Below are 288,358 nucleotides of genomic sequence, written 5' to 3' on the forward strand. Positions count from 1 at the left end.
GGAAGACCTGTTAGGAAGCTATTGAAATAGTACAGACTAATGAAAAAATGGTGATCTCTTCTAGGGTTGTAGCTGTGGGAATGTAGAAAAAGTGATGGATACAAAAGGGATAGAGGAAAAAATGAAGGATTGTTAACTGAAAAAAATTGAATTTAATAAATACACACATGTGTGCATGTATGTGTATGTGCATGTAAGTATGTATGCTATACTGTGAATTGATCCAACAATCTGGACAATGATTTGGAACTATGCCCAAAGGACCACCAAATTGTGCATATTCGTTGATCCAGCAATACCACTGCTAGGTCTGTATCCCAAAGAGAGCAAAGAAAAGGAAAAAGGACCTACATGCACAAAAATTTTTTATAGCAGCTCTTTTTGTGGTGGCAAAAATTGAAAATTGAGGGAGTGGCCATCAATTGGGGAATGGCTGAACAAGTTGTGGTATATGAATATAATGGAATGCTATTAGCACATAAGAAATGGTGAGCAAGCAGATTTCAGAAAATCCTGGAAAAACTTACATGAACTGATGTTGAGTGACGTGAGCAGAACCAGAAGAACCTTATACATAGTAACAGCAACATTGTGTGATAATCAACTATGACTGACTTCACTCTTTTCAGCCATACAATCACTCAAGAAAATTCCAAAGGACTCATGAGAGAAAATGCTATCCACGTCCAGAGTAAGAACTATGGAGTCTGAATGCAGGTCAAAGGATACCATTTTCAGTCTGTTTTTTGTTTGTTTGTTTGTTTGTTTTTGCTTTTTGAGACTTTTCCCTTTTGTTTAGTTTCTTCTTTCATAATATAACTAAAATGGAAATATGTTTATATGATTACACACGTATAAGCTATATCAGATTACTTGCCATCTTGGGGAGGGGAGATTGGAGGAAGGGAGAAAAAAAATTGGAACTCAAAATCTTATAAAAAATGAATGTTGGGGGCAGTTAGGTGGTATAGTGGATGGAGCACCAGCCCTGGAGTCAAGAGGACCCAAGTTCAAATCTGGCCTCAGACACTTGACACTTCCTAGCTGTGTGACCCTGGGTAAGTCACTTAACCCCATTGCCTAGCCAAAAAGCAAAAAAAAAAATGTTGTAAACTACCTCTACATGTAATTAGAAAAAATAAAATACTCTTTACCAAAAACATATGCTGTATATATACACACACATACGTGTGTGTGTGTTTGTATGTACATATTTATAATAGGAGAAAGAAAGGACAGAGCCAAAACTAAGAATTATTGTATCTGAGAAAACTAAGTCAGGGATATAGGGGTTGGGGGAAGGAGGGAGCTAGGGAAGTAGAAGACAATCTATTCCAGTTCAGTTATGCTTCGAGGAGGGAAAGCTCTAGATAGTTCAGGTTGTGTACAGACTTTTCCCAGGCAATGAACTCTCCCATTTTACTGAACCACCAACTCCCAGAAAGAGGTGTGGAAAAAACATCTGAGGTACTTTGTTAAGGGAGTTGGCCCCTAGGAGAGAGGTACTTCAGCAGCTGGCTCCTAGAATGGATGGTCAAGGGTCAGGAAAGGGAGAAAATCAGAGGAAGCAAATCCCCTTCCATATGTCAGTACCTTAGAGACAGTTTTTCGTTATTGAGTGCTAGTCGTGATTCTGGGGTAAAGTTAAAGGAGACATGGTAAACTTAATGGAAAAATCTAGTCAAGAGGTGGTATTGGTGTATGGGAAAATATAACAAGAACAATTAAGTTTAAAGTATGATGCGGACTGTTAATGATACAGCAGGTTAGTGAATGAAGAGATCAACGAAAACAGAAATTTCATGAGGAAACAAGGCTTGGGGAATGACTTAAAATAACAATGGAGGAAAGAGAATACTTCAGGTATGTGGCATGGAAATAGAAATAAGAAAGGTTTAGAGGAGAGCTGTTAATGATTACATTCATTTGCCTGAAGTGGAAGGCCAGTAAGTAGTTAGGCAATACACATTCATTAAGTACTTACTGTGTTCCAGGAATTGTGCTGAGCACTGAAGGGTGAGGGTAATATATGCCAGTAGAGGCTAATGAAAAAAGCATTTTGCCTGGCTATTTGCTCAATACGTAAACATGACAAGTTTCAGTACATACCATCAAGTTGCATCTAAAAACTCATGGTAGGGGCAACTAGATGGCACAGTGGATAGAGCCCTGGATTCAGGAGGGCCTAAGTTCAAATCTGGCCTCAGACACATAACACTTAGTAGCTGTGTGACCTTGGGCAAGTCACTTAACCCCATTGCCCAGCCAAAAAAATAAAAATAAAAAAGCGTGATAGATCTTTTAATCACTCTATCTCAAATATAGAGCTGAATGGAAACTTCTGGATAAATATGAGTTTCCTTATCTGTAAAATAAGGGATTTGGACTCACTGACCTCTTTGGTCCCTTGCAGAACTAGATCTGTGATCCTATGATACTGAAATTCCTAATTTCACAAGTAAAGAGTGGTCCAAAGGGGTAAAGAAGAATGAAGTAGGAATTTCACAACAAAGGTGGGATATTTGCCACTTGCAATCTGTGTCACCCTGGGCAATTCTGTTAACTTTTTTACTACTTGATTTCTTCATTTTTAGGAGACAGTTGGACTAGCTAGACAAATTGAAAAATCGCTTTCAGTTCTCTGCCTATGACCTCAAGTTAAATGACTTAACCCAGGCCTCATAGCTGATAAGTAGTAGAGCCAAGATTTGAACCCAGGTCCTCTGACCCTAAGCCTTCTGCATTTTTCACTTACCATACTATTTATCCAGCTATTCATAGCTCACTTCAATTTCTGCCTCATATCAAATGTGTCAAACTAGTTAAGCCCAGGAGCCCGTACTTAGTGTCATGACACTCAAATCAGATCATTTAAGCAAAGTATAGGCCACTCAGGTGGGAGAATTGGTAAGCCCGCTTTAATTAAAATGTCCATAATACACTCAACTGCTCACTTCGTTGAGATTTATTCAAAGAGATATTTGATGTTAATCAAATGTCAATTGATTCCCCCCCAAAAAAAAAACATTTGTTGAGACTTAACAGCTTGGTTATATGTGGCATACAGCTCTTAAGGTCTCAACAAATCTTTTTTTTTTCCAAATCAATGTAAATTTAATTAAAATGCAAAAAAACCCCAACTATCTGGCCCAGTTCAAATCCTTACTTTGTGCAATTAATGTGAGGCTATTAAGAGTCTGATTTAGTGACTATATGGAAGGGGGAGATTTAGTGTCCCTTAAACCAGGCAACCTTAGGCAGGTTACCGCTTTAATAAACAGAATGGCAGGGCAGACCTCCCAGGAACTTGGCAGGTGGAGGCATTGCAGCCACTTACCACTCAGGTCTCTGTTTCAAGGATTCAGAAAAGCAGCATTGTCCAATGGAAGTCCAGTGAGGCAAAAACAATGCTGGTCCCTGCTCTGTCATTAGTTCACTGCATGACCTCTTGAGGAAATCAGTGAACCTCATTTTCCTCATCTATAAAATACAAAGATGATTGGGTAATCTCTAAGGTACTTGTGGAAAGATAGAAGTTGGGAAGAGGGGCATAAGTAGAAGAAAGATCACTGCATCTGTAGACTGAAAATGGGAACATTGAATTCTGATACCTGCTACCTCAGGTAAGGGCTCAGATAAGGTTCACTAAAGTTTCTCTTTAGTGTTCTCACTTGGATAATGAGGGAATTCTGTGAGAAGCGATAAATATCTCTTCCAGTGCTAAATCTTACGAGTCTGTGACATTTAAGGTCCCTTTAAACTATAAAATCCTTACCCCGTCATCTAGTTGGGGATGGGACCTTAGAGATCATCACATCTGTGCATTCTTAAGTTGGGGTTTATATACCTTTGAGGGGTCTGAAAACAGTTTTAGCTTTCTGTAAACTTGAAAAAGAAAAAAAATACTTTTTTTTAGTTTTTCCTAACTTTTGATTTCCTTTATAATCTAATACATTTGCAAATATTATTCTGAGGATGGGTCCACAGGATTTACCAGACTGCGAAAGGGATGGGACAGAAAAGTGTTTAAGAACCCATGTTTTAGAATCTGGGAAATGGTTTAGGTAATATTATAAATGCATATGTGTATATGTATGTATATATATATTTGTATATGCATATATATATTTGCATATATATGTATATAATATTAAATTGAAGTCACTAATAGATTTTCTTACCTTTGTTCTTTGTACTTCCTTGTACTTTGTTCATCTTTCTTACCTTCGTCCTATGGCAGACAAAGATTCACATAAGCTCAGACTAAGCCATCAAAAGCAGGCTTCAATCCTGATGAAAATTGGCTTAAGTCAGTCATGGGGATGATTCAGACTTTCTCTTACCACTGTTTTCTCTTCCATTTGCACTGACAATAAACAATTGTAATATGCAAACCTCCGAAAGAATAGATTTGAAAACAGATAATGGATTTGATTTCCCAGAAAGCACTAACCTAGAACTCCTGCTGAAAAGTAACATTCCTAACCCATGTCAGAGACGGCCTCTCACTGTATAAAAGGACAATCCAGGAAGGCACGTCTGGAGTTACACCACCACTACCCAAGTCTAGAGGGAGACTTCCCTTCTGTCTCCAGCCAGCTATAAAGACTACTCTCCAAAAATTTCTGATCTAGACACATACATTATGTCCATTTTCCCCCACCTAGGTTTTACCCTAGAGTGTTATTTTCCCAAATAATCTAGCATTTGGAGAGACTTCCGCCACAAAATGTAGACAGTGATATCGGTAAGAGAAACTGATTAAATATCATTAAAAAAAAAAAACCTGGAACTCCAAAGAATAATTCTCATTCAGATTGTTTCAGTCAGTAGCTCTAGGGAAGGTGCTCCCCAGATGTTGGTATCCCAGAAAATTCCCAGGGTATCACAGCCTTTTTACAGCTCTGATATAATGATCTGTGGCTATTTAGGCAGTTCAGGAATGGGATCTGAGAGACACATCAAAATTAACTAAACAGCAGAGAGAGAGGGGAGAGCTATGGGAAAAGGAACAAAGTCCATGACTCTAAAAACTACTACAATATTCTTTGAACTACTACTACTACTACTACTATTACTATTACTATTACTACTATTAGTACTACTACTACTACTACTACTACTACTAGCACTACTAGTACTACTACTACTACTACTACTACTACTACTACTGCTACTACCACCATGAGATTTAGAGATGGGAGGGATTTGGGAATATTTGATTTCTATTTGGGAGGACCTTAGGAATAATTTAATTCAACTCCCTGTACTTTATGAAGACTAGCATCTGAGTGCAAAACAAGATCTGAATGCCTTGTATCTAACAAGTGTTCACTAAAGTTGCTCTGATAAAGAAGACTTGTTCATCCTTTTAATTCAGCGAAAATTAGATGTCTCTTTAGGATTTGAAGGGACGTTGACTTGGGGAGCCATGTCCTATCAGTCTGAGTACCTAGGGTGGGCACCTGAGGGTGAATAGGGAAACATCAGTATGAAGACTGGAACATCTCTTCCCCTACATCCTCTCATTTGAGGTCCGAACAGTCTTAAAAATAGTTTGAGGTATTTTGGTTAATCATGGACTTTCTATATAATGGGTGTTATTTGGGCAGAAGTAATTCTTTCTCCTATGATAAAACATATGTCACATTCCTATCACATCCACCCCATCTTGGATAAATATAGCGTCCTAAGGGGCATAAGTTGTTTCTTTTTCTTTTTCTTTTTTTTTTTTGGTATCCTTGGCACTTAGAACAATGCCTAGGTGCCTAGTATACTGTAAGTACTTAATGAAGGTTTTTTTTTAAAATTGATTGCCTAATTGATACTTTCCCTAGAAACAAGAGGCAGTTGCCTAAGCTTCTGAATCAAGAGTCACAAGATTAATGACATGCTTTAGGAATATCAAACTAGTAGCTATGAGGGGAATAAATAGGAGTGAGGAGGGACTGGAGGCAAGGGGACCGATTTAGAGTCTATTGTAATAGTCTGTGAGAGACAATGACAGCTTGAGCTGTAGTTGCTGCTGAGTCAGTTGGATACAAGAGGCCATATATACGACCTAGCATGGAGTTAGACTTAGCAGCTTATTGGATAAGAAAAGGACAGTTGAAGATGGATGAGTTTTCAAACCTGGATGATGGGAAGGATGGAGTGTCCTTGACAGAAACAAAGAAGTTAGTAGGAAGGACTATTGTTCAGGTAAACAATCCCATTTTGTTTAATTTATCCTTAAATAATATGATCTCAATGTCCTTTATTATTCTGGTTTCACTCTTCTGGACCCTCTCTAACTTATCAGCATTCATCTACAATGTGGTGCCCAGATATAGAACAGCAGAAAGAGCACTGAGTGAAGCTAGAAGATTTAGTTGAAATCCCACCTTTGGTGCTTACAACCTGTATGATCTTGATCTTGTAAGTCTAGTGGTCTAGTCATTTAAATAAGTGACTTATTTAATAGTAACTGCCTTATTTAGAGTTAAAAATAACTGCCTTGACTGAATTCCTAAAGCAACTTTATTGAATCTTCCATATGGTAATGTATTACATTGTTTTATAGTTTACTTGTAATCATGGCTTATCTTCCTCTTGAGGCTGTAGCTCCACCAGGGAGTAAAGCTTCCCTTTTGATTCACATCTCTTTAATCATCCAGTAAAGAGCCTCCTACATAGTAGGTGCTTAATAAATATTTTTGAATAAAGGTAGGCATGCATGCATGCATGAATGAACGAATGAGGAGTCTTTTAGCCTGTGGATTGTCTTGTGCTATTGGCTTGTTTGTTCTGCCTTCTAATGATGAAGCATTACAAACCTTTTCTATATCATTTCTTTATTTGCTGGTCAGAGGGTGGGGTGGGGAGACACATGATGTTAAAGATTCAATTTGACCTAATGCCGAAAGCAGAAATATTTTTGTAAGAAATCTTAAAAAAGAACCACTATTCAGCTTCTTCCTTTAAAAGAAATGTAATAAAATGAGGTTGAACAAAGCCAATTATTTTCAGTCATGGTAGCTAAAGTCATTAGACTGTGTTGCAAGAAGGTGTTTAACTTTCAGTTATTCTTAAATACATTGATTCCCTCAGCTCTGCCCTACTCCACTCTTGTTCCCTACTGTCACAGCTATCTGCCTGCCTCCAAGCCAAGCTAAATGAGAAACTAACTTTTGGTGACCTGTCATAGCAAGCTCCTCCCTGGCTTAATAATTGTCAATTTCTAGTAAACTGCTGGGTTAAATGATCTAGAGAAATATAAAGAAAGAACATTGAAAATCTCCTCCTATCCTTCAGTGATACATCTAGCAGCCACTTCCTGAGCTCCAGGTAATATTGTACAGGGATTGATGAAGAAGCTGAACATGAACTATCAATTGCTGTGAAGGTGGTAGAACACTCCATTACATTTCATAGGGGTTCCACAGAAGAAAATTACTTCCGTCACCCATATAACTTATAATATCAATATGCATAATGCTTTTTTCCCCCTTCCCTATGCAAGAAACCCTCTCTGTCTCTTAGATTTTTCCTCTATTATTTCTTCCTTTCTGGTGTCTGATCCAGCGCTAAACTATATCTCTCCTTCCTCATCACTCTTCCATGAGTTTTATTTCTCTTCCCTTTTTCATTGTCTCTTTTCTTAAGATGCCCACCCTTTCTCTTCTCAACCTGCTCCCTCCCCTCGCCCTCTGACTCCAGGCTCCCTTCTGCTCCTTTGAATATTCACCCCAGGCTTAGAAGAGGCATATGCTGAGCACAGCTGTGCACAATAGACTTACTGTATGGCAAAGAAACCCTCAGGAAAGAAAGACACTGGGGTAGCTGTTAACTCAGTTGATTTGTATCATAAGATTTGGAAACAGAAGGGAGTGTAAAAGGATTATCTAGTTCAAAGACTTTATTTTGCAGAAGAGGAAACTGAGACGTGAAGCTGTATTTTTTCCCAAGGTTAGTGTCAGAGGTAGTACCCAAACCAAGGTCTTCTGACTCTAAATCCTACCAATGTGGTCCTCTATGGGTTCACCCTTCTATTCCAGTTCAACTCACCAATTCAGTAAGAACTCATGTTTTTGTTTTTGTTTTCAATATGTTATGATTTTAAAAGTGTTTTCCTCATAGCAATACTAAGGCATATGGGCTTTAGTAGATTGCTAATTTGCAATAAATGAACACGATGATAAACAAGATATGTATATATACATATATATGTGTATATATGTATATGTATGTGTATTTATATATACATACACATGCACATATGTATGTATATATATACATATACATGTATATTGTATATATACATATACATATATATACATATATATATATACATACATATATATGTACATATATGAAGAGAGAGTGAAAGAGAGAGGGAGAGAGACAGAGAGAGACAGAGAGAGAGCATTGATATCGCACTTTAAGGTTTACAAAGTGTTTTCAAAATGTTCTCATTTGATTCTCACATTAGCCCTGTGGGGTAGATACAATTATGTTCTCCATGTTACAGTTGAAGAAACTGAGGCTGATGGTTGTTTTGAATTCCCCAGGGTCATATGGTTAGTAAACATCTGAGGCATAATTTGAACTCAGCAATTCCTGATTTCTAGTCTAGGACTCTATAAATGGCCAGACTTAGTTGTCTCAAAAAAAAAAGAAAGAAAGAAAAAAAGAAAAAAAAGGAAGGAAGGAAGGAGGGGAGAGAAAAAAAGATAGAAAGAAAGGAAAAAATAAAAAAAAACTAATCTGATTTTGGGCTACATCACTAGAGACCTAGTTTTCTGAAACAAGAAGGTGATAATCCTTCTATACTCTGTTATAAGATCATATCTGGAGTAACATGTTCATTCTAGGAAATACGTTTTAGAGAAGACAGTGATGTTCAGTTAATCAGTCAACAAATATTTATAAAGAATCTACTATGTGCTTAAGAAATAGGCACTCTACTAATTTCTGGGGATACAATTATGAGTTTAAAAAAAAGGCAGTTCCTGCTCTCAAGAAGCTTACAATCTAATGAAGAAAAACAGCACATAAAAAGGAAGCAGAGAATGGAGGAGGGGGAAGGAAACTAGTGGGAGAAATCCTAAAAAATGCAAGAGTAGTATAGCTTATGGGAAATAGAAAGAAGGCTGTGACAAGGACCTCTCTTAAATAGAAACCCTGGAGACCATTGTCCTGTGGTTAGTCAGAGGGTCTGAGTGTACTGATAAAATGTTATCAGACAGGATAATGAGATTTCCCAATGATGTTATTGTTGTGTTTGTCCTTCATTCTTGGAAGAAGACCATGACATCAGGGAGGTGATGACATGATCTGCAATTGACTTTGACTGGAGTGATGGAGGACTGTGCAAGGTTACCAGTCTCACTTTCTGCTCCAGAGCCATCTGGGTCCAGTGGCCAGATATTCATCAGGACGACTGGAGATGGCCCAGGATGCAATGGGAGACCCTGACCCTTTCAAGACATGGTCTTTTCAGGTTTTCATTTTGCATGAGGTAACACCTATTCAGTGAATGGGTCTCTTTGCAAGTCATGTCATCATCTCTATGGTCCTCTTTGAGAAAGAAAGACAAACACACAACTCAGGGTTTACTGTCTATATTTCTTTCTCAAAGGCAAAGCCTTAAACCCAGTTCACTCTGAAGCTCATAGACTGGACAACAATACATCCCTGCCCAAGTGTTATTTTTTGGGCCTTCCTGGCTCAGAGTCAATGTAAACAGTAACAGTTTCTCTTTTGGCCAACAATCCTGAGAGTCTTCCCCTCCCATTTTTATTTATTTTTTTAATTAAAGGGGCCATCCCTTGACTCCCCATGATGAGTATGTTGTGAAAGGAAGGCAAGTTGGAGAGGTCCAAAGACGTCCAACTGCTGAGTAGCTGTGGGGGTGGGGGAGAGGGATGAACAATGGCTGGAGGATTGGTGAAGGGCCTTGAGTCCATAGCTTTGGAGGATTCACTGAAGGAACTAGGGGAATTTAGTCTGGAGAAAAGATGATTCAGTGGGATTGTGATAGCTATTTGGCACCAGACCTAGGAGTCAGAATAATCTTCTCAATTTCCTAAATAATCTGCTAAATTTCCAGAGGCCTTGAATACTTGCAAAGGAAATTGGACATTAGGCCATAAGAGGACACTGAAAGGGTTTGCACAGGAGAGATATAGTATGAGAACTGTGGTTTCATAATGACCTTGTATAGAAAGTACTAGTGAGAAAGATTCGAGGCGGGTTTATTAGTTTGGAGATTACTGCAATAAACTTTGAGAAAAATAATGAGGGCTTACATTAGATTGATGACCATGAGCAAGGAAAAAGGAGGTGAGAAATACATGAGACAGCATTTGAATAAGTATATACCATCTGTTTCATTGAGAAATGCAGTAATATCTCACATAACTCCAATACTTCAGAAATAACATGTTCTCATTAATTTTCCTGGTTAATTCAGCATTAAATAGAAAGAGATTGTTGTTCCATCTTTTACTGGTAAACATGTTTCTAAATCTAGAGGAGTTACCTTTTTGTTAATGACTCAGAATTTTATAAGGCCACAAGGTATTATATTCTATTGTGATCAAAGAGAACCAAAAAGGATGCATTGGGCCACTCAAGGTGGTGTATGGAGATGCAAACCAGTTGGGAAGTCTGGGGATACTGAAGACCAGCCTAAATTTGAACAGAACACTCTCAGATATAGAAGTTGGAATGCCATCTAGTTTAGTCACCTTTCTAAAGCATTGTTTACATTATCCTTTTGCTTGAATAAATTTTACGACAGAGATTTCATTACCTCACAAGGTGCCATTATTCTGTTGCTGTAACTATCTAGGTATTAAGAAAGTTATTTTTCCCTTTAATGTATAGCTGAAATCTTCCTTGTTAAAACTTATACCCATTGGGCCACAAGGCATATTTTCCTCTTTTCAGCAGACACTCCTTCAAATACTCCAAGCCCTGAATCATGAAGGCTCTAAATTTTCTCTCCCACATAATAATTGGCTCTAGCTCCAACAATTAATCCTCCTGTAATGTGGTTTTCAGGCAATTTATTAAGTTGGTCATCATTCTCTAGACAACCTACAGATTATCATCCTATTGAGTGTGTTGGTGGTATGAGCCAGTAAGATTATGATCAGCCTTGAAGGCAAGCAGGACTGCATGGATATGTTCCAAAGCCAGTATCTAACAGTCTGGGTCCCTCTAAATCTGTTCTGTATCTAAATTTTGGAAAGGGGAGAAAGAGACTCTATTAATTTCTAGGTATTCTATTGATTCTCTAGAACTACAATTTAGGAAGAACATTGACAAAATGAAGAGTGTCAAGGGAATGATGACCAGACTAGTGAGGGACCTAGCTGCTGCTGTTGTTTACTTCATGACCCTGTTTGGAGTTTTCTTGGTAAGGACATTGGAATGGTTTGATATTTTCTTCTGCAGCTAAATTTACAGATAAGGAAACTGAGACAAACAGGGTGAAGTGATTTGCACAGGGTCACATGACTAGTAAGTGTCTGAGGTTCAGTTTGAACTCAGGTCTTCCTGACTCCAGGCTCATCACTTTTTCCACTGCTTTCCTCCTTCCACCTAGCTGCCCCAGTGGGATCTAGACACTATGCTATACAAGAATTGGTTCAAGGAAATGAGAAGGCTTGACCTGGAACCAAGAAGATTTGGCAGAGGAAAACATGATATCCACCTTCAAATACCTGAAGAGGCATTTGTTGCATGATAGAATACAAGTGAACTTGGGGTACAATGAATTGCTCCCATGGAGCTCCCCAAACCTTAGATTGTGCTATTATTATCAGAAAGGAAGCTAAAATGTAAAGATGGGCAATTTGTATTGACTTTGCCACTGGGTGGAATGAAATAAGGTCCAACTGTAGGACATTTGGGCAAGAAGAATATGGAGGCAGTTTTAGGAACTGTGGTGGAGAGAGAGTTCCTCAAATCTCAAGGAATCTACTTATTGATGGCTTTCTAACTCCTTGCCAGTGACTTTTATTTGCTGTTATCTTTCTGAATCACTTTAACTCCCTGGGAAAACACTACTACTTGATGATACACACACCCATAAACACATTATATATACATACACACACACACACACACACACACACACACACACACATATATATATATAGCACACATATATACCTATATGTATGGGTGTGTGTGTGTGTGTGTGTGTAAAACAGTTCATTTAAAATTGCTATCCACACAATATACACTTGTTCTGCATGTTCTTTGAGGGCAGAACACATACACTCACACACACACATGCATATACACACACACGTACACTATGTATATATATGTGTATATATATATACACTATATATATACACATATATAATGTGTATATATATACACTATATATATATATACACATATATAATGTGTGTGTGTATACACAGTGTTCATTTTTAAATAATTCTACTTTTGTGCTTTCTGTGCAAAGACTTCTGAGCAATAGAGATACAGGTATAGGAATAGACGATGTAGAGATGTATGTGTAAGTGTATATGTGTTTACATGCATATGTAGATAGTAGGTATATATTCACATCATAAAAGCAAAAAAGGAAATGGTAGAACTAAAATAACATTTTGATGCTCCCTCAAGGACTCTATGACACTCTCATAGAGTGGATGCAATCAGCATTGAGATATTTCACACGTTTAACCTTCAATTGTCACATTTTTTAGAATCCCTCATGGGGTGTTTCATGAACCTTCTTTATAGATGAGGTCTTTGCTTTTCTTTGTGTTTGCTTTATTCACAGACACACTGTAGCTCTCCACAAAGGATCCCATTTTACATGACCAGGTTGTGAAATAAAGAATCATTTTGATCATCTGTGCTAATCAAGGAGAGAGGCTCCATCCTGCACAAACACGAATTATGAAGGCTATGAAGAGAACTCAAAGACGACTCAAAAACAAATTAAAAATTAATGACAAGCAAAATGAAATTCCTTTTGTGGCCAATATTCTTCCACCTGCACATCGCTATAAAAGCCATCGCAGAGAAAAACACATTAGTTTCTAATTTAAAGTGACTTCCTCTAAGAAAATAATCGCTAAACCTCTAATGACATTTCTCTGACAACTTCCCAATCCTTATGAGTTGCTGTTAGGAGCTGTATCCAGCCAATTCCTTCTCTGTTCTATTTCTCACTAGAGTTTTTCAAGGAAACGTAAAAGCTATATTATGTGAGAAGAAATCTAAACTTTTAAAAGCACATCTAATGGTAAGATCTCACAGCACATAGTAATACAAATCACACCTGCTGGCATTACTTTTGTCATCTGCAACCGATGGTGTCAATTACTGAAAAGCAATAATAAAGAATAACAACCAGGCAAAATGGTTGTATAGACATTTTCCCTTAACATAATTCAACCTACTTCATAACAGAACACCTAGGCCTTGTTATTATGGTTTTTTCCTGCCACTTAACTATGCTATAATCAGTGTCATAATATGTCATGCAGAGCTAGTCATTTGTTTGTATTTTAAGTTTATTCAGGTATGTTTCTAAAAAAAAATTCAAAAGCAAACTGTTAATGGATATGTTTAAGTTCACTTGGTCCTTTTATGTAGTTCCTTTTTCAGAACCTTTCCTGTAGGACTCCCCTGACTCTCGATTTTTGATTTCTTGTTACAGTGGTACCTCTTAATCAGTCCACATTTTCCTCATGAACTGATCCTACCCAAGTGGCTTAGATTTGACAGATCTAGGAGACACAGTGAGCTAAGAATTAAATTAATCATTATCAATCAAGGTTCATTTGTGATTCTTAGAGGTATAAACCACTCTTCTCAAAAACACCTGATGAAATAGGTAATGTGGGCAATATTACCCCCAATTTTATAGATGAGGAAATTGAAACTGACATTACAGGTTCTTGCGCACAGTTACATACCTAGTAAAGGGCAGTTTTGACACTCCAGTCCAGCCTAATATTGCTGAGGGATGTATAGGGTGTTCAGGAAGGATTAGGACAGCCCTTTTCAGGGCTGCTCATTCACCTTTGGTGTCTAGCTGTCTCCCAACTCTCACCTGTGGCTCTAAGAAGCTGTAGCAGGTACAGTGGCTAAACTCCAGTAAAACTGTCTCAACAGACTGGCTAAACCAGGTTGAGGATAACTAACAGGCCTTCAATCTATTGGTGAGTTAGAAGGAAGTCTACCCCAAGCATGTGAAGATTTTCTCATGATGGAATGAATATATGAGAACAATCTGGCCCAATGGCCACAGAGGCAACTGAAGCAGGCACTGTAAACCTCTTAGAGCTTGGATTAAATATAGAAGCAGCCAGGGTTATCCACTGCCTCCTGGGCCATTGCCAGTCATCTTGAATTTTGCCCTGCCCTTGGACTTCAATGACTGGAAGAAAGAATGAGGCTGATGACTTTGGCAAACTTTGCCTCACTTACATCCAATTCACCCGGGAGTCAAGACATCACCTGTGATGCCATCGGTCCTCTGAAAATGAAGGCTGAACAACAATTATGAACAACAATGCTCACTTTACTTTATTTGCTGATTCATATACTATAAAAGTATATATTAACATTACATAGTAATTCACAAAATGTTAGAGCTAGAATTGACTTTAGAACATAGAATATGAAAACAGAAATGTCCTATTTCTTAGAATGTTTGGGATAGAAAGAGACTCAGTACTGAATTTGAGAACACAAAATGCCAGAGCCTAGAATATTAGTGTTTTAGAGACAATATGATATATTGTAAGTGCTAAGTGGAATCAAGAGGAAGCCAAATTTAAATCCAAGATCTGACACTTAATAGATGAGTTAATCTAGCAAAGACTTCCATTCTTTATAAGCTTCAGTTTCACCATCTGTAAAATGGGGAATGTGTTATTTCTATTACCTTTTTTTTCCCCAGGCTTGTTCTGAGAAATTAACTTTGCAAGTCTAATACAAATGTAAATTACTTTAGCAGTGGAAGAAACCTTAAAATATTGGAGAACAGCATGGTAGATCATTCAGATACCACATGACTCATATAGTAATACTTCTTTTCACAAATGGGGAATCTAAGAGCTACAAGGGGAAAATAATTTGCCCATGTTAATTCATGGGCAATTCATACCAGAGTTAAGGTTAAAACACTGGTTAGTACAAATGTAGTATGGAGTAGAAGAACACTGTGTTGAAAGACCTCTAAAGGCCCAATATACTATTCATTCTTTTTGTGACATTGGGCTAATCACAGAGCTCACGAAAGCTTGGAACTAGTCTTATGATTGTATTTAAGGCATCATTTATAGTATATCTTAGTACATTTATAGTATATCTTAGCCAAAAAGGGATCATGGATATCAGATAATCCCAACACTTGGCCTCATGTAAAGAGATGTTCAATGACTCATCCAGGGGTACACAGGTAAACCAAATCCATAATTTGACTTCCAAATTAAAATGCTACAGTTTCTATTGCACATTTACATTCAACCCACATTTATTGAGCATCTATTATACAACCATCACTGAGTTAGGTATTCTACACCAGTGTCATCAAATTCAAATAACATGGGCCACTAAGCCATTAGGATCCCTGAGTCATATATAGACTAAGAAAATTACACATTAATGTTATTTATGTTTTATTGTGTTTTGATTTATTTTGAGAGTGCTGCAGGCTGCATGTTTGATACTTCTGTTCTGGGTGACTGCAAAGAAATATAAAAATCATCCTCTATTTTATCAGTTTGTAATCTATTGTGAGGGAGAGGGAAAAAAGTAGTGTGAAAATTAAGATTATCATAATCCAACAACAATGTAAAACAATAAAACCAAAATTGTGTTTAGCCATTCTAGACCAAGTACAAAATATAGATGACAAGTGCTATTAGAATTTAGGAGAAGGGGAGAATATCGTAGGAGAAGATTCACAGGACAGCCTTCTTGGTGCGGGAAGGACTGAAACTGGACCTTGAAAGGTGAGTAGGAGTTAAATAATTAGAAAGGAGGAGGTGTGTATGTGTGTGTGTGTGTGTGTGTGTGTGTGTGTGTGTATGTGTGTGTGTGTGTATGTGTGTGTTTATACATGTACCTGTCTGTGATGGGAGAGGGTTGGAGAGGTTGGGGAGAGGGTTGGAGAGGTTAAGGAGAGGGGTGAAACATTTCACAGAAGTCTGTGGCGATCAGCTTAATATATTTAAGAGACAGTATATAGATTAATTTAGTTGTAGCTTCTATATAGAAAATTATATGGTAGAAGTCTCCAGACTCCAAACCTAATATTCTTTGAATACTTGCTTCCCTATTTACTAACCCTTGTGACTCTGGTCCTGTCACTTTACATCTATTTTATCATCTGTGAAAATGGGGATAATAATGTATAAACTCTGTAACTCAAATTATTGTGGTGAAATCATGCTGTTAACTTTAAATCACTACACAAATGTAGCAAACATTATGATGTTACATAATGATAATGAAATGTTACTGTATTATGGAAGAGTTTTCATTTGCAGAAATAGAGCAAGTAACCATGCTAATGTGATTTCTCATCCTCATCCTCATTGTCAGCAGCAGCAGCAGCAGCAACAGCAGTAAAGTAGTAGTGTTTAATTTGGTCTTTTCAAATTAAAGACCTTATTGCTGGAGATTATCTGATAACCTTCTCTAACCTGGGAATTAAGAAAAATAAATTTACAGGGCTTTAATTCCCTGTTTGTCAAGTCCCTCTGACCTCAGATACAAACATGCCGTAAGGAAGGGAAAGGAAAAATTTCTGTAGCTCTTGTCAAGGATTTAAAATTCCATGATCACAGATTCTCCACTCTTTATAGGACCCAAACCTTATCAAGCTTTACAATGTGGACTGGTAATCAAGATCTTCCTGGAGAACATTCATAGACTAAAGAAAAGGAAAGACTCTTAGGCAAACATGACCCCAGCAGAATTACTTGCTCCATTGCCTTACTGGAACAAGAGCCCTTCACTTTCTCTCTTGGAGCCACTAGAAGAAGATTTTCTAACAATGTGATGATGGATACTTTCCAAATACCAGTAAGAGAAGTCCCTTTTCTTTCTCCTTATTTCTGCTTTCTACACGCAGCTTTAGGATAAGAGAAAGGCACATTTCTTAATTGAGACAGTTGCTGACTTCTGCTTTCCCTCTGTCCCCATAGTTAAATCACATTGGTTTCCTTTCGCTGATAGTATGCTTTTCATGACCATGCAGCTGATCTAAGAGACAGAGGATGGGTTTTTAAAAATAATTTCCATCACTGCCTTTTAAGTTGATGTAGCTACATGGAAATCAGCATCAAAAACTGGTAAGTGAAAGCAGGGGATGAATCCAAAGATATATTATATAAGACAACCTCATAATTTTTTCCATTATTAACGTTAGTTTGTCCATCTTCAGCTATAGGCTTAGTACATCTCAGCTGGTAGGTTTTCTTTAAACATTTATATATTTAAAATTTTTATTGATATTGGGTGGGGGGGAGAGATTACATCACCTTTATTTCTAAATATGTGTCTTTCCTGATCTCCATCTAGAGATTCATTGCTTATAACAAAGAAAAAAATGAAGATGAAAAAAAGTTTAAGAAAAAAAACTAACCAATGAATCAATAGTATTACAATATATTTGATGTTGCATACCCATTGAAGACCACTTCTTCCAAAAAAAAAAAAAAGGAAACATGTTTTCATCTTTTCTCTAGGTACATGTTTGGACATTTTAATTTCACAGATTTCTATTTATTTCTTATTTCTTTCTTCTATTCCTCCTCCTTCCCTTCCTCCCTCCCTCCCTTCCTTCCTTCCTTCCTTCCTTCCTTCCTTCCTTCCTTCCTTCCTTCCTTCCTTATTACAATATTGTAATGTTTACATATGGTTTCTTTAGTTGGTCTTACTTCACTGTGCATCAGTTCATATTTCTTCCTATGCTTTTATGCAATTTTTTGTATTCATTTCTTATGGCATTTTATTATATTGATACCCCACAATTTGTTCAGTCATTCTAGAATCAATGGGTGATTATTGTTTTTCCCCTCAATTCTTTGCTATTTATAAAGTATAGCTGATTGATTTTGAGGGCAATTCTTTTTTTTTCTAGGTAATTGGGGTTAAGTGACTTGCCCAGGGTCACACACCTAGTGAGTGTCAAGTGTTTGGTCTGAGGCTGGATTTGAACTCAGGTCCTCCTGACTTCAAGGCCATTGCTGTATCCACTGTACCACCTAGCTGCCCCAAGGGCAATTCTTTAGGTCAAAACTGTGATGGGTACATGATTTTATTTCTGTAGAAGTTCCCTTCTAGTGAATATTGCTATTGCCAAGAAAACTCTCTAAATGAAGTCACAAAAAGTCAGACACGATTGAAAAGCAACTAAAAAACAATAAAGCATCTACTCTGTGTCAGGCACTGTGCTAAGCTTTGGAGATATCAAGACAAAAACAATTTAGCTCTAACTAATCTTACATGTCATAAGGTAAAAGAACACATACATATGTATTATACACACATAATTTAAATATATGTGCATAGGTATGTTGTTCTTTTTCAGTCATATCTAACCCTTCATGACGACATTTGGGTTTTCTTTGCAAAGATACTGAAGTGGTTTACCATTTCCTTCTCCAGCTCATTTTATAGATGAGGAAACTGAGTCAAACAGGGTTAAGTAACTTGCCCAGAGTCATACAGCTAGTAAGTGGCTGAAGTTAGATTTTAACTCAGAAGATGAATCTTCCTGACTCAAGGCCTGGCACGCTATGCACTGCACCACCTAGCTGCCCATGTAAGTACACATTATATATGTATAAATATATGTTTACATATGTATATGTACATATATATAAATACATATATGTACATATGTATGTACATGTACATACATATATACATATGTACATATATAAATACATATATGTACATATGTATGTACATGTACATACATATATACATATACATATATACACACACACACATACATGCATGCATATATATACATATCTATCTCACTAGTACCTAAGGGAGGCAACAAGGAAGGGTCTCAAATAAAAACTGATGGCTGAATAAAGTTTTGCAGAAAACTATGGATTCCAGGAGGAAGACATGATGAGACAGTGAATTTCAGACATAATGACCAGACTGTGCAACATTACAGAGCTGAGAGAGATGGGATATTATTTATGAGGAACAGTAAGTACGCTAATTTATCTGGACCATCAATAAGTAGAAAGGAGTAATGTGGAATAAGTCTGGAACTAGCTTGTGAAAGATATTATATGTGAAATAGAGGTATTTTATGTTTTCATAACAGCAATAAGGCACTATTGGAGCTTTCTAATCACAGAAATTGTATGGTCAGAACTATGATTTAAGAATATAACTTTGGGTTCTGGGAGCCAAGATGGTGGAGTAAGCAGTAAGTTACTCTCACCCGCCCTTATTGACCTCGAAAAACCCAGAGAATATTGCCCCAGGAAAAATCCTGAAATAGTAGAGTCAGCAGAATTACTAGATACAGCAATCTTTTAGCTTGTGAGGCTAGGGAGATTAACAGGAAAGATCCCTCTTGCTGTGGTTGAAGGGGACCAGTACAGGAATGGAGGTGTCCCAGAAAGACAGTGGCAAGTCCCACCTCAGCAAACCAGTAACTAGTCCCTAACCCCCAGCACAAGAAGCCTGGGACGGTCCCCCCCCTGCACCCCAGAGGCAGAGAATTATAAAAGCTAGACAAATACGCAAACAACATGAGCAAAAATCAATGTAGAAAAATAATGACCATTAAAAAATATTTTGGTGACAGGGAAGATTGAAACACAAACTCAGGGGAGGATAACATTGTTAATGTATCCGTATCTGAAACCTCAGAGGGGAATATGAACTGGTTTCAAGGCCAAAAAGCCTTCTTGGAAGAGCTCAAGAAGGATTTTAAAAGTAAAATGTGGGAAGTAGAAGAAAAATGGAACAATTCATTTTTTAAAAAAAATAGGAAAAAAAGTACACTGAAGAAAACAACTTCCTAAAAAGTAAAATGCTTCAAATGGAAAAGAAGGTACAAAAGCTAATTAAAGAAAACAATTCATTAAAAAATAGAATTGGGCAATTGGAAGCTAATGACTCTATGAGACATCAAGAATCAGTAAAACAAAATCAAAAGAATGAAAAAAATAGAAAAAAACTGTAAAATTCCTCATTGGAAAAAACAACTGACCTGGAAAATAGATCCAGGAGAGATAACTTAAGAACTATTCTTCTACCTGAAAGCCATGATGAAAAAAAGAGCCTGGACAGAATCTTTCAGGATATCATCAAGGAAAACTGCCCTGAGACATTAGAACCAGAGGGTAAAATAGTCATCAAAAGAATTCACCAATCACCACCTCAAAGAGATCCCAAATTGTAAAGGCCAAGGAATATTGTAGCCAAATTCAAGAATTATCAGGTCAAGGAGAAAATCCTGCAAGCAGCCAAAAAGAAACAATTCAAACATCGTGGAACCACAGAGGATTATGCAGGACCTTGAAGCTTCTATATTAAAAGATTGGAGGGCTTAGAGTATGACATTCTGTAAGGCAAAGGGGCTTGGATTACAACCAAGGAAAAACTACTCAGCAAAACTGAGCATAATCTTTTAGGGTAAGAGATGGACATTCTATGAAATAGCAGACTTCCAGACTTTCCTCATGAAAAACCAAGAGCTCTATGGGAAATTTGATCTTCAAATAAAAGAGAAGCATAAAAAGGTAAACAGGAAAGGGGAAAAAACATGTTATTCAAAAAGGAAGAAAACAGTTTACATCCCTACCTGGGAAGATGATATTAAAACTTGAGAACTATATCTTTATTATGACATTTAGAAAGGATATACATAGACAGAGGGGGTGGGTTTAAGTTGACTTTAATGTGATGATTAAAAAAACTTAATGAAATGGTGAAAAGGAATTGTAATGGGAGAAGAGGAAAGGAGGAAGCAGGAAAAGGTAAATTACATCACATGAGGAGACAAAAAGACATATTACAGCAGAAGGAAAGAAGGGAGGGAGATGAGAATTGTTTGTACTTTACACTCATTGGATTTGGCTCAAGGAGGATATAACATATTCAGTTAGGTATAGAAATTTAACTTGCCATATAGGCAGTAGGACAGGAAAGGGGAAAGAAAAGGGAAGGGGGAGAGAAAAGAGGGAAGAAGTAGTAAGGGAAAAGGGAAAGAAAAGAGAAGGGACTGATAGAAGGGTGGGCAGATTGAGGGAGGTGGTGGTCAAAAGCAAAACTCTAGTGAGGAGGGAAAGGAAGAAAAGGAGAAAGAAAAGCATGAATGGGGGAGGGAGGAATAGGGTGGAAAGAAAGACACAGATAGTAATCATATCTATGAATGTGAAAGGAAATGGATAGCAGAATGGATGAAAAACTATAATCCTAAAATATGTTATTTACAAGAAATACATTTGAAACAGAGGGATATACACACAGGGAAAAGGTAAAAGGCTGGCATAGAATATTTTATGCTTCAGCTGAAGTAAAAAAAAAAAAGCAGGGGTAGCAATTCTGATTTCAGACAAAATAAAAGCAAAAATAGATGATATTAAAAGAGATAAGGAAAGAAATTACATCTCGTTAAAAAGCATCAAAGACAATGAAGCAATATCATTGCTAAACATATATGCACCAAGTAGCATGGCATCTAAATTCTTAGATGCAAAGTTCAGGGAGTTACAGGAAGAAATAGACAGAAAACTATACTACTAGTGGACCTCAACCTCCCCCTTTCTGCACTAGATAAATCTAACTAGAAAATAAACAAGTAAGAAGTTAAGGAAGAATTTTAGAAAAGTTAGATATGGTAGACTTTTGGAGAAAATTGAATGGGTATAGAAAGGAATATGCCTTTTTCTCAGTGGTTCATGGCAGATACACAAAAATTGATCATGAACTAGGGCATAAAAATCTCACAATCCAATATAAAAAGGCAGAAATATTAAATTTATTCTTTTTAGATCATGATGCAATAAAAATTACACGTAATAAGGGGCCCTGGAAAGATAGCCTAAAATTTAATTGGAAACTAATTTATCTAATCCTAATGAATGAGTGGGTCAAACAATAAATAATAGAAACAATCAAAACCTTCATCCAAGAGAATAATAGTAATGAGACAACATACCAAAACTTATGGGATGCAGCAAAAGCAGTTCTTAAGGGAAGTTTTATATCTCTAAATGATTACATGAATAAAATAGAGAAAGAGATCAATGAATTGGGCATGCAACTAAAAAAAAAAACTAGAAAAAGAACAAATTTAAAATACTGAAAACCAAAGGAGAGATTAATAAAATTGAAATTAAGAAAACTACTAAACTAATAAATAAAACTAAGGGCTGGTTTTATGAAAAAAAATAAAATAGAGAAACCTTTGGCTAATTTTATTAAGAAAAAAGAAAGAAGGAAATCAAATTACCAGTACCAAAAATGAAAAGGGTGAATTCACAACCAATGAAGAGGAAATTAAAACAATAATTAGGAGCTATTTTGCCCAACTGTATGCCAATATATTTAACAATCTTAGTGAAATGGATGAATATTTATAAAAACATAAATTTCCCAGATTAATGGAAGAGGAAGTAAAATACTTACATAACCCCATTTCAGGAAAAAGAAATTCAACAATCCACCAATGAATTTCCTTGGAAAACATCTCCAGTGCTGGACCATTTTACAAGTGAATTCTATCAAACATTTAAAGAGCAAGTAATTTTAATACTGTATAGACTATTTGGGAAAATAGGTGAAGAAGGAGTCTTACCAAATTCTTTTTAATGATACAAATATGGTATTGTTACCTAAGCCAGAAGAGTGAAAACAGAAAAAGAAAATAATAGACCAATTTCCCTAGGGAATATAGAGGCAAAAATTTTAAATAAAATATTAGCAAAAATATCACAGCAACTTATCATAAGAATAATACACTGTGACGAGGTAGGATTTATACCAGGAATGCAGGGCTGGTTCAATATTAGGAAAACTATCAGCATTAATCACATCAACAATAAAAGTAGCAGATTATATGATGACATACTTACAGAATCCTAGAGAATCAAGTAAAAACCACTTGAAATAATGAACAACTATAGCAAAGTTGCAGGCTATAAAATAAACCCACATAAATTATCAGCATTTCTATATATTGGCAACAAAGCCCAACAGCAAGAGATAGAAAGAGAAATCCCATTTAAAGTTACTGTAGACATTTAGAAAATATTTAGGAGTCTACCTCCCAAAGCCAACTCAGGAATTACAAGAACACACTTACAAAACACTTTTCACAAAAATAATGTCAGATCTAAATAATTGGAAAAAAAATATCAGTTGCTCATGGTTAGGCCAAGCTTAATATAATAAAAAATGACAATTGTACCTAAATTAATTTATTTATTCAGTGCCATACCAATCAAACTACCAAAACATTTATTTTCTAGAGCTAGAAAAAATAATAACAAGATTCATCTGATAAAAAAAATGGTTCAAAATATCAAGGGAACTAATGAAAAGAAATGCTAGGGAAGGTGGCCTAGCCATACCAGATCTTAAATTGTATTATAAGGTAGCAATCATTAAAATTACTTGGTACTGGCTAAGAAATAGAGTGGTGGATCAGTGGAATAGGTTAGGTACACAAGACACAGTAGTCAATGACTATAGTAATCTACTGTTTGATAAGCCCTAAGACCCCAGCTTCTGGGATAAGAACTTACTATTTGACAAAAACTGCTGGGAAAACTAGAAAAGAGTATAGCAGAAACTAGGCATAGACCAAAATCTTACATCACATACCAAAATAAAGTCAAAATGGGTTCATGATTTAGATATAAAGGGTGATACTGTAAGTAAATTGGAAGAGCAAGAAATAGTTTACCTGTCAGATTCATGGAGAATAGAAGAATTGATGACCAAACAAGAGACAGAGGACATTATGATATGCAAAATAGATAATTTTGATTACATTAAATTAAAAAGTTGTTGCACAAACATAGCCAATGCAACCAAGATTAGGAGGGAAGCAGAAAACTGGAAAATAATTTTACAACTAGTATCTCTGATAAGGGCCTCAATTCTAAAATATGTAGAGAATTAGGTCAAATTTATAAAAGAATACAATTCATTCCCCAATTGAAAAATGTTCAAAGATATGTAACAGGCAGTTTTCAGATGAAGAAATTAAATCTGTCTATAGTCATATGAATAAAAAAATGCTCTAAGTCACTATAGGTTAGAGAAATGCAAATCAAAAAGACTCTGATGTACCATATCACACCTATCAGATTAGCTAGATGTGACAAAACAGGAAAAAGATAAATGTTGGAGAAGACATGGGAAAATTAAAACACTAATGCTTTGGTGGAGTTGTGAATTGAACCCACCATTTTGGAGAGTAATTTGGAACTATGCCCAAAGGGCTATAAAAATGTACATACCCTTTGATCCAGCAATAGCACTCCTAGGGTTGTATCCCAAAGAGATTATAAAAATTGGACCCACATGTACAAAAATATTTATAGCAACTCTATATATGGTGGCAGAGAATTGGAAACTGAGAGGATGCCTATCAATTGGCAAATGGCTGAATGAATGTAACGGATTACTATTGTGCTGTAAGAAATGATGAGCAAGTGGACTTCAGAAAAACCTGGAAAGACTTGTATGAACTGATGCTGAGTGAAGTGAGCAGAACCAGATAAATGTTGTACATAGTAACAGACACATTATGCGATGACTAACTTTGATAGACTTAGCTCTTCTCAGCAATGCAAGGATCTAAGATATCTCCAAAAGTCTTGTAATGGAAAATATTACCGATATCCAGAGAAAGAAGTACAGAATTTGAATGCAGATCAAAGCATAATGTTTGCTCTTTTTTCCCCCTATGTTTTGTTTTGTTTCTTCTTTCTTGTGGTTCCTCTTATTGGTTCTAATTCTTCTTCACGACCTGACTAATGTGAAAATATGTTTAATAGAAATTTACATGTAGAGCCTATATCAGATTGCATGCCATCCTGGAGAGGTAGGTAGGAAGGGAGGGGGAGAAAATTTAAAACTCAAAAGCTTATGAGAGTGAATGATGAAAACTAAAAATAAATTAATAAAAAAAAAGAATATCACTTTGGCAGCTGTGTGAAGGATAGATTGAATAGGTAGGTGATTTGAGACCAATGAAGAGGCTATTGTAATTATTTTTTTTACGAGGAGTGCTGTGGTCTATGTAACCAGTGAGAAGAGACAGTAGTAGGAAATTAGATATAGGTAGACTTCACAAGAATTAGCAACTGATCAGATGGAGAATGAGAAGTCAAGGATGACTCACAGGTTGCAAGCTGCTTTGCCTGCAGGAATAGTGGTTCTCCTGATATAAATTACAAAACATACTACAGGGGTTCTTATTCTGTGTGTTTGGGGGCAGGGCGATACTGAGTTTTATTTTAGGCATAGGTTTGAGATAGCTATGAGACAGCTAGTTAAAAATGTCCAGGAGGCATTTGGTGGCATGGAACTAGAGATTAAAAGAGAAACTCCACCTACGTAAAAGTAAATACAAATGATAATTGACCCCATAGGAGTTGATGAGGTCACTGAATAAGAGTATAGAAAGAAGGAGAGCACAGGGCTGAGACTGTAGTAATCCTTTCCACATTGAAGGATTTAGGGGAGGGTGCCACACCCAATCTGGAAAAACAAATTTGATCCTCTTCTTGTACCAGAGAAGAGGTCTGAATTTTTTCTTTTATGGAGTGTTTATAGCACCTAATTGTAAAATTTGGGTTAAATATTTGATTATAAACTAAGAGACACAAGATACAAGAAACTCGAGATGCAAAGATCACTGGGAGATCATTGCAAGTATGTTTGGTATCTCCAAACTCAGGTCTTTTACTACAATTATAATTTTAAGAAAAAAAAATTGTAAAAAAAAAAAGAAAAAAGAAAAAAATTGTGTAGCTATTCATTAATGTTATTAAACAATAAAATACGTAATCTACAGGAAATATACATAACAGTACATACATTTTATGCATTCATGAGTTACTAAACTTTTTAAAGCTATCTCTACATTTCTAGCTTTATGTGTCATCCTCTGGCTTTCACATTCTTTTTGTAAACTTTAACTTTTTACTTATTTTAACTTTAAAAATGAAATTGTGTACATTTATGGTATTAAAAGATAAAATGTTGGCATACAATACTATACATATAATGTATGCATTTCTGAGTTGCTAAACTCTTTCTGTGTCATCTGCTGGCCTTTACATGTCATCCACAGCTTTGGCAAAACCCCCAAAGAATTCCTGTTTAACCTCTTATGCCAACTCCTGATATATTGAAACTACAATGGGGAAAATCACAACGTGGAAGGGATAACTGTATACACACTGTTAAGTGAAGGGGTATATGATACTCAGCAGACTGATAAGGGTTGTCCAAAGGAAGGAGCCAAACCATTTGATTGTTGTACCATTAAACAAAAATCAGAGAGGAGTGAGCATCCAGTAAGAAAAGGTGATGCACTGTGTCAAATACTGCAGAGAATTTGAGAGGTTATAACCTAAAGCGGGGCTTGTGTTTTGTCTGTCCTTCAATTTTCTAATAACTTACATTTTACCATTGGGCTCTCCTCTCTATTATGCTCATCTTCTTTTCTTTTAATTCATGGGCTCAAAGATGTGCTTCATGACACTTTCCAGTCCTAACCAACACTGTACGTCCGTGTGCCAATAGAGTGTTGAGTGAGCCAGCAGCCCCTATTGCGACTTCTTATTTTTTCAAGGGGAAAGGGACAGGGGAAGAGAAGGTTAATCATAAAATGCACTGGATGTGGAAACAAGCATATTCCTGCAAGTTATTCTTGTTAGAGTGCTGAAGACTTCTTACCATTGCTTTTATCTCTACATTACCCTTTGGGTCACTTATAATTTCTGTTCTTTTGATGAAATTCAGAGACGTAACCAATGTTTCCTTCTCCCATTTTTTTTCTTATGACAATAGTTATTTCAAAGCCTAGAGAAAAATCCATCATCAGACAAAAAAAGAATGATTGATTAACAAGGATATAATCAAATAAGTTATTTGGAGAATAGGAAGATGATGTCAGATGCAATAAAACTGAGCAAAGCCATGAGGAAAAGGAAGCAGCAATATATCCCAGTGTAATAGCATAAGGATTTATTGGAGATAAATATTTGTAATGTAATTATAGGTCTGTCATCCACACCACTATAATTTAGTGTCAATCACCACTCAAATGATAAGGTCTTATTTTCAGAGGTTTATAACTCTCATACATTACAATTATCTCCCTGATGAATCTCTACAGACATGGATGCCCAATCACACACACACACACATATATATGTATATGTACATATATATGTATATGTACATATATATGTACACACATACATATATGTATACAAAGTGAATCAACAGTGGCTTATTTGTTTGATTCAATGGTAGCTATAGAGACTACATTCTGTAGTGCAAAGAAAATGGGCATTTAAGTTAGGAGTCAAAAGTTCAAGTCTAGATTTTCCCATTTCCTAGTGGTGAGAAGCTAGAGAAGTCCTTCCACCTCTATGATCTTCAATTTCCTCGTTCATAAAATGTGAGTAAACACAATAGTACTACTAATCTTACAAGGTTGTAAAAACAACACTTTGGAAATGTCAAATTTCCACGGAAGCCTGAGCTATTCATTACAGGATCAGGGGTGGGTTCGGAACCTCTGTCCTGGAGGCCGTATGTGACCTCAAGGCTGCAGGTGCCCCACCCCTGTCTAGGTTGTAAGCTTTCTGAAGAAAGTAGGAAATTTGGAGCAACCTTCATTATTGAGTATAAAGGATGATATCAGAATGCTTGAGTGTGAAGCACAGTGATTTTATGTGTGTGTGTGTGTGTGTGTGTGTGTGTGTGTGAAGAAGATACTTTGCTTGTATACAAATTCAGAAGTCAGGATGATGATAATAAAAGAAATATGAGAGAGACTTGAACAAGTGTATCTTGTACTTTAAAGACAATACAATATTGAGTGAAGGTGATAGAATGATAGTGTGGAAATGGTACTAGAAAGCAATATTCTTAACCTTGCACAACCAGCCATGGTTTGCAGGAGATGAGGTGGCCTATATCTCAGTGAGTCTGACCTGTAACTGTGAGAGTATAGAAGGAAGAGGGGAAACAAGGTGTGAGAATACAGACCTCAGAAGAGAACTGATGTGGTTAGAGGACTCTAGTTCAAGGTAAGACAGTAGTGTGGTGAGGACAGGGTGATATTTGGCATGCATTAACATTACTAAGAAAACCGTGAGAAGGACATGTTCCCCAAGAATTTTTGTACTGTGGGCCAATATGCAAACTACTTACTCTACCCTATTTGCCACTCTGCATTGAAAGATTGAGAAGGTGAAGGGCTTATTTGGTTAGGAATGAGAGGAAGGGAGTGGGGCTCATCATATGATAGGATCAGAAAACTTAACAACCTGGAAGGCAACATCTGGCTGGACTTCGGCTGGGCTATGGGGGTAGGGGAGGAAGGGAGGGCATTTTCAGGCCATGCTTCTGCCCGGCCCTTTCCGCTGGATGAAGAGCCAGTAGCGTAGGTCTGCCTTACAGGGATATAAACCAGCGCTACCGGATCTCCTGGAGAGGGTGGCCACCTCCTTCTGTTTAAGGCCATATGCCGAGCCAGTCTGTGTCTTGTGCTGAGCAGCGGGAGGAGGCTTCTGATTTGATTCGTGAGACTCTGAATTCTCTACCCGCAGTAGGAAGAAAAAAAGCATCAGTGAGTGGGCTCCTACTTGTCGCTAACCTGAGGGTCCCTAGCCCCTGCCCCTGCTCACCAGTCTCTGTCACCAGAACACTGACCTACCTGCCTGCCCATCTCGCGAAGCTGTTGTGAAAATCAAATGAGGGAACTTGCAAAGCACTTCACAAAGCACATTTTAAAGAGCTATAGAAATGCTCGCTCTTAATAATAGTAGAAGTATGATGTTAAACATTCCATTTGAGGATGAGTAAGCAGGCTGTCCTGCCTCCCTATTCTCACATAATTAAAAAAAAAACCTTTTTTTAACTCTAAACATTTCACAGAACAAGACTTCAAATGAGAAAGATCCATATGAAAAGTATAAGTCACTAATAAAATATATTAGTATTGAAAAATCAAACCAAATTTGCACTTTCACAACAGGCCCATCATGTGAACAAGGATGATAAGGACTGGATCTATGATTTAACTGCTATAGAGAACTTGGAAGAGAAATCTGAGAAGACTTGTATCAATTGATGCAGAATGAAGTGAGCAGAACCAGGAGAATATTTAATGCAATAACAACTGCATAAAGTTAAACAACTTTGAAAGACTAAAGAACTCTTATTGATGCATTGATCAGTCATCATTCCAGGATACCAGTGATAAACCATGCTACCCACCCGATGAAAGAGAAGCATTAGATTCAAAATTCCCATTCTGGTCATTAACGTCATTCTGTGTTGTCTTGCTTGATCATACAAATTTGTTATAGGAATCCTGTTTTTCTTTTTCAATGTGAGGCAGGGAAAAAAAATTTGTTAATTGAAAAAAAATACAAAGCAAAACAGTATGGGCTGTCCAATGGTTATCCTTCACTCTGTACATGTGACCAGCTTATGGTCTTTTTTTTTTATCATACGTTTCTTTGATTTGACATTCTATTTGGCCCTCATAATTCTGAGTTAAGTATGTGTTGCAGTTTATTTACTACTATCGCTTTTTTTTTAATTCTTAATTTCATTTATTTGGGAACCATAGTGTTCAATGACTTGACTACTAAACTCGCAGAAGAATAAGGATATTAAAAAAATGATTTTCTTTCAGGGAGGAGTTATCAGTCATTACAGAAACTTTGCGATTTCCAAAATGCAATTCAGACTGTTCTCCTATTCTTATTCCCTTTCCAGTAGATGATTTTATATGTATAAATGTGCATATCTACATACAATCAGATACTGAACATCAGATATATAATAATCAGGTACACACACATACATACATATATTATATATATGCATTATATGGTATATGCACGACATTATTGTTCCTGACCTCATTTGAGATTTTCTTGGCAAAGATACTGGAGTGATTGTCATTTCCTTCTCCAGCTGATTTACAGATGAGGAGCTGAGGCAAAGTTAAGTGACTTAGCAAGGGTAATGCAGCTAGTAAGTGTCTGTGTCCAGATTTGAACCCAGGTCCTCCTGACTCCAGGGTCAGTGCTCTATCTACTGTGCCACCTAGCTGCTCATATATAATACACACACACACACACACACACACACACACACACACACACACACACACACACACTTGAGTCTGTCTGTGTGAGGAGAATAAGAGGAGAACAATGCCATGAAAAGAGAGAAAATGGTGTCAAGTTGGAGAAAGTGGTCAAATTAGCAATTAAGGAATCGATATTAATTTAGCAAGCAGCAGTTTCAGTTGAATTATGAGGCTAGAAGCAATATTGCAAAGCATTTAGAAGATAGAACAGGAGAGGAAATGTAGGCACTGAACCCAGAGGGCTTTTCCAGTTAAGCTGAGGGTAGCTAAGTGATAGGACAATAGGTACTAGGAATGGTAGGATCTAGTAACGGCTCTTTCAAGTTTGAAGGAGAGGTGGATGTTTCTGTATGCAGGAGACAAGGGACTAATAGATAGGGAAGAATTAAAGATTAAAGAGAGGTGGCAGGGAGAGCCATCTCATGGAGCAGTTGGGAGGGGATTGAATCAAAGGTACACATAGAAGGATAGGCCTTAGGAAAAAAAAACCTTTTATTTTCTATTTAAATTTTTATGATGAACTTGACAAACAAACAAACAAAATAATATTCCCATATAAAATGAAAAGAAGCTGGAAACCTCTATTTACATACAGCTTGTTTTGTTTTAAAAATATATACTTATATTGTCTTGCCCTTCTGTTGCCTAAATTTTTCTGCTCTTCTGTGTATTTTTGTTGTATTGATGTACTTATTTGCTTCACTCTCACTCTCTCCCTCCCCATCCCCCATTGACTGCCTCTCTTTGTAATCATACAATTGTTAAATGAAAAAATTAGTTCTGTCTGAAAAAAGCATGTCTTTTCTTTACCTATGATCTACACCAGAGGCATTGAGGCCTGCACCAAACAGCCTGGAAAACTCCTCAGTGCTACTAAACTAGAACAAAATTAAGTAAGAAATGTTTAACCAAATAAATGAAAGTATGATATAGCATTTAAAAAATATGAAAAGTATCTTAGAAGTCATCTTGTCCAGTAATTTCGTTTTATGCTGAAGTGAACTGAAGGCCACAGAGGTACAATGACTCATCCAAAGTGATACAAATAAATATCCCTAGCTTCCTTCATGGTTCAACTTAAATCCTACTTTCTGCAAGAGTTCTTTGCCTTTCTCCCAAGCTGTTAGTGCCTTTCCTCACTGAGATTACCTTCCCTTATAATACATTTATTTTTTGTTTGTAGTTATTTACATGCCTCAACCCTCCTCTATTGGACTTTACACTCCTTAAGGGCAAGGATTGTTTTGGCTTTCCTTTATATCACTAGAAATTGGCCCAATACATGGTTTATAATAAACACCTAATAAATATTTGTTGATTCAATGACATCTGTGCTGAGATATAGAAAACCAACTGCCTCTAAAGGGACTATTTTGAAAGAAATGAAAAAACAATGTTCTTCAGGTGTTATAAGTCCTGCCATTTCATTATCAGAGAGTGAGTGTGTAGTCCTCAGTTCTATCGGAACAAAATCATGACCTATTATTTTGTAATTTCTTCCCTGCCCCTTTCTTTTCAGCAGGAATATTGATAAAGAAGGTCATTATGCACAATGGTTTCTTTTCTTTGTGGTCCATGTGCATTTCCTCACCACACACTTTACTCACATCTGCTTACTGGTAGCTCATCTAGTGCTTTTCTCCCAAAGGAGTACTAAGATTTGTACAAGTATAAACAGACATACCAAGGACATACAAGCCTGTAAGGAAGGCACTCCAACAGTAGCGTAGAAAAACTTGAATCAGGCAGGAATAACAACCTAAGATTACAATCAAAAATTTGTTGGACAATAAGATCCAAGGAATTATGATTTATAGGCAGTTGTCAGCATCAACAGAGATATCCGGTAGAGTGCCCACCAACTAGTACTTAGGTCCATTTTGTCCCTCATTTTGTCATTGATTTAGATGAAAACATAAATCATACTAGCTTTAAAAGTATTTATATCTTTTATTTTATATCACTTTTATTTAATGCTATGTCCCTTTTCTTTCGTTTATGCAGTGAACCATTCCTTGTGACAAAAAGAAAAAAAAACTGAAAAGAAAGGGAAGAGAAGGGGAAGGAATGGAAGGGAAGGAAAAGAGAGAAGAAGAGAGGAAAGGAGAGGAGAGGAAAAGAAAGGAAAAGTGGGGAGCATTTCAAGAAAACCAAATCATAGACCAAGTGTTTGGTATAACATTGTCACAGTACCTACTTCCTTTTTTTAAAAAATGTTTTATTAATTTATTTTGAATTATCAACAATCACTTCCATAAGCTTTTGAGTTTTAAATTTTTCTCCCCCTCCCCCCATCTCCATCTCCAAGACAGAGCACAATCTAATATAGGCTATACATATACATTCCTATTAAACATATTTTCACATTAGTGATGTTGTAAGCAATAATTCGAACTAATAGAGGAACCACCAGAAACAGGAAATAAAACACAGCAGAAGAAAAAAAAATAGCAAATAGTATGCTTCAATCTGCATTCAAACTCCATAGTTCCTTCTTCGGAAGTGGATAGCATTTTCCATCATGAGGCTTTTGGAGATGTCTTAGATCCTTGTATTTATTGCTGAAAGGGATTAAATCTATCAAAGTCAGTCATCACTCAATGTGGCTGTTACTGTGTAGAATGTTCTCCTGGTTCTGCTCACTTCACTCACCATCAAACCATACATGTCTTTCCAGGTGTATTGGAACTCTGCCTGTTCATCATTTCTTACAGCACAATAGTATTCCATTACATTCATATATCACATTCACAATTATGATTACTATCTATGTCTTTCTCTCTATCATTCCCCACCCCGTTTATTCTTTTCTTTCTCCTTTCTCCTTTTCCCTCCTCACTGTGTTTTGCTTTTGACCACTGCCTCCTTCAGACCCTCCTCCCTTCTATTAGCCCTTTCCCTTTTATTTCCCTTTACCCTTACTGCTTCTTCCCTCCCTTCTATCCCTCCTCCCTTTTCTTTCCCCTTTTCCCTCCTACTGCCTATAGGACATGTTAGATTTCTATACCTAACTGATTATGTTATTCCCTTCTTGAGCCAAATCTGATGAAACTAAGGTTCAAACAATGCTCATCTCCCTCCTTTCCCTCTGCTGTAATAGGTTTTTTGTGCCTTTTCCTGTGATGTAATTTACCCTTGTGCTTCCTCCTCCTTTCCTTTTCTCTCAGTACATTATCTTAGTTATATCAGATTAATTCACTTACTTAGATCTGTTTAATCCACTTGATTAGATTTTTTCATCATTACATCAAAGTCAATTTATATCCACTCCCTTTATGTATACCCCTTTAAAATGGTGCAATAAAAATACAGTTCTCAAGAGTTACAAGTGTCATCTTTCCATGTAGGGATGTAAATAGTTTGCCCTTATTAATGACATGTTGTTTCTTTCAGTCCCATTTACCTTTTTATGTCTCTCTTGAGTCTTGTATTTGAGGATCAAATTTTCTGTTGATCTCTGGTGTTTTTATCAGGAAAGTATGGAAGTCCCCTATTTCATTGAGTATCCATCTTCTCACCTGAAAGATCATGCTCATTTTTGCTGGGTAGTTGATTCTTGGCTGTAATCCAAGATCCTTTGCCTTATGAAATATCGTATTTCTCATCCTACAGTCTTTTAATGTAGAAGTTGCAAGGTCCTGTGTAATCCTGACTGTGGTTCCATGGTATTTAAATTGTTTTTTTCCGGCTGCTTACAGGATTTTCTCTTTGACCTGTAATTTTGGAATTTGGCTACTATATTCCTTGGTGTTTTCCATTTGGGATCTCTCTCAGGAGGTGATCAGTGGATTCTTTCTATGGCTATTTTACCCTCTGGTTCTAGGACCTTAGGGCAGTTTTCCTTTATGATTTCCAGAAAGATACTGTCCAGGCTCTTTTTTCATCTTGATTTTCAGGTAAACCAATACTTTTTAAATTGTCTCTGCTGGATTGATTTTCCAGGTCAATTGTTTTACCAGTGAGATATTTTACATTTTCATCTATATTTTGATTCTTTTGTTTTTGTTTGACTGATTCTTGCTTTCTCATAGAGTCATTAGCTTCCATTTGCTCAATTCTAATTTTTAACAAATTGTTTTCTTCTATTAGATTTTGTACCTCCTTCCCCATTTGGCCAATTTTATATTTTTAGGGACTTATTTTCTTCAGTGTACTTTTTTTTTCCAGTTGGCCAATTGTATTTTTTGAGGACTTGTTTTCTACAGTTAATTTTTGTCCTTCCTTTTCCAACCTATTGACTGTCTCTTGCATACCTCTCATTTCTTTTCCCATTTTTTTCTTCTACCTCTCTCATTTGATTTTTAAATACTTTTTGAGCTCTTCTAAGAAGGCTTTTGGGGCTTCAGACAAGTTCATATTCCCTTTTGAGGTTCCAGATGTAGGTTTGTTGACAATGTTGTCCTCTTCAGAATTTCTGCCTTGATCTTCACTCTTCCCATGATAAGAATCTAACTTACATTTCTTTTTCCTCATAGTGTTTGCTTATCTCCTGTCCTTTAAAAAGACTGGGGTCTCCTGCTGGGGAGCAGAGGGCACTAACCTAAGCTTCTTGTTTTGGGAACCTAGGGCCTGGTCGATGGCTTTGTGTTCTGGGGCCTCCAATGTTGGCAGTTGGAGGCTGTAGGGTTCTGGCAGCTTAACTGGTATTGGGCTGGAATCAGCAACACTGGAACTCTAGGGGTAGGATTGGGTAGTGTGGCTTCTGGAGATTTTCTGCTCACCCAGGCCTTTCCTTCCTTTTGCTTTCTTCAGCTTCTTTCAGATGGATGTTGTAGGATGTTTATCTTCCTGGGGCCCCTTGGATGCTGCTTCCCTTAGTTTTGCTGAGGTACTGGGAGAGCCGGTTGCTGTAGAATGCCAAGGCACCTGGTGGTTTTCTCAGCTGATTTCCACCAGTTCTCCCCACCCTCAATGAGGCATTTGGCAACCCAGGTGTTGGTGTTTGCCTACTTCACCATCTGGAATTCAGGATCTCTTCTTGGTATGCTGAGGTGGGGCTTTCCACTAGCTTGCTGGGACACCTCCTGTTCTATACTGCTCCCCTTCCCCCAGGGTAAGAGGGACCTTTCCAGTTAATCCCTCAAGCTAACTGGGCTACTGGATTGCTGCACCCCATCTTTCTTCTGGTTCAGCTGTTCCAGGGTTTTTCCTAGGGTGATATTTTCTGGGCTTTCAGGGGTTAATAAGGGAGGGTAAAAGAGACTCACCTCTAACTCCACCATCTTGGCTCCTGCCAGAGTACCCTACTTCTACAGAGAAAGGAGAAAGTTGAATTTCCTTAGCACTTTTCTAACATTCAGCTTCTTTCCAATGATGATGACAAAGTCAGCTTCGTCTGCTTTTGTTCTTCTTATTTATATTGTTATGAAGTTGTTACATGACTTTGTATGGGTTTATGAGGTACTCAAAGAGAACTAGAACCTCTGATGTGAGGACATGTTGAGCCCTTTTTAGGGCTGCTAATCCACCTTTGGTGTCTACTTATATCCCAACTCCCACCTGTGGTTCCAAGGAGCTGTAGCACATGCAGTGGCCATACTTCAGTAAACCATTTGGGCAGACTAACTAAACCAAATTTAGAATAACTGACAGCCTCAAACCAGTTGATGAGTTAGTTGGATGTCTACCCCAAGCATGTGAAAACTTCCCCCAACAGAATGGGCAGATGAGAACAATTTGTTCCAACGGCCATGAAGCCAGCTGAAGCAAGTGTTGTAGAACACTTAGCACTTGGTAAGATACAGAAGAAACCAAAGTTATCCACTACATCCTAGTCCATCACCAGTTGCCTTGACTTTTGGCTTGCCATTGGTCTTTGATGACTCAGGAAGAGAGAGTGAGGCTGATGAATTTGTACAACTCTGCCTCACCTAAATCCAATTCATGCACAAGTCAAGATATCTCCCTGTGATGTAAATGGTCCTCTTCTAAAATAAATGGACAAACAACAACATAGAGTAATGGATAGAATGATAGACTTTGAGTCAAGAAGAACTGAGTTCCAATCCTACTTCAAACATTCAACAGCTCTGTTATGTTGAGTACGTCACTTAATTTCTATTTACCTCAGTCTCATTAATTGTTCTTTTTCCCCCAGGTTATTATGAATATAAAATTATATAATACATGTAATTTTAAAAAATCTTGAAAGGTCATAGAATTATTGTTATTATATAAATATTATATAACCATATATTGTATATAATTATATTATTATTACACAACCCAGAAAGTTTATATAAATTATTGTTTTTAGTATTTTTATTGTTATTATGTTATTAGGTTGAAGTGATAGAGAGCTGGCCTTTAAATGAGGAGGTCCTGCATTCACATCTAACCCTAAACACACATTGGTTGTGTGACTAGGAGCAAGTCACTTAACCTCTTTCTTCTCTGTTCACCTCTCTAAACTGGTAAGTTGCAGAACTGACTTACACTGGAAAGGAAATTTTCTTACCTGGGAGTTTTTCTTTAATATCTGGGAAATCCTAGATCTAGTCTCTCTCTCTCTCTCTCTCTCTCTCTCTCTCTCTCTCTCTCTCTCTCTCTCTCTCTCTCTGTGTCTCTCCCCCTCTCCCTGTCTTTCTCCTTATTGTTTTATTTTACAATTTTTACTAATTTGACTTTGTACAAGTTCACTCAAGACTCTCCATGCTTCTCTACATTCTTCATATGTATATTTTCTGTTGCACTGAAATATTTCATTGTTTTCATATATCACAATTTGTTTAGCAATTTCCCAATTGATAAGTATAAGAGATGATATTCTTATCAAATGTGCAGATGGGACAATACTTGGAAAGACAGATACTTACATTGGATAATAGATCAAGATCCAAGAGACCTAGAGAAGTTGAGAAAATGGACTGAATGTAGTCAGATGAAATTTAATAGATACAAATTCCAAGTCATGAGCATGCAGTGAGCAAGAAGTTAACTGCAAATATATGAGATGAGGAAATGAGATGAGAACAATTTGTCAAAAAATGACTTGAAGTTGAGTGGTTAGCGGATATGAATGCTCAATGTGAGTCAACGATTTGTTACAGAATCCAAAAAGTTTAATGCAATTCTCGTCTTCAAAGCCTGATATACATTATATCTTGGAAGGTGATTGTCACTTTTACTCTGTAGTGGACAGAACATAAGCTAGATTTGTCTGTATAATTCTTGACATGGGAATTTAGAAAGGAAGTGGACAATACTGAACATTCCAGAGGAAGATGGTCACAGTCATGAAAGGTCTTAAAGCCATGGCAAAAGTGCAAAGACAAAAAAAAGCAAACAAAATGAAACCTAAGGATTATTAATCTGTTGTGGAGAAGACTTGGGTTGGGAAGACTTATAGTTATTCTATGCTATCTAAAAAGCTGTCATGTAAAAGGAGGATTATATGTTTTCCTGCTTGTACTTAAGAATAGTGGTAATTCCATAGAGTCTAACTTGAACTCTGCATGGTGGTGGGGGTAAGGAACTTTCTAAAAAGTGGAGTTGTCTAAAAGTAAAATGGTCTGCCTCAGAAATGTGTTCTTCCTTATTGTAGTTCTTTAGAGAGAGACAAACTAACCTTTAAAAGTTTGTATGAGATATTCGGTTTAGGTACAGTTTGGAAAAAGAACTCTTCCAGTTCTGAGATTCTATCTACTTCAATTGCCATGAAAAGCAGATTTACCTATGATACAACTAGTTTTAAGGGCAGATGCATCAGTAACAAGCTAGGATTGTTTCACTTGTGTCTAAGGGGCAGATATAGAAGTGACATACTTAGGCCTAAATGCAGAACTTTGGAGAAGGTAACAGAGTACTTGGTTAATTGCATAGCAATGTCACCTTTGATATTTAGTGAAGGGAAGGAAAAACACCTAGCAGGTGTCATTCAAAATGCCATAAGATGAGTTCTGTACTTGAGCTGACTCCTGAAAAATGAGAAAGGAGACTTTTACGAAGCTCACACAATTTGTAGGCCAGGTGTAGAATCCTCCCTTTAGCTCTCACTTGACAATTGTATATAAAGTAAGATATTCAATTATCATGAATACACTGAAATTGGGAGTGACAGCTGACAGATGAGGGAAGAGACAGAACTATAAAAAGTTAAGGAATATTACTGAATTACAACACTGTAAAATAGAAAGTATTCCTGATCATGACCCTGAGTCATCAAGAAATGATTAGGTTTTGTGTTGTATTCTCTCTTTGAGATGACTCCGAAGTGGACAATTCATTTTAGTTAGTTTCATATCTATAGAGGCATGATATGATTGGTTGGAAATTGAGAATGATGGGCTAGAAAAAATACCCTTTTCCCTCCTGTGACTAAGAAGTGTTCATTGTTTGATTCCACCTGTGAGATAGTGGAAAGATAGTATACTAGATTCTGGATACAAACCAGACATCCTTAAAGAATAGCTTGGTGGTTGGTATAAAGGTACCAAACCAGACTTCCTGGTGTCCACTCCCATCACTTATGGGTAACAGATTTCCTTGAGGTAAGAATATAACATCGATCAGCAGGAGAACTGGGGATTTCAAAACTCAAGTTATTACAGAGCAGCTGAATTTCTGAAGTAAATTCAGAAACAAAGAACCATGACAAGTTTACAGGACAAGTTTAGTTAATTGTAAATAGAATCAGTTAAAAGATGATACAGAATCAATGTGATTATGTCATAGGTTAGGGTAGCTTATTTCCTAAAAGAAAAAAAAAAACCAAAACAAAACCAAAACAAAACAAACAAACAAACAAACAAGCAAAACTAAGGAAAGTGTACTCAGGACTTGATTGGCCAGAGAAGCTAAGGCTTAACTTATCTAGCTGTAGATAGCATTATGCAGTGGTCTCAGTTTATATTGACACAGTTTCCTAATCTTCTGATATCTTAAAAAGTCATCTCTACTTGATACCTGGTCCTTCAGACTTGATGGATATCCCAAAACCATGAGAGTCACCCCATCCTTTCCTGCTCACCATATCATTTCTATAGAAAACAGGATGGTCTACTTCTATCAGATCTAAGTGCTGTATCTAAATTTGTTAAATATCCCTTCTTTGTTATAGCTAAGTAAACTTCCTTAAATAGTAAACTTAAATAATAAATAATAAACTATTGAGTGACTTGAGTATGTTATTTTATTCTAATATCAGACCTGAACTATCAGGAAATTTATTTTATTTATGCCCTGTCCTCTACACTGTCCAAAAATTCTTAGTAGAGAAAAATGAATGTCAAAAAAGAAGGAAATAAAAAAAACACGAAAAAGTTAAAATTATCATCATTTTATGTTGGGATATTTCAGGACTGTGATCTCTTTATGAGTATTTAAAAGTTATATTGATATATTTGTGGTTATATCACAGCAATTTTCTGGTAAATTTTCCCTTATAACAACAGAGCATCCCTAACATTGTATGTTTTGCAAGAAAAATAAAATAAAACAGCTTGATACATTGGCCACAACTGACCAATTATGAAACATTCCACATCCAAAGCGCCTCACCTCTCCACCTACAGTGGAATCATTTCTTCATAATTTTTCTGAGTTTGAGATTGCTAATTACAGTTAATCAAAGTTCAGTTTCCTTTCACTGTTCTCCACCAACCCCTGTTAGTGTATATTGTTCTGGTGGTGTTTGTTTTACTCTGCATCAATTTGTATACATATTCATCCTTCTCTCAATTCTTCATATTGGCCTTTGCTTATATAGCACAACCTTATTTAATTACATTCAGTGGCTTTACCTTTGATGGTGCCCTGCATTTAAAGAAGGATATGCAGATAAGAGTATGATTGATTTTGTTGCAGTATCATTTAATTATGGAGCATGTGTCAAAGGGTACAAAGTCCCTGTATTCTCCATACTAAAAGCCCATGTGGCAACATAAAAAAGCCAGCTGGATTCATGGTACAAATTTTTCCCACTTCTCCCATTTATAATAATGGTTTAATACTCACACTGAACTTCCTCTACAAAAAAAAAAATCCACTGAGAATAGCAGTGCATAGATAATTAATTATACTATATAACTGAGAGAAGTAAATCTCAGAGGAGTAAAAGGACTTTCCAATGGTCACACTAGTGTTAAGGCTGATATTTGAACCCATGTCTCTTGAATACAAATTTAATCCACTACTCTTATGCTTATAGTAAATGAAATGTAATTTTTGATTCCATTTGGCTTCAGCAAAAGCTTCAAACCTATAAAATTTGATAGTTTCATTTTCCCTAAGACAAATTCTTTTTAAAAAGGCTACAGACAGAAAAATGAGGGTGGGTAGACTCTTAATAATTGCAATAGCATGAATCTGTATGTTGATTTAAAATTTTACGTAATTTTCTACTCATTTCATTTTATCATCTTAACTAAGACTATATAAATGTGAGTTATTATTTTAGCTTATTATACCTGACTGATAATAATAATAGCATATTATTATTATTTTATCTCATAATCACATACTGAACTACATAAATGTTTGTATGATCCTGTGACAGCATGTATAGCAGAGAAATGCCTATTTGCAAATCAGAAGACCTACGTTTTATAGTCTACAGTTGTGTACAGGTGACTTTAGGCAAACAACAATTTTTGTATGATTTCCTTTTGTGACTGCAACTTTATGAGCAGGTTTTCTTATTGACACTAGGCTTATTTTAAACCATAGAAATTTTATTGAGCTTCCCCCCCACCCTCACCCAAATTTCTTTAGTTTGCTATGAATTGATTACTGAATTGTGTGTGATAAACACATGCTGCATTTCTCTGGATTGTTGTGTTTTTAATTCTATGGTTTTTAGGATTGTATATTTTTCCAATAAAATGTGCAAAAATTGTAGCTCTCAGAGAGCAGACTGTTAAAGGTACTGGGACAACTGCTGATGAAAAGAAGTTAAGCACTTCTAGGATAATTCAAGCCCACAATGGGTAAGATAAGTTGCACCAAAGCAGAAAGGAAAGTCCTTTAAAATGAGGAAATAACCAAGAACTGACAATTTATGGCCACAAACAGCCTAATTAATCCCCATAAGACAAGCAAAGAATTTTAGAAGGCCATGGCAGTGTGAGGGATTGTTGTTCATGCCTTTCTAGCATGTTGCAGGTGTCTTTAAGTTGGAATAAGAACAAGAAGACTAGTAAAATGCAGCATCTTATTGTTGGTATGCAGAAAAAAATAAATAGGCAAGATAATAACAAAACCTAAAGGACTGAAGTTTGGGAGGGAGGAAGTAATTTAACTGAATAAAACATACTTTTTCATTCAAGGTTATTACAACACCATTGTTAGAAGTCCAAATGAGCCTTTAATATTTGAGTATCTTCCTCAGATAGTAAAATGTCACTTCAAAACAATGTTGGGGAGGAGATGTACTTCTGATATACCTGGAAGTTTTGTTTCGATTTATGGAATGATAGACTTTAATAAACATATGTATATACCAAGAGGTAGGATTTTCCAGAATCATGAATACTTCCAAATGAAGATGAAATGCTGCAACATGACCTTGCAATAGGCTATAGGTCATGAAAGGTTAAACATTTATCCAACAAATGGAGCTCACATGCTTCAATAGCCTGAGGACTTGGCTGATTTACAACCTATTTGAAATCTCTGTGCTATACTCAAGATTAAACTTAGAAAAATGAATGGTTGTCAAAGCTTGACCCCATTTCTTTTTTACCCCATCAGGCCCCATTTTTTTCTTCCTCTTCTTCTTCTTCTTTCTTCTTCTTCTTCTTCTTCTTCTTCTTCTTCTTCTTCTTCTTCTTCTTCGTCTTCTTCTTCTTCTTCTTCTTCTCTTTCTCTCTCTCTTCTTCTTCTTCTTCTTCTTCTTCTTCTTCTTCTTCTTCTTCTTCCTCTTCTTCTTCTTCTTCTTCTTCTTCTTCTTCTTCTTCTTCTTCTTCTTCTTCTTCTTCTTCTTCTTCTTCTTCTTCTCCTCCTCTTCCTCCTCCTCCTCTTTCTTCTTCTTCTTCTTCATTCTTCCCCCCCCCATCCTTTGGAGGCAATCAGGGTCAAACAACAGTCACATAGCTAGTAAATTTGTGAAGTCGCATTTGAACTCAGATCCTCCTGACACCAGGGCTGCTGCTCTAGCCACTGTGCAACCTAGCTGCCTCTAGGCCCCATTTGTTCATCTCTAAAATGGGCTGAGGTGGATGAGGTAGAAAAGGATATATATATATGAAGATCTTTAAAGTGCCTTTCCTCCACTAACATTCTTAGTGGCCATTTTCCCCCTACAATATTGATAGCTTGCACATGGGCTGAAAGCTAAAAGATAACTAGCAAATTCTTTTTTTTCATCCAGAAATGTATGAGCAAAGGGACCCTAATGGGTACAGAGAAAAGACAATTTTCTCTTTTCTTGCTTTTCTAAATTTAGATTTGGGGATGCATATTTGCTGTGATATTGGCAATAAGAATGCTGGCAAAGGGACATACATCTCTGATAGTCACTAGCCCAAACTCCCTTATGAGAGAGTTGCTATTGCTATGAAGCGAGGGAGAGAGCTGTTTATCTCTTTTGTACTTGTAACTTTCTATCCCACCACCCTCCACTTGAACATCCTATGACACTGTAATGGATCTACCTCTGTTCTTATATGTTTGATCATCTCTTGGCACTAACTGGGAAGGAGGCATAAGTTGTGGCAAAAGCAAGTTATTTTTGAGAAGACAGTGAACAGAAGAAAAGATTGTAGGGATTGGGGGTAAAGTGGAGAATTGAGCTAAAATTCCAGTCTCTCTCATATCATTAAAAAACAACAACAACTGAGATTTCCTCTTAAATAGAACAAATATATCAGCATAAACTATCACAAAAACATAATAAATGGCCATCGAATGCTTTATAAACCACATCCATGAAAGTAATGTACTTTGTAATGATGATGGAGCTTAAGCTCATCAGTCATGTGGCGTATTCATGAAGGACATCCAAATTTTAATTAGCTTATGCTAAACGGATTTAGTACCAATTTAGCCAAAATTCCATACTCTGTGGAATTATTTGGATGGTCATTAGGATTAATAACTCACAGAGGCAAATTATCAAGAGAATACTGTTATATCAGCTGACATGGGTTGTGTAAATCACAAAATTATCTGGGAAAATATGCAAAAGAAAAGAATCATGCAAGAGAACATGCATGTTCATATATAGATACTTTAAATGACAGACATAGATAAACATGATATTTACACACATATTTACATATAAATTCATATGTATATGAACACATGTACACTTTCATACTCTCGGGGTATACATACTATGTAATATATTGGTTCAAATATAGGCATATCCCCAAACTTTGAACTCTCTGAAATGAAATAAACTATATGTTTATAACTCTTCCTTTTGGGATATAGTATATATTTTGCTGAAATCTCTCTCTCTCTTTCTCTGTCTCTCTCTTTCTCTCTCTCTCTCTCTCTCTGCCTCTATTACTCTTCCTCTTCATCTCACCCTCTCCCTTCCTTCTCCTCCCTTCTCCATTTATTTTCTCTATGTGAGAGACATTGTGGTGTAGTGCCTAGATAGCTGACCCTGGAAACAAAAAGAGCCGTGTTTAAGTCCTGTCCAGAACACACACTGATTGTATGACCCTGGACAGGTCATGAACTTTCAATTTACAATAAAATCTCTAAGACTGTATGAGAGAATAGTTGTCTGTCTTCGTTCATAGAGGGAATTTATTTATCTAAAGATTCCTATACTTATGAGTCTATAAATCTAATCAAATATGTTTTGTCATAGTCAAGATTCAGGTTTTATTCAAATCAGTTAGTGTGTGGGTGTATGTTCGGGGGGAGAGATTCAGCCTCTATTCAGATCAACACAATATATACACATATACTACACAACCATATCCTTTTCCAGAATAGTTTTCAAATGAGATATTCAAAATCAGTGAAATTCTCAGATAGCTGAGCTTGGCCACTTTGTGTGTGTGTGTGTGTGTGTGTGTGTGTGTGTGTGTAGTTTGTTTTTAAAGCTAATTTTTACATAAACCTTTCTTTTTTAAAAAAGGATATAGTTGAAGCTTTCAGCCAAGAATACTGCTTCTCTATTTTGTTTATATTATCACCAAGTATCTCTACGGCTTAAAGTCCAATAGCGGTTTGACACTTAATTGGCTAATTAAATCAATGGTGTCATGGATCCATGATGGTACTGTAGTATAAGAGCATTCTTGGTTTGCTTTATAGTTTTCCTGGTTCACTGTGAAGCTTTCAACTATCACTTTTTTGCTTTCTTCACACATCTGTCTAATAGTCCTCCTGTACCCTCTACAACACAGGTTATATCTAATTTTCTATTTTCTGGGGAATAAGAAAAACAAAATTGGCCATAATTGTAGAAGAAATGGCAGTCAATACAGCCCTAAAAGAGGATTTAAGGAGTAAAAAAAAAATAAAGCTTTTTTTGGTTCCTTTTTGTTTTGTTCTTTTTTTAGTGTATGGGCACTGTGACAATTTCTGAAAAGATCAGACACCTTATCTTTTTTTTTTACTTCTGAGTTTGATTTACCTGAAACACTGATTTTTTGATTAAGTAGACTACTTTCATGCATACTCTTAGCTTCTCCTTCATCCAGGTAATACCTTAAATAACAATAAATATAATCAGCATTTTGTTATTTTATTCTTCCCTTTATGTTGTAGTTATTTGCCATGCTACAAAACATGGAAATTTATATATTTACCTTCATTTGTTGTTGTTCAGTCATTTTTCAGTCATGTTTGACTTTTCATGATCCCATTTTGTGGTTTTCTTGGTAGAGATACTGGAGTGGTTTGCCGTTTCCTTCCTTAGCTCACTTTACAGATAAGGAAACTGAGGCAAACAGGATTAAGTGGCTTGCCTAGGGTCACACAGCTAACAAGTATCTGAGGTTAGATTTGAAATTAGGAAGATAAGTCTTCCCGACTTTGGGGTCAACACTGTATCCCCTGTGCTACCTAGCTATTCCTTTCATAATGCCCTTTATTAGTTGTTATTTTATAAAAATATATTAATTATAAAAGGTCACCTCTTTTATACCAACATTAGTTCTGGTGGAGAAGCAGCTTAGTACAGTGAAGAAGGGATTGGACTAATTATCAGAAAAAAACATGGTATTGTTTCTGATACGTTATTCTCTAGGTGACATGGGCAAGGTGCTTAGTTTATCATTTATCCTGACATTTCTTAAAGATGATAAGTAACAGATAAGTTTTCAATCTGCATTCCTAATGGAAGTTTTCATCCCAGGAATTCCCCAACACTGTTGTAATTAGTAGCACATACACATGTACATAAACACACATACACACACATTTCTGTGATGATGTATGATTGAAATTTCTAAAACCTAATGATCTTGGAAAAATAAAAACTGCAAATTATCCAGAGACTAATACAAGATACATGACAGATATGAGTATGTGTGGTATGTTACCAATGATCCCTTAAATGTGGGAAGAAACTATCAATGACATACAAGACAGGCAAAAGATGTGGGCTAGTTGTGTAGTAACAATGTGAAGCATCAGAAGGACAACTGAGTATTACTTTGTGACTATAGAAATATGAAAGGTACCACAGGAAGGTTATCAACTTGTAAAGGCCTTTAGAGAAGATTTTTGGAAAGATAGAAATGAAAGTCTGATGTGATACTTTTGAGAAACTCAGAACTCTTTCACTGTCCCCAAGCTTCACAAAATTGCAAAATCCCTGTTTTCAATACAAATAATTTACTAATGTTAGTGTATGGAAGAGAGACCTAGGACACTGCTGCTGAAGAACAAAAGATGCCTATGTCCAGGAAGGCAGTGGAAAATTGCATATTAGATATAAATATGTTGAATAATAAAACTAGTAAGAGACTCAGAAAAAGAGGACAAAATTATAAGTGAAGCATATATGAATTGCAACCAGATTAGCTCAGTACATCATGAAAGGGATGTTCCACTGATATCCTTCTGTTGAGATAAAGTGAAGAAGGTTTCCATTACACTAGGTAGTTCTCCAATGGAAAACCTATGAGAGGACACAGACAAGAGTTTCATATGATGGGAAGACATGGATCTGCTTCATTGGAGGGAACTCCAAAATCAGTTTGATTATGGATACATTTGAGAATTTCAGAATTCAGTGTATATGAGAGTAACAATAATAGTGATACTCAGCATTTATATCCCTTTAAAATTTATAAAGTTCTTTAAAATTCCTATCACATTTTATTCTCAAAACAACCCTGGGAACTAGGTGATATTATTATCCCCATTTTACAGATGAATAAACAGAGGTTATATTACTTGTCTGAAGTAGAGGTCTGGGGCTGAATTTGAACTCAGGTCTCCTTGATTAGAGGTCTGCCTCTCTGTTTACAGTAACACCAGTCTGCCTCACACATAAGAGGAAAGAATGGAGGGTTTCTGAGCTAGACTAAATTATTGTCTTTAAACTTTTATCTCTCTATCCATTTTTTAGTCTCACTTCAGCTTTCCTGAACAAGAAAAGTATCTTAATTCCATGGAATTGTTGGTACAGAGGATTAAGAAAGTTCTGTTGAAGTCGGTTATCTTTTACAGTCGAATGTTTTCTTGGAGGAATATATAACATCTAACACTATGTGTCAACATCAGAATTAACTTTATACTTCTTTTCCTAGGCTCCCTGAAAATTGTTTTCAGGAGGACTAGCTTGTACTTGTAGCAGCTAGTTAGGTTCACGGATGTGTAGGCAGCTTAGGATTGATCATTCACACTTTTGTAGTGACTAGATAAATGTCAAAATGCCTATGATACCTTAAGCTGCATAGATTTTATCTGAGTGTCACATACACAAAACCTACCATGATTTTTTTGCCTGAAAGTTCATCCCCTATCTGTGGCTATTTGAGAGATGTAAAAGTTTTCAGGACTGAATGAAATTAAAAGGCATTTATTAAGTGCTTACTATGAAAGTGACACTATATTATGTACTGGGGATACAAATACAAAAGAAAGATAGTCCCTCTTCTCGGAAGACTTACATTTTAATAAGGGAACAACATAGACAGGGAGGTAGGAAGTAGAGAAAAGTGCTTCAATTTGAAAAATCACAGGGAAATGTAGTAGAGCCAAAGGACAAATTTCCTTGCCTTGAAAAGACCACAAAGCTGGTGTAGGTTTTCTTACTATTTGCAGAGCTAGAAATGAAAAGAGGGATGGGAATTCCAGTGCAGTAGCAAGTCAGAATATGGACCTGAAAGAAGCACAGTGTAGGGAGGGCTATGTGAACCCTCAGAAATGAAGTCAACATGGCCACATGGACAGAAAGGGATTAGCACCTCCAGGGCATGAGCTAAAAGGGTCCCTTTAGGGGTAGAGTTAACAGTAACTGCAAGTACACAAGGTCAAAGGGCTACAGAGCAACAATGGAGATGTACCCCAAATGTCAACGGTTATAAAAATGTTTGGCCCCATATGTATTGCTTATGCTCATTAACTCATTCAGAAACAATTTTTGAGCACCTACTTGTTTCTTTTTGTTTTGTTTTACTGTGTGTTTTTTTTCCCTTCTAATTAGTAAGCATTTATTTTCTCTTCCTCCCATCCCACTCCCATAGAGGAGGGGGAAGAAAAACAAAGTCCTTATAACAAAAGTTCATAGTCAAGGGGGAAAAATTCCCCAAATTGGTAATATCCAAAAATATATGATGCAATCCACCTCCTGACTCAAGACGAAGAATGAGCGCTTGCTATTTTTATGACCTGTTCTGTGTACTGGGGGTGATAGAAAGAAGAATAAGGCACAGCTTCAGCTACCATTGAGTTTGGAATTTAATAAAGAAATGAAACATGTGCAGAGAAAGCTGTAATACAAAGTAGAAGGTAATAAGTGCATTTAATTTTTGAAAGTATCCAAAAAAAGAGAGACATCAATTTCTGCTAGGTCAGTGAGTCAACACGTATTTAAGTGCCTACAGTTTATGGGGTATTATGCTGCACTGGGTATACAAAGAAAGGCAAAAGATAGTCCCTGTTCTTAAAGATCTCACAGTCTAATTGGGAGTCATCATGCAAACAAAAAAGAAATGTACAAAAAAAAAGAAATATGCAGGAAAATTCAGAGATAAATTAACAGATAGAAAGTTCTATCATTAAACAGTGAATGTGGAAAGGTTTGTCACAGAAGCTAAATTTGTCATTGGGGTTTGAAGGAACCTAGGAAAGCCAGAGGTGATAACAGAGAACATTCCAGGCACAGGAAGAGGAAGTGAAAATGCCCTGAGCCATTAGATGGAAGACTTGCTAGTGAATGTGGCACCCACCATTCACACAGGGGCAAGTAGAATTTCAATGGAAAGGAAAGGCACTCCTGGTCTAGGAACCTATTATATATTATATAATTCAACTTAGTTCTATGCTAGACCATGTTGTTATATTGAGTTTTATTTCTATGCTATGATGCTCATATAGCTATGTATTTTGCAGTTTGGTACTCTATCCACTGTGCCACCTAGTTGCCCTGTTAAGCTTTTAGTATGTGCCAAAGAAAGGTAAAAAAAATCTCTGACCTCAAGGAGCTCATAGTCTAATGTGGGCAAGAACATAAAAACAACTACGTACAAATTGCAAAAAAATTTAAAAAAATTTTAAAAACAGAATAAACTGGAGATTATCAGTAGAAGGAGCTTGAATTAAAGGGGGATCTGGAAAAAACCTCTTATAGAAGATGGAATTTTAGTTGGGGCTTGAAGAATTACAAGGAAAGCAGGAATTACAGATTAGTAGGCTGGGTATTTTAGGCATAGGGGATACAGCAGTGAAAATGTGTGGATTTTGGAGGCCTAAGGAAACAAAGTAGGAGTGTCCAGGTGGCAGGACAAATTGACAAGTAATTATTAGTTGTTTCTAACGAACCTATCACTCAAGTGGGCCACTGAGACCTGGCTTATAGGGGAGTGGGGTGGAGTCCATTAAACCAGGGCATTTGGTAAGGGTGAAAATTAGATTTAAAGAAACATGTTCTTAGAAGATAGAAACACCATTAAAGTGGATTTTGTTTGCATGCTTTTTTGTTGTTTTCAGAATAACAGGGGAGGAGAAGTTTGAAAAGCCTCTTGACCTGGTGTCAAAACTCCCAAGTCTAAGCCTTGGCCATACCCACTTACTGAGTAACCTTGAGCAAGGTCAATGTCATGTAAAAAAGTACTGGTTTTACAACTGCAGAAACTTCTTGTAGAATTGTTGAGTTTTAATGTCATTTCTGCTACTTCTTACCAATGTGACCTTGTCCAGGTCACTTCCTTGTTTTCCTCATTTATAAAATCAGAAGTTAGAATTAGATGATCTCCCCTTTCCCTTCTAGCTCTGTGGTTCCCAGAAATAGCTGAGCACAAAAAGCGTAGAGACTTCAGGCTTTTTGTTCTCCCTATACTTGCAGCAATATTGTTTCTAAAAGCAGACAGCAGCCAAAATACCTATCAAAGGCTTCCTTCTGTCTTCACCAGGAGTTGATATATGACCACTGAGATTGCCTGCTGAGACGATCAAACTGAGTATTTACTTAGACTAGTGATGATCAATGTCTTCTGAGTAATATGGAAATTGAGTTCAACACTTTGAATAAAACCCAAACACAGAAACCTGGCAAAATAGTATTACCCAATGTAGCACACCTCCCCACCCCCCACATAATTGCTTTTCTTCTGCTGCAATTTTCACAATACAAGAAACATTTATGTGCACTTACAAATTTTACCGTTGACTGCATGACTGTAAAACTAGTTGAGGAAAAAACAAGAGGAAGCAACAGTCATAAAAATGCATCCAATGTCCATGAAGGCTACTTTTTAACTGCCTCAGAGGAAAGTCTCCATTCAAGGCCTATTTATGGAATCTCTGTAACTGCTGAGGAGGATGTGAGAGAGCCGTGAAAGAGCTTCTGGCTTAGAATCTCAGTTTCTGTGTGTATCAAAACCATGCAAAGGCAGTCTCTTTATGCTGAGCCTTCCTCAACTCTATCTATAAAATAAAGAGTCGAGGTAGGATAACTTTCTCCCTACTCACCTTACTTAAAAGGGTTAAAGAGTTCTTCTTATTTTTTCCCAACATGTTAGAGACAATGGACCACCCATTAGGACAACTGGCTTGCAGTTCTAAATGTATTACAAGCTATTTGTTTGGTCTTTGCCTACCCCAGGACACCATTCTGAGCCTTAGCTTTCTCCTCCACAAAATAAATAGGCTAGACTGATGAGTATTGTAAAAGGTGCTTTGGATTTGGAGTCAGAAAAAAAGGTATGTTGAAGTCCTGTCCCTATCATTCACTGTGACCAGGTACAAGTAACTTTACCTTTGATAGATAAATGCTTATTTCATTTCCTACCCTCATGCCTGTTACATAATTGTTTCTCTATGGCACTGTTTATAACTTCATCAATTTATTGTTTTTTGTTGGTCTAATTTCCCTATTAGAATCCTTTAAGACGGGCATTGTCTAATCTTTGGTATCACCCCCAGGACTTAGCAAAATGTTCTTCATGCAGTTGTTTAATAAATATTTGTTGAAATAATTGAATTCAAATTTGACATGCAAGATCTCCAAAGACCAGTGACAAGTATCTATTGATCAATTTCTGTATACACTCAGTGCATGATCAGCAATATGTGAGAATGGAGAAAGAGAAAGAGAGGAGAGTTATTCAGTATTTTATTCTGATATGCAAACTCTTAGTGTTGATGAAAGGGCAAGCTTTCATTTACCTTTCCATTTAGACAAAATCCTCTTACTCATATCTAGTAGGGATAGACTAATATTCATTAGTTATCAGATTCAGAATGGCGGACTTTCAGATGAGATTTAAAGAACAAGTTTGTTTGGGGATCACAGTATGTGACAATTAGGGCTATCCCTACAATTTTCCTCATTGAATTGCAAATCAAACCACAACTTCATTTACAAGTACAATCTTATTACCCTTACTCCTGGAATCTAATGATTTCATAAAAAAAAAAAAAAAACTGAGATAAAGTGAAAGAATGAGTTAAGTTTTCATCTTTTTGTCAGTCTGCTGGAACTCTTAATTAACAGGATTCTATACATAAAAAGATTTGCCAGACATTGATACTCCCCATCCATCTTTAAATGCTCTAAAAAAAATCACAAGCATCTATTTTGGGAATATGTATGTCCTCAGCTTTTAGCTCCTCCTTTTCTGAAGACAATCCAAAATGCTTAAGTTAGCTTCAAACTACAGGGCAGGATGAAGTCAGATCCTTATTCCCCAGGCACCCTCTTGGGTTTTCCCTAAGTAATCATAATAAGAAAATCATTTATAAAGTGCATTCCTGACAACACCTTGTGAGACATATGAGACAACTATTTGTATACTATTTAATAGCTAAAGAAACTAAGGAACGTGTACCCCCCCCACTTTTTTTGATGCATTGTCATTTCCTCACTGCATTGTATTCTCAATGGCAGGGAATTTATTGCTTTTTTTTTTTTAAGTATTCCCAGCACTTAGTGCATAATAAGCATTTAATCAATTTTCTTTCTTTCTCTCTCCTTCTCTCTCTCTCTCTCTCCGTCTCTCCCCCCACCTCTCTCTTTTCCTCTCTCTTCTCAGCAGCCCTGCCCTATCTATGAACTTCCTATTACTCCCAATATGACTTTAAAATACCATTCCCGTATTCTTTTTTCTCTTCCTCTACCACACCTCGTGTTTGTTCTCTATTACCTGCCTTTGCAATCATCTTCTATACATTTTTGGGTGGGTACATAAGAATAGGTCAACGAGTTCCCTTCGCATTAAAATAGACAGACCTCAATTTTCTCATCAGACTTTTTTTCCATTTTAAGAACTTCACATTTGAAAGTTTCCCACTAACTATTTGGCTGAAGTCTTCTTTTGAATTTTTGGTCTTAGTATTCTGCCTTTCATTTTAATGAACTCTTTGAAATCTATTCTCTTAATAGATAGTGAGTATGCCAAAACATGCCTGGCTTTCCTCTCTCTATCACAGATTCTGAGAAGGAGTTTTTAAATGACTCTCATCATTTCTTCCCCAGTGATAACTAGTTGATGAGAATCAGATCTAGAATGTCACTCTCCCCAGTGGTTTCTTCCAGCTTTTGAAGGCTATGTTATCATTAAGGTAAACTAAGAAAGCTGCTGGGAGGAGCAAAGATCCAGAAGAAGTCTGGAGAAGTGAACTCCCCAGAGCCAGAATTGTCATGGTGGACTAGGGATCTGTCTCTATCACTAATATTGGGGTAGAGAAGACCCAGTATCTCTGCTTGCCCCTCCCATATATGACACTTATTAATAACTCTCCTGCTCCCTTTGTAACCCAGGTTTGTTGCCACCTAGAAGCCTGTGGCTGTCATGTTTTTCCATCAGGATACCTTCCCACCAAAATGTACTACTCTCCTCCTAATACCTACCCTGGGGGGCCTGGTCTATGTGGACTCCCTAGAGCAGCATGGCTACAACAATGATTGCATTGATTATGGACTATTATTTACCATTTCTCCGACTAATTAATTCTTTGAGGGCAAGGGCTGTGTCTCATGCTTCTGCTTTGATCTAATACAGAGAAGTTGGTTCTTGTCCTTAGTTGCTGCTGTTGTTATTGTTTTTGGCTAGGCAATGGGGTTAAGTGACTTACCCAGGGTCACACAGCAAGTGTCAAGTGTCTGAGGTCACATTTGAACTCAGGTCCTCCTGACTCCAGGGTCAGTACTCTATCCACTGTGCCACCTAGCTGCCCCTTGCCCTTAGTTCTTGAAGAGGACCAAAATGACATTACTATGTTGGGGTCAAGGTACAGTGCGTCCAACTGTGGCTGATTAGACCAGGAGGAGCTCAGGAGGCTCCACCCCAGGTCAGCCATAGAGAGCGCACACAAACATTTGCAGTGAAGATGTCTCTATATTTGCTCGTCTCACATTTCTTTTAAGCTACTGTAATTCTGCTTTGCTTATAAAGCAGAGCACCTTCTTTGATGCAGACAGTCCATGCTGGGTGGTCCTTTGCCAGTGTCTCCCATGCAAAGAGTTCCATTGTTCTTCAGAGAGAACTTGAGAGTGTCTTAGTGTCACTTCTGACCTCCAGGTGAGCACTTGCCTTGTGTGACTTCTCTGTAAAATAGTCAAATGTAAAAAAGTAAATGTACATTTGGCATTCAAACAATTGGCCAGCTAATCAGAGTTGCACTCTCTGCAGTAGAGTTTGAATGGCTGGAAGGTTAGCTCTAGAAAGGATCTCAGTTTTCAATACCTTATCTTACCAGGTGATCTTCAGAAACTTCCTCAGATAGTTCAAATGGAAGTGATTCAGTTTCCTGTCATGTTGCTGGTATAGTATACAGCTTTCCCAGGAATACAATAATGAGGTCAGTACAACAGCTCTGTAGACCTTCAGTGTGAGAGACAGTTTAGTACTTCTTCTCTTCCACACTTCTTTCAAACTCCCTTGACTTTCTTTTGGAGCCTCTCAAACACTGAGCTCGCTCTACCAATGTGTGTCAATGTCATCATCTTTGTGAACATCCCTGAAAGAATACTGACAAGGTAAATGAACTTATCTACAGCATTCAAAATTTCTCCATTTGCTGTAACTGATGGTTCCACATATGGATGGATGGTGTGGCGCTGGCTGGTGAAGAATCTCTGTTTTCTTGTTGCTGATTGTTAGGCCAAATTTAGTACAAAAAGCAGAGAATTGATCCATACTTTGTTGCATTTCAGCTTCAGAGGCTGCATTGAGTGCATAATGATCTGTTATCAAAAAAAAAAAACCATGCACCAATTCTCCTTCCACTTTATTCTTGGCTTGTAGCTTTTTCAAATTAAATATTTACCATTAGTGCTTTACCTGACCTTGATGCAGTTTTTGTCCTTGTGGAAGGCGTCTGACAACACTGCTGAAAATATCATGCTGAAAACATGGGGAAAAGCACATAGCCTTGCTTCACTCCATTGGTGACTAAGAAAGTAAGAAATCATCATCCATGTATGTAGAAGCCAGGCAAGCATACCATCATGAAACTGAAGTACAATAATGATGAATTTCTCTGGGCACCCAAATTTGCCATCATTTTCCACAAGCCCTCAAAACTGACAGTATCAAACACTTTAGTCAGATTGATGAATATTGTATACAGACCTGTGGTTTACTTCTGTCATTTCTCCTGGATGTGCTATACATCAAACACCATACTGACCATTCCTTAGCCCTTTCTGGAGCCATACTGGCTCTCAGGTAGATAACCATCGTCTGGGTGTAAGATCAGCTTATTAAAGCAGACTTTGGCAAAGATGTGGCTAGCAATGACTGAGAGAGATTCTCCTGTTATTGTCACAGGACATTCTATTTTTTTTTAGCTTTATAGAGAAGGACAATGGAGGCATCTTTGAACTTCTGAAGGATAAACAACCCTTTGCCATATAACCCAGAGAATTTCCGTCAGCTTTTGTATGAGCAGTGGAATTCCCACTTCATAAATCTCAGATGGAACAGAATGAGCATCAGGTGTTTTGCTATATTAGAGGAATCAAATGGCATTCAAAACTATTCTTCAGTTAGAAGTTTGTGTAGAGAGGGATTGACTTTAACCTGAGCACGTGGCCAATGACTTCAACATTGACTGATGGCAGTCTGTTGAGAACACTATGGAAGTGTTCAGGCCAACTCTCTAAAATCATGTCCTTTTCACTAATTAATGTAACTCCATCAGCACTGAGTATTTAAAATGTACCATAGGTCTTTGGCCCACAAATAGCCTTCAGGACATCAATAAAAGTGCTTTGGATTATTACTATCAGCATAAAACTGAATTTCATCTGCCTTCTTACTGAGACAAGAATCCTTCATCTCTCTAAGCTTCACTTGCATTTTAGTTTTGATGGAGTTAAATACTGCCTTCTTAGAGATGGATGTACTATCCTGCTGGTAAATCCTGTGGAGTTCTCATTTTTCATTTAACAGCTTCTGAATGTCCCCATCATTTTCATGAAACTAATCTTGATATTTGTGAGTGTTCTGGCCCAGATGAGCAAATGAAATGTTGTACCCCAAATCCCTGAAAACTGCCCGCTCCTTTTCTACTCAGATATTTCTAATCATGTGTTGGCTTAGCTTTCTCTCCAAGTTAGCAACAAACAATTCCCCCTGGGAGAAGTGCTCTAATCTTTTGACATAAAGTCCTCTGCTAGTCCTGTTTCCTTGTTGAATATTTAGCTTGTAGAGGATAAGTCTATGACCAGTCCAGCACTCTGGACCTTAGTCCTACCATTCACTTCTTTATGTAGGCATGCAAGCTTATTGATTAGATTAGTTTTGATTGCAAAACCTGCACCAGCTTCCCCATACTCCCCTTCATTGTGGCCACACCACAATGTCAAACTGTAAAATGGTATGGGTGATGTCTTTTGATTTACATATAAATAAGATTTAAGTGAGGCAGAGTTGCAAGAAGTCATTGACCTCATTCTGTCTTCCAGAGGCATCAAAATCCAATGACAAGACAAAAAGCAAGATGACTTCTGATAGGCCAAGTTGTAGTGGATGACCTTAGCAAATTTGCTGTCTAAATAAGCTCTAAGTGCTCCACAATGCCTACTTTAGCTGCCTTCATGTTAACTGGAATAAATTGTTCTCATCTATCCATTCTAACAGGAGAAGTCTTCACATGCTTGGGGTAGACATCCCCCAACTCACCAAAGGGTTTACCCTAAACCTAGTTTAGCCCATCTTCCAAAATGTTGAATTTAAGTGTGGCCACTATACATGTTGCTGCTTCTTGGAGCCACATGTTAGAGTTGGGTGAACAAAGTGGACACGAAAGGTAGAAAGCGTCCCTGAAAAGGGCTCCACAGACCTCCCATCAGAGGTACTAGTCTCTCTGAACACACCCTACACCCCCAATAGAGCAGTCATGCCCTGACCAGAAGAAGCATTGAGTCTTGTTTGCATATGATAGTAATATTTGATATATTCCCTGAAAACAAAATAAAACAACATAAAACAGAAACTCTACCTCAGCTGTCTGAAATCGACATCTTTCTCTGGTTTTCCTTTCTGCTATGCTTGGTGGATTCCTTTTCTATTGCTAACTAAGTCCCTTTAGGAACTAGGTGGTAAGGTAGACAGAGTATTGAACCTGTGATCAAGAAGTTCTGAATTCATAATTCCACCTCAGACATTTAAAAACTACATGACTCTGGGCAAATCTCTTAACATCTGCCAATCTTGGTTTTCTCATCTGTAAAATTAAGATAATATCAATACCAAATTACTAGGTTTGTTATGAGGATAAAATGAGAAAATGTCTGTAAACTGCTTTGCAAACCTTAATTTATAATTTATACATTATTTAATTTACAAAATGTTTCTATTATTATCATCACCACCACCACCACCACCACCACTACCACCATCACACCAGATTTATCCCTTCACCCTTTATTTCTGAAACTTCCTAAATCTTAGCTTCCTTTTGAAGACAATACTTTCCTTGGTACCCTTTTCAGGGCAGGCCACTCATTCTCTCATACCGCATGAAGCCCAGAACCAGGAAGAACTTTTTTTCCCCCTGGTCTTTACTGCCATCTTCATCCCCTACTCTGACACTATTAGTTAGCAACCACCTTTTCTCCTTTAAAGTTCACTCCACTTTTTCTAAACTTGTTTGTGTACCTCCAGACCTGTGGAATATTATTCTCTTTTTTAATGAGTACATTGCATTTCATGTCGTTTTTTCTATCCCAACATTTGCTCCTTCTTCAAACCAGCTATCATCCCATTTCCTCAAACTCCATAACTCCCGTGAACTCTGTCTTTAGTGTGCTTCAACTTTGTGCATATAAATAAGTACAATCATAATACAGACCATCTCATTCTGGTTCAACTGAATTTATCTTAGGAGTTAGAATGCTTAATTAGGTCTATGGAATTTCCCTCCAGAATCCCCTTTACTACCTCATACCTCTGCCAGGTATGATAAATTATCTGTAATAAATACTCTAGGTAATACAATTTCTCTTTCTCCCTCTGTTAATATTCACCTAAGAATATCCAAATTGTTTCCCCCTTCCTGTTCCTGGATCTGCTTATATGACTTAATCTTAAAATGCAAAGTCATTCTTATGCATTTGTTTATTTTGTCCTGATACCACTCCAGAGTCATATTTCCATCAGGTCTTATGATATCTATGTAGTTGGCAAGTTCTTTTATGATTCTTACTTTAGCTTGCCTGTTACTTAAAATATTGTGCATACATAGATGCTTCTGAATCAGAGGTCTCATTATTTGCTTTTTTGGTGTGGGTGTTTCCTATGAATATACTGGATACATTTACTGTCATTCCACCCTTCCAAAACTATCCTTTTACTCTCTAGTATCTAGTTAGACTGATATGAATGGGTAGTATCCTCACTCCCCCTTCTAGCTTAGCACGTAGGCTTCTTGAGCACCTTGGAAACATTTTTGGTAAAAGTATTGTGATTGTTATTTTTTTTTGTTAGCCTTTCTTAGGTGCTATCTGTACCTGCCTAAGTTCCCAACATTCCTGTTCCTTAAACTTTGATCTAATCTTACCTCTTTTGAGATTCAAGGTTCTTGCCTCTTGAATCCTTTTATTTCCTTTGATTCCATATTGAGTCCCTTCTTTCATTTTGCAAATAATATTTCATTCTCTGTTAACCTGTCGTTTTATTATATTTTCTTGAACAGGGACACTAGACTATACCTTGATCATAGATGCAGTTTTGTGATACTGTACAGTGTTCCACTTTATAGTGTTGAGACATTTTAAAAATTAAACTTTTTCATTTTAATAAAATTTCATTTTCTGACTCCAATAGTTATGTCTATTTCTACTAATCTGACCCAGAATGTTAACAAGGTGAAACCAGATTGATCTGGTTTGCCCTCTTTTATTGAGTTTTATGTCAGCTGAGTTCTGTATTTCATACCATACATGTCTTTCATTACTTTCTTTTGTGTTCTTGATTTTACAGTTTTAAGCCCCAATATTCCTCCGAGGAATGTGTGTACGTTGTAGCATTTAAAGAGCACACTTCAATGAGTCTTTGTGATATTGTAAAAGTTCTTGACAAGAAGAAGGATTTCAAGGATCATTCAAGCCCACAATAAAACAATATAGTCATATCAAAGCACAAAGTTGAGTGGTTGAAAATGAAAAAAAGTCATGAAGAATTAATAAACTATTGTGTGAAATAACTTAATCAATTTCCATAAAACAAGCTAAGTCATTCAGAGTGATGTAATAACTGGGCAAGTCGTTAACTGATTTTTCTGCAGGGGTCAATCAGACTTAGCAACCATTTGATGTGAAAAATTAGTGGCAGCTATTTTTCAAACAGTAGAATAGTGGATCTGGAGACAGTTAAAACTAAGATTGAATCTGGCTTCAGATATTTACTAGTGTTCCTGGGCAAGTCACAACCTCTATCTTTCTCAGTTTCCTCATCTATAAAATAGAGATAATAATAACTACCTCCTAGGATTATGGAGATGATAACATGAAATAATATTTGTAAGCTGTTTCACAGGTCTTAAAGTTCTACACAAACATTAAATACTAAAAAAAATACAAGTTTTCAAATAGAATGATTGCTGGTAGTACTGATGATAATAGAAGAGGGGACATCAGTTTGAAGAAAAATCAGTCAACTTGTTCTTAGGTATATTGAGCTGGAGATGACAATGAGAGAACTTTTGTGGTTAGTCAGAAATTGAGCAGGGTGTTCAAAACTGGAGAAACTGAGAAGTTCGATATTTTGAAGTACAGGTGGAACAAGCGTTGTAAGATAACACCAAAGTTATAATCAATTGCCACTATATATATATATATTTATAACTACTATGATTAAATAATATTTAATTATTAAATTAGTGAAGTATATAATATAATTTGAAAGACACAGAATGCCAAGTCTAATGTGGCATCTTCACTCTTTTATTTTTCCAGTGACTATTTAACATGATTTTCCCAATGTGTTATGGGAATTTCAGGGCCTTATGTTTTTTTTTTCCTACTTGTGTTCATTGAAAGTTACCCATGAACTAGTTTTCTCACTCTGTTATAGTCAAAGGCCCCATAACTCCTCACTTCTATATACCTAATCAGTTGTTAATAGACACTACTTCAAAATAAGGTACAGTGAATCCTATCTTTATTGAAAAAACTTGCTCACCTCATTTCCTTGCCATCTTTTCCATCCCATACACCTCTCTGTCTTGAAGTCTGACTCTGCTGTGGAAATTGTGGCTTATAGTCTGATTCACACTCTGGACTCTTTTATATTCTAACTTTGACTGTCCTCCCCAGTAATATGTTTTATTTTATTTTGTGGTTCTACATACCAGCTGATATTTATAAATATTCTGGGATAAATTTCCAGCTTCTATCTCACCTAGTTTAATCCTTCCCCATAGCCCATTTTACTATGTTTCCCATATTGTTCTGGCTACTTCCTTTGTAATATCATTCCTGTATAGCACGCTTCATTTGAAAAACTTGTAAATACCACTTCCAAATTCTGATATGTTCTCCATTAAACATCTTGTCTACTGATCTCATTAGTCTCAAAAACTTATATGGAGCTTTATATACATTTCAGATTTTTCAATAACTCTAGGAGATAACTACAGATGCTATTCTTTTTGCTTTGTTTCAAGAAAGGTAAATTTATAAATGTGCATTCTTGCTAAACCTCATTTTTTATTTTTAATTAATTAACTTATTTTTAGTTTTCAATATTCACTTCCATGAGCTTTTGATTTCCCCATTTTCTCCCCCTCCTTCCCCTCCCCCATCCCTAAGGCAGCATGCAATCTGATATAGGCTCTACATATACATTCCTGCTAAACATATTTTCACATTAGTCTTTCCATAAAGAAGAATTAGAACCAATAGGAAGAACCAAAAAAAGGAGAAACAAAACAAAACAGAAGAAAAAAGAAGAGCAAATAGTATGCTTCAATCTGCATCTAGACTCCATAGTTCCCTCTCTGGATATGGATAGCACTTTCCAGCATGAGTCCCTGGGAGATGTCTCAGATCCTTACATTGCTGAGAAGAGCTAAGTCTACCAAAGTTAGTAATCACACAATGTGGCTGTTACTGTGTACAATGTTCTCCTGGTTTTGCTCACTTCACTCAGCATCAGTCCATGCAAGTCTTTCCAGGTTTTTTAGAAGTCTTCCTGTTCATCATTTCTTATAGCACATTTGTATTCCATTACATTCATGTACCACAACTTGTTCAGCCATTCCCCAATTGAAGGGAATCCCTTCAATTTCCAATTCTTTGCCACCACACAAAGAGCTGCTGTAAATATTTTTGTGCATGTGGGTCCTTTTCCTATTTTAATGGTGTCTTTAGTATATAGTTCTAGAAGTGTTATTACTGGGTCAAAGGGTATGCACATTTTTATAGCCCTTTGGGCATAGTTCCAAATTGCTCTCCAAAATGGTTGGATCAGGTCACAGCTCCACCACCAATGCATTCCCAACATTTATCATTTCCTTGTTTTATCATGTTAGCCAATCTGATAAGTGTGATGTGATATCTCAGAGTTGTTTTGATTTGCATTTCTCTAGTGATTTAGAACATTTTTTCGTATGACTATAGACATCTTCATTTTCTTCCTCTGAAAACTGTCTATTCACAGCCTTTGACCATTTATCAATTGGGGAATAACTTGTATTCTTATAAAGTTGACTCAATTCTCTATATATTTTAGAAATGAGGCCTTTATAAGGGACACTGGTTGTAAAAATTCTTTCCCAGTTTTCTGTTTCCCTCCAAATCTCGGTTGCATTGGCTTTGTTTGTGCAAAAACTTTTAAACTTAATGTAATCAGAATTATCCATGTTGCATTTTATAATGTTCTCTATCTCTTGCTGGTCATGAATTCTTCATTCTTCATAAATCTGACAGGTAAACTATTCCTTGCGCTCCCAGTTTGTTTATGGTATCAGCCTTTATATCTAAATTGTGTATCCATTTTTACTTTATTTTTGTATATGGTGTAAGATGTTGATCTTTGCCTAGTTTCTTCCATACTATCTTCCAGTTTTCCCAGAAGGTTTTTTTTTTAATTAAATAATGAGGTCTTGAGTTCTTATCCCAGAAGCTGGGGTCTTTGGGTTTATCAAATAGTAGATTACTATAGTCATTGACTACTTTGTCTTGTGTATACAAATGCTATTCTTATTCACATTATGCAGGTAAGAAAACTAAAGCTTAAGGATTATCTATGAAATGTTCTTAGTCATGTAGTATCAATTTATCAGCGTCAATTCAGGAAAAATCTGACCTTTGACTTCCTTTCTCCCATCCTGCAGGAGTGCAAATAGCACTATCTCTGTATTTTTCTGTCTTTCTGTCTTTTTCTTGCTAGATAGATAGATAGATATGGATACAAAACTATACACATTTAAAACATGTTCATAGACCCCAGGTTAAGTAGTTTTATAATTATATTTCAATATAATTGGTTTTCTTTGCAATATTTTTCATCTTTTTATCTTTTCAAAACATTATTCCCATAACCTTAAGAAGTCCTGCCCTACACAATGCTGCTACCACTCTAAGGGGTTGAGAATCTTTACTCAACATAGAGGATGAAGTGTCCATACTAATAAAACTATCTCTCTTTTAAAATATCAAAACATTTTGAATTTCATTCCAAGTGTTAATTAATATAGAACATCAAATCTAGAATATGATGAAATATTTTGGCATATTGTGATTGTATTTGGTGGAATCTGTTATATACCTGTCACTTTGGTTTGACAGTATACAATGACAATTCATATTATATTATAAATTCAGTCATACCATGTCTGCATAATTGAAAAAATGTCGAAATCATATTGAAATGGAAGACACAAAATGAAATTGAAAGATCTGAATAAAGGTATTTATAGAAAGCATCCATTCATTTCCTCCTCTAGGATAGAAATTTGGGGAAAATAAGAAATAAAGACAAATGTATTATGTTGCATTACAATATACTATCAACCAATTTTGGGAAATTGAATTAGTGATGTAGTTGATCATTACAAGATGGATAAGAAGATGAATAACAAGCCCAGAGTACCATGAAAGGAGAAGCAAGCAAAATTATAATGAGTCTTTAAAGTCATACTTCAAAACACTGTAGGATGAAGAAATTGGGAAGAAGCTAATCAACAGATTTCAGAGCACAGGATCAATGAGAGGAGGGGAAGAACTTGACAAGAATGAGCCACAACTGTTGCAATCAGTAGAAGCTTGAACTTGATTCATTCAGGCAAAGTAACTAGTATAAATCCTTGTTGTTAATACATAAGAACAATAAGAGATCACCATGCAGAAATACTGGAGTATTGACAAGAAGGTTAAAAGAAAAGTGTATTTACTATGATCACTTGTTCATGGGTAACCCAAGTATATTACAGAAACTTAGCATTAGAAAGGATCCAAGAAGTAATTTCAGCCAAGCCAGTACTGAGCTAGAATTCCATTGGCAGGTTATCTAGCCTCCATTTATAGATCTCTATTGATGATTAGCTTAGTATTTCCCAAGGAAACCTCTACTATTTTTTTTTTAAATCAGAAAGTTCTAATTTTTTGTCTCTACTTCTTCCCTCAGATCAAGCATGATAAAATATGTCTTTCAACCATTGTTCCTAGTTTTGTCCTATAGAGAAGCTTATTCCTATTCTCACAAGCTTCTTGAGGACAGGGACCATTTTTAAGTTTGGTTTTGAATCTTTAGAGTGTCTTTATGTGCTAAATAATTAATAAATACTTATTGGATTGGATTCCTCATCATAGTCTCTCAAATAGTGGATGACAACTATTATGTTCCTTCTATATGTTTTCATCTCAATGTGAGAACATCAGTCCTTATCTGACATGGCTTGGATAACACTCATGAATCACAAAAAGCAATGCACAAAATGTTTATAATGCTAAAGAAGGAAGCACAAACTATTTATGGGCTTGATCCTCCTTTTTAAGAGGCAAGAGTGAAATAGGATACTGAAATAGCCTGTGCACATTCTGACATACATTGGGTTATAGAGGAGAGAGGCAGGGAGACATGTTTAGATCAGGAGCTCAGTCATTAAGAATTTATTAAGCACTTATTGTGTGTCAGGCACTGTGGTAAGGACTGGCAATACACCGACAGAAATGAAACACACATATACACCCACACTCACCTGCATATTTGTCCCTGACCTCAAGGAGCACATATTCTAATGGAGAAGTGACATACATGTATAATTAATTTAATAAATTAGATAGATAGATAGATAGATAGATAGATAGATAGATAGATAGATAAGATGATTTGGAACAGAATGTATTAGCTTGTGGAGAGATCAAGGAAAGTCTCCTTTAGAAGTTGGCTTTTGACTATAGTCTTAAAGGAAATGAAGGATTCTGAAAATTGTATGTGAAGAGTAATTCCACTCCAGGGAGGGAGTAGGATGTGGTTATAAGAATGAAGAGAAAGGGTACATAGGGGAGAAGTAGGTAAGATAAGATTTCATGATTTAGCAACTGATTGGCTATAAGGTATGGGGAACACTAAGGACTTGTAGCTGATGCCAAGATTCCACAAGTGGGGTGATTAGGAGTATACTGGTACCCTCAGCAGTAACAAAGAAGTTCATAAGAGATGAGTTTTTTGGTAAAGATAAAGAATATTATTTGGGGCATGTTGAATTTAAGATAGTGAGAGATACCTCCACAGGCATGGAAGATGAAAAGTGAAATAGAAGGAATTCTTGGCAAATAACATTTTTTTTTCAGTAAAATATGTGGTATGGCTCTCAGCTGAGAGGTGTGGGAAGGGGTGCTTTAAGAAGTTTGAGGAGAAAAGAGGTTTGTAATAATAGTTGTGGTGAGTAAGCTAGAGAATCAATTATGAAGGAATAGAAGAATAGCTTTGCTATATTAGGGGCCCTGTTGAGATTAAACAACAAAAATATATAGTGAGTACAATCATCATAGTTTCAAGTTTCCTCCAGATCCATTTTTTTGTTTTTTTTGCAGCAATGCAGTAGAAGGGAAGGATGCAAATGTTGTGAGTATTCCAATCTTGTTGTTTGTCAATGCCATTAGATTGCAATATCCTTGAGGGTAAAGACTATTTTTTTTTGCATCTTTTTCTATCCAAAGCACTTATCACAATGCTTGTCATGTAGCCAGATTTAATAAATGGTTATTGATTTCTTGATTATAGGCAATGCATCAGAGCATCTTCATGCAGAGATAAACTGATTCACCAAGAGGTCTAGATTTCAAAGGGAGAAGATGAGAACAAAGAACAGGGTTAGGAACTGTAATGTATAGGGAAAGACAGAAATGGAAAAAAATATGATCAGATAAAGCAATTTAGGAATCCATAAACATGGAAATGGGACACTTATGGGTGATAGTTAATTCAAAGTTATGACTAGCTCTGCCAGTAGAGGAAAGGAAGTAGAGGATTACATCATGGGAACTTACTAAACTGAAGAACTGGAAATTTAGGTTATTTAAGGTAATACCAATATACTCATTGGAAGTCTCCTACAATCAGGACAGGAGTTGGGGTGTAGAGGGAAACTGTAAGACAAGAAATAAATATAAAGTCAGTCAACAAGAAATTAAAAGAGGGCTCCAAATAATGGGGAAAATAAAAATGGGAGGCAGTCAAATACTCCATTGAACTGGAAAAGGACAATCCTTTACAAAAATATAACTTTGTGTGAATTTGAATACATGAATACATTCTTCTTCACAGGATTCATTTTTCAAACTAATGAAGAACTGATATCTTCAGTGCTTACTTATTCTGGACACTATCTTAAGAACTGAGAGTATAAAGAAACTCAAAGCAAACCATCCAAAAATATGATCCTTGCCCTTAAGAATTCACGTTCTAATAGGAAGATAATGTGCAGAAGTTGTGCATATAAGATACATATAGTTGAAATAAAAGGTAGTCTCAGAAGGAAGGCATTGTGAGGGAGAATAGATTTTTAGTCAAATAAATGGAATGAGTAGAAAGAGGAATATGAGATTAAAGAGACAGAAGCAGAATCTTCACGTTACCAGAGGCCTATGGCCCATGTAGCTGTTGAACACTGCTTAGTTCCTCTGCTATAAATCTAAATGAACTCTAATAGCTGTACTGGTATGCTTAGAAAGGCAGTCTAGGAAATAAGCAGAATTGTTTAAAACATCCCCAGGTACCTGCCTCTAGTTTAAATAAGGATATTAAAGGGGCTGAAAACATACTACATGGAGATCAATTCAAGGAATTTAACTTGTTCGTTCTTGAGAGAAGACATAGAGAAAAATAGACTTCAATAAACACGTATTTAAAGAGTAGACACATAGAGGAGAAATGGGACTTCTGTTTTTACACAAAAAGTCAAAAGAAGGAGATACAGTATGGAAGATGTATGTATGCAATGTGGAAGATGTATACAATATGGAAGAAGTATGGAAGATACAGAAGAACAGATTTCTGACTGATTTGTGGGAGGCTAGGCTCCGTAAGAATCAGAGGTAACTAAAAATGTTGCATCCCTGGGTTGAGGTGAGTTCTGTCATCACAGGACATCTTCAAGTGAAAGCTGGATATTAGCCTTTCTCTGGTTATTGAAAGAATTTTATGTCTCCAGAGTCTATCCCAGCTTTGAGGTTCAGAAAATTGGTGATTCCACACCTCAGTTCCTTTATTCTTGAAACCAAAGATGAAGTAGCCTACTTTAAAGGGGCAGGGGGGGGAGGTGGTAGAGGAAGAACACCTTATTTAGCATTAGAAAACCTGGCTTTGACTCCTAGTTCTGTTACGTGTAACCCTTGTGGCCTTAGTCAAATCATTTGATCTAGTTAAGCCTCAGTTTGCTATTCTATAAAATGAAGGGGATGGGTTAGATGATCTTCAATGTCCCTTCCAGCCTTAAATACCACGCTCCCAAAATGAACGCATAAGGCAAGGGGCAGGGGAGTCCAATTAATTTTAGTATAACTAGCTAGTGGTCATTCAGCAACCAGAAGATATAACAGGAAAATATGATTTTAGCCCACTTCTGAGAATGCAGATGAGTTTATCACAAAACCAGTGGCACAGATGACTATAATGATGGTTTGTGTTGGCACTTGCATCAAAAGGGTTAGAGGTTGAAAGCACAAAAGGAGTCCCCCAACCTATCCCACCTTTAAGCCTTCTGAGGTGGAAACTTCAAAGGAGAGGTGAGAGGTGTTGGCAGGACAACCTAGTCAAATAGACCCTGTCCATCAAATATAAGAAGGCAGTAATCAGTGCTAAGACAAGCAGCCAGAATGGCAAGTTGCCACCTTTCACTGCTTCTAAATTTGTCAAAAGATCACAGGAAGAAAAAAAAGTCATTAAAAATGTTTGCATGTATTCATTCCATCTACAGAGTAGGGGGTCTACATTTAACTAAATAGAGGTCACCTTTAGTTCACAGTCTCTTAGCTTTTTTTGTTTCATGTTGGAGAATCAGAATTTTCAGTGTTACACTAGGATTCTAATCTCCTCCCTTTCCCTATCTGTTGCTTAGATTCATCAAATCCTGAATATTAGATCTAGGAAGATCTATAAATCCACAATTTATAACTGAGGAAATAGAGGCCCCGAGAAGGGAAGTGAATTGATTAAGGCCACAATAACAGTCAAAGTCTTATACTAAGTGCTACAGATTATAGGCAACCCCACATCTTCTGACCATAAAACTGTGGAGATACCATAGAAAAGCAAGAAAACCCCTACACTCAATGATCTTACATAGTGGGAGACAACACATGATGGAGGTTTCTGATACCAGTCAAATGGAGAGACCCTGTTATCCTTAGGGTATAGCAACAAAGAAAATGGTAATGCATCTTATTTATTTTTTCCCATTCATTAAAAAATACCCCTTTTAAAGACTGAATCATTTGTCAGTGCCAAGGACTTTGTTGGTGAGAATATTATTTTCCCAGTCTTCAGTAGCCGTGACTATTGAGGATGTGCAATCTGTAGTAATAATAGCATTTTGGCAAAGGTACTCACCTGGACTATTTCTGCAGGGGTCAGGTAAAGACCAGAGCCAAAAATCTGGGCTTTGGATGGGGTAGTGGTGGAATACTGTTCCTGGAGCTTATGTCCCCAGTTGCTAATAGTTAGTCAATTGCTGGCATTTGGAAATGGTAGCAGTGATTGGCCCTTTCTCCACAAGGGTTACTCCCCTCAGTACTTGCAATAGCTGAGTTAGAAATAGGGCCAGTGGTACTGGGGTCACAGCTATTTCCTCGATTCTTGGGCTTAGGGTCTTGCGATGCCTTGACCAGAGTCTGAGGAGAGGGAGTTTGATCAACCAGGAATATTTTACCACTTATCTCCTTCAGAGTGCCTTGCCACTTTTGTTCAGTTCCAGTATACCATTTTTATGCAGCTTAATTTATTATGTAAATGTGAGTTACTAAATTCAGAGAATAAAAGTTAGGAGTGACTGAAAAGACTGTTTAGCCTAAACCATTCTTTTACTGATAGTGAAACTGAGGCCTAAGTGAAGATGATTGGTTCAAGATCAGGCAGGAAGCACCAAATATGGAGCTCATTCAATAATAGCTCTTCCCCTTTCCTCCTTCTTCTTCTCCTTCACCTCTTCATCTTTGCCCTTCTTCTTCTCCTGCTACTTCTATTTCATCATATATTTCTCTTTTTCTTTTGCTTTGTCACTGGCTATTTATGATGATCCTTGATATTTCCCTAATATTTCTAAAGCTGGATTCCCTTGTCAAATAGCAATAGCTCTGACTTTGTTCCATCTCTACTGAGGGGTCTGGCGCTTCCTTCTCTTTCAAAAACATTTTATGAAAGGGGAGAGGGAACATATTAACCACTGGATACTGGTTGCTTTTGTTGCAGTTCTATATTGTATTCTGCCTTCCACTCTGAAACCTAACTGCAGTGACCTCTATGCTACATTAATTGGACTCTGGCCTAAACCCATTTGGGGGATGTGAATTATAGGGTAGAGATTTTTGAATTGTAATATTACAAGAGGTACCTCTGAGCCAATCAATGTAGATTTAATCCTTTATGTATTTCTTTCCTCCCAAATGTGTACTAGGCACAACCATATTTATGCTAATCACTGCCTTTGGATAAGGATATTTACATTTTGTATAACAACAATAGACATTGAACATTGAATACATGTATTCTTCACAGATACAACCTTATAACAGGACAATAGAGTTATTACTTTGGGAAGTGTAAAGCATTGCAAACAAGCAACTGCAGCATTGTGTGTGTGTGTGTGTGTGTGTGTGTGTGTGTGTGTGTGTGTGTGAAAAGGGATTATACTTTGCTGTGGAATGAATATCCTTCAATTATTCTCATTAAGACTATAAAATGATAAAATTTTGTATTTTTTTCTGGCTGTATAGTAATTAATAAGGGACACAGTCTTAGTTGTGACATTGATCTTTCTTATAAATTGAGTGGAGTCATTTAACTAAGAGCTTCTCTCTAAAGCAAGAAAAAAATCATCATATCTTATAGTCCTTTTCACAGCAAAAACTGCTATGAGTACTCTGGAAACTGAAAGAATAACAAAGACACTGTCAGATAGGAAGTGAAGGCACAAGAGCCATAAGGATTGTGACTTCCACTCTGAAAGATATGTTCAGTCCGGTAAAAGAACTCCCTGGCTACAACTGTGTTCTAATGATGGGTGAGACTTCCAAGACTGGAGTAACCTAAGACAGGAAATATGTTCAGACCCTTTTGCCTCCACAACTAATAGCTTCAACCAACATATAAGTCTGCACATGCTCAAATATAGAAAGATGAAGGGATTACCATCTGAGAAAATAAGTATCCTATGGCAAAATCATACTTCTATAAATAAAGCCATGTTCAAGGATCAAGAGCTGAGCTAGTGAAGAGAGAGAAGATACTAATGCAGAAAAGAGAGAAGAATGATGGGGGATCATGAATTCTGATCATGGGGAGAGGAAAATAGAGGGAGGAAAAGGGACAAAATTATTGGAGGACATTTTCTATCTAAGGAATTCAGAACAACAGCTGAAGCCAACTCTTATTTGCATTCTGGCTTTAGCAGAAATCTGGTAATTATGGATCAAAGCAGCTCCCCAGGCTAACCTCTTATTAAAATACTAGGTCCGTTTTAATAAGACTTTCTCAGGAGCAAAATGTGATTGGTCCCCCAGTTTGAAAATAGCAGTTACCGTAAGAGTTAATCACGAAAACACTTGAGGATGAAAAATTCCCCTTAAAAGTCTATGTGAAGTAAGGGGAATGTTGTAGTGGCCTGCAAAGACTAAGCTATGTTTGTGCTTTTGGCAATTCTAAGTTAAGAGGCTGTTAAGTGGTGCAATGGATAAACTTCTGACTCTCTAGTGAAGAAGACTTGAGTTCAAGTCCACCCTCAGACATTTATTGGCTGGGTCACCTTAGGCAAGACACTTAACCTATCTCAGCCTTGGTTTCCTCATCTAAAAAAAGGGGGCAGTAATAACAACTAACTCCTATGACTAACAGGAGTATCCCATGAGATGATATTTGTAAAGCACTTTTAAGTGTCACATAATGTTAGTTATGGTTATTCTTATTTTTTGCCCTTACTATTATAATTATCATTCCCAGGAATATCTAGCTATAAACAAAAGGTAAGTATAATCATTCTTCTAGATGATCATAGATCTACAGGGATAACAGAGATTAGAGGTAATCTAATCTAAACCACTCATTTCATAGATGAGAAAAAAGTGGCCCAGAGGGGTTAAATCACTTGCCTAGGTCAAACAGATGACAAAGCCGGGATTTAAACTTAATTCCTATAACTCTAAAAACTCAACACAATTCCCACTATACATCAAGGTGAGCTGGATGGAGACTTTTCCAATTCTCATGTTATTAGGGATCATAAAAATTGCATTGAAATAATGTGATAAGATGTTTCTACTTGTGTCTTCAGAATTTTGTTCTTTGAGAACTTCCCTTTCCAAATCTCAAATCCTAAATAAAATCCTGATATAGGCAGCTTTCAAAGAATGGCACAAGGAAACAAACAATGAGGAGGAAAAAGTGAGTAATCTAAATAAACTCATGTAGATTCACAAAGTAGTGATGCAAAATTCAACTGTTTGGACATCTGCTATAGTTCACCCTCAGCTAAAAGAAGATTAGCTGACAAATATACAACTTTTCTGACTGCTAATTTCATCCTTTCAAAAGTAGAGGAACTTCTATGTTGAACTAATAAAAGTTTCTGACTTCCAAATGATAGGAACCATTGGTTAAAATTAATCGCTTCATCTTCAAAACCATGAGAAAGGAAAGGAAATCTGGACATGATCTGATGCATAAACTCGATTTTGTCAAAGTTGACAGGAAAAAGTAGAATCTCAGGGTCTAAAATTCTCCAGAATTTGACAAAAGGGAGACATAAAGAAATCCTGTGAGAATGGGGGAAAAGCCATGTGTTATCTGAAGAGATCTGGGTAGATGTACAGAAAACTAACCGACCAACTTTTTTTTTTTAAATAAGTACAAAAGAAGTAATCGGGGGCAAATAATGAAGAATGATGGTTTTTAAAATGCATGATGTTGTAAAAATTAACATCCTGAGTATGCTGTCTTATTTTGAATGAAAGATGATTTTTTTTTTTTACATCACAGCTTTATAACTAGAAGGGACTTTAAAGGCTAACTCATCCAGCCCCTTCATTTCTAAAACAGAAAGCTGTGGGTGAGGGAGATGAAGTGACTTGCCTAAAGTCACAGAGTTAGGAAATGATAGAGGTAGGATTTGAACCCAACTCTTCTGGACTTGAAGTACAGTATTTTATGACTGACATTCCACTATCATTTTTAGCCAAGAGGATACAATCACTGCTGAGGGTGGATGGAAAAATGCTGGTGCTGAAAGACTCCTCTTTGATCTCAACATATTGATGAGGCCAGCACTGAGAAATCTCAAGCCTGTTTCATCACCCACAAACTGATTGATTAGTTGAAATACTTCTAAACTCGCAATGATTCATAATTTGTAAGATTCTCAAGGAAAGCCAGTTGCTATGGTTTGACTGCATATGTTCTCTTACTTTGAGCGCACTGTCCTGTGGACTTTGTATGCATATGTGGGAAAGCACGTCCCAGCCTTTGGGGGAATGTTTTTTCTACCTTCTGCTCTTGTTAGACCAGATTAATAAATGCTTCTTTTTCCTAAAAGCAAAATAATTGTGATTAGCTAATTTATAATCAGTGGAGAAGAGGGAGCATACCAGATGGGGAGTTCTGAACAACATTACCATAAAAATGCCCATCCCCTCATGGTTATCCCTATAACTATAAGGGGAGAATTAATCAGCTATCCTCTGGCCTTCCAAACTACCAGGGCTAATGAGAGTGGAGAATTAGCCCTGGGGTATGTGCTAACAAATGAGCTCATTTTTTTTTTAATATGGATTTTTTTCCTTAAATATTTCCCAATTACATGTAAAACAATGATCAAGATGTTTTAAAATTTTGAATTCTAAATACCTTTCTCTCTTCTCGTGACTCCTTATTGAGAAGGCAACTGATTTTTAGTACAAATTATAGTAGTTGCTCAGTGGATAAAACAATGGGGCCAGAGTCAGGAAGACCTGTTTCAAATTCAGCCTCAGTTACCTTCTAGCTGTGTGATTCTTGGCAAGTCATTTAACTTCTGTAAAATACACACACACACACACATATGCACACACACACAAACAGGTCCTTTTTCCTTTTCTTTGATTTCTTTAGGATACACACCTAGGAGTGTTATGGGTAAAAAGATATGCACAGTTTTATAGCCCTTTGGACATAGTTCCAAATTGTTCTCCAGAATGTTTGGACTAGTTCACAACTCCACCAATAATGCATTAATGTACCTATTTTTCCATATCTTTTAGCATTTTTCATTTTCCTTTGCTGTCATGTTAGCCAATCTGATAGCCATAATGTGGTATCTCAGAGTAGTTTTAATTTGATATTTTTTCCTAATCAGTAGAGATTTAGAAAAATTTTATGTGACTATTTAGAGCTGTCATTTCTTTTTCTGAAAACTGTCTGTTTGCATTCTTTTACCATTTATCAATAGGGAATTGATTCATATTTTTATAAAGTTGGCTCAGTTCCCTAAATATTTGGGAAATGAGGCCTTTGGCAGAGAAACTTGCTGTAATCCCCCTCCCCTTGTTTCCTGTTTTCCTTCTAGTTTTGGCTATATTAATTTGTCTTTTGGCAAAACCTTTTTAACTTAATGTAATCAAAATTATCTTTTTTACTTCCTGTAATTCTATCTTTCCCTGGTTTGGCCACTTTTTTTTTTCCTGATCCATAGATCTAATAGATACATTTGTTCCATGTTTTCCTGATTTTCTTGTGATATCACCCTTTATGTCTAAATCATTTATCCATTTTAATTTTATCTTGCTATGTAGAATGAGATTTTGTTCTATGCCTAATTTCTCTCAAACTGCTTTCCAGTTTTCCCAGCAATTTTTATGAAATGGTGTTGAACTCACATTGTAATGGAACTTCAAAAAATTAGGAAACATTTCTTATGGCAATCCCATGAGTTATATAGTACTGGGAATATTTCGCTGATTTTACAGATTAAAAAAAAAACAAAAACAAAAACAAAAAACTGAGATTGAAGGAAGTTAAATGACCTGACTGAAATCACTAGGGAATCAATCCTATATGTCTGGATTACAGAGACACCACTGAATCCTGACTCTATCATGTCTTCTTGTGTACCACACTGCCTCTCATTCTTTATCTTTGTATAAAAGGCCACCTATTGTTAGTCTGGACTATTGAAGATTAGAGTCCTCATTTTGGTGTTTCTTTGGGGTAATCTACTCTACACATTTCTTTCCACAAATACACAAAAGAAAATTTCCCTTAAAAGTATAGACTAAATTACCATCTAATCTTCTTTCAAATAAATAAAAACAACAAACCGCCATATACTTGAAAAAACCCAAATTGTAGCTATAATAGAAATCTAACTTTTTTTTCTCCAAAGCCCTCTTCTTCCTCCCCTCATCTCTCCTCTTTGTCAACCCCCAGTTTGGCATCTCCCCCCAGTATTCTAAGTCAATAAGCAACTGTCTCAATAGAAGAAACATGCAGTTATCTCAAACAGGACAGACATGGTTCCATTTGCTCAAAGGGATGGTACCCTATTACAGGTACACAGCATGGCTAAAGTATCTTCTTTGTTTGAGACCCTTCAGTCACTCTTTGGAACAAAATAAGAATAATAATCGTCCTTGAAAATATTTGCCCTTGCTTGGGGAAATTAAATAGCTATCTATGTTTCTGTGACACATGTTTCCTGCCTGCAGTGAATCTATATCTATCTATAGATATATATATACACACATACATACATATGATACTATGTGTGTGTGTGTGTGTGTGTGTGTGTGTGTGTGTGTGTATAAAACTCATTGAGCTATCACTGTTTTATTTTTGCAACAAGGTGGTGCAGTGGATGGTGTGCTAGGCCTGGAAGGAGGAAAACATGATCAAATTTGTCCTCATACACTTACTAGTTCTGTGGTCTTGGGCAAGTCCTTTCATTTCTATCTGACTTGGTTTCTCCAATAGTAAAATTAGGATATAATAGAACTTACTATCAGGTTTTTTGTAGGAATCAAATGACATATTTTTAAAGGGCTTGGCATAGTGTTTGATACAAAATAGGCACCTAAGTAAATGTTTATTTTCTTCCTTTATCTCAAAGCTTTGTCCTATATGTACGTAAAAAAAATAAGCAACAAACAAACAAACAAAAAGTAACAAATGCAAGTTTAATGCCAATTTAGGACTTTTTTGGTGGGGGTGAAAGAACAGGAAAAAATAAACTTTCATTGTTTTGTTATTTAAGTAAACCTATTTTATTATTTAAATTAATTTATTTTTAGTTTTTAACAATCACTTCCATAAGTTTGTGAGTTTTAAATTTTCTCCCCCTCCCTCCTTACCTCTCTCCCCAAAACAGTGTTCAATCTGATATAAGCTCTACATATACAATACTGTTAAACATATTGTCATGTTAGTTTTGCCATAAAGAAGAATTAGAACCAATAGGAGGAACCATAACAAAGAAGAAACAAAACAAATTAGAAGGAAAAAAAAAGCAAATAGTATGCTTCAATCTGCTTTCAAACTCCATGGTTCTTTCTCTGGATGTGGATTGCATTTTCCATCTTGAGACTTTCGGAGATGTCTCAGATCCTTGCATTGCTGAGAAGAATTAAGTCTATCAAAGTCAGTCATCACAAAATGCGGCTGTTACTGTGTACACTGTTCTCCTGGTTCTGCTCACTTCACTCAGCATCAGTCCATGCAAATCTTTCCAGGTTTTTCAGAAGTCCTCCTGTTCATCATTTCTTATAGTACATTTGTATTCCATTACATTCATATACCACAACTTGTTCAGCTATTTCCCAATTGATGAGCATACCCTCAATTTCCAATTCTTTGACACTACACAAAAAGCTGCTATAAATATTTTTGTACATGTGAGTCCTTTTCCCATTTTTATGCTCTATTTGTGATACAGCCCTAGAAGTGCTATTGCGGGGTCAAAATGTCGATACTATTTTTATAGCCCTTTGGGCATAGTTCCAAATTGCTCTCCAAAATGGTTAGATCAGGTCACAATTCTACCAACAATGCATTAATGTTCCAATGTTCCCATATCTTCTCCAGCATTTATCATTTCCCTGTTTTGTCATGTTAGCCAATCTGATAAGTGTGATGTGGTACCTCAGAGTCATTTTGATTTGCATTTCCCTAATCAATAGTGATTTAGATTTTTTTTATGTGACTGTAGATAGCTTTAACTTCTTTATCTGAAAACTACCTGTTCACATCCTCTGACCTTTTATCATTTGGGTAAAAATATCTTTTAAAAATGGGAAAGAGATCATTTTCATATTTACAGCAATGACAATATCATAGAACCAAAATTCTACTGAGATCACACTTCAAAGGCTCAGAACTTCAAGGGAACTTAAAGATCACCTAGTCCATCCCATTTCATTCTAGAAAGCAGGCCGCCAAGGGCCAGAAATATAACATCACTTGCCTAAGGGAATACAAGCAGAGTCAGGACTCTAAACCTCTCTGACTTAAGCTCCAAGGCTGAAATCTGGGCTCAAGCACTTACTACTTGGGTAACTAAATTTCCTTCACTGTAAAACATGACTAATAATAGTGCCTGTCTCACAGGTTTGGTATGAGGATCAAAGAAGATAATACATGTTAAAAAAAAAAAAAAAGAGACACAGCACATTTATAAGCTTAGCACACAGTAGTTGTTATAATAATATTTATTCCCTTGCTTTCTTCCTTCCCTTTCCTCTTCCCTTTCAATGTCCTTTTTTTGTGACACACTGACTTTCTTATTATAGGTTGGTGTCAACTAAGAGGGAAATTCATCTAGTTATTTCATTTTATATGAGAGAAACCCTGAGCACAGTGAGGTTAATTGATTTTTTTAAGGTCACACAGCTACAAAGTGCTGAAGATGGAATTTGAACTTCTGTCTTTTGACTCTGAGTTTAACAAGGAGATCAACAACACAATTAAGCACCTACTGTGTAAAGAGTCCTATATTCAGGGCAGATTAAACATAGTCACTAACCTTATGCAAGTTGCTTTTTAGTACTAACGTTAATAGTTGTTCTTCTTTCCACGATACCACTAGTAGATTCTCTATAGAAACTCACTCAGCTGAATTACCTACATTTCTTTTCTGCCAAGGTCAATCCTATCTATACTTTACTGTCTGTTTAAAATTCTCTTTCTTCGGGGATCACCTGTCCTGATAACCATTTTCTTTGAAATACTGAAATATAAAATGATGAATAGGATGATTTCAAGGTATACATTGTAGGACCAATGGCATTTAATAGAGAAGAGTAATCCATGTAAAAGAAATAGAATGTGCCAAGATATAGATATGGGAATGCATATATTGTATTCATGGAACAGTAAGTACACCAGTTCGCTTTTTTTTTTCCCAGAGAAAAATTCATGTAAGGGAGAAGTGAATTTTAAGATTTGAAAGGCCATTTAAAAAAACATTATAGAGGATCGTGAACACCAAACTTAGAAATTTTCACTCTAAGCAATGAAATTTCTAAACAAGGGTGTTTTTTAACAGGAAAGTGACATTCCGGAGAGTATTTGAGACACCTGCATAGGATGCATATGTGAAGGACAGATTGAGGCAAGAACAAGCCAGAGTCAGGAATCTGTGTGAGGAGGTCTTGCCCTTTTCTAGAAATGTAATACTACGGGTATGGAGCAGGATGGTGACAGTGGTTATGGAAATCATATGGCTGTTTGAGTCATATAGCAGCAGAGGAAGAATCAGTATAGGTTGGTGACTAGATTGTTATCTGTCCTTCATTTTCAGAGGACCAATGACATCAAGGGTGATATATGGACTTGCACAGGAATTAGATTTACGCAAGACAGAGTTGCACAAATCCCCAGCCTAACTGTTCCAGGGTCATAAAAATCCAGTAGGTCAAGAGTCAAGATGACTGGCAATGTCCCAAGATGGAGTGCATGACTCTGGTGTCTTTCATGTCTGATCAAGCCCTATGTACTCCAAAGGACTTCTTTCATCCATTTTCATGGCTTTTAGGAACAAATTGCTTTCAATCACCCATTCTACTAAAGGAAGTAGACATCCCTGTAACTTAACAATGGATTTGAGGCCTATTGGCTATTCTAAACCTGATTTAGTTTATCCACTGAGAGAGTTTTACCAGGGTGTAGCTGCTTTTCGTGCTACAGCTTCTTGGAGCCACAGGTGAGAGTTGGGTGGTAGATAGACACCAAAGGTGGATAAGTAGTCTTGAAAAATATTCAGCAAGCTCTCACATCAGAGGAACTAGTCCCTGAACACTGCATACGCACTGTGACTAGATAAAAGAGACACAGGAAATGGATGAGACAACAGAGCTGAAACTAAATTCCAATTGTTGATGAGTAGGAAAATGATCATACCTTTTCCAGCTTAATAGGACATTACAAATAATAAATCCTCTAAATAAGAGAATTAAAAATAAAAATACACAGAACTTTAATTTCCCTTTACAATAAAAACTCTTGAAGTTACTGACTTCGACTTCTCTCAACACTACTCTCAAATCTCATCAGTTGTCATCCCCAAATAACCTATCCTACAAAGTTAAGACTATGAACCTCAAGGACAGTCAATAAAACAGATGAATACAAATCATTCCTTCAAATGAATGCAGAGGTGATCTAGGTGTTCAACATGCAAAATGAACAAACATCGTACTTGCAAATAATAATGAAAGACTATAAAATGTAACCATTTTTTTCCCTCAAGCACTTGGATCAGAGGAAGGATGTGAATGTGAGGCAGAAGAAAATTCTTTTTTTTTGTTTATTTTATACTCTCTTTGAAAATAACATTGAGAGCACTTCTAGGAGCCAAGATGGTGGAGTAAACAGTAAATCACTGTAACTCTCCCATATATGCTTCCAAACAACCATAAAATACCACCCCAAAAGAAATCCTGGAACATGAGAATCAGCAAAAAGTCAGGGTGAAACAATCTGCTAGCCCAAGAAACTTGGAAGATTAGTAGGAAATATCTATCTCACTCAGGTAAAAGGGAAGCACACTCCAGGAAAGGAAACATCTCAGAAAGCCAGCAAAAAGCCCTACCTCAGCAAACCAACAGAAGATCCTGATCCCCAGTGAGGTGGAGCAGGCAAACGCCAACACCAGGACCCACCACATTACTCAGGACAGCCAGAGAAACAGGTAGACTCCAGGTCCAAGAAACACCATATGCTTCAATGTAGCCCTGGGCAAACAGAGAAACTCCAGTGGCCAGACCTCCACATGTTTCAACTTAGTCCTAGGTAAAAAGGCATCCTCCAGTGGCCAGACCTCCAGAGAAACATAGAAATCCCCCACCAACCTCACCACATGCCAGACACCAGCAGGAGGACCCCAGCTCAGCACCAGGTAATCTGACAGACACCTACAGCCTCCAGCAGCACCAGTCAGCCCCCCTACCTTACACCCTCAGTGCACAAAGGTCCCCCAGGACCTCAGGGCAACATCAGTGCAGCACCAGGTAAACAGCCAGGGCCTGCAGCCCTGGCAAAAGAATCCTAAAACAGTGCCCTTTCCACCCCAGAAGAAGATCCCAAATTTAAAAGAAAGGAAAGAGGCCAAAATGATGAACAGAAAACAACAACAACAAAAATAATCTGACTGTAGAAAGTTGTAAAGGTGACAGGGAAGAACAAGACACAAACTCAGAAAAAGACAACAATGTCAAAACACCTATAGGCAACCCCCCCCCTAAAAAACAAGAAATGGTCTCAAATCCATAAAGAACTCATGGAAGAAGTTAAAAAATGCTTAGAATCATATAAGAGAGGTAGAAGAAAAAGTGGGGGAAAATGAGAGTTATACAAGAGAAATAAGGGGGAAAAAAGAGTCAACATCTTGGAAAAAGAAAAACAACTGCTAAAAAACTACAATTTGCTAAGTGGAAAAGGAGATACAACAATCCACTGAAGGAAAAAAAAAAACTCTGAAAAAAAAGCATTGAAATAAAACAAGCAAACAAAAAAAAGTACAGTTGGCCAAATGGAAAAGTAAGTACAAAAGCTAACTCAGTAAAACCACTCCTGAAAAATTAGAATTTGTCAAGTGGAAGCTAATGAGTCTATGAGACATCAAGAATCAATCAAAAAAAAAAAACATTCAAAAGAATGAAGAAAAAAAAAACAACTGAAGAAAATGGAAAATACCTTAATGGAAAAACAACTGATCTGGAAAATAGATCCAGAAGAGGTAATGCCAGAATCACTGGACTACCTGAAAGCCACAATCAAAAGGAGGACCTGGACAGCATCTTTCAATAAATCATCAAGGAATACTTCCTTGATATCTAAAATCAGAGGACAAAATAGGCATTTAAATAATCCATTGATCAACTCTGGAAAGAGATACCAAAATAAAAACTCCAAGGAACATTATGGCCAAATTTCAGAACCATCATATCAGTGAAAAAATAATGCAAGGGGCCAGAAAGAAACAATTCAAACATCAGTGATCCACAATCTGGATTATATAGGACTTAACAGCTGCAATAATAAATCATCAGAAGTCAAAGAACATGATATTCTTGGGAGGCAAAGGAGGTAGGACTACAACCAAGAATCACCTACCCAGCAAAATTAACCATAATACTTCAAAAAGAGAAAATGGAAATTCAATGTAATTGAAGGATTTCAAGCTTTCATAAGAAGATCATAAGTGAACAAAAAATTTGATCTCCAATCTCAAGGTCCAAGAGAAGCCTAAAAAGTTTAAAAAAAAAAGAAAAGAAAACATAAGGGAGGCAATGGAGCTTAATTGTTTACATTCATACGTGGGAAGATGATACTTTTGATTATTAAAAAAATGTACCACTAATAATACAGGTAGAAGGAATAGACATGGACAGAGGTAGAATGCAGAGTTTATGGCACAGGTTAGAAGAACCTGGAATGACTCGAATGAACTTATGCAAAGTGAAAGGAGCATTACCAGGAAAACACTGTACACAGTATCAGCAACACTGTGTGATGATCAGCTATTAATGACACAGCTCTTCTCAGCAACACACTGATTCAAGAGAAGTACAATGGACTCACAAAGGAAATTTCTATTGAGATCCAGATAAAGAACTGATAAACTCTGAATGCAGATCAAAGAATACTTTTTTTTTCCATTTACTTTATTCTTTTTCATGTTTTTTGTCTTTTTGTCTATTTCTTCTTTCACAACTGTGACTAATATGGAAATATTTTTTACATGATAGCACAAGTATAACCTATATCAAATTGCCTACCGTTTTTGGAATAGGGAAGGGTTGAGAGAGAAAAAAAAATTGGAACTCAAAATCTGTAAAAATGAATGTTAAAATTGTCTTGACATGTAATTGGGAAAAAACAAAATTAATTTAAAATAAAAATAATTGAAATACAGAGAAAAGGCAAAGCTGACAGAAGGAGAGATGAATGATTGAACAGATAGAACATTTATTAAGTTTTTATGTGTGCAATATGCCAGTCACTGCTGAGCAGTAAGGATTTAAATATAAGGAATCAAGGTAGTCTCTGCCCTCAAGGAAGGTGGGGTGTATGTGAATGGAGAAGATGCATCAGTATCTCATGGAGTTGGTTATGAAGTTTTGTAGAGATCTGTATTTGGGTAAAATAAGACCATATTGACCTATCAAAGTCCAGGGTTGTTCTAGGAGTTGAGTTCATTTTTGGGGGGTGGTGGGGTAAGAAAGAAATATAGATGTTATCTCCTTTCCCCACTCCAATCTCCCAGACTACATAGGATGGAGATGACTGGGCAGAAAGAGTTAGCTAGCTAAAGAAGCTAAGGAGTGAAAAGGTAAAAAAAAAAGTGTAATAGGATAATAAAGAGAGTGGGTGGAAGAACAGATGTCATGTGTTGGGGAAAAATGAGTCTCATAACTTCATTAGTAAATTAGTACTACTGTTAGGGAAATAACAGCAATACCTCTCATATGGAAGTAGAGGAGGTGGTAACAATTTGGAACTTGTAAAGAAGGGTAAAACAGAAACTTTAAGCAATTTCCTCTGACTGCAAGTGGTGAGACAATAAATATAAAATAAGAAGAAGAACATAGAGAAAGAAGTAGAAGCTGATTACAGCTGAGTAGCAAGGTAGTAACATAGCTATAGTTTGAAACAATAAAGAGAGGAACAAGGGATTGAATTAACTATATGCAACTCTCCTGGGAATAGGGGATAAGTAGCAGTTGTATGCTTCAGGAAATCAACTTCCTCAAGACTGGATTTGGTAGTCTCAGCATTAACTCCTGTTTTGGGGGTAAGGAGTTGAAACTCTGGAAAGTTACAGCTTAGAGAGGGTTAAACATAAGTTTCTCCAGACTGCCAGTGGTATCCATCGCACTCATAGAGATGTTAAGGACTCAGCTAGATAAATTGACAGTAGTGATATTAATGAAATAGTAGTAGGGGACTTTAGCATGCTTTTACTGGTGAGATACATAGAACAATACATAAAAGGAAAATACAGAGCTAATTGAATTGCTGGAAAACAACAACAATAACAACCAAATTTTATTAACCTGTGTCAATATCAGAATGGAAAAGTAAAGAATAAACATATTTCTTATTATTGTATTATTTCCTGCATCATGACACTCAGTTTTTTTTAATATGCTTTTATAGTTGAACCACAATTTTTAAGGTTGTTTTCGTACTTATTTTTGTGCAACCTTTCTTCAAGTCACTCACTTTTTTAAAAGTCATTGTCTTTTGACTTTTTCTTATACTTTCACTTCAACTTCAACTTTACTTTTTTTTTAGAAACTTTGCTATTTTGGAAAATGTTTTATATGTTTATATATTATTTGTGTTACTTGTGTCCTCTTGGACACGTCTGAGTTCAAAGATGATTTGCATCCTTATTCTTCTTTCTACAAAAATTGTTACTAATTTGAATCAGTATGGAATTTCTAGCTGAATGTTTCATGATGTCTGAGGAATCTACATATTTGTTTTTCTTGCCTCCTTTTACCTTAGGAGATTTTGTTGACTTTTCTTAACAATATAATATTTATTAATTGTTCTATTTTTACATAATTGCTCATTGTCTTTTTTCTTTAACAAATCCATTGTTGTTTTATACATTGTCAAAAGGTTTGGCTTATATATTCTTTCTTTCTTAACACTTTTCTGCCTTTTGATCTTTTTCCCCATTCCTAGTAATTTGTGTCAGCTATCATTCTTACTTCCATTGCCTCTAATTATGTCATGTTTTCTATTGCATAGACCCCTGAGCCTGAGTGACTTCAGCCTCTTGAGTTGGGAAGAGTTGGCATTTGACTGATTTGAGGACCAGTGTAAAATCCCTTAGGAGAAAAAAACTACCACTAGCCTTCCTTTCCTCTTCAGCCAACTCTCTCGGCTGCCACATTGACCTCCTCCCAAATAGTTATACCCCATTTCTTTTTCTTAGTTAATTTTAAATTGAAAGGAAGAAATAAGAAGCTGACAAAAGCTTAAATGAGACCCTGTTGAATGAGAAGGTACATTGTGATTAAGTGAATGAATAGATAAATGAATGAATGAAAAGGTATATAATTAAAAATTACCATGTGGTGAAGAGTAGGGTAAGTGCTGAGAACAGAAAATCTAGAGACAATATATTTTCTCTATGGAAAATACAGAGAAAAATAGAAAATAGAGACAATCTCTTTTCTCAATAATCTCAAATTCTAAATGGGGGAGAGTTCTGATATAGGATAGATAGAAGAGTCTGATGATCCTAGGAATGCACCTACAGGGTAGATTGTGAGGCCTAGAGTTCCTTAAGGTGCATTGGCAGGTCAGATGGCACTTGGAGTTCAGAGTGACAATGGCAGAGGGCAAAATATTAAGGCACTTTCCTCTCTTGGATAAACACTGATGCCTCCTTGCCCTCACCCCATGAGGAATCCTAGAATCAGTTGATTGAAAGAGTCCTTGCACTGGCAGGAATGCTTGGAACAACAGGATTCTCATGATTCCTTCTCCCTGGTGAGTCTGTAGGATGGGATCTTGGACTATGAAGTAGAACACTGTCAGGGAGAGGGGACAATATATTGGTAAAAGAAAGAATACTGGATTTATATTCTGAAAACATGGGCTTGAATTATGCCCCTGCCATTTACTATTTGTTTGATTTGAACAAATTCCTTTCCCTCCTGGGGCACTGGTTTCCTCCCCTGCAAAATAAAGGTCTTAGACCAGATGATGAATGAATAAATAAGTGAATAAACAGAAAAGCATTTATTAATCACCTATTATGTGCCAAGAACAGAGCTATGCACTGGAAATCCAAATAGCAAAAGAAAGACAGTCTCAGTACTCAATGAGATTACATTTTAATGAAAGAAATAAAACATATAAGAATACAGTGTCCAGAAAGAGCACATTACTCAGAAAATTCTAGGGACGGTGAAGGGCTTTCAGGTAGGGGAAGTAGTTTGAGATACCGTAAACGTTAAGAAAATATAGACTGGACAGGGTTCCATAACTAAAGAGATTATGAGTAGGAAAGAAATAATACATAGGTACTGATGAAATAGTTATCAAAAAAGTGTAAAGAAGGGGACTAGAGAAGAAGAAGAGAAGTGAAGCATGTTTGGGACTTTCATGAAATAGCATTCTGGGAGATATAGTCATCAGTCACTTTGGGGTATATCTACATGGGAAGGTGACATCAGTGTGAATGTTACATCAGGACATTGTCTCTGCTGTGGGTATTGAGGGAATTGGTAAGAATCTTTGTTTAATTTTTTCAATTAATTCTTTTTTAATTAACATTTTTCTTTTATCCCTCCTCATTTCAACTGAAAACAAATTAAAAATAGCATGAGAAATAAAGCCTCTTAACAAATATACATAGTCAAGCAAAACAAATTCCAACACTGATCATGTACAAAAATGCTTATGTCATTCTGTCTAATCTCTGCTGAGTGGGTAGTTTGCTTCATTTTTTTTTTTGTCTTCAGGAATTATGGTTGGTCATTGTGTTGACCCGCACTCTTAAGTCTTTCATAATTGTTTGTTTTAGAAGAATATTTAAGAACATCTCTAAGAATGCTGCCAGATAATAATCTGTGATTTTTGATCTTGAAGTCAGATATCACAAGGTTCTTGTAACTTTGCAGTGTTATTGTTTATGTAACACAACCGTAATCATGTTTATTTTCATATACCTTTACATTTAGTTTTCAAGACATCCTGATTCTTTTTGTTAACTAATGACATACCGTAGGGGGATTATGATAGATTAATATGCAACAGCTGGTGCAGCAAATACAATCTGCTTGGGGCAGAGGTAAGTAGTATTTATTTCATTTTCAGTGTATAAGTTACATCAGTAAAATGTACCCTTTCAGCAAGATGCAAGGCTTGTGTCAGCTCTCCTGAAGGCAGAGTGAAAGTGGAAGCTGAGATTCAGAGGGGGAGAAGGAAACCTGGACAAGAAAGAGATACCTATGCAGGGCATATGGCAATTTTGTGATCCTTTGACTCACCCAAACAAAGGTAAATACACACACACACACACACACATACACACACAGTGGAGCAGTTTCGATTGGGCAGGGAAGCCTAATGATGGTAAATAAACCGTGGGGTAATTTCAACTAAAAGTAATTAAAAATGTCTTTAATTATCTCAGTTTGCTTACAAAAGTCATTACGGATCACAGAATGTTAATTCTATGAGGGATCTTAAAGATTATTTGGTGCAACTCTTTCGTTTTACAAATGAGAGAGGGAAAGAGAGAGAGAGAGAGAAAGAGACAGAGACAGACAGAGACAGAGTACAGAGAGAAAGAGAGGAGGGGAAAGGAAAGGGAGAAAGAGGAGCTCAGAACAGAATTAGGAATAAAACTCTGGTCTTCTGACTCCTAATCCAATATCCTTTTCAGTATAGGTTGCATCTCAAGGATGATGTTATACTTAAATTCTTTAAAAAATTCTTGTAATTAAAAAAAAAAACCCAAAGGTATCATGTATTGTATAAGGAGACTCTGCACTCACTTTCTTAAAAAAAAAAAGCTGGCTACAATACCACATCAAGGTTTCTAGGAGTACTCATGAGGAGCACCGTGTGATTTTCTCTGATGCCATTGATAGAAGTCCTCATTCTAGTATGTTGTATCCAATATTATCTACCTGTGATTAATGCTCCTATTTCTTTTAATACATTAACATCAATTAGCTTTAACAAGGGGATGTTTTCTGCAAAAGATATAGCAAGAACAGGAGTACAAATAATTCCTATAAGTATTTGTGGATGCACTCTTCCCTATAATGCCTTGGTTTCTGGGAGCAGTGGGATCAAACTTAAATCATTTTCCACCTAGCATATACTATAGCAAGTTCACTTATAAATGCAGCATGGGGGCCCGATGAGAATGCATCAATCTCTTTCTCAGAGTCTACCTGTAAAATGGGGATAGGGTTGCCACACTCTGGTGGCTCATTATTCTGATTTTTAAGCTCATAAATTTGTAGTTATCACCCAAACTTTTTCATCTACAATCAGGAAATAAAAGTTGTTGTTCAGTCATTTCAGTTGTGTCTGATTCTTCATGACCCTATTTGGGATTTTCTTGGCAAAGACACTGGAATGGTTTGCCATTTTCTTCATTTAACAGATGAGGAACTGAGGTAAACAGTGGTTACGTGACTTGCCCAGTGTCACACAGCTTTGAGGCCAATATGAACTCAGGAAGATAAGTCTTCCTAACTTCAGGCATGAGGCTGTATTTACTGTACCACTTGGCTGCCCAAAAGAAAAGCTGCAAGAAGCAAAATAACAGAGGCCTGTATTCTTAGACTATATATCAGTTCAATGGAGAGAACATGAGTCTCCTCCCCATTCAGAAATTTATAACATTTTTTTTTCTACCAGAAGAGCAGTCAGTAGCATAGAGTAATTATTTTGCAAGGACAAAGAGACTTTATTTGGTTTGGTGGTTACTTTTAAATGAACCCAGTTCTGTCTCCACAGCCCATCAAAACTCCATCTCTTCACTATAAGTCAGCAGACCAGAGCCAGTTATAGAACATACATGCTTCCAATCAGGAAACAAGACCTTTCTATTGCATTTCATCACATCCTTTCCGGGAGCAGGCTTTTTTAGCCTTTTCTACATGGGGATTGTATTAGCCAAACCTGCAGCGCATGCTCATTAGGCTCCCATTGCATGGGGTTATTCCATAAATAAGATTTATTAAACCAATTACCTAGCATCTCAAAAGGAATTAAATGTAAACCAAGGAGGAAAAGGAGGCAACATGGTACAATGGAAAGAATACTGGATTTGGAGTAAGAGATTCTGAATGGCTCTGCTGTTTACTAACTCTGTGATCTTGGGCTGTCACTTAAATTATAAAATGAAGGGACTGGACTAAATGACCTCAATGGATTCCTTTCCAGTTTGAATTCTAATATCTCTAATCTTAAATATTCATCTAAGTAATCATTTCTCAAAACTTTCTGCTCCACATTCCAAAAATAAAGTATATTTCAATGAATTCAAAAAATTCAGCCTAGAGAAGACTTGGGGTGAAGATATTGTCACAATCTTAAAGTGTCTTAAAAGGTTACACTTGATTTAGTCTACCTGATGCCAGAGGATAAAACTAGGAGTAATGAGTGAAAATTTCCATTAGTTTCTTATGAGAGCTATCCCACAAAGGAATGAACTTTTTCATGATAGGGAGAGAATCCATATAAACATTTATTTAGAATTGAAACTGATGTTACAAGACATTGAGATGATAAATTTTAGAAATTGGGAAACTCAGTGAAGACAAGTTAAGTGACTTATCCAATATCACCCAGCTAGTGTCTGAGATGACATTAGAACCTTGTTCTCTAAACCTTGCATCATCTAGCTGCTTCTCTATTGTGAGGTTCTCCTTCAGATGTTCTATTGTTTTATAGGGGAAAAAAAATCTGCTTTGGGTTAAGGTTGACCTTGGCAGTCTCTGAAATGGCTTCATCTTTACGGTTTTATAGTCTGTTTTCATGACTCATCTCTCTACTTTCTATGACCTGAGTCTTAGAAGAATTTCATCCATGTAAAGGCATATATATGTGTGTACTTCCATAGGTTTTATTATTAATTCAGATCATTGACGATAGAGGTCACTAGACTTATTGTCTGTTGAGAAGGAAGTAGTGGAGGATGGAATAGAAGGAGGATGAAGTGAAGTTCATGAAAAGACTCAAGATTCAATGCCAATTTTCTGTATGCCAGGTTTGTTCACCACAGGTTTGAAACATCCGTTGTCAATCCATTATATATTAATTCAATTATGCAATTTTAGTAAAAATATTTAAAATGCCTATTGTATTCAAAACAATAGCCCTGTTAGGAAAATGCAAAGTTTACATATATCATAGTCTCAACTTTCATTAAGCTTATAGTTTAATAGGTAAGTAGCATGCACACTAAAACATGATAAATGATTCAGAGATGATCTGTTTGAAGTGTACTATGATGGTAGGGGCCGGGGTATGTTGTACAGGGAAAAGTCATGACTACACTGGGGCTTCTTAAAGACAATTAGGATGCAGTCACTAAGGTGTCCAGGAAATTAACCATGGAGAAAAGGGCTTGAGCCATCCCCAATCACATAAGACTGATTGTAGAAGAAATTATTTTCATCATTGACAATGGGAAAATATCTCTGTTCAGTACGGAAAGCACCTTAGAAATTTCAACACTAATTAGAAGGCCGCAGTTTAACTGTATAAGAGCAAAGAAGGAGAATGTAGGAAGAGCGCTGTTTGAGTCTACAGGAAGGTATGATTATTCACAAATGCTGTCTCTGTCAGTGAAAAACACAGAACTCCAATTTTTATTTTTCCCAGATTTCTCCCATTCAAAATTTCCAGTTTCTCCTTTAATTCTGATTACACCAATATGTTTTCCATAAAGTAGACTATTCCCTCCTTCTTTCCCTCTTTCCCTCCTTTCCTCTTTTCTTCCTTCCTTCCTTTATTCCTTCCCATTCCCTCTTCTCTCCCTCCCTCTCACCCTTCCTTACCTCCTTCTCTTCATTTTCTTCCTAATCCTCTTTCAACCTTTCTATCCCTTTTTATCTTTTTCTTCTCTCTCTCTCTCTTTAAAATGAACAACGTGCCTTCCAATTTTCTCCAGTCCCAGAAGGTGTACAATTCACCTACAATAAACACGGTCTTACTATTAAATATCATCTTCCTTCTGGGAATTTCACAAACATTATTTCATTAATTTACTTTTTATTCAATTATCAAATTGCTTAAGACAAAAGTTAATAAAAGTTATTGTTTCTTAGACAATTAGAACTCCCCCCTTCCTCTCAGCATAGTATTCTTGGCTCATGCTCAACTATTTGTCTCCCTTTACCTTTTTAACCTCTAGTGAAAGTTTGAAACCTATAATTACAAATCCAACACAAAGAAAAGAACATTCAGATTAATTCTACCTGTGCTGAACCCAAATTACACCCTCTTTAGTTAGCACTGTTGCTTAGTTACGAATCCACTTTTTCAAGAAAAGTCCTTTTAAGACTGAGATCACTTGCCTACATATACCTACCCCCTTAGGAGGAAATCTGTTTGCCCACATAATCCCTTACAATATCCCCTGGCCACAATTTCTTTCTGAAGTTTAAATGAGCCTTTATCTCACCAACCAATCTCCCATTCCTCCAATTTTTAAAATCTTGGTGGATGGTTTCAGAGGAAGCCTTGAAACTTGCTAAGTCTTTCTTTGTTCATTTACATTATCTTTCTAGCAGCCAAATCTTCATCTTCCTCTGCCCATTGCTTTTTCCTGGCAAGTTTGCCTCTCCTGGGAGTGTGCCTTTGTCAAACATATCAAAAGGAGATTTGCAGAATTATTTTTAATTGATTAGGCTGCTGGTCGGTGCAGAGGGTATGATGGCTGTATTTGAATACAAGGAAACCTAAATTTAAATCCTACTTCACACATTTGCTGGCTGTAGGACCTTGTGGAAATGACCAAACTGCTATCTGCCTCAGTTTCTCCATAGGTAAAATGGGGATAATAATAGCATCTACTTCACAGGTTTGTTGTGAGGATAAAATGAAATAACATAGCTAAAGTATTTTCAAACATTAAAATCCTATTGATTGGTGGAAGCCATAAAATATAGTAAGAAGTGAAAGCCATTGACTTAAACTCTGTGAAAGGTGAAAACCCAGACATGGTGAACTGTTAAAAAATTATAATTCATGTACTTAGATATTTTGACTGTTATATGACCAGCACTCAACTTTGAGTGCCTGGGCATTTACCCAATAGCACTAAGTAAATGCTTGAATGTCTGGGAACTAGGTTTAATATTAAGTATAAACTACAATGTTATCCAAAACATTAACTAAACAGTGTATATATATATATATATATATATATATATATATATATATATATATATATATATATATATATATATATAATATATATATATATATATACATATATATATATATATATATATATATATATAATATATATATATATATATATATATATATATATATATATATATATATATATATATATATATATATATATCCGCCAATCTACAGTGAAGCATCCTATGGCTCCTCCTCCCTTTGTCTCATTATTATAATTGCCATGGGAATTCGGGGTGGTGGGGGGAGGCTCTTTGCAGGGATTCAACCTGTAGCTTAGCCACTGTCCCAGACTAATGTTCTATCAAACTCTTGGCAGGAATCCACCATACTGCTTCAATATAAGTATCCAAATGATAAAACTACTACCTATAATCAATCTGGAGCTCTTTGGCATCTTCTTTTGGTATCAAACCTGCCCAGCTGTTTCAGAGGAAGGTACAGGGTTCTCCAGCCAGAGGAATTCTGGACCTTACATTTATTATTTTTAAATAAGAAAATTTAGGTAAAACCAATTTTGTATGGTCTCTGTAGAAAGAAGTTGTGCTTATTTAAATGAAAGATGATAAACTTTTGCGAGAGATAGTATGTTAAGGGACAGAAGTATCATTTCTAATGCTATCTACAGCCTGAAAATGATTCAAATATAAAAAGATGGATTTTCATAAAAATATACATAAAATTTGAATGTATACTCCCAAAATCATGTGCTTTAGGACAGGTTGAAGGAACTATTGCTGGACAACTGTTTATATAAAAAAAAATTCAAAATCTGGAAGCATTAGTTGACTGCAAGCTCAAGATAAGCCAATGATGTCTCATGGGAGCCAAAAAGGTAAATATAATATTAGGATGCATTGGAAAAAGTCATCATTCCCAGAAAAAGGGAGGTAGTGATTTCATTGAAATTTGTGTTGGCTGAGCAACATTTGTATTATTGTGTTTGGTTTAGGATGACTCACAATTGGAGTATATCCAGGGAAGGTTGCAACCATGGATTCAGCTACCTAGGCTATCACAAGTTCAATGTACTCTTTGACTCCTCAGTCTCCCTTAATCTACCTCTATAATTGGTTACTAAATCTTATCAGTTCTAAAACAAAATCTACCCCTTTCAATTCACACAGCTGCTACCTTGGTTAAGGCTCTTATTATTGCTGACTCAGACTTCTACAAAAGCTTTCTAATTGACCTCTCTGTCTATATACAGGTACATATAAAAAGAGGGAAGAAAAAGGAAGAGAATAAGCATTTATACAATACCTACTATGTGCCAGGCACGGTGTGGGGTGTGCTCAGGAAGAGTAGTGCCTCTAGTGTGAAGGCTCCTGAGCCATTTTCAAGACTGCTTTCTACCTGTGGTGTCCACCTTATTCACCCAGCTCGCACCTGTGGTTCCAAGAAACTGTAGCATGTGAAGTGGCCATACACCACTAAACATTTAAGCAGAAGGTCTAAACCAGGTTGAAGGTAACTGAGGGGTCTCAAATCCATTGGTGAATTAGGCAGATGTCTACCCCAAGAATCCAGTGGGATAGGAGGATAAAAGCAATTTGTTCCAATGTCATGAAGTCAGCTGAAACAGGTACTGTGGAATTCTCAAAGCTTGGTTAGACATTGAAAATGCCAAGGTCATCCACTGCATCCCAAGCCATCACCAGTCGTCTAGACTTTGCCTTGCCATAGACTCCAATGACTCTGGAAGAGAGAGGCCAGTGACTTGGAACAACTCTGTCTCACTTAAATCAAATTTAGGTGCAAATGAAAAGACATTACCCATACCGTTTAACCATTTTTATCCATCTTAAAATCCTGGGGCAACAGGCAAGTGACAAAGAAGCGAGTGCAGGGATGCATTGGGATCTGTAGTCATGAACCTGTACACAGATGGCCCAGGCCGCAGGATCATCTTCTGACTGGATTGAAGCAGAAGTGAGATTTAGCAGCTCCTGGGTATCTTAGCAGCTTTATTAAGGACCACACTTTTCACCTATTGGTGAGAGGAAGAGACTAGAAAAACTGCCCTAAAATTGTATGCATCACCTATCCCTGGTCTGCTTATTGTGAAAGGTGAAGATCCTACTCTGTGGTTGAAACACACACACACACACACACACACACACACACACACACAAATTGTATACATGGAAGCATCAGTTAGAGCAAATGGAGAAATTTTGAATTCTCTGGATAAGTTCACTTAACATGGCAGTATACTTTTCAGGAATGTCTACCCAGATAATGAGGTAGATGCATTCAGTGTCAGAGCTTGCTCATTGTTTGGGAGGCTCTGAAAGAAAGTGTGGGAAAGAAGAGGTATTAGACTGTCTACCAAGTTGAAGATCTGTTGTGCTGACCTCATTGTTGTTTGCCTGGGAGATCTGGACAGTATACCAGCAACATAGCAGAAAACCAACAACACGTCAATCACTTCTGATTTGAACTGTCTTAGGAATATTCTGGAGATCACCTGGCAAGATAAGGTACTGGACACCTGAAGTCCTTTCTAGAGCTAAAGTGCCAGGCATTCAAACTCTACTGCAGAGAGCACAACTCCAAGGGCTAGTCACATCGTTCAAACGTCAAATGTACGTTTGCCTAAAACACTGTATTACAGAGAACTCACACAAGGTCAACGCTCACATGGTGGTCAGAAGAAGCAATATAAGGCCATTTTGAAGACCTCCCAGAAGAACTTTGGAATCAAGTGCATGATATGGCAGACAAGTAAAGGACCACCCAGTATGACATGCTTTCATCAAAGAAGACACTGTGCTCTATAAGAGAAGCAGAATTGTAGGAACTCAGAAGAAATGTGAGTTGCAGAAATTTAGAAACATTTCCACTCCAAATATTCATATAAACTATTAATGCCTGACCTGGAGTAGAATCTTCTGAGCTCATATTGATCTGATCAGCTATAATCCACGCTCTATACCTTGACCCCAACATAGTGATGTCATTTTGGTCCTCTTTGAGAATGAAGGACAATAACCAACCTAAATTATGTTCCAGGCACTATGATTAGCTCTTTACAAATACCTCATTTGATCCTCACAATAACTCTCTAATGTAGATGTTATAATGATCCTCTTTTTTATAATTGAGGAAACTGAGGCAAAAAAAGGTTGAATGACTTACCTAGGTCTAACATCTAGAAAATGCCTGATGTCAGTTTTGAACAAGCAATTTCCTAACTCCAGGCTCAGAACTCTATCTCCAAAACACATACAAATCACATGCAAACTAACTTTGTGGAGGTATGCAGGAGGCTGGAAAGGACTCATGCAGATGGTAGCATATGCATTTACATAAACTTGATATTTTGAGAGCTGGAGTCAATGAGGGAGAATGTGCAAGGAATGGGGGATAGCAAGTGTAAAAAGACATTATTTTGTTTAATAATTCTATTAATAAACATTTATAAAGTACCTGCATTTTGTCAGTCATGGTGTTAAGTGCAAGGGATACAACAGGAACCAAAAGACAGTCCTTGCCCCCAAGGAGCCTTCAGTTTAATAGGGGAGATAAGGTGCAAACAAATATATACAAAGCAAGCTATATACAAGATAAATAGGAAACAGAAAGAAGGTACTAGAACTAAGAGGGGTTGGGAAAGGCTTCCTGTAGTAGACGACATTGGGACTTAAAAGAAGCCAGGGAGGTCAGTCATTGCTTTGTTTCAATGAGGATCCAATTGATATTACATAGTATACATTTTAGTGGATAAAATCAGCACAGAGCTTCCTCCGACTCCATTCAGCCATGTGAACAGGAGTGGAGAAAGAAGATACATAGAGTATTCCAGGGCTGAAGTTTCTCAAGGTATATGAAGCACTAGGATAGGGGAGTAAGAGATTTGAATATAGAGGATAGTATAGAGTTGAACAGGTTAACTAAGAGGTCAAGACTAGAAAGGAAATAGAGTACAGACAAGCAGGAGTGATAACTTGGGAAAGTCTTCAGGAGTGGAGTGGAATAGAAGTCACAGTGAGGTAGATGAACAGGTTTAAGAGGAGTAAGGAAAGGTAAAATAACATATTGTGATCAGATAAAGTTATTTCTTAAAGGAGCTAGGTAGTGTAGTGGATAGAATACTAAGTCTGGAGTGAAAAAGACCTCAGTTGAAATTTGGCTTCAGACACTTAAACTAGCTGTGTGACCCTGAACGATTCCCTTAACTCTATTTCCCTCAGTTTCTTCATCCATAAAATTAGCTGGATAAAGGAAATGAAAAACCATTCCAGTATCTTTTCTAAGAACACCCCAAAAGGAGTCATGAAGAGTCTGATATGAATGAAAATGACTTAAAAAAAGTTACTTCTCATGATCCTTCACTTCCTCAGCTCAGTTGCTATCTCCTATGCAAAGCCCTTCTGGAGTCTTTTTTGATTCAATTTTAGAAATAAATTTTATGTATCTACTCTCTGCCAAAAAACATGTCTTATACAGAAAAACTGAATTGAGGTAGTCCCCACTGGCAAGGAACATAAATGTTATAGGGAAGGGGGTAACATGTATCCAGATAGGTAAATGTAAAATATGTACAAAGCAACTTCAGGATCAGGGATATTAAACTCTGGGGAAAAGTAAGTTTCTGAGAGCAATAATTAATTTGTTTTTGTTTGCTTGTTTATTTGTTTGTTTTCTCTTTGTAGCCTCATTACCTCCCCCTGGGCATTATACATTGTAAATATTTAATAAATACTTGTTGAATTAAGTTGAATTTCCAAAGTGCCTGTTAGCTCTAATATTCTCTCAATACATGATTCTGAGATTCTGTTATCCTATGAAATACTTGAAAGGTAGTCATTTGAAAAAGGGATTAAACCTTTCACATTTTTTACTTGGCTGTAGAGGGCAAAATTAAAGCCAATAAATGGGAATTACAATGAACATGTGTTAGATTCAATGTAAAAGGGAAACATTCCCACTTTCTAACAATTAGAGCTGATCAAGGAATAAATTCAAGTGGAATTCAAATGTTATGATATCTAGTGAGTTACCTAACACTGTAAAGGTTCAAAAATGATGAAAGACCACTGGTGAGAGACATCTTATTTGAACTGTGGATAATGTGAACAAGATGATTTGAAAAGTCCCTTCCAAATCTGTAACTCTTATTTTATTTTAACGACTAAATTCCAAGGAGATTTTGGAGTATGTGTAAAGCAACTATTGTAAAAAGTCAGTCTGAATTTCCACTTATCTTACTTACCCTTCTATTAAATGTACAATAAGTCTAAAAAAATCCCAGGAGAGTCCTTGTAAGGTGAAGTGTAAAGATGGAGAAAGTTGATACTGATTCAACCTGCCTCCTTTTCTGCATAAAATCCTGAGGTTCAAGCCAAGGAATTGGATAATTGGACCATTGAATAGACTTTTGTGAAGAATATACTAATTTCCAATGAATGTTCTTGGAAAAGATAGCAGATATTTCACTACCTCCACCCTTTGGACTCAAACAGAGGGAGTTGATGCAAATAAATAAGATTGGGTTTCTACTTGCCTATGCAGCCTGACTATGGTATAGAGTGCTGTTTGGACTCTGTAAGGCCTTACTCAACTGTCCTTTCTACCATTTTCTAGGTTCATAACTTTGGATGAGCCAATTAACTACTATATGCTTTATGCAATTTTTTTAAAACTAATCTACTAAGTCTTAGACAAGTTCCATCACATTCCTACATTGACAGAATCCCACATCCTTGTTGCTGGGGCTTCTAGTAGCTGAGAATCCAACAAGGAAAAAAGGCAAGGCCAAGAGAAAGAGGTTCTATTAACAGATCACCATGGTAACTAGCCACAAGAACTATCAAAAAGAACAAATAAGAATTGGGGATCTTGTCCCCAGTAAGTATACAGGGCACCAGTAATTTTGTAGGGACTTGAACACAGAATACAGTTTGTCTAGTTACTTGACAAATAACTGTGATGTATGCACAGTGCTTGGGGTAATTTCCTCCTAGAAATGAAAGTTTCAAAAGCATGGAGGAATGCTTCTTCACTCTACAGATTACCAAAAAAAAAAGTTCTTTGAAAAAAATGAAAACATTTCAAGGTAAAAACAATGAAAACAAAGAATCTGAGGAAGAAATAAAAGTGAATCTTATGTGCTGCAGGGATATTGGTGTTAGGAGAATGTGACCCTGATGGAGAAAGAAGAAAGTTCACACAATTCTTGATACAAGAGACTCTCTTGTCATAGAGGGAAAGGGTAGAAACTTTAAGCATTATATATTCAGATGAATGTTGATGCTATGGTACCAGACGTGGCAATTATAATGGTCAGAGAAGGAAGCAGTGGTTGGTGAGAAGTACTGAGGCAGATATTTCCCCACAAGAAATTCATGAATGTCATAAAATTCCCCACAATTCATAAATTAAAATATCTATTGTGATCCTATGTCTGTGTCTAGAATAGAAAAGAGAGACTTCTAGATTTGCCAAACTTGATGACAAGTGTAGCCAATTTGCATAGAGACAAAAAAAAAGAATGCATTGGGGGAGAAAGTATGGTTTTCTTTGCTACTGCTGAATGAAATTAGCCTTTCCTAAAATGCAGATTCTGAAAACAGTTCTTTAAATGGGCTCTCCTCTAGACAAGGGCCAATTTCTTATAATGATTCCTCACTTTCTCTTATTATCTTATAAATATCTAGGTTAGCATTAAGATTTGTTGTTTTTGTTGTTACCGCTGTCCTTGTTTCCACTGGTACTCACTAAATTGTGTAGGCTCTGAGACATGAAGTGACTTGTTAGAAGCCACAGATTTAGTGAGTCACAGATTGTGGACTCAAAGCCAAGTCTTTTGAGTGCTGAACCAGGATTCTTTGCACTATATTCAGCCACACTGTATGATATCTCCTCAATTTCACCTATTATTTCTTCTCAAGATCCCATCATGGCAGCAGTGAGCTTATTGTGCCTATTTCTTTTCCTGAATGAACCCTGTGCAAAAGTGTACAAACTAACTCTGTTTCACCTCTCCCATGACATTTTCTTAATAGTTTTCTTGGCTTTAGCACAGTGCTGCTTTATGCTGTGAATCTAATTAGCTTTAAAAAAAAAAAAAGCAAATCAGGCCTACATTGAACCTTGCATTGTACTGAGGCCACACATTCAAGGATCATGTAAACCTCTATTCATCACTGTTGTATCCCATTCACTAACTGCACATAGCTTCCCCTCCAGTCATATGAAAATGTGATTTTCCATTTAAAATGCCAGTCAGTTAGCCTCTTTTAATTGCTAGATGCACATAAAATTGCATTTTTGCATTCTCAGGACTTTTAATTTTCAGACCATACTTTTTCCTTCTAAAACTTTGTTGAAGTTTTCCAGTTTTTAATAGACTTCTTTTTTTTTCCAGCAGTTCATATTTTTAAACAAATAAAAGACTTCATGTTAGTGCATCAAAAGAATTATTATTTTACAAAACAATGAAACTCAGTTGAGGAGGAAAGGAGTTTGCAGAGGCTTATTGTTTAGGCAAAACATTCTAAAATCTTTTCAAGTGAATTAAGAAGAATAGCAAAATGATATGAGATGACACATAACTAACAGCATTTTGGGGTTTTGGTGACCTATTCTTACCTAACCTCTGTATTTGTGGATTCAACTGCCCAAGAACCTGGTGTTCCACAAGGCCACAGCAAAGACACTTAAGAAGAAGACATGAGGAAAAGAAACTGGATTTGACCAAATCTACATGGAAGAAATCTGGAATAGAGGCACACAATATTAAAGGTAGACATGGGATCAATTTAATTATTTATTCATTTATTTGTGTATTCACCATTTATTTATAAATCTGTCAACTTATGAATTTATCTGATTATCTATCTATCTATCTATCTATCTATCTATCTATATCTATCTATCTATCTATCTATCTATCTGTCTATTATCTATCTATCTATCTATCTATCTATCTATCTATCTATCTATCTATCTATCTATCATATTGGGTTTCCCTATCTCATCCAGGTTATTGGTTGCAGGGGCTACTCATATACCCAATTTAGCTTTGGTATAAGGTCATTTACCTGTTCCATTTCCAATATGAGTTGTTTCTCCCCTCCTTGGAAAACTTGATGCCTCCTTCACACTTGGCTATTGGGGGTTCACTTTATTAATGTCAGTCTCAATGTAGACATTAACTAGTTTAGTCAATTGTAACTCAGAACCTTTGAGCTCAAGAGACTCACCCAGCCTCAATGTCCCTGGACGTGGAATCAATTTTAAATATAGCTCAAGGTAGAAAGAGTCTAAAAAATATAAAAGGAAAATCTGTATTAGAACCCCCACCCTTTTACAAAAGTGGGAGGATGGGGTAAGTTAGAATATATTAGTAACTATTATGTTTACTTTGTCCTCATTATAATTTTTTTACATTACCCTACTACAGAGGATTTTTCCAAAACAGATAAGTTTTCTTGTTAAACATAGATTTGGTGAATAAGCACACTTTTACACATGACCTTCTACAGCAGGCCATACCTCACTATTACACTGAGAAGTATAAAGAAAAAAATATATAAGCATATATGTATATACATATATATACATATATGTACATATATATGTATATATATATGTGTGTGTGTATATATACACACACACACACACACATATATGTCTGCTCATGTTTGCTGATTATACAATGTTATTCAGTGAATCCAAAGAAAACATGAAAGGGCCTCCTCTAAAAGGCTGTCTCACAGGCATAGTTTAAAAGAGTACAGGGATTTATAATATGTTGTCCCATGTCTGTTCTCCTGGATATGTGGTCACTCCCTGGAACCCTCTATGAGATCCTCAAACTATGTTGTATGTAGAAGAGGCTAGGAAGTTTTAATATATCCTTTATTGATATCATCATATAAACTTATGAACTATGAACCAAATTGGTGCCTTTCAGGAAATAAAAGCAGGAGTCAAAGCATAGACTGGTTAAGAGACCTTCTCAAGGTCACATAGGATGTTAATGACACAGCCAGAAAGATAAGCCAAAGTGTTTGGCTTCTTTTTCCAATGTGCTCAATTCTCCCTCTCTGTCTCTGTCTTTGTCTCTCTCTGTCTCTCTTCATCTCTCTCTCTCTTTCTCTCTCTCTCTCTCCCTCTCCCTCTCTTCTCTTTCTCATGCAAATTTACTTCAGTATTGGACTAATTCAGAACCATTCCTTGGATGATGAGAAGGAAACCTGATAACTCCTGCTTCCTGGCTTGAACATGAAGCTTCCTCTGTATTAGGCCTGGTAGGGTGGCTGGCTTTTCTTGCCATCTTCCCATTGATTACCTTCAGATTTTCTGTGCCTGGTGGGTTTCAGAGAGGGTAAGGAGCAAGTTAAGCCTTAACTTACATGCTTCTTTGGTATGTAACATCTGTGGAGTCAGGAAGAGCAGATGGTGTTAAGCTGTGCCAACATGACCTCTCCCTCTTCCCTACCAACCACATTCTCCACTTCAGTGTCCTCAGGACATGGACAGGATAGAACAATTTTTGTCTTCAAAGTAAGAAAATGGAATGGTCCAAAATGTCATCCTGGAGAAGGTATTTTTCTTCCCCTTGTTCGTTTGTATTAATCTCTTGCCATCCTCCCTTCCACCATGGCAGCCAAGCTCCAGGAACATATGGCCCATGGAAAACAGATTGTCATTTTCCCAGAGAAATCATTTTCCCCATAATTATTTATTTAATTATATTTATAAAATGTACTCTGTGCCAAATCTCTGGGCCCACATACCAAACAAAAATAATAACTAGCTGGAGAGAAATGAAACACCACTTCTCAGTCATTTCAATTGGATGATAATCCTCACTTTTGATATGATAAAGCCTGGCTCTAGTGTTGATTCTGGACAACATAAAACCTTTGCTTTGAATCAGGTAATGCGTCTGAAGATTTGAGGGTTTATTTTAATAGTTCCTGTCTTAATAGATATGGGGTGAGGGAGTCCATGTTCTTCTTCCAGTGAAAATGCCTGAAGCTATAAGTACCCAAACAGATTGTTGGGGGGTGGGGAGCAGGTGGAATTGGATTCAGGCAAATGACAAGTTAGTAACCAGTGACTTTCAAAATACTTGGATTTTAACTGTCCAAATTTGACCAAGTTTTTCATTTTTTGTTTGTTTAAACATTTCTTCTAACCTCTTTCACTCCTTTCCCACCACAACACACACACACACACACACACACACACACACACACACACACTGTAGTATAATTATTAACATATATTTAGGATCCTGATTTTACATAATTCTGATTTGGACGGACCCTGAGAGACCATCTAGTCTCCCTTCAACCTGAAGCACAGATCCTCCTTAAAGGATCATTCACATGTTGTCACCCCTACTTACTTGGCTTTCTAGTGTTAAGGAATTGACTATTTACAGGAATAATCCAGTCCTTTGTGGAAGACTCTACTTATTAAGATTTTCCTTATTACTTCCAAGAAATCTCCATCATTTTTTTTTCCTGTGTTATGTCCTCAGATGTTAAGCAGGATAAAATGAGATATTTGTAAAACACTTTGACAACTTTAAAGCACCATTATTATTGTTGTTGTTGCAATTATTATTACAACCATTACTACTGTAACTTTTACTTTAAACAGAAAGCAATAAGGCTTCCACCTGTAATTGTCACATCTTCATTTCACTTTCTTTATAAACTTTGCCAGCTTCTCGCCCAGCCCCCACCATGGTGAATCTCTCTCTTGTGGTATGTATTTCCTACACCCCTTTCATGTTCTCATTAAAACCTCTTGCACTGTTTTCTGGCCAAGCTCAAAGCAATTTAAAAACTGAAATGGGCTGTGCCCTGGTTTTCTTATCTCGGTCAATGAACCAACTTCTCCCAGTCCTTAAGCTGCTCAGAGGGCATATATGAGAGGCTTCTGGAAGTCGCATTCATTTATTTAGGCCACTAGAGTCTCATCAAATGAATGCTTGACTCAATGAATTTCAGGGCAACTTAGTGGGCAAAATATAGCTTCCTAAAGTACTTGACACATTCCCAAAGAGAGAGAAAATCTGGGTGAAGATATTTTGTATCCTTCAGCCTTTCTGCCTATTCTTTAGCTTTCAGTATTTATTCATATCTGTTTTTTCACCTTTATTATTTTCTTGAAGTGAAAACTTCAGGCCCTCAATTTTTCTTTGTCCAATTTATCCCTCTTTGATGATTTTAGACATTAAATAAGTTTTTATAACAAATATTAAATTAAAGTAAAAATCTTCCTGACTGTTTTTTTTAAACAATATATCAATTTCTAAGGGACATGATGGCATTTCCTTACTTAGAGAGCTATATGAATTATATGAGGCAATCTAGCATGATAGATACAGTCTTATACTTGAAGGAGTTCAAACCTCACTTTCGCTTCTTACTACCTTATAGACTTAAGCAAACTATTTAACCTTTCTAGGACTCAGTTTCTTCATTACAAAATGAGGAGGTTGACTATAGGCTCTCCAATATCCAAGCCATCTTTACATTTAGAATCTTATGTTGTTTACTTGTAGTAAGCAATTAGAAGCAGGTAACTAACTATGTGACTTTTAAGGTCTTGGCATTCCATGCTTCAAATCACAATATTGATAATGTAGAACTGTGGAAAAAAAGCTTTGGATTTAAAATAGTATAATTGTTTGCATTGAGTCCCAATCTCTGTAATATAATAGATATATATTCATGGTCACTATTAATTGACTTTATGGGAGAGACCTCTGGTTTATCATTTGCAAAATGAATAAATTTAACTACAAAATTTCTAAATTCTCTTCAAGCTTTACCTGTGATTTTGTCAGCCTCCACAGATTCAAATATGACCTCTATACTGACGAGTCTACTTTATTTAGCCCCATGCACTATCCAAACCTCCAGGCTTGCGTCTCCAATTGACTGTTGGATATTTCTAATTCTAGATATAACGTGTTCAAAACTGAACTCTATATTTCCTTCCAAAACCTTCCTCTCCCAAATATCTGTATAACTGTTGAGCCAGCCATCATTTTTCTAGTTACCCTGGTTCACAACTTAAGTTTCATCTTCTGCTCCTCGCTCTATTTTACTCAACCCCCATTCTAATCCTTTGCTAACTTCTGTCATTTTCATTTTATAATATCTCTCCTATATGCTCTGTTCTGTCATCTGACATTCTCTCAACCCTGCTACAGGCTCTTATTATTTCAGACATGAACTATTTGATAGCCTACATGTTGATCTTGCCTCAAGATTCTCCCCACCCTAATACATCCTCCACCTAGGTATCAAATTGATCTTTCTAAGGCATAAACCTGACCATATCACTCTCCATTCATTAAATTTCAGTGTCTCACTATTACTTCCAGGACCAAATATAAAATCCACTTTAGACATTCAAATCCTTTCATAACCTTCCCCTCCCTTGTGCGCGTGCACACACACACACACACACACACATGCACACACACCCTACTTTCTGTTCTTAAAGCTTAACCCCATGCTATGATCCAATGACATGAATGTCCTTGTCATTCCTCAAACGACACTCCATTTACCAACTCCATCAATTTTCCCCAGCTATCTTCTGTGTTTCCTACAAGTCCTAGCCAAAATCCCATTTTCTACATGGAGCTTTTGCCAATTTTACTTAATGGAATCTGCTCTCTGTTGGTTATCTCCAATCTACCCTCTATATATGTACTTTGTACTTTTTTTTTTGTATGTTCTGTCATTGGCATTTTGAACGTGATCCCCTTGAGAGCAGGGACTATCTTTTGATTTTCTTTGTATAACGTATGTGTAAAATAGAGATTTTAATATAATAGGTCCTTAATAAATGGATGTTGACTTGATGTTGTTTATTCATTTTCTCATTTGATCCTCCAAACAACCTTTGGAGATACACACACACACACACACACACACACACACACACACATATACAATATAATATAAATATTGTGTTACATATAATAATATGTAAATATATTATATTTATAGATTTATAGATTTTTTTTCTTCTCTCCAAGTAACAGAGTTATAATTAAAACCCAGTCTTCTGACTCCAAAGCTATAACTTTTCCCACTAGCTAATTCTTTTTTTTTTTTACAGCTTAATATGAAGAAAATAAGAAACAATTTAATTTAGTCAACTCTTTTACACTAGGGATTATAATTAAAAATTGAAGATTTAATGCTTATGTCACCTTAATGATTATTTAGTCCAATATCTTTGTTCTGTGGTTGAGGAAAGTAAGTGACCGATCCAAGGTCACACAAATAGTGAATACCATATCTGTAAGTAGAACACAGTTCCTCTGACTCAAAAATCTGCTCTTCAAGTCATTATATCATAGTGCTTTTTTGCTAGAATTTGAATCAGAAGACATAGGATTAATCTCTGTCTCTTCCACTACATATGTCCTATCTATACTACATAAGTCATTCATAAATTCACTCATTCTCATCTTCTCTAGGATGTTTCTACATCTACATACATAAATCAGTTTTCAAGGATCTGTAATTTTGTCAATATGAGCACTCCATTCATTAAATTAAATCCTGATTTTTCTCTAATGTATTTTATGGTATTCAAAAGCTGGAAAGAATAAAATAATGCTGAATCTTTTAGCTGTGATAACCCTGATTTAACTTTAACTAGGTTGGTACTCAAAAGATATACAATTCAATACTAGGTCTGAGAAAATAAGATTTCTCACTACTGTACAGAGGCAGCTGATGGTGAAGGGGATAGAACACTGGGTCTGGAAGTAGGAGGACATGAGTTAAGTACCAACTCCATATACTGTGTGACTTTGAGAAAGTCATTTAACCTTTCTTTGCCTCAGTTTCCTCAATTCTAAAATGGAGATAACAATGGCACATACCTTGTAGGATTGTTTTAAAGATCAAATTAAAGAATAATTGTGAGAGAAGATGGCAGAGTCAAGAAGCACCCACCTGAGCTCTCCCATATTACCCTCCAAACAAATTTAAAAGAACACCTCAAATCAAAGTCTAAAGCAGAAAAACAAGTGAAATGTTAAGTGAAACACTCTTCAGCCCAAGCCAACCTAGGAGCTTGGCAGGAAAGTTCTGTCTCACTGAGGTGGTGGTTGAGCCTGGAGTGCAGTATAGACCACACAGCACAGACTGCACTATGGTGCAGGAAGCCTTCGGAGGCAGCAGTAGCAGCTTCCAGAGCTCTCAGCCCAAGGACTCTGTGTGTGTATGGGTTGTGGGGGTTTGAACAGCTGGTCAGAAGGAGATTGCAAGGGAGCCTTTGCTAGCAGTGGTCTAGGACCCTGGTGAAGTACCTATAGCAAAGCTCCTGGTTATAGTCAAAGGGCCAAAAGGAGCTATTGTACTTGCTGCCACATGGGAGCAGAGACCCTGTTTGTGGCTCCAGAAAGGAGAGAAGTGCTTCTGATCACTCATTAAAAAGTAGGGTCCCTGGAGGATGGAGCCAAGATAGCAGAGTGAAAGCAGAGACTGTCCTGAGCTTTCCACCAAAACTCTTCAAATGCCTCTAAAAAGTGATTCTGAACGAATTCTAGAGTGCAGAATCCACAAAGAGATAGAGCAAGGCAGATTTACAGCCCAAGACAACCTGGAGGGTCAACAGCACAGGTCAGTTGCACCTGCCTGAGAGAGGAGCATCCAGCACAAAGGGCACAATGGCAGATACCACTGAAACAAAGCATAAGCAGGCTTCGGGGCCAGAATCACCACTAGCAGTGGAGGGTTCCAATCTTCTCAGCCCCCAGATGCCAAAGACAACTTAGAAGGTCAGTGGAAGGGGTCTGTCTGAACTGGTAAGAGAGAACCAGGGTCCAGTGAAGAGTGCCAGGGCATGCAATACAGCCCCAGCACCAGCAAACCAGGAACAGGCTTGGGGAGAGATTGAGTCAGCAGCCATTGTGGCAGGAGTGGCAGCATTGCTCCTGAAGCTATCAGCCCACAGACTGAATGTTTGAAAGTCACCTATTTTGACTTCTGACAGCCAAGATGACAAAGTAAGCAGTAAGTCCCTCTCTTCCTCCCTTATTGACCCCAAAAAAACCCAGAAAATATTGCCCCAGGAAAAATCCTAAAATAGTAGAGTCAGCAGAAAGATTAGATACAGCAGTCTTTTAGCTCATGACGCTAGGAATATTAATGGAGAAGATCTCTCTTGCTGTGGCTGAAGGGGACCAGTACAGGAAGGGAGGTATCCCAGCAAGCCAGTGACAAGCCCCACCTCAGCAAACAGGGCCCTAGCCCCTAGCACAAAAAGCCTGAGACAGTGTCTTCTGTACCCCAGAAGCAGAGATCAACTATAAAAGCCAGAAAAAAGGCAAACAAAATGAACAAGAAGCAACATAGAACAACAATGACCATAAAAAAAATATCTTGGTGACAGGGAAGATCAAAATACAAATTAAGGGAAAGATAATATTAACAATGTTATGAACTGGTCTGAAGCCCAAAAAGCATTCTTGCAAGAGCTCAAGAGAGATATTAAAAGTCAGAAAAGGGAGGTAGAAGAAAAATTTAAAAATTCATTTGAAAAAATGGAAAGAAAAATACACTGAAGAAAACAACTACCTAAAAAGTAAAATGTGCCAAATGGAAAAGGAGGTACAAAAGCTAACTGAAGAAAACAATTCATTAAAAATTAGAATTGGACGATTGGAAGCTAATGACTCTATGATACATCAAGAATCTGTAAAACAAAACCAAAAGAATGAAAAAAACAATGAAAAAAATGTAAAATTCCTCATTGGTAAAACAACTGATCTGGAAAATAGAACCAGGAGAGATAACTTAAGAATTATTGGTCTACCTGAAAGCCATGATGGAAAAAAGAGCTTGGACAGAATCTTTCAGGAGATCATCAAGGAAAACTGCCCTGAGCCTCTAGAACCAGAGGGTAAAATAGTCATCAAAAGGATCCACCTCCTGAAAGAAATCCCAAACTTGAAAGGCCAAGGAATATTGTAGCCACATTCCAGAATTATCAGGTCAAGGAGAAAATCCTGAAAGCAGCCAGGAAGAAACATTTCAAATATCATGGAACCACAGTCAGGATTATACAGGACCTTGCAGCTTCTACATTAAAAGGTCAGAGGACTTGGAATATGATATTCTGTAAGGCAAAGGAACTTGGATTATAACCAGTGATCAACTACCCCAGAAAACTGAGCATAATCTTTTAGGGGAGGAGATGGACATTCAATGAAATAGGGAACTTCCAGGATTTCCTGATGAAAAGCCCAGAGCTCAATGGAAAAATTGATCTTCAAATACAAGACTCAAGACAAGCATAAAAAGGTAGACAGGAAAGGGAAAAAAAAAACATAAACTGTTTACATCCCTACATTGGAAGATGATACGTATAACTCTTGAGAACTGTATATTTATTATCACATTTAAAATGGATATACATAGATAGAGGGGGTGGGTTTAAGTTGACTTTGATGTGCAGATGAAAAATCTAATGAAGTGGTGAAAAGGAACTGTAATGGGAGAAGAGGAAAGGAGGAAGCAGAAAAGGATACATTACATCATATGAAGAGGCACAAAGACATATTACAGCAGAGGGAAAGAAGGGAGGGAGATGAGCATTGTTTGAACTTTACTCTCATTGGGTTTGGCTCAAGGGGGGAATAACATACTGAGGTATAGAAATTTAACATTCCATATAGGCAGTAGAGGAAAAAAGGGGAAGGAAAAGGGAAGGAGGGATAGAAAGGAGGGAAGAAGTAGTAAGGGAAAAGGGAAAAAAAGAAGGGGGCTGATAGAAGGGAGGGCAAATTGAGGGAGGCAGTGGTCAAAAGCAAAACTGTAGTGAAGAAAGAAAGGAAGAAAAGGAGAAAGCATAAATGGGGGAGTGGGGAATAGGATGGAAAGACACAGATAGTAATAATAACTGTGAATGTGAATGGCATGAACTCTCCCATAAAACAGAAATGGATAGCATAATGGATGAAAAACCATAATGCTACAAAATGCTGCCCACAAGAAACACATTTGAAACAGAGGGATATACACAGGGTAAAGGTAAAAGGCTAGGGTAGAATATTTATGCTTCAGCTGAAGTAAAAAAGCAAGGGTAGCAATCCTGATTTCAGATGAAGCAAAAGCAAAAATAGATCTTATTAAAAGAGATAAAGAAGGAAATTACATCCTGCTAAAAGACACTATAGACAAGGAAATAATAACTAAACATATTTGCACCAAATCGTATAGCATCCAAATTATTAGATGAGGAGTTCAGGAAGTCTTAGGAAGAAATTGACAGCAAAACTATACTAGTGGGGTACCTAAACCTCCAACTCTCTGAAACAGAATAAATCTAATTACAAAATAAACAAATAATAAGTTAAGGAGGTGAATAGAATTTTAGAAAAATTAGATATGATAGACCTATGGAGAAAATTGAATGGGGATGGAAAGGAATATGCCTTTTTTCAGTGGTACATGGCACATACACAAAAATTGACCATGTACTAGGGCATAAAAACCTCACAATCCAATGCAGAAAGGCAGAAATATTAAATGCATCTTTTGCAGATCATGATGCAATAAAAATTAAATGTAATAAAAGGCCATGGAAAGATAAAGTAAAAATTAAAGATGAACTAAATAATCTAATCCTAAAGAATGGATGGGTTAAACAACAAATCATAGAAACAATCAATAACTTCATCCAAGAGAACGACAATGAGACAGCATACCAAAACTTATGGGATGCAACAAAAGCAGTTCTTAGGGGAAGTTTTGTGTCTGTAAATGTTTACATGAATAAAATAGAGAAATAGGAGATCAATGAATTGGGCATGCAACTAAAAAAAAGAAAACACTAGTAAAAGAACAATTAAAAATCCCCAATTAAATACCAAATTAAAATACTGAAAACCAAAGGAGAGATTAATAAAATTGAAACTAAGAAAATTATTGAATTAATAAATAAAACTGAGCTGGTTTCATTAAAAAAATAACAGACAAAACTTGGTCACTTTAATTTAAAAAAGGAAAGAAGAAAACCAAATTACTAGTATCAAAATGAAAAGGGTGGGACAGGTAGGTGGCACCCTTGACACTACCTATGTGACTGTGGGCAAGTCACTTAACCCCATTGCCTAGCAAAAAAGACAAAAAAAAATGAAAAGGGTGAATCCACTACCAAGGAAGATGAAATTAAAACAGTAATTAGGAACTATTTTCATCCTATAGATTATAGAAGATAGGCTCTATGGAGTGCTCCAGGAGGACTAGAACCTATGGTGTGAAGTTTTTGAGCCTTTTTCAGGACTTCTTATCCACCTTTGGGATCCACCTGTTTCCCCACTCTTACCTGTGGCTGCAAGAAACTGTAGCATGCTCAGCAGCCCACATCCCCAGTAAACTGTCTTGGTAGTGTGCCTAAACCTGATTGAGGGTAACAGTCCTCAAACCTATCAGTGAGTTAAGGAGATGTCAACCATAGCATGTAAAGACTTCTTCCAGGGGAATTGGTGGATGAGAACAATTTCTTCCAATGACCACGAAGGTGGCTGAAACAGGTCCTGTAGAGGGCTTAGAGCTTGATCAGACATTAAAAGTACTAAAATCATCCACGGCATCCAGGATCATAGCCAGTCAACTTGACTTTTGTCCTGACACTGGACTTTGATAACTCTGGAAGACAGAATGAGGCTGATGACTTTGTGCAACTTTGCCTCACTTAAATACAATTAATTTGCAAGTGAAGATATCACACTGTGATGTCATTGTTCCTCTTCAAAAACAAAAGACAAACAAACAACATAGAAGATTAGCTTCACATGCCAATTTTTGTTCAACTGAAGAAGCACAAATTATAAACATTTGTGTGATAGTGTTGAAAATGTTAAATACAAAAGAATCATAGAAGATAACAGTTTGTTTCACTCGTTTGTATCTGAACCCCAAAACAGATGAGAAGAATATCTTTTATAATAATATTATGAAAACATAATGGCATGGTAGAAACAATGATTGAATGGTACAAAATTTATATCTACCCATATACCTACCTATAAAGTCACGATCAAGTGTCTATAATAACACACTGAAAACCTTTTAGCCTCCATAAACTAGCAGATGATGTCTCCATATTTTAAATGAATACCCTAAAATATCCTTAGATTTAAATAAATAAATTATGGATCTATATAAAACTTTTGCCCATAGTTAATTTGACATAGCAATTCATAAGATTTTAATGAAAAAAGTCTTAATAAATGTTATGATAACAACTACATAATCTATAAACTACATGGAATTCAAGGATTTCAAATTGTAGATACATAGTGGGAGAAATTAAATTAATTTGGCAACAAAATGGAGTATATATCATCCCTGTTTCCTTGTTTGCTATTGGAGTTATCTCAAAGATGCTTTCAATGAGTCTATAGAATATGAGCTTACATATTGTATGCCCACACTCTCATGTAATTCCAAATAAATAAATAAATGCAATTATTTTACCCATTTTTTGTGTAGTCTGTATGAGATTAAATATAAATTAAATAGCAGGGAAGGGATTTGACTTTGGACTATTTGTATCTGAACTCAATAAAAAAATGACATTGATATACTCTTACTATTAGTAAAATAACCCACTTATAACACAACATTTTATCCATGTTGTAAGTGTTTAGGAATGGCAAGTAAGTACATGCCATATGAATTAATGTAGAGAGGGACTTTGGGTGCCAAGAGATTGCCACAGTTACTGTGAGGACCTAACAGAAATGCTAAAATATTAGTGAATTGGATTTTTACAATACCATTGATTTGGTCAGCATTCTGGCCAATGTTCCTAAGTGCCAATAAGCTATTTCCAAATGCATTCAAGGATCAAAGAAATAACACAGGTAGGTTAACTTTACAGTTGTTCCAACTTGAAACAGCCATAATAATCAGATTGACATGAAAGACAGGGGAGTAAACAGTGTTTGAGCTCTGGTACCAAAAAAAAAAAATACATTGGAAAAAAATACCAATACGTGAAATATTTCAGTGCAGATGGTAAAGTAAGGGGCCAAACCAGAAGTGCTCATGATAAGAAATGAAGATAAAAGTGTTCTCAACATTAGCTAGGTCTATGTCATAACAACATTGGACATGGATTTTACCAGGTATAGGCAAGACAGTTATCACGTTCATTGGCAAGAGTACCATTAGCTTGAAGTCATATAACAAAGTATTACAGACTAATGCAGGGTGATGGTGAGAAATAATGTCATCCCTTTAACTAGATGAGACTAAATTAGAGCTGAAGATAAAGGAACTGCTAAGATATGAAATACAAAAAGCATTAAAGAACCAAAGACATTCAAAATCTTTGTTTCACTCAAACTTCAAAAGACCTACCAATAATAAGTGCCTAACAAAATAATCCTGTTGTCTTAAATAGTTTTGAAGCGACAAACATATTTATACTGAATTTTGGGGAAAAAAAGTTTTTTTTTTCTTTGACAGAGAATATTAACCTACTTCAAACCAGAGTAATTTTAAGAAATTTGGCTATTGCAATAGTCATAATAAACAAATGTGTTCTCTTACAATATATAGGAGACAGTATAGAAACATTTGGGACCTATATAGTATATGTGGTAACAATTACCATAGAGGGAATAATAAAAGGAAAGATGATGTGATCAAGAAATAGAATTTAAGATAAGAGTCAGCATTATGTCAGAAGTAACTTGACAAAACTATTGAATACCTGCATAAATGCTAGGTAACATTGCATCAATATCTACTGCAGCTGGTATGAATAGAAAAGTTAAACATCCTATTTTCTTGTTTAAACTCAACAACAACAACAACAAAATTGTAGAAAGGAGACCAGGTAAAAAAAGTATGTAAGAAATTTAAGATTACTTAGTCAATAATACGAGGAAAAAAGTCAAAAGTGTAAGGAAATACAGGGAGTGAAAAATGCACAAAGACCAAAATAAACAAATCAGTATCAATCCAAAAATCTACTATAGAGACTTGAGAAGCAAACAAATCAGAGGAAGAAGGAAACCTCTAAAGAAGGTGGATGTGGAAATTTTCTGATCAGTTATACATTCACAAAAGGTGCCATACAACAAAAGCACAAATTAGAACACACGAGTTAAAATGTGTGTATATGCATGTGTACATTATACATTTATGTGCATACATACATACACACATAAATATATATATAAATTTAATTCCACATCATTTTATTTCATGTTTAATCCTACTTGTATGTAAATGGGTATATGTATACACACAAACACATATGCATGTATGTGTATATATATGCATAAATATATATGTCACAGGCAGTGACTGAAACCCTCATTTCCAAAAAAAACAAAAAAACCAAACAAGCCAACCAACAACCTAGAAAATAGTGAGTCCAGATAAAACCCATCATTATTGGTTCAAACAAAAGACCTGAATGAAAAATAAAAATGAACAGAATTTTACCAGTTTCCCATCAGGCATAAATCTAATCCCACCTTTCATAATGGGACAAAGTACATTGTTTACAACTCAAAGACAAGAAGATCACTGGCCTGTTTAAATATAAGTTATTATGACATAAACATAGTATCTTACAGGAATTGAAGCTCTTCACAATTTCTGATTTTAAATTCATTGTTCTCTTTTCTGAATAGAACTGTATGTGGCTTTCAGTTTAAAGATAGTATTTCAATAAAACATATTATTAATTACTTAATGAAGAGAGATGGCATCTAGCTGCATAATTCCATTGAGGTTAAGGTGGGTACTAGGAGTGGAACAAAAGATTTAACAATTTCTTGATCTCACGGAATTTTCCTCCAAATATACCAAAATGTATTTTGGGATAAATAATTATAAAGTTCTTAATATACTCTAAAGAAATGTAGAAACTGCCTTCAACTTTGAATACAGAGGCAAAATTGAATTAATGAACAATGGTGATACTTTTAAGAATTCCTTCAGGAAAGAAATATTAAACATAAAGTCTTACAAGAGAAAATTATGGCTTGATGTATCAAGAGATTTACTGATATCCTGAAATTGTAGCTCAATGGGATAAAACAAAAACCACTATAACTTTGAATCAATTAACAACTATGTAGCTTCAAGTTTTACATACATTTTTAAAACTATGAAATGGACCTAAACCTTGATGAAAATCAACTCAACAAAAACAGATACAACATTAAAAAAAAATTAGGTCTCATCACCCTATGACAGCTCTGAAATGGTTAACTTGTTTATTCAAGGGAAAAAGATAATTGATGAATGATGTTAGAATTCATGATAAATAATTTTAAAACTTAAAAAAAAAGTCACTTTGGAAACAAGCAGTTACCACTATTCGAGTCATCATTGGCATCGATGGCTGAAATTGGATTCATCAAAAGTCACTGAAAGCAGTTAACCTATAAATGGAGCCTTTGAATTGGCTCAGATCCTAAGATCAAATCAAATGTCTGCTGTGAGTAATGTCCACATAAACTCAAAAAAAAAAAAGTACGTGGACAAAAAAATGTCTAACAAATAGCTGAGTCATGTATATCTGTTTATAGAATTGAAAGGTATACCAACGTCATTTCAGATCCCAGGCCTTGCCAATAGGACTAAAGAATGACTATCCTTAGGGAGCTCAGAATTAGGGACTACTGATGATTTTTCAAGGAAAGATTAAAAAAAAAGATTCTAAGACAAAGTCTTCAAGTTTTAACATCTACCAAATACTTAACTGAATACCACCTGGTGAATAGTTTTACACATTAGAAGTTCATTGTGTTTCATAAACTATCAAATGACAAATCCCCATATTGCAAATACTAATGTCAACATGTCTTTGATGAGTCAATAAATAATCTGTATTGGAACTGGACCATTATCACACTGAACTATAGTCCACAACTACATGTAGAAAATATTAACAATGTTGTTAATAGACATCACCATATTTCTAAAATGTATTACTTAAAAAAAAAGACTTTCAAAATTAAAATCATGTGGGGACATTGAAGCAGATATTACCCTGTCACCTTACCAGCCAATAGAATTGTTCTGAAGATCTTTTTAGTGATTTTATATTTTAATATTTTAATTAAATTATAAAAGGCAATAAGCGTATCTACCTATGCAATGAGATGCAGAACTTCGGATTTAAAAGATAACAAGGTTGCATCTTATATCAGGACAATTTATATCTGAATCCAAACAAGAAAGATGAGAAAACTGAAGTCGTTAATATTAAGCAGATTCCCCAGAATCATTTTTATTGTCTTTTAAGAGCTCCCTCCCCCTCATTCTTACACTGCAAAAAAGCAATTTCTTTATAAAACCTTTTTTAAGTTTAGGAGTACTAGTATTCTTGTCCCCATTTCCAGAGTGGGAAACATGGTCCTTAAACACATGGATTACGTAATCTAAGTTGCCCAAATGAACATTTAAGAAGCAAACAAAAATATGTCAAAGCGAACTGAAAATGTCATCAAATTTTATATGTGTTGAGGAGTGCAAAACAAGGCAATGATTCTGTGCAGTGGCTACTCAAGAGGGTAAGAGGCTTTATGACTTTGTGAAGAGCTCATCTGAGCATTAGGATCAACCGAGCTCTTTTCTAGCATTTAACATATCAATAAGTCAACCAAAATGCAATGACTATTTGCCAAGGCCTCTACTAAATCCTACAGATACAAAGACAGACAAAAATCGATCCTAATGGGCAGCCAGGTGGCACAGTGTATCCACTGCCAGGCCTAGAATCAGGAAGACCTGGGTTCAAATCTGGTTTTTGAAACTTACCAGCTATGTAACCTTTGGCAAGTCACTTAATTCTGTTTACCTCACCTTCCTCATCTGTAAAATGAGCTGGAGAAGAAAATGGCAAACCACTCCAGTATCTTTGCCAAGAAAACCCCAAATGGGTTTACAAAGAATTGAAGAACAAACCCTTAAGGAGTTCATAATGTAATGGAGAGACAGCTTGCAAACAATTATGTTATACGCAGAATAAACTGTAGATAATCTCTTTGGAAAGTGACTAGCAAAAAAGGGGATCAGGAAGGCTTCTTGTACAATGTAGGATTTTAGCTTAGACTTGAAAGAAGCCAGGGACATCTAAGTGAGTAAAGAAAACATTCCAGAGAAGTCAATCAAAATTTAAGAGGTCTTACTTGGACTGTTTTTGCAAAGAACAATAAGGAAGCTAGAATAGATAGAGGTTTGTAAGGTATAAAACGATTGGGAAAGAATGAAAAGACAGATTGTAAATAGGTTTAACAGACAAAAACAAGAGGCAAATATCTTGGAGGCAAATAGGGAACCATTGGAGTTTATTGAATAGGAGAGTAACATAATCAGAACTGTGCTTTAGGAAGATTAATTTGATAGCTGAGCCAAAAATTGCTGGAGGAGAGACTTGAATCATGGAGAACATCTAAAAGGAATGAGGTTATGAGGACTTATACCAGGGTGGTGACATTGTCAGAAGGGGGCATGTACAAGAGATGTTATGAAGGTATAATAGATAGAACACAAAATATTGGATTTGTGGGAGGGGAGAGTAAGGAACTGAAGATGATTTGTAAGATGTGCCTCTGGTTAACTGGAAAAATGGAGGTACCCTAAATAATAATAGGGAAATTAGGAAGAAAGAAGGATTTGGGGGGAAAGATCAGTTTAGTTTAGGGTATGTTTAATTAAAATATCAAGAGAAGATCCATTTTGACATGTCTAATAGTCCATTAAAGATTCAAGACTGGTTGTCAGGATTAAGGATAGATAAGTAGATGTGAGAATCATCCAGATAGAGATGACAATTGAATACATAGGAGTTGAAGAGATCATCAAATGAAATAGTATGGAGGAAGAAGAGAAACAGGTATGGGTTAGAGCTTTGAGGGGTGACCTTCAGTTATCCAGTATGACCTGAATAAAGATGCAGGAAAGAGACATATACAGGCTACATGAACCTAAGAAAGCTTCTTAACCTTTCAGGGCTCCAAGCTAATGTCTAAGGTTATAAATTGTGGAAAGATGCTGATTCACCTTGATGAAGGTACTTTCCACAATGGGATTTTTCTATACCAAACAACCACGCACACATACACACACACACACACACACACACACACACACACACACACACACACACACACAAATGTAGTCAGAGGAGGGCTTCTTGGAGGCAGTGGGAAGATCTGATTTCACTTAGTTGCTGTAGTAGAGAAGATTGACTAGGGCTTTAGTCCTTCATAATGTTCATTCATTTTTAAATATTTTGGCAAAACTATTACAAGTTTAATAATATATCAGGGAACTTATTTATCTCATGAACAACAATAAAAGAAATAATACCAAAAAGTACAGAACTTTATAGCACAGGATATGCTAGGCAATTATTTCAATGTAGAAAGCAATCAGATTAATAGCTTGAATTTGCCAAACACATAAAGCAATTTAAAGCATGAAGAGATTTTTTTTTCATTTCATATACTTAGGAAACAATCTGTTTTTTTCATTTCACACTGAAGGCAGGTGTACTTCAAGAATATCATTCTTAGAAGAAGCAAGATAAAAGCTAATGTGAGACAGTTAATATTTTGTTGTCATTGCTATTCTATGCAAAATGATTTTGTTTGGTGACCATAACAAAAGAAATTGTCAATAATTCACATTCTTTTACAACTTTTCGCAGTTACTAAGTACTGTATTATCTCATTTGATGCTAGCAGTAACTGTGAATGTTAGGGAGTGCTCATACTGCAATTGAGAGACTAGAGATTTGTTCAAGGTCACATAACAATTAAATGTAGGAATAGTATCCCATCTCCTGACCCTTTGTGAAACAGTAGAAAGAGCATTAACTCCCTCCTCACTAGACCTGTGTCTGAGCTTGGGCTATTCTTCTTCTTAGGTGTACCACCTCTAAAAGGCAATTGGATTCAACAGCTAGACCTTGGTGATACAAAGACAAAAATGGCATAGCTCTAAAATAAGATAAAATAAAATAAAGACTTACATTCTACAAGGGGAATGGGGAAAAGAGAGGAAAAGAAGATGGGCAGAAGGAGTATAAAACATAAAGATTATAACAGCAATAGATAGGGAATCAACAGGCATAATAATTAGACAAAATACTCAAGGAGAATTTGAAGAGGGAGAGAACACATAAAACCATTGAATGAACAAAAGTTAAACTTGTGTTGGAACATGTTTAAATATCTGTCTGGGGTGAAAATGAATGTGGGTCACACTTTTAAGATTAATCTGCATTATTTGTTTCTTCTGTCTTCCTAATGTACAGACAATCAAAAAAGAAACAATAAGTAAACTTTCATTTAAAGCATTTGATAATATCTGAAGTATAAAGTTTCACATTGAAATTTTAACAATTGACTTTCATGAGTCATTTAAGAGTTCACTCCAATATACAATTGGCTAAACTAATTTTCCTTACCTGTAAGTGAGATAGATAAATAGATAGATAATAAATAAATGTATCAGTCTATAAACATTTATTCATTGCCTACTATGTTCCAGGCACTATGCTAAGCTAATATATAGATGATAGATGAATAGGTGGATAGGTAGATAATAAATAGATAGATAGATAGATGATAACTAGATAGATAGATATAGATAGATAGATAATAGATAGATAGATAGATATTGTGCTAAGAACTGGGGAAATAGATAAAAAGAAATAATACAGTCCCTATCCTCTACAATCATACATTTAAAAAAAAACATAAAAAAAGAAATGGAAAGGGGGGTGTGTGTGCATATGTGTGTGTGTGTGTGTGTGTGTGTGTGTGTGTGTGTGTTGTATTCTAGAGATCTGGGATCGAAGTGAACATAGCTTGAGCCCCTTGTGAGATAGTATTGCTAATTAAAGACTCACTAACTAGGAGATCAAGACAGATCTCCAAGGTAAGTTCCAGCCTTAGTAGTATATGAATACTGATCTTTCAAGTAGTTTTATCCAAATATGTTTAATCATGGCTTTCATGGTTTTGGAGTCCGCTGCCTTAATGGCACGTCCTGCCTTGCCATGCTACCATGGGTCCTCCCTGCTCATTCAGACTCAGCAAACACCAATAAGTCACTACATCTAAAATTATATTCTTCTAGACATCATTTAGTCTTTCAGCTTATCCCAGAAGATTTGAGTGAGGGTCAACCCACTAAGTCCTGAGGCATCCCATTAGCATTTAACATAGCTCCTAAGGTGAAAGGGTCCATTTATTTTACTTACTCTTATTATGCACTGTTAATTATTTTGGCAGTTTTATATCTATGATAGCACTTCCACTTACTAGCTGTATGTCAGGCAATTTACCTAACTTCTCTTAGCCTCAGTTTCCTCAAATGTAAAAGCTTAGATAAAGTGACCTTTAGTTCCCTTCTAGCTCTAAAAGCTTAGTTGCTGTAAGATTGGGAGTGTATTAATATTTTCCTCATCTTTAAATTGTTAAGTTCTTGAAATTTCAAAATTAGCCTCCAGGATGAAAAACAATAGTTAAGCAGTATTTTCCCTCTTCAGTTATATGGGTTATCTAAATAAAAACATTACTGCAGAAGAAAAGAAAACAGGGATCAAGACCTAGTTTTTTCCAAGGATCTCTTTTATCTTTGCTTTCTGCCTCTTGGCAAGCACCACAGGTCTACAGGAGAAAGTGTTGATCCCCTTATATGCATGAGATAGTTTGTTATAAACATTTATTTTTAGAGGTTGTGATTGTCTAACGGCACAATGAATTACCTCTATTTGCATAATAGAATTGTTTGCTTCTTTGATCTTCTCTTCAGATTGGAAATTATTAATATTTAGTCATACACAGGATGAATGTTTGGTTTATGTATGCTAACTTTTTAACATATACCACAGTCATGAATTTCATTTTCCATTGTCTCAGACTACTGATGCATATTAGACATTTGTCCTCCAAAAAGTACTGAGGCTAAAATTAATATATCTGTATATACATATGCATGTTTGAATAATACTCATGTACACACGGGGACACACAAATGACATATAATGTTTGTGTATGTACATGCCTGTGTGCATATATACATATATGTATGCATTTATGTAGGTATCTATTATTCTAATGTGTTTATGCTAATTTGTCATTAAAACACATTTGGCCCGCAAATAGACTGACAAAAATCAAAAATGCTGACTTGTAGAAACTTATATATATATATATACATGTGTATATATATATACATGTATATATATATATATATATATATACACATGTATATATATATATACATATATACATACATACTTACATATATATGTATGCATATATATGTATGTATGTATAACTATAGAATGAAGTGGGAGGTGGATAAATTATAGACAAAACAATATTTTTACAGCAGATATATCATACGTGATAAGCTTTATTGAAAACCACATGGGGACATATCCCCTATGGGATAACAGTTACATTGCGTAGAACATCACAGTTACACATAATATACTTCAGGGAGGAAGAGGCAATGGAAAAAAATGCTGTATTGGAATCAGCAAGACTTGCATTCAAATTCTACCCTTGACTCTTACTATCTATATAATCATGAGCAAGTAACTTAACTTCCTTGTGTCTCTTTCTTCCCTTATGATATTAGAATAATAATAATACCTGTATTATGTACCTTAGAGCATCATTGAGAGGCTTAAATCAGAGAATGTATCTAAAGATTATACACACACATATGGAAGAAGAAGAAGAAGAAGAAGAAGAAGAAGAAGAAGAAGAAGAAGAAGAAGAAGAAGAAGAAGAAAAAGAAGAAGAAGAAGAAGAAGAAGAAGAGGAGAGAAGAAGGAGAAGAAGGAGGAGAAGGAGAAGAAGAAGAAGAAGAAGAAGAAGAAGAAGAAGAAGAAGAAGAAGAAGGAGAAGAAGAAGAAGAAGAAGAAGGAGAAGAAGGAGAAGAAGAAGAAGAAGGAGAAGAAGGAGAAGAAGAAGAAGAAGAAGAAGAAGAAGAAGAAGAAGAAGAAGAAGAAGAAGAAGAAGAAGAAGAAGAAGAGGAGGAGGAGGAGGAATATTAATGTAGACTATGCCTTGTCATCTTCACCTGCTAATTTTTGGGGGTGTCTTTCATTTTCCTCTATCATGTTAAAGCAATAGTTATTTGTGTATGTAGCAAATGTCCCATATTTGATTGCAAGCTCCTCAAGAACAAGGACAGTGTTCTACGTGAACTTTGCTTCCCCAGTGATTAGTACAGTGCTTGATATATTGAATAGGAGAATACTTTGGTTCTTTCTCAAGGAGCCCAAAAAATCACAGGAGGCTGCTTTTGGAGTACTTTGTTCTAAGAAGAAAATCCTGACATTTTACAATGAATTTTAAAGTCCATATCATAAGCTATCTGGAAATTCTTGTCAATATACCCATTTGACTAAGTTTAATTACAGAAAATAAAAAGGCTTTGCAGTAATAAATTTAATTTATGAGGAGAAATTGTAGAGTGTAAAAAAAATGAATCAAAAATCTCTGATGCCTCACATCTGAAACATGTAGAGAATTGACACAAGTATTATAGTATTAAGAGACATTACCTAATAGGCAAGTGGTCAGATCATATAACATTTATTTTTATTTTCTTCTTTTTTTCTCTTTGACAAGCTTATTATTTGTTTATTTTTAACATTCTTTGAAAAAAAATGTGATTTTTCATTTCTCTCTCTTTGTCTTGTCCCTACATCACCCATTGAGAAGGCAAGAAATGTGACATCAATTATACATGTGAAATCATGCAAACATCTCCATATTAGCCATGTGCAAAATAAATAAAGAAATAAAAATAAAGAAAGTGAAAAATTATGCTTTCATATGCACTTACACTTTGTCAGATCTTTCTCTGGAGGTGGAGAACATTTTTCATCATTAGTCCTTTGAATTGTCTTGTATAGATCAGAATAGCGAAGTCATTCATAGTTGATCATCATACAATAGTTAGTTTACCTATTACAAAGAAAAATGCTTCCCAAATCTCAAATACTGATATGAACAAAAGTGGTGGATAGGAAATTCTTATCTGTAGTTCCCACTTCATATTTTATTGAGTAGTAAGAAGAGATGGATTTTTCTACCTTCAGGAACTGCAATAATTTTTATAAAAATAATAGCTATCATTAATATCATTTAAACTATTTTGCAATGCTTAAAAATTACTTTTCTCACAACTCTGTGAGGTAGAAAATTCATGGATTAGTATCTTAATTTTATAAATGATGAAATTGAGGCTCGGAGATTGTAGCTTACCAGAGACTTACTTACCTTTTCCCTTAAACCCACTCCTTTCTCTCTTTGTCTCTCTGTCTCTGTTTGTCTGTCTGTCTGTCTGTCTGTCTGTCTCTTTCTCTCTCCCTCCCTAGCTCCTTCCCCCTTCCCCTCTCTTACTTTCTTTTCCTCTCCAGCCCCATCTAGAAAAGAATGACTAAGATGGTACAGGGAACTCACACCATGTATGCCTCTACATATAAGAGAACTAGTTGATGGGTTTAAGAATTGACCATGTCACTCCCGTCTTCAAATGGCTCCAATGCCTTCTTGTCTCGAGGATAAAATTCTGACTCCTCTGTTTTTCTTTTAAAGCTCTTTACAACCTAACTCCATCCTACCTTTCCAGGCTTATTGCATACAATTCTTTTTCACACCCTCTATATTCTAGGTAAGTGGGCCTACTTGTTTTCTTCAATTTATTTAATTATGTCTCTTGCCTCTTTGCCTTTGCTCAGTCAGTCCTTTATGCCTGGAATGAACTTCCTCCTTGCCTCATCACAATAGACTCCCTGTATTCCCTCAAAACTCAGGCACAATCACTTACAGAAAGAATATTTATGTTTGTTTCATGAGCCTCTTTGACAGTCTGTTAAAGCTTATGGACCCTGTCTCATTAAAAAAAAAGAAAGAAAGAAAGTAAGAAAAAACAAAACCAAAACCAAAAACAATACATTCTGAATAATTGAAGAAAATACTAAGTTTTAGTTAGAGATTGGTGAAAATAAAGATATAATGATATTCCTGTCAAATTTTATGCACTTACTGAAGTCTACAAGAGTCTAAGAACACATTGTTTGGAACCCCTAATGTACAGGAAGTTTATCTATCCCAAAAACATCCTCCCCACACATGATGGAGATTTTTTGAAAGTTAGATATTTTAAATTTAATTTACTACATAGGTGGTATTTCTCCCCAATAAAATGCAAACTCTTTAAAAGAAGGCTCTTTCATTTTTCTCTTTTTATCCAATGGGCTCAGTGCAAGTCTTGCCTTTGGATAGAGTTGGGAGGAAAATACTTATTGGGGACAGCAACTATCTTCAAATATTTACAGGACTATGTGGAAGGAGGATTGGGCAAATTCCATTTGGCTTCTGGGAAAACAATGAGAATTTATAGTTAGAAGCTACAAGTTTGTAGATTTTGTGTTAATACAAGAAATTTCCTAGAATTACACCTGGTCAAAGGTGAAATGGGCAGCCATTAGAAGTAGTGACCATCTCAACATCTATTAATTTAGAGGCTTATTTACTAATCATTGGGAATGTTTTCAAGGGGATTCCTCCTTCCCCTAGAAGTTGAAAAAAAATGTGAACTGAGGTCTATTCCAGCTCAGAAATTCTGTGATACCATGTTTTTCAAAACTACACAAGGAAGGATATGGTTGTCCAAAATTTGAGTAACAGAAAATGTGTGAAATTAAATGTAACAGGCTTTTAGATTTCACTAACATTATGACAGCTCTGTTTTTTATCTGTATGGGAGGGTCAGGGAATCATAGGTGCCGTGATGATTCATTTACACTGGAAAGAAAAAAAAAACTGCTTGACTTTAAAAATCTATTTATTGCACAGGAAAGTAGTGAACAAATCCCTCTCTACCTCCTCCCCTCCCCCAAACTTTTTCCCCCTTTTTATCCAAAGAGAGAAAAATGTTCTAAATTACTTTGCTAACAATATGCTATACTTTCTTGCCTAGATCTATTGATCGAAGTTAAAGATTAAGCTTCACAATTTTACATTTTCCCCTTCAAGATATTTTTAGATGGTGGGCTCTTCAAAGGTATCATAAGAGTTTTACTGTATTTCATGCTGAGAGAGAGAGAGGGAGGGAGAGAGACAGAGACAGAGACAGAGACAGAGACAGAGACAGAGACAGAGAGACAGAGACAGAACAAGGAAGGAAGGAAGGGAAAAAATGAATGAAAGCAACGAAAAAATTAATCATGGTTGATCTGATGTTGATACTTCTGTTTGTCAAAATTGTCAGGAATTACTTAACTCAATTTTTGATTTTTCCTTTTATTGGAGGAAATTCTGTTAAAATTCAAAGTGTCTCTCCCCATCTTGTTTCTTAATAGAATTCTGCCTTAAAGGAATCTTTAGGATGGTTGCTTAAAGTAGCTTCTCCTCTGCCTAGCTACACCCACAAATGTTACACACTGTTCTTTCTCACTCTTGTCCCTCAATGTATCTGATTTCTGAGTTTGAAATTAAACTGGCCACATTAGGCACTGTAACCTCTTATGACCTGCAAATTCTATTTCATTTGACCTAGAGACCTCTAAGATGGTGTTCCATCTCTTTTTGTACCTTTTAAGTTGTCTGCTTTAGGTGTGGGACTCTCCTCTGTCCTGGATTTATTGTCTCCTTCTGGTCAGGTACTTCTAGTGACATGAATGTTGGGAAGACGGGCATAAAGCTCCCTCCCCTCCACCCACAGGCTCTTACCCAAAAAAACCATCTCTGAACTTGGAATCTTTAAAAGCAAATCTGGAATTTGAAACGCTGATCTTTGAAATGCTGCACAGCAGTTTAAAGCCCTTAGAATTGCACTGAAGTTATTTTGCTTAGCCAACCCCAGAGTTTCCTAATAGATACAGCCCTAAAGTTTCACAATCCATACAAGGTTTGTAGGACAGACATACCTTGTTTCCACATTAAAAACCCTATGTTTTTTTTCCTCAGTTTGTATGAGTTGACATGGAAAAAGAAACACTCTTCTTAAAGGATCCTAGCATTAGAGCTAAAAACAAAAACAACAACAAAAACAAAAACAAAAAAAACAAAAAACAACCAAATCTGAGCAGTTCAGTCCGATGAGTAGAATATATTTTACAATTAAGAAGACTAAGGCAACATGACTGTTTTGGGGGATATGAACCCTAAGCAGACTTAGTGACTAGATATTAAGCTTCAGATACTCTCTTCACTCTTCCCTTATGATGAATAGACATCTATATTCCTGGTATAGATGCTTTACCTGAAGTCGGTAAACTCATTTACACAAGTGATGGATAGATAGACAGACAGGTAGATAGATAGATAGATAGATAGATAGATAGATAGATAGATAGATAGATAGTTGATAGGTAGATGATAGCTACATAGATAGATGGATAGATATATAGATAGGTGATAAGTAGATATAGGTAGTTACCTGTTTCAATATAATCATTTTCCTTTGCAAGCTTACAAATTATATTTTATGGATTTAAAAAATATTATTTGGAGAAGGAATTCATAGACTGCACCAGACCACCAAATGAATCAATGACACATAAAAAAAATGATTAAGAATCCCTTTTCTACTGGCTATCTTGCTGATGAATTTGTCATCTTATGCTAATGCTAATTTTGGGGTGTGTATATATGTATATATACACAAATATATGTGTGTATATATGTACATACATGTGGTATATACACACACATCCATGTATGTGTACATATATGTATATCTATGTCTGTGAATCTATACATGCATGCATATACATACATAGATACATGTATACCATGTGTACCATGGTAATAAAACATTACCACTTTTTTCATATTCACTTAATTCCCAAACACAGCCTTCTTTCTTCCCTCCTCCCCACCCTTCATGCCTTATAACAAGGTACAAAAAATTAAATAAAACAAATAAAAAATCAAAGCAACCTTCACTTGAATTGAGTCTGACAATACGTGAAATATCCTATACCAATAGTCCTTTACCTGTGCAAAGCACAACAGTTCCTCAGGGAGATTTGTACAGAAAGAGTAGTTTCTTCTAATCACCAACCATTTGTTTTAGAGCTGGTATTTATTCCAAAGATCTGAGAAATAAATTATAAGTTATCCTTCATAATTTGTTATTATTCCAGAAATGTTTGAGAATGACTAAAACAATGAAGTAACTGCTTGGAGAATATTTGAAATATGTTGAGTTTTTGTCATACACATGAATATTATGCATTTATTATCTTCATTACAATCAAAATACTTGCATCTGTGATCTCATTATTGTAGATGGTCCTTCCAATGTTACTGATCACATGTTCATGCCTGCCTGTCCTCTGCTCCTCTTTTCAATTCCTTCTATATTTAAGTCCTGCCACCCTCTGTTCCCCTTTCCCATTACTCTGCTGCCATCAATGGAGATTTAGAAGGGGGATGCACAGGATTTGGGCTCATTGTATATATTTTGTTTGTTTCAAATGTCACCATATTTAAAGCATTTGTCTTGATGCTGGCCAGCCTACCAGTGGTATGCTGAATATTTGAAGTCTTTGCAACCTCATCATATCAAAAAAAAAAAATTTGAAATAGTATGCCCCAAGGCACAAATATTCAATATGTGTATCAGAACATAAAATTTCCCTGACAAACAAGAGCGTGAGACTCACTGGAGTGTCTCCAGAAACTTGCAATTTTTGCTAAAATCATCCTATATTCATTTCTCATTATAACTAATTAACAAGGTCTTTGTCTATAAGAACTATGTTCCTCTGAGTAGTAAGATTCCTTGCTGACTAAATTTTCATGCTTAGTCTTGACTGAGACATTGTGGATGTCATAGAAATATTGTGCTGTTGATCAGATGCACTGGAGGGTTCTATCAATAGAAAATGTTGTGTTGATGAATGGGGGCAAAAAGATTTGAAGAAATATCTGATAGTATAACAAAGTTTAGTTTTTTACCAGAGGTTGAAGTTCATTTTCAGTTATTTGTTTCTGTTGTCTAAAAGCATGTCTCTCCATACAGCTCTTGGCACACTTCCTCAGATGAAACCATGATCATAACTGAATTACAGGCTGACTGTGTTAGCCAGAAAATGCCATTTTCATTAGGATGCGAATCTGGGAAAACAGTCATAATGTGGTCTAAGGTTTGGAGTCCCAGGACATTGATTCGCATTCCAGCTCTGCCATTGACTAATTTTTTGACATTAGCTAAGTCACATATGTTAGTACATGTCATAGTAAAGATTTGAATCCAGCTATTCTAACTCCAATGATGATGATGGTGGTGGTGGTGATGATGGTGATGATGATGAGATATCCCCCACTATGCCCCACAAAACAGTTCTTTTACAAAAAGCCTAAGAGTTACATAATTTAAGTAATAGATTATGAATTTTATGGCTCAGTGATAATAAATGACTAGACAAAAGTCATCCGGTGTTTGAAATGTCAGAGATGGCATTTTAATTGATTAGCCCACTCTAAATCCATAACTTTTTTCATGATATCACTGATCCTCTGATCACCTAAGGAGTTAATGTACACAGGGAGCAAAGAGCAGGTTAGGTTATGATAGAACTCCGTAGAGTAGGAGTCTGGGAGGGCATACTAAAAGTATGAAGATGGACTAGACTTAACAGTGCCTTCATAAATTACTAGGAAAATAGGCTTAGAGACAAAATACAAATTTTGTCCATAATTTCTTTTTTTTGAAAGAGATGTTTGTATCAGCTGCTGATACTTTTATGGCATTTTTAGTACTGTGCATTCCTGGCCATCTATATCTTCCTTTAAGATTTTGGTTAGTCATTACCACACTACTGTCCAGTTTTAATTCACAGGCTTGAACAAGGGTTCTTAATGGAAGGTCTTCTCTAAGTATCAGTGCAGTGTAACAAAATATAGATTACTAGACTCCTGGCATGAAAGTACTCAAAGAATTTTGGACCTGAAATCTTCACTGTTCTAGACTCAAAGAATTTAAGAGATGAAAAAGATTTTATAAGTCATGTAGGTAGTTGAAAAAACCTGGTCTCAGAAAGGTAGGGGAAGTGACTTGCCCAAAGAGTCTCACATTTAGTGATAAGACACCACCACCATCACCATGAACAGCAGTAATGATAATGTTTTTATGTATCTGTCTATGCCAGGGTGGGGAACCTGCAGCCTTGAGGCCACATGTGACTCTCTAGGTCCTCAGATGTGATCGTTTGACTAAATCCAAACTTCACAGAATAAATCCCCTTAATAAAATGATTTGTTCTGTAAAACTTGGACTCAGTCAAAACCTTGCACCGAAGGACCTAGAACACCATATGTGGCCTCGAGGCTACCCCTGGTCTATGCATCTGTCTGTCAATCTCTCTGTGACTACCTCTCCCTTTAAATATAGCTCAGCCCACTACTGCTTCAGAAGCCTTGTCACATTAGAAATACATTCACCCCTACAACCTCCTTCTCTCAGTTCTTCCTGCATTTGGTTAGTTCTAGGGAGAACCTCCATTTGATGAAATATCCTGAGAGAAATTATTATTAAATAACCAATTGTTGGAGACCCAGGGTTATTTCCTTTTAAAGGAAATCTTTGTCCTTGCCCAAAAATTTACTCCACCTAGATGTGCTCCACTCTGGTGGGGTGGGAGTGGGTTGTAGATCCTTTGTCTAGATTTTCCAAGGCTGGGGATGGTCTGTTTTGAAATAGTCTCTCTTTGCCCACGAGTGACATGATCAGGCACATCCCCCAGCATCTCATTAAAACAGGTCCCCCTCTCATTATAATATTATTTCTCTCATTACTTCTCAACAAATCAGAGTTGATTGCCACCCTCAGAAATACTCATTTTTCCAAGGGCATATGAGCATAGAGTGGGTTCTAGGAGGGGTCTTTGGAATTTGAGAGTTCCACTGACCACTTTCATTAATTATCCACTACCGTGATTAATAAAATGACTAATTATACAGAATTCAAACTTTTTATACATCATGCTCCAAACTCCATGCTTACTAAAAATTGAAATCCTCCCTTGAAAATAGACAACTTTGCTACCTCCCTCCTACCCTTCTCCATGACTTAGAATGTAAACTTCTTGACAGCTACCACTCTCTTCTTTTGTTGTACTTATATTACATCTCTTAGATCAGCCCTACAATTTTTTTAAGTTTCATAAAAATGACTTAGAATTTAGTATTTAAAGTATATCCCCCAAAATGTAGCAAAATTAGAATGTTAAAATAGTTTCACCTCAAAAATGCTCTATATCTTCTCTAAAGGCATTAAATGAAAATGATAAATCTATTATCAAATGGCCTCAGATAAGCATGAATTTAGGTAAACAATATGTACAAGGGAATAGTTAGAGACAACACAGTAATGAATTCTAATGAAAAGAACAGAACTGCTCTTAACTGGCAGGAATTTGAGTCCATCATAGTGAGAATCATTGTTAAATGGTAGTAAAAACCATTCATAAACACCTCAGTGATTTGAAGTGTATATGCTTTTCACACTGTTGTTTTTAATAGCATTTACACTCAATTTATTATTAGATACAAACTGAAGAAACAGAAGGCAAGTTTATTAATAGCATCAGTCATGTAAATTGCTTCTGGCCACCATGTTTTTCCTTTTCAAATGGGTGTAGGTTTTTCTGTATGTATTTGTGATTTGAATGTTCCTGGTGGTAGAATATGATCAATAAGTATTACTATATTAGGACAGTGCCATCAACAGTGATAATTTGCAAGTGTGTTTAACACGGTTAACAAAAAAGCCTTATTGAGAGAAAAACGTATTGAGTCTATTCATTAGAAATCCTTATTCTATTTTCCCATTTACTCAGCAAACACATATGAAACACTTTTATATTAGTGGTAATCTAAAATCTTCAAATTGTTAATGATGTATCCTAATGTATTATTACAAAGAATCAATTCAGAAAATGATTGAAATGTTTTATATATATATACACACATTTTGGTTCAATAGATGCTAACATTTGACCTTCTAACAAAGATTTTTTTTTCAATTTTACTTGCCTTTCCAAAAAATGATTCCCTTCTGGCAAGAGAGATAACATGACATAGTATAAAGACCATTGGATATGCAATCATAAGTCTGGGGTTTAAATCCTCTCTCTATTACCTCTAATATGTGTGATCTGGGTTAGTCACTTAGCAACTTTGGGCTTCAACATCTTCATCCTCCTCCTCTGCCTGCTGATGCTCATCCTCTTTTTCTCTTCCTCATCTTCCTCCTCTTCCTCCTCCTGTATTATCATCACTATTATCACCATGAATTCTTCTCCTTCTCTTTTTCATTGTAGCAAGTGTTACTATAGCTTAAGGTTTCATCACTTGATCTGGTTACTTTGATAGCACAGGCAGAAGAATTTTACCAGGAGTCCTCCAAGTATGACAGACCTTGGGAAAACTGGAAAGTGAACCAAATTTGTCTCTGGTTACCTTTTGCCTGTTCATTGAAACACCTAAGCAGCATGTGAATATGTTGAGGTTAAGAGGTTTGGGGTGCTAGAAGACCAAAATCATGACACACGGGTCCTATCCAAATGAATTCAACCCAAGCCTTCTTTTAGCCAAAAACAAGGTTTATTAGTACATCCATCTTATTGGGCACTCCAAAGGAATTTAAGTATTTGTATCGCTAATGCAAATGGGCCAGATCTTAAGAATCTGAGCACTTTAATGGAGATAACATGGACCTTATATACAGAACGACTGTGGGAGAGATCCAGGAGTGGCCAAGTAGTTTGGGGTGATTAGAGAGGGGCCTAAGGAGGATGTGGATGGGAGTGGCCAGTAAGCTGGGGTGAACACCAGGGACCTGGAACAAGTGGCCAAGGGAGAATGGAATCTAGATAAGATTAAGGGTAGGAAGTGGCCAGGGGCAATTGGGAGGTGACAGAAATGGGAGATTGGGAAGAGCCATAATGAAAGGCCAGTTGATAGGATTATAGTTTCAGGGGAATGCCAGAGATTTCACCAGGTGGGAAAGTCCAGGGTTTTTCCTGTTTGGGATCCAGATCCCAAAGACATGGTCTTTTCCTTTTAGGGTTTCAGATCCCATGACCATCAGATAGAACCCTGGGCCTGGAGTAAGGAGTACTCAAATTTAAATATGGCCCCAGACACTAGTGATATGACCCTGGGAGAATCACTTAACCTTCCTCTGCCACAATTTCCTTCGTTGTAAAATGGGAATTATGAAAACACCCACTTCCTGGGATTGTTGTGAAGATCTGTGAGGTGATATTTGTACAGTACTTAGCATAGTGTCTACCACACAGTAGGCACTATACTACTGTAAGCTAGATTGGTACTATTATTGTTATTGTTGTTGTTGTTATTTATTGCTGTTATTATTATTTTCTTCCTCATCCCAGATAACTATTGTTATTTGTCCCCACTGTCCCCACTGTCCCCGTTGGTTCCCGGTGTACCCACCCCTCTTTAATAGGTTCATGTTCAAAGACTCTATTGTTTCTTTTCTCCATTCTTCTTGTACCTTATTTCTCATATCAAGATTTATCTTTTTGTCTGCTCTTTCATATACATGGGACTACCTGTTCAAGCACTTCAGTACAAAGATAGCCCAGATGTCATCCTCTTCTATGGTACACTAAGACTTCCTGTTATTTTGTCAACAATCCAGTTCTTTCATCAACAATCATTATCTAAAAGTGTAGTCCCAAAATTCCACATAAGAATTGCTTTGATTTTTAGACCTAATTGCCCATCATGTGAGGATATCAATGCATCCCAAGGAAAAAAAAACAATGAATTTAAGAATGAATTGTTAATAAAGTGATAGAGAAATTGAAAATAAGCAACAACTAAAAACTGAAAGAAACAGAGGCTGTGGCAAGAGCAATGAGAATAATTAGCATTTACATAGTGCTACAAAGGTTGCAAAGCCCTTGACCTTTTATTTCATTTAATCCTCTCTAGTCAGTGAAGTAGATGCTATCGTTATTCTGTTTTATTGATGAAAAAAATGAGATTGAGAGAGCAAATAGTCACTTGTCCAAGGTCACAACACTAGAAAATGGCTAATCAGGATTCAAACTTAGGTCTTCTTAACTCTTAAGTCCAACACTGTATCCAGTGTTCTTCATCCCTGCTCCTTAGAGAAGAAAGGAAAAAAGGAAGGAAGGAAGGAAGGAAGGAAGGAAGGAAGGAAGGAAGGAAGGAAGGAAGGAAGGAAGGAAGGAAGGAAAGAAGGAAGGAAAGAAGGAAGGAGGAAGAAAAATTCTCAGATTCAGTAAATAATTAATTTGTACCTAAGTCACCATTGCATGATGTTTTATGACTACTATGGTCCATCACACTTGCCTAAGGCCAGAGGAAGGTTACATATAGAAAGCTTATCATCAACTACCTACCTCAAAAAATCATTATATTAAAAAAAAACCCCTTGAAAGACATTTTGTTAATTAATAAACTACATTGTCATTATTTCTGTAGATTTAATGCAATGTGAATTCATATTTCTCTGGAGGACTTTTTTTCACTGACTTCTCATCTTAGGTTTGAAATCTCACTTTACCCTTACTTGAATGTGAGACAATTCAGTTTTAGTTCAATTATTTGCATTTCCACTTCAATTAGGAAGATGTGGCCTTATAGTTTAATGTACAACAGCTAGTTAAAATTCCTTGAAAATTGTTTAAAGGACTGAAATAGTAATTAGTCATTAAAAAAAAGAGAACAGTGAATTTCAAACAACTGTCAAATTAGTAAACACATCATACATATTATACCATTAATTCATTAGCAATGTCCTTAGAAGAAGGAAGAATTAGGGCATGTAAAAATGCTAAGTCAACTGCTAGAATTAATGAGATATATGTGACATTTATAGGCATATGCTACAGAGAAATCATAGGATGTCTGAAGTAGAAGGAATTTTTGATATTTATTCAACCCCCTTCATGTTATAAAGGAGGAAACAAATTCAGAGAGAGAAGAGATGACTAGCTTGTGGTCACAGAGGCAGCCAGGATGGAATCAAGAGGCAAACCCCAGATCTTTTGCTGCAACATCCATTACTCTTATCACTATCACCATTCCTCCCACCCACTCTATTCCATCATCTACCCCATTAGAAAACTGAGGGACAATTTCTAAAGTGAAATTGAGGGAAAAGAAAAGGTTTTGCCTATGTTTTCATTTCATGATATCACCGATTTGTGATTAGTTTTGTTCACCACTGCAACTCTGTACTCAAGAAGGGTTTTATTTATCTTAAATGCAACTTCTTGGTGCTGAGATCAGCTTTAGGGAAAAGAATAGGTAGATTGTTGAAATGTTATCCATTAAAGGATCAAAAACTCAAATAGAGCCTCCCCTCAAATTCTTATTCTTTCCAATTGCTCCCTAAGCTATCTACAGAGGAAGTGCTGCACTGATTAACAGTGGACATTTCTCACCAGAGAAACTTATCATTTCTGAGGCTCACTATGTTCCCTGCAGAGCATCTTGAATTGGGTTGTCCTTAAGCCCTCAAATTCCCTAAGTGCTATCTGTGATCCCATGAAGCTAATTCATGTCATTTTTCTTGTGTATGGTTTTCTAGCATATATGTTATTGAGAGGGAACTGTGTTTAGAGAAGGCTAGTTTTGTTTTATATGTGTGTGTATTTATACACATGCACATATATACATACATGTGTATGTTTATGCCCAAACCTCACTGGGCCTTTGGTGCAGTTTTCTTTAAACATCTATCTATCTATGTATCTATGTATCTATGTATCTATGTATCTATCTATCTATCTATCTATCTATCTATCTATCTATCTATCTATATCTATCTTTCTATCTGTCTGTCTCTGTTTACATTTGGAAGATATAATGAATTTGCATGTGATATGCATTTATATATATGTGCAAATACCCATATAATCATAGATATGGAGGCGGAAGGATCTTAGGGATCATCTAATTCAATACTTCACCTAACATTTTTCAAGAAAATTAAGTTTTGTTCAAGGTTGCATAATATGTTACTGATATACCTAAAGTTAAGTTTGAGTCTTTTATCCCTCTTCCAGCTTATTTCAATCACAATAAATTAGAAACACATCTATACATATATGCCAAATGCTAGAGTTGGACCTCATTTCTCTGTGGTACATTTTAGTTCTGACATTCTATGATTCTCTGGCAGTATCTGTGTCTATAACTCCCTAGAACATCACTCTGAGTTCCCTTTTCTCTGGTCATGATCCCTACCCCCTCACATGCACTAGCCCCCCACCACACACACACACACACACACACACTCACAGACATCTATAATACTCAAATATTTAAAGAGAGAGACAGAGGTGTAGGAGGGAGGGAAGGAAGAAGGAAGGAGGGAATGAGGAAGAAAGGAATAAAGGAAAGAAAAAAGGAAGGAAAAATAGAGCAGTCTGCCTCTAGTCATCTCCTAAACTTCTTTCTACCTGCCCCTCCAAATCCTCAGGTTTGCCAGGGGAAATTTATGGACCCCCTATTTCTCCATCTCATGAGGAAGGGAAAGAGAATAAGCCCTCACAAGAATCCTGTAAAGTAGGTGCTGTTACTATATTTTATATTTTTAGGAAACTGAGGCAGACAGGAGTTTAGTGAGTCACATTGCTAGTAAGTGTCTGAAGCCACATTTTAACTCATGTCTTTAAGATTCCAGGATTATCCCTCAATCTGCTGGACCTGCCCAAACTCCTAGGTAGGGATAAAGGAAGGATATATACCTGAGACTCTTTCTTAGGATCCCAGACTATAATACAGAAAAGCAGAAGGGACAGAAATCAGTTTGGCCCTTCAGCTTACTTACTTAATAGGAATGTCCATAGATGCCCAATTTAGTACTGTGGATCTTCCCTTCTAATTTCCCACTCTCCATTTCTACTCCTGTGGCATCTTTGCCTTCACAGTACTGAAGCCTGGTAGCCACACTGCTGGATGCCACAGCCTGTCTCACTGATGCTCTGAAGATCAAAATCCAGAGTGCCACCTGTTCACAGCCTACATGGTTGGTAATCAGGAAGTCTGGCTCTCAAGGTCAGTATAAAGAAGAGACATCCAACCCTAGACTTCAGCAAATCAATCTCTTACCCTTCTCTACCACCACACAGTTACCTGCCTATGGTAAGAGTGTGTTCCTCAATATTCCTGGTGAGTGGGGAAAGACAATCATCCTCTCATATGGTCCAGGAACATCAGAAACAAGTTAAGTTAGTCTCATTCTCCTCAAATCATTACCACACCAAAACCCCAAAGAAAAATAACAATTCAAAAAGTTAAGGGAGCAATGTATGGTTATAGACTATTTTATATAAAATATACATAAACACACAGGGGCCCATGTACATATGTATGTGCACAGACATGTATGTGTCTGCATGTACATTCTATGTCTACACACATGCACGCTCATAGATTGAGATGTGCTGGAGCCCGCTAAAGGGATAAGTCTAAATTGGTGATACAGCAGGACCATGAGAACCACAATAAGACAGCAAAAAGAAATTTTATTGATGGCTCAGAATTCCAGGAACCTGGGGAAACCCTGGCTCTTTGAAGACACTGTGGACACTGGTCACTGGCAGGGAAATCTGAGAATGACTTTTTAACAGCTTGGAGATAGAAGTTGCTCTTCAAGCATAGTCACTGCTTGGCAATGCAGGGTATCTCTTCAGGTGTGGTTGGCATTTATCTGCCATCCTAGTAAATTCCTGGGGCTTAGAAAGATAACATGGTGAGAAAGAAATCAAGAGTAAAGTCTCCTTACTGGACAAGTACAGTAGCATTTCTCTATCTCAGCTTCAATCCTGCTGGAAATTTTTTGAGCAAAACTCAATCAGCAAAGACAGAAAAGCCACTCAGTAGCCAGGGTCCTCTGTAGAAGCTGTAGCAAAGGTCCCTCCAGTTTTTTCCTGCCATAACATTTCCTTTGGGAATAAAAACACCAAAATTTCAGTTGTTCTATAAGAATGAAGGTAACTTCTAAGAGATTCCTTTGGTTTAATTAGAACGCATCATCTTTATCATCTTCCTACTACTCAGCTGCCCCCTCCCCCAACAAACCACACTCATCTACTGCTTTTCTGTGTACGATTTCTTGATTACTCTAAACCTGAGTAGCATCTTCCTGCAACTGCCTGCTTTTAATCTTCCTTTACAATGAATTTTTTTTTTCAGGTGGCATAGCAAAGTAAATTGGGCCCATCCCAGACTTCTTTCTAACTTTTGCTCTTCTTGACATCCATTTCCCATAATGAATCCTATACCTCCCTGGCTATATCCTGGAAGGCAGAGAGGGAAACTACTTCCTCCAGATTTGTCATTCAACAGACACTAGCCTCAAAAACTGGGATCCTTATCATCCACACAGTGATGTAAAAGGTCTCTATGCATAAGAAGGCAGCTCCCCCTTTCTTAGTTTTTAGGAAATTCCTTCTTTTTTTCTGTTCAGTGGTTTTTCAGTCATGTCCAGCTCTTCATGACCCTATTTGGTGTTTTCTTGGCAAAGATACTGGAATGGTTTGCCATTTTCTTCTCCAGATCATTTTACAGATGAGGAAACTGAGGCAAACAGAGTAAAGTGACTTGCCCAGGGTGACACAGCTAGTGAGTGTCTGAGTCCAAATCTGAACTCATGAAGATGAATCTTCCTGACCTAAGGCCCGGCACTTTATCTCTGCCCTTGTTTTTCCTAATCCATTGTTTTTGCTCTGAAAAATGGCATGGTTTTGTTCTTAAGGTTTGCAGGATCCTATGAAGTATGTCTAGTCTGTGAAGGATCTGGGACAAAATCCCAAGAGCATTAAGAGAACAGAAAACGCCATTAAAAATAATTTTTATTTACACATAAAAGATCTGATTTTCAGGCATCTCAGGAACCCTGTGGATAGGGGCTAATTAGGCTGATCTCTTTTAAGAAGATAGTTCCTTTGGGTGTGCAAACTAGAAAACACAGTGAATCTCTAGGTCAGTTGTTCTCAGAGTATAGTCTGGGGACCACCAGGAGTCCCCAAGATCCTTCAGAGGGTCTGTCTTATCAAACCTATTTTCATAATAATATTAAGACAATTTAATTTTCAATACAGGAACAATAGATTGAACACATGTAAACAAAAGTTCTCTTGACATATTGATTTTTAAGAATGTAAAGGGGTTCTGAGACCAAAACATTTAAGTACCAGTGCTCTAGGCAGTTATGGATAAGAAAATGTATCTGGTCAAGTTGATTCCACTACTTGGTTGGGTAGGTATTTCATATAATTCTGATGGTCACTGTCAAATAGTGACCATTACTTCAGTTGAAATTAAGAGATAAACTTTTCTCCTGTTTTCCTGCATAGTCTTCCACAAATTCTTGGTCTCCTACAAACACAAACACACCCCATATTTGGGAGAGGGGGCCAAAGGGACAAGATGATATATGAGAAAAAGCTCTGTATTTGGAATCAGAAGTACTGGGTTCTAATCTAATCTCTGGTAAATCTCAACTACTTGTGTGTTCTTGGGCAAATATATTAGTATATCTGGCTTTCAGTTTTCATCTGAAAAACATGAAGGGATTGAATTAGGTAATAAAAATGCTTACCCTAGCTCAAAGTCATAAAAGAAAGGAGAGGAAGGAAGTCAAGGGCAGAGAGGAATAACAAAAGTATAGGATAGTGAATTTATTAACAGAGGAAAACTTGTCAAAGAATTTACATGATTCATAAAAATATGAAAGGACACAAAGAGTATACAAACTTATCCTGAGTTTAGAAACCTCTTCCAAAGGACACCAATTTTCAGAGATGAAGTATATGGAAATCTGATGGGAGAATTAGTCTTCCACCCCACTTTTTTTTGACATGGGTTCATATATCATACACACACACACACACACACACACACACACACACACACATCTATTTCCTGAAACTGTCTTTGATGGGAATGAAATATTTCATTGATTTAAGGGCTCTCTTTAGGGAAAAAATGTCCCTGCATCAAGACAATTGTGGGTATTGTGTGAAAAGTGCTTATTTACTTTGCTCCTTAGGAAACAATGCCTGGTTTCCATGGCAACTTCCACATGACTGTTTCTTTGCACCTTATTTTTTTTTAAACTAAACATCCATCAATATACAGTCTGTCACATATTTTCCCATGTAGATGCAGCTTGCAAAATTGTACCTATATTCCCAGTCACAGATGAATCACAGAAATATCTAGACAACAAGAAATTTCAGAAACAAAAGTTGTTCTTTTTCTTCTTCGTGAATGTTAATTTTTCCTTTCCTATATATTGCCATGAATGAATGCACCAATAGAAAGAGTTTTGTCCTCATTACTTTGTGGAAGACATGCAAAACTAGGAACTTATTTAGAAAGTAGAGTTTCAGAGTAGTAAAGGACTTTAGAAAGTAGAATGTCAAAGTTACAAGGACCTCTGAACATAAAACATTAGAAAATGTCAAAACTGAAAGGAATCTTACAATATAGAATATTAGAAGATGGAATGAATTTTTGGGAACCTTAACATGTGTATCACTTAATAATATACAAGGAACATCATGAAAATGGTTCAAGTGATGAGCCATTGAGTATACACACTCTCTTACATAACGAAGAGGTTCAATGAATTTTTGTTCCATTCATTTTACTTCAACATTTGTTGAATTGCATTGTATTAATCACTTAAAATCAAGCATCATTTTTACTTGAACACCATAAAATGGTTTGAATTACATAAAGGAAAGAGATACTCTAATTCTAAATCTGTATTTCATTAAAAAAAAGGTTAACAACAACACAGCTCTCAGTCCAGTGATAAAGCTGTATGTCTACTGTCTAAAGACCACTCTAGCTAGTTAAATCTGTCAAATGCTCATCACCAAGTTCAACACACACAGTGCTGCCAGGTCTCATGTTTATACTATACTATGTTGCCTTTCCACTGTCCCTGTTTGTACACTAATCAGAAATCTCTTTGTAGTCACTATTTTTAGCCAACTGTTATAGAGGATGAAGATTAACCTACATCAATTGAAAATCTTGTCAACAGGTTCCTGGAGGATAACTCCATCTGAAAGACTCATGGGACAAGAACATTAAGCTCCACATGTCCAAAATGGGATTCATTAACTTTCTTCCTAAAATTACCCTTCCTCCTACCTACGCTGTTTCTGATGAGGACCCCACTCTTTTCAGTCATTCAGGTTTGTAATCTTAGGATTATCCTCAGCTCATCACTCTTTCTTATCTCCCATATCCAATTAATTTCCAGTTTTGTCAATTCTCTCTGTACATCCCCTTCTTCCTTTCTATTCTCTTTACTCACATCAACATCACCCTAGTTCATGTCCTCATCCCCTCTTGCCTGGACTATTGAAGAAGACTTTTAATTACACTTCTTCTCCTCCTTGTTTCATTTTCCACACAACTGTCAAATAGATATTCCTTAAACACAGGTCAAACCACGTGGAACTCTGCTCAAAAAGATTCAGTGGCTCTTTACCTTTGGGATAAAACACAAAGCCCATTCTTGGTCCTACAGATATCCTCAAAGTCTTACTCCTCTCTACTTTTCGGGACTTGTACATTACTTCTCCCTCATATACTTATGCTGTAGCCAAACAGGCAAATGAGTTACTTTCTATACATTTACATTCTTTCTCATAATTCAATTCAGAGAATATTTTCCCTTCTCATCCAAACCTCATAGAATCCTTATCTCCTTTTAAGGCTTATCTGAGTTGCTACCTACTAAAGGAGATCTTTCATTTTTCTCCCATAGTCAGTCCTATCTCTCCAAAAATTACTCTCTCTCTCTCTCTCTCTCTCTCTCTCTCTCTCTCTCTCTCTCTCTCTCTTTATACATATATATATATATACATATATATATATATATATACATATATATATACACACATATGCATATACACACATGCATATATACATAAATGTACATATACACACATATTATATATATACATATGCACATATGTACATATCTATCTATCTATCTATCTATCTATCTATCTATCTATCTACTGGCGTGCATACTTAGAGCAATGTCTACTTCTTTTTCTTTTTTGCCACCTATCTCCACCACCTAGCACAATTCTGGCTCATAGTAGACATATAATAAAGATTTGTTGAATTGAATTCACGAACTCAACTTTAATATAAATATGAGGTAAATATGAGAATCTGTGAAAGATACTCTAAACTTGATCACTCACTTTATGTGAGAGAGAGGAATTGGTCTACTGTAGGTGGATACGACAAGGCCCACTATTCTGAAGTCTCAGAGTTAGTGAAAATTTGGTCTCTTAATAAAGACATTCCACGTCCTTTTATACTTTTTTTTTGAAGTTGCTGTTTTTCACAAGTAACTGAAACCTTACCAGTCCTGTATATTGTTAAAACTTAGAATCAAAGAATTTGGTTCAATTCCCATCTTTTTGACTCAACTTGCTATAAGTCAAGCAAGGCTGTATGAGCTTGTATTAAATAATGGCTCATACACTTGTCAGCTCTCTATTTTGTGGTCATTTAAGGATTCCAGCTTCAGATAAATGTATTTTTAACAATTTTTTTTCATAAATGACAAATCAGTCACAGTAGTAGTGGTGGTAGTGGTAATATCAATAATGAAAATAAAAATAATAGTGTTAACAAACATGTGTCGAAAAAGTGGCTTGACATATGTGGGTTGATTTGGGAATACCCAGGGCGTTTTAATTGCAATTGTATAAATAGACATTGCCACCAAAAATTATAAAAAAAGGGAGCCTTGGACGTAATGATCAATGCAGATTATCCAAGGAAACAAGACACCATTATTTCTGGCTGCAATTATGTAGTATCTATTGAATACCTAGTAAGCCAAGATCTGATGGCTAGCTAAAATTATATATCAGAAGCTCCATATCTTTCATGGATTGACTGATGATAAATCTCCATAATTCAAATACAGACCTCAAAATAGCCTAACTAACTCAACCCATTAACTTCATTAAAACCAAACTATTATCACAGGCAAAACTATTGCCCACAATCATGTAGATGTAACATTTATGAATAAAAGGATTATTTTATTCTTTGTATTTTTATTCTAATCACCTAGAACAGTACCTGGCACAGAGTAAGCAATTAAAAATTGCTTGTTCATTAATTGATAAAAACATAAGAACAAGATTTTAAATAGATGTTTTATACCAGATACTTATAATCCCTAATTTATACAGAATGAAATCTTTCCAAATGTAGAAACCTAGCAGAGGAGACCAAATCAGTTTTGGAATATGGTGTGCTAGAATTTATAAAGCACTTTAAGGTTTACAGAGGATGAGAATACATATCATCACTATTGCCCTGTCTGTGACTGGTGTGGTATCAAGAATGCTTTTAGTGAGACTCTAGAGATTGAGTTTTTATAAGAATATTTTCTCCAACTTAAAAGTTTTATCATCGATCTGTGAAATTGTACATGGATAATTAAAATTTAGAAGAATAATAGAAGGAAATTGACAACTACCAGGATCATTTCAATCTGAAGCTCATGGGAAAATATGGGAAGAATGGAATAATGATAATAAGAGATGGCATGAGTATAGTGTTTAAAGGGTTACAGAGCAGTATGTATGTTTTAGCTTTCATAACCCATGTACACAGTATTCTCCACTAGAAATCTCTTTCAATGCTGCGTCATGATGTAAAGGTGACCAGGGCTATCAAAGACTCTTCCAACAAAATTCAGATTTCAGCAGGTTCCACCACACTAGAAAGGCTTACAGACTTCTCCCGTTCAGAGATTCAACATCAGCTCAATGAGGATCAGCCTAACTACATGTGAGGTAAGATACATTACCAGTGTATAGGCCACTAGGGGATAACTTTCTTTTGACCATAGGAACTCATAAAAACCATCCACTAAGGCTTGGAAGGGCTGAGATTAATGCTGGTAGAGGAAGCAACTTTAATCTGAGGAAATCTTGAAGTTTAAAGGTAAGGAATTTGCTATAAATCCCATTTTATAACAATAGCAGAATATTTTAGGTAGCATCTTCAATAGTGCTAGTGAATATTTGTATTTGATGTTGTGAAAGACATTCATCCTTCAGTCTCCTACCACCCCCAAAGAGTGCTATAAACCAGTGGAAACAACTGCTTGTTGAGTTTTATTACTTAGGAATTCCACAATAATCCTGTTATTCTTACCCCACAAGTTATTTCTATGCAATACACTGTACCTGTATATTATTCTTACTATGCAAAATCCTATTAAAGTCAATGGTGCATGTATCCACTTCATTTCAATGTGACTTTGTATAATAAAAATAAAATATAGTGAGGGGAATACATAATGAGCCAGCTGCCAGAACTGTTCAAAGAACAATTAAATAACTGCGGAAGTGAGAAATTACCTTCATACAAAGGATGCATCCACAAGTAGACTGCTGTTAATTTAGGGTATGCCCCAAATTATATATTATATTTGAATAATATTTTAGTATAAAGTGCATAGAAATAATTACAGCTGAGATTAAGGAATGGCCCTTCACCCTGGAGTGAATATCAAAAAGTGACTCTCCACTGGGTCAATCAGCATTTATAGCAACAATGATGATAATAATGATAATAGTCACACCAATAACAATATTTTGCATATATACAAATTTTGTTTCAGAGATTATCAGTTGTGTTTTTTTCCCACAATAACCCATGGAGTCCTGATATACTTTAGAGTATTCAGAAAGACCAGAGAAGGAAGTTCTTTCACTCTTGTTTCACTTAAATTAGTGTGGTTTTTAATTTAAATTTAGACCAGATCACATGTCTTTATTGGAAAAAAAAAATATTTTCCATTGGGAGGGACAAAAAAATCTTTGCTCAAGTCCCATTTTTACCACTAACTCGCTTGGTGAAAACAGGTACTATATCATATTTCTAGAGATAAAATGAAATAATATCTGTAATGCACTTAGCACACAGGTGCTTAATAAATGCTCATTCTCTTTCCCTATAATGCTTTACATTAATGTTCTCATTTGATTTCCATGGCAATTACACAAGACAGTATAAATATTACTGTTTCTATTTTATTAACTCAGTTAGGTTAAGGGACTTGTCCATGGGTGCATGTATGATGAGTCTGGAGCAGAGTTGGGACTTGAATCCTGGTCCTCATTATCTTTCATTGTTAAATAAAGAGGACCATTATAACCATAATGTTCAGTGCTCTAAGATCCCATGCAACTTTGATATCCTATGTTTTGAGATTCCTTCCTTCTCCATGTTCTGTGGCTCTCCTCTCCTTACACAACATCAGGTATAACCGAAGTTCTTTCATTTGGCTGAGTCTACGCTTGCTTTGTATTTCTTTCTTTCCTCCACAATACCTTACACAGTCCTGTGCACTTTGCAGATGCTCCATAACTCTGTGGTCGGAAGGGACTGAATCTACCCAAACTCTCTCCTGATGACGGGTCTTAATCCTCCCCTTTTGATTTCAGGTTTATTATTACTGTTAGAAGAACTTAGGCTTTCACATCAGTCAGTGACAAGGATACAGTTTACAGTTGGTAGATTCCTATGTTACACATTTTGATAGATTTCTATACTTAGAGGAAGGAGGAGGCAAGGTATTTTGCCTAATGCCTTCATCTAAAGTCTATGGGGGATTTTCTCTCCCTTCCTAGAAAAGTGATGTGTGTTCCATGCATTAGAGAACATATTCAAAGGTGCCCTGAAAGGCTGGCTGGCACAAAGCAAGGCTATGATAAATGGGAACTTGGAAAACCTCAGAAGGCTATTTTATAATGAGCCACAAATTAAAGAGGAGAAGTTGAACTTGGAGTTAAATCAGAAAAAAACAAAAAAGGTGGCTGCGTTTTCAAGAATGAAGTTTGTTAGGGAGAAATGGGAAAATATACACAGGCACACACACACAAACACACACACACACACATATACACCTGTAATCACTAATAGACTAGTTCAAAGGTCAACCAGCTCCCAGACCCAGGGAGCTAGAGGTAAATTACTATTTTAAGAAAGAAATTTAATCCTCTAAGATGGCATGCACCTGAAGGCAATTTGGCTTAGATAGAGAAAAGAGCCCTAGACTGGTCTTTGAAAGGCCTTGGTTTAGGTCAAGAGATTCCAACACTCTATTCCTCAGTTTTCTTACTTGTAAAATGGGAATGACAGTAAATAGACTATCTATTTCACAAGGTTGTTGTGAGAACCAAATGTGATAAAGTTTATAAAATGCTCTCTAAATCTTCAGTGTCATATTAATCACAAATATTTCTCAAAATTCTTATTGTTATAATGATCCTACTTTACTCTCAACAAGCAAATTCTCTGACTCCCCTAATAGTAATTGTTGCTTCCACATCTCCCTATTCCTACTTCTTCTCACCAAGGTCACATATGGTTGGAACAGATAATTCTTCTTCTCATACTCTGACATTTCTACAGAAAGCATAGAGTCCTCTTGGGGGGTAAGGAATGCTCAAAGATTGGAAAGAGTGAAAAGTAGGGTAAGCTAGTGGATAATAAGCCAACCTTAAAATCTAGAAATAATGTGTCAAGTCTTACCTCAGAGAAGTACTAGGTGGGTGGCCACAGGAAATGGTCTCAATCAGTTATACCAACTTTTAAACATTTCTTGAATCTAATTCACAAAGCTACCAGCTCAATTCAGTCTCTCATCACCTCCCACTTGCATTATTGCTGTGACCTCCTAACGGATCATCTAGACTGCAGTTTCTTACCACTCCAGTCTATCCTACACATTTCAGTGAAATGTTAACTCATAGTCAATCAATTCCAATGGCATCCAACTGGTTCTTGGATAAAACATCAACTCTTTTTAGTTTTTCATGCTTTACGTAACTTGGCCTTAAGCTGTCTTCTCAGTGACCACTAGATATTACTTTCCTCCAATCTCCACACCTCCCTACACTCTGAGATCCAACCAAATTGGCCTTCTTCTTTTCCTCACATCTAACACACTATCTCCCACCTCCTATATTTTCCTAGAGTTTTTCTCTTCTTTCAAGATGCAGCTCTGTTCCACATAAAGTCTTCCTTGATTCCCTTCCCAATTGCAAGTTTCCTCCTTCTGAAACTATCTTGTATTTAAATATGTGGTATGAATTCATATTTATTCTCTTTCAATTTATGTTACATATATTTATATATGTGCTTGTCTAGCCCATTAGAATGTAAATTTCCTGCTAGCAGGGATTGTTTCTATCTTTGCACTTGTATCTCTAGTGCCTACCACAGTGACATGAATATAATAGGTACTTGGTTGTTGTCCTTCATGCTTGAAGAGGCCCAAAATGGCTTCACTATGTCAAGGTCAAGGTACAGTGTGTCTGACTGTCCCTGATCAGGCAAATATGAGCTCAGAAGGTTTTACCATGGATCAGGCACACATATGAACATTTGGAATGGAGATGTCCCTAAATTTGTACAAATCATATTTCTTTTGAGCTACTGCAATTCTGCTTTGTTCATAGAGCACAGTGCTTCTTTGATGGAAGCACAAACTCCCATGTCTCATAATTGATTACAAAGTTCTTCAGAGAGACCTTAAGAGTCTCCGTGCATCATTGCTTCTTCCGACCATGATGTAAGCTTGCTTTCTGTAAGTTCTCTATAAAATAGTCTTTTAGGCAAGCAGACACTTGGCATTCAAACAACATGGGCAAAGCATCAGAGCTGTGCTCTCTGCAGTAGAGTTTGAATACTTGGCAGTTCAGCTCAAGAAATTTCTTCTGTATCCAGAATCTTCACAAGACAATTCAAATGAAAGCAATTCAGTTTCCTGGCATGGCCCTGTATACTTTCTAGGTTTCACAGGAATACAACAACGAGGTCAGCAAAATGGCTCTGTAGACCTTTAGTTTGGAAGTCAATCTACTACTGCTTTTCTCCCGCACTTTCCTTCAGAGCTTCCCAAGCACTGTGCTACCCCTGGCAATGCATGTTTCAACATCATCACCTCTGTGTATGTCCCTGGAAAGTATACTGCTAAAGTAAATAAACTTATTCATAGCTTTTAAAATTTCTCCATTTGCTATAACTGATGGTTCCATGTATGGATAATATGGTGCTGGCTGGTGGAGAATCTCTGTTTTCTTGGTGATAATTGTTAGGCCAAAATTAGCATAAGCAGCAGAGAATTGATCCATATATTATCACATCTAAACTTTGGAGGCTGCAGTGAGTGGAAAATCATCTGTGGAAAAAAAAGCCCAGTGCTAACTTTCTCTCCAATTTAGTCTTGACTTGTAGCCTTTTAAAGTGAAATAATTTACTGCCAATGTATACATCCATGCCTCACTCCACTGGGGATGTTAAAAAGCATCATCCATTATCCAGAACCCACGCAAGCATGCCTTCACAAAGTTGTTGTACAATACTGAGGAACTTCCCTGGGCAACCAGACTTTGCCATAATCTTCCACAAGCCCTCACAACTGACAGTACCAAAGGTCTTGATCAGATCAAAGAACATTGGGTTCTATTCTGTTCTACTCCTGGAATTTCTTCTCAAGTTGTCAGGCAGCAAACACCATATATACTTGGCCTGTTTTGAGGCCACATTAGCTCTCTGGTAGATGACTATCTTCCAATTGAAGGATCAGACTATTAAGGTGGACTATAGCAAGAATCTTGCCAGCAATGACTAAAACATAGAGGCACCTGTGATTGTCACTGAACAGCCCATTTCCTTTTCCTTTATAGAGATAGAAAATGGAGGCACCCTTCAACTCCTGGGGGATAACCTCCTCTTGCCACACAACGCAGAAAATTTCAGTCAGCTTTTGTATAAGCAGTGAACTCACTGCCTTATAAATCTCAGTTGAAATAGCATTAGCAACAGATGCTTTGTCAGATGAGAGGGGACTAATGGCAGTCAAAACCTCTCTTAATTTGGAAGTTGACTAGAGAGGAATTGACTTCAATCTCAGGTATATAGTTAATAGATTCAGCATTGACTAATGATGGTATGTTGAGGACACTACGGAATTGTTCAGCCTATCTCTCAAGGATCATGTCCTTAACATTAATTATGTGGCTCCATCAGTTGAGATGCACCATAGGTCTTTGGCCCATAAATAGCCTTCAGGTCATCATAAAAGCACTTGGAATTGTTATTATCAGTGTAAAACTGAATCTCATCTGTCTCCTTACTGAGCCAAGAATCTTTCATCTCTCTAAGTTTCAGTTGCACTTAACTTTTGATGGAGTTAAATGCTGCCTTGTTAGAGAGGGACAAACTATCCTCCAAGGAAATCCTGTGGAGTTCTTGTTTTTCGTGTAGCAGCTCTAAATTTCCTCATCATTTTCATCGAAGTATCCTGGCCTAAATGAGCAAAGGTGGTGCTGCGCACTAAATCTCTGAAAACTGCCCACTCTTTTTTTGTTTCACTGTTGCCAACTGTATGTTGGTTCACCTTTCATTACAAGTTAGAAGCAAACTGTTTATACTCGAAGTGTTTTAATCTGTTGATGTAAAGTCTTTGGATAGCTATCTTGCTTTGGGCCCTCCACTTCTGTTGAATGCAAATGTTTAGCTTGAAGAGGGTAAGTCTATGATCAGTTCAATGTTCTGTTTCACACACTACCTTTGTCACATCCTGTCTTTTCTCCTTACAATGGCATAGTCTATTAAATGCCAATATTTGCTGTAAGGGTACATCCACAAATTTTTATTGCATTTAGGTAAATGAAGACAGTGTTGGTGATGAGAAGGTCGTGAAGTGCACAAGTCTTCAGTAGTAAGTGACCATTATTTTTGCCATTTCCAACTCCACTCCTCCCAAGGACTCCCTACCATATCTGATAGTAAGTGCCTACTCTGGCATTACAATCACCTAGAATTACAAGCTTTTCTTCTTTTGACACATTGATGATGAGGATCTCTAGGTCTTTGTGAAATTTTTCTTTGACCTCACTGGGGTTCCTCATGGTGGGAATACATCCACTGATGGTGGTGGCATCACACTTTCTTGCAAGTGGCAATCTCATTGTTATGAGTCTGTCATTCACTCCTTTTGGTGGGCATACAAGCTTGATGACTAGATAAGTTTGGATTGCAAAACCTATTCTGGCTTCACTATGGTTCCCTTCACTGTGAGCACTCCAGAAAAAAAGTGTGTATTACCTCTGATTTCTGTAAGCTAGCCTTCATTTGCTGGCCTTGTTTCACTCAGGTCTACTATTTAGATTCAATATCTGCTGAGTTCTCTCACAATAAGAGCTATTTGTTTTTCAGGTCTACTGGATTGTACCAAATAGTGAATAGACTCATCTTTGTAAAAGTTTTTTGTCCACTATTTTTATGCATTTTGACTACAGGCCCCCCACCACAGTAAACAGGCCAGGATTAGGCTGGATGAAGCAGAAAAAAAAATAGAGTACTTTTTCTAGCCTCTTCCTTATGCCAGGAGGTAAGCAGTACAAAAGTGCTGCTCAGACACCCAGAGGGCTACTAAATCTCACTGCTACTTCAGTCCAGTGAGAAGACAACTCTATAGCCTGGGCCATCTGTTTGCAGGGTTGTGACTACAGATCCCATTGCATCTTCACCTGTTGCTTAGGCACTTGCCAGTAACCAGAAGACTTCAAGGCAGATAAAAATGGTAAAATGATATGTGTGATATGTACTTCTACCTCCTCGAGTTCCCTTTTTTTAAGATGCAGCTCAAGTACCATGTTCTGCATAAAGTCTTCCCTGATTCCCTTCCAACTGCAAATTTCCTCCCTCTGAAACTATCTTATATTTAAATATGTTGTATATATTTGTATTTATTCTCTTTCTATTTATGCTGTATACATTTATGCATGTACTTGTCTAGCCCATTAGAAGATAAATCTCTTGCTAGCAGGGATTATTTCTATCTTTGTACTTTTATATCTAGTACCTGGCACAGTGACTTGAATACAGTAGGTGCTCAGTAAATACTTGTTAGTTCATTGATTGACAAGCACCTACTATATGTTAAGCCAAAAGTCAGCAGTCTCTCATATCAAAGAGCTTATAAGCTTTTATGGGCTTATATTCTACTGAACCTCATTCCTCATCTGCTCTACATTCACAGGGATTTTTCCCCTCATACAGGTTATTTTAAAGATGCAGTCCAAGACAACTGTTGTCCTCACTCAATATGGGCAGCACATTAGCAATGTAGCTTCTAAAATGCCTGTATCTATTTAAATATATAGACATTGTTCTACCTATTTGAATATAAGTTCCTTGAGGACAGGGACTGTCATTTATATTTTATCTATCTATCTGTTTTTCTTTTTTGTATGTCCAGAAATTAACACAGTTCCAGACATTTGCCACTTAGGTTTCAGGATAGATAGAATACCAGGCCTAGTGTCAGGAAGACCTGAGTTCAAATCAAATCCTATGTGACCTTGGCAAAGCCCTTGACCTCTGAAAGCTTCAGTTTCCTCATCTTAAAAATGGGGTTAATAAAAACACTTAATTCTCAGGGTTGTAGTATAGATCAAATAAAATAATATTTGTAAAGCACATCACAAAGCTTAAAGTATTATGTGTTATCTGTTGTAGTTAAAATAATACTTAATAAATACTCACTGATTTATTATCTGACTTGTACTATCATCAGAGGGGTGCTGGAGGCAATTTTTAGCTGCTTATGAGAACTGATTGTTAAATTTTCAATGTCAGAATTTATGCCCAGGCCATTGGCAAATGCTATAAATCAGGGCTTGATCTGTCATTTTATTGATCAACTAGATAGAAAAATGGTGGAAAAATATCAATGATTCACATTAAACTTAAAAATGTTCTTGTGAATATATACACATATACATAGAATACACACACATATATTTGTGTATATGTGTGTGTATAAATTTTTAATAGAGTTGTTCATTTATTTGTTTGGTTTGGTTTTGGTTAGAGCTGGTTCCTTTCCTAGCATACCTCTGGCTGTGGTCCTCATTTTACAAATCATGAAACAGACTGAGAGTTTGAGTGGGTTTCCCAGGGTTATCCAGCTAATAACTTTATATCTAGGGTGAGAATCAAACCTAAGGTCTTCCATTTTCTACATCCAGAACTCTATTCACAATGCCAAGTTATTCCTTTAATGCAAGCTCCAGCAATATAGAAAGGAATGATGCTGATAAAATCATGGATTTTCTGAAATACCTAAGTCATTTATTAGATGCTGGAACTAAAAAAGAAAAAAAAACTTATCTTTGTACATTTCTGCAACTTGATTACCTTGTGACGGCCTTGGAAATAAAGTGTACATGCAAGCTTTTACCCATGCTAGATGAAGGCTTTGTGGCATTTAATAAACAAAGCAAGCCAATCAAACTCGACATGTTTCAAGATGTTTTTGTAGGTTTGGGTTGGATTATTCATTACAACAAAGATGCTAGGAATGAAGTTTTAATTATCTTCAGAAGCAAAATTTAATCAAGATAAAAGCTGCATAGAATGTACTAATTTGACAGCTGATGACATAACCAATTAACTATTCCAAACAGCATAGAGTTGTTTTCTTTTTCTTTTTCTTTTAGGTGAAATTATTTTATGATCAAACAAAAGGTGAACCTGGGTCTATTCTTTCCAACTTTGCCGTGTATTTTTAGCACATCATATGAGAAAGAAAATGAATTAAAAAGAATAAATACTAGCCCTAATTTTATAGCAGTTGTCTTATGATGCCTAAAGATTTTTTAAATGAGGTATTGAAGAGGTTGATGAAACATTTAAATACTATGAATAAATCAATTAGGTTTAAAATCTAAAGAAAGAAAAAATGCATGTCATTTTAAAATTAATATAATAGAATTGCTTTACAATTGGGGCAGAACAACTCAACATTGTCACATGAGAGCTCAAGGGATCTCTACTGTAAATGAGTAAGAATCCTGATGCTATAAGGTATTGTGTTTGTACATTTGTAATTAATTATGAGAGATATTGCAAAAGTTCCTTTAATTCATTGTAACAGAGGGTGATTTATAGTATTTAGGGTGTTTCTTCCACAAAAATCAATCAGAGATAGAAAGAATAACATTTTTAAGTGTAGAAGTACATCTGGTCAAGCCCTCCTTTTCTATAAGAATAATAATTTGTTTCCATATATATATACATTTTTTAAAGGAGACAGTTTCATTCAACATTTATTTGTTCCTCTATTCTTATATAGGGGACATTGATTTCAGCTGAAATATGGCTCCGTAGAAGCCACCAGAGTAAATGACCAGTTGAATGTCTTTTCATCCACTCAACCATGGAAGATAGCCTAATTCTGTCTTCATAACAGAAATTCCAAGTGACAAGAATCTTTGCTCAAGGAAGTCCATAGTGGGGCAGAGCATGCCCACAAAAGAAAATCCACAGGGATCTGTTTAAGAATTGACCCTGGTGTTGCCTACCAACAAAAACGGCTGCAAAGAGTCCTAGACAATGCACAATATAATACAGAAATTCAGTTTCACATTTCTTCCAGAAAAGAGAACATATTAGAACTTCAAAAACTTGATGAGTTCATAAGTGTGATTTGCCATAGATGGTTTAATTCTTATAGCCAAAACACGACTTAAACAGTATCTAATCCAATTCAAAGTCAATTCCAAAAGACCCAATTGAATGTTATGCAATGCAAAATACATTTTGCAATTGCTTGTTATGTACAGGGCACTAGTTTAATCATCCCTTTCGTACATGAGAAAAGTTTAGCTCTGAAAATTAAAGAACTTTTCCAGATTCAACAGTACTACTTGGTGGCAGAGCCAGGATTCAAACCTGGCTTTAGTAACTTCATGCCCAGCACTCCCTCTCTGAAACAGATTGTTCCTTGTTTTTTTTTTTTGTTTGTTTTGTTTTGTTTTGTTTTCAAATGAGGGGAATGGATTAGATGATCTCTAAGGCTCCTTCCAAATCTAAATTCAATGACTACGATCTCTCTTCCTTGCCATTGTAGAGGATGACCTTGTTAGTCAAGCCAATGGCAATGTTTCTTAATGTGTATTTAGTCTAGTTTACAGATGGTTTGAATGAAGACCAGACTTTGTATAGTCTTGAGGAACTCAGTTCATCAGCAGACCTATAGTTGGAGTCTTTGAGCTTATAAACACATACCAGAACTTGTCTCCTCCTCCACCACCAACCCTGTTTATAGTCTTTGAAATTTATACTGTCCGGGGGGCAGAGCCAAGATGGCTGCATGAAAGCAGTGACTTGCTTGAGCTGTTCCCCAAACCCCTCCAAACACCCATAAAAAAATGGCTCTAAACTAATTCTAAAGGATAAGAACTCACAAAAAGAGAGAGTAAAACAAATTTCCAGCCCAAGACATCCTGGATGGTTGATCAGAAAGGCATATCACGCGTAAAGGGAGAGGAGTGCAGTTCGGTGTGGGCGCGCAGGCAGCAGTGAACCTGGAGAAGGCCTCAGAGGACTGAATCACAGGCAGCTGTGGTGGCTTCCAGACTCCTCAATCCACAAACACCAAAGACAATTTAGAAGGTCAGAGGGAAAAGTCTGTTTTTGCGGTGAGAGAAGAGCTAGGTCAGAGCCAGTTCCACAGTGCAGAGCGTGGGTGCTTGGGTGGTGGCTATGTCCTGAGTTTCTGGCTCACACATTGAGGGGTAATCAAGTAGCTGATCGGAGGGGGACTGCAAGGATCTCTTTTCTAGTGCTGAGGCAGGAATCTCTTGCTTTGCCTATGCTTGGATCTGGGTCACAGTTCTGGGTGGCAGTCCTGGGGTGAGGAGGGGCGCTGGCGCGGTGGAGCGGAAACCTGCTCACAGTTCCAAGAGAGAAAAGACTGCTTGTGGCCCGTCACTCAAAGACCAGAGCTCAGGCTAGGAAAAGAGTAAACACCTCAACCCTTATCATATCACCTTGGAAGAACTGAAAATTTACAGGTCCCTACAAGTATCTCTGAAAACAGCTTTACAAACCCCCGAAACTTGGGACAGTACATTCTCCACATTGGAAGCAGACTCTTACCTTAACAAAGAGTTTAAAACTCAAGTAGTTGGCTGGGATCATGAGCAAGCAGCGCAAAAAGAGTCAGACTATATTATCTTACTTTGGTGACAAAGAAGATCAAAACATACAACCAGAAGAAGACAACAAAGTCAAAGCTCCCACATCCAAAGCCTCCAAGAAAAATACAAATCAGTCCCAGGCCCTGGAAGAGCTCAAAAGGGATTTTGAGAAGCAAGTAAGAGAAGTAGAGGAAAAACTGGGAAGAGAAATGAAAGTGATGCAAGAAAATCATGAAAAACAAGTCAACAGCTTGCTAAAGGAGACCCAAAAAAATACTGAAGAAAATAACACCTTAAAAAATAGCCTAACCCAAATGGCAAAAGAGGTCCAAAAAGCCAATGAGGAGAAGAATGCCCTAAAAAGAAAAATTGGCCAAATGGAAAAGGAAGTCCAAAAGATTACTGAAGAAAATACTTCCTTAAAAATTAGAATAGAGCAATTGGAAGATAGTGACTTTATGAGAAATCAAGACATTGTAAACAAATCCAAAAGAATGAAAAATTAGAAAACAATGTGAAATATCTCATTGGAAAAACAACTGACCTGGAAAATAGATCCAGGAGAGAGAATTTAAAAATTATTGGACTATCTGAAAGCCATGATCAAAAAAAGAGCCTAGACATCATCTTTCAAGAAATTATCAAGGAAAACTGCCCTGATATTTTAGAACCAGAGGGCAAAATAGAAATTGAAAGAATCCACCAATCTCCCCTGAAAGAGATCCCCAAAGGAAAACTCCTAGGAATATTGTAGCCAAATTCCAGAGTTCCCAGGTCAAGGAGAAAATATTGCAAGCAGCCAGAAAGAAACAATTCAAGTATGGTGGAAACACAATCAGGATAACACAAGATTTAGCAGCTTCTACATTAAGGGACCGCAGGGCATGGAATATAATATACAGGAGGGCAAAGCAGATAGGATTACAACCAAGAATCACCTACCCAGCAAAACTGAGTATAATCCTTCAGGGGAAAAAATGGTCATTCAGTGAAATAGAGGACTTTCAAGCATTCTTGATGAAAAGACCAGAGCTGAATAGAAAATTTGACTTTCAAATACAAGACTCAAGTGGAACATGAAAAGGTAAACAGGAAAGAGAAATCATAAGAGACTTATTAAGGCTGAACTGTTTACATTCCTGCATGGAAAGATGATATTTATAACTCATGAGACCTTTGTCAGTATTAGGGTAGGGAGGGGAAAAATTATATGTATGTATAGATAGATAGATAGATAGATAGATAGATAGATAGATAGATAGAGATAGACAGGTAGATGAGAGCAAGGGTGATTGAGAATAAAATTAAGGGGTGAGAGAGGATTATACTAGGAGAAGGAGAAAGGGAGAGGTAGAATGGGGTACATTATCTGCACAAAACAGACAAGAAAAGGTTCTTACAGTGGAGGGGAAACAGGGAAGGTGAGAGGAAATGAGGGAATCTTATTCTCATAGGATTTGGCTTAAGGAGGGAATAACATACACACTCAATTGGGTATGGAAATCTGTCTTACCCTACAGGAAAATAGGGGAGGAAGGGGACAAGAGAGAAGGGGGATGATAGAGAAGGGCAGATTGGGAAAGGGGTAATCAGAAGGAAGTACTTCTGAGGAGGGACAGGGTCAAAAGAAAGAATAGAATAAATGGGGGGCAGGATAGGATTAAGGGAAATAGAGTTAGTTTTTCACAACATGTCTACTATGGAAGTGTTTTTGCATAACTGCACATGTATGGCCTGTATTGACTTGCTTGGCTTTTCAATGAGGGTGGGTGGGGTGGGAGGAAGGGAGAAAATTTGGAACCCAAAGTTTTAAAAACACATATTTAAAAAAAATGTTTCCACATGCAACTGGGAAATAAGGAATACAGGAAATGAGGTACAGAAATCTATCCTGCCCTACAGGAAAATAGAAGGGGAAGGGGATAAGAGAAGAGGGGGGAGAGATAGAAGGGAGGGCAAACTAGGGGAAGGGGTATTCAGAATGCATGCCATCTTGGAGTGGGGGGAGGGGCAAGATGGGGTGAAAATTCGGAATTCAAAATCTTGTGGAAATAAATGTTGAAAACTAAAAAGAAATAAATTTATATTAAAAAAAAGAAGAAAAAAAGAAATACACACTGTCCTACGCCATTGTAAGGAAAGGCAGGGAGTCTATAATGGAGTAGAGAGCTTATGATCGTTAGTAATTTTTGAGGCAGAATGTTCTCAGGCAAAGAATGCTGACCTTGGAGACCCAAGAGACCTGATTTCAAATCTCAGTTCTCCTATTTACTATCTGTGTGATTTTGATTAAGTCATTTAACCTCTCAAGGCGATAGCAGTCTCATCTACAGATGAGGGTTTGGGTGAGGTGACCATCCACAACAGCAATAGAATGAAGTTATTTAACACGGCCACCACAAAAATTCCGTCTCTCATCAGCTCTGCCTGAACTACTGCAGTAGCCTCCTAATTGGTCTTCCTGCCTCATCTCTCCCTTCTCTAATCCATACTCCTGACAACAACAGAAGTGATCTTCCTGGTTCCACATTTTCTTTAGAATCAAATGCAATCTTCTCCGTTTGACGGTGAAAACCATTTACATGCTGGCCCCGAGCTACCTTTCCAGACACACTTCTACATAAATCGCCTTACCTGTTCTACATTCCAGCCAACATGTCCTTCTTGATGTTTCTCACGTCCAAATCCACATTTTCCCAATCCACACATTCACACCGGCTCTATCCTATCCTGAAAGGAACTCTACCTTCCAATGTTCTTAGAACCCTTTGCACCAATCAATTCTGCCTTGCATTCATTTGATATGCATTTTATGTATATTTAGCTCAATCCAGGTTTTCTCCACTGAGAGTGGAGATAGGTTTTTGAAGGCAGAGCTGTTTCCATTTGATCTTGATATTCACAGTGTTTGGGTAAGTCCCAGGTAAAAAGTTGGTGTTTGATTTTTCTTTCTTTTGACTGATTCATTGATTCTTTTGAATGTTCCATTTAGAACCAAACAGGGGAATATAGTATCATAGAATCAGAGATTTTGAGGTAGAAATGACCTAAGCAATCACCCACTCAGTGCCCTTCATTTTAGAGATGAGAAAATCGTGACCTAGAATATAAAAAAAGAATAAATACTGATTTTTCAAAAAGTTGCCAATGCCAAGCATCAAAAGTAAGATTCCAACAAAATTCCTCTGATTCTAAATCAAGAATATCTTACATCAGATATCTTCCATCCTTAGAACATTGTTCACCCAACTCACTTTACTCCTGCTTCTATACTAGCTTCATCTCCTGCACAGAAGCTCTCCCTCCTCAGGTTTCTCATATTGCTCTCCTTTGAACCTCTTCTTTTCATTTATCCTTTTTGTCAATATATTTATTTGTTTAAATGTCATAGCCCTTCCATTAGATTAAAGCACTTTGAAGGACGGGTGTTTGCCTTTTGTCAAATTTATTATATACCCATTACCCAGAATTAGACTTCCTCTTGGTAAACATTTAACTTATGCTTGTTGTATTGGATTCCATTTTTATTTTTCCCTCTACATTTTTAGCATAATGCTCAATTCTCAGCAAATATTACTGACCTTGGTCATCCAATTAGAACTTCCACTTATTATGAAAATACAACTTGGCCTAATGATAAGATAACCATTAAAAATCCAAGAACCAGGAAAATAAGTCATTAGTGTGTTGAAGATACTGACATGATTTAATCAGAATAATAAAAAAAAAAGCAACCTCATTTATAAATGTAAATTTCAATATGGACTGCTTGATTGCTGTGGGAATTAGGAAGGGATTAGGTATGAGATTGAGACTAGAATGGGGTAGGTTTGTCCAGGGAACCCACAAATACTTAATTGGGGATTTGTCCATAACTGTTTCAGTCTAAGGACTGCATTACCTGAAGGAGACTGATTTTTAAATCTAGAATTCTGCTATTTATTTCTGGGAGATCTCCAAGCAAGATTCAGTAAGGGTGATTTGTATACCACCACTCCCACACCACTGCCCACAGATTCCAAGACTCTTCAACTGATGAATAAGCATTTATTAAATGTCAAGTATGTTGCAGGATCTATATTAAGAAAGATTACTGGCTTTGGATTCAATGGATCAATGTTAAAATTCTACCCTTGCCACCTTGAGATAGCCACTCGGTTTGCTCATTGGGAAATGAAGGCTTTGTACTAGGTACTCTCTGAAATCCATGCCAGCTCCAGATTTATGATTTAAATGACATACAGAGCACACACACACACACACACACACACACACACCCCTTTTTTTTTTTGGTAGGGAAAGGAAGACTAGCATTTGGAAGGATCAGGAAATATCCTTCATAGAATTTAGTGTTTGAGCTATGCTTTGAACACAAATGGGGATTTTAAGAGGTGGGGGAAAAAGAGAGAGCATAGTCAAGGTTTGAATAAGATATTTGGTTTTCCAGCAAAATCCAGGTGGAAGTTCTGTTAGAGGTCAGATAATCCAATCCCTTTATTCTAAAATACAGGCAATTTAGTCCCAGTAAGGTTACATGACTTACCTTAGGTCACACAGCTAATAATGAGTAGAGCTGGCATTAGAACCTAGGGTTACTGCTTCCCAGGCCATCCTTCTTTCTAAGCAATAAAAACAAATACACTGTGAGGTTGCCACCAATCCAAGGAAGGAAGTATCACTAAACATATTTACAATTAATCGTCCAAACCTTTCTTGGAATGTTCTCCATTAACTCGTTACACTCATTATATTTTTAATAAAACATGTTTGTTATGTTTTAATAATTACACGGGTGGGGTGGGGGTGAGGATGGGGGGGAGAAGTTGGCTGTCATTCTCCTTGTCATTGTGTACTTTCTCATTCAATCCACTTCTTGCTGAAAGCAGATTAAAAGACTGGCAGGAGGTGCCAAGATGTGTGAAATCTTTTTCCCCAACAGCAGTCTCTTCCTCTTTCATTCTCCCTCTCCCTGGCAGCCTCCTCAGGCAGCTGTGTTGGCAGAAGCATTGGAGATGGGGATGGCGGGCTCAGGCTGCTGATGGGCTTTCAGAAGCACCTCATTATGCTGCATGGCGTTCTCTTTGTGCTCACCTTCATGTCTAAGGAGTTTGTGAATGAAATCCCCCACAAATCCCTCCAGAGAGTTCCAAGCTGGAAGAGATCCCCTTTTTGTCATGCAAATACACTCACAGACTTCCTCTCTAGGGCCCCACTCCCAGGGTGCCAGCTATTTAAACTACCTGCAAGTATTAGAAAACAAAGCTTGAAAAGTGTTTCTTAATGTGGGTTTTGCTTTTATTCCTCCCAAATAAGTAAAATAAAATTTGTATATGGGGATGATTGGATAGGTTGATTTGTTTTGTGAAAGATGAGGATATAATGCCTTCATTTCGTTCATTTTTTTTTTTTTTTGCTTTGTGTTGCTCTTCTTTTTTTTTTTTATTTCTACTTTTAGGGTCTGATTACCTGGGATCTAGCTTCAGCCATCTGCCTTCTTAGATTTTGGACAATCTACTTCCCCTCTTTAGACCCCTGTGTAAGGGTCAGAGTAAATCAGAATTTCTCTTCCTGTGTCCACAAACTATCACAGTATCCATTTTAGGAGATCCATGAATATTTTTGTTAATATTTGATAATTATATTCCAATATAATTGGTTTCCTTTGTAATCCTTTGTGTTTTACACTTAACTTTATTCTGAGAAGGGTTTCATAGACTTCACCAGTCTGCACAAATGGTCAATGGCACCACATACACACACACACACACACACACACACACACACACACAATATTAAGAATCCCTGGATAGTATGAACTCTTTTTTTTTTTTCTTTCAGGTCAGATTGGCTCTGGAGGCCCCTTCCAGCTCTAGATTTATGGTCCTATGATGTCAAGATGGAATATTCTGTGGTTTCAATCTATGCTGCAGAGGGGTCAGAGGAAGGAAACCAGGATAAAGAAACCCAAAAACAATGCCAAGGTACAATCATTTGAATAGGTTAGGATTATAAGAAGTAAGGAAGAGAAAACTATGGGATGAAGGCATGGGAGCTGTCTTCAAATATTTAAAGAATTGCCATGTGGACAAATTAATGAAATAAAAATTAAGGGTCTATATAAACCAGAATATTTGTAGTAACACTTTTGTGGTAGCAAATAGCTGTAAACAAGGGAGATAGCCTTAAATTGGGAAGGGAAAGAATGACTACTCAATGTGGCACATGAATTTAATGGAATATTCTATATAACTGTGCAATGTCTTTTTTTTTCAATGTATTGATCAGTTTTGTTGGTTCCTCCATCTATTATTTCTCTTTTCTCCTTCCTTTTTGCCTTCCTTTTTTTCTTCTTACCTTTTTTCCTCCTTCCTTAATTTCTTTCTTTCTTTCTTTCTTTCTTTCTTTCTTTCTTTCTTTCTTTCTTTCTTTCTTTCTTGCTTTCTTGCTTTCTTGCTTTCTTGCTTTCTTGCTTTCTTGCTTTCTTTCTCTTTCTTGCTTTCTCTTTTTTTTTTTTAGCATTCTCAAAAAAGGGAGAGAGAGGAATCTAGGCAATGTAAATAAAAAATAAATCAACAAAAATCTATTAAAATTATTGACATTGTCCAAATACAGACCATGAAGTTTTAGAGGATAATGAAGTCTGTCACTGGAAGTCTTTAAATAGCCTGGAAAGCCAGATGTTAGAACAGTTATAGAGCAGAGACTCTATTCAGAGGGTTATAGATTTAAAGGCCATTGAATCTAACCTTTCTTTCTGTTTTTTTTTTTCCAAGTGAGAAATCTGAGTCAAATAAAAGTTATATGACCGTGCAAGAGTTGCACAACCTGTAAGTGACTGAGTTTGGGTTGGATTTCAGGTCTTCCTTATTCGAAACTGACCTCTCAACCCACTCAGCCATGTAGTAGGCCACAGCTATGGATTGTATTATAAGAACTCTGAGGTTCTTTCCGACTCTGAGATTTTATTATGCTCCCTTTTTTCAGTTCTCTAAACCATTTGATAGCCACATTATTTTCATGATGTATATCACTATCATATCATATAATTTTGGCATATAGCTTACACTATATAATAGAAACACCAAACATTTTAACAGTTTATGTCTCTGGATCAGAGGATAACAAACATTTAGAGTGTCTATTAGTACCACCTACTTTTAGAAATCATTTAGGACTCTTGCATTTCCTAGTATAACAAGGCCTGGCAATGAAGCTCCAACTCTTGAACATGGGGCAGCTAATTCTTCCTGTTGGTAGCCCATATAGAAGAGGATGGGGAACTTTCTTCTGAAAAGGCACAATGATTTGTAACAGGAGGACCTTGCTTCCTGATTTGGAATATGCACAATCTACAACTGATTCTAGTCTGCTAAACATATGGTGAAGCTTTTGATTTGCCACTGAACCAGACCTGTAGTGCATTCAAAAGTCACTTAAGGCAAAGAGCGTCTCTAGACCTTCCCTGTTCTTTCCCTGATGCTGTTCAGCTGAGAGAAACATGCTGTAAGCCTCTGGGTAAAGAGAAGCCTTGGTCAAGCACTGTCCTGTGGCCTGTGATTGCTTTCCTTGTTCTTTGCCTCTTTGTTTTGTTTATTCTCCTGCTTTTGGCTTGAGTATCAGAGACAGCTATAACCTTATGAGTATATAACCTTGTCAACCTCATAAGTTTTGAAAGGTCAAAATGGAAAATCAACAATGGTTTGGAGCCAACAAATCGAGGATCCATGTTGAATTTTGTAGGCAGTCGTGAGGAATGTGATTGGAGCCACCTGTTTGAGCCAAAAGTGATGGAAGGCAAACAAGATGTAGCTACAGTGATTTATTCATCAGCTATGCCACCTTCGGAAGTGAAGTTGAAGAAAAGAATTTATGTAGCCTAGTCTGCTCTCCTCATGCACTGAGGAGGCACAGGTGAGAGTTCGCCTCCAGGTACTTAGTGAAATGGTTGTAACTTTTCTTCTTGTAATATGGTCACAGCTAATATCCATTTTAAAAAGCTAATTGATGTTAATTGTTCAAATGAAATTCAGGCACTAATCATTTGCAGTTAATATTGAGAACACACAGGTATGAGGAATCTAGCCAATGGAATTAGTGAAAGATATCTTTCCAACCATGAGAGTTACTACAACAACCTGGAGGGAAAGAATGAGCCTTGGTCTGGGGGAGCTAACTCATCAGTGTAAGTGGAAATTAAGATAAAAATATTTAGTGTTTATAAAAGGTACATTTATTTCATTGAATCTCAGAATTGAAAGAGGCTTTAAGTCACCAACTCCAACCCTTAATGCAGTTGTTAGCCTTTCTATGTCATCTCTCATAGGTACTCATCTAGTCTTTGTTCAAACACAATTCGAATGATCAGGAAGGCCTACTTTATACTGATACAGATTCGATCTTTGTCAGTTCTGGGGATTGCTGCTAATTTCTTCCCTCTACTCAGGTCAAGCAGAACCCATCACTACTACAGCTTCCAAATGGCAATTTTCTGATATTGGAATGTAACGAGCCTGTCCCTGTGAAATCTCTTTTCTAGGGCAAACATTCTCAATCTTTGAAAATGGAAAACTTTTGTGCTCAAGACATGATCATTCACTTCCAAGGGAATGACTCTAAAAATAACAGAATACTATTAAACAAGATACAAAAAAGGAAGTCTCATGGTAACTATACCATCGATAGACCACTTATTCTCAGGTCAAGGGGCATGAAGCCATATCCAATCCATCACTTTCTAATTGTGTAGCCTTGGAAAAGTCAGTTAATACTTTTGTGAGTCAGTTTCCTCATTTGAAAAATAAGGGGTCTGGACTAGACGGTTCTTGATGTCCCTCTTACCTCTAAATCTATGGTATTATGGATATATTCTCCCTATTTTCCCTGCCTGGTTTTAGTTGAAATTAATTTGGACAGAAAAACTCAATGGCAACAGTATTTCTGCGTACCAAAATCCAACTTTGCTTCCTTAGGTGTGCTTCATGTAAATCAGGCTCCAATCTACCCTTCTCATCTTATTCCTTATTTTTCTCCTTTACACAGTCTCTGTTCCAGTTAAGTTAGACTGCCAGCAGCTCCTCATAGAAGATGTTCCATCTCTTGTCTTCTGTCTTACCTCTGCTAAATAGAACCCCAATCTTCCTGTTTTAGCCTAGAAATCAGACACCTTGTGCAAGAGGTCATTTGTGATGCTCCCTGGCCAAGATACTAGAACTCTTTTACTCTATATATGCTTTCCATTTACTTTTTTGCTGTAGCTAGGTTGCACAGTGGCATTATGTGGTACAGTAGAATGCAAGGCCTGGAGTCAGGAAGACTCATCTTCCTGAGTTCAAATCTGGTCTCAGACACTTAGTAAATTTTGTGACCTGAGACAAGTCACTTACCCCTAGTTGCCTCAGTTTCCTCATCTGTAAAATGAGCTAAAGAAGGAGATGGCAAAGCACTTCTCTTTGCCAAGAGAACTCCAAATGGTGTTGTGAAGAGTCAGACACAACTGGACAATCACAACTTATTTATATCTGGTATTCCCTAAATATCATGTAAGCTCCTCAAGGGGAGGGGCTGCTGGCAGAGCTCTTTGTACAGAGCAGACACTTTATATTTTTAATTGAACTGAATTTATTTTTGTTGAATACAATGCCATCTCGTGCATCTGAATCCACGATTCTCCACTTACGTATTTCCAAAAGCCTGTGATAATCCCATAGGGCTATATTAACAAAAGCTTCAGTCAGGAGCATTCAGAAGTGATACATTTTAGGGGAAAAAAATAGGATTGCAGGACCAGGTGGGAACTCAGCTGCCTAAACAGTTTTCTGGGGAAGTTTACACCTGGAGTACCATATGTCTCCATCCTACTGATAATTGATGGTGCTTAAAAATAAATGTACACATAGACCTAGAACTGCAATCATCTGAAGAGTTACAGGATGTGCAGAGGTTTTTATAATAATTAGTAAGTGAATAACAAGAGCAGAGTCAACTCTTTATAATTATGTCTCAAGTGTTGTGCATATTTAACATTTGAAATAATTAATAATAATAATAACTCACATTTCTGTAGAACCCTATGTTATATGAAATATTGTCTCCATGGTCACTGTGTGAAGTAGATAGCCAAGTATTATTCTCACTTTAAAATACTAAGAAAGTGAGTCTCAGAGACAGTAAGTGAATTGCCTAAGGGGTGGGAGAAGCATTGGACTGGTGTTAGAGTTCTTTTTCAAAAGATTTTTAGAATTTTTAAAAAACAAGCTAATATAATAAAAAAGAGGAATAATATTTAAATTTTACTTCATATGTATGTATACATACATATATATATGTATATATATATATATGTGTGTGTGTGTGTGTGTGTGTCTACATATTCTTCATACATACAAAATCTACACGTGACAGTCATACATGCTCATGATACAGCATGCCATGGGGGTTACGACACAAAGATTAGAATCTTAATATTTACATTCAAGACCTGGCTTTGCCACTCATCAATAAGATCTTGAGCAATCCCTTTACCTTGCTGAGACTTTATTTCCTCATCTATAAAATGGAAGCAACAATACCTAAACTGTTTTCCCTACAAAGACTTATACAGATGTAATATGGTAATTAAAGTCATCAAATTCACACTAACCTCCTACTCTTTTTAGTGCTAGGAGAGGTAAAACATTGGGATAAGCTCTATTAACACCCAGAGGCTAGAAAGTACAAATGATGATGATGGTGATGATGGTGATGATGGTGATAATGATGATTAGCATTTATACAGTGATTACTACTTATCAGGCTCTGTTTTAAACACTTTATAATTATGTTGTTTGATCCTCACAACAACCTTATGAGTTAGGTGTTATTATTATCTCCATTTTACAGATGAGGAAACTGAGTCAAATAGATATTAAGTAAGTCACCTAGGGTGAGATAGCCATGTTTGAGTTCATATTTTCCTGCCTCCATGCCCAGAGCTCTATCCCCTGTACCATTTAACTGCCTCTGATTTGAAACAAACTGATATCAAGAATAGCGGCTCACATTTTTATAGTGCTTCAAGGTTTGCACAATGCTTCATATAATTATCTCATATGATACTCACAATAATATCTTTAGGTGCTATTAATATTCAGTATCAGAGAGAGGTTAAATGATTCACTTGGGATCACACAGATAATAAGTATCTGAGGTATCTAGAGGTCGCCTGGTCCAACCCCTTCTTTTCAGAGAAAGAGGAACATGCATTGTGTATATTTTGTGTGTATTTTTGTATTCATAGGATCACTGATTTTTTAGAAGAGGCTTCAGAGTTGAGAGGGGGGAAAGGATGCTCAGGGATGTTAAAGGACTTGCCCATAATGGCACATAGAATTCCAACCCTGACTCCAAATCCAGCACTGCTCAATTATACCTTGCATAGAGACGGGAAACAAATGATTCAGTCTGGTCCTGGCTTATAAGCTGTGAGAAGGGATGAGGGAAAGTTTCACAGAAGAGCTGGATTTAAATTTAGTCTTCAAAGACTGGGTAGAAATACAATTGGCAAAAAAGAGAAAGAGAAGATAATACATGTAAAATAAGGCATTATGGAAGTTGTCATCATCATCCTTATAAATTCTTTTAAGGGAAGCAAAACTGATGAATGACATTATAAGAATAGCTAACATTTGTAAGGTGCTTTACATTTTGTGAGCACATGACAATTACATTTTGTCCTCATAACAACCCTGGGGGAAGGGTAGGTGCTGTTATCATCCCCATTTTACAAATGAGAAAACTGAGGCAAACAGAGTAATTTGCCCAGGGTCACATAGCTAGGAAGTGACTGAGATCAAATTTGAACTCAGGTCTTTTTCACTCTAGGTCCAGGAAGTTATCCATTGTGTCACCCAGAAGCCCCTAATATATATTTTTAGGAACACTTTGGAAAAAACAAACAAACAAACAAACAAAACCTCACACCATTCTGTGCTGAGTTAGATTGATTTTGCACAATGTTTGAACAATAATTGTTCTGCCAAGACCCATTTTATCTTTATTTGGGCATATTTTCACCCTGTAGAGATGATGCAACCAAAGGGAAAATATCATAGACACCAAGGTCTTTCCTCAAGGCTTCCTTGCTTCCTCAGAGGATACAGAAATATAAATTATAATGTGTTCATGCAACCAATTCAAAGATAATGCTTCTAAAAAACAATCAAACCCAAACTTTGTAAAAAATGTAGTTTATCCTTGTGCTCTTTAATCATGAATAAGTAATGGTATTACTCACATCTCTTCACTATGCTAAATGAGATTGATTATTGAAGTGCTTATGTTACCAGAGAAATAGAATAAGCATTAAATTTAAAAAAACCGTTATGAGCACACAGTATTAGGCTTAAGATGTTACTACATTAAGGCCAGGAAATTCAGAATTAAACTTCCACAGGAGCCGTACCTCTGTTTGTTGGTGTATATCTGCAGCCCAGTTTACATGATCACACTCCTATCTAGCACCAAATGATAAGATATTATTTTTAGTTAACAATAATATTCTTATGCAAGATAGGATAAAAATGATTTTCTCTACTTTCTGATATATATATATATATATATGTATGTGTGTATATGTATGTGTGTATATGTATGTATGTATGTATATGTCTCTGTGTGTGTGTATTAAATACATATATATATATATATATATATATATATATATATATATATATCAGTTATAGGATAAACTACAACAGCTAATGATCACTTTCCAATGTTTTCAATGTACCCTCCAGAAAACAGAAATATTAGACTGTGTGAATATGCATATACATATTATATACATGCATGTATACACATACATTTACATATATATATATTCATACACACATACACCTAGATATATAGAAATGTACATATAGAGTATGCCTCTATGTGCATGTATATGAATATAACATGCACATGTAGACATAGTCATATAATTATATTTAATATCTGTACAGATAGAATGTAGCTATTATACATTTACAGGTAGATATATTTAATCTCTAAACATAGATAGGAATGAAATAGAGAAAGGATGATGAATGATTTATCATCTAGTGGAAACAGAATAATTTTTGTAGAAGTTATGTATTAGGAATGCAATGGACTTGGAGGCCAGCCTCTGAGATGAATATAATCATGTCATTTCTGTTTTCTGAGCCTCAATTTCTTCATTTATGAATGGGAGTAATATACTTGTACCAATATACCTCATAGCTGTAGTAAACACTCTGAATTCCTTTCCAGAGCTAGGAAGAATACAGCACTCGTCCAGGCTCTAGGGATGGCCCTGAGAGATTAGGAACAGTCTTTTCTTTAGTGTCATCTTCTCCAGCCCCTTTTTTGATGTTTCCTACCCACTGCTAACTACAAGTGCCTAGCACTCCTATTCCATGTAACTAATCAGCTTCAATCACCTTTTATAAAGGGATGTTTATTTTGAAGATATCACAAGAACAGAAGCACAAACATTTGCCATGTCTTCCCTTCAACATTTGCAGAGGCAGACATGTCACTTTTTCACTTCTGTCCCTGGGGAAGAATGGGCTTGGACTTATCACAATTTCTCCGTAGCAGTGGTCCAAATAAGTTCATACCTAAATGTGATCAGCCTTTGGATGAGTTTGTGTCCCAGTTATTGTTCAGCTAGATCCTGAAAACTCTTCCTCGTGGCCCTAATGCTATACTAGTTGACCCACTTCCCAACATGTGCTCCAATTCTATACGTCCTGGTAGTTCACTCTCCTAGGCTTTTGAAGTGCACATTGTCCCAGCCATCAGCAATCTCCTTCACCTAAAACACAAAAGAATGAGCACCAAGAGACAACATAAAGAGGACTGTATTTACAGACAACTTGATAGCTTCAGATGGGGAAGGCTTGAAACGTCTCCCCTTACATTATTGTCTCTAATCTAAACAGTTGCTAGGCAGATAAGACAAATCAAGTGACAGGCCTTGATTGACTATTGCCTTTTGAAGGAGCGTGGGTTTCGGCTCCACAGCCAATAAAAGTTAGCGGAATGGGAAGATTTATAGAATGTTTGTTCATACTCCCAAATCCACTGAGAAGTGTATCAGTCAAGTACTGTGTATATTCTCATAAAGAATTTACCTTCCCCTTGGTACACCTATGTGTTGTGAAAGTCAAAGGAGATCATATATATAAAGTACTTTGCAAATTCTAAAGCCTTTTGACATTTCTATTATTATTATTAAGAGGATATTGAGAGGGTGGGTGGGGAGGGAGAAAGGGAGAAAATTTGGAACCCAAAGTTTTAAAAACGCATGTTTTAAAAAAATATGTTCACACGCAACTGGGAAATAAGAAATACAGGAAATGGGGTACAGAAGTCTATCCTGCCCTACTGGAAAATAGAAGGGGAAGGGGATAAGAGAAGAGGGGGGAGAGATAGAAAAGAGGGCAGACTAGGGGAAGGGGTATTCAGAATGCATGCCATCTTGGGGTAGGGGTAGGGGTGAGATGGGTACAAATTTGGAACTCAAAATTTTGTGGAAGTAAATGTTAAAAAATAAAAATAAACATATTTAACAGAAAAAAAACAAAAAAATAAAAAAGGGAAAAAAAGAGGATATTGATATTATTCCTGATGACAATAAATCTTTGTAATCTAGAATTAGCAGAAGAAATTTTGAGAAATGATTAATTTGTTGCATTGTTTATCTGATTAGGTTATCTCAATATTTACCAAAACTCTACAGGAAATTAAATATACTTAGAGAACAATAAGAATCTGCTACTGGGCCCAAGGGGCTGAAATACAACAGTGACTCCCTCTCCATTAAGGGACCCATCTGCTCTTCATTCATGTACACAGTACCTCATGGGATCATTCCTGAGGAAGCTTGACCTCTAATAAGAGAGTTGGGCTCCTCTAACACACATTCAGTTTTTATATCTTCCAACTTGGTTCTCCAGCAGAAGTTATTTAAAACTTCGGTTTTGGTTCACGTTTAGGTTCTCGCTATTAGTGGAGTAAAAGTACACTCAATATGCAATTTGAAACAGGTAAGGGAAAATTAATTATTTTCTACATGTAAAATAAATGCTAAACACAACAATCTCAAAGGTGCATTTATATAAAGTCCCCCTTCCCCCCAAAAAAAGAAAATAGGATTTAATAAATTATCTCATGACTATGGCTATGTCATCCTCAGACGTTAATCATGAATCCTCATGAGAACGTAAAGCAGTACATGGGCAACATTAACAGGCATTGCAGTATTTCACCTTGGGTCCTCAGTATTCATGACTTCTGGCTACCTAGGCCAAAGCTTGGGTTGCTCCTATTGTCAGTGGTCACTCCTTGTGGAGGAAGTTCCCTTACTGATAATTTCCATCCTGTGAACACAGCACCCCCAGACCTCTCAAACGGACAAGATCATCTCCCAGCCTAGATATTTCCATCTGGAAATTGATGTCCAGACACCTAGAATTCTGCAAAGAAACACAAAGAAGAGGTAGCTACAGACTCAGGTTCAAGCTCACCTAGTTAGCCACATTCCCTCCCCTCCCATCAGGTGGAAAAGACCCAATCCTACCATACTCAGCATGAGAAATAACAGTTACATTTGGAGAATGCTAGAATGAGGGGATGTAATCACTCCCTTTTTAAAAGTTCATTGAGTCACTGGTCATTCTGAAATCAGTGAGCAAATCTTCTAAGATGTTCAGCACTGAGATACCGTGGCCAGTCCAAGGCAGTTCAGGAGTATGTTATCCCCAAACAATGAATTAGAACACAGAGACAACCAGAAGCAGGCAGGGAAGCTACATGTTTGCTCTGAACAAACCCCAGTTACAATGATAAGGGATGTAGCATTAAACATTGATTTCACTAAAATTAAAAACTGACCAAGCATCTAATATGTTGTTATAGAAGTTGATACAATGTTGAAAAAATTCATGGTCTTTAATGCTTATTGGCATTCAGTCTAATAGGTAGAAAAGACACAATTTGAATAAATCTGATACAAAATAATACACAATTAGTATATAGTTTTAAAAGTACCTAAAAAAGGAGATACGAAGATAGCTCATTATTTACTAAGAGGATCAGGGATGTCTCCATTAAGGAAATGAGGCTTGAATAAGAGACTGGGACCTAAGTTATGCAGTTATTGAGAAAGTTGGGAAAAGGTCAAGAAAGTAGGTTTCTTATAGCTACAAAGACAGGACAAGGGTAGTGTAGTCAGATTTCATAGAGTTCAAAAAAGGAAAGGTTACTAAGGGAAGGAAGGTGGAAAAAACAATGTCCTGAGCAATGGGTTCAACTCACCAACTGCTTTGGCTATTTTATTTTTTTCGTAAGGTTGTCTGATACTTCTAATTCTAAATTCTACTTGATGGAATCTATCCTGAGTTGCCAGTATTTTGTCATTCATATTGAAAAAGGTACTGGATAACTTAGACTCAGAGATCACTGAGCCAAACACCTTTTCAGTAACTCAACCACGCAAGAAAGCACTAAATAGTTATGAAGTCTCTACTACAGGTCTATATGAAATGAAATCACAGGTCCAATCCCTTCACTGTTCTACTATTTGCTAAGTGGTAATCATTCAAAGGCAAAAGTGAAACAGAAGCTGACATTATAATGTGGGGGTAATAAATATATACATATATAAATATTGAATAATATAAACGAAATGAATGCAAGGTAATGTTGGGACTGAGTACATTAGAAAGTTGGTGATTGAGCTGAGTCTTGAAATGAGAGAAGGAAGGAAAGAACGAAGAAAGGAAGGAAGGAACAAAGGAGAGAAGGGAGGGAGGGAAGAAGGAGAGAAGGAAGGAAGGAAGTAAATAAGCATTTTTAAACATGCATTTTACAAATATAGTATTATCTGATCATGAAAAAATAACTTTTGTAGGTAAATTATATTATCACCTACATTTTGTGGATGAAGAAACCAAGGCAGATAGAAGTTGTGTAATTTTCCAGGATCATACACCTAGTGTCTGAAGCAGATTCGAACTCATTTTCTGCTTTAGACCCAGTGGTCTATCTATTGACCACTAAGTTGCTTCCAGACAAGCCCAGAGAGGGAGATATGATTAGTTCTAGGTCACACTGTGAATACAATTGACCATGAGTGAATATCATGAAAAGTAAAGTGAATTTTTCCTGAGAGGGACTGGGTTCATAGGATCATAGACCTATCATTGGAAAGGACTTTAGAGGCCATCTATCTAATTCCTTTATTTTATAAATGAGAAAACTGGATGCCTAGGCAGGCAGATTGAATTGTCTGAGCTTCCAAAAATACCAAGCATAAAAGGTTGAATTTAAACTGAGGGCTTCTTACATTAGAACTCTTGCTCCTTCCACGGCATCAAATCCTGACTTTGCTACTTCCTAACTACGTAACATTGTGAATTTGATGTAATTCTCTGAATTACATTTGCTTCATCTATAAAATGAAGAAGTTATAGCTAAGAAGATTAAATTTTAAAGTACCCCCCAGTTCCAAAAAAATCTGATAACTATGTCTTAAAACTATTTGCAGAGCTAAGATGAAGATTCATATCTCTTCATTTCTAAAACCACATTTCCTCAATCCTTTAGTACTGTGTTTAAACACAGCTGTCATTTGCTTCAGACCTCAACTTGTATTTTCAACCATCTATGGTTTTAGGATTAAATTTGTCTACCTAGAAGGTAGATCTCTCCAAAATCTACCTGCCTCTCTCTCTCTCTCTCTCTCTCTCTCTCTCTCTCTCTCTCTCTCTCTCTTTCTCTTTCTGTCTTTCTCTGTACCTCCCTCCTTCTTTCCCTCTTCCCTTGTCTTTGTCTCTCTCTGGTTCTGCCTCTGTCTTTCTCTCTGTGTCTCTCTGTGTCTCTCTGTCTCTGTGTCTCTCTGTCTCTCTCTCTCTCTCTCTCTCTCTCTCTCTCTGTCTCTGTCTCTCTTTCTCTGTCTCTCTCTCTCTCTCTCTCTCTCTCTGTATCTCCTGCTCTCTGTCTTTCTCTGTACCTCCCTCCTTCTTTCCCTCTTCCCTTGTCTTTGTCTCTCTCTGGTTCTGCCTCTGTCTTTCTCTCTGTGTCTCTCTGTGTCTCTCTGTCTCTGTGTCTCTCTGTCTCTCTCTCTCTCTCTCTCTCTCTCTCTCTCTCTCTCTCTCTGTCTCTGTCTCTCTTTCTCTGTCTCTCTCTCTCTCTCTCTCTCTCTCTCTGTATCTCCTGCTCTCTGTCTTTCTCTGTCCCTCCCTCCTTCTTTCCCTCTTTCCTTGTCTTTGTCTCTGGCTCTGTTTCTGTCTTTGACTCTCTCTCTCTCTCTCTCTCTCTCTCTCTCTCTCTCTCTCTCTCTCTCTCTCACACACACACACACACACACCCCACACCTTCATCCCTTGTCCTATACCTATAAAAAACAATTTGTTTTTCATTAATCCTAAATCTCAATCTCCTTCTTTGCTCTGGTTCACTTCATTGTCTCATGAACATGAATACTTCATTCATCTTTTAAGGGCCAGTTCCAGACTAATTTTCCCCATGTAGCCTTAGCATTGTGCCCAGTTCTCATAAACCCAATCCTTCTCTGAACTCCTATACCCTTTGTAATTTGAAGGACTAAATTATACAATAGGCAGATACCTTCATGTGAGGAAATCCAGGACCCAGAAGGTGTAAGGGGATGGGTTAGGATGAAATGCAAGAGGAACAGAAAAACAAAAAAACAAAATAAAAACAAAATAAAACTTCTGAGGCAGGAAAAAAACAGGCAAGAAGATCAGAAAACGGATATCTTGCACAGAGGTATGATTTAGTAGTGTTCGAGGCTTTCATCTATCCAGCCATATGATAGAGTTCTTTTTTGTTAAAAAAAAATGAGCAAATTCTAGAATCTGGACTAAATATTATCCTCCAGAATTTTTAAAAAGGGACAGAGAAAGTGGATTACTATTCTTGGCTGATTCTGACTAAATGGGGAGAATCCTGTTATTGAGAGAGAAATGATGGGAACCTGGAGGTAACATGGCCACTGCCCATTAGAATGTGTGATATGCTAGCAGAACAGACAAAAGTTGGGTATGCTCTGACATGTGCTGTTATTTTAGAACAGATTCCAAAGAGTTCAGAGAAAGGACAAGTATCATTCCATGTACTCTACAAGGGAGTCAACCTAGAACTAATGGAAGCCTTTCAAGAGTGAAATTCTAATGACATGGAGAGAAATTTTTCTTAGGAGGAGGAAATGGGGGAGTTGTATAGAAAGACCGAAGGAGACAAACAAGAAACTACTGACATACTTGCATTTTTAAAAGGCATGTACAAACAATCCAAGGAAGGACAGGTAAAACTCAGGATGCATATAATAGAACAGCATAGTACTCTAACACTAGTTTCTGAAAGTTCCGACATTATTAAGGAATGGTAAGGACACCATCAAAACAACTTAAATGGTGGGGAAAAATAAATTTCTCATTACTTGAGATGGATAAGACCATGATTATTGATGTTGAGAAAGTTTAACCAAATGATTCACACATATGTGCATGTATGTATGTTTTTACAATACATATATACTGTACATATGTTATTTATGCTACATATACAGTACATGATGTGTATATATGTGCATATGCATGTATGTAAGTGTATATACATACATATATACATATATGGGGGTATATAGTGTTCATTTTGTCTTGTTTTGCTAAGGAGCATTCATTTAAAATTTGGGTAGCAAGAGAGAATAGATAATGCAAACAAGAAAACAGTGAGATCTGACTATGATTTATGGATTAATCATATAACAAAGTATTAAAGGGGTGGTTAATGAGCATCTAGAAAAGGAAGCAGTGATCACCAAGAGCCAGTACATGTTCATGGAAATGATAATATGCCAAGCTAAGTGTATTTTCTTTTATAATAGGTAAATGACTGATAAACCAAGGGCATTCTGCAGACACAGTTTACCTAAATCTTATCAAAACACTAACAAAATCTAACATACTATCTTTTTGGAAGAACTAGATGGATGAGACAATAGCACAATTATGCTGACTGAGAACAGGTTGTGTGGCCATAGCTAAAGAGTAATCATCACTGTTTTTAAGCCAACTTCTAAGTCGCTTTCCAGTGGATTGCTTCATATATAATTGACTTGGTATGCACATTGAATTTGTGGATGACATAAAACTGGGAGGGATAGCTAAAACTTTAGATAACAATAATGATACCCAAAGATGACAAGTTCAATATGAGTCAGAGCATGATATATCAATCAAGCAAGCTAAGTTTATTTTAGGCTGCTTTCAGAGGTATAGTCTATATGATTACAGAGATGATTGCCCTATCATATTCTCCCCTTGTCAAGCCGCATCTGAAATATATGTTCAGTTTTGGATGGCATATTTTAGGAAAGATATTGAAAGACTGGAGATCATTCTGAGAAAGATGACCAGTATGGCTCTGTGTATAAAGATCAAACCATATATATGAAGAGAATAAGGAAAATGAATATATTTAGTTTGAAAAAGGAGAGTTTTTTGGAAGAAGGGGAAAAACTGTAAGTTTTTTCAAGTATTTGACAAGACATTATGTGGAAGAGAAATTAGACTCTCTATTTTTTAATTATTTTTGATTCTTATTGAATTATAGAAATGATAATGGTAAGTTACTGAAAGGCAGGTATTAGCTTGTTAGGGTGAGAGTGAGGGGAGGGAGAGGAACTTTCCTGACAATTAGAAACAGACAAAAGGTCTAGAAATTATTCATACCTAGTTTATGCATTTGAATGATTGATTCATTGATTCTGAAACTCAGAGTCATTTTCAACTAAAAGAAATTAAGGCATAGAGAATCTTCTTAGTTATATTAATTGAATGTGAGGGTATGGGGACTTTAAAATATCATTGGGAAAGTAAGCTACTACACTGGTAATTGTTCTCTCAGTCAACTGTTTAATTATTAATTTGGTCTGAGATTATTTTTCCAGATATTTTCTCATATCATTGCTATATCCTGTTATTTCTGATAGCCAAGATGCGTTAAGCCCTAGTATCTCTTTTGGATGTCAATACCCCATCTGCAGCTACTGACTTGATATTTTGAAATGAATGTCAAACTAATATCTCAAACATGGATGAAAGCACCTCAAATTCCCAAATCCTCCCCTCTTTTGAACTTCCCTAGTACTATTAAGCATAGTTAGGTAGTTAGTTAGTCTATAAATATTAAATGCCTTCTATGTGCCAGGCACTCTATTATGCACTGGGGATACAAAAAGAGGCAAAAGACAATTTCTACCCTCAAAGAGCTCACAATCTATTGGTAAGATTCAACAAGTAAACAAATGTGTAAAAATAAGTTATATAGAGGATAAATAGGAAATAATTAAGAGAGGGAGGACTCTAGATTTAAGAAGGGTTGGAAAAATTCCTGTAGAATATGATATTTTAACTGGTACTTAAAGTAAGCTAGGGAAGTCAGGAGAAATATGTGAGAAGAGAGAGAATTTTAAGAATGGGAGACACCAAAAAATGTCTGAAGCCAAGAGATGGAGTGTCTTGTTTATAAAACAGTAGGAAGGCCAGAATCACTGGTTTGAAGAGTACTTATCAGAGAGTAAAGTGCAAGAAAACTAGAGAGGTAGGAGGGGACTTGGTTATGAAGAATGTTGATTGCTAAACAGATGACTTTACACTTGATTCTGGAGGCTGTTGGTGGCCTTTGGAGTTTATTGAAAGGGGTATGTGTATGTGAGATCAGACCGACACATAAAAAATCACTTTGGTGGCTAAACTGAGGGTGGATTGGAGGGAGGAGAGAATTGATGCCCCTGCAGGCTCTTTCAATAAGTCCAGGTGTAAGGCAAAGGGCCTGTACCAATTTCTGAGGACAGAAGATATCATATTGAAGAGATGCTACAAAGATGAAACTGACAGGCCTTGAGAACAGATTGAACATAGGGAGCGAAAAATAGTGAGGAGTCGAGCGTGATGCCTAGATTGTAAGCCTGAGGGAATGGGAGATGGTGTTGCCTTCAAAAGTTGTTAGAAGGATGATAGGAGTTGGGGAGCATTTAAGGGGAAAGATATTATTTCTTTTTTGAGTATGTTGTATTTAAAATGTCTACTGGTCATTCATTGTCCCCTCAGTCTCCCAAGTTTACAATTTGATATCATCCTTAATTCATCACTCCCATTCACCATATACATCCAGTCCAATGCTAGATCTTGTCATTTCTACCTTCACAGCATCTAGCTCCCTTCTCTTCATTCACACAGCCACAACCCTTCTTCTCAACCTGGAGTCTTATAGTAGCATTCTAAGTGATTTCACTGCCTTAAATCCACTTTGCCCCTCACCTACACACACACACACACACACACACACACACACACACACACACACACACACACACACACACATTGTAATCCCCTTCCACACAGATGCCAAAGTGATTTCCCTAAAGTGTAAGTTTGATCATGTAGCTTCCCTATTAAATAAACTCAGGTGACTCATTATCACCTACAGGATGAAAATATAATATCAGTAGCTTGGCATTTAACAATCTTTATTACCTGTCCCCTTTTTAACTTTCCATTCTTATACTTTAAATTGCCTTCCCCTTATGGTATCTGATTTTGTGATACTGACCTCTTGATGTTCCTTGCACACAACATCCCATTTCTGATTTCCTATCCCTGGAAAGTTCTCCTTCCCAACTGCCACCGATTGGCATTCCTGGTTTCTTTTAAAGCTTTGCTCAAATACTACTGCTTTAACTTTTCATAATGCCTGTAGCTACTGCCTTCATCCTCTGTGGCTTCTCTCTGCTTCATTAAACACTTTTATTTATAAACCATCTTCCTTCTCCTTAAGAAGGCATAACAAGTGAATTTTATTCTGAATCAGTATTTGTTTATAATGTGCTCTCTTCTCTCTCTTCTTTCTGTCTCTCTTCTCTGTGTGTATGTGTGTCTCATTTCTCTGTACACATTTGATGACCTGTGTCCTTGTTTTGATGATTTGTGTTGCTTAATCTTACCTATAAAACAAATACATTATGTGAAAGTACTCTATATTATTCATTAGCCATTGTTTCCATTTCTGATAACATGTTTTAATACTTCAGGACTGAGTCATTTAAATTCCAAGTCGGCTTCCTTCCCCATTTTCATTCTTACTTCTAAGTTTGTATCAATTGTCATCTTTGCACTAACAAGGTGGTAATCTATCTGTACATAGCTGATTCTGGAATGAGTCTTACATTAATAACACATAATTTCCCCTTTAAATATAATAAATTTCATTCTTATAATAATAATAACAATAATAATAGCATTTGTATAGTAATTTAAAATTTGCAAAATGCTCAACATGTGTTGTTTCATTAGATATTCACAACACTGTGATAGTTACTATTATTACTCCCTTTTTACAGATGATGAATGTTGGCTTATGAAAGATTAAGATTTGCCCAGGGTCACACTCGTAATGTGTATTGAAGGCAGGATTCAAACTTAGATCTTCCTGAATCCAATTCTAACATAACCCACTGGGCCAACTAGCTACATCCGTGATATTACTTGGTCCTTGCAATATCCAGTAACTTTGAATTCTTTCCTTGAAATAAAAGCATTTATTCCATATTGCTATGGGACTTATGAGTATTCTAAAATTCTTGCACTTCTCTTTTTCCTTATTCCTGATACATATTTTCTAATATATTTATGAACATCATTACCTTTCTTCTGAAGTCATTCAGTATCACTATGTATGATTATCTGATTTGGAGCATCTTGACTTCTCCAAAGAATTTTCCTACCTCTTCAACCTCTATAGAGAGCGATATTGAATAAGCTATAATTAGTTTCATTTTGGCCATTTTAGCAAATATTCTGAGCACTATAATATGAAACAATAAAACCTGTGAAATGTGTTCTTGTTGCCTTTGGGCATGGAAAAAGATTCACTCCTATAATTACTTTATTTAGCTCACTATGGACACCTATCAGCCATTCTTTCATCTAGCTGCAACATAACTTTTTTTTTCTGTTCTGTAGTACAGTATTAATGTTAAGATTATTGTGTTTCTGGTTCTCTAGTCTTATATCCACTCAGTGACCACTGGACAAGATTCTCCCATTTAGTAGACAATAGCCACATAAATATTTATAGATGGTGTCAAAAATCTGGGATTCTTAATACTGTCTGCCCCTTTTTTTCTGACCCTCTACCACATCTGCAAAAGTAGAATGGAGCCATACATAACTGGTGAACATTTTGTGTTTTCCTCTGTTTTTTGGGTTGCCAATGACAAAAATAAATAATGTAATAATAATAATCACTAAGTGCTTATCATAATGGTAATAAGGCCCTCCATACTTAGGTCAGTGGGTCTCTGTATTTTATCTTTGCTATTGCTATTGAGGGTACCACTATTTTCTAGTCACAAAGGTACACAATCCAAAAGTCATCCTTACCTTTTTTTTACTTCCCCACCTACAATTTCCATGTATTTCTGATAATGTCTCCATAACAACCCTCATATGTGTTCCCTTCTCTCCATTTATATCGTAACTATTGTAGCTGAATTAAATTTTACTTGATTTTAGCAGTAAGACTCTAACTGGTCACCTAGCATTCAGCCTCTATCCTCTCCAATCTGGGCTCCATAAAACTGCCAAAGTGATAGTTCCAAAGCATTGATCTGACCATATCACTCCCTTGCTTACAAAACTGCAGTAGTTCCCTTTTATTTCTAGAATAAAATACAAAGTTACAAGATGATAGATTTAGAGTTGGAAAGAAATTTAGAATGTATCAAGTCCAAGCTATTTTCTTCACTTTTTGGTATTTAAAACCTTTCACAGTCTAGTTTCAATCTGTCTTTCCCTTCACACCTTCTACCTTCTAGTCAAGAAGGCCCATTTGATACTGCACAGATACAATATTCTTTTTTTTTTTTTTATTTCTTGGCCTTTTCACAGGCTGTATTCTAACCCAGGGATTTTCTCCTTTCTTACCTCCGACTCTTGAAATCCCTAGGTTCCTTCAAGGCTCAGTTCAATTACCATCTCCTAAAGCATACTTTTTCTCATTCCCCATCGGTGAAGATGAAAGTAAATAATGTGTTCAAATCATTTTGCAGACCTTAAAGTGCTATATAAAATGAGAATTATTCATACATGTGAAGTGAGGATAATTTTGTGGGTAACCTTTATTGGGACCAATGTCATTTATATCATGGTATTCAAGGGATAAAGGGCTTTATAAATATATTTTCTGGGCTACAAGTACGCTCAATTTGACTCACTGGCCATGTGATTGAGATCTCATTTATAGATAGCTAGAGTGCAAGGTATTTTAAAATAAAATAGTTCTCTCTTTACTGCATCACTTGAGGTGGGAATACCTGGGCTCAGGCTTTCTTCCTTTCAACAAGTAGTTCAAATAAGAATACCCCAACCATCATGCACTCCTTATAATAAAGTCAGGCAACTTCCCAAGATGATTGATACCATGTTTCCTGGAGCGTCTATCTTCTCTGACTACAACAACTCATTTACATTTCATTCAGCTTTTAGGAATCTAATTTAGACACAAATCAAAATAAAAACACTTTCTGAAACTTTCACAAAAACATATGCCTACCTAGATATTTTCATCCTTCCACTGAGTTTTCCAAAATGGTAACATGTGGTGGATTATTCCAAAGTCCATAGGATGGAAGAAAGGCTCATATTAAAAGTGTTTCATTGGCATCTTGTTAGAACAAATAAGACCATCTGAGAATAAAATGACAAACACTAAAAGCCTGACCAATAATCACTTAATATTAAGAGTTGTTATTTACGAAAGTAAAAGGACTCTCTAGAAATGAGAATAATCATATTTAAATTGTCAAACTCAAAAAGTTGTTCTAAGGATCAGAAGAAATGATTTATATAAAATACATAAATTGTGAAGTATATGAACTGACATAAAATACCAGTTTATCCTCCTCCTCCTCTTCTCCCCTTTCTTTCTCTCCTAAACTTTCTTCTTCCTCCTCTCCTATTTTGTCAGTTATAGAAACTCCACTCTGTGCTGATGTGGAAACCCATAGGTACAGACAAGCAATTTGTATATTGCAATCTTAGAAAGTTGCCTGAAGAATTGAAAAGTCCACTGACTTGTTAATAAACTTACAGGTAGTGTATGCCAAAAACAAAGTTCAAACTCAGATCTTCCTGATTATGAGGCTTATTCTCTATCCACTATATCATGCTGCTTCCCACCATCATCCTTATTAACATCTTCATTATCATCACCATCATTACTAATAGTATTAGTAATAGTACTAGTAGCAATAGCACTGGTAGTGGTAATAACATTTATATCATCATCATTATTCTTTTGAGGATAGATTTTAAAATATGAGTAATTGCATGAATTTTATTATTCTCTTTTGAGTGAACATTTCTATATCACTTTACGCTATACAAAATACTTTCCTCACAACAACCAGACGACACAGGTTATAGGATCATCATAAACAAAATACTGAAAGGAACTTCAGAGTTCACCTCATCCAATCCCCTCATTTTCACATTTTGAAAACAAGGAAAATAGGACTCAGAAAGGTTAGGGGACCTGTCTTAGGTCATACAGACAATTAACTACAGATCCAAGAATCAAACTGAGACTCAAAATGAAGGTAAAACAAATGTAATTATCCTCATTTTACAAATGGCAGCATTTCTGCTCATTCAATACATTTTTCCCCTCTGGAAAGGAAACTAATTTGTATTAGGTATGATACAGTGATCTTGTTCTCACTAAAAAAAAAAGTTCTAACTATGGCTTTGTATAAACTTAAAAGAGTCTCAATTATCTGAATATTAGAAGTCACATGATAAAAAAATAATAAAAAGTAGAGGAAGACCATATAAGATGCTCTCTCATACCTGTAACTAGGGAGAGAGATCTTACCTAAACCTATGACAACAAAAATGATAGAAAAAATAATTCTTATTATATGAGATAAAAAAGCTTTTGAATGAACAAAATCCAACATTAGAAAGGAAGCTATTGATGAAAAAAAACCCTTACACTTCAAATATAATATATTCAAAATATATAGACAAATTTGTAGGATTCAAAGCCATTCTCCAATGAATAACCAGTTAAGGGTTATAAACAAGAAATTCTCAAAAGAATACTACAAAAGTAATAATGCACATAAAAAAGGTATCATGTAGGTTGCACATGTATAACCCATATCAGATTACTTAGTGTCTTGTGGAGGTGATATGCAGGGGAGAAAGGAGGAGGGGACAGAGGGAGGAACAAAACATCTGGAAATCAAAATCTCATTTAAAAAAAGAATGTTGAAAACTATTTTTGAATGTAATTTAAAAATATAAATTAATGTAAAAATAAAATATTATTAAAAATCTATCATGTAGCAGGGAACTGGCTGCAAAATCTGCATTCAAGTTCTACATCTGACACATACTTACTACATGAACATGAACTATATGAAATCACTTAATCTCTCAGTTCCATAGGAAATTCTCTAATACTATAATTTGCCCATTAGGTACTAACATTCATTGCTAAAGAAAGTCTCCTCATACCAGAAGAATGCCATTCTTTTTCATAATAACCACGTGCAATGTAATAGTACTTGTGTAATACAAATATTAACATGCAATGCAGATAATTAAAATAATTCCATATAATAGCTATTATTTACATATTATAGTTATCAAATTATTATAATAATAATCATACAATGAGGTCAGCACGATGGCTCTGTAGACCTTCAGTTTGGTAGTCAGTCTAATTCCTCTTCTTTCCCACACTTTTCTTCCAAGACCCCAAACAATGAGCAGGCTCTGGCAATGCATGTGTCATTAGCATTGCGTACATCCCTGGAAAATACACTACCAAGGTAAGTGAACTTATCCACAGCTTTCAAAACTTCTCCAGTTGCTGTAACTGAAGGTTCCATGTATAGATGGTGTGGTGGTAGCTGATGGAGCACCTGTGTTTTCTTGGTTAATTGTAAGGCCAAAATTAGCACACAAAGCAGAGAACTGATCCACACTTTGTTGCATCTCAGTTTCAGAGGCTGCAGGGAGCACACAGTTATCTGCAAACTAAAATTTATGCACCAATACTCCCTCCATTTTGGTCTTGGTTGTAGCTTTTTCAAGATATATACTTTATCATTGGTGTGGTAGCTAACCTTGATGCTGGGTTTGTCCTCATTGAAGGCATCTGACAACATTGCAGAAAACATGCTAAAAAGCATGAGAGTAAGCACACAGCACAGCCTTGCTTCACTCAGTTGGTGACTGGGCCAGCATAAGATCATTATCCATTGTCCAGAACCTGGGCAAGCATGCCATCATGAAATTGATGTACAATGCTGATGGACTTTTCTGGGCAACCAAATTTTGACATAATTCTCTATAAGCCTTCATGACTGACAGTATCAAAGGCCTTGGTCAGAACTACAAATGTTGTGTACAGATCTCTGTTCTGCTTCTGGCATTTCTTCTGGAGCTGTCAGGCAGTAAACACCATATGGACAGTTCCTCGGCCCCTTCTGAAGCCACACTTGCTCTCAGGTATATGACCATCTTCCAAGTAAAGGATCAGCCTATTAAGGAGGACTCTGACAAGAATCTTGTCAGCAATGACTAAGAGAGAGACACTCCTGTGATTGCCACAGGACAAGCTATTTCTTTTATCTTTATAGAGACAGAAAAAAGGAGACATCCTTGAACTCCTGGAGGATAACCTTCTCTTGCCATATAACTCAGAAAATTTTAGTGAGTTTTTGTACGAGCAATGGAACCTGTACCTTGTAAATCTCAGCTGGAATAGAATCACCACCAGCTGCTTTGCCACATGAAAGGAGCCTAATGGCATTCAAAACATCTTCTTCAGTTGGAACTTCAGCTAGGGAGGGATTGACTTCAACCTGAGGTAAATGGTCAGCGTCTTCAGCATTTATTGCTGACTATTGAGAACACTATGGAAGTGTTCAGCTCATCTCTCTAGGATCACTTCCTTATCACTAATGAGTAGTTGAGATGCACCATAGATCTTTGGCCCATAAATAACCTTCAGAGCATCATAAAAACACTTGTATGCCTGTGAAAGCTGGACGGTATACAAGCTCCATGCCAGGGAAATGAATAACTTCCATTTAAATTGTCTTAGGAAGATTCTGAATGTCACCTGGCAGGATAAGATAGCAGAAACTGAGGTCCTTTCTTGAGCTAAACTGCCAATCATTCAAACTCTATTTCAGAGAGCACAACTTCAATGTGCTAGCCACATTGTTCAAATGTGAAATGTATGCTTGCCCATAAAAAGCCTTTTATGGAGAACTCACACAGGGCAATTCCTCACAGGGTGGTCAGAGGAAGCAATACGAGGACACTCTCAAGAACTTTGGAATTGATTGTGCAATATGGAAGTCACTGGCACAGGACAGCTCAGCATGGCATGCCCCCATCAAAGAAAGGTACTGTGCTCTATGAGCAAAGCAGAATTGAGGTAGCTCAAAAGAAATGCAAGATGTGTAAATTTAGAGAATCCACTCCAAGTGTATACATGAACTATTTGTGCCCAACCTGTGGTAGAACATTCTAAGCTCTTAATGGTCTGATCAGCCACAGTTGGACACACTATAACTTGACTCTAGAATAGTGATGTCATTTTGGTCCTCTTTGAGAATGAAGGACAACAAACAGAACCAGAACCAAAACCAGGATAATAATAATAATAATGTACCTAAAATGTATATACCACTCACTATGTGTCAGGTATTGTGGTAAATGCTGTACAAATGCAATCTCATTTGATCCTCATAACAACCCTGGAAGATAGGTGCTATTATTATCCCCTTTTTAACAGATGAGGAAGCTGAGGCAGACAGAAGTTAAGTAACTTGCCCAAGATTACACAGCTAGTAAGTGTATAAGGTTGGATTTGTACTCAGGTCTTCATAACTCCATTCCTGGTGCTCAATCCACTGTGCCACCTCTGATTAAAGACATACATAGTGTTTTGTGGACAATGAAGTTGTCCTAATAATTCTGGAAAACAATTTGGTTTCATGCTAAATGATTAAAATCACCATACATCTTGTCCCAGATGCCACTGCTAGACATATATACTAAGATGACAAAAGATAAAGAGTTTCCATATTCATAAAAAAAAATATTTAAAGCAGCACTGTTTTCAAGATTAGTCAACTAGCATTTTTAAATGCCCTAATATGTGCCAGCACCGTGTTCAATGCTAGGACTACAACAAATGGCAGCAAACAATCTGTGCTCTCAAGGAGCAAAAACAACCATATATAAAAGGATGTATGCATGATAAATTGGGAGCAGTCTTTGAGGAAAATCACTGGTATTAAGGAGGACTGGGAAAAAATACTTAGAGAATAGTTCAATGGATTATGGTATAAGAATGTTATAGAATATTATTTCACAAAAATAAATAATTAACATGAAGATACAGAGAATCATAGGAAGACATATGAATTGAAGCAAATTAAAGTGAGCAGAATGAGGAAAACAATTTATACAATGAGCACAATAAAAGTGGAAAGAACTAATAAAACAAATGGAAACTAATGCTGTGACCAAGCTCCTACCCAAAGACAAGGTGAACAAATTCACTACCTCCTCACTGGAACTATGGGTGTAATGAGTTTTGAACATTATATACATGTCAAAACTCGGCCAATGTGCTTTTTAATTTTGCTGAAAAACTTTTTTATTTTAATTTTCACTCTTCTTCCCCCCCCCTTTTTTTTCAAGGAATAACTTTGTATTGCAGGGTGTAGGGATATATGCAAAGAAGAAAGACATGTAAACACAAAAGAACAGTAAAAAAAAATAAGTAGATGACAGAATATGTTCTAGAAATAAAAAAGAAAACATATCCCACCGATTAATTAATCTCTGAATAATCACTCATGTATAATAGATAAACTATTTGTGCTTGTATACATGCACAGAAATGCCAAAAAAAAGGCAAATACGATTTCTGAAACATGTGGTGGGTGGTGAAGGAAGAGATAAATCCCCAAAGACAGGATTTTAAGATGATAAAACATTTCCATTTTATTATACTATTGGCAATAAAACAAAAACAATGCATCTAGAGTTAAGCATCTGATATAGCAGCCTCACAACAACTTACTCCTAAGATTAATTCAAGTTGACTCAGATATGAATGCTGTCAAAGAGACAGAGAACTGGCTACAGGGCTATAAACCAAGGGCCATGATGAATAGCTGTGTCAGAAGCAGAGGGTAGCTATCTAGTGGGGCACCACATAATCAGTGTAGGCCTGTTTGTTTTCTTTTCTATCCTTATTAATGATAGGGATGATGTGAGTAAACAGTGTATTAATCAAATTTGCAGATGGCATGACACCGGGATCAATCTGGAAACACATAAGCCAATAGTCGTCTAAAACCAAACGAGAAGTTCAATGGAAATGAGATAATTGGAAAGCAATGATGTTAAGACAGACCTAAGGGTGATAAGTAGGGAGATTAGATTAAGGCAGAGTAAGAAATGCAATAGAATGGGAAAACATGTGGGAGCAACATACCACCGAACAGAAGGCTGTGGGCTATTATTCTGGATCTTAAGCTTGATAGAGTAAACTAGCTCTTCTTGTAACTTGCAGTTGTGAAGACAATTTTTATAATATTGGATCTGCTTAAATGAAGCATCATCATGGAAACAGGTGATTTATGTGAATACTATGAGATGCAGCATAGTACTCTGCAAATCACATTGGGTTAGGAGACATAGTATCTGGGATGGAGTGATAGTTCTGTTAGCAATTTTCTCTATACCCAGTAAATTGCCATCTCTGAGTCCTACTTTTTCCTTTTATATAAAAAAGGAAGCTAGAAGAATTGATGTTTAAAGTTGCTTCTTTTTCTAATAGTCTTTCTTAGCAATATCATATAATTGTGGCATACTTTGGCATGGATTTAACTCTGTATTTTGGAAAGCTATGTTCTCATAAGTCCTACAAATCTGGAAAGTGAGGGTACAAGTTCATCAAAAGATAGCCTTTCATTAGATTATATACTTGGCTAAGAAAAGAAGGAAATTACCAAGAAGTTGACCAATGAGTTATAAAATGTGACATTCACAACTATTTACAAAAGTTTTAAGGGTTGCAATATGCAATGTAAAAATCTTCCAGTTTTAACATTCTGTGTTCTGCCATCTATTATTCTTTGTTCTAAGGTGTCAATCAGTCTTATCACTGTGCCTTTTAATCTAATATCCCATGTTGTGAGATCACCAAAGAAGTTCTCATTGGAGGTCAGTCTCTAATGAAATGTCAGAATTATCCAACCTTCACGTTGCTCTGTTTAGTATTTTTTCAATGATTTGGATAAAAAAAATAGATTGCATGCTTATGAAATTACAAAAGATAATAAATTGGGAGAGGTAGCTCATGTATTAAATACCACATGTAGGATCCAGAGATGCCAATGGGTTAGAACATGAGGATAAATCTACTACAATAAGATTTAATGAAAAGAAGTTTCGGGGCAGCGAGGTGGCACAGTGGATAGAGCACCAGCCCTGAAGCCAGGAGGACCTGAGTTCAAATGCGGCTTCAGACCAAACACTTGACACTTACTACCTGTGGGACTTAACCCCAATTGCCTTAAAAAAAAGAAAGAAATGTGAAGCATTACAAAAGATGAAGGAAGTGTAGGCAAGCAAATATCTGTCTAAAGAAAAACTGGAAGAGTGGCAAATGGATTGCTATTTTAAAGTAAATCAACAGTGCAATGTAATAGGTTTTTAGGAAACTAATACAAGCGTAGGTAGAGTGTAGGGTGTGTTCAGGGAAGACTAGTACCTCTGGTGTGAGGGCTGCTGAGCCTTTTTAAGGGCTGCTTTCTACTTTTAGTGTCTATCTAATCTACCCAAATCTCACCTATGGCTCCAAGAAGCAGCGTGTGCAGCTGCCACACCCCGACAAACCATTTCAGCAGATGCTAAGTCAGGTTGAGAGTAACCACAGGGTCTCAAATCTACCAGTCAGTTAGGGGAATGTCTACCCCAAGCATGTGAAGACTTCCTCTGGTAGAAGGGGAGGATGAGAAAATTTGTTTCAATGGACATGAAGGTGGCTGAAGCAGTCTCTATGAAACACTTAGAGCTTGTTTAGACATTGAAGACACCAAGGTCATCCATTGCATCTAGAGCCATCACCAGTAATCTTGACTCTGCCCTGCCATTGCACTATGTTAATTCTGGAAAAGAGTGAGGCTGACGACTTTGTGCAACTCTGCCTCACTTACACCCAATCTGTGCATGAATCAAAAGGCAATACTCATACCATTTTCCATTTTTTTCTATCTCAAACTCCTGTGGTGACAGATAAATGATGAAGTAAAGGTGTGGACACACTGAGAGCTATAATCAGAACCTTGCACACAGTTAATCCAGACTATAGGGTTATCTTATCACTGGAAGAAGCAGTGGGATTTGACAGGCCCCTAGGTGTCTGAACAGCTTTTAAGGCCTACACTGCTTACTTTCCAGTGTGAAGAAAGGACTGGAAAAGGTGCCCTAAAATTCTCTGCCGTACCCAATCCTGGCCTGTTTTTCTGTAGCAGATGGGAATCCCACCCTGTGGTTGAAACATACACACACACACACACACACACACATACACACACACACACACACATACACACACACACACACACACACACACACACACACACACACACAACCAAAAATGTACAAAGACTTCTGCAAAGATGATCTCACTTACCATTGGTACATAGAATGTGTGCCCATGTAAAGACAACACAAAATCTAGCAGACCTGAAAGACAAATAGCATTTGCTGTGAGAGAACTCGACATGTATTGCATCCAAAAAAGCAGCCCTGAGTGAAACAAGGCTGGCAAATGAAGGCCAGTTCAGTGAAGTCAGAGCTGGATACACATTTTTCTGGAGTGGCCACAGTGAAGGAGAATGGCCCAAAGCTGGCGGAGGTTTTGCAATCAAAACTAATCTAGTCAACAAGCCTGTATGCTTACCAAAAGAGTGAATGACAGGGTCATGACAATGTGATTGTCACTTTCAGAAAAGTGCCATGCCACCATCATCAGTGCCTATGCCCCTACCATGATGAACACTGAAGGGGTCAAATAAAAAAAAATATGATTAACTAGAGACCTTTATCATCAATGTGCTGAAAGAGAAGAACCTTATCATGCTGGCTTACTTTAATGTTAAAGTAGGCACAGACTACCAGACATGACAGGGAGTCCTTGGGAAGAATGGAGTTGGAAACAGCAACAGAAATGGTCGCTTACTACTGACAACTTGTGCATCTCATGACCTCATCAACAACACTAGCTTCCATTTACCTAAACTCAATAAAACTTTGTGGAAGCACCCTTGCATCAAATATTGACATTTAATATTCCATGACACTGAAAGGAAGAGAGACTGACAGGACATGAGAGGGATGAAAGCAATGCGTGGTGCAGAGTGCTAGATCAATCATACCTCTCCTCTCCAAGCTAAATATTCATATTCAACAAAAGTGTAGGCCCCAATATCTGCTGACTACCAGAAGAATTAATGTCAACAAATTAGAGCACTTCTCTGAGCAGGGACCAGTTCATGCTAATTTGAGGGGGTAAGCTGAGCCAACACACACTTGACAAGAGTGACCCTGAAAAGGAGTGGGCAGTTTTCAGGGATTTCATGTACAGCACTTCATTTGCTCATCTGTTCCAAAATACTTAGTAACATCAAGATTGGCTCAGTGAAAATAATGGGGAAATTCAGAAATTGCTAAAGGAAAAATGAGAACTCCACAGGGTTTACCAGCAGGATAGTTCATCCATCTCTAAGACGGCAGTATTTAACTCCATCAAAACTAAAGTGCAAGTGAAGCTCAGAGAGGTGCATGATTCTTGGTTCAGTAAAAAGGCAGATGAAATTCAGTTTTATGCTGATTGATTGTAATAAGAAATGCACTTTTATGATGCCCTGAAGGTATTTATGGGCCAAAGATCTATGGTACATCTCAACTGAGCTGATAGAGCCACATCGATTAGTGGATAAAGAGTTGATCCTGGAGAGATGGACAGAACATTTCCATGGTGTTCTCAATAGACCATCATCAACCAATGCTGAAGCCACTGACTATTTACCTCAGGTTGACGTCAATCCCTCTCTAGCCAAATTTCCAGTTGAAGAAGAGGTTTTGAGTGCCATTAGGCTCCTCTCCTGTGCAAAGTACATGGTCCTAATTTTATTTCTGCTGAGCTTTATGAGGTAGGAGGGGGCAGTCCATTGCTAATACAAAAGCTGACTAAAATTTTCTGGGTTTTTGGCAAGAGAAAGTTATCCCCCAGGAGTTCAAGGATGCCTCCATTTTCCATCTCTATAAAGGGAAAAGAAATAGGTTGTACTTTGACAATCACAGGGGTGTCTCTTTCTTAGTCATTGCATATTTTTGCCACAGTCCTCCTTAATAGGCTGATCCTTGGCCTAAGAGACAGTTATCTACTTGAGAGTCAGTGTGGCTTCAGGAAGAGCTAAGGGCTGGTCAATACGGTATTTGCCGTTTGACAACTCAAAGAGAAATGCCAGGAGCAGAACAGGACTGTATACACAACATGTGTAGATCTGAACATGCCTTTAATACTGTCAGTCAGGAGGGCTCATGGAAAATTATTGGATACCCAGAGAAGTTCATCAGTAGTGTATGTCAATTTAGCGATGGCATGCCTGCCCAGGTTCTGGGTAATGGATAATGATGTCATACTGGCCCAGTCACTAATGGAGTGAAGCAAGGCTGTGTGCTTTTATGGTATTTTCTGCAATGTTGTCAGATGCCTTCAATGAGGATGAACTCAGCATCAAGGTTAGCTACCACACTAATGAAACATTCTTTAACTTGAAAAAGCTACAAGCCAAGACTAAAGTAGAGGGGAAGTTGGTACATGATTTTTTTTTTTCCATTTGCAGATGATTATGCACTCAGTGCTGCCTATAAAACTGAGATGCAACAAAGCATGGATCGATTTTCAGCTGCTTGCGGTAATTTTGGCCTAACAATTAACACCAAGGAAACACAGGTGCTTCACCAGTCAGCACCATAACATCCTTACATGGAACCATTGGTTACTGCAAATGGAGAAGATTTGAATGTTGCGGGTAAGTTCCCTTACCGTAGCAATATACTTTCCAGGGATGTACACACTGATAATGAAGTTAACATACGTATCATCAGAGCTAGCTCAAGTGTTTGGGTGTCTCTGAAGGAAAATGTGGAAGAGGAGAGGTATCAGCCTGACTACCAAGCTGAAGGTCTACAGAGCTGTTATGCTGGCCTCATTGCTGCATGCCTGGGAAATCTGGACAGCATATGAGTGTTGTGCCAGGAAACAGAATCACTTCCATTTGAATTGTCTCAGGAAGATTCTGAAGATCACTTGGCAAGATAAGATATTGGGTTCTTTCTTGAGCTAAACTGACAAGCAGTCAAACTCTACTGCAAAGAATGCGACTCAAATGGGCTAGCTACATTGTTCGAATGCCAAACGTATGCTTCACTAAAAGACTATTTTATAGAGAACTCACACAAGGCAGGCACTTATGTGGTGGTCAGAAGCAATATAAGGATACTTTTAAGTTCTCTCTGAAAATCTTTTTAATTAATTGCATGACATAGGAGATGCTGGCACAGTACTATCCATCATGGCCTACCCACATCAAAGAAGATATTGTGAATGTGCATATTCCGAGAATCCACTGCAAATGTTCACATAAACTATTTGTGCCTACCCTATGTTCTGAGCTCATATTGGTCTGATCAGCCACAGCTGGACACATTATAACTCGACTCTGACATAGTGAAGTCATTAAGTCCTCTTTGAGAATTAAGAATGACAACCAAGCAATAATCTTTGGCTAAATAAAGAGAGGCATAGTGTCTAGGAAGGTAATGATAAAACTGTATTCTGCCCTAGCCAGACCAAGTCTGTAGGACTTTGTTTAATTCTTATGGACATACGTTTGAAAACACATGAATGAGCTGGACGTGGTCAAGGGGAAGGGGAAAACAGATATTGGGAGAATTTGGAATAACGTCATATTAATATTATGTGAATGAAGTGGCATTTTGTTTAATCTGAGATGAGGAGACATCATGATCACCAATTTCATCATTATCAACATTGTACTTTGTAGCCTCTCATCTGGTCTTCAGTATAGCACTGGGAGGTAGGGAAGAAATTATAATGCTTTATAGTTTAAAAAAAAATCACCTCATGTGCTTCACAATAAAATTATGAGGAATTAAGCAGGGATGAGATAATACAACATTTTTTGTTTTACAGATTATGGCTCAGAAAGTTGAAGGGACTTGGTCAGTCATCAATAATAAGTGGCAAAGCCAGGACCAGAAACAAGGTTGCAGATCTAATGTAGGCACACTACTGTATTCTTGATAGAACAATAAGTTGATTCTGGGAAGCAGTTTGGCATTATGCAACTAAACAGCTAAAATACCCACACCTTTGAACCAGAGATTCCATTGTTAGCCATAAATCTCAAGAATGTCATTCACAAAGTGGAAGTCTCCATGTAAAACAAAATATTGATATCAGCACTTTTCATGGTAATAAATATCTTGAAACAAATGCCTATAGATTGGAGGAGGGAGGGATAAACTAATTATAGTACATGAATATAATTGAATATCACTGTGTTGTAACAAATGATGAGCATGATGAATGCAGTGAAGTATGGGAAGACTTCCATGAACTGATACAAAGTGAAGTAAGTAGTCAGGAAAATGACAAACACAATGGCTACAATTTAAATGGAAAGATCAGTGATCACAAAACAATTGAAACTATTGCTAAATGTAAAAGAAGATGCTTAGCCCAAGGAAGAAATGAGAGCAGACACTTCCCGAGGCTGCTTTTTTTGAGGGGTTCCACAAGTGCATAAAATTGCATAAAATATAAAAATATTTGATATGTTGATTGGGTTTTGAATCTTTTTAATTTTTTTTTCCTTTTTCATTTCTGTCAATTTTTCATTATAAAGATGGTTCTCAAAGAGGGAAGAGGGAAGGGATACAGAGGGCATCTAGCCAATGTAAAAAACAAAGAGACAACAAAATATTAAAAAGAAACAGAAATAGGAAAGTTGAAGGAATTGTAAAGGTTAGTATGGAAGACCAGAGTTTGATTATGATGATTTTGATATGATGATGAGATATAATGGTAGCCAACAAGCAGTTGGAATCATGCGAATGGAAGTCAGGTCAGTCACTGAGCAGGATATACTAATTCAGGAACATAAATATAAGGTATTCTCAACCTTTTTTGTTTGTTTCATGGATCCATTTTTAAAAATATCCTAGTACTGAAAATCAGACCACTTCTCAAGATAATGTCATTAAATAAATAAAATAAAATATATGGGATTACAGAGTAGTTAATTAAAAGAAATAGTTTTAATGTTACAGCTCTAGATTTAGAAGATAAAACACTACCTATTCAGAACATATTTCCTTTATGTCTAGGTTTCTTACACATAACTCTTCTCCAAATCCTCTGCAATCCAGTCATACCATCTAGTGCTTGATGTTCTATGCACACTGGCTATTCCATCTGCCATTTCTTATCTTTTCACTGGTTGTCCTCTACTCCTAGAATGTAATCTTTCCTCTGCTTCACCTTTAGGAATCATTGGTGCCCTTCAAGACTCAGCTTCAGTACCTCTTTCTGCTTAAAAGCTTTTTTCATCCCCTATATAGTGGTGACCTTCCTACCCAAACAATCTTGTATTCATTTTGTATATATAATGCATTCATGTACATATATGCACATGTATGTACGTATATGTGTACATGCATATGTGTACTGCACATGCATGTATCTGAGTGCATTTTATATGCATTACCAGACATATGTGTGTGTGCACATATTTGCCTTTGTATCCCCTGTAATTATCATGATGTCTGGAACTTAACAGGTTATTAATAAATCCTTGGTGAATTATTAAATGAAATCAAGGAAGTTATAAAGCAAGAAAAGGGTTTGGGGTAGAGCTCGAGGGTCAGTGACTTACAGGATTTATGTATTAGCCAGCAAAAGACTTATTGTGCAGAAGTTACTAGACAATATACTCAGCTTTTGCCAAAGCAGTAAGATGAATAATCTCTTCTACCTTTGTGAGTTTTATGCAAAGAAAAGTCAGTGCTCCCTATTTTTATGGAAATGAAGCATGACATATACATACATATCCATGAGTCCACATTTACCCAGTAATACCTCATGGGTCCATACCCAAATTTCTAGTGCTATCTGACAAAAGTTACTTTCTTTGACCCCCTGATTTGTGTTCATTTCCATTTCCTCAGGGCCATGTTTCTAGTGTCCCTCTCACCTGTATTGCTGCATAATTAAAAGGATCCCTCTACACAGAACAGCACACAAAAGCACAGGCTTTGTACTCTCTTACTTTTAGGTGGGTTCACTTTATAGGTGCCATCTCTGGTTCTCTACATTTTGATATCCACTTTGAACTTTCTCTTTCTTTAATTTTTGAGGAGACAAGATGCTATCTTTGATCTCTGCTTCCAGTTGTACACCTTGAAGAGTTTGGGCATGAAAATTGGTTGAGGGAACAAAAGAGAGAACAGAAGATTGAGGGCATGATAAAGGAGGTACTAGACCTTCCAGGTAGTCTGGTAGTGTGTCATTCATTATGCACACATCATTCAATCAACATTTATGAAACAACTATAATGTGCCAGAAACTGTGCTAAGTGTTGAGCCCTGTGCTAAGGTACACACGGGATCCTTCTCTGCAAATGTAACTATCAGATGACTGTTAATCTATATCAACATAACTCAATAGGATAGGAATCCAGCAACTTACAAAATTGTGGCTTGCAAAATATATGTGCGGATATATATTCATACATACTATTAAACATTTAACAGGCACAAAAATGTCACACTATGAATTTATATGTGTGTATATGCTATCTCATCCAAACATCTTTGTCTTTTCTTGAAATCTCCTTTACAGGTATATACTTTTGTAAATACATATCTATATCTATTTCTTTCTCTACCCATCTCTATTATTGGACTATATATAAATGTTACTTCTATTTCTCAATTTTTTTCACTTGCTCCTTAAAAGTTTTTTTGTATATTTATATGCATAAGTACATATTGTATTTGTGGATAATACAGAATCACTTTACATTTATTTTTCATATGCTATAAATGTATGTATTTCTTTCCTTGATGTATTATAAACTCCTTAATGTCATAGATTTTTTTTCTTTTCTTATCCTCAATGACTAAGACATAGAAAGTATTTAATACAGGCTTATCGACTGAATCATTTGTTTATCTTTGTCTTATTCTATGACTATCGATTATAGCACGTTTAAGTACATAAGTTACTTGGCAAGCACGTATTCATATATGATCTAGTCATAAGCTTGCGTAGAAGGTGACTCTGACATTCCTGGGTAGGTTGACACACCTTAGGCACACATCATTACTGGTCCTGTCTCTTCCCTTCAGGATGTGAAATCATACACTCTGCACATGCCTATAAACATACTCATTTACTTGTACGATAATTTTCACCCCCTAAGTGATGTTAATGGAAAATAAGCCAGTGAGAAAGACTGAGAGTGGTTAGAACCAGGAAGGCAGTTTCACAGAAGCAAGGGAGGAGAAAAGGTTATGTTCAAATAATTTAATGTTACATAAAAATCAATGCAGGTGTGGAGAAAATAATGGACGTAGTAAAGAACTTACTGTTAACTTTGGGAGGAAGCACTTTCAACAGAATGTTGAATTTGGAATATTGATTGCAAGGGGACGAAAAGATGAAATGGAAGCAGTGTATGGTGGAAATAATCATTTCTCTCTGTGTGCTCCTTTGATGTTCCTTAGATTCCATTTTTAAACCTAGGGTCCATCTTGTAACTTTGACTTGTGATATAGGTTTAATTATAAAACCTTACTAGCTGGCTTCCTAAAGCCCAGCATCTTGATCTCCATTGGTTGTGTATTCTAATAAGTGATCATCCCCTATCCTTTCTCTTAGTCAGAAGGTCAGAAGACTGAGTAGTACCTCTTTTCCTACCCTGTATTTGGACATAATCCCCCAACATGCCCATTTTGAGCAACATCGCTGCAGAACCCAATGAAAACCACAGTTTAATCACTAATCTGGAGAGTATTCACTCTCAGTTCCTTGATGTCATAGTTATCTCCCACCCTTGGCTGATGCCCAGAGATCAGATCTTTCATTTCATAGATACTACCTAATTTCCTGAATGGGACCCTTCTCCCAAGTATTCCTAGGCATTCCCTCTTTCTCCTCTTTCCTATTCTTTTTTTTTTTTTTTTAATAAGCTTCACTGCTTGCACCACTGGTTTCTGGTCCCTAATTACATCTACAATCAGCCTCTAGTCGTGGCAAATGTTAATGCAAAGTCTCCTATACATGACTTTTGGAGCCATCCTTTCCTATCATAACCTAGCTGAACTTCTTAAATGGGTAATAGGGCCACTCCTGGACAAACCGTATCTGCCTTTAGCTCATAAGTAACTGACCAGAGCTAGGATTAGAATACTTGGCAGCTTCACGTTGGCCAGAATTTCCTGCCTTCACTAATAATAAGAGCTCAGGACCTGAGCCCCATGCTTTAGTCATGGGAATTTCTTCTTATCATCTCCCTTAGATCTATGCATCCCAAGCCAGGGTTATGAACAGGGTTATGAACAGGATCCTATGCCAATGTCCCAGTGGACATGTCATGGTCAAAGTGAGGTTTGAACTGTTAGCAATAAACAATGATTATAAAATGTTTTTCTAGGTGTTTAATAGTGTGTAGAAGAAAATCAATCAATTATAGAATTCTATGAAAAGCAAACAATTCCAAAAAGAAAGAAAAAAGGTATATCTAAAAAAAGAAAAGATTGTTGCAGATGTGTAGGAGATTGATCAAAGACGGATTTTTTTTAAAAGACAGGTTCAAAATATGATCACAAGGGCAGGTAAGGAAGCCAAAGTAGAAAACAATTATGCAGTTGCATAAGACAAGTATCAGGAGTATTTAAAGTGAAAACAAATCTAGGCTGCTACTGAAAGGAGAAAAAAAAATAATTTCAGTAATGAACGCTTTGTTCCTGAATTTCCTCTCTTGAATGGCTCCTTCATTAGGAGTACGAAAACCACACTATTGCTGACATCTCTGTGCTTAGAAATTCCCTGAGTCAGAAGACATGAATGAAAGGAAATCGTACCTTCCAGCATAACCAGTCACCCTATACCTTAATCTTCTATGAGGAAGTTTTGTGTATCTCCTCTCGTGTATGTGTGTGTGTGTGTGTGTGTGTGTGTGTGTGTGTACATTTCTCCAAAAGTTATACCGACTAACTATGCATTAACTAACAGTCATTACTATGGTATCAATAGCCCAATAAGAACCCAGGGTGTGATGAATTTATGCCTATTGAAGAAGATATCTATGGTAAAACACAGGTTTCTTTCACCTTAACTTTCCTGGCAAGTAACCCTCAACAAAGGAATCTTATGGGAGAGCCTCTTCATTCTTCATAGCAATTAGAAATAAGATATGTATGTTGAGGGTAGAAGGTGGGGAGAGAACAAAACTAAAATTATCAAAGGTTAGAGAGACAAGATAAAAGGATGTGTGAAAAATACTCAAAGATATGATAATTTATTAGGAAGAGAATAATCATGTGAGACATCAAATAAAAGGCACAAATGAGGATAAAGGCAAGCATTTTCACCTCTTTACCTGCTTACTCCCTGTGTCACCTTGGGAAAGCCACTTCTGTACTCTGGGCCTTACCTTCTTCCTGTGTAAAATATGGGAGTAGAAAAGGGCTTAACCATTTTTGGTATGTAGGATTCCTTTGACAGCCTGGTAAAAGCCTATAGACCCTTTCTTGATATAAAGTTTTAAATAATTAAAGGAACAATTAAATTTTATTTAGGGTTAAGTCAAGTCAACAAGCATTTATTAAATTCTTAATATGTGCCAAAAACTGTGTAACACATAGAACGGTAAAGCAAATAAAAGTAATCAAAGAACTATTCCTGATCCCAATGAGCTTACAGTATAATGGGAGAAACAATGTGCCAACAACTATATACACATACCATCTATCTATCTATCTATCTATCTATCTATCTATCTATCTATCTATCTATCTGTCTGTCTGTCTGTCTGTCTGTCTGTCTGTCTGTCTGTCCGTCCGTCTGTCTGTCTGTCTATCTATCTATCTACCTATCTATCTGTCTGCTTATTTGACTATCTGTCTATCATCTATCTATCTATCTATCTATCTATCTAGCTAGCTAGCTAGCTAGCTAGCTAGCTATCTTTCTATCTTAGGATATATTCAATAGGTCTTCTCCTCCTCCTCCTCCTCCTTCTTCTTCTCCTTCTCCTTCTTTTTCTTCTTCTCCCCCAAGATAGCATTCAATCTGATATAGGCTCTAAATATACATTCATGTTAAGCATATTTTCCCATTACTCATGATGTAAAGAACAATTAGAACTAATGGGGGGAACCACAAGAATGAAGCAATAAAACAAAACAACAAAAGAAAAGGAGAGGAAATCGTATGCTTCCATCTGCATTCAGATTCCATATTTCTTTCTCTGGGTGTGGATAGCATTTTCCATCATGAGTCTTTCGGAGTTGTCTTAGATCCTTGCATTGATGTGAAGACCCAACTCTACCAGAGTCAGTCACCCCATAATGTGGCTGTTACTACATACAATGTTCTCTGGGTTCTGATCATTTAATTCTGCATTAGTTCATGTGAGTCTTTCCAAGTTTTTTTGAGGTCTGCCTGCTCATCATTTGTTATAGCACAATAGTATTCCATTGTGTTCACAACTTGTTGCATCATTCCACAACTGATGGGCATCCCCTTAATTTCCAATTCTTTGTTACCACAAAAAGAGCTGCTATGGATATTTTTGTACATGTGGGACCTTTTACTGTTTTTATGATCTCTTTGGGATACAGACCTAGAAGTGGTATTACTGGGTCAAAGGGCATGCACAATTTTATAGTTCTTTGGACATATTTCCAAATTGCTCTCCAAAATGGTTGGATCATTTCAGAATTCCACCAACAACGTATTAGTGTTCCAATTTTCCCACATGTTCTCCACCAACTATCATTGTCCTGTTTTGTCACATTAGCCAATCTGATATCTGTGACATGGTACTTCAAAGTCATTTTGATTTGTACTTCTTTAATCAATGATGATTAGAACATTTTTTCATGGCTATAGATAGCTTCAGTTTCTTCCTCTGAAAACTACCCATTCATGTCCTTTGACCATTTATCATTTTGGAAAGGCCTGTCCCCTTCTTATCTTTCCTGCCTTCTTGGATCTTACTGCCCTCCTTGTATTGTTTGCTCCAGTGAATCTGGTCTCTTTGCTTTTTCTCATCCATGACACTCAACTTCCAACTCCATGCCTTTTAATTGACTGTCTCCATTCCTGGAATGTTTTTCCTCCTTATCTCTACCTGCTAGCTACCCTTAAACAGTGTAATGAGGGAGACAACATGCAAACAACTGTATACACATATCTATCTATCTAGCTAGCTAGCTAGCTATCAGACCTTCTTCAAGTCAAAGAGAGGATTTTACATTTGATTCTAGGGGTAATAAGCACCTACTAGACTTTATTGAATGGGGTGAAGGTGGGGGAAGTAACATGAGCCAAGAGAGACTACTTTGATAGTCTGGTATGGGGAAAAATTTGAGGCAGGAAAACCAACAAGAAGGCTATTGCGATTGTGTAGGTTTGAGGTGATAAAAGCCTGTACTAGGGTGATGGTAGAGTTGGGAGAAAGAAGGAGGCCTAAAGAAGACATGTTATTAAGGTAGAAACAATAGATTTGGCAACAGATTGCTTCAGGGAGATGAGAGTAAAGAGTAAAGGATGACAGCTGGGTTGCAAGCCCGGTGACTAAGAGGATGGTGATGCCATTGACGGTAGTAAGGGAAGTTAGGAAGAGGGGAGCTATTCTGAAGGAAAGGTGATATTAGTGAATATAAAATGCATTTTTTTTCTTTCCTGTCGAAGTTCAAAGACCCCCTGAAATCTATCTTCTAATCCCCTGAAGGTCCATGAACCCCAGATCATGAACTCCTTGACTAGAGTATCACTAAGTTCTTTATTTGGCTCTAAATTGTATGAGTTTAGAACATATTCTTTCTCATTTGTCTTCATTTCTTAGAGAAATTGAGCGATCTGCTGAAGTCACCAACTATCACCCTCCCAAAAATACATGTATGTGGCAGGGTGGAGTAGAGGCAGAAGAAGGAGAAATTTGATTGTGTGTGTGAAGGTTTCTTTGTGTCCAGTCTATATATAATAAGGTTTACTGAAAACAAAGTGGGGTGAAGGTGGGGAGTCTGGAAGATATTCACACAGCCCTGTAGCTATGATTTTTCCTTGTCAGGACAGCATGGAATCCTCTAGTTTTCACTGTATGAGAGAGCATGGTACCAAGGACTTATTGAGAGCAGTACAATAACAGCCATCAAAAAAAAAAAAAGCCAAGGCAGACAGCCAGAGCTCCCATAATAACCTGATTTAGGTTTAAATAATTATAAGCCCTCAGGGATAGATTTTTCTCCTGAACAATGATGATGCAAATGAGCTCTGTGCTCTGTGTTTGTCTTCAGTAAGTGATGTTGGACATTTAAACCATCCACTGCCCATCATCTGTGATAAATATGTGCTCAGAAAAGGACCCTGGGGTGCTGCCTGGTGAAAAGTACCACTCCTTACACCTCAGCACCCAACGTACACACACACACACACACACACACACACACACCCTCCTCTCACAGCTTTGGAGAATGGACAGGTATTCTGATGTTACTTTATAAGCTCTGGTTCTATAGCAGGCATATAGGTTATGACATGCCCTCCTCAGGTTGTTCCATGGTTCATCCAGGCCATCATTCTCAATCTGATCATGGTTATGAGTTGAAAACAAAGATGTCTTTTTGATAAGGGAGAACTTGTGGGATGCTATCAGTATGTATATATGTGTGTGTTTATGTTTATTCATATGTTACTCTAAAACAGAATCATAGTTTAGAGATGTTTTCAGAAACTTTACTAGTTTGCTTTAATATCTCTAGAGAGTAATTAATAAGTTCTGTATTAAGTTATAAAGGTCTATGCAATAGCCGATATGGCAAAGAAAGGCAAAGAAACAGAGAAAAACTGAGAGACAAAAGTGAGATGACTAATAGTATGTAAGTTATTTTATATGTCTACATAGTCTACATAGTTATATACATGGGTATAAAACCACATACATATGTTAGAGGCAATATATGTGTGTATAAGATATACACATACATATGTATATATGCACACATATATACAATGTGTATATATGCATATATATTATATAACATCATGCATATGTATGCGTGTATATGTAAGTATAGATACGTAGGTGTGTATATCCACACATGTAGTTGTATATGGTACGTGTTTATACACACATACATACATATACCCATACATACATACATACATACATATATGTATATACACACACATAACACAGCAAGTAGCCTTTATAGACCTATATAGTAACATCCCTATTACTGTGGAGGGCACAAGAACACAGTCTCCAGGATAAAACATAAAACCCTCTGTTTTTCCTTCAAAGTCCTTCATAACCTAACAACTTCCTCAGGTACACACATACTTTTCCGGTCTTTTAAAACTTACATTTCTCCATGTACTCTGGGATCTAGTGATACCAGCATTCTTTCAATTCCTCAAAGAAGACATTCTGAGACTTGCATGAACTAATGCTGAGTGAGGTGAGCAGAATCAGGATAATATTGTATACAGTAACAGCAACACTGTGTGATGATCAACTTTGATAGACTTAGCTCTTCTCAGTAATGTGATGAACTAGGACAATTCCAAAAGACTCATGATAGAAAATCCACATCCAGAGAATGAACTATGGAGTCTGAATGCAGATTGAAGCGTACTATTTTCTCTTTTGTTGGTGTTGTGGTGTCGTTGTTGTTGTTTTTCCCTTTCTCATGGTTTTTCCTTTTGGTTCTGATTATTTTTATAGCATGACTAATGTGGATAAATGCTTAATATGATTATGTATAGCATATATATATATATATATATATATATATAATATATATATATATATATATATATATATGTAGCACATATACAGCCCATATTAGATTGCATGACATCTTAGGGAGTGGGGAAGAAGAAAGAGGGAGAAAATTTTGGAACTCAAAATCTTATAAAAGTGAATGTTGAAAACTAAAAATAAATAAATTTTAAAAATTAAAAAAAAGAAGACATCCATTCTCCATCACCAGGTATTTTCACTGATTATTCCCTATACCTGGAATGTTCTTACTTACTGCATCTGCTTACAGAATTCCTTGGCTACCTTCAAGTCCTAGCTAAATCCCACCTTCCACAGGAGGTCTTTCCCAACACCCCTTAATTCTAGAATCTCCCTTCTGTTGATAATTTCAAATTAATGTTTTATGTAGAATATTTGTATAGATTTAGTTTGTTTGCATGTTATATCCCACATTAACTACGAATAATATGACAGCACTGACTGTATTTTGTTTTCCTTCATATGCTCTCAGCACAACGACTGGCATAAAGTAGGAACTCAAATGTTTATTGACTGAGACAAATACCTTTAGCAAGCTGGACATCAGTTTCATCTTATGTAAAATGAAGCAGCTGGACTAGATTGCCGCTGAGGTTGGCTCCACCTCTAACTCTACAATCGATTTTTAAGGAACTGTGGCTTTAAGATGTGACTAGTTTAGCTGCTGGAAATGACAGAAAAAGTATTTTCTGCTAACAAAAAAGAAACAAATCAACTTATGAATAATTTAAAACGATGTCTATTTCATAGGTGAAGACTTTGGTGGCTGAAAGATGTGGAAAAAGACCTTTAGTTTAATAAAAACTGATAAAATTGAGGTACAGTGAAATAGTTTTCAAATGGGAGCTGAGCAGTTTGGTTTCCACAAGGAGCGAAAAAGGAGAGGTTTGCATATATATACACACACACATATGTATGTATGTATATATGTACATATGTATGTATGTATGTATATGCAAAGGCTTAAATCACCTTGTAAAGAATGTAAAATAGTGTCCCTTTCCTAGGTGAACTGAAAGGAGCAAAGAAATGTTTAATTTATTAAAATCATAAAATATAAGCATTAAGAAACACAGTTTTCAGACACTCACAATGTCAAGGATGAGTTTGATGCCCGGGGAAGGGCTGAGACAGCAGTGTCTAGTGTTGCCTCAGATCATTGGCCTATGACAGCTTTTTAGCCTTAGGTTAAAAGTCACAAAATGATAAGTCAAATAACTATTTAAACACTATAAGATGATTAAACAAGAACTATTGGTTTTTACAACTTACAGATGGGGGAGAGGGAGACTGTTCTTTTGTTTTTCAAAACTCACTGTATAAACATGAGTCTTTTCCTCCAGGGTGGTACTGCTTTAAGTAATTGAAAGTAAAGGTGAAGAACCTGACTAAGTAGGTCAGGAACTAACCGGAGAGTGAAGACTGAGCAGAAAGTGGAATAACCAGCACTGGGAGAGTTGTATACAGAAACCAGCATCCAGGCAGTCAGGTAACAAGAAGGCTCATTGCCTGCTTGCTGCTTGGGGGTAATTTGCTTAGGAAAGAATGATTCTCTTTGGAAGAAAGCTGTTACTCTTTAGTAACATCTACACCAGAAGAGAACTGAAATCTGTTAGAGGTACTTGCAACTCTCTTCTCTCTTCTCTGGTATGAGATGAAACAGCAGAGAAAGAAAATAGAAGCTTTGCTGCTCATTTACTCCTGGAATGGTGAATGGAATATCTGATTGGAAGAAATAGTCTCCTAGTGAGTAAAGAGTTACCTGGACCGACAATTTCCCTAGAAGTCCCTGGACCTGAGTTCAATCCCAGCTGTTCTACTCACCACCTGTGTAACTTGGGATTGTAACATCACTCCCTTGTTTCTTAGTTCTTTGAATGCAAAACAAAAATGCTGGGTTCAATGAATGATTTCTTAGGCTCTCTGCATTTCAACTCTAATGCTCATTGGTGAATTCCTGTAAAACACTTTATTTGTCTTTTCAGCCTTTAATATATCTTGAGGTTGGAAGATCAATTTGTTGCCTACTGACTGAAAAATTTTCTTTTATTTGTCATAAACTTAACTCTCTGAAGATTTGAAAGATGAACTCTAGATTTAATATTCTGGGATTTGGAGAACAAGTTTACATTTACCTTCTCTAGTTCTTTAAACTTTTTAAAGACTATGACCATACCCTGGTCAATTCCCCCATTTTGTTAGGAATGAAAAATATGTTATTTTTGTCTTTCTGATGTTTTTGAGACCAAATACCAATCAGGAGTTGGAGAGGCCAGTAAAGATAAATGCATGCACATAACGTGGTAGAAGTGCTGTTTATCTGTCTTCCTTTCTGAAGCTGTCAGAATCTCCTGGCAATGATAGAATGCTGATAGAATCATCTTAAAATAAGTAGAATGATGTCATAGCAAGACCACAGGCTTTGAAGTCAGAAGCTATGGGTTTGAGTCTTGACTATGACAATTATTAGGAATACCACTTCTCTTCTATGAACTTCCACTTCCCCATCTATGAATTGGATATGATGATAACTATGTCATGAGAATGTTGTGAGCATACTTTTTATAAACAAATTAACATATAACTACTATGATTTTCTGGCAATAATACTAACCTTTCAGAGTTGAAAACACTGAGAAACAGGAAACAGAAACTCTAGTAACCTGGGAAGTTGCTAGGGAGAAGGAACCGAGTCCTAAGTGTGTTCAGTAAACTACAGCAATACCAGAACAAGAACAACAATAGCCAACATTCAGTAGCTCAAGAGAAAAAAACAAAAGACAAAGCAAAACAAAAAACTTAGAAATTCCAGGTCAACTCTTAAACATGTCATGGCACTTGTACCCTTAACTAATTCCCTTTTCATGACTCCTTTTCAACTCTAGTTTACATATCCAGTCAATCCTCGATGTTGTTTAACTTTTGGGCCTTGAAACATTTGAATGTTTTTATTAGCAATTTCATTTTTACTTTCCCATTGGCAACTCTGCACATTTATAGCTATGTGCAACAATAAAGAAAAAAATGAGGGGTGCTACGTACAAATTTTTGGAGCAGCTGGTACTGTCCTAGGTCCTTCACTGGTCTTGTTCACCTTACCGTTCACTCCACTCTCTGTGCATTCATTGCATATTTCCATTGTTTGCCTTTAAAATTCAAGTTTTGTGTTGCAATTATGCCCCCCCAAATATATATCATGTTCTTTGGACTCTAAGCCCAAGTGTGCAAAGTCAGTGATGCAGCTTAGTAAGAAAATAAAGGTGTTGGATAAAACTTCCTTCCAGAATGTCTGTAGCCACTGTCAGCTAAGAGACCCTTAAGGATCTCAAATCATGCAGGAAGAAATGTCTTTGATGGATTATTTCAAGCTGGTACGTCCTTCACGGGCTTTAACACCATGCACCAGCCATGGAAGATACAGTATTAGAGGTAATGTTGAGACCTCCCCACTCTTGTGGTCTTCTGACAACAACAACTAAAGTCCCAGCAACCTCTCCCTTGGTTTTCAGAGGGCAGCCAAAGTAGAGAGGTTTACGGCAGTATAGTATGCAGCACAATGCTCTCACACCATTATCTGACACAGTGGAAGGTAAGATTAAGGTTAAAAATGTTTTGGTTTTAAGAATTTTATTTACTGTATATTACTTATGGTACTATTTTGTATGTTATGAAAGGTGAATATCATGTGCTATCAATTTTGAGACAGCACAAAAGGTCAAAGGATTCTAAGGAATTATTAGTGAGGGAAATGTTTGGTCTGTTACCAACTTTATTTTGTATGGTGTATTTTATGGGTTATTTCATGTTTACTATGTTAGAAAAAGCATATATTATCAGAATTAATATTTTGTTATAAATAATTATATGTAGAAACATATTTTTCATCAATTTATATTTAAATATTATAGTTTTAGGTGGCCATGGGAACCTAACCCCCATTTCCCCTAGGTTAAATGTATCAACGTTTGCATTTTTATATTTGACCCTTCTTCTAAGAATGATGCCCCCATGAAAATTGAGGACTGAGTATAATATATGTTTCTGTATGTTATGCATGCATACGTACATACATATGCATGTGTGTATATGTATTATATGTGTATGTATGTGTATATATAATCATTCACACACATATGTGTATATTTGTATGTATGCATAGTTGCCCCTCTACATGTGTGTATGTATTCTCCCCTCATTAAAATGTGAACTCCTAGAAGATAAGGATGGTTTTGCATGCTTAGTATTAATATCACCAGCATTTAACACAGGCCTACGATATGATAATTGTTATTAATTATTTAATATATTCATTTTTAGTTTTCAACATTCACTTTTATAATTTTTGAGGTCTAAATTTTCCCCTTCCCTCACCTCCCCCCTCCCCAAGATGGCATGCAATCTAATATAGTCTATACATGTACAATCATATTAAACATATTTCCACATTAGTCATGTTATGAAAGAAGAATCAGAACAAATGGGGAAAACCACCAAAAACAAAAACAAGAAGAGAGAGAGAGAGAGAGAAAGAAAATGATATTCTTCAATCTGCATTCAGACACCATAGTTCTTTCTCTAGATGTAGGTAGCATTTTTCATCATGAGCCTTTTGGAATTATCTTAGATCATTTCATTGCTGAAAAGAGCTAAGTCTATCAAAGTCAGTCATCACACAAGTGTGTTATTACTGTGTACAATGTTCTCCTGGTTCTGCTTACTTTATTCAGCATCAGTGTATGCAAATCTTTCCAGGTTTTTCTGAAACCCACCTGCTCATCATTTCTTTGGAACAATAGTATTCCATTACATAAGATAAATTCTTAATAAATGCCTTTTGCCACTTTCTCATCTCTGTCCCTCACTGGTGGAGGTTATCCTTTCAGCAACCATTGGAATGGGACCTTGTACATAACCCCTACTTAATAAATGTTTTTGAGTTGACCACTGAGTTGAGTGAAAGAGAATTCAAAGACAAAAGACAATTCAGATCTCTCAGAACAAACATGTAGGTGTTGGGTGCCCTAAATAGGAACTTTTTATTTTTGTTGTGTTTCTGGATTTCTTTCCTAGGCCTTTTGAACCCATTTCATACTCCTCCTGACTTGTTTTCTCCACACTAGCTAGGAGTTCCTCTTTCTCACTCATTTGTTCAAAGAAGGATTGAGTGACACTATTTCCTCTCTCTCTCTCTCTCTCTCTCTCTCTCTCTCTCTCTCTCTCACTCACTGTCTCATAATTTTTGGTGCTAGGTAGGTCAATGGTTATTTGGAGAGGTGGTAGAGACTCTCAAAAGGTGGATTTAAGACAGGGAAATGCAGACTGTTTTCTTTAATCATTTGCTCTCTCTTTCTTCCCCTGAATTCCTCCTCTGAGGTTTCATTTTACACTGAAGCATGGAACAGTGAAGGCTATGCCCCCTAAATAAAAGCAAATTCCAGACAGCCTGTACAGAAGTGGAAAAACTGCAAATGTGTATTCAGTGGTAGATAATGTCTGTCATCCAAGGAAAATTCTAATTAAGTGCAGAGAGGCTCATCAGTAAGGTTAAGAAGGCTAGCTACAATGTGATGTATGTCTTCCTCCAAATAAAACATGATACTATCCAGCACTGTATAGAATTATTGTTATCTCAGTTGGTAGGTATACGCTGATTTATCTTCAAAATATCTTTTAAAATTTATAGGATACATACACACTCATACATATGTATATACATATGTACATGTGTATGAATATCATACAGAATGTTGACTTTTTGGAAGTGTCATTATTATCAGTTTCTAGTTTGGGTCTTCAGGAAGTTACTATTTGGATTGATTTATAACTTTAGGGAATTCTTGTTCAGATATGATTCAGATAATGTGAAATCTTAAGGTCCCTCCCCATTCTGAAATCTTGTAACATATGTTTCATAAACATCAAGTACTGTCTTAAAATAATGTATAAGCATTTCAAAATGTCCCTATTAAGCTATGGATTTCATTTTCCAGGGATGGGTCACTTGAAAAATGAGCTTCTATTATCCCATGACTCCAGGTGATATTCTATAGCTTTAAGTTTTTAATAACATTTTTGTCTTTGAGGACTTTTTTAATTCAGCATTCAAATAAGTTATTTACAGAGGAGAGATTGTTTTGCTATATAGTTTTATTGTGTCAAGTGGTTTGTTTAAGGCCATATACAATGTTATTTTCATTATTATTTAATATTCAACCCAATTTGCCTTAGAAAATCATTCATACAGATTATTTTCATTGAGAAGGAATTTTTAGGAAGACAACAGCATTGACCAAAAAAGGTGGGAAGTAACTAATTATTCTTTCCTCAATTATGAGATAGTTGCCATAAATTTCTGTTCTATAGTATGAATAACACTTTTTGGTGTGACCTATTTGTGGCCTAAATGTGTTGGAGAAATAGCCAATTTGGTCCATGTACATCTTAGATTATTAAGTACTGGCTATTTAACTGTTCTTGGACCTTCCTTTTACAGATTTTGCTTTTGCTGTTCAGCAGAGATTGTAATGGTATCATGAGATGAGAATTGGAAAGTTCAGAGTCATGAATTTTAGTCCCTAATCTTCCACTTGGTAGGTGTATGACCTTAACCAAGACCCTTTCACTTCCATGTACCTCAGTTTCTAAATTTTGGGGGAATTATAATACTTACACTTCCTACTTTATAACATTGATTCAAAGACTCTAAGGTACTATAATATAAAAGTAGTATAGAAATTATATATATGCACATGTAATCTATAAATTATAAGCATGTCATGTCATATTATATTTTATGTTAATGTGTTATATATTACATGCTATTTTATATATGTTGTGTTATACATGTTATGTATCATGTCATATACTGTTTTTATCTGTTAATGTTAAATTACATTTCATTATTATTGTTATGTACAGAGAAATCATCACCAAGAGTAATGACAAAGAAGATGAGATGAAATCTGTAATTTAACGGACATAGGAAGCTCTCTGTATGAGAACTTTCTCCATAGCACAGATCAGTTGCTTGTCTGTAACTTATAGTCTTAGGGAATTCCAAAGATCACTGAGCCATAGTCACAGAGGTAGTATTCATCAAAAGTTGTATATGAACCTAGATCTCCTTAACTCAATAGCTTAATATCCTCTATCCAAAAGGCAATATTGCTTCTTAGATAGATAGGCAGATAGAGATGATTAAATAAACAGATAGATAGATAGATAGATAGATAGATAGATAGATAGATAGATAGATAGATAGATAAACAAACATATAAATAAATACATGAATGAATGAATGAATGAATAAAGGAATAATTAAATAGATAAATAAATGCTACTTTAATATTCAGAAAACATATAAGAAAAAGAAGTGGGCCAGTTCTACATACAGAGTGAGGATAATGAATGAACTGCTCAGCTGCTTCTCTTGTACTTCTAAAGTATTAACAACCCTAAAGCAAGGTACAACCTTTCAAGAATTTCTAGAATATGGACAGAAACCTGAGAGGATAGGTCATATTCTGAATCAATATAAGAAGTAACCTCATTGGTGAGATCAAGCATCTAATAACACATGAATGTAACATATTGTGCTGCACACATTCTATAAATTTTCTTATTTCTTATGTACACAGAGAAATATGTCTAATTTCCCTCATATTAGGAAAAGTTCCCATTTGGGCTGGAAGAAAAATCAAGTGGACCACAGCAGTAAGTAAACTGACTAACTGCTGGTTTATCATAACATATATTTATTAGTTTTTAAAGTTTTTTTATGTTATGTTACTAATTAAAAGGGATAAGTACTTGATGCCTTTTAAAATAATTAAGAAAGTAATTAAATTATTTATATTTTAAGAAAAATCATAGAATAATGAAAGTTTATATCTGGAAGTGGCCTGAGACATCATTAAGTACAAGTCTCTTCATTGTAGAGATGAAGAAACTAATGTGACTTAGAAGATAAATTATTTCCCTCAGACAACACAGGTAGCAGAGGAAAGCTGGCCTGCTAATGCTCAGTCCATTGTTCTTTTATTTTTCAATTAGATATTAGTATTCTCATGTCATTGGATGACATATCACAATTCTGTAAAAATATCTGGGGAATAACATTTTATGCTAAAAAACAATAACAACAACAACAAACAAAACTTTTATTCCTCCATCAGAGAAGCAAGATCTAATCTACCCCCCCAAAAAAAAATAACAGTATAATGTCTAGGTGTGGAATAAAAGGGCCTTTATCTAAACAAGGTTACATCCTCCCCTTCTTGGAAAGGAAGACCAGTGGTGAGATGCGCAGACTGAAAAGTTCATGCTTCTCATGTAAAACAATTTATGTAAGCACTTCAACAATTCAAATAAGTCTATGATTTCATCAAACAGGGATATGCATCCAACGATTAAGATAACAACACATCCATGCCTTTTCAACCTATATCACACTTGTCTGAGACCTGCCATAAATTCATCACAGCAGGTCTATCCCCAATCATCTTAAGTGGATTCTTCAATCTTCCTTCAAACCTCTGGGATACTAGTAAGATATACTCTCTATCATTTGTGTCTCAATCTTTTCATATGACCAATTGATCTCATTCTTCACTTTGTCATTCCTTATTCTTATATTTTGTAATTCCTGGTTTATAATGTGTTGCAGCCTTCTCCCCCCCCCCCGGCCTTTCTATTGCCTCTGGGTATGGCTAATGTGCAAATCTTCAGAAACTAAAGTGTACCCCTCTTGCAGCGATACAATAATGATGGAATAATATTAATATTAAAAAATATGGGTCCTGGCTTCAGTGAAACTTCTGGGGTCATTGAATTGGATTAATTGGCAACCCAATTAAGCCAAGCAATATTTATTAAGTGCCAGTCCACTGAAAGTTTTGTCTTTGCTTCTGGAGTAGATTATATTAATGAAAATTAAAATATACAAAGGCCAATAAGACATAGTCCCTATCCTTATAGAACTCAGAGTCTGATAAATGGCAGGAGGCAGAGAAGAAAGCCAAGCATAAATAACTATAATGTAAAGCTGAATACGATCAGGGAGCAAAATGCAAATAATAATTATAATAATAATAATAGTAATGAACCAAGAGGTTCAGTACTAGTAACTTAATGAAATTCTGATATAATTACTGTAGGTATTATACTCACTTTATGAGTGAAGAAATGAGACTTAGAGGGATCAGGTGACTTATCTATAATGAGAGTTCATGTTTTCTCTTTTTTATGCAAATAATATTTTATTTTTTTCCAATTACACATAAAGATAGTTTTCAGCATTCATTTTTGTATAAGATTTTGAGTTCCAAACTTTTCTCCCTCCCTCCCTTCATTCTCCTCTCTTTAAAAAGTAAGCAATCTGATATAGGTTATACATGTGCCATTATGCTGAACATATTTCCACATTAATCATGTTGTGAATGAAGAAAAAAGAAAAGACATAAAATGAAAAAAGAAAGTGAAAATAGTATACTTTAATCTGCATTGAGACTAGATTATTATTTTCTCTGGATGTGGATGGCATTTTCCATTATGAAATCTTTTGGTACTATCGTGGAACATTTTATTGCTGAGAAGAGGTAAGTCTATCATAGTTGATCATCACATAATGCTGCTGTTACTGTCAATGTTCTGGTTCTATTCACTTCACTCAGCATCAGTTCATGTAAGTCTTTCCACATTTTTTTTTCTCTTTTTTTCTCTGAAATCCACCTGCTTATCATTTCTTACAGCACAATAGTATTCCACTACAGTCATATACCACAATTTATTCAGCCATACTCCAATTGATGGAGCCTGTGTTTTCTTGACAATAAATTTCTTCTCCTCCCCCTTGTCAAAAATAGCAAACTAAGTCACACTAGACCACTGTGTTTGGCTGTCGTGTAGACTACTATATGTGGAAGTTTATGATTAGGCTTAGACTGAAGCTTAGCTTCCCAAAGTGGGCACTGGGACAATCCAGGGAGGCAGTAGTAGTTTGAAATGATGAACAGAATGTAATATTCATTGGTAAATGGAATACTTGCACTGATGAAATCAGTAAAGTACTGCATAGAATAAAGATGTATCACATGTATCGCCTATATCCTGGGATCACATGACAGAACACAAACTAATAACATCATTACCACACCACCATCATGAATGACAACAATAGCAGCAATAGCAGCAGCAACAATAACAGCAACAACTGTATCAGAGCCTCATAAATAACACAGACCTAACTCCTTCCTGTTATTGCCTAGAAATAGCATTGATTCCTAAAAATATAAAAATAATGATTTTAATAAACATGGCTAGACCAAATTATAATTTTTTCCAAGGTACATGTAAGGAGGGGCTTTCAAAATGTAGAGATTGAGAAGAAAAGATCAAAATGATGTGGAAACAAGACAAAGTACACATCCTTCTTGTGTCCTATCTCTTCAGTTTTACTCTGGGTGATTCCAGGAATGAGTGTGTAAGCTAACATACCAAGATTTATTTTTCAGTTATTTTATCCACCTATGCAATACTCCATAAAAGATTAAATATAAAATAACAATTGTAAGATAGTGAGCATTCCCATTGAAATAAATACTGGAAGTAGTTAGTAGCAACAATAGCAACCACCAAAACAATAAATAATAATAAAAATATAACAGTGGTCCCCTAAAAATTGAACAAATCACCCATGTCATGATTGAGGTGGTGGTACAAGGAAAGTGATAGTAGAAATGGCACCTATTTTGTCTGCTGAGTTGGTTCTTCTTAAGGGAACATGTTTATGACCCAGGATTATTGATTGTCTTGGTGAATATGAAGACACAGGACAGTAGCAATTTATTAGAATGTTATTAGGAAGTGAATCATTTAAAATCTTATATGTAAAATTATTTTTTTCTTTCATTTTAAAGTCTATAAGGCACTCATTGTCTTCTAATTTCAAACCTGAATCACTGAATTGGAGTGAGCTGGCTTTTCTTAAGAAAGAGGAGAGGACAGCAAATGAAGGGGAAACTTACTGAAACAAATAGAGCAGCAATAAGCCTTGCAGAAAATATGAAATCCTGGTAAGTTGGACTCTGGTGATGCTACCGATTGAATAACTTGGTCAATGTGTTGCAGCTGTTCTTAACAGTCAAAGCACTGGTGCAATAGAGTAGAGCTGGCATTACTCAAATCCTTCTTAATATGAACTTCATATAGAAAGTGTGAAGCTCCATCATATTCTGACACAAAAGTCATGATATATGGAAACAATCGAGAAATACTAACAGCCCCCCAACTCACTGGTGCTGCCCAACTCATTGGGCTAATGGTGATAAAACATAAAATGACCTGATGATATAAATGCTTTCATTGTATTCCAGCACCATTGTATATGTAACAAAATTAGACACATCTCACCAGTTACACAGAAGGGTTTCCTACTGCTTTTTGCTAATGGTGCCATCAACTCAAGTTACCAAACACTGTAATATGCTGACCAGTGAAGGGAAGTCATAAGAAGCCACTTCACTCTTAATTCTAGATTAAATGAAAGAAGAAATAAAATTAAGGATCTGAAAGAGGGGGGGATGTTCAAAATCCCTGAGGTCATTGAAAATCTTAACTTGATACAAACTCCCCAAAATAGCAACTAATACTAAAATGAAAGACAAAAACATTCTCAAGTATGAAACTATTTTGAAAGGGGAAACAGGAACACTACAAATTGAGTTTCGAAATGACTTTTTAGAATCTGTTGGCAAGAATCTGAAAAGCAGGCCAATTAGACCAAAATAGATTTAAAAAAAAAAACAACTGGTAGCTGTTATAGCATTGTGAACAAATTTTGGCCTCCCATAATATTAGACATAAAGTATAACAGCCTTTTAAAATCTTCATGCAATAATCTATATAATAGCCACTGTTGCAGTTAGAATCCTAGAATCCTAAAGTTAGCCCTATTAAGGAATGTTCTTAAGGACAATGGTAAGGTGCCTCTAAGGTAGGGTTCATTTGAAGAATATACTAAAGAAATGTGGAAAGGTATTAAAAGATTCCATCATTTCAAGGTGACAGGGCAACTAATGATAAAGCTCTAAGAATGGAATAAAAAAGCTTTTTAAGATATATTATTTTCTCTTTTTTTGTTTTATTATTTTTTTCTTTCTCATGGCTCTTCCCCTTTGTTCTGATGCTTCTTTCACAACATGACTAACATAGAACTATGTTTAATACAATCGTACATGTATAACCTATGTCAGATTTCATGTTGTCTTGGAGAGGGAGGAGTGAGGGAAGGGGGAATATTTAGAACTCAGAATCATATAAAAGTGAATGTTGAAAACCAAAAATAAATAAATATTTTAAAAAAGCTTTTTAAGAGCAAAATATGCATGAAATTAGCCTAAAGTATTTTAGTATATTGTCTTTATTTTCCCCAGCTACATGTGAAACATTTTTAGCATTTCTTTTTAAAACTTCAAGTTCCAAATTCACTCCCTTCCTCCCTCCTCCCCCAGAAGGCAAGCAGTTAGACATGTCATACATGTGTAGTCATGCAAAACATATCCGTAATAGTCATGTAGTGAAAGAAAATATTGAAAAAAAAACCTCAAGAAAAATGAAGTATAAAAAAATGTATACTTCAATTTGTATTCAGACACCATCAATTCCTTCTCTGGGAATGGAGAACATTTTTCATCCTAAGTTCTTCAGAGCTGTCTTTGTACATTGTATTGCTGAGAATAGCTAAAGTCACTCATATCTGATCATCTTACAACATTGCTATTACTTTGTACACAGTACATTTCACTTTGCAGCAGCTCATGTAAGTCTTTCTAGGTTTTTCTCAGAGCATCCTGCTCATTGTTTCCTACAGTAAAATAGCATTCTATCATAATCACATACCACAACATGTTTAGCCATTCCCCAGTCGATGGGTATCCTCTCAATTTCAAATTCTTTGCCACCAGAAATGAGTCGTTATAAATATTTTTGTACATATAGATCCTTTTCCTTTTTTTCTTTATTAATTTTTAATCTCTTTGTGGATACAGACCTAGTAGCAGTATTGCTAGGTCAAAGGGTATACATGATTTTGTAGCCCTTTGGACATAGTTCCAAATTGCTGTACAGAATGGTTGAATAAGTTCACAACTCCAACAACAGTACATTAATGTCTCATTTTTTCACACATCCCCTCCAACATTTGTCATTAACCTTTTTTGTACTATTAGCCAATCTAATAGTATGAGGTAGTACATCAGAATTGTTTCAATTTGCATTTCTACAATCAATAGAAAGTTGGAGTATTTTTTTTGAATATGGCTATCGACAGCTTTGATTACTTCATTTGAAAATTGATCATATCTTTCCATCATTTCTCAATTGGGTAATGGCTCTTATTTTTTTTTTAATTTGACTCAATTCTCTATATGTTCAAGAAATGAGGCCTTTATCAGAGAAATTTCCTTTAGAATTTTTTGCTATCGCTAACTGTATTTCCCTTCACCCTAACCCCTTTCTTCTATTCTCTCTCCCCTTTCACCCTATCCCTTCTCAAAAGTGTTTTGTTTCTGCCTACTCCCTCCCCCAATCTGCCCTCCGTTTTCTTCTCTCCTTCCTCTCCTACTTTGTTGTAGGGTAAGATAGATTTATATACCTAATTAAGTATGTATGTTATTTCCTCTGAACCAATTCTGATGAGAGTAAGATTCACTCCCTCCCTCTTACCTCCACCCTCTTCACCTCCAATGAAAAAGATTTTTCTTGCCTCTTTTATGTGAGATAATTCATCCTATTCTACCTTTCCTTTTCTCCCAGTACATACCTCTCTCACCCCTTAATTTCATTTTTTTTAGGTATCATCCTTTCATATTCAACTCACCCATGTACTGACTGCCTATACGTGTATATATATATATATATATATATATATATATATAATATATATATATATATATATATATATATATACTCATTCTAAATACCCTAACAATGAGGAAGTTCTTATGAGCTCCAAATATCATCTTTGGAGGCAGGAATTTAAACAATTTAACCCACAGGTTCCCAAAGTGGGTGCTACCATCCCTGGGGGCACTGGAATGATCCAGGAGGGCAGTAGTACACTCAGGTACAATTAGGGAGTTCTGAATAAAAATAAAAAGTGGAAACATAAGGAAAGAAGAAAAGATAAGAAAATTTTGAAAAGCCATTCATATGTGTTTTATCTGTTGTATAACAGAGTTAAAGTCTTAGTGATTACATTCTTTTCCAAATAAACACACAAAATGAACGTTATAACCAATCAGTAGTCAAGTCAGTCAACAGATCTTAAAAAGCAAGTGTTGGCAGACAAGCACATTGCACATTGTCAGAAAGTCCAGCACGCATCAGCAGGAGTATTTGCATGTAATGAGTTGTTTACAATCTGATACTATATGGTTACATGATGCAGTATTGAATCATCAAAATTTCGATGAAAGAAAAAAACACATATTTACTATAAATTAATAAATTTAAGATGAATCATTTAAAAAGTCTGTATTTTTTAAATGATGCAAATTTCTAAAAAAAACATTAAAGGGTTAAAGGAAGTAGATTTCCAGGGGGGCACTGATTTTTTTTTTTGAAAGGAGGCAATAAGACAAATAGGTTTGGCAATGTTTGGTTTAACATTGTTAAGTCCCTTATGATTTCTATTTCTTGTTTACCTTTTTATGCTTCTCATGAGTCTTGCATTTGAAAGTCAAATTATCTATTCAGCTCCAGTCTTTTCATCAAGAATACTTGAAAGCCCACTGTCTCATTGAGTATCCATTTTTCCTCTGAAGGATTATACTAAGTCTTGTGGAGCAGGTGATTCTTGGTTGTAACCCTAGCTCCTTTGCTCTCTGGAATGTCATATACCAAGGCCTCTTCTTTAATGTAGATGCAGCTAAATCTTGTGTTATCCTGCCTATGGCTCCACCACATTTGAATTGTTTCTTTCCGGCTGCTTGCAATATTTTTTTCCTTGACCTGGGAACTATGGAATTTGGCTATAATATTCCTGGCAATTTTCATTTTGGGATCTCTTTCAGGAGGTGATCTTCTTTCAACTTCTATTTTATCCTCTGGTTCTAGAACATAAGGCAGTTTTCCCTGATAATTTCTTGAAAGATAATGTCTAGGCTGGTTTTTTTTTGATCATGTCTTTCAGGTAGTCCAATCATTTTTAAAATGATTACTTCTCCATCTATTTTCTAGGTCAGTTGTTTTCCAATGAGATATTTCACATTATCTTCTTTTTTTTCCCATTCTTTTGGTTTTCTTTTATTATTTCTCAATTTCTCATAAAGTCATTAGCCTCCATTTGCTCCACTCTAATTTTTTTAAGGAATTATTTTCTTCAGTAATCCTTTGGAACACATTTTCCATTTAGCCAATTCTACTTTTTAAGCATACTTCTCATTGGCTTTTGGACCTCTTTTATCATTTGGCCTAGTCTGTTTTTTAAGGTGTTATTTTCTTCAATATTTTTTTGTGTGTCTCCATCACCAAGCTGTTGACTCTTTTTTCATTATTTTCTTGCATAGTTCTCATTTCACTTCCCAATTTTTCCTCTGCCTCTCTTATTCAATTTTAAAAATCCTTTTTGAGCTCTTCCATGCCCTGAGACCAATTCAGATTCTTCTTGGAGGCTTGGATGCAGCAGCTTTGACTTTGTTGTCTTTTTCTGAGTATGTGATTTGATCTTCCTTGTCACCATAGTAACTTTCTACAGTCAGTGGTTTTTTGTCCCATTATTTGCTCATTTTCTGAGCCTGTTACTTGACTTTTAAATCTTTGTTAGCATAGGACTCTTCTTTCAGGGTAGAGGGTACACATTCCCAAGATTCAGGGATTTTGTGCAGCTATTTTCAGAGACGCAACTGGGGACCTGTAAGTTTTCAGTTCCTCCAGGGTAGTATGCTCTAAGGAGAGGTGTTTACTACTCTCCTAACCAGTGCTCTCATCTGTGAATGACCACAAGCACTGTTTTCTGCCCTGAAACTGTGAGAAAGGTCTCCTCTCCAACTGTGGGGCAAGTTCTGCTATGCTAGTGCTCCTCCTTGCCCTGGCATTGCCACCCAGGACTGTGACCCAGATCTGAGAATAGGCAAAGCAACAGAATCCTGCCTCAGTGCTAGCAAAAAAAACCAATGTAATCTCTTTCTGACCAGCTATTTGAACCCTTTAGGATCCTTGAGCCGATTAGATTTATTGAGTTCTGAGAGTGGACAATTGAGGTCCTGCACTAATATAGTTTTGATATCTATTTCTTCCTATAACTTGTTTAACTTCTCCTTTAAGAATTTGGTGCTACACCACTTGGTTCATATATGTTTAGTATTGATATTGCTTCATTGTCTATTCTACCTTTTAGCAAGCTGTAGTTTCTTTCCTTGTCTCTTTTAATTAATTGTATTTTTGCTTTTTGTGTGTGTGAGATCAGAATCGCTACCCCTGCTTTTTTTTTTTTAACTTTAGTAGCAGCACAATAGATTCTGCTCCAGCCCCTTACTTTTATGCTGTGTGTGTCTCTGCTTCAAGTGTGTTTCTTGTAAACAACATATTGTAGGATTTTGGTTCTATTCAACTGATTGTGTGTATGACTCACTTTTTGAGCCAATACTGATGCCAGTAAGGCTGAAGCCATGTGATCAAGAACCCTCCCATCTTCCCCTCCACTGAAATAGGTCTTTCACATCACTTCATGAGAAATAATTTACCCCATTCTACCTCTCCTTCCTTCTGCAACCATTGTACTCCTCTTTCTCATCTCTTCTTTTTTTTTTATTTCATTCCCTGAAATTCACCTTATACCCATGTCCTGTCTCTGTATATTCTTTTTAGCTTTACTATTAGTGACACAATTTTTAAGAATTACTAGTATGGTGTTCTATGTAGGGGTGTGTAAACTTTTAAGCTGTAATAAATATTTTATGTTTTCTTTTCCCTTTTTACCTGTTTATGCTTCTCTTGGGTTTTGATATTGGAGATCACATTTTTGGTTTATTTCTGGTTTTCTCCTTATGAAAGCTTGAAATCCTTATATTTCACTCAATGATCTTTTTTTGTTTGTTTGTTTGTTTGTTTTGCATTTGATTATGCTTAATTTTGCCACTTCAGTGATTCTTGATTGTAATCCTAGCTCCTTTGTTTTGTAGAATATCATTTTCCATCACCAATGGTCTTTTAACGTTGCAGCTACCAAGTTCCTGTGTAATATAGATGTGCCTCCCTGATATTTGAATTTCTAGCCGCTAGTAGCATTTCTTCATTTACCTGATAGTTCTGAAATTTGGCTATAATGTTCCTTGGGGTTTTATTTTGGGATCTCTTTCCTGAGGTGATCAGTGGATTCTTTCAATGCCTGTTTTGCCCTCTGCTTCTAGGGCATCAGGGGAGTTTTCCTTGACGATTTCTTCAAAGATGCTGTCCAGGTCCTCCTTTTGATTATGGGTTCCAAGTATTCCATTAACTCTCATAATGTCTCTCCTGGATCTATTTTCCAAGTCAGTTTTTTTTTCCCCTCATGAGGTATTTTACATTTTCTTCCATTTTTTTTATTCCTTTGAATTTATGGGATTGATTCTTGATGTCTCAAATATGATTAACTTCTACTTGCTCAATTCTAACTCTTAAGGTGTTATTTTCCTCAATTAGCTGTTGTACTTTCCTTTCCATTTGGCCAATTGTACTCTTTAAGTATTGTTTCCTTCAGTGGAATTTTTTATCTCCTTTTCCATTTGTCAAATCTACTTTTTAAGCAGTTTTTCAAGGTGGTGTCTTTTTTTTCAAAATTCTTGCACCACTCTCATTTCTTTTCCCATTTTTTTCTACCTTTCTTATCTTATTTTTTAAGCTCCTTTTTGAAGTCTTCCATGAGTTCTTTCTGGGCTTGAGGTGACTACCCATCTTTCATTGGGATTTTGCCTATAAGTATTTTGATATCGCTGTCCTTTTCTGAATTTGTGTCTTGTTCTTTCCTGCGACATAAGAACTGTCTATGGTCAGATTCTTTTTTGTCTTTATTGTTGTTTTTTGCTCATCTGTTTTATTTTTGCCTTTTTCCTTTCTTTTAAATTTGCGCTCTGCACCCAGGGTGGAAGGGGCACTGTCTCAGGCTTCTTGTGCCAGGGGCTGCAGGCCTTGTCTGTTTACCTGATGCTGCACTGATGTTGCCCTGAGGCCCCTGGGGGATCCTCAAGCCTGGTGCTGTGCTGAGTGGCTGTAGCTGTCAGCTGATCTGGGGTACTAATTGTGGTGTCTGGCATTTACTGAGGCATGGTGAGGTATTTCGGCATTTCCCTGGGCTGCACTGAAGCATATGGAGGTCTTGCTGACTGAGGACGGACACCTGTTGGCCTGGAACTGTGCTGAAGCAGTATGTGGAGGTCTGGTTTGCTTTCTCCTCACACTGGAAGAATTCTGTTTGCCCTGGGCTGTGCTGAAACAATATGAAAATATTTAAGTTTTGAAACCTTGTATAATTTTCCTTATTTTATACATTTGACACTATTGACTACCCTTTCCCTATGGCCTCAACCTATTTTTCCAGACCCATTATATATCATTCCACGTGCCACATTCTGCATCCCAAACAGACAGAGAGAAATCTCTGTTCATTTTTCATGATATTCCATCTCTCGTCTCCTTTCAATTTGCTGCCCCCCAGGCCTAAAATATGCTCCTCCCTCACCTTTTCCTAGATGAAACCATATCTTCCTTCAAAACATAACTCAGACACCTCTTCCACATGAAGCCTTTCCTATTCCCAAGCTGCTAATAACTTTTCAAGCTACACACACAGACATACAGACATACATATGTACATATATAATGTTATTTATCTTTACATTATTCTATATATGCATACACATCTATCACTAATTATATATTAGTTATAACAATATGTTAAAAAGATGTCACTATACCAAAAGCATTATTAAATGTACACTAGTAATCTGTGCTCCAATATATGTGTGTGTGTATTCATAGACAGAATGGATATCAAGAGAATATAAAAAATAAAGAGAATGAATTCAAAGTTATGTACCTTTTATACATCTTTGTCTTTCTCTGTCTCTCTGTCTCTCTCTCTGTCTCTTTTACTCTGTCTCTTTCTCTGTCTCTCTTTCTGTCTCTCTGTCTCTCTCTCTGTTATATATCCATTAGAATACAGGTTTCTTGTGGGTAGACTGTTGCTTTATATATACTTCTACCTTAAGTGCCTAGAATAGCATAAGAACTAATACATGCTTGCTGATAGATTATATTCAATAGACAAATGAGATTCAGTTAAGTGACTTGTCTATGATCTCCTACCTAGTATTAGGGATTAAAGTCAAATTGGGGCGACCTTGATATCATACCTCTATCAACCTCTAACAAGGCTCCAAATTTCAGCATTATGATTATTACCAAGAGTCAAGGTTCTTTTTCTTCAATTAGAGGATTTGTTTATTTTTAACAGTTGAAGGATTGGATTTCTACCAACTTTCTATTGCAAACACATACATACAAGAATGATATGTATACAGTAAATATCCCATTTATCTCATCATTATTATATTTGTCAATTTCCCTATTTTTCCATACACGTAAAGAGAATTCAACCCAGTTCAACCCAAACTCTAACTCAGCCTTCCTTTGTTGAGAGAGATTTAAATTATTTAGTAATCTATTTCTTTGCATTGACAGAATTCAAATTTAACTTAATTTTAGTTAGTGCTTAGAGTACATATGGAGATATAGATTTGATAGTCAACTTATGAAGGCAATGATCTAACTTAGAGCTTTATTTTTTCTACTATTTTCCTTGTTTTACAAAAGTATTCAAAATTATTTCAATCATGTCCATGCTTACATGCATCCTTTTCCATTTTTTCTCTTGCTCTTTTCACCTTAAAAATGTCTAATAAATAACAACATATATTGCTAAAAATGAACATTTTTTTAAAGTCACTGCAACATGTTTGTTACTACTCTTGAGATAAAACTCTCTGCTCAAGATAAGTTATCCTTTTACTCTGGCAGAAAACCTGTAAAGCTTTTTTTTTTTTTAACTTTCTTCAGGGCTTAATTTATGTTTCTCACTTACCCCAGGATACTTCACCACCTCAAATCTAAATTTTGTACACAGATCATTATGAATCTTCCATAAAGACTTCACCAATACCTAAGATCTATCTCCATCTATGGAAATCTATTGAACTTTGAGGCTATGCTACTCTACTCTTCCCAGAAACACACACACACACACACACACACACACACACACACACACACACACATAAAACTTTGGGTCTAGGTGGACTGCTGGTACAAAATGAGTCTGCAATGCAATATGGAAGTCCTCCCCCCAATTCCTCCACTCAAAATTACTAATGTTATATTAGAATACACAAATTGTATACAGTCCTTCTTCTGAATTTTTCTTTCTTCACACAACCATATCTCAAGGATTGTGTTAATTTTTGGACATCACAACTTAGGGAAGACAGTGGAAACTTAGTATATATTCAGAACAGAATGACCACAATTATGAGTGGACTACTAAACCATGTCATTAGAGAGTCATTTAAAGGGGAAGAAAATCAAGTTGTTTGGAGAACAGAACAAGTTAGATGGGGACAGGTTGTTGTTACTTGTTATCATTTGTCCTTTGTTCTCAAAAGTGATGCAAGTGAATTGGATTAAGTGGGGGGGCATGCAAAGTCACCAGCCTCACTTTCCCCTCCAAAGCCATCTGGGACCAGTGGTAAGACATTAATCAGGATGACTGGAGATAGCCTTGAGATGGGGACATAAAAATAGCATGAGGAATGGGGTTTATAGTTATGATTTTCTCTAGAGACAACTGGAAGTAATGAGTAAATGTTGCATAGATATATATTTCAGTTTCATGTGAGTAAAATTTCTCATTTTAGGTCCTCAAAGTGTCATGGCCTCTCTCACAAGAAAGTGAGCTCCCCAATCCTGGCAGTATCTTGTGGTGACTAAAATTGTTGAGGGTGAAGTTGATGAGGCTCCTTCTATACAGGTATAGATAGGACTAGATAGATAGCTTACCAGATCAAGTCTAACTGTAAGGTCATTTGTTTCATTGAGTCATGCAATTAACCATTTACAGTTTCACATTGTTCCGTTTTGGATTTTAATGCTGTAAATGACTTTAGAGTAGTCTGGGCATAAGCAACTTCTCAGTCCTCCACATTACTCTTTTTTTTTTTGGCTTTGTTTTATTTCTTTTTTTTTTTTGGCAATTTGGGTAAGGTGACTTGCCTAGGGTCACACAGCTAGTATGTGTCAAGTTTAGTCTGAGGCCGGATTTGAACTCAGGTCCTTCTGACTTCAGGGCCCGTGCTGTATCCACTGTGCCACCTAGCTGCTCCTCCATATTACTCTCTAGTGAGTAGATGGTAAACGAATGTATATTGATAATATAACGTGTATTAGTACAAGTAACAAATGCATATTGGTATAAAATCTCCTTTAGAGCAACAAATGTCTCACTTTTATATTTGTGTCCCTAGTTCCTGGATCATTGCCCCAGCACTGAATAGGGACTCAATAAATGTTTCTGCATTGATTGATATTCAGTTGTTTACCCAACTACAGTGTAAGCTCATGGAGGGCAGGGATGGTAAATTATAGATTTTATTTTCGCCGAAGTGACTAACACAGAGTTGACACTATACTTGACAGATGGGAAATAGTTTTTGACTGGATAAACTCTACTGAAAAGTAATTTTTGAAAAAAGCCAAGGAAGTTCATTTTTGAAGCCAATGTTAGATGGTGCCATGGGAGATGAAGTTTTTGCAAATAATCCATTTCACTTTTTCAGTGTGAAATTTTGATGCCAAGTATGAAAAAAACTAAAAAAAAAAACCAGTTTGAATTTTTTCCTCCCTAACTCAGTTATTGTAGCACTGACGAAAACAAAGACTGGAAAAGCAAAGGGCATAGACTGAGGCTACCCATAGGAAATCTCTGCTAAAAGTGACATAGTCAAGAAGTCAGTGAGGAATTGATTTTTCAAGGTATCTGATTTAACTGAGAGGATAATAGCAAACTTATTACTCCCCCATAAAAAAGGTAAATACCAATGACTACTAAAACCCACACCTACTTTTTCATCTCTACAGATTTTTTTCCCTCTCAGAATGTCCTAGATAAGCACTGAAGACAAACTTAATGAATGTTTAAGAGGTGGCCAGAGAGTCTTCTGGAAACAATATTCTACAGAGAGAAATAGCAGATACCCCATATTCTAGGGACCCAGGCTGCCAATGAAGTAGAGTTGAGAGAATGAGCCCAGAACTTATACTGCCATTTAACTATTGCCTTGGCAACAAATTGTCTTTTGTTAAGACTGGTCTAGCTTAGTTTAGAGACTCATCATCAGCTTTCTCACAGGGTGATAAATTTTCAGTGACAGCAGCTTTTGAAGGATGTAGTAAGTCACAGAAAGGTTAATTCAGTGTCAATGAAGGCAGCCCTTCTTTCATTTTAATCACAGAAACTTTAAGCGGATGATAACAACAACACAGAAACAGCATCATCAACATCAGCAAGAATGACCACCAAAGCAGCAATGACAATAACTAAAAATTATGTTGTGCTTTAAGGTGTACAATGCCCTTCGCATGTGTCATTTCTTTATTATGACAGCCCTGTGAAGTATGTGTATTATTACCACTGTTTTATTGATGATAAAACAGAGACTAAAGGAACATGCCCGAGGTCACATAGCTCATATGTGTCTCATTCAGGCCTTCCTAGCTCCATGTGCAGCATGCTACCACTATCCCATCCAGCCTGGAAAATAAATAAGGGATCTTTGAGCTGAGTGTTGCAAACCTCCTTTTTAAGTTCAAGCTCTGAACTATCCGTATGACTTTGGACAACCTGTTCGCTCTCTTTGGGTCACCTTTTCTTCTTCTGCAAAATGGTAATCATAATACTTTTGCCACCTGGATCACAAATTTATCAGGAGGATCGTTGGAGATGGTGAATGTAAATTATAGGCATAAAGTGTTATATAAATGAGTTGTTATTATCTTTATTACTCACATGGCCCAACACCAAAAATAAAAAGGTTAATGAGAATTTCTTTCATGCCTAAAAAATACAGAGTAAGAGGAGTTTCTATTAGAAAGGATTTTGTGGATTAAGATGTTTTAGATGCCTGATTTGGTGAATCAATTTCACTTATTGGACTATACAGAGTTGCCTAAATGTTATAGCTATCTTTTCCCTCTGTGCTCTGTGCCTCCCCAAAATACTTTAATCATCATCGTTGTTGGCAACATAGCTTAATTTCTATTTGAAGGAACATAAATCCGCATTTCTTCCAGCTTTTGTCAGTGGTCGCTGAAAATAGCTTTCCAGAAAACAGGAGGCACTTAATCCTCCACAACGTCCCCCAAACAAACCCGTTAGAAATACACACTGTTGTGCCGACTTCATCAGTTCCACTTTGTACTGAATTGTTTCCAAGTTGGGCTTGTGACTAATTTAGCATTTTTCAGAACATTCATTAAGTTTACAGCTGGCTGAACTTGTGAAGTTTGCTTTCATGAGTTGGGGTGGGGGATGGGAGAGGGAGAAAATTCTTATGGCAATATTTATCAAATTCATGAAATTTTCATGAAAGTAAATCAGGCCTTTCTGTTGACTTGGGAAGATTCTCACTCCTCAGCACTACTGTTCTTTGACCTGAGATTCATGGATCAAATTATTAGGAGAAAACTTTCTCCTCATGATGGTGCAAATTATCAGGTAATATAAACAATGATAAATTGAATATATATGAATGTATATATAAAATATGTATGTATACACATACACATGTATGTATGTATGTATGTATGTATGTATGTATGTATGTATACATAAATAATTGTGAAGCAGATAGTGTTTCTCAAACATGTGTTTTTTTAATTAGGGGAAATGTACAAAAGATCATTATTTCCTCAAATTTGTTTAGTAATGGGCAGTTATTGAAACGTCATCTAAGTAGGAATATAAAGAAACCAAAGCATAGCTAGAGCTGTGCTTCAAGGATCCGGAGGGAACAAGAAACCACTCTCTACTAGAATTGATTGGAGAAACTAAGAATGCTTAACTTTGTGAAGATTAGGGCAGAAGGGCTAGAGTACGAGTAGGATAAATATCTTCAATTATTGGAAAGATTGTCATGTTTAAGAGAGAATTATATTTCTTCTTACAATTACTGTTATTTGTTTGAATGAGGGATTACATTTGTGTTATGCTACCTCTAGTAAGGTAATTAACTCCCTGTAGCAAAGCATATTAACAACTTTCGTACAACATATGGCCTTAAAGCATTCCAAATGCTGTAGGTATTCAGTGACTTGCCCAGAATCACAAAGAATATATGTTACAACTGGGCCTTAAAATTGGCATAGAATCTCTGAGGTCAGTATATTCTATCCACTAGGCCACTGCCTTCAATCATCAGGATCATCATAATCTCATATAAATAATAATAATAATAAAATAACTGAAATTAATATAGTGCTTAAAGGCTTTTACAAATAGTATCTCACTTTATCACCACAACAACACTGGGGTACAAATACTGTCATTGCCCCATCTTACAGATGAGGATACTGAGGCAGCTAGCTGTTCATTGACTAGCCCAGAGTTACACAACTAGGAAGTACCTTCTGAGGTCACATTTGAAGTGACTCTAAAGCCTTTATCTATCTATGTCTATCTACTATACCAATAATCTTAAGTTAGGTAATTCAAATATCACTTTCTACATTTTAAAGATAGAAAATACAGTTGACATGTTTAAAATGATGCCTGCTACAAGGAGATTGGTATTGGCTCAATGAGAAGAAATATTCAAATAATTAGAGTTATTGATAATTGATTAGGCTTTACATTTTAAGGTAGTGGATATCTCATTTCCTGAGATACTTAAGGGGAAGCTAGATGACCAGTTGTGGTACATGCTGTAGAGGGGATATTTATTTCACATAAGGGTTGGACAAAATTCATTTTAATGTGCCTTTCAACTCAAAGATTCCAACTTACTCATGTAATCACACAATTGCAGAATTTTAGAGGCAGGCAGGTGACACACTTGATTTGGAGTTAAGAAAAACTAAGCTTGAATTATGCCTCAGACATATACTAGCCGTGTGAGCCTTAAGAAATCATTTAACATCTCTCAGTCTCAGTGTCCTGATTTATAAAATGGGAATAATAATAGTAACTTCATCACTGGAATGCTGTGAGGATCTAAAGAGATAACACATTACAGTGCTTTGTAAACTTTCAAATGCTATATAAAAGTCAGTTATTATTATTCATCTCAGATTTGGCCAAGACCTTAAAGGCCATCTCATCAAGAGCTTTCTTGAATGAACATGCCTTTTGCACCCTACCTAACAAGTAAGTGGTCATAGAGTGTTTATTTGAAAGACCTTCATTGAAGGCCAAGACACTACTTCTCTCTCTATGTCATTCTAATCTGAAATAGCTCAAGTTGCCTGAAAGTTCTTTCTTACATCAAATCCAGGGCTCTTAGTTTTTCCCTCTGCCTTTTATTTTTCTTACAATATTTTTTTCCATCTTCTAGAGTTTCTTTTTCTCCTATTTATGAATATGACCATGGTATTGTGATCTCTGATAATGAAAGATTAAACTACATCTTTAAAATTACTGAGTGAATCAGTATTAAATCCACAGTACAGCTTAAATGCCTAATTTACTTCTAACAAACAGCAACATTGTCGCAGTGGCTGGGCTCAGCATATCTGTAGTTCACTTAAATTATTTGTTGTTTCTCAGAGATCAAATGATTTTTTTAAAAAGGGGATCACAACTCCTTCCTCAAAATTTTCTTCATATCAAACTCCCAAATACTCAATCTGAGAACCTTTATTTTATTTTGATTGTCTTGTAATACCCTGTCAATCTGGAACTCACCTATCTGATAACCTTACTTATATAAAGGGAATAGCTTCACATCAGGAAAGTGGCAAAAAATGGATGGTGAGTAGGTGAAATCAACATCACAAGCTCAACACTGTAAAGCTCACACACCTCAATCAGAACCTATTACTCATTCTTTATATAGAATTTTATTTTATATCTTGTTCCCTGTATCTTGGGACTAACACACACAAGTTTTGTGCTTATTTGAGCAGGTTCACTCTTGTGATCTCTGTCTCTCTGGCTCTCTCTCTTTCTCTCTCTTGTCTTCATATTTTCAAATCCTCTCTCACCCCTCCAAACCTAGACATTCTTGGCTTATTTTCTCCCATCCATTTTTCCCTCTAGGAATTAATTAAAGATAATTTATTAAGCTCCTATTATGTGTCAGACAATGTGCTCGGCTATGGGGATTACAAATATGAAAATGACTTAAGCCCTGCCCTCAAGGATCTTACAATTCTATGAAAGGCAGGCATTCTTAACTTGTTGTTGTTGTTGTTCTATTATGGACAACTTTGTCCTCTGGTTATGACTATGGACCATAATATATGGATATCTAAATTCATAATTAGGAAGAATGACAGGTCTTATTTAGAGGTTAATAAAAATAAAGAAGTATTTTTTTTCTGAAATTTATCCATGAACATGGTGGTTTGTGGACAGCAGATTAAGAACTCCTGTACCAAGGGAACTTATGTTTACTAGCAAATAATTGTAGATTATGTGCAAGATATGAAAAATATGCCAGGAAGTAGAATTCTTAAAGTAAGCAACTCAGGAGCTGCACAGCTTGAAGTGAGCTAGAACTTCTGAGAGACAGAGGTAAGAAAAGAACCCAGGGAGGCAAGAGATTTTAAGTCCCATAGGAGGGATAGTAAATTGAGGAGTTTGGCTTGGGGGTGTGGGGGTTGGAGTATTTGAGGGATAGTAATCCTAGGCAGAAATTGTAGGCTAGAGCCAGATAATAAGGGGCTATATTTGCCAAATGAAGGAGTTTGGATTTTTTGCTAAAAACAATGGGCAAGAACTAAAAAAAAAATTGAGCAGAAGAGTAATATGGGAAGAGATGTGCTTTAAAAAATTCAATACCGATACTGTTTAAGTAGGTTGAGGGCAAGAGAGGAAGGGAAGGAATAAGTATTTATTTGCCAACTACTACTACCAGATGCCTTGCTACACACTTTACAAATTGTATTTCCTTGATCTTCACAATAATCCTGGGAAGTAGGTGTTATTATTATTATCCATATTTTATAATTGAGGAAACTGAGGCACACAGAGGTTAAGTAACTTGCCCAGGATCACACAGGTAATAAACATCTAAGATCAGATTTGTACAATGTGTAACATATAATATATAATATATAACATATAATGGAGTAATGCCACACCTGTCCTTCACTACCATACCCACCCCAAAAAACAGTAGTCATTCATTAGCAAAGGCACAGGTCCTGGAGGCATAGAAGACAAAGATAAAAGGAGAGGAAACGCGTATGCATGTTTATAAATTATTTGCAATGAAAAATACCCTACAGTAGTATTTTCAATGGGATGCTTTATTATCTTCTGGATTCTATAAGGCTAGGTCAGTATAATGAAATATCTGCTAGGTATTTCAAGTTATAGAAGCTTCAAATGTGGTCTTAGATCTGCCACTTACTAATATGCAACCATAGATTCTCTGGGCCTCAACTCCTTCATTGGTAAAATAGTGACAGTACTATTAGCACTACCTGATTCACAAGGTTACTATGAGCAAATTATGCTCTAAATATTAGCTGGTATTAGTAACACTTTATTATTGTTGTGGATAGAGAGGAGGAGGAGAACCAACCCAGTGAAATACAATCTCATAACCAGCATGTTGTCCAAAAGCTGATGTTTCTTTTTTTTTTTCCTATTATACTAAATCACAAAACTATCCATCAACTTGAGAAAGAATTGAAATCTGTGTTAGTGGAGCAAATGCCCACAATAATTTAAAATCAGTCCCATCACAGCACCAGAATATAAATTACCAAATGACGTATAGGTGGATATTTGAAAGGATGTATTGAGTGCAGACATCAGAAGGGGCTACCTGACTTTGATCCCAACTTATCTCATGACTGGATCAGTCTCAAACAGGTTTCTCCTGTTTCCACTGTACCGACCATATGTCACCCCTCTCTCCCTACCCCAGCCTCTTCCAGCCTCCTCTATGGACTTTCTGTTGTTATGCAAAACAATTTGTGTAACAAGTTACCCAGGGTGTGCTTTCCCAGAGACTCCTTCCCAGGTGGTATTGAAACCCTGTTCCCCTGCCCCTCTGCAGGACTCTAGCACTTGGTGACGCATGGCATCTAAAATTGCAATATCCTCTACCTCAATTAAAGGTCATAACTTTTTGTGGTTTAGGCAGCCTTTTTTATTTCAGGTTGACAGATGTGAATATTTCATTCAATTCAACAAACATTAAGTATCTACTAAGTGAATGGCACTGTCCAGCACTACAGTTACAAAGATAAAAGGAAAATAAATCTCTTCACTCGAGAGACTTGCATTCACATTGGTGTGTCCAAATGTGGTACAAGCCTCAAACTACAATATGATTTGGCTAAAAAAGACAGACAGATAGATAGATAGATAGATACATACATACATACATACATACATACATACACACAGATACAGAGATACATAGATAGACAGACAGATGATACATATACACACACATGCATATACATGATATACATATATGTGTATTTTTGTGCATGTATGTGTGTGTATGTATGTTTTAGAATGAATTTTAAAAATATAACAATTGCCTGTTTACAAGATTTAGAACTGGAAGTGACTTTAGAAGTCATATAGTACAAACCTCACTCATTTTTGATATGAGAAAACGTAGATCTAAATCGGTAAAAATAATTTGTCTAAGATCACGAGAGTAGTGAATGACACACCCAAAATTCAAACTAAGGGTTCTGAATCTAAAAGTAGGGTATATTCCATTATGCCTTGATTCCACATCACACCATTGTTATTCAACTGTAATGTATATCTTTTGTAGACAATAGATAATACAAAAAGTCAAGTTATATATAATGTTGTAGAAAGAATATTGGGGACCAACGAAATTTTTAATTACTAATTCATGTGTATTTATAACGCCATCTGGTGACAGTGCTATTAATAGATTTGAATGTAAATACTTTGAGAGCAAAGGCTGTTTTTACTTTTGTTTTTGTATCCCTAATATCTAGCATAATGCTAAGGGCATAGTAAGTGTTTAATAAGTGGTTGTTAACTTCAATTAAATTGAGCTAAATTTAATTGAATATAAACTTTTTTTTTTTTGGGGGGGGGAAGAGGGTTATATGAAAACCGCAAACTTGATGTCATTCCAAATTACCTTAGAACAGACTAGGGCATTCATTCACAAAGAGACAAAAAATTCAAAACATGACATAACAAGTGAGCAAAAATATTTGCTTTCCAATGACTGAAAAATCCACCCAATTTTCAATGAGATACTCTGGACAAAGGGAAACTAAAATAGTCTAAACAAGATAACTTGAACTTAAGTCTGAACTCTATCATTTAACAGTTCTGTGACCTAGGTTAATTAATACTGTAAATGGTCAAGGAAACAATGGTGAGTTTGGGATCAGAAGACCAGGAATTAAGCCATACCTCTACTACTTAATATCTATGTGACCTTGAACAAACTCCTTTGTTAGTCTGGGCCTCAGTTTCTTCATCTGCAAAATGGAGGGGATGGTAGGGTAGGGCTAGATGATTTCTAAAGTCACCTGATCTTAGTCTATAAGCTTCAGTTTCTTTATCCTTCCAATGGGATAATTATTCCTGTTCTTTCTCTCATACAAGGCTAGTGTGATCATAAAATGAAATAACAGAGAAGAAAAAGGTTTTGAAAACTATAAAGCACTGTATAAATGTGACAGTTTAATGGTAGTAGCATTATCTCAGCTTTCCACTTTTTAGAAAAGGCTCACATGACTCTGCACCTTACATCCATTTTGATTTGAATCTGCCCAATCTCCTAACTCCTAAGGGCCCTTTGCTTGGTTGCTAAGTCAACAGAAATCATATATAATCATACAAGTTTGTCCTTTATGTCTCCTTATTACCCAGTGTCCTTTGGCAAGAGCTAAAAGCTTTTTATCTTGGCAACTAAGGCAGCTCTTGGTCCTACACCTGATACTAAAGTCCAGGCTAATCACAATGATGCACAGAGCTAAGGTCATTCCAGCTTTTAAATGCTAATTGTTCTGCCAACAATATTCATTCACAAAGCTTTTAAAGGCCACACGTCCCTTCCATTTGATACAACTGGCAGACATATTTGGGGAATCCAATTAACAAATAGAACTAGTCATTTAAGAAAAGTCTAACAGCCAAAATGTAAAAATTGTCCTTGGATTATTTTTTTTTAAGAGGAAACAACAAAGACCCTGTACAAGCAAATTGAATAAGATTGCAAAGCTGTTGTAATTCCTTTACCTCTCCCCCTGCCACTTTTATTTTTTCCCTTTTCATTCCTCAAATTAAGAAGAGCTAATTTTGAGCGTAGAGTTACATGTAGGTTAAATTCACTGCACTCATTATTTCAGATATGACACACAATCATGTCTTCTATGAGATTACTGAAGAGTATTAACTTTAATTTAGTGTTTCCTTGAAATGTTGCAGTCAATCTTTAATTCATTTCTTTAAAAAATGAATTTTCACTGTTGGCTGATCAGAAAGCTAAGTCCTTCCTAAGGAATCAGAAGCATGCTCTGCCTTCCCACATTCCCTTCAACTCGGTCAGACCATCACCACCAAAATGGCTGAGTGTTTACATAAGCTTTACCCAGCAAAGCATAATGGAATGATTTAGCTACTCCTTCAAAAGTTCATTTTCTTACTTTCCCCTTACTGTAAGTTCTCCAGGTGCGAGTAATTCTCTTCCACCATATACGTGACACAAAGGGCCATTCATTAAAGCCAAGGGATGTGTAGAGATGAAAAGAGACAATTAGATCCCAAGCATCCAGATCCAAATTTCTTACTTAACATTCAACAAAAGTTATAAGTAGTTATGGGAAAACCAGCCCTGCAGGCAGCCTCCTAAGATGCTATTCTTAATTGTGCATTTATCTTGTGCTCTAGCAACCTTCCTATGCTTATGGCTCTAAGAAGCTGTAGCATGCACAGAGGCCACACTAGGGTAAAACAGTCTCAGCAGACGGTCTAAACCAGGTGGAGAGTAAATGACAGACCTCTTGGTGAGTTAGAGGGATTTCTTTTCAAGAGTGTGAAAACATCTCCCTACCCCCACTCCAGGAATGGGTAGATGAAAACAGTTTGTTCCAAAAGCCATGAAGTTGGCTGAAGTAGTTGGTCTAGAGCCATTAGAGTTTGGCCAGACATCAAAGACACCAACTTTATCCACTTCATTCCAGGCCATTTCCAATTCTCTTGACTTTTGTCTTGCCACTGGAGTTGGATCATTCTGAAAGAAGCTGACAACTTTGTAAAAAATTATCTTACTTAAATCCAATTCAACCACAAGTCAAGATATCACCCTGTGATGTCATTAATCCTCTTCTTACATGAAGGATGAACAGAAGGCTATCCTTAGAACCAGGAAGATCTAAATTAGAGCCTTAACTTCAACTCATGGCTGAGTGACCCTGGCCTAGTCACTTAACCATTGAGTGCTTTAGGGAACTCTATGAGATTATAATTTTCAGAGATATTGCCAACATGCTGGCATATTGGTAACTTCTTAATCTGAGAGATTTCATACGAATAAGAATATTAGTTCAGTTCCTATCCCATTATGTATATGTGCATATAGTACAGGCATATATACATATGTGTATGCGTAAAATGCAATTGTGCATACATATATGTATATGTGTGGTATGTGTATGTACCCATACACAGATACATGATACATGAGCATGTATTTTATGTAGCATATCCATTCCTTTGATGCTACAAATTTCAGAATGGAGAATGCTTTCTTCCTCCAGTTTCTCTAGCTTTAAGCTTTGTAAGTGTGTATGATTAGTGTGCAGCCAATTGAAAGCTAGAAATACACGTATTAAAGGAAGAACTATGAACCTGCCTTTCTACCCATTAATTTGGTCATTGCTCTGCTATTCAAACAAGTTGTTGTGGCTTAAAAACATCATTACAGATAAATGAATATTGCAGAGAGTGTACAGATACTTGAGATGATGAGTGCATAATGTTCTCACTGTCCCTGGGGTAGAGGAGAAGAGGGTCCTTGAGACAGAGGACTTTTTCATCAACAGATATAATCATACTTAAGGCAAAAGAAGAATACAATATAAGTTCTGATCAATAAACCAGGAAGACAGAGTTGAAATATTTAAGTCCTAATAGAATGAAAGCCAGAATATTAACTGGAAGAGTATGTATGTATATGTATGTGTGTGTGTGTGTATGTGTGCATACATACATATAGGTGTGTATGTATATATGTATGTGTATATGTGAATTTATATATACAAAATATGAAATTAAAATGGTTAAATTATGTATTCATCCATTCAACAGACACTTGTTCAGCACCTATAGCTTTTAAACTTGATAGGCTAGCTGTGAAGAAATCTGTAATTTCAAAGGAATGACCGTGATATGAATATACACTTATTAAACTTAGGAAACTACTAGACTCGGAGGGTTGATATGAATTAGAAGGCAGATACAACCTGATTATAATGACAATCATAGAATCATAGATTTGGAGCTAGAAGGGACCTTTGAGGCCACTCAATCTAACTTCCTTATTTTAGAAATGAGGGATTAAGGTCCAGCTAGTTTAAGCAACTAACTCATGCTCAGACACTCTAAATGGGGAAATGGAATTGGCAACCAAGTGGGCTGACTTTGCATCATCGGCTCTTTCCCTTGCCTCCTGTTGATAATTATTGGAACAATGAGTGGAGAGGAAGGAACAGGAGGAAGGGGAGAGAGAGGAGGGGGAAGAGGAGGAGGAGGAGGAGGAGGAGAATAGCAGCTTACACTTACATTTCACTTGAAGACTTGCAGATTGCTTTACATCCACTATTTCATTTGAGCCTCATAACAATCTCATGTGTTATCATTCTGTTTTAAAGAAGAGGAAGCTAAGACACAAAAGAGTTAAATGACCTGCCTGGGCCTAGTAAAATTTGAACTCAATTCTGCCTGACTCCAAGTCTAGCATCCAATTCGCTGAACCCCATTCATCATCTATAAAGAAATTATACATACACACACACACACACACACACACACACACACATGCATACACACACGTAACATTCAATATTAACTGCAAGACCAACACAGACTGACAAAACAAAGTGTTATATAAGGTCTAAAGGCAGAGAGCATTTGTTAAAAATAAAGTAATCGTGGAAGATTTCCTAGAAGTTTCTGTCTGGCATTTGAATTGGTCTTTAAAGGTTTGGTAAAAATTCAACAAGCAAGGAGATGTAGAGAGAGTTCCTTTTGGGAATGGCTGAAGCATAATCACAGGTTTTGGGGAAAACTTGTGTTTGAAGGACAAAAAGTGACTCAATTTTGCTAGAGAAGAGTGCATGTGAAAGAAATGAAATTATATAAATGTAGAAGATCATTTTTAAATTTTTGCTTGTAAAGCTACATACACATATGCATATGCATGTACATATACATACTTCAACTTTGTAATATCTATAGTTTTAGGCGTGAGTATTCTCCAAACTTATAGGCAACAGCAAATTTCCCACACTATAGCTATTAGACTGTTCTTCATAAGTTGCTATGGTAAAAATATTCAACCACTGGTGGCCAACATATTGGTGAGCCATTACATAACCTGCTAAATTAGTTGATAGTTCAGACCTTGTAGCTTAGTAGGACCTGCCAGATCTTGGACACTGCTGGTATAACCTTTAGAATTTGGTTCACTTCCATGTTATCATGAGGTAGCAAAGAAAGATCATTATAGAAAATGCCCTTCCTACAATACTATCTTTATGGCTTAATTTACTGTTTCTGAATACATATATACCCACAAACAAACACACAGACACATATATACCCAAGAGATTGAGAGTACAGAAGTTATATATACATATGTATCTGTACACAAATTCTTAATATATGAGTATATATAGAAGACTTAGAGGTCCTTTACATCAATGTCATGTACTGTCACATATACACATATAATATGTATAGTACATGTATATGCCTACACATATGTATATGTGTTATATTGTGGATAGTTTTTTGTGTTTGCATATATATATGTATATAATATGTATATACATATACACACATAATGCATGCATATATGTGTTTGTGTGATGTAGATCTTTGAGGTTACTTCTGTTACTGTTTTGAAAATCTTAGGATAGAGAGAGAAAGACAGAGGCAGAGATGAAGAGACAGAGAAACAGTCAGACAGAGAGAGAAAGAGAGAGAGAGAGAGAGAGAGAGAGAGAGAGAGAGAGAGAGAGAGAGAGAGAGGGAGAGAGAGAGAGAATCTGCTCAGACTACTGACACAGTTCTAAGAGAGACTTTATTGTATGGATGAGGAATCTCAGAACTAGAAAGCTTAAGTAGCTGAACCATGATCACAGAGGCAGCAAGTATCAGATGTTGGACTGGAATTTATTGTCTTCTGATTTCAGTGTCATTTCCACTGTTCTATTTTATTCATTTAGAAACTGAAATTCCAGAGACTGAAGTGACATGTTCATGTCCACTTGGGCAAAAAGCAGCCAAGCAAGAACTCGAGAATATGGCCCCTGACTCCAGATACATCATTTTTTTTTAAACTGCACCAAATTGCCTCTTTATACAGAGATATGGGTGGAGACCTAGCTACGAATGATCATTTTACTGTTTCTATTAATAGAATGTAAAGTTTTGTTTGTTTTCCTTGAACTTCATTAGGAAGCATAATGATCTGCTGCTTTGCCAATTTTAGAATACCATGTAGATTTTTGGAGAACCTATAATTTCTGAGTAGCACCACTAATTAGCAAAGCCTAGAGTTTGTATACAAATCATGCTCATTGTAGTTCTGTTCATCCTTATCTAAGATATACTGCAAATGCTAGTGACCCATTCTCTTATATTTTGATAAACTGGGTTTCCAAGATTCCTTGGCTAAACTATATTAAATAAGACACTTAGAATTACTTTTTAAAATAAGCCTTTGAGAATCAACTAAGAAATTAAGATCAAGGTACTGAATAATAAGAGTACTTGACTTAGTCATTATTAAGGTATGTATTGTGCAGTTTTTCCTTTTTTTTTTTCCTTTTGTTGTTGGAGGTTGGAGGTAGAGGGGGTGCCATTAAACAATCCTAGTGGGCACTTCTAGATGTTATCAATAAGTATCTGGTGTTAATTGGCAGTACTTTCACTAGCATAGATTCTGTGGATATCATCTGCATAAGAAAAAGAGGCTTTGAAAAAATACTAACTTCAACTCATAACTTCGAATTTAATGAAACCATTCAAGTTCAGCACTTTAATCTCACAAATTGGTTTATCACATTCTGGTGGCCATTTCTTGTTTTATAATAAGCATAACAAAAAATATCTATGAACACTTACAAAATTAAACCAAGGGAAATATGTGCAATTTTGAGCTCATTAGTAGCAATTCATATTTTCATCTGTCTCATTAGGGATGTTTTTATGAACTGAAAAAGTACTTTTGTATCTGTGATTTTTAATTTTCCTGACAACCAGTAAGAACACACTTTTTTCATTATTTCAAAATGATTTTTTTAAAGGAGACTTATGAAATGAATATGAAGAAAAGCAAGGCAGCACGCAATGCCTGACTGCATGGAGATGATAAGCTGTGCTATTGCCTTTCAGGACTGACAAACTGAAGAAAGAAAGATGTACCGGAAATTAACTCAAGAAGATGCAATGTGGAGTTTAAACACAACTCCCCAGGATCTGAAGAGCAATTGGCATTCCAGAAAAAAAAATAACAAATAATGTCTCTAAATTGAAAAATTCAAAAACTGACACAGAAATCAGTTAATCCTGGCATGACTTCAGTCAAACATGACATTTTTGCCACATGGAATATGGGTATTTGACCTTACGTAGTTGATATAGGAAACATTTTTTTTCCTATATCCTTGTCAAAACTAAATCAGAAGGGGTGGCAGTTGAGTATTAGTTCAAGCAGATTGAAAATAAGGACTCATGGATTTCTTTCTATGACCCTGGAAATTATATATGATGTAAAGATGACTGTTATTTGCTTATATTTTGAATAGGCAATATTAAACACCCTTAAAGCAGTGTTGGGCATAGAAACTTCTAACTATGTTGACAGAACCTATGCCCAGAGTTCAGAGATTATCTATGGACTTGTGGTAGTGGGTTCTGCTTCACTAAAGTAGGTTGAACAACCACCTCACGGGTATGTTGTAAATGGGATTCTTTTCCACATATAAATTGCACTAAGATGACAGCTGAGATCCCTTCTAACTCTGAAATTATGTCCCATGGGACTAATATCAACACCAACAACCACAATTGACATCTTTGGAGGATTTTCACATTGTCAGAACAATGAATATAAATTATATCACTTGTTTCTTATGTCAATACCATGAAGTACATTCTGCAGGCATCATTACCCCCATTTTATGGGAAAACTGAGATGATGGTGAAGTGGCATCCATAATTGGACAAATAGTATATCTTTGAGATGGGATTTGACATTCAGGTCTTTGCTAACTACAATTCTAGCACAATCACTATTACTTTAACATAGATAAAATTAAACCTTTAGCTAAACTGAAAAAAAATGCCAAAGGGAACATATGTTTACATGTATAAGCTTTTAGAGGTACTTTATGTTGTTCCCCTGATAAATTTGAGCATCCCCTTCTCCAGTCCACCCTCCATACAGCATGGCTGTGCCTATATTCTTGTCTCTTTGAGAGAAAAAAAAAAGACATTATCTAACTGTTAATCAATGACTAGGACTGTCCCCAAGATGACTGCTGATTGGGACCTAAGAGGTTAGGTACTTGTCTTGATATAGAGTTTTGCATCAATGGGAAAGGGAGCCCAAGATGTATGTTTACTTTCCTGAGGTATTCTAAATTACAGGGTAGTACTATGCCCTGACCCATGATCTATAAAAGCACATTTACTACTGATATACTAATTAGATTCTTTGTCTTTTTCACCTTTTTCATGTTCAAAAGACAAAGCAAAATATAACAGATCAAGCTTAGTTCTGGGAGGCTGGAAGTGTACACTTGTAAGTATCATCTTTCACCTAGGAATTAGTAATGGTTGCAATGTGGAAGTTAGATCTGTTCTTCCATAGCTTTCCGAACACAGACCAGAGACTACAGGACATGAGAGCTGACCTTTCCAGCCAAAGAGATGGAAAGAGCTAGACCATTGACAGAGTACTTGAAGAAGCAGAAGATAGGGGCCTGTCTAAATGGTCTAAGAAGGTCAGTGTTCTTGAATCACTACCTCATGCATAAAGGAGAAAAGGATTTTAACTTTATAGGAAATATGGTCCTGGAATTTATTCTAGTCTGAGAAGGGAGGCCTCCTGGGCAGCATCAGCCTTAAGGGTTGCCTCAAAGGTAAAACTACATTTCAGACTTACCCATTATTGAGATTTTGGTCATCTGAAATTCTGAAGGGAGAAGATAACTTCCTGATTAGGGTTATTTAATGTACAAAGAAGATCACCCACATGGTTCCTGGATTGCATTATTTGGTGGGGGTGGGACAAATCTGTGACAATGAAATCTGGAGATCTATACCCTATCACTCCCTATCCCTTTCTATTTTAGTTGGTTATTTATACTGTGCAGGTCCACTAGGATGGGGATTGCTTATTCAGCAGATTTCAAAGCATGTTCATAATGGGTAAAATTAATATTAATGCTGTTAAAATTGATAATTAATATTAATTTGTCATATTCCCCCTCTATCAAAAGGCCATCTCATACACTAGCTTAAAGAGAAGCCCCTGGCCAATTCTAGCTAAGAAATGTCATCCCATTAAATGTCTGCTAAAGGCATCTGCTCCTTAGCTTGGTTGTGCTGGGCCCCATACAACTAGGAATCTGCTCTGAGTTCTATTTACCCTATAAATAGGACCCAGATTGAATTAGATCCTTCCTCAGAGGAGGATGAGCTTGTATCCTTGGTCCCTTCATTAGAGTTTGGGGTGGCTTGGCTCATGAAGGAGAAATAAAACTAGAGAGAGAACCTGATCTCAGTTCCCAGATTACTAGAGGGAGCTCAAAATTCATTACAAAGCCTCATTCCTCACCTGACCTTATCCCTTGATCATGAAATAATCAGGAGGAGTTGAGAGCTCTTAGCCCACCTGTTAGTTAAATATTCACCCATCAGGTTTGCCATTTCCTTGTCAGGAGAGGACCTGTCAGAAGGAGAACAGAGAGATTTAAGATGACCTGAGACACTTTCTTTTTCTCTTTGCTTACTGAGAGAATAATTGACCATCAATTTATCAATTATTGGCTAGCCTAATTAATAAATTGATTTTTAATACATGGAAACTTTGTCTTTCAGGATTTTATTTGTGACAATATCTTAGGGTAGTCTAAAACACAAAAAAGTACAATTAGATCCAAGGGGACTATGTAACATCCTGCGTGAAAGAAAGAGACCCTGAAATGTCAAAGCTTTTTCCCTAATGGGCAATCCAAGTTCAGTTCCCTTCCAAGGGGATCTTATACTCTAATTGAAACCTTTATATAACTTCTGCTTATGATCTTCTGTAAGTTTGAGTATCTTATGTAAATCATTACAATGAGTTATTTGGACAGTACAGATCCAATGGGAAGGGAATTGCTGGCTTAGCATCTCTCAATGTATTTTGCTATTCTAGAGTGATTCTAAACCATAGAATTGTTCTATAAACCTTGGAATGGGGAAACGGCTACACTATAAAAACCTGTGCCAGGAGACCAAAATTAACATCATTATCCTCTCTCCCTCAAGCCTAGAAATTCTTTTTATTGAGAGGAACAACAGAGTTTCATGGAACACACTGCTGGAAACAATGATCTAGGATATTATAGGTTGTTCCATTGACTTGCCTAAAGTTTTTCATGAAACTTTGACTTTGAAGACCATTCTAGTAAGTTTCATCTATTTGATTCTAATCACACCTCTGCCAGATGAGAAGGTATATGATGTTGGGCAAATCATTTAAACTCTCTTAACCTCAGTTTCTTCATGATAAGGGATAATGGAACCACTGAATATTAGAGTTAGAAGGAACCCAGGAGGTCGCTGAATCCACCCCCCCATTTACAGATGAAGACCCTAATGTCTAGAAAGATGAAGTGACTTCCTAAGATCACATAGCTCACAAGTAGCAGAGTCTAGACATAAACTCATGTGTTTTGGATCCAAGTTCCATATTATTTTTGCTATCATATGTTTTGTTACTCACTTCATAGGGCTATCATGAAGATCAAATAAGATATATGAAATGTCCTAGGCAATCCTCAATAGGCTATCCAGATGTGTGCAGCCTTGAGGCCGCATGTAGTCTTCTGGGTCCTTAGATATGGCCTTTTGGCTGAGTTCAAGTTTTACAGAACAAATCCTTTTATTAAGGGGATCTGTTCTCTGAAGTTTGGATTCAGTCAAAGGGCTGCACTTGAGGACCTAGAGGGCCACATGTGTCCTTGAGGCCACAGGTTCCTCACCTCTGTTTATCCTCTCATGCCCTCAGTCGTAAGGGAGCTTTTTATGTTACATATTTTTATTCCAACTTCATAGATCATAGGATTTTGTTGTGGTTGTTCAATCCTTCAGTTGTGTCTGACTCTTTGTGACCCCATGGACAATAACATGCCAGACATTCTACCTCCCACTGTCTCTGAAAGTCTATCCAAGTTCATTTTTGTTGTTTCCGTGACACTATCTATTCATCTCACCCTCTGCTGTTCCTTTTGCCTTCAATCTTTCCCAGTATCGGTATATTTTCCAGTGAGTCCTATGTTCTTTTTATGTTACCAAAGTATTTAAATTTCATCTTCAATATGTGACCTTCCAGTGAATTATCTGAATTTATTTTATTAAGTATTGACTAACACGCTCTCCTTGCTAAGGAACTTTCAAAAGTCTTCTCTAGGACTGAAATTCAAAAATGTCAATTCTGTGGTGCTCAGCTTTCCTTATAGTCCAATTCTCACAACCATATTTTGTTACTGGAAAAATCATAGCTTTGACTATATAGGTCTTAGTTGGCAAGGTGATGTTTCTACTTTAAGTATGCTGTCCGTATTTGCTATAACTTTCCTTCCAAGAAGCTATTGTCTTACAATTTCATTGGATGTAGTTGCCATCTGCAGTGATCTTTGAGCTCAAAAATACACAATCTGTCACTGCTTCCATTTCTTCTCCCTCTATTTGCCAAGAAGTGATGGAACCAGTTGCCAAAATCTTAGTTGTTTTTTTGTGTTTTGTTTTGTTTTTAATAAGCTTCAAGCCAGCTTTTACACTTCTTTTCCCCTCATCAAGAGGTTTCTTAATTCCTGTTCACTTTCTGCCATCAGAGTGGTATTGTCTGCATATCTGAGATTGTTGATATTTTTCTCAGCAGTCTTAATTCCTAATTTTGATTCATCCAGGCTAGCATTTTGCATTTTGCATACAAGTTAAAGCCATTCAGTTGTTCCATGTTGGATTCTGTTGCTTCTTGGGCTACATACAGACTTATCAGGAGACAAGCAAGATTATCTGCTACTTCCATCTCTTTGAAGACTTATTACATTTTGTAGTGACCCACAGTCAAAAGCTTTAATGTGATCAATAAGGTAGAAGTTGATGCTTTTCTGGAACTCTCTTGTTTCTTCACAGTCCAGCAAATGTTGGCAATTTTGTCTCTAGTTCCTTTGCCTCCTCAAAAAAAAAATCTGCTCTTCTGGTAATTCTCAGTTCACATATTGCTGAAACTTAGCTCGTAGAATCTTAAAAGTTAACATTGTTGGCATGTGAAACGAACTTCATTAATTTGTAATTTGAAGATTCTTTTGGCATTGTCTTTCTTTAGGGGGACATAAACTGATCTTTTCCAATCCAGTGGCTACTGTTGAGTTTTCCAAATCTGCTGGCATGTTGAGTACAACGCTTGAACAGCACCTTCTTTTAGGATTTTAAATAGCTCGATTAGAATTACATCACCCCCACTAGCCTTATTGTTAGCAATGCTTCCTAAGGTCCATTTGACTTCATTCTCTAGGATGTCTGGCTCTACATCAGTAACTACACCATCATGGTTTCAGGTGATGTTAAGATATTTTTATATCATTCTTTTGTTTATTCTTGCCACCTCTTCTTAATGTGTTCTGCTTCTGTTAAGTCCCTAGCATTTTTGTTTTTTACCATGCTCCTTTTTGTATGAAACTGTTGCCTTGATATCTGTTTTTTTTAAAGATCTCTTCTTTCCCATTTTATTGTTTTTTTTTTCTATTTCTTTGCATTACTCATTTAAGAAAACTTTTATGTTTCCTTGCCATTCTGCATTCAGTTGAGTATATCTATAGCTAGTAGTTGTCTCAGGCTAGATTTGAACTCAGGAAAATGAGCCTTCCTAACTTCAGGATCAACACTTTATCCACTGTGCCACCTGGCTGCCCTGGAATAGATATTAGGGATCACCAATTCACAGATAAGGATTCTGAAGCACATATTGGTTAAATGACACACATACATGCACATGCACGCGCGCACACACACACACACACAAACACACACTTCCATACACAGTAGCAATTAGCAGAGTAATATTCTGATTCTGTTGCTTGGATGTATCTCATCTTCTTAAAATGTTGCTTGATCATAAGCTTCTTAAAGACAAAAGTTATGATTTACTTTTCTTTGTACCTCCAAAACATTTATTAGATTTGTGATCATGTCATTGTGGTACTTTTTTCTGCCAATACAGAGTGAAACCCATTCATACTACTTCATCCTGTGCCTTGTCTGTCCATACCTTTCCCTAAATCTTCCATAGTAGACCCAGGCAACATAGAAGTATTCAATTGGTTCTTTTTATTATATTTCAAGAATGTTTGTGCAGACCTTAATCCACCTATGATTCCTCACTCTTGCTTCATGACTTGCTGACCTCTCCTTCCAGCTCTTCGTGTCCTTTGTGTCTTTTATGTTAGTTCTTGGGTATAAATCATGATAAGTTGCCGTGAGTGTCTGTGTCCGCGGCCGTGGTCTGATGCCGGCAGAGTGTGAAGAGAGAAAGAATCATGGGCCAGGTGGAAGATGTGAAGAACAAACTCTGTTTATTGATCTGAGGGCTCAGGCTTATACAGTACTGGATCAAGCAACAGTAACATTATTATTCATGAAAAGTACAAATCTAATTAAGTGATTTCCTTACTTCCTTGTACCTTGTCTGTTACTTTCTTTCCTGTGTCCTGTCCTGTACCCTGTCCATTTCCTCCCATCCTGTATCCTGTTCTCAAGAGACGGAACAGGGGGGTGGTAAGCCGACATCCGGAGTTTCACAGCCGTTGGTCTTAGTACAAACTATAGGTAAGACCCGGGCTGGCCTAAGCACTCCAACTCCCCAGACTGGCCCTCTACAATAAGTGATTTGTTGCAGCTTCATTACACCCACTCTGTGTCTTACCATTGTCCTTTGGGTCACTTGCAATTGTAAGTCTTGTGAGATAATCTTGTGCCATGATTTTTAAGTAAGCAAAATTTTGAATTTTGCCTATAAGATAAAATACAAAATCATCAGGATGACATTTAAAACCCTCCAGATTATGGCTACCACCTATTGTTCCAGGCTTATTTCATATTTATCCTTTTTAAATGCTGTGTTTTTGAGTTAAACTCTTCAGCAAGCTGGTTTCCAGATACATCATTTCATCTCCCACTTATATGATTTTATACAAGGGTCTCCCCATGCCTATAATGTTTTCTGTCCTCTTGCTACCTGGTAGGAATTCTTTCTTCCTTCAAATAACATCTCCTTTGTCTCTTCCTACTTAAGGCCTTTTCTGTCTTCCCTAGTCATACACACCCCTTCCAACTGTTAGTTTTCTCTTCATCTTGAAATTCTTTTCATATACATTTACTTCTTTAGGTTCATATTAAACCACTCTTACCCTTCTAGAATACAATGTAAACTCATCAAGGGCAGGAACTCTATATTTTTTATTTCTGTATCCCCAGTGTCTAACACCATGATTTGTATATAGAAGGTGTTAATAAATAACATGCAGTTTTTTGAATCTTATACTCTTTACATTCCAATGTAGTGGAAAAAAAATGACACCAAATTCCTGTGGTAGGTTCCAAGGAGTTGGAAAGTCTTCAAATGTGGTGATGGCAACTTATTTTGGCTAACATCAAAAGACCAGGTCAGGTGTTGTTGTTATTCAATTGTTTTGGTTGTGTCTGACTCTTTGTAACTTTGCTTAGAGTTTTCTTGGTAAAGACATTGGAGTTGTTTGTCATTTTCTTCTCCAGCTTATTTTACAGATGAAGAACTGAAGCAAACAGGGTTAAGTGACTTGCCCAGGGTCACATGGCTATTAAGTGTCTGAGGACAGATTTGAACTCAGGAAGAAGAGTCTTCTTGACTCTAGGCTTAGCATGGCTCCACCTAGCTGCCCACCAGCCCAGGTACAGTAAATTTATTAGAAGTTTTGTTGATGGATGATGAGGTGATAATATTTTGGGCCTTAACTACCCATTCTTTTCATGTATGAATCACTGAATGAATAACTAAATGCAGATCCTTCTGGTTTAGCAAAACCTTCATATGAAATGAGCCCGACATTTGGAATCCAAATACATAAATTCCAGCTGTGTCTCCATCCCCATATAATGTCGCCTTAAACAAATTTCCTAACCTATCTGGACTTCAGTTTTCTTCCCATCAAAATGGGGATAATGATTCTATTACCAACTAATTCACAGGGCTGCTTTAAGAGTGAGATTAGATACTTCCATTCTATACATATTTATTAAGCATACACTATGGGCTGGGCACAGGGCTTGGAGTTTGCATTACAGAAAAGGAAAAATGACAGTCCCATATCTCAAGAAGCTTATGAATAATATATTTACAATTTACTATAAATCTAGGCTATTTTTATTGTTGATGCACTTGCATGATCACCTGGGGTAACTTAGTGCACAGTGATTAGAGTGCTGGGCCTGGAGTAAGGAAGACCTGAGTTTGAATCAGGCCTTAGATGCTTACTAGCTGTGTGACCCTGGCCAAGTCACTTAATTTCTATTTGCCTCAGTTTCTTCATCAGTAAAAGGAAGATAATAATAGCACATACTTCAGAGGGTTGTTGTGAAGAATAAATGAGATAATAGTCACCAATTTAGCATAGTGCCAAAAACACACTAAGCACTCTATAAATGCTATTTATTTTTTATTATTGTTATTATTTATTATTATTATTATTCTCCATTACCTATGTGCAATAGCGTCTAGGAAGGTAAATACTATTATAATTCCCCTCTTATGGATGAAGAAATTAAGACAAACAATGGTTAAATAACTTGCCCAGGATCACACAACTAGTAAGTGTCTGAGGGCTTCCTGAATCCAGGCCAAGCATGGCATGACAGAGGTACAGAAATGCCTAGAGAGTCTGAATTGGGGCTTGGAGAGGAATGAAGGAGTAAATATAGTGAGTCTACATATTTTCCTCCGGTATACCTTTCCAGGCTTATTACATATCATTTGCTTTCACAGATGCTATATTCCACTCAAACAAGCTCACATGTATATACAAATACGTGTGTGTGTGTATATGTATACGTGTATGTATGTATGTATATGCATGTATAGGTATGCATAGGTATGTATATCTATCCTACACTTGTCAATTTATCTCTTCTCTCCATACCTTTGCAAAGATTATCCTTCCTTATGACTATCTCTTTGAACCCTAATTTTTCTTCAGGGCTCAGGAGCTACTTCTTATATAATGATTTTTCTTATTTATTCAATTGTTAGACTCCTAACATCCCCATTACTTTGTCTTTGCTTTGTATTTATTTGTCTGTGCATGCATCATTTTCTCTGCAACAGAATTTAAGCTAATTGAGGACAGGAACTTTAATTTTTGTCTTTATATCTTTAGCATATATTACAATATCTGGCACATAGTAAGACTAAGAATTTTTAAATGAATATCTGAAATTATTTAATGAATATCTTAGAATATGCACACAATATTTGTTTCTTTTCTTTTTTTTTTTGTGAGGCAACTGGGGTTAAGTGACTTGCCACCAATCATGTGACTTAGAGAATGATTGATGCCTCATCTCACTTCTTAGAGAACAAATGAGACCCTGAAATATGGACTTATTTCAGTAAAGCCTATGATATGACAGATGCTAAACATAAAGTTCAACATGGGAAGGAAGATTGTCTGTTCCAAGGAAGTCAAAGGTAGGGAAGGGAGATTGTATGTAATTTCAGGAAATGACAGCAGTTACTTTTGTGAGAGTATCTTTTGTTGCCTAAAATTTACAGTGATCAGCAACTTTCTAACCTGGGCTTCCGATTAGGAAATGATCTCTTCTGGTCACTACAAAAAAGTGAAAACATTTCCATTTCATTAATGTTGTTCTGAGCCATCCCGTTGTCATAAGATGTAAATGTTGCACCCAATTTAATACTTAGCAAGAATTTTCAAAGACTAGAAGTTTATATCATCTGAATTTAAATCTCATTCCATGGTGAGAGTTTTCTAAGTGGTGATATATAGGAGCTTTCTTTATGCCTGAATTGAAACCACTTTACCAAATGAGTTTTCTTTCCTTCTCAGTTTTAAACTTCAGAGACTTTTACAAAGCATTAAAAAAAAAAAACCAGTCAGTGTAAAAACATTTAATTTGGTTTAGTAATTAAATATGTCCAACAGGATGTTCATTTGTTTGTTAAATCTATATTTATTAAAGGTGTGTTATTTATCAATCCACATGTACTTATTAAAAACATAATAATTGCAGAAACTGTTCTAGGCAAGTGTTTTAAAAGTTAAAAAAATAGTCCCTAGTTCAAAGAGCTTACATTACAAGGTCAATGCGGGGATGGGGAAAGCATTAGCAACCTGGGGTAGCTGGAAAGGTTTTGTGTAAAAGATGTTGCCTGAGTAGAATTTGGAAGAAAATAAGAGATACGATGGGAGGGAGAGAAGGTACAGACAGAGCAAATAGACAGAATCAAAAAGCTCCCTGTTTCCTTAAGGATCAAATATAAGCTCCTCAGGTTTGTTATTAAAGCTCTTCATAATTTGACTCTACCCTTCCCTTCTTGGCCTTCCAACATTGCTCTCATTCCTTCATTGTATGGTCTGGTCAAACTAACCTTCTTGCAATATCTCATGCATGCTTCTCTGAGTGGAACAGTGATGCAACCAAACTTAAACTTCAGGAATAACCTTTTGGAAACTATGAGGATAGCAGACCAAGATGGAAGGGACCTAAGACAGGGATGCATTAGTAGGCTATTGCAATGGTCCAGGTAAGAGGTGACGAGGCATGATCAAACTAAGATGGTCTTCATGTGAGTGTAGAGGAGACAGATGTGAGAGATACTATGGTGAAAGAAATCACAAAAATTGGCAACTGATTGGGTATGTGGGGTGGAAGACAGGGAGGCATCAAGGAAAATGAATTTCTTGCAGTCTTCCTCAACATGGCTTCATTCTCTAGTCTTCGCCATCCTACCTTGGGAAACTAGGACTCTAATCTTGGTGTCTCCACCCTATTCCCTTCCCATAAGTAAGTTTTACTGTCATCTCTAGTTAGAAACTAAGACACACTTTGCAGTCTTTCAGCTAAAAAGTGGCTAAAAAGATGAGATTCTCAGCAATACTTTTCTGGTGTTGTATCCCCACATTAGAATGCAAGCTCCTTGAGGGAAAGGGCTACCTCATTTGTTTTTTCCATGTTATTTGCAGCATTTCTTACAGGTCCTAGAACAAAGTAAATGCTTAATAAATGCCTGGTCTATGTATTTGCATATCTATATTCGTAAATATCTATAGCAACATATTAATAATCTTCATCAAATCTATACATATCTAACTATATCTATATTTACTGTATATCTATATTCATTTGGATAAAAAACAGTTCACAGAAAACGAGACAAGGGAGAAAGAAACAAAGAAAGAGAAGAAAAAAAGAAGGAAACAAGGAAACAAACAAGGAAGGAAAGATAGGAAGAAAGAAAGGAAGAAGAAAAGTTTGTCAACTAGTAAATTAGAAGGGTTTGGAATTTGGGTTAAATGAACTTTGAGGTGCTTCCCAGCTCCAAAGCCATGCTTTTTATGAACTGTGAATTAAAGTCAAACATATTTTGTAGTTATAGGAGTATTTAAATATCTATATCTTTCTATGAAGATCTATGTAGATATAGTTACATAATAGGTTTGGCTTGTTCCTAAAGCTCCACAAGCCCGTCCCTTTAAGAGACAAGAGGTAGTATAGGCACCATGGCTCCAACTCACAGTCCATAAGAAATATAACCATGGAGCTGGAAAGGACCTTAGAGGTCATTTAACCCAATACCAACCCCTCCCCATCTTTCATTTGAGGAAACTGGGACCCAGAGGGGTTATATGACTTGCTCAATGTCATACAAGTAACAAATTTTTGAGAATCCTAGATGACAAACCTCTTTCCACTGCAATGTTCTACATTTGGACAAATTCAAATTAAACAATTATGTAATATATATTGAAGATGAGCACAGCAATGTGAAAAATGCCAAAGATGAAAAGAGTCCCTACCTCCTCTCTCCATGTCTGACAGAGCATCAGGGACACTTAATTGATTCTCTAGTTGCTGGTTGTTGGCTCTGGTGAAGGTCTTTTTCATTTCCTTTCCCTGTGGTTCTGGATACTTTGCTCATCTTGTTCCTACCTGGCCTCTGCTTTGATACCTGGTCCACATGACTCCCATAGCTTAGTATTTCAACTAAATCTAGAATTTTCAGCTACCCTTCCAGTATAATTTCTGACCATGATTCACCAAAGGCTTTAGAATGGACTATTTGACTATTAAACTTTTTCCCTCAGGCTGTAGGATATGACAGCTCTGTGTGTGTGTGTGTGTGTGTGTGTGTGTGTTGGAAGGTGGTGGGTTAGGGTGGGGAGGAGAGATTGGCACATTGAGTCTAAGAAATAAAATAAAATTCAGTTTCTTCACTAATAAAACTGTTGGGAAGATAAGCCATGATATAAAAGGTAATTAACAATTAATTAATGAACATTTACTATGTGCAAGATATATACAATGCCAGACATTATAAGAATTGTCATAAAATTGTGGGCCATTTATAGTTTCTTATGCAATTCCCTTTCTTATTTTTTTATATTTGTATGTATTTACAAGCTTGTGTTTACTGATGATTATGGAATTCACAATAAAAAGTGAGAAAAGGCTTAAAAAAAGTAAATTATTAAACTGGTCTTTAGAGACATTTCATTTTAGGAAAGAGGAAAATGAAACTTGAGATGTCAAGGGATTTACCTAAAGCCACAGAGCCAGTTAATGGTAGATTTGGGAAATGATCCCAGGTCTTCTGACTAAAAGTTTAGGGCTATTCCCCTACAAATACCAAATCAATAATGATAGGTTATGCATACAGCATTTTAAAATTCACAAGTTCCTATCCTCATAACAAGCCTATAAGGTACATAGTATAAACATTACTATCCTTGGGTTATTAATGAGTAGCTTGAGAGGCTACTGATGAGGCTCAGAAAGTTTAAGGCACTTTTCCAAGGGATAACACAGCTAATAATTGTCAGAGAAAAGGTCTTCTTACCCTCCCCCAGCCCACCACTACTTTAGAAGTTCAGACCAAAAGAAATCACTGTAGGCTAGGATTGCACAGGAAGGCTTTATGAAAGTAATGGGAATTCAGATGAACCTTGGTAAATCTAAACAGGAGAGGAGGAGGGAAGGGAGGGATTGAATGAAGCAGCAAATGATATGAGCTAAGGCACAAGGGTAATTGATCATTGAGGGACCATTTCAAAACCAGTTTAGTTGAAATGGATGGCCCATGTCCAGGAGAACTGGAAGAGAATATTAGAAATTTTGGGTAGTTTTGGATTATTGAAAAACTTCAGTGAAAAGATGGAACTTGGACTTTGAAAAGATATATTTCCAGAGCATCATTCACAATGGGCTTCATCATAAATTGCATTTCACTTGGTTCTCTCTAGATTCTGCTTCTAAAGGTATTCTGAGAATGAGCCTCCAATATATTTAATACCAGAGCAGTTGATCAATCATCAATTATTTGCCAAGTACCTACTATGTGACTCCTACTGATATAAGCACTGGTAGGATTCTGAGTAATCCTCTACTCTCGATGAAAAATTAGGTGCCAAGTGGAATTCTGTCATGGATTGAAAGTCTGTGCTAGCTTGAAGACTTAATCCAGGATGGTGCCATCAATCTGCCTAGCTATCTCAGTATATCTATGATGTCTATCACTCTAGTTCCTATAAGTATTAAAGTAATGGTCACTTGGCTCCATTTCAACTTTTACAAAATCACTCTGCCTCTCTATTGCCTTCCTATGAGGATTTAATCAACTCCAAGTTCACTGACACATCACAAGTGGGGGATTCTTTTGCTCTGTCTTGTTACTCTACTAAGGCTAAGTCTGCCCTAGGAAATATTAAGGCACATTAGTCAGTTAAGTTTTATAGCAAGGTTTAACAGAAACCATCCCTGGCAGAATTGTCTAATAGAATCTTAAAGCCATCGGGTCAGGATGGAGTACATACCAAGTTCTAACAACCTTTGCAAGCAAGAATTTTCTGAAATTCAAAGTAGAACCAGGACTAGGGGTGGGCAAGGTAGGCACTCACTTATGGCCGCACAGCAATGGCAATGAAGGCAATGAAGGACTTTTTTTTTTTTGTCTCAGCCCGTTTACTGTGCTATCCAGAGCATGCTATCCAGCAACAGCAGAATGGAGTCTTCCAGCCTTTTAATAAGTTAGTCACCCAAAGTGACTGAAAAATCTTCCTACCTCACTGTATTGGGAGATGCTTCCCCCTTCTTATTCCTTTTATGTGGAACTGACCCAGGGATAGGTGAGAGATGAGATTCACTGACCTAACCCTAGAGGGCTGGCAGGAGACGAAAGGACTTAATCAGACCATGGGTATGAAAGGCATTATTGCTTGTCTATTTCCTTGATATAACAATACTTGCCATTTTAATTGGATCGTTCCTTTTCTTTCCTACTGATATGAAGCCTCTGTGATTTATTAATGTATGCAGGGAAGTGGGAAATTTCTGGTGCTTTTAGAGGGACTAGGTCAAATGAGCTAATGAGAGAACTTGGGAGTAATATGGAAAGATAGTCCCCTGTAAGGGACTGCAGCCCTCCCCCTTACTATACCATCATATCCTGTGAGTGCTGGCAGGTATAATAATAAAGGTTTCCAGTTCAATTTCTACATTTTAAAGATAAACTCAGCATTGTAGAAAGCAATTTACCCAAAGCCACTCAGGTCTCCTGATTTCTAGTTGTGTCCTTTCTATTATATCAGCTCATCTGAAGTTTTCAAAAATTTTTCTTTGCCCTCTTCTGAACTGTCTCTTAAGCTGACTCTTCTTTCATAACTGGACATCCAGAGTGACTGAATCATTTCTCAACTGGCTGTATTACTCTGGGACCTCTCAGACTTCTTCATCCAGATCCAGGAAGCTCATTATTGGGGAAAACCCCATCATCCTGCAAGATCCCATCAGCCCTGATACTCTACCTCATCCTCACCCTCTGTCCTTTAGATTGGAGGGTGGAACTATTCACTCTAAAACCTCTATCAATCAGCAAAGATTTATTAAATACCTACTATGTGCCAGGCACTGTGGGATACAAAAAGCAATTTATGATTTGATAGGGGACAAAACATACAAACACATAGGTGTACCTCTCTCCACTGCTTTGACACTTCTCTAAATTTTCTACTCTTAACAGGTGACTGGTAGCTCCCTCTTCTAAACTTCCCCCCTTTCAGCTTTCCTTAGTGTATTATCATCCTCATCAGATTGTAAAGGCATAATCTTTTTTGTTTGTTTGTTTGTTTTTTTGTACCCCCACCCAGCACTTAGAATAGTGGTTACCACATAATAGGTGCTTAATAAATGTTTATTGACTGAAAAAAAAAATAAAGCAACCTAAATGTAATGATCTAGAGCTTTAGAATAAAAATAATAATAATTAATGATAAGTATAACAATAGCTACTACTTATATAGTGTTTTAAGGTTTACAAAGTGCTTTACATATGTTATTTGAACCTCACAGCTCTGAGAGGTAGGTGCTGCTATTAATCCCATTTTATAGATGAGGAAATTAAGAATGGGAGAAGTTAAGCAACTTATCCAGGGTCACAAAGCTAGTAAATATCTGTAGGAAGATTCAAACTCAGGTCTTTCTGGCTCCAAGTTAAACACTATATCATTTTTTTCAAGCCTAATATAAGTCTCTGTCATAAAGTACTTCACTATGTCATGAGTTATATAACATATGGTTATTTATATTAGACCAGATATATGTTATTTCATTGTCAGTCAATCAATAAACGTTATTAAGCATTTATTGTATGCCAAGCACTGTGCTAAATTCTGGAGGTACAAAGAAAGGGTAAAAAACAGTTACTGTGTTCAAAGAACTCACAATCTAATGGGGGAAGATAATACATTAAAAAAAAAGCACTGAAAGTGGGGGGAGATAGCGAATATAGTTGGTTTGAGAGGGATGATGAAGTCTTCTACTCTGAGTGAAAAATGATGAGGTTAGTAGCCTGGATACCTTCCTTAAGGGAGTTTCTTAAAGGAATTCCCAGATGTCCACCCTTCACCCTGTCCGACCAGAAGGAGGGGAAAGATGACGTGGATAGGGAGTCCTGGGGAGTTGTGAGTTTCAGAGTTAATGTGATCTTACAAGATAATAAGTTTCTGGAGATCATGAAGACCAGGAAAATGGTGGTACCTCGCTACAGCATACGATTATTTTATTGATGGATTATTATTTCATTGATAGAGTAAATGCATTTTATTTATTAATTGATATTTCATTGAAATTGTTATTCCATTGATGGAATAAATTTCTAGAGAGCAATCTCCTTGCACTTATTCTGAGGCTTCTACTGTAGGCTTCAAGAGTTACCTGGGACATTGAAATATTGATCAACTTACTTAGGGGTCACACAGCCAATATCTGTAAGAGAGAGGACTTGAACCAAGGTCTTCCTGATGGAGACTGGCTCTCCATTTACTATACCAGGCAGATATTCAGAGTATATGATGCTCCAGGTTACAGCATTTCCTTCAGATAAAAATCAGAAATGAATATAGCTTCCTTCATTAAATGATGGAGAGCTTGAAATGTCTGTGTTCCCCTTGTTCCCTCAATAGCCACATTACTGGGTCTTCTCCCATAGTTATTCCATCTGGGGATGCCAAACTTGATAAATGTGTGTGTGTGTGTACACACACACACACACACACACACACACACACACACACATACACATATACATATATACATTTGTCTGATTATTTATATATGTGTATGTATATATACATATATACATATATATATGTATATATATATATATATATATATATATATATATATATATTTATATATTTATATACATGTGGTGGAAACCCATTTGCTGTCTTATATTGAGTACATTGCTTACTGTCTACTTCCTGGCTGCATACCTGTCAAATGAAGAAAATCCTCCTTGATGGTGATCTACTAGGGAGACATGGGAAACAATATTGGGAACATGCTCTATGTGGCTATTGGCTTACCCAAGGCACTAAGGTAGATTAAGGGGTTGCTTTGCTGTTGTCATTTTTCTTCTCAATAAGCAATGTAAGAAACTGTACTTAATAATCTGATTAGTGGGTATTTTTGTGAAACTATTGATTGTAACCAGAGCAAATGTTGAGTGTTAGCCTGAAGGATTTTAAACTGAAATATGGGCCCACTGTTTCAGAGACGGCAACTCTATTTCTCTTTGCTGTTGGCCTTAGATTCTGTGCAATCAAGTATGGGCAGAATTATCTTGGATTAAAGAAAAGAGTTGAAGAGGGTAATTGATATTCATTTTGCTTCAGTAATCTGCAGCTACCTAATGGCAAAGATTTGGTTTAAGATAAACTCTTTATATTTTCTTGGACTAAGCAGAGTGCCCTGCATAATGCAGAAGTAATGTTTGTTCAGTTTAGTAGAAAGGAAAGCAACAATGACCTGATCCAAGTCACTTCATCTCTCTGAGACTCAAGTTTGCTTTAGGGGTAAAAAAAACCAGTCAGTTGGAACCAGGTAATTTTTTTTTACCTTGATCTAAAAAACGATGATTCTGACAGAGAAGTTTCATTTTGCACCTTCATTCAGGATCTACACATGTATTCCACCACCCCCAGAAAGAAATATTGTTGAGAAAGGATAAGTACATATGATTGAAATATTGACTTTTTTTTTTAAGCCTAGAAGCAGCTAGGGACACCAACAATGTGAATTCTCTCAAAAGTACACCTTAAGAATGTCAGCATATCATAACTGTACTTAAGACCCAAGAGTAGCTCTGAATTGAGCTTCTAACTGGTCCCTACTTTCCTCCCTTGACTGCCAAGGCAGTGATCAGTTCCTCCTAATCATACTCTCTACCTCAGTGACATCTCTTTGGATACATCTCTCCACACACAGAATGCTAAATTCCATCTCAGCTGAAAGCAGTCATTTAATGAATCAGCATCCCAGGGCTTTTCAGTGACAGCTGTCACCCAGACGCAAATCACAAACTTGACATCAGGGTATGTTTCTACAATTCCAAGTGGTCTCTGTATGTTCTCTTAGACCCCTTCCTCTTTTTGCACTGGATTACTGAGTGGACCTACAATCTGTTCTCTCTCTCTCTCTCTCTCTCTCTCTCTCTCTCTCTCTCTCTCTCTCTCTCTCTCTCTGTGTGTGTCTCTCTCTCTCCATCTCTCTCCTCTCAGTCTGAATGTCTCTGTTTCTATTTGTCTCTGTCTGCCTCAATCTCAGCCTCTGTCTCTATGTCTCTGCCTCTCCCTTTCTATCTGTCTCTTTCTGTATCTCTTTCTTTCTCTGCTTCCTATCTTTCCAGTTGCATGACTTCTGAGGACTGGAAGGATCCTTAAGTTCCTGGTATCTTTTAATATAGAATAGTCACTAATGAAAATAATGTGTTTAAATGCCAGCAATAACTGTTTCTCAAGGCAGCCCGTTCCATATTTGGACAGCTCTAACTATTTGAAAGTAGTCTGGTGTGCTGTGTTTGATATGCCTTTCTGTTACTTTTGGCCAATGTTCCTTTAAACCAGATCTCTAGAGCTTTAACATTCTTCCCATGAGCCCTACCTCATCCCCTTTCTAAGTAGGGAATTTTGCTAAATCTTGAGCATACTCCAGCCCTAGCAACATGAAAATACCTAAAGGTCATGTTGGTCTAGGTATGAGCCCTTTGGGAGCTCTGATGTAGGTCTACTTAGAGTTATCCCTGTCAGCATTGGAAGGGGCCTTAAAGGTCATTATATATAACCCTTTCACTTTACAGAAGATCAAACAGTCATAGAAAAAGAATGTGAATATTTTCCTGAAAGTCATCTTGGTCCACTGACTCATTTGAATATTCTTCTCACATTTTTATACTGTCATTTTCCCAAAAGACTTTGATGGCTCCCACTCAGATGAAGTTTCCTATCTGAAGTAATTTTGGGGAGTCAAATTTGGGTAATGCAGGTATAACCAACTGTAAAGACTGAGAAAATGATTAGATGCAGCATTACTATGACATGGCAGAAAAGGCACTGGACTTAAAATAAGGTCACCTGGGTTCAAATCCCCTATCAGACACTCTCTAGTTGTATGATCCTGGGTAAGTCACGTATCCTCTTTGTGCATTAGTTTTCTTCATCTGCAAAATGAGGCAATTAGGTTTGATAGATTTCCAGGTCCTTTCCAACTATAAATCTATGATCCTATGAAGTTGAAGTTCCTGGTGGAAAGGGGAATGTTTCTGCTCTTGGCAATGTTGAGTCTCTATTATTGAAGAAGTCAGGAAAGTTCCATCTAAGGACCAAGGGCAGAATTTGGTTTACTAAATCAGCTTAATTAAACAATCTCCTAGATCAAGGATTCAGAACCTGCGCCCTGTGAACATTTTAAAAATATATATTTGGTAACTCTTTAATTTAATGTCCTTTGTAATCCCATGCATTTTCTTTTACGCATTTAAAAGCATCATTCCAAGACTGGGTTCATAAGCTTCAAAAAACTGCCAAAAGGATCCTTGATTTAAAAAAAAAAAGTTAAGGACTCTCTTAATTTCTCAGTGGGATGCAATTCGGATTCCTTCATCATGCCCAGAAAACTCTTCTGGCTGGAAGATCATCTTATTCCTGGTATTCATATGTCAGGCAAACCTGATTGGATGACTCCTCCCAGAACCTTATTTTAAGGAGGGTGCCCAGGATGACCACATCTTTATTTTTCCCCAAGCTTCTTACTCTACCTATCTCACACACCTATTCAGCTTACCTCATTAAAATGTAGGCTCCTTGAGGGCAGGGATTATCTTATATTTTGTTATATTTTTATCCCTAGTGTTTAACACAGTGTGTATTGCACACAGTAAGTGCCTAATAAACATTTGTTTCCTCAATGATTGTTAAGAACCTATTCTACAGTTTTATGCTTACATGTACAAAATAGTTCATTACCAGTTTAATAAAGGATCAGAGAAAGTCAGAGTAGAAAACAATCTCAGAACATATAATCTCAAACCTAGAAGGGATTTTCCAATGCTCTGTTAGAAGTGAAGATAATTTCAAAGATCAACTACTCCAGAACTTCATTCGACAAGGGGTGAAGGGAAGAATGAAGCAAGGATTTATTAAGTGCCCACTATGTGCCAGGGACCAGGCTAAGTAATTTACAAATGCAATTTAATTTGGTTGTACAGACAAGGAAATTGAGTTGCAAAAAATGAATAAGTGGCTTTCTGAAGTTTAAACAGACAACTCAGAAGTCTTGACAACTATATAGCATTTTTCACCTTGGCTACATTTGAAGAAGATAAACCAAATTTCTGTGTAGCCAAGTTGCTGAAATTTTTTGTTTAGGTACACAATAGAGAAATTCATTCAGACATACACTTAGATCAATGAAAAACAACATTGTGAATCCATTACTTGTCCCTAACAGGCTATGTGAATGAACTGATTTAGGTGATAAAGAAAACTTTCTTGACTTTAAAGGAAAATTAGTTTTTATTCGGGGGTGGGAAAGAGGCTTGGGTCTAATCCTGTTCTGGGTATATTCTGGTAGATATGAGTCCTATCAGAGGAAGAGAATAAACTGGATTGTATTTGTAAAATTGTTCTGTACTTTTATTACCTCAAGCTACTCCTTGGAAGCAAAATGACTCATCATTGTAGCATGAATATTCTTTTTGTATAATTGTGTGTAATGGTGAATCTTGGAATACCATGATCTCTGAAAAAGCAAAGCTGTAAACAACACTATGGACAATGGAGAGAGACTTGTGATAAGCACATGAAGGCTGCAGCTTATTTCCAGTAATGACCTATCCACACAAAGTGACCCAGTGGATAATATTGAGGGTGATTAAAAAAGAGATGATCCAATTATATAATAAGAGCAAAGGACCTAGATGAATAGCCTAAATGCTGTGCTGATGTCTAAGATATGTTTTATTTTAATCAAGCATAAGATCTCTATCACATTGGATTGATCCTTTGTAGAGGATCTGTGAATATAAGTAAAATTCACAGAAAATAAGAAAGAATGGGTGGATTTTGGTATACACCAACTTGAGAATACACACATTAATAATATTGATTCTCTGAGATAGTAAAGAAGCAATGAAATCTCAAAGTTAGAAGGGATCTTAGATGTTAACTGAATTAACCAAGTAATTCGTCCTATATAGTTGACATTGGAATCACAAACAGGCACAGCACAATATATGCCTCTAAAGGTCTCCTCCAATGTCTCATCATATCATGGAGATGTCCAAGGGCTCTTGAAGGCTTTCCCAAGAATGTCCACATTTAAGTTCCTATCAACATGAAAAAAAGTTTTGAGAATAGACTCAGCAATGTATTATCTTGTTGATCAGTTGTTTTCAGTTGTGTCCATCTCTCCATGACCTCCTTTGGAGGTTTATTGGCAAAGATCCTGGAGTTTGCCATTTCCTTCTCCAATATGATCAGTCTAACCTAGTGTATAGGAGCTCATAACTAGAAGTTTGTCCAGTAAGGAAGAAATTATTTTGGACGAAACATCTCATAAAAAGCTTATAATTAAGAGGAATTTCATCTGTGTTGGTGAAGGGAGTGCTAACACTAACAAAAACATGGACCACACAAATAATGGTTAAAGCTAAAATAGTAGATTCTTGGGTTAGAAGTATAGAGAACTAGTTTCCAGTCATGAATCTGACTTAGACAGTCAGTTTACCATATGGAGGCTAAGTTTCTTTATCCATAACATGAAAGGATTGTATTGGATAGACATTACAGCCGCATTTCAACTCTTAACATTATATGAACCAGTGACGCCTTGAAATTAACCACTCACCGACCTGTCGGGGGGGGGGGGGTGTGATTAACAAGTTCTGTCAGTAAAACAGAAAAGAATATAGATTTCTCTGGATTTGTGACCAGGGCACCTCCAGGAGGGAGGGTGAACTGCTTAACACATTGAGGGGGCTGGCAAATCCTTTGTGCTCATCTACAAGGTTGCAGTAATTCCTCACTAGCTATCAATTGTTTGACAATAGGGTGTCATCAATCAGCCTGAAATGTTCATTGCCAAGTGCATTCTATTTTTATATACCCATGAACTCACACATTTAGTAGTGACAGGGAGAAGTTTTTCTCCATAGGATAAGCAATGAATTGTGCACTTCATCAGAAATGCCTTATTTTAGAACATATTATTCAGAAATATCCTTTGCCACAGACAAAAAAAAGGCTTTGAAAAAATTGTAATATATTACTTTTTAAAAACTGTTTTCTCTATGAAGGTTTGCCATAGAGAGCAGATTAAAATGCCTGCTATTCTGCCATTTTATAAAATATGACTTAGCAAATAGTCATAAATCTGTCAAATATTGCAACCTGGTTTTGTATTATATACTAGGAAAATGAACTCAATGGCAATATAATCTTACTTTCCAATATAACTGAACTCAAGAAAAGCATCTTAGGAAGAATGCAGCATAGAGAGCAAATAAAATCTAAGTACTTAGATATAAAGGAGTTTATGATGGCATATACAACTTTTGATATTGGTGTTTTTCTTTTATTAATTCTTACACAAACCCTCAATCATATCTTTCTTTTTAATTTGGTTTATCATTTTGGACTTTTTTTTCCTGAATAGTGATATTACATTCCATAACCTTTTTATCAACTTCTAGCTCAGGGTCATCCTTTCCTCTGAAAAATGTCTAGGGGCTCTGTTCAGTTATTAGTCCATTTATGTAAACACTGCATTTTCACAGTTGTCTCACTGTTCTCCATATCTCTGTGATTTGCTGATATATGTCTTACAAATCATAATGTGTTTAGATTTTTCAAGATTCAAATAAAAAAATGAAGATTTGCCGAATTAGGTAAATCCTCCTTGAAATCTTTTTCACTGGTGACTATATTTTTTTTAATGACTGCTTCCCCCTGAAGCCAGGAAAGTCAGTGTAATATAACAAAACCATATTTGAAGTATAATGATATGATTTGAGTCCCAGATGAGTTACTTAGGAATTCAATACAAGGGATTTCAAGAGCTAGAAAGATCCTCAGATATCATCTAGTTAAACATATATTTGAACATGAAACCCCTCTCAGAGAACCTAATAGGTGCTAATAAATCTATCAGTCTTCCACTGGAAAACTTCTAGTATTAGAGAACTAAATACTTTTTCACAAAGTTTATAGAGATTATTAATTTTTAGGGAATTTTTCTTTTTTGCTTGATCTATAATCAGTCCAAAAATTACATTCAGTGGTTTTTGTTCTGCTTTTTGACACTAAAGAAAATAAAGTTAATTCCTCTTCTACATGACAAATGTTTGATGACCTTATAATACCTGCCCCCAACCCTGTGAGTTCTTCCCTCCAGGATACCAATGTTCAATAGCTTCAATTGATCTTCCTGTTAAATGGTTTCAAACCCTTTCATTTTCCTAGTAATCCTCCCCTGGACCTGCTCCAGTCTGTTAATGTTTTTTCCCTCAAATATGACAAAGAACTGAACACAAGATTTCAGATATGATATTGACCAAAGACAAAGGACAACTATAATCTTGCTTATTTTAGATATTGGATATATCATATAACTTCTCTGAGCCTGAACTTGCTCATCTGTAAAGTAGGGACAAGAATACCTTTCCTGCACACCTTAGAGGAACAATAGAGACAAAGTAACTCAAGTGCTTCATACATTTTTTTTTAATCAAGCACTATACCAATATATTGCTGCAGTTAGGTCCTAAATAGTGGGCACAATGAATCCCAGAAAGTAGTCACTGCATTTCAACTCATTTCATTATTCTAGAAACAATTACCATAGTTTATATGATTATAACTTCAAATAGTCTAAATTTGAATATAGGTGACCACTTCACAGGATTCATTAATGAGACTAATCAGGACCTAGCTTAACTTCCAGCAAACAGCAAGCAGCACTGCACACAATGATACTTATCATTTATGTAGTACTTGGGGACTTATAAAGCACTTTTTCCATAGTAAAGCCTGTGAAATAGACAATATGGACAAAATTCTGATTTTAAAAATGAGGATACTGAAGCTAAGAGCGAAATAACATTGCCCAATATAACTTTCCTCCATCACAAAGAGATAGGATTCAAACCTGGATCTTACAACTCAGGAACCAGTGACCTTTCCAATTCATCATGACCTATGTGTTTAATAAATTTTTGTCACATGATTTGATGGTATGTAAGAATGAAAACTTATTGAATGTATGTTATGCAAAGCAAAAGTATACATTAAGACAATTAACCAGACAATTCAGCACACACACAAAAAATAATAATCCTAGTGACTACTTGGCAAAAGACAAAGCAAACAGCAAGAACACCAACAGGTTTTTAAAAAATTTTTTTCTACTTAATAGTATTTTATTTTTTTTCAATTACGTGTAAAATAGTTTTCAACATTCACTTTTAAAAGTCTTGATTTCCAAATTTTTTCTCCCTCCCTCTCTCCCTTTTATCCTCCTTCCCCATGATGGCAAGCAATCTAATATAAGCTATACATGTACAATGATATTAAACATATTTCCACATTAGTCATGTTATGAAAGAAGAATTAGAACAAAAGGGGTGAAAAACATGAGAAAGAAAAAAAACTGAAAATACTGTGCTTTGATCTGTATTCAGACTCCACAGTTCTTTCTCTGGATGTGGATAGCATTTTCAGTCATGAGTCTCTTATATTATCTTAGATCATTGTATTGCTGAGAAGAGGTAAGTCTATCAAAGCTGATCATTACACAATGTTGTTGTTACTGCGTACACTGTTCTCCTGGTTCTGCTCACATCACTCAGCATTGGTTCATGAAAGTCTTTTTTGTTTTTTCTGAGATTCATCTGCTCATCAATTCTTACAGGATAATTGTATTCCATTAATTCATATACCACAACTTGTTCAGCCACTCTCCAGTTGATGGGCATTCCCTCAATTTTCAATTCTCTGCCACCACAAAGAGCTGCTATAAATATTTTTGTACATGTGGATCTTTTCCCCTTTTTTATGATGTCTTTGTGATACAAGCCCAGTAGTGTTATTGTTGTATCAAAGGGTATGCATAATTTTATAGCCCTTTGAGCATAGATCCAAATTGCTCTCTAGAATGCTTGGATCAGTTTACAACACCAAAAGTGCATTAATGTTTCAATTTTCCCACAACTTCTTTAGTTTTATCATTTTTTCCCCTTATTTGTCATATTAGCCAATCTGATTGGTGTGAGGTGGTACCTCAGAGATGTTTTAGTTTGCATTCCTCTAATCAACAGTGATTTAGAATTTTTTTTTCATATGACTATAGATAGCTTTAATTTCTTCATCTGAAAACTGCCTGTTCATATCCTTTGACCATTTATCAATTGGGGAATGATTTGTATTCTTACAAATTTGACTCAGTTTTCTATAGATTTGAGAAATGAGGCCTTTATCAGAAACACAGTCTGTCAAAATACTTCCCATATTTCTGCTTTCCTTCTATTCGTGGTTGCAATAGCTTTGTTTATACAAAATCTTTTTAATTTAATGTAATCAAAATTATCCATTTTTAATTCCATAATATTCTCTGTCTCTTGTTTGCTCAGAAATGTTTTCCTTCTCCATAGACCAGACATATAAATGATTCCTTGATCTCCTAATTTGCTTATGGTATCACCCTTCATGTCTAAATCATGTATCCATTTTTATCTTATCTTAACAATAAAGTGTAAAATATTTTTCTATGCCTAGTTTCTGCCATACTATTTTCCAGTTTTCCCAGCACTCTTTGTCAGATAGTGAGTTCTTATACAGAAGCTGTAGTCTTTCGGTTTATAAAACAGTAGATTACTATAGTCATTGACCACTGTGTTTTATACCTAACCTATTCCACTGATGCACTGCTCTCTTTCTTAGCTAGTACCAAATAGTTTGATGATTGCTACTTTATAACAGAGTTTTAGATTTGGTATGGCTAGGCCATTTTCCTTTGCATTTCCTCTCATTAATTCCCTTGATATTCTGGACCTTTTGTTCTTTCAGATAAATTTTGTTATTATATTTTCTAGCTCTACAAAATAATTTTGATAGTTTGTTATGGCACTGAATAAGCAAATTAATTTAGGTAGAATTGTCATTTTTATTACGTTAGCTCAGCTTACCCAATGAGAAACTGATAACACAGTTATTTAGATCTCACTATTTGTGTGAAAAGTGTTTTGTAATTGTGTTCTGGTTCCTGAGTTTATCTTGGTAGGTGGATTCCCAAATATTTTATGTTGTCTACAGTTGTTTTAAATGGAATTTCTCTTTCTATCTCTTGCTGCTGGGCTTTGTTAGTAACATATGGAAATGCCAAAGATTTATGTGGGCTTATTTTATATCTTGAAAATTTGTTAAAGTTGTTAGTTATTTCAAGTAGTTTTTTAGTTGATTCTCTAGGATTTTCTAAGTATACCATCATGGGATAGCTTTGTTTCTTCATTGACTATTTGAAACACTTAATTTTTTTTTTCCTTCTTTCATTGCTAAAGCTAACATTTCTAGTACAATACTGAATGACAGTGATGATAATAGCCATCTTTGTTTCACCACTTTTCTCTTTGGGAAAGTGTCTAGCTTATTCCCATTACAGATAATGCTTGCTGATAGTCTTAGATAGATCCTAAGAGATTTTAAAGTAAAACTCTATATTTTCCTATGCTTTCTAGTATTTTTAACAGAAATTGGTGCATTATTGTTTTAAAAAGCTCTTTGCTGCATTCATTGATATAATTATATGATTTTTTTTGTCAGTTTTGTTATTGATATGGTAAATTATGCTGATAATTTTCCTAATATTTAATCAGCCCTGCTTTCCTGGTATAAAGCCCACCTGGTCATACTGCATTATCCTGGTGATAAACTGCTGTAATCTTTTTGTTAATATTTTAATTTTTTGCATCAATATTCATTGGTGAAATTGGTCTATAATTTGCTTTTCTCTGTTTCGGCTCTTCCTGGATTAGGTATCAGCAATATATTTGTGTCATAAATGGAATTTGGTAGGACTCCTTTGCCTATTTTTCTTAAATACTTTACATAGTATCAAAATCAATTGTTCTTTAAATGTTTGGCAGAATTCACTTGCAAATCCATCTGGCCATGGAAATTTTTTTTTCAGGGATTTCATTTATGGCTCATTCAATTTCTTTTTCTGAAATGGGGGTATTTTATTCCCCTTTCTGTTAATTGGGGCAATTTTATTTTTGTAAATATTCATCCACCTCACTTAGATTGTCAGATATACTGGCATACAATTGGGCAAAACAGCTCCTAATTATTGTTTTAATTTCCTCTTCATTGGTGGTGAATTCACCTTTTTCATTTATGATACCAATAATTTGGTTTTCTTATTATTAATCACATTTTTATTAATCAAATTAACCAAAGGTTTATTTATTTTATAGGATTTTTCATAACACTAGCTCTTAGTTTTATTCAGTAAGTCAATGGTTTTCTTATTTTCAATTTTATTAATGTCTTCTTTGATTTTCAGAATTTCTAATTTGCTATTTAATTAAGGATCTTTAAATTGTTCTTTTTCTAGCTTTTTTAGTTGCATGTACAGTTCAATGATCTCCTCTTTATTTTATTCATGTAAGCATATATAAATTTTTTTCCTAAAAACCACCTTAACTGCATCTCATAAGTTTTGGTATGTTATCTCATTATTGTCATTCTGTTGGATGAAGTTATTGATTGTTTCTCTGATTTGTTGTTTGACCTACTCATCCTTTTGGATTATATTACTCCAATTGATTTTTAGTCTATCTTTCCATGGCCCTTTATTACATGTAATTTTTATTGCATCATGATGTGAAAAGGATGTGTCTTCCTTTCTGCATTGGTTTTTGAAGTTATTTGCTCTAATATAAGGTCAATTTTTGTGTAGGTGCCACGTACCACTGAGAAAAAGGTGTATTCCTTTCTACCTCCATTTAATTTTCTCCAGAGGTGTACCATATCTAACTGTCCTAAAATTCTATTCACCTCCTTAACTTCTTTCTTTTATATTTTGTAGTTAGAGTTATCTAGTCAATAAAACTAATGTTCTTTTTTTTTCCTTTCCTGTTTACCTTTTTATGCTTCTCTTGACTCTTGTATTTGAAGATCCAATTTTCTGTTCAGCTCTGTTCTTTTCATGAAGAATGATTGATAGTCTCCTATTTCATTGAATATCCATGTTTTCCCCTGAAATGTTATGCTCATTTTTGCTGGGTTGTTGATTATTGGTTGTAATCCAAGAACTTATGCCTTCCAGAATATCACATTCTAGATAAATTCTAGATAGGAAGGTTGTGGTCCCCCACTATTATAGTTTTGCTTTTTATTTCTTCCTGTAACTCACTTAACTTTTCCTCCAAGAATTTGGATGTTATACCACTTAGTGGACATATGTTTTGTACTGATATTATTTCCTTCTTTATGGTACCTTTTAGCAGCATGATTTCCTTCCTTATGTCTTTTAATTAGATCTATCTTTGTTTTTTCTGATATCAGAATTGCTAACTTGCATTTTTTTAATTTCTTTGAAGCATAATATATTCTGCTCCAGTCTTTTAACTTTATTCTATGTGTATCTGTTTGTTTCAAATGTGTTTCTTGTAAATAATAATATATGGTAGGATTATGGTTTTTAAGCCACTCTGCTATCAGCTTCCATTTTAACCTAGAGTTCATGCCATTCACATTCAGGGTTCTGACTAATTATTGTGTCTTTCTCTCCATTCTATTCCCCACCATACACACTTATACTTTTCTCTCTCCTTTCACTCTTTCCTCCTCACTAGTGTTTTCTCTTCTGACCACCTCCTCCCTCAATGTTCCCTCACTTCTATCAGTTCCCCTCCCTTTTCTTTCCCCTTTCTTCTCCTACTTTCATATATGGTAAGATAGATTTCTATACCCAAGTGAATATGTGTGTTATTCCTCTTTGAATCAAATCCTATGAGAGTTAGGATCAAACAATACTCATCCCCTCTTCTTTCCCTCTACTGTAATAAGTCTTTTGTGTCCCTTCATGTGATGTAGTTTACTCTACTCTGCCTTCCTTTTCATCTTTTCCCAGTACAATTATTTTTTCACCCACCATTTATTTTTTTGTCTTTTTTTAATACAAATTTATTTATTTTTAGTTTTCAACATTCCTTCCACAAGTTTTTTGAGTTCCAAATTTTCACCCCATCTACCCCCTCCCCCCACCCCAAGATGTCATGCATTCTGAATATCCCTTCCCCTACTCTGTCCTCTCTCTATCTCTCTCCCCTTATCTTATCCCCTTCCCCTTCTATTTTCCTGTAGGGCAGGATAGACTTCTGTACCCCATTTCCTATATTTATTTCCCAGTAGCATGTGAAAACATTTTTTTAACATATGTTTTTAAAACTTTAGGTTTCAAATTTTCTCTCTTCCTCCCTCCCCACCCACCCTCATTGAAAAGGCAAGCAACTCAATATAAGTTGTACATGTGCAGTTATGCAAAACATCCATAGTAGACATGTTGTGAAAAACTAACTCTATTTCCCTTAATCCTATCCTGCCCTCCATTTATTCTATTCTTTCTTTTGACCTGTCTCTCCTCAGAAGTATTTACTTCTGATTAACCCCTTTCCCAATCTGCCCTCCTCTCTATCATCCCCTGCTCTCTTGTCCCCTTTCCCCCCATTTTCCTGTAGGGTAAGACAGATTTCCATACCCAATTGAATGTGTATGTTATTCCCTCCTTAAGCCAAATCCTATGAGAATAAGATTCACTCATTCCCTCTCACCTTCCCCTGTTTCCCCTTCCACTGTAAGAGACTTTTCTGTTGTTTTTTTGTGAGATAATTTACCCCATTCTACCTCTCCCTTTCTTCTTCTCCAATATAATCCTCTCTCATCCCTTAATTTTATTCTCCAGATATGACCCCTTAATCTTCAACTCACCCTGTGCCCTCTATCTATCTATCTACATATACATACATATAATTTTTTTCCTCCAACTACCCTGATACTGACAAAGGTCTCATGAGTTATAAATATCATCTTTCCATGCAGGAATGTAAACAGTTCAATCTTAATAAGTCTCTTATGATTTCTCTTTCCTGTTTACCTCTTCATGTTCCACTTGAGTCCTGTATTTGAAAGTCAAATTTTCTATTCAGCTCTGGTCTTTTCATCAGAATGCTTGAAAGTCCTCTATTTCACTGAATGACCATTTTTTCCCCTGAAGGATTATACTCAGTTTTGCTGGGTAGGTGATTCTTGGTTGTAATCCTATCTCCTTTGCCCTCCGAATATTATATTCCATGCCCTGCGGTCCTTTAATGTAGAAGCTGCTAAATCTTGTGTTATCCTGATTGTGTTCCACAGTACTTGAACTGTTTCCTTCTGGCAGCTTGTAATATTTTCTCCTTGACCTGGGAACTCTGGAATTTGGCTACAATATTCCTAGGAGTTTTCCTTTGGGGATCTCTTTCAGGAGGAGATCTGTGGATTCTTTCAATTTCTATTTTGCCCTCTGGTTCTAAATATCAGGGCAGTTTTCCTTGATAATTTCTTGAAAGATGATGTCTAGGCTCTTTTTTGATCATGGCTTTCAGATAGTCCAATAATTTTTAAATTCTCTCTCCTGGATCTATTTTCCAGGTCAGTTGTTTTTCCAATGAGATATTTCACATTGTTTTCTAATTTTTCATTCTTTTGGATTTGTTCTACTGTGTCGTGATTTCTCATAAAGTCACTATCTTCCAATTGCTCTATTCTAATTTTTAAGGAAGTATTTTCTTCAGTAAGCTTTTGGACTTCCTTTTCCATCTGGCCAATTTTGCTTTTTAGGGCATTTTTCTCCTCATTGGCTTTTTGGACCTCTTTTGCCATTTGGGTTAGGCTATTTTTTAAGGTGTTATTTTCTTCAGTATTTTTTTGGGTCTCCTTTAGCATCACTCTCAGTTTTTCCTCTACTTCTCTAACTTGCTTCTCAAAATCATTTTTGAGCTCTTCCATGGCCTGGGACCAATTCATATTTTTCTTGGAGGCTTTGGATGTAGGGGCTTTGACTTTGTTGTCTTCTTCTGGTTGTATATTTTGGTCTTCTTTTTCACCAAAGTAAGATAATATAGTCTGACTCTTTTTGCCTGCTTGCTCATGATCCCGGCCAATTACTTGAGTTTTAAACTCTTTGTTAAGGTATGAATCTGCTTCCAATGTGGAGAATGTACTGTCCCAAGCTTCGGGGGTTTGTACAGCTGTTTTCAGAGATACTTGTAGGGACCTGTAAATTTTCAGTTCTTCCAAGGTGGTATGATAAGGGGCAAGGTGTTTACTCCTTTCCTGGCCTGCAACTACAAGTACTCCTTTCTGACCTGTAACTGTGAGGAGGGGCTTCTCTCCGCAATCACTACAAGCTCCACCAAGCCAGTGCTCCTCCTCACCCCAGCACCACCACCCAGAACTGTGCCCCAGATCCAAACATGGGCAAAGCAAGAGATTCCTGCCTCAGCACTGGCAAAGAGATCCCTGCAATCCCTCTCTGATCAGCCACTGGATTCCCCCTCAGTCTGTGGGCCGGAAGCTCGGGAAGCAGCTGCCCCCACAGGGCCATGCTCTTGGGGAATGGAGCTGAAACCCCGCCTTCCTTTCTCAGGCACCGACAGAAACAGACTTTTCCCACTGACCTAATTTGTCTTTGGCATTGGTGGATTGAGGAATCTGGAAACCTCGACAGCTGCCGGAGATTCAGTCCTCTGAGGCCTGCTCCAGGTTTGCTGCGGCCTGCGTGCCCACGCTGCGGCTGTGCACCCAGCTGTGCCCCAGCCGGTGCAACACCTTTCTGATCAATCATCCAGGTTGTCTTGGGCTGGAAATTTGTTTCACTCTGTCTTTTTGTGGGTTCTGCTGCTTCAGAATTTGTTTAGAGCCATTTTTTATGAGTATTTGGAGGGGTTTGGAGGAGAGCTCAAGCAAGTCACTGCTTTCACTCTGCCATCTTGGCTCCACCCCCCCCCATCATTTATTTTTATATCAAAACATCAAAGTCAACTTACACCCAAACACTCTGTCTATGTATATCCCTACTTACTGCCCTAATAAAGATATATTTCTCAAGAGTTACAAATATCATCTTCCTATGCAGGGATGTGAAAATGTAAAAAAAAAAATGAATTACATATTTTTTTCTTTTCTTTTTTTTTTTTGCTTCTCTTGAGTCTTGTATTTGAAGATCTAATTTTCTGTTCAGCTCTCTTCTTTTCATGAGGAATGATTGATAGTCTATTTCATTGAATATCCATCATTTCCCCTGAAAGATTATGCTCTATTTTGCTGGGTTGTTGATTATTGGTTGTAATCCAAGCACCTCTGCCTTCCAGAATATCACATTCCAAGCCCTCTAATCCTTTCATGTAGAAGCTGTTAAATCCTGTGTAATCCTGACTGTGGCTCCATTTATTTAACTTTTTTTTTCCCCTTTCTGGCTGCTTGCAGTATTTTCTCTTTGACCAGATACTTCTGGAATTTGGCTGCAATATTCCTTGGAGTTTTCATTTTGGGATCTCTTTCAGGAGGTGATCAGTCGATCCATTCATTGACTATTTTACCCTCTGGTTCTAGGATAACAAGAAAATTTTCCTTGATAGTTTCTTGAAAAATGGTATCCAGGCTTTTTTTTTTTTTTATCATGGCTTTCTGGTAGTCCAAAAATTCTTAGATTATCTCTCCTGAATCTATTTTCCAGGTCAGTTGATTTTCCAATGAAGTATTTTACATTTTATTCTATTTCTTTCTTTTTATTTTGTTTGACTGATTCTTGATGTCTCACGAAGTCATTAACTTTCATTTGCCCAATTCTAATTTTTAAATAAGTATTTTCTTCAGTTGGCTTTTGTACCTCCTTTTCCATTTCATCAATTTGTTCTTTAAGGAGTTATTTTCTTCAGTGGATTTTTTTTTAATTTGGTCAATTGCATTTTTTAAGACAATGTTTTCTTCAGTCAATTTTGTCCTTCCTTTTCTAAGCTATTGACTCTTTTTTGCATACCTTTCATTTTCCCCCCCAATTGTTCCTGTATGTCTCTTATTTGACTTTTAAAATTCTTCTTAAGCTCTTTCAAGAACGCATTTTGGGCTTCTGACCAATTAATATTCCCTTTTGAGGTTTTAGATGTAGGTATATTGTTGTCCTGAGGTTTTTTTTTTTTGCTAATTTTTTTTTTTTGCCTATTTCATGGCTTTTAAAGTTGGTGCTCCCTGCTGGGCCACAGGGAGCACTGTCCCAAGCTTCTTGTGCTGGGGATCAGGTGCCTGGTCATTGGCTTCGTGCACTGTAGCCTTAATTGCTGATGGCTTGCTCACTGCACTGGGATGCCCTTGTCTAGTCATGCCTGTTGTTTCCTGGTTTATAAGGCTGCCAATTTGCCTCATGCACTAAGGGTAGAGGCCTCACAGATGACCTGCTGTGCTACTGTCCTGCTGAGCCAGGACTGAGAGGCCTCTATTACTGATCTGTGCTGTGGCTAAGAACCTCCCACTGGCTTACCCCAACACCATCTATGCTGGACTGCTCTCCCCTTTTGCTCAAATTAGATAGACCTTTCTGAAGTCCTTCTAAGTTATCTTAATTTGGGAAATTGTTTTACTCTATCTTTTTGTAGGTTCTGTTGCTCCAGAATCCATCTAAAGGCTTGATTTAATGTTTCTGAGGGAAACTGGGAAGAGCTTAGGCAACTTCCTGGCTTCTCTCTGCCATCTTCCACCAACAGTTTTAAAATAATCTTTCTTATTGGTTGGATGTTTTTCACTTTGTTGGTAATTCAAGATTTTGTTTCAGTCCATGTGATAGAATTATTTTTGGTGGGTGACAGGTAAAAAGAGTATAAGAGATATAAATAAATATATAAATAAACAAAATAAATAAGTAAAAGAGAATATAAACCAGAGGACACAACATTCTAAATGATTAATCATTTTGTTACTTTCTTATGCCTACATATTTTTTCTTTGAACTGACACAGACAACTCAAATGCCCTTTCCTGAATTGTCCTTTAATCCCTTTCCAATACATTTTTCAAGACTATTCTTTACCCAAGAACCTTTCATCAAGCTTTGCCTCATTTTTCTCACTATTTCACTTTTAACATTTGGGAAGTCAACGTGTGCTATGTAATCTAACACTCTGGGGGTATTTTACTGTGTCACTTTTAATGTAAATATATGCATCTCTGTTTGACTTCCTTCCTCAAGGACAGGGATACCCTATGACCAATGTGAATTTAATTATTATAGCAGTGACCCTGAAATGGTGATATGGAAGATGCCAAGGGCTGGAGTATTCTAATCTTTTTCTCGAGGCATGTCTTCAGAACCTTCTTCATTATAAACTGGACCTGAGAAAATGATGTGCTCTCAAATCTTACAGAATTAATAACCCTGGTTTGAATGAATGAGAAAATAACAGAATCTCAGCTGTGGAAGGGACCTGTAAAGTCATCTGGTCTTATATGTGTCCCAACTGAAATCCTTTTAGCAATATCTCTGAAAAGTAGTCACACAGTCTTCACGTAATCAGTACCAGAGATGGAGTATATTTTGCAACAAAATGTTAGTCCACTACATTTCAATATTCCAAAGATTTGTGACGTTAATGAAGCATTCCATTTGCCGGCATGGAATACAGACTCTCTATAATTTGGTAGATGGTCTTACTGAGTTGTCATAGCCAAAAAACCCATCATTTTGTTGGCAAACTGGTGATAAGCATTTTCAGACTTAGCTGGGCTGGTGAATGTATCACCATCCCAGCAAATGAAGTCCTCCTCACATGGAAGGACCTGTCACCTCCACTGACATGGCCTTGGAAAACTCTGAATCACCTGCACACAATAATGAAGCATCAGAGAAGGAATCTATTGGACATTTATAATGACTGTATCCTGCTTCTGTGAAATTTATACCCCCTTTTCTTAGATTTTTCCCTTGTGTCAGGTTGATTTTTTAAAATTAATCCTTTCATATAAGGGCATTCTTTGCCCCTCCTTATATTTGGTCTTATCTGTTTAAAGTAAAATATCCTCAGTTCCATTAATTGTACTGTTTGCCCATCTTCTCACCATCTTCATGTTTACCTTAGGGAAGCCTTATGGTTTGGCAACGCCCTCCCTGAAATATGGAACCCTAAAATGGACACAGATATGTTCTTATCAGGGATGAGAATGGCAAAGCTATACCTGCTGTATTTGGGACACGGTTTCCACAAATTCAGCCTTTAGTCACAGTAAATTTTTAAGTAATATTAAATTTACAATTCACAAATCTAAGGGTTTTTTTCACATTAAATTATGTCCCACTCATATTGTGTAATTACTTTTTCTTTAAAGAAGCTGACTATATAAGTTTAAATATATTCTTATTGAATTTACTTCTGGAGGTAGGTGACTTAAGAGTAGAGAAACAAACAATGAACAGAAAATCAATCTACTGCATAAGTCTACTTAGAACATCAAGGAAATATCCCTTAAGATCATTAAGTGGTTCCTTAATCTACCAGTCAATTCATGATTTCAATGGGGAAATAGGTACACAAATATGTGGATATAGATGTACTATACTAATATATGTTATTAGATTTCAAATCATATAGATATTATGTAACATATAAGTACACATTCATAGTATACATATATTTATATGCAATACACAAACACAGATATGTTTGAAAACCAGAAATGTTCCAAGAATCCAGAACAACAATAGGAAAAGGTAGCTTCTTCTCAGTAACTCACTATTATCACAGAAATATCAAACAACAGATAAAATAGCTGGATTTAGTCATGTAATTTTCCTCTTTCTGATCAGTTTTCCTTATCTGAATGTGGACTGATTCTTTCCTCTATACAGATCATCCAATTCATTTCCTCATGTAAATATGTAGACAGCTACCATTCAAAGTATTTTCTCAAGATGCTTATTGGATCTTAAAGTGCAAAACATTTTCTTTAAGTTGGAGGAACTTGCTAAGTGGTTTAAAATAACACTTTTAAAAATAAGTGCCTCGTGTTAACAAGCTCGAGCTATTTGCTTAAGGAACATATTTCTCACTGTACATTTGGGCTGTGGATATGTGGGTTTCACTAACACAAATTTTCTTTCAAGTAAGGGGAGGAGGAAACACTGAGATTTCTATCTCTTTAGAGTTTATCAAAACTTCAGTGACTCTCATATTTTTATATTCTATTTTCATCCTGATTTGCTATGTAAATAGTCAATTATATTGCATTCTTTCTAAACCTTCTCATCTTCTGTCCCAATGTTGTTGTTTTAACATAAGAACTGCTTCTTTCTCTATACTTTGATCCATTGTGCAGATTCCAATAATGATGGATTACCCTACAAGCATGTTGCAAAGGAAACAGCAAAATAGTCTCCATCTCATTGAAGACTGCTTTGTACACACTCCACAATATTTGTTGAAAGTTTGGCTATCCCTAGGAGAGAGACAGAGAGACATAGAGACATAGAGATATAGATACATACACATATATACATATACACACATACATACGTGTGTGTGTATACACATACCCATATGCACACATGTGCACACACAGCCTTTCAACCTAATATATTTTGACTTCCAGGTCTTACACTGACTGCCCTTCCACATGGCCTAGGCCTAGGCCCAGATAATGAACTCTAGTCTGTCTCTCTTATTTTTTGCAAACCTTGGCCTCTAGAGGAGCACCAAATAGAGTCTTAGTTGATAGGTGAGACCATTAGCTTCTGTTGAGGGTGTAGGAAATATGTTAGGATGGGGGTAGGGTATTTGACAAATGAATCAAATTAAGGAATCAACTTCGCCACTTATATGTCTGTGGTAAATACCTTTCTGGAAATAATCAAACAATCAAGGGAATTAAACTGAGTATAAGACACCCATGATCAATTTGGAAGGAATGACAGCCATTGGGTGAAAATGGAGTGATGTTGCATAGATTTCTTACAACTGATTGAAGTTAATCTATCACACCCTGTTAGTCTTGTGTAAAATGCATTTTTTTAAATATGGTTTAAACTTCAGCATTCCAGTGGCAATTCATAAAAGAGGAGCTACAGCAAAGACCTGTATAGGAAATTACTTGGTGGCAGGGTAGAAGTAGGAGCAATGGAGAAGTCTCTTTTTCCTCCTCCTTGTCGTACTACCAATCTGGGTATGACCTTGTTAACTTTAAGGATCAGAAGACTGGTATTTCTTACTAGTATTTCTTGAGTATTCTTTGAGATAGCAGCAACTGAGGGCACTATCTGCATTAGGAACTGAGGACAAACTATATCTATCATTTAAAGGCAAATTCAGGACTCTACAAGACCTTAGGAGAAAGTTCCAAGATGCCTAATATGAAATTCAGGAGGGTCTCACAAAGAGGAAAAAAATACTTCTAGCCGAAAGACTTCAAGAAAATGTTACCCTGTCTGCCAAGTTAAGTGTTCCACTCTCCTCTATACTCTTTATGTACTTATGGGTGAATGTGTGCCTGATTTAGATTGGGAAGCTGTACTAATTATTCTTACTACACCATCTTAGTAAATACTAAGTCCTAAAAAAATGATTAAGTTTGGATGACTAATTAATATTAACTGATAATACCTGGGGGTCATTCTAGAGGCGAGCTTGTGAACTATGACATTAGAAAACCACCCTCAGATTCTCAAGATTTACTTCAAGAAACCCAAGGTGGCTACATGGTAGCCCCCCTATTATAACCAGCTTGCTAATGTGAGTGAGAATTGAGATCATAGCCCAAGAGTCTGAACTACAAATGAATCAAGTTTTTTTTTTCCCTTTTATTTAGTAATCTTGGGACTTTCTTAAATCCTTTTCTTTAATGTTACATTTTATTAAAGCTTAATTCACTTTGCAATGAATATAAAAATTTATTTTTTTCAATATTGCTTTTCTTTAAACTTTTTAGTAGTTCTCATGTTTAAAACAATAACAATAGTATATATATGTATGCATATATATACATATATATGTATATATATGTATATATGTGTGTGCGTGTATATCTTAAAACCAAAACTAAAAAGTTCCAAAGAATTTATGAATTTTACAATACTAAAGAATAAATCTGTTCTTCATTTTTAAGTATCATAATATTTAAAGCTTTTCTGTTAGTGTGTATGTCTGTGTGTTTCTGTGTGTATTACATTCTCATACGAAAGATTTCCTATCCCTCCTACCACCATCAAATCTTGTCATCCAATCCAGAGAATGAATTGTGTTCGTGGACAGGTCATATTTTGAGAATTTCTTAATTCTGTAAAAATTACATATATATATATATATATATATATATATATATATATATATATATATATAGAGAGAGAGAGAGAGAGAGAGAAGAGAGAGAGAGAGAGAGAGATATATACACATATATAAGTATATATATACATATATATGTATAAATATACATTTTTTTTTACTTTTAAACTTTTGCTTCCTTTTCCTCCCTTTCTCAGACATATGATTTAGAAAAAAAAATTCATTTGGATGGAATCTTGGGTAAACGGCAATTTGAATGTAATGAAATCATTATTACACTCTTGTTAAAAGAGCCTTCAGAATATAAGACCAAAAGCTTTCTTTTCCAGATGTTTGTTTGTGGACTAAAAAGACTCCTTCAAACATCCCAACATTATACCTGTTATTTATAATAAGTACTCCTTTCTATGTGGTGAGCTACAAGCACATACCTACATCAGCCAAAAGATGTATCAGAAGAAGAAAGGGATTTATGCACGTATACAATCTGTGGTACAGAGGAAAGACTTTAGGCTCTGGAAACAGAGCATATGGCTTTAGATTCCATCTCAGATGCTTGTTTCCTATATGACATTGGGGAAGTTATTTAATGTCTTGTGACCACAGTTTCCCTATCTGTATGACAGAATGAGTTAAATGACCTCTGAAATTCCTTCCAGCTCGACATCTTCAATATTATCTATATGCAATTTATTCATTTTTGTCCCACAGAGAGAGACCCTTTAAAAGAGGGAAAGAAAAGAGTTCCATCTGATTCAGAGGGGGGAAAACAAACACAGAAAACAAAATTTCAAATTTTTAAAGCTTTCAGCCATATTCCTTTAAGTTGCAGAATTGGAAAATGTCTAAAATATCTTTCTGATCCAACCTCTAAACTAAAACAGGAACCACTTCTCTAATATTTCTGACAAGGAGTCACTAGCTCTGCACTTAAAGATGTCTAGTGTTTAGAAACTCACTTCCTTTCAGAATAACTCATTTCATTTTTGCAGGGTTCTAATTATTGTAAAGTTCTTCATTTTATTGAGTTGAAACTTGCTCCTCTGCAACTTCCAACACTTGCTCCTAGCTCTGAAATCACTAGGGCCAATCAAAAGAGGTCTCAGCCCTCTAAATGGCAGCTAGATTGTATTGTGGGTAAGAGTGCTGGACTTGGAATCAGAAAGACCTGTATTTAAATTCCACCTCAGACACTTGCTAGATGTGTGACCCTGGGCTAGTCACCTAACATCTCTCAGCCTCAGTTCCCTCATTTGTAAAATGATCATAATAACACATACTTTAAAGAGTTGTTGTGAGATTCAAATGGAATTAATATGCAGTGCTTTACAAACTAAAATTCATTATAAATGCTAGCTATTATTACCCATTCCACATGGAAACACACACACACACACACACACACACACACACACACACACACACACACACTGAGCAAGTGTTCTCTTCTTCAGACTAAACCTCCCCATTTCTTTCAATTAATCCTTCTATTATATGGTTTCCAATAACCTCAATATATTGGCTGTCATATCCTGGGGGTGTTCCATCTTGACAATACCCTTCCTGAAACTTATTGCCCAGAACTGAACCAAATAAACCAGATGTTGTCTTAATGGAGGAAAGGAGAGTTGGGCCAATATTTAACTAGTTCTGGACATCATCTTTCTATCAATACATCATACTCACTGTGGAATAATAATAGAAGTCCAAATTGTAGTCCAAATTCAGCTTGCACCTCAATTCCATGAATAATTGAGCTAAAAATTCTATCAAGAGAAAAAACAGAAAATGAAAAACAAAACAAAACGAAACAAAACAAAACAAAAAAACCAACAAAATATTAGTGCAAAGTAACATGGGACAATTGATACCACAGGACATCAGAGTAACAAAAATGTAAATGTGTTATTGATTTCTCCAAGGATCTTTGTACTTGGCAGTAGCAAGGAAGCTGTCAATGACTATGGAAAGATTTCTGCAATCAACACTTTGAAATTAGGTAAAAGAAGAGGCCCAATATCACTGAAGACAAGAAGAAAGGAAGAAACAATATCTAACCATAAAATTCATTCTTATACTCAACAAAATGTTTCCCTGCTCCCTCAACCTACTTAACCCTTTAGTCATTGGTAGGAAGCACGAGGTTCAGCCACACATTTTAATTGAATTCAATTAAATTTGTTCTAGTTAACAACATTCATTCTTCTATATCTATGGGCACCACATTGTGACAGTTCTCAAAGATATGAAGACAGAAAATAGCAAAATCTTCACCTCCTAGGAATTTGTAATTTATCAATACAGATAAGACATAAATTTACCTAAGTTTGACATATATACATATGCATATATGTGTGCACATAATAGCATTTTATACATATATACCTATACACATGTATACATGCATATAAAAAGGTGGTGGAATACATTTATGCAACTTAATGTGTTATAAGAAAAGAATGTGATAGGCTAAAGGAAATTCCTGATAATATGCTATAAGGCACAGGAAGAAGTGATTGTTTTCAGTTCAGGGTTGGCTAGATCAGGAAACAATTCACCATGTGGGTGACATCTGAGTTGGGCCTTGATAAAGGAAAAGGATTTTGACAGGAAGAGATGAGGAAGGGCATTGCATTGGAAGAAAGATGAATAGTCTCTATGGATAAAGGGAGGTAGAAGAGAACACATTAAGATTAAGGATTTTCTAGAAGTCCATTTTCCTGAAAAAAGAAATGTGGGAAATATTAAATTGAAGAAGATTAGAAAGGCAAAGATGCAATCATATTATTCAAATCCTTGATTTCTAGGCTAACTCTATCACTCATATGTCTTCACAAAAGACTAAATGAGGAGGGGCTACCACAGTGCAATGCATGGGAGACACTATCACATTCTTACTCTCTCTCTCTCTCTCTCTCTCTCTCTCTCTCTCTCTCTCTCTCTCACACACACACACACACACACACACACACACACACACACACTTCCTTCTCTCTTTCCCCAAGTGGTCATAGAGCAAGGGTTTTTTTCCTTGGTGTCCATATTTTTTCCCACATTAGTCATGTTGTGAAAGAAGAAACGCACAATGGGGAAATGTTACCAAAAAAAGTGAAAATAATATCCTTCTATCTGCATTCAGACTCCATAGTTCTTTCTCTGGATGTGGATAACATCATCATGGGCCTTTGGAATTGTCATGGATCACTTTATTACTGAGAAGAGTTAAGTCAATCATAGATGATCATTGTACAGTGTTTTTGTTGCTGTGTACAATGTTCTCCTGGTTCTGCTCATTTCACACAGCGTCAGTTCATACAAGTCTTTCCAGGTTTTTCTGAAGTCCACCTGCTCATCATTTCTTATAGCACAATAGTATTTCATCATATCCATAAACCACAAATTGTTCACTCAGTCCCCAATTGATGGGCATTCCCTGAATTTCCAATCCTTGCCCCACAAAAAGAGCTGCTATAAATATGTTTGTACATGCAGGTTCTTTTCCCTTGTTTATGATCTCTTTGGGATACAGACCCAGAAGTGGTATTGCTGGGTCAAAGGGTATGCACACTTTGACTGTCCTTTGGAAATAGTTCCAAAGTGCTCTCCAGAATGGAAGGATCAGTTCACAACTCCACCAGCAATGCAGTAATGTCCCATTTTTTTCCACATCTTCTCCAACATTTAACATTGTCCTTTTCTGTTATATTAGCCAATCTGATAGGTGTGAGGTGGTACCTCAAAGTTGTTTTAATTTGTATTTCTCTAATCAATAAAGTATTTTATATGAATATAGACATCTATATTTAATTTCTTCATCTGAAAACTGCTTATTCATATCCTTTCACCATTTATCAACTGAGGAATGACTTGTATTCTTATAAGTTGTACTCAGTTTTCTATAGATTTGAGAAATGTGGCCTTTATCAGAAACACTGGTTGTAAATAATTGTTTCCCAGCTTTCTGCTTTCCTTATAATAATAATTTCATTGATGTTTTTGGTGCAAAAACTTTTTAATTTAACATAATCAAATTTATCCATTTTGCTTTTCATAATGTTCTCTATATCTTATTTGGTCATAAATTCTTCCTCTCTCTCTCTCTTTCTGTATATTTATACACATACACATACATATACATATATGACATACATATATGACATACATATATATATATATATATATATATATATATATATATGACAAGTAAACTATTCCTTGCCCTCCTAATTTGCTTTTATATAACCCTCTATGTCTACATCTTGTACCCATTTTTACTTTATCTTGGTATGCAATATAAGATGCTGGTTAATATCTAGTTCCTGTCATAATTTTCCAGTTTTCCCAGCATTTTTTTGTCAGATGATGAATCTTATCCCACACGCTGAAGTTTTTGGATTTATCAAACTGTAGATTACTGTAGTCATTGACTACTTTGTCTTGTGTACCTAACCTATTCCATTGATCCACCATTCTGTTTCTCAGCCAGTACCAAGTAGTTTTGATGATTGTTGCTTCATATTATAGTTTTAGACCTACTGTAGCTAGACCACCAACCTTTGAATAATTTTTTTCATTAATTCCTTTGACATTCTTGACATTTTGTCCTTCCAGATGAATTTTGTTATTATTTTTCCTAGATGTATAAAACACTTTTTTTGGTATTTGATTGGTAGGGTACTGAATAAGTAATTTAATTTAAGTAGAATTGTCATTTTTATTACATTAGCTCAGCCTACCCATGAACAACTTATATTTTCCCAATTATTTAGATCTGATTTTATTTGCATGAGAAGTGTTTTGTAATTGTACTCATATAGTTCCTAGGTTTGTCTTGGCAAGTAGACTCCCAAATATTTTATTTTGTATGCAGTTATTTTAAATGGAATTTCTCTTCCTATCTCTTGCTGTTTAGCCTTTTTGTTTATATATAGAAATGCTAATGATTTATGTGGGTTTATTTTATATCCTGAAAATTTGCTAAAGTTGTTAACTATTTCAAGAAGATTTTTACTTGATTTTCTAAGATTCTCTAAGTATAGCACCATATCATCTACAAAGAATGATAGTTTTGTATCCTCATTGCCTATTCTAATTCCTTCAATTTCTTTTTCTCTTAATGCTAAAGCTAACATGTCTAGTACAATACTGAATAATAGTGGTGACAGTGGGCATCCTTATCACCCTTGATCTAATTGGGAAGGCTTCTAGCTTATCCTCAATAAAGAAAATGTTATTCTTGCTTTCAATTTTATTAATTTCCCCTTTGAGTTTCAGAATTTCTTTGCTGTTTAATTGGGGATTTTTAATTTATTGATTTTCTGGCTTTTCTAATCACATTTCCTTCCTTGTTTTTTCTTGGAAGCCTATAGCCAAATTACTGAATCTAGATGGGCCTTGGATAAATACCTGAATTCAGGTCTTCATTTCCCATAGCACTGTATTTCTCTGTAGTTCTTTATCATACCCCGGAAACCTCTTTATAAGATCTTTTCAGTCCTGGAACTCAAGTCTCATCAGAAGCCTCAGTCTCTGGGGTTCCTCCTTCTGACTGAAAGGTAAAATAGTCCTCTTGGAATCTCAATTTTAGGAGAGTAATTGAGTCAGCCAATCCTTCATTTCCCATCAAACTGAACTCCTCCAGATTTCTCCATCATATACCAATGCTGTGAACCCATTCTGTTTTTTAGCTTCCTTTTCTGTGTGGGTGTCCTCAGTACAATGTAACCTCTGTTAAAGCAGGAAATGTCTTTCTTTTTGTTTGTTTTTGTATTCTCAGAATTTAGCACAGTGCCTAGCAAATAAGCACTTATTAAGCAAGCATTTAATAAATGATTGTTAAGTGATGGAGTCATCATATGAGCAAAACCACTGAGACTGGTTGTGTCACAAGAACAAGGGATGATAGATATCCTTATGTCTCAGTGGTATCCAGAAATGTCAAAATAATTAAAAGGATCCCAGAACATTAGGCGTACTCTGTGTGATGCATTTATGGGAAGATTTAGAAAAACATCACATAGTAACGGCAGGCATGGATGAATTTTGCTCTGCATAGTTGGATGCTGTGCAGTATATACTTGCATGAGATTACAGGCATGTTGGATTGTAGATTTGTATATTACAGTATTTTTTTTTAAATCCTTGGAGGGGGGGTTATTCTGTTTTCTTAAGTCTTATTGTTGTCTTGGGAATTTATATTTTAAAAGTTTTCTATGATTACTCAGTCCCCTTCCCCCAATACATACATACATATATATGTATACACACACACAAAGTTAGTCACACATATAAACCACCTTCACAATCACCATTTCCAATAACAACAAAATATATTGAAAGAATCTTCACTAGAATTGACTACTGTGATAGAGCAGTACCACTGTAACAGTGTGCCATTCCTCTATCTGGTTTCCCTCCTTATAAGCTGAAAATGCCCTAGATTCAAAATAAGCAAGCCCCAAGAGAGAATTTCAGTAGTTACAATGTATGCTTGACATTACTGCCTGGGGGCAGTTGTTGAGGTCATCATTATTGTGGGATTCCTTGTGGTGATGGGTGTCAGATTATGGACATATGTCATGCGCCCAGGGGGAATTAAGTAGTTAATATAGAAATCATTCCATTATTGAGGGAGGAAGTTCTATTCAATCAATTCATCAAATTTATATATCTAAAGGACATATTATGTTGGCACCCAAGGGCACAGTCAAATGCTTCTGCAAAATAGTAAAAATGCCACTGCAATTTTTAAACGATAAATCAAATAAATTGTCATTGGAATCAGTTTCTAAATTGAAGAACGATTCAGGATACCTACTGGATAAAGTAACTAAGTGATAAAGCAAAGAAGGAGAGCACAGGAGCACATCCCGTTTCCTGTTGTTCAATCTTGAGAGCCCACAGCAAAATGAATGAATCTGGATTGGTATTGTATTAATTCTGTGCCATGCCCAACTAGAATATTAAGTTAGAAAAATGAAAAAGGCTTCCTTAGGCTTCATTAATAGAAATATAGTGTCTAATATAGTTAGAGATCCTTAGGGGGAAAAAAAAAAATGTTATTATATCTTCCCTTGTATCCTCAGTATGAAGCATATTTAAACAAACCAGCTTCCACAGAGTGCCAAGGGATCTCCTAATTGCTATGGGATATGTGAAGCACCATCTCAATTCCCATTGAACTTAGAATCTGGTAATAGAATAAGACACAAATTCAGCTAATAATATTAGTAAAAAAAATAGGGATTTATTTTATGAATATTTTTTTTCTCAGTCCTCATTCTTTTTGACTTCTGCAACCTTTGACACTTGATCATCCTGCATCCTTGTTACACTTTTCTTTATAGGTTTTCATTGTTCTTTCTCCTGGTTCTCTTCTTAGCTGTCTGAATGCTGTTTCTCAGTGTCCTTTGCCAGGTCCTCATTTAGATCACACTCTCTAGCCACAGGGTTCTGTCCTGATCTTTCTTCACTGGGTGATCTCATTAGCTCCCATGAATTTAATGCTATCTCTATGCTGATGATTTTCCAAACTACCTTTCCTACCTCATACTCTCTGCTGACCTCCAGGCTCCTCTTTGCAACTGCCTTTTAGACATCTCAAACTGAATTCCAGTAGATAACTTAAACTCAACATGTCCAGAGTGGAACTCATTATATTTCCCTTGAAACACTTCCCCCATCTAAATCCCTTATTAGTGTCAAGGGCAAAAACTTCCATGCAGTCCTTCAGGATCAAAAGCTAGGTGTCATCTTTGATTCATCACTATCTCTCACCCTCTGCCTCCATACCCAATCTATTGCCAAGGTCTGTTGATTTCACTTAAACAATATCTCTTGAATTCACTCCCTTCTGACTTCTGCCATTGCCACAACTCTGCTACAGGCCCTTACCACCCATACACAGACTATTGCAATAGCCTGCTAAAGGGTCTGCAAGCCTCATATCTCTCCCCACTCTAATTCATCCTCCATGCAGTCACTAAAGTGATTTTTCTAAAGCTCAGGTCCAACCATATCACCTTCCTACTCAATAAAGTATAGAGCATACCTCTCACTTCTAAGATTAAATTTTAAAAAATCTTGTTTTTGGCAATTCAAAGATCTGAATAACCTAGCCCCTTTTTTACACCTCTAGTCTTCTTATAACTTGCTTCCCAAATGTTTCAAACCAGTGATACTAGCCTCCTCACTGTTTCACAAGGAAGATATTCTATCTCTCAGCTCTCGACATTTTCTCTGACGGTCCTCCATACCTGGAATGCTATCCCTCTTCATCTCCGCCTATAGACTTCCTAGGTTTCTTTAAATCCCAGCTAAAATCTTCTCTTCTAGAGGAAGGATTTCCCAACCCTTCTTAATTCTATTGCCATCTCTCTCTTAATTATTTCTTATTTATCTTTTTTTTTAAACATTGCCTGTACATATTTGGTTCTCTATTAAAATAAGCTCCTTGAGGGCAAGGACTATATTTTATCTCTTTTCGTATCCACAGTGCATAGTATAGTGCCTGGTACATAATAGGTATTCAATAAATGTTTATAGATTGATTGACTTCTTTATCTAGAACTTTGATGCTTGCCAATTATTTTCCAAATGTTTTCTCAATTGAGCAGACCCAAGAGGTAAATATGATCACCATTATTATTCCCTTTTTAAAGCCAAACAAAAAACAAACAAACAAACAAAAAACTGAGGCTCAGAGAGGTTATCTGACTTTCCTATTGGTACACAGCTGGTAAGGGTAGAAGATAGGCTTCTAAACTAAGTCTTCATTTTTTTTTAAATGTCTATCATGCTATACATGAAAAAGCACTGCTTTTCATTAGAAGAGTTATGGAAAAAATATTATGTGAGATCTGAGGAAGAAAGTTGTTGCCAGTTTGGGAGGATAAAGGAAAATGTTTCCTGTAAGAGACAATGTTTTACTTTAACACTAAAAAATCGGTAGGCATTCCACAAAGTGACTACCGTAGTAAAGGGAATATGAAAAGTAACAACATGGAGACAGAAAAAACGTTAGAGTACAGAGCATAATTCATTTGGACCAGAATGTAGAATCTATGGAGTGAAATGACATATCGTAGGGAAGAAAAGGTAGGTACTAAGTTATAGGGGGTCTTGAAGATCAGGAAAAATAATTTGAATATTACTCAGTAACCCATATGATGTTACTGAAGATGTGAGGGCAGAGAAGTGAAATGACCAGACATGTACATGAGGACAATAATACTGGCAGTGTCAGGATAACTGTATTTCTTTCAAGAGAATCTAGAGTATTGGGAGTCTCTTGAAAGAGCAGAGATAGAGAAGAAGGGGCAATTGTTAATGAATCTTAGAGAAGGGAAACAAAAGAACATGGTAAATGACTGAATGTAAGACATAAGGGAAAAGAAAGAGTCAAATGTAATGCTAAAGTTTTAAACATGGAAGACAGTATGAATGATGGGTACAAAAGACAGAAATGGTATCATTAAATGGAGGCATAGATTTAGTGAATACCCTTGGTTTTATAACTAAAAAAATACATCGTTTGTTAATAATAAAGAGTGAGATTGTCATTGTAATATGAATATACCATGTTATAGTTTCTGGAGAGCTCACCACAGAAAATACAGAGTCTGTTGTGGGGCAAAGGAAACCTTTAAGACAATGGCTAAGAAAAACTAGGAGACAGTCACTTAAGTTCTTAGTTCCCCAGGTTAATGCTCTAATCTCTAACACTACGATTTGCAGAAAAGTTGCTTATATATTAGTAGAGAGACATTCTTTACCAGCAATTCCCCATACTAATGAAATTACATCAGAAACAAACAGTAAAAACAACAATATGATATAGAGAGAGCACTTTCAGGTTCACAAAACCCCTTATAAACAGGATATCATTTGGTTCTCACAGCAATACTGTGTGGTAGGTTCTACTTTTATAGATTAGTAAAATGAGTCTTAGGCAGATAGATTGTGTAATGGATGGAGTGCTGGACCTAGAGTCAGGAAGATGAATCTTCCTGAGTTCAAATCCAGCATTAAATACTACCTAGCTATGTGATCATGATAAGTCATTTAACTCTATTTGTCTCAATTTCTTCATGTGTAAAATGAGCTGAAAAAGAAAATTACAAACCACTCCAGTATCTTTGCCAAGAAAACCCCAAATGAGGCCACAGATGAGAAACAGAGGCAAATAGGGTTAAATGATTTGCCCAGGGTCGCACAGCTAGTAAGTGTCTGAGGCCAAATTTGAACTCAGGAAGATGAGTCTTCCTGGTTTCAAGTCCAGTACTATATTAACTATGCCACCTAGCTGCTTACAGTCAATTAAAACTTCATTTTCTTTCTTTTGAAAAAATAAAATACTGCCTGGCCTTACTTTATCCTGTAATTATGAAATTATTTTTTGAACCTAATATAAGACTTTACATTTATCATTCCTTAATTTCACCTAATTAAATATGATTCCTCATTCTAAATTGCCAAGACCTTTAATCCAGTGAGTTAGCTATTTTGACAGGTTAGTCTCATATGTAATATTAATAGGCATATCATCAATGTCTGCATTCAAATCATTGATGTAAATGTTGTTAATACTGTCAATAATAATAATAAAAAGTAAGGGTAATAATAATAATAGCTATGTTTTATATAGCACTTTAAAGTTTGAAAAACAATTCACAAATATTATCTTATTTTATTCTCAAAAGAACCCTGGGTGGTACATGCTATTACTATCCCACTATTTACAGATAAGAAAAGTGAGTCAGCCAGAAGTTAAGTGACTTGCCCAAGGTCACACAGATAATTGTTTGAAGCTGAATTTTACCTCAGATCTTCTTGACTCTAGGTCCAAGCCTCTTTTCACTGGTTTTATTTTCCAAATTTCTACCTGTGTCTTTTCCCACCCTTTCCCCAATTATTCTGCGTAACCTAGAGCAGAACATTTGAAATAAGGATCTATACTTCTACATTAAACAAATATTAAGTTGAAGTGAAGTGACGCTTTATCCTAATCCTTACTTAAATTGCATACAAACTGGTTATATACGAAATAAAGTTTTTATTGAACCATAGAGAGCAAAGTGAAAAGTATATATCATTATTATCTTTATGTACATGCTTATGATTAAACAGTCTAATAAAGTGTATAATTGTAGCACATGGAAATATCTTATTTTATGTGACACTACATCATACTTTAAAAAATCATTACACTGCACTTTCTACAATAGCAGGGTACCACTTCAGAGTACACACACACACCACACACACACACACATGCACGTGCACACACACACACACACACACACCCCATTATATTGATCATTTAATCCCTTCTTCTTGTACACCAAATGCTATTATTACTTTACTAGTGATACTCAGTCTTCCACAATTTATATTTCCAAAGTAGTAATGGAAAAGATGTTTCAGGTCAAGATGCGGGAGTGAGAGTTAGCAATTTTGCCTCAGCTCCTTCTTAATCTCCTCCACAACAATATATAAAGACTGCCAGACCCAATTCTGATCAAGAAAGCCAAGAGAATTCCACAAGTCATTTTTCCACCCCAAAACAGTTTAGGAGAATTGATAGAGAGGTCTGTAGACACAGGGGTAGTGGGGTAGTAGAAACCCCATCATGGAAGCAGATGAAAGTGGCAATAGGCTGTGGGGTAGTAACTGCTATAGAGAGCAGCCAACAACCCAAAGATAGGGAACTGAATAGCTGGGCAGGAAGAGATCTCAGGAGTCCCTATGTTAATATGGGTAGCAAGAACAGTTTCCATATGGCAGCTCTGTTACCATTACCCAGTTCCACATCACAGTTTTATGGCATGTCCAGATACTAGAGAGTAAGGGCCATACATTTGTAAAAAGCAAGGTACAAGTTACTGAAACATAGCTGTGTGACTTAGTGAAGACTCAGTTCTAACCTTTAGTCCCTCACATAAGCCTGCAGTGGAATAAACCAGGGAAGGAGACCAAAACCATGAGGGACCTTGAAGTTTAGTCATTCTGAAGCTGAAGAAGCTCCCAGCAGGCTAACTTTGACTTATTCCAGCAGCAGTCTACAGAAACTCAAAGCATATCTCTCTCTAGACCACACAGCTGTGGAAGCATAGAAAACATATAGAATCCTAGACTGACCTGTGAAAGCAGCAGAGGGATATAAAAGACAGAAACTCAAGCCAGACATCCCCCTTTTTACCTCAGCAAAAGGTGAGCAGAACAGTGCTAAGCTGACATCCGGAGTCAAGAAGTAGGCTGGAAAAATAAACAAGCAACAAACAAAAAGAAGCTGATCATAAAAAGCTCAACATGGTGATAGAGAAGTTCAACACACAAACACAGAAAACAAAGCCTCAAGTAAAAATGTAGATTAGCAAAAGACCAACAAAGCTACCTATAACAGTTATAAAAAAAAATTTAAAAGAGAAAAAATGATTTTAAAAATCAAGAGCAGTAGAGGATAAATTGGGAAAATAAATGAGAGGTATTCAAGAAAATTATGAAGATGTTTTATAAAAAGGTACAAAAATACTGATGAAAAGAACTCCTTAAAATCATAATTAGAAAAATGGTCAAAGATGTATAAAAACAATGCTGAAGAAAAATTGTTTCGCAGAGGGAAATTAAATTCACCACATATTAAGGGTTGCCATGTATAGAAAAATGTGGTTATTGCTGTTATTCAGTCATTTCCGTCTTGTTTGATTCTTTGTGACCCCATTTAAGATTTTCTTAGAAAAGATACTGGAGTGGTTTGCCATTTCCTTCCCTAGATCATTTTACAGATATGGAAACTGAGACAAGCAGGGTTAAGTGACTTGCCAAGAGTCACACAGCTAATAAGTGCCTCAGCCCATATTTGAACTCAAAGAGATAATTCTTCCTGATGCCACACCTACACTCTATCCATTGAACTACTCAGCTGCTCAAGAACAATGCGGTAAATGGTCATAAAAACATGTATTTTAGATAAAACTTGATCCCTGCCCTCATGGAGAATGCAGTCACATACAGGGCAGTGGCGAATAGAATATACTGAAAAATAATACAAAACCACATTCAAGAAGCATAGAATATACTATTACATTAAACCTAATGGGGATTTATGAATTAATGGAATTAGGGATGTTACATGTGAGTTACACTGCAAAGGACTGATAAGAATTTAGGAGAAGAGGAGAAACAAGACTATTCTATTCATAGGGTAAAACATGAAGATGATATATTAGGAAAGCAAAAGATATATGTGTTGTGCTGAGAAAGGCAACTTTCATTGGAACCTAAATATGTAGAAGGGAGTAATAACAATATTTGTTGTTGTTCAGTCATTTAGTTTTGTCCAACTCCTGGTGACCCCATTTAGGGTTTTCTTGGCAAAAATACCGATTTTTTTTTTACATTTCCTTCTCCACTTCATTTTACAGATGATTAAATTGCAGCACACAGGGTTAAAAGATTTGCCCAATGTCACACAGCTAGTAAGTGTCTGAGCCCACACTTGAACTGAGGAAGATGAGTCTTTCTGACTCTAGGCCCAGCACTCTATCTACTCTATCATCTAGCTGTCCTCATAATTATATATGCATTGAGAAAAGGGAGCCAGTGTCAGATTGTGGCACTGAATATCAAGCAAAAGAGTCTGGACTTTATTAGATAGGAAATAGGAGCCACTGAATTTGTCATGGAGATATACATTCCAAAATTAAAAATAGAGGGTAATCTCAAATGGAAGACTCATTAAAATTAAGGAGAAATAGAAAAAGTTTCTCCCAGACAGATTTTGGCTGATACTTGAAGGAATCCAGGGAAACTAGAAGGCAGAGATGGGGAAGAGATTGTTCCAGGCGTGAGGTACAACTAGTGAAAATGCTTTGAGTTGGGAAATGTAGTATTTTGCGGGAGGCATAGAAAAAAGGTTGGTGGAACAGAAAAAAAGCCATGTCATAGAATGGTAGAGTATATATAACAGGGAATAAGATGTAAAACTGAAAAGATAGGAAGAGATAAAGTTATGCAGAGCTTTTACGGCCAAACAAAGGATTTCATATTTAATCCTAGAGTGACACAAAGGAATGTTGAGCAGCAGGTTGATATGGTCAGACTTGCACTTCAGGGTGATCTATTTGACAGCTGAGTGGAGGATGGATAGGATTGTGCAATAACTTGAAGCAGGGAGACCAACCAGAAGGTTATTACCAAAGAGCAGGTGTAAGTTGATAATGGCCTTTACTACAGTGGTTGCAGTGTCAAAGAAGAGAAGGGGGATTATAGTAGTGACGTTATAAAGAAAAAAATGACAAAACTTGATCACTAAATGGATACAGAGCATTAAACAGTGATGAGTAGAGGATGACACCTAAGTTGCAAACGTGAGTGACTAGGGTGATATTGGTATCCTCTCTAACAGGGAAGCCAGAAAGAGGGAGAAGGGATGTTGTGAACAAAGACAATGAGTTACATGTGGACATTTTGAGTTTAAGATGTCCATGGGACATTAATTTCAAAATATCTAAAAGGCAGTTGAAGATGAGAAACTGGAGGTCAGTTGAAAGGTGAGGGTTGGAAAATTGATCTTAAGACCACTGGCTGTTTCTTACTTTGTTCCTGGAACAATAACTCTGCATGGTATGTGATTTCTTTAAAGTCATGCAAGTAGTAAGTGACAGAGCTAGAATTTGACCCCAGGTCCTCTTAATAAAATTCCAAAAATTTCTCCCACTGAAGTATACCATCTTATAAATATCTTGCCTAAAATGTCATGCTCAGAACTGAATACAATATGCCAGATGGGGCCTGAGCAGGGTAAATTACAGAAATTCTGTGACTTCCTTAGTCTTCCCTGCACACTGTGCCTTCTCTTCCCAGAAGAAAACCTTGAACTGTGTGAATTCTTCATAATACTGTTTGAGGATAACAAACACATTTGATTCTAAAAATAATACTGGAGACATGTTTTCCCTGATGACAATGAGTGGCTTAATTATGAGCTGATTTATGCTTGTCTCAGAGATGGACTTTCTGGGCAAGCCAAATCCTAGAACGTGTCATCAAAATGTTAATTGAGATACTAATGTTACTGAAGGATCACCTCTCCATTATAAATCTCATTTAGTCCACCAGAAGGGTCTTTCTTTAGCATCTGCTTTAACTTCTAGGGGATTCTCAGCTTCAAAAATGTGCTCAGCATCCAGTAGAGACCACGGGGTAGCAGAAGGGACTTCCCATTTGTTGGACACATCTGCTCACTGGGAGTCAATAAATACATCTCATGGAAACAGTGAAAAGCTGTAGGTGCCATCAGCAAGTACATAAATCAGAGGGAATTAAATTCAGTACAGTTGATCCCAGCTGGAAGTTATTCTCATATTAACTACAGAAGAGTGAAATAACACATAAAACCAAAAAACCAACTTCAAACTGCTCAGAAATAATCAGTAAAAAACCTGCATTAATACTATACCTTCAAATATTTAGGGAAACAATTATTTGGGCTTGCAAATGTTGTACCAACTCCACTTTTTAAAGCAAAAATAATAGAAGAATGTTATTCTTCGTGCCTAAAGATTATGTTACTCTTTCCACAGGACATATGCACAGAGTTTCCTTCCTAATAATGGTAACAGATTAATGAGAATAAACAATGTATAGCTAAGAGCCAGGAGACCTTCCTTCTAGCCTTCCTCTGAAACTTACTAGCTATAGAACTTCGAACAAGTGGCATGAAAATTGAAGGTACTAGTTTCCCTGTCACTGAATACATCTAAGCAAAGACTGTATGATCAATTATTAGACAAGCTAAAGAAAAGGTCCCTGTTCAGGCACAAGTAGCCCTTGACACACTGAGGGTCCTTCTGATTAAAATCCCATGATTCTATGACTCACTTCTCTTCTGGATTTCAGTTCCTTCACTTGCAAAGAGAAGATAAGAACTAATACCTCCCTCAACGATTTTATGAGGCTAAAATGAGTGTATGTGGATGTTTTGGAACTTACAAAATTCAATAACGATGACATGCTATTATTTTAATAGTATTTTATTTTTCCTCAGTTACATGTCAAGAAAAGTTTTAGCACTAATTTTTACAAGGTTTTGAATTCCAAATTTTTTCTTCCTTCCTCCCCTCTTCTGAAAACGGTATACAGTTTGATATAGTTTATATATGTGCTATCATGTAAAAATATTTCCATATTAGTCACACTCAT

This window comes from Phascolarctos cinereus, unplaced genomic scaffold (assembly GCF_003287225.1).
Source record: "Phascolarctos cinereus isolate Bilbo 61053 unplaced genomic scaffold, phaCin_HiC Scaffold_2;HRSCAF=192, whole genome shotgun sequence".
In the NCBI taxonomy this organism is placed as follows: domain Eukaryota; kingdom Metazoa; phylum Chordata; class Mammalia; order Diprotodontia; family Phascolarctidae; genus Phascolarctos; species Phascolarctos cinereus.